Source organism: Coregonus lavaretus (genome assembly GCF_964263955.1).
Source record: "Coregonus lavaretus genome assembly, chromosome: 2".
In the NCBI taxonomy this organism is placed as follows: domain Eukaryota; kingdom Metazoa; phylum Chordata; class Actinopteri; order Salmoniformes; family Salmonidae; genus Coregonus; species Coregonus lavaretus.
In genome coordinates this window covers 923103-1156890 of record NC_139989.1, presented here as the reverse complement: position 1 = coordinate 1156890, position 233788 = coordinate 923103, and the positions used below count along the sequence as shown (strand labels likewise).

General features: G+C 45.3%; 3 protein-coding genes and 1 long non-coding RNA gene across 13 annotated transcripts in view; 3 read left to right on the top strand and 1 right to left on the bottom strand.

Moving 5' to 3' along the window:
- ptchd1 (patched domain containing 1) overlaps positions 1-1889 on the top strand; it is a gene marked incomplete at both ends in the record, with an annotated part of 76461 nt that extends 74572 nt beyond the window's left edge. The window contains 2 exons of the mRNA XM_084140436.1: positions 3-291; positions 1289-1889. Of these exons, the coding sequence (XP_083996562.1) occupies positions 3-291; positions 1289-1889 (890 nt within the window). The remainder of the gene's footprint in view (positions 1-2; positions 292-1288) is intronic.
- A 44912-nt stretch (positions 1890-46801) lies between these two features.
- On the bottom strand, positions 46802-93472 carry LOC311145485 (protein MIX23-like). Its single transcript, XM_084181737.1, has 5 exons — positions 93402-93472; positions 82399-82524; positions 66005-66151; positions 55248-55307; positions 46802-47162 (listed from the first exon to the last, which is right to left on the bottom strand). The coding sequence occupies exons 1-5, from the start codon at positions 93450-93452 to the stop codon at positions 47112-47114; spliced, it is 435 nt and encodes a 144-aa protein (XP_084037863.1). The 5' UTR covers positions 93453-93472; the 3' UTR covers positions 46802-47111.
- LOC311145494 lies at positions 77007-82349 on the top strand. 10 transcript variants are annotated; one of them, XR_014614597.1, is made up of 15 exons: positions 77007-77241; positions 77274-77347; positions 77407-77627; positions 78260-79171; positions 79204-79562; positions 79627-79916; positions 79949-80027; positions 80114-80241; positions 80414-80602; positions 80635-80811; positions 81144-81313; positions 81400-81433; positions 81498-81556; positions 81616-82188; positions 82295-82349. It is a non-coding gene; the product is annotated as an uncharacterized lncRNA (long non-coding RNA). The 10 variants fall into 10 exon arrangements; XR_014614598.1 differs by adding an exon at positions 77997-78050 and having other exon boundaries at positions 77007-77347; positions 77407-77472; positions 78464-79171; XR_014614600.1 differs by adding an exon at positions 77997-78050 and having other exon boundaries at positions 77007-77347; positions 77407-77595; positions 78464-79171.
- Positions 93473-98383: 4911 nt separating the features above from the next.
- LOC311144686 (uncharacterized protein) lies at positions 98384-175368 on the top strand. The gene is made up of 16 exons (XM_084180769.1): positions 98384-98710; positions 98918-98961; positions 120219-120286; positions 128060-128208; positions 128288-128348; positions 128529-128727; positions 134626-134724; positions 135255-136490; positions 147757-148454; positions 148683-149315; positions 149469-150321; positions 152460-152530; positions 154173-154364; positions 154442-154602; positions 162822-162912; positions 174437-175368. Exons 1-16 carry the CDS (start codon positions 98687-98689, stop codon positions 174517-174519), a joined length of 4662 nt encoding a protein of 1553 aa, XP_084036895.1. The 5' UTR covers positions 98384-98686; the 3' UTR covers positions 174520-175368.
- The last annotated feature ends 58420 nt before the right edge of the window (positions 175369-233788 follow it).

Here is a 233788-nt window from a genome sequence, read left to right as displayed (position 1 = left end):
AGAACGGAACCTCTCCACTACCAGCCAATCACGTGATAGCTTTACGCGGATGCTCCGCCTCTCCTTCCTTCGCCAGCCGCAATTCGCTCATTTCGCCGATGACATCATCTTCGCTGAGCGCAATGAAGGGGAGGAGCCAGAGATGGCCGCATCACGTGTCTTCCTGGTTGCCAAGACAACGGAGAACAAGAGGGAGGAGATGTCCGTCCTGTTAGACACGCTGAGGCGTCTGTCTCTGACATCACGGGTCCGATTTCTCATCTTCAACCCCTCCTTCGTCTACCTGGACAGGTGGGTCAGGTGTGTGTGTGTTTGTGTGCATGTGGGTGCGTTTGTGTGTGTGTGCGTGTGTATGTGTGTGTGCGTGCGTGTTTGTGTGTGTGTGTGTGTTTGTGTGTGCGGATGTGTGTGAGAGAGCCTCAACTGGTCGGCACACTAATCTTGCCTGCCTGTATTTCTGTCTCTCTCTCCTCCTCTTTCTCTCCCCCCCTCTACCTGTCTTTCTGTCTCTCTCTCCTCCTCTCCCCCCCTCTACCTGTCTTTCTGTCTCTCTCTCCTCCTCTTTCCCTCTCCCCCCTCTCTACCTGTCTTTCTGTCTCTCTCTCCTCCTCTTTCCCTCTCTCCCCTCTCTACCTGTCTTTCTGTCTCTCTCTCCTCCTCTCCCCCTCTCCCCCTCTCCCCCCTCTCTACCTGTCTCTCTCTCTCTCTCTCTCTCCTCTTTCCCTCTCCCCCTCTCTACCTGTCTTTCTGTCTCTCTCTCCTCCTCTTTCTCTCCCCCTCTCTACCTGTCTTTCTGTCTCTCTCTCCTCCTCTCCCCCCTCTCTACCTGTATTTCTGTCTCTCTCTCCTCCTCTTTCTCTCCCCCTCTCTACCTGTCTTTCTGTCTCTCTCTCCTCCTCTCCCCCCTCTCTACCTGTCTTTCTGTCTCTCTCTCTCTCCTCTTTCCCTCTCCCCCCTCTCTACCTGTCTTTCTGTCTCTCTCTCTCCTCTTTCCCTCTCCCTCGCTTTACCTGTCTTTCTGTCTCTCTCTCTCTCTCTCTCCTCTTTCCCTCTCCCCCTCTTTACCTGTCTTTCTGTCGCTCTCTCCTCTTCTTTCCCTCTCCCCGTCTCTACCTGTCTTTCTGTCTCTCTCTGCTCCTCTTTCCCTCTCCCCCTTCTCTCTCTCTACCTCTTTTTCTCTTCATCTATCTTCCTTTCTTTCCATTTCTCTTCCTTTCACTCCTCCTCTCTCTGTTTCTCTCTTTCTCTTTCTCTCCTTCTCTCTCTGTTTCTCTCCTTCTCTCTCTAGGTATGCTGCAGCGGTGAGCTCTCCTCTGCGCCACTCCCTCATGGCGGTGTTGTTCCTGCTGGGTCTGTCCTCTCTAGCAGTGGTGGAGCCCCTAGTGGCCGTGTGGCTCAGTCTCACCCTCCTCTCTGTTCAGTTTGGTGTTCTGGGCTTCATGACTCTTTGGGGCGTGGAGCTGGACTGTGTGTCTGTGTTATGTCTGATCTCAGCGCTGGGTCACTCTGCAGACTGCTGTGGTCCTCTACTGGCCACATTCTCCTCTGGCCGGGGGGACAGCCGGACCGTGTGGGTCAGACTGGCGTTGGAGAGACATGGCGTCCCCTCTCTACAGACGTTGATCTGCTACACCGCAGCGCTGCTCCCTCTGGCCGCCGTCCGCTCCAACCTGACCCGCTCGCTGTTCCGTTGCCTAGTGCTGACGGCATTCTGTTCAGCGCTCCATGCCTTGGCCTTCCTTCCCACACTGCTCACCTTCCTGCCGCCCGCCAAGAAGACAGGAAGTAGACAGGGAGACAGAGGGGAAGGGGAGGGGCTTAGAGAGGAAGTGGAGTGTGTGGAGATGGTTGACAGCACCAGGGTGGTGGACCAGATCACCACCGTCTGACCAACAGGATGTGATGTCACAGGTTTTGATGGGGTCACTGAGGAGATGTTACCATGGCTACTGGCCTCTGTTGGCTGACGCCTCACAGGGCGTGGCCAATCAGAGCAAGGAATCAACAAGCTGCGTTTTCACATAGAGAGAGAGAAAGAGAGAGGGTGAGAAATTCAGATGATAGACAGATAGGGAGAGAGAAAGAAAGTCAGAGGGAGAGGTAAAGAGAGAGAGTAAGAAAGAGAGTGAGACAGAAAGAGTGAGACAGAGAGAGAGTGAGACAGAGAGAGAGTGAGACAGAGAGAGAGTGAGAGAGAGAGAGTGAGACAGAGAGAGAGTGAGACAGAGAGAGAGTGAGACAGAGAGAGAGTGAGACAGAGAGAGAGTGAGACAGAGAGAGAGTGAGACAGAGAGAGAGTGAGACAGAGAGAGAGTGAGACAGAGAGAGTGAGACAGAGAGAGAGTGAGACAGAGAGAGAGTGAGACAGAGAGAGAGTGAGACAGAGAGAGAGTGAGACAGAGAGAGAGTGAGACAGAGAGAGAGTGAGACAGAGAGAGAGTGAGACATAGAGAGAGTGGGTGGAGTAAGATAGAGAAAGAAAAGGAGAGAGGTGCTTTGTTTCCATGGTTACCCTCTTCTTGCCTCTTGTTGCAGTGTCATACAGTTATCAGAACACCCCCCCCCCCCCCCCCCCCCCCATCTTCTGCAGTCTGGATCTACTGAACACTGGATCTACTGCAGTCTGGATCTACTGAACACTGGAACTACTGCAGTCTGGATCTACTGAACACTGGATCTACTGAACACTGGATCTACTGCAATCTGGAACTACTGCAGTCTGGATCTACTGAACACTGGATCTACTGAACGCTGGATCTACTGAAGGTTGGATCTACTAAACACTGGATTTACTGCAGTCTGGTTCTACTGAACACTGAATCTACTGCAGTCCGGATCTACTGTACTCTGGATCTACTGCAGTCTGGATCTACTGAACACTGGATCTACTGCAGTCTGGATCTACTGAAGGCTGGATCTACTGAACACTGGATCTACTGCAGTCTGGATCTACTGAACACTGAAGCTACTGCAGTCCGGATATACTGTACTCTGGATCTACTGCAGTTTGGATCTACTGAACACTGGATCTACTGAATACTGGATCTACTGCAGTCTTGATCTACTGCAAGCTGGATCTACTTCTGTCTGGATCTACTGAACACTGGATCTACTGCAGACTGAATCTACTGCAGTCTAGATCTACTGCAATCTGGATCTACTGCAGTCTGAATCTACTTGACACTGGATCTACTGAACACTGGATCCACTGAAGACTGAATCTACTGAACACTGGATCTACTGCAGTCTTGACCTACTGCAATCTGGATCTACTGTAGTCTTGATCTACTGCAAGCTGAATCTACTGATGTCTGGATCTACTGAACACTGGATCTACTGCAGACTGAAACTACTGCAGTCTGGATCTACTGCAGTCTGGATCTACTGCAGACTGGATCTACTGAACAGTGGACCTACTGCAGTCTGGAACTACTGCAATCTGGATCTACTGCAGAGTGGATCTACTGCAGACTGGATCTACTGCAGACTGGATCTACTGAACACTGGATCTAATATGGTCTCACAGAGACTTTGACATCAATAAGATTTCCTGTGTCAATGGAGGAAAGGTTTTAGTGATGTCAGAAACCCTTCATGAACTATTGTCCAATCAGAGACTTCTAACCCTGAATGAGAGGGATGTCAGTCAGTTGTCATAGTAACTATTGACCTGTGGAACACTGTGTATGTTACATTCACCTATGAATCATCTGTTTATCCCAAACTACACAGAATAGAGGACCAGTGATACCGTATAGAGCTCCACAGTGGAGGTGTCATAATACCCATAAAACCTAGTGGTCAAACAGGGAAATGGTTCAAATCGTTTTTCCACCATTCGTTTTTGTCATAGGGGATTTGAGAAACTCTTAAAATAAGGGCTGTGTTTCATGTAGGCTTACCTTGGCGTGACGTTTTGATAACTATGTATATCTCTCCAGGACAAGGTGACTTTTATCAATATATTCGGCTCTTTTTACTCTCAGATTCTAAAAAATGCTAATTAGCATAAAAGTAGACATCATGCAAAACTACAAATCCCTGCAAGCTCCTACACGTCATCTCTAGCTGACACCTTTGCTAACAGGTATTGTGTCAATTCAAAACTTAAACAAGACAGTTCACGGAATTGTCCATTTAAAGAAATGTAGCCAATTTATTCATTACTACATTTAGCTAACATTAGATAGATAATCCAGAGATTCTTACCTTTGCCTCAATTCGGCAGTCTATTCCAGATCATCATGGCATTTGTAGTTCTTTATGATAGCCACATTAGCAACTCATTAGCATTTCATTTTGGGGTGGGTAAATACAGGCGAATATATTGATAAAAGTCACCTTGTCCTAGAGAGATCGGTTATCAAAAAGTCACACCAGGGTAAGCCTACACGAAACACAGCCCTTGTTTTAAGTGTTTCTAAAATCCCCTATGGGAAAAATTAATGGTGGAAAAACGATAAGAACCATTTCCCTGTTTGACTTCTAGGTTTTATGGGTGTTATGACTTATACTGTGGTACTCTATATCAGGTAATAGAGGAGCAGTGATACCGTACTACAGGTAATAGAGGAGCAGTGATACCGTATTACAGGTAATAGAGGAGCAGTGATACCGTATTACAGGTAATAGAGGAGCAGTGATACCGTATTACAGGTAATAGAGGAGCAGTGATACCGTATTACAGGTTATAGAGGAGCAGTGATACCATATTACAGGTAATAGAGGAGCAGTGATACCATATTACAGGTAATAGAGGAGCAGTGATACCATACTACAGGTAATAGAGGAGCAGTGATACCGTATTACAGGTAATAGAGGAGCAGTGATACCGTATTACAGGTAATAGAGGAGCAGTGATACCGTATTACAGGTAATAGAGGAGCAGTGATACCGTATTACAGGTAATAGAGGAGCAGTGATACCATACTACAGGTAATAGAGGAGCAGTGATACCGTATTACAGGTAATAGAGGAGCAGTGATACCGTATTACAGGTAATAGAGGAGCAGTAATACATTATTACAGGTAATAGAGGAGCAGTGATACCATATTACAGGTAATAGAGGAGCAGTGATACCGAATTACAGGTAATAGAGGAGCAGTGATACCGAATTACAGGTAATAGAGGAGCAGTAATACAGTATTACAGGTAATAGAGGAGCAGTGATACAGTATTACAGGTAATAGAGGAGCAGTGATACCATACTACAGGTAATAGAGGAGCAGCGATACAGTATTACAGGTAATAGAGGAGCAGTGATACCGAATTACAGGTAATAGAGGAGCAGTAATACATTATTACAGGTAATAGAGGAGCAGTGATACCGTATTACAGGTAATAGAGGAGTAGTGATACCGTATTACAGGTAATAGGGGAGCAGTGATACCGTATTACAGGTAATAGAGGAGTAGTGATACCATACTACAGGTAATAGAGGAGCAGTGATACCATATTACAAAATGTAACAGAGGAGCAGTGATACCCTATTACAGATAATAGAGGAGCCTTGATACCGTATTACAGGTAATAGAGGAGCAGTGATACAGTATTACAGGTTATAGAGGAGCAAATAAAATTTTATTTGCCACATGCGCTGAATACAACAGTGAAATGCTTACTTACAAGCCCTTAACAACAATGCAGTTTTAAGAAAATAAAAAAAAGTGTTAAGTAAAAAATAGATAAGTAAAAAATAAAAATAGCAAATAATTAAAGAGCAGCAGTAAAATAAAATAACAGTAGCGAGGCTATGTACAGGGGGTACCGGTACAAAGTCAATGTACGGGGGCACCGGTTAGTCGAGGTAATTGAGGTATATCGCGGTAATTTACATACCTCAATTACCTCAACTTACCTCAAGTACTGTACGGTATATACAGATGAAGTCGGAAGTTTACATACACCTTAGCCAAGTACCTGACATTTAATCCTAGTACAAATTCCCTGTCTTAGGTCAGTTAGGATCACCATTTTATTTTAAGAATGTGAAATGTCAGAATAATAGTAGAGAGAATTATTTATTTCAGCTTTTATTTATTTCATCACATTTCCAGTGGGTCAGAAGTTTACATACCACCCATACACAAAAATGTATGCACGCACGACTGTAAGTCGCTTTGGATAAAAGCGTCTGCTAAATGGCATATTATTATTATTATTATTATTATTATTATTACATACACTCAATTAGTATTTGGTAGCATTGCCTTTAAATTGTTTAACTTAGCCTTCCACAAGCTTCCGACAATAAGTTGGGTGAATTTTGGCCCATTCCACCTGACAGAGCTGGTGTAACTGAGTCAGGTTTGTAGGCCTCCTTGCTCGCACACGCTTTTTCATTTCTGCCCACAAATGTTCTATAGGATTGAGGTCAGGCCTTTGTGATGGCCACTCCAATACCTTGACTTTGTTGTCCTTAAGCCATTTTGCCACAACTTTGGAAGTTTGCTTGTGGTCATTGTCCCATTTATTTATTTTTATCTTTATTTTAACATGGAAAAACAGACTGAGACCTGGATCTCTTTTACGGCTGTGCCCTGTGTAAACATGTTGACATGTACAGTTTTAGACAAACAGACAAGAACATTTCAAACATACAAAACAAAAACACAATTCAACAGATACAATCACAAACAACATCATATTGATCCTCCATAACATTTTTAAAATGGGCAAGGGACACCAGAGTGTCTAACTTAAGTTGGATCTGCAGTTTGTTCCATAAATAAGGTGCAAAGGAACTGAAGGCAGTCCTACCCAACTCTGTGGAGACCACAGGAGTCTCTAATGTAATCCACATCTGTGATCTGGTTTTAAAATTAGTATATCTAGTGGAAATTAATGATGATATATATGGAGGTAGTTTTAAAAGAAGTGCTTTATAAATAAACAAGAGAGCATGTTGCTCTCGCCTCACAGATAGAGAGGCCCAACCCACATGTTGATATAGGATACAGTGATGAGTTTTGTAACTATCACCCGTGATAAACCTGAGTGCACAATGGTAAATAGCATCCAGTGGTTTTAATGTGTTTGCCGATGCATGCATATAGATAATATCACCATAATCTAAAACGGACATAAAAGTAGCCTGCACAATTTGTTTTCTATTTACGGAGGACAGACAAGCCCTGTTTCTGTAAAGGAACACTATCTTGAATTTGAGCTTTTTTCCCAATTCAGTAACATGTTTTTTAAAAGAAAGAGTTTAAGCTGTAAAAGAGACCCCTGTAGTATCCAACTGCATTAAAGCTTGGTCCGCTGTTGGAGCGATAGAGTATATCACTGGGTCATCTGCATATAAATGGAATTTACAATATCTGACATCATCACCAATGTTGTTTATATGAAGTGAGAACAATAGTGGGCCAATTATTATCCCTGAGTGACCCCTTTAAGTAACTGTAAGGGGTCAGACTTGACCCCGTCGACCATGACGGCCTGAGTTCTATCTTTAAAATAGTCATAAAACCATCGACAGGCATCAGTGCCCAGTCCTATAGATGACAGCTTACTCAAAAGGATAGCATGGTCTACAGTGTCAAAAGCTTTTGACAAATCTACAAACAACGCAGCACAGTGCTTTCTATCATCTAAGGCATTTGCAATATCATTTACAACAAGCATAGTGGCCGATGTGGTACTGTGTTTAGATCTAAAACCAGATTGATTGGGGCTAAAAATACTGTTAACAGAAAGAAAAGATTTTAACTGTTTGTTGACTATAGATTCTAGGATCTTTGCCAGACAAGGGAGCCTAGAGATGGGTCGATAGTTATCCAAATCACTACCGTCACCTCCCTTATGTAATGGCAGAACAAAAGCTGCTTTCAATACCTTAGGGATATTTCCTGTGCTTAATGTTAGATAAAAAATGTGTGTCACTGAACCAGCAATGATAGGTGCAGCACACTTAAGTAAGTATGGGTCTAAATTGTCAGCGCCTAAGGATTTCTTAGTATCAATGGCACACAGGGCAGCTAGAACCTCTGCTTCAGTTATTTTCTGGAAACTAAAAACAGGGTTACCATTTTTCAGAGTAACGGTTGAAAAGCAAGACGAAAAATCAACTAACTGGCCAGTACCACAATGGCCACTTTTCTTTTCAAATAAAAAACCAGCAGAGATGAAATGCTTATTAAAAGCATCACAAATATAATTTTTTTCACTTAGAATACAGGAGTCTGAGATAATTTGCTTAGGAAGAGAAACAGCAGAATTCCCCCGTTTCAGTGAATTAACGGTTTTCCAGAATTTTGCAGGATCTCCTGCAGAATCTGTCATAGCATTAAGGAAGTTATTTGATTTTGCCTTTTTGACAGCTGCAGTACATTTATTTCTCAATTGCCTAAAAAAACAGCCAATCAGCTGGAGTACCTGTTTTCCTCGCCAAGGCCCAGAAAAAAGACAGAAAAAGACCTGACAATTCAGGAGAGAACCAAGAACTGGTTCGGTTTCTTACTCTGTGCTTCTGAAGCGGGGCGTGTTTATCAGACATAGAGGGAACAATAGAAGAGAAAAAAGCAAGGGCTAAAACCGGGTCCAGAAAGCAGCAAGTGGATAAAAGCTCAGAGTGATATAAGTCAAGGATAAAAGCTTGCTGTGAGAAATGTTTATAATTTCTCTTAGAGATTATACAGGGACCAGAGTGTTTCAGCCTGGTATCTCTAATACAAGCAATAGAGCAGTGGTCACTGATATCATTTGAAAACCCCCACTGGCTGTGTATTTATGGGGGGTATTTTTAGAATAATGTCTAGTAGAGTAGATTTGACTGGATTCTTAAAGTTGGTTGGTTTAGTTATCAGCTGAGTCAGATTTAGCTCAGTACAAATATCTTTTAATTTATCGGATACTGGTGAAAGCCAATCCAGGTTAAAATCTCCCAAAATCAGTAATTCAGAGAGTTTGCATAGTCAGACAGTATATCAGATAGTTTGCATAGAGTACAAGGAGGAGCTGGGGGGGGGGGCGATATACCCCAGCTAGAGTTAAATTAGCATTATTACCAAGTACCACATTTAAAACTAGACATTCATATTGCTTTGGGACAGAGGTTGATATGGACACAGAAACATTTAAGCAGCATTTTACATAAATCGCGATACCACCACCTCTACCAACTCTATCAGCTCTATAAATATTGTACCCAATCAACTGAACATCTGAATCAGGCACAGAATCACACAGCCACGATTCAGATACAATCAGTACATCAACATTTGATTTTGAGACCAACATTTCAATAAAGTCCAACTTTTGGATCAGGCTTCTAGCATTCAAATGAATTATTCCAATGCCATTGCTACGGGAATTCATATCAGATGGAGTATCCAAGGTAGCACCTGAAGCTGCACTGAATGAGCAATAAACCATTTTTCGGGCTATTGACAGAGCTCCATTTTATGGGGACAAGATTACTACTAACAATACCTCTCTGCATGTAAGTAGTATTCGCAATACGGTGATTGGACAATAATCTAGGAATTGCAGAAAGGTTGTTAGCGGAAGTTTGTTCCATATTTGCAATTGAGGGACTAATTAATGAAACTAGGAGAGGAGCATTGAACATAGTCTGATAGGGGAGCGTACAATCCCAAAAGTCAACCCCCGAAAATACACAACGTCAGGTATCAAAGGCGCTACATGAGGCAAGAGTAAGAGACATGTTGGTGGAGAGGATGATGGAGCCATACCTGTTAAGATGACATGTTGGTGGAGAGGATGCTGGAGCCATACCTGTTAAGATGACATGTTGGTGGAGAGGATGCTGGAGCCATACCTGTTAAGATGACATGTTGGTGGAGAGGATGCTGGAGCCATACCTGTTAAGATGACATGTTGGTGGAGAGGATGCTGGAGCCATACCTGTTAAGATGACATGTTGGTGGAGAGGATGCTGGAGCCATACCTGTTAAGATGACATGTTGGTGGAGAGGATGCTGGAGCCATACCTGTTAAGATGACATGTTGGTGGAGAGGATGCTGGAGCCATACCTGTTAAGATGACATGTTGGTGGAGAGGATGCTGGAGCCATACCTGTTAAGATGGAAATTGTCCCGAAGAAATAGACCTTGAATCTCCTCCCCAATTGTAGCACTTCCGAAACATTTGATGGATTCCGTTTCCTGGAGTGCTTTACTCCCCGGACAGCAATCCAGGCATCCTGAGGCGGAGCAGAAGGGGTGGAACAGACCGGGCCCTTCGGTTTAGCTCCTAGCCTGGGCCATGGCTCATTTAAGGGAACCGAATGGAGTTTCTCCATTACAGGCTCCCCAGAAGTGGAGGTGCCGAGCCAGGGGCAGGTGACGTCATCGATTTTGGAGGTGGTTTGTGCAACCATGGAGTCCAGGAAATCCTCGTCCTCCTTGATCTGGCGCAAGACAGATACTCTCCCTTCCAGCTCAGCGACTCTCTGGCTCAGGTACTGGCAGGTGGTACATCCAGGGGTGAGCGAAGCCATGAGAGACATCCAACTTTCAGCTTGCTCCTCTCTGTAGGTCATCTCGTCGTTGTTGGTAACCAGGAATCTGGGACACAAACTTGTGGTCCCAGCCGTAAAGGCTGACCGCGTCGCGGAATCAGTAGCAATGCAAACTTTAGCTATGATTTAAAAACGATCTTATAAAAACAACAAACCGAGTGTAGGCAGTACACGGTTCTGTTGCGCGCTCTGATGACGTCTGTTGCGTGATGACGTGTTGGGTGCAATGACAAGGAAAAAAGGATTGAGACAGGAGAGAGGAAGGAACGGCGCTGGTGGAGATGCGACCAAGCTTTAACTTCCTGACTGATGTCTTGAGATGTTGCTTCAATATATCCACATAATTTTCCTTCTTCATGATGCCATCTATTTTGTGAGGTGCACCGGTCCCTCCTGCAGCAAAACACCCCCACAGCATGATGCTGCCACCCCCGTGCTTCACGTTGGGATGGTGTTCTTCGGCTTGCAAGCATCCCCCTTTTTCCTTCAAACATAACGAGGGTCATTATGGCCAAACAGTTCTATTTTTGTTTCATCAGACCAGAGGGCATTTCTCCAAAAAGTACGATCTTTGTCCCCATGTGCAGTTGCAAACCGTAGTCTGGCTTTTTTATGGCGGTTTTGGAGCAGTGGCTTCTTATTTGCTACAATTTATTTTCTGAGGTCTTGGCTGATTTCTTTTGATTTTCCCATGATGTCAAGCAAAGAGGCACTGTGTTTGAAGGTAGGCCTTGAAATACATCCACAGGTACACCTCCAATTGACTCAAATTATGTCAATTAGCCTATAATAAGCTTCTAAAGCCATGACATAATTTTCTGGAATTTTCCAAGCTGTTTAAAGGCACAGTCAACTTAGTGTATGTAAACTTCTGACCCACTGGAATTGTGATACAGTGAATTGTAAGTGAAATAATCTGTCTGTACACAATTGTTGGAAAAATGACTTGTGTCATTCACAAAGTAGACTTGCAAAAACGATAGCTTGTTAACAAGAAATTTGTGGAGTGGTTGAAAAACGAGCTTTAATGACTCCAACCTAAGTGTATGTAAATCTCCGACTTCAACTGCATTACAGCTAACAGAGGAGCAGTGATACCATATTACAGCTAACAGAGGAGCAGTGATACCATATTACAGTTAACAGAGGAGCAGTGATACCATATTACAGGTAATAGAGGAGCAGTGATACCATATTACAGCTAACAGAGGAGCAGTGATACCATATTACAGCTAACAGAGGAGCAGCGATACCATATTACAGTTAACAGAGGAGCAGTGATACCATATTACAGCTAACAGAGGAGCAGCGATACCATATTACAGCTAACAGAGGAGCAGCGATACCATATTACAGTTAACAGAGGAACAGTGATACCATATTACAGCTAACAGAGGAGCAGTGATACCATATTACAGCTAACAGAGGAGCAGTGATACCATATTACAGTTAACAGAGGAGCAGTGATACCATATTACAGCTAACAGAGGAGCAGTGATACCATATTACAGCTAACAGAGGAGCAGTGATACCATATTACAGGTAATAGAGGAGCAGTGATACCATATTACAGCTAACAGAGGAGCAGCGATACCATATTACAGGTAATAGAGGAGCAGTGATACCATATTACAGGTAATAGAGGAGCAGTGATACCATATTACAGGTAATAGAGGAGCTGTGATTATGGGGTCAAAAATATTATAAATACTTTACAGACTTTAGAAATACACCAAAAACAGGAAAATCTACCCTCAGAAATCAGTCAGACTAATGAATAAAATGAAATGTGTTTGAATCCTAAATCGACCCTTAGCCCCTGTTTCACAGGCCTAGGTACTCCAGTATTCTAGTCTACTACTGTATATCACCCTATTCCCTACATAGTGCACTACTTTTGGCCTGAGCTCTGGATTAGAGACTTCCACAGGGATCAGTCTTGTGTTCTGTTGGTGTTTCTGTCAGCTAGAAGAATAAAGACACACATGTTTCTGGGTCTCCGTGTCTTTTAGTGTGACGGACACACACACACACACACACACACACACACACACACACACACACACTCTGTCTGTCTGTCTGTCTGTCTGTCTGTCTGTCTGTCTGTCTGTCTGTCTGTCTCTCTCTCTCTCTCTCTCTCTCTCTCTCTCTCTCTCTGTCTGTCTGTCTGTCTGTCTGTCTGTCTGTCTGTCTGTCTGTCTGTCTGTCTGTCTGTCTGTCTGTCTGTCTGTCTGTCTGTCTGTCTGTCTGTCTGTCTATCTATCTATCTATCTATCTATCTATCTATCTATCTATCTATCTATCTATCTATCTATCTATCTGTGCCTATGTTTGTGTTGCTTCACAGTCCCCGCTGTTCCATAAGGTGTATTTTCATCTGTTTTTTAAAATCTGATTCTACTGCTTGCATCAGTTACTTGATGTGGAATAGAGTTCCATGTAGTCATGGCTCTATGTAGTACTGTGCGCCTCCCATAGTCTGTTCTGGACTTGGGGACTGTGAAGAGATCTCTGGTGGCATGTCTTGTGGGGTATGCGTGGGTGTCTGAGCTGTGTGCTAGTAGTTTAAACAGACAGCTCTGTGCTTTCAACATGTCAATACCTCTCACAAATACCAGTAGTGATGAAGTCAATCTCTCCTCTACTTTGAGCCAGGAGAGATTGACATGCATATTATTAATGTTAGCTCTCTGTGTACATCCAAGGGCCAGCCGTGCTGCCCTGTTCTGAGCCAATTGCAAATTTCCTAAGTCCCTCTTTGTTGCATCTGACCACACGACTGAACAGTAGTCCAGGTGCAACAAAACTAGGGCCTGTAGGACCTGCCTTGTTGATAGTGCTGTTAAGAAGGCAGAAGAGCGCTTTATTATGGACGGACTTCTCCCCATCTTAGCTACTGTTGTATCAATATGTTTTGACCTTGACAGTTTACAATCCAGGGTTACTCCAAGCAGTTTAGTCACCTCAACTTGCTCAATTTCCACATTATTCATTACAAAATGTATTTGAGGTTCAGGGTTTAGTGAATGATTTGTCCCAAATACAATGCTTTTAGTTTTTGAAATATTTAGCGCTAACTTATTCCTTGCCACCCATTCTGAAACTAACTCCAGCTCTTTGTTAAGTGTTGCAGTCATTTCAGTCGCTGTAGTAGCTGACGTGTATAGTGTTGAGTCATCAGCATACATAGACACACAGTCTTTACTCAGAGCCAATGGCATGTTGATAGTAAAGATTGAAAAAAGTAAGGGGCCTAGACAGCTGCCCTGGGGAATTCCTGATTCTACCTGGATGATGTTGGAGAGGCTTCCATTAAAGAACACCCTCTGTGTTCTGTTAGACAGGTAACTCTTTATCAACAATATAGCAGGGGGTGTAAAGCCATAACACATACGTTTTTCCAGCAGCAGACTATGATCTATAATGTCAAAAGCCGCAATGACATCTATCAAAACATCCCCCACAATCTTTTTATCATCAATTTCTCTCAGCCAATCATCAGTCATTTGTGTAAGTGCTGTGCTTGTTCAATGTCCTTCCCTATAAGCATGCTTGTCAATTTGTTTACTGTAAAATAGCATTGTATCCGGTCAAGCACCATTTTTTCTAAAACTTTACGAAGGGTTGGTAACAGGCTGATTGGTCAGCTATTTGAGCCAGTAAAGGGGGCTTTACTATTCTTAGGTAGCGGAATGACTTTTGCTTCCCTCCAGGCCTGAGGGCACATGCTTTCTAGAAGGTTTAAATTGAAGATATGGCAATATCGTCCACTATTATCCTCAGTAATTTTCCATCCAAGTTGTCAGACCCCGGTGGCTTGTCATTGTTGATAGACAACAATACTTTTTTCACCTCTTCCACACTCACTTTACGGAATTCAAAATTACAATTCTTGTCTTTCATAATTTGATCAGATATACTTGGATGTGTAGTGTCAGCATTTGTTGCTGGCATGTCATGCCTAAGTTTGCTAATCTTGCCAATGAAAAAATCATTAAAGCAGTTGGCAATATCAGTCGGTTTTGTAATGAATGAGCCATCTGATTCAATGAATGATGGAGCTGAGTTTTCCCCAAAATGTAATTTAAGGTGCTCCAAAGCTTTTTACTATAATTCTTTATGTCATTTATCTTTGTTTCATAGTGTAGTTACTTCTTCTTTTTATTCAGTTTAGTCACATGATTTCTCAGTTTGCAATACGTTTGCCAATCAGTTGTGCAGCCAGACTTATTTGCCATTCCTTTTGCCTCATCCCTCTCAACCATACAATTTTTCAATTCCTCATCAATCCACGGGGATTTAACAGTTTTTACAGTCATTTTCTTAATGGGTGCATGCTTATTAGTAACTGGAATAAGCAATTTCATAAATATGTCAAGTGCAACATCTGTTTGCTTCTCATTACACACCACGGACCAACATATATTCTTTACATCAACAACATAGGAATCACTACAAAACTTATTGTATGACCTCCTATACACTATATTAGGCCCAGCCTTTAGAACTTTGGTTTTCCTAGATCAAATCAAATCAAATCAAATGTAATTTGTCACATGCGCCGAATACAACAGGTGTAGACCTTACCGTGAAATGCTTACTTACAAGCCCTTAACCAACAATGCAGTTCAAGAAATAAAGTTATGAAAATATTTACTAAATAAACTAAAGCAAAATCAAATCAAATCAAATCAAAAAGTAACAAAAGACAATTGCATAACAATAATGAGGCTATATACAGGGGTACCGGTACCGGGTCAATGTGGGGGTACAGGTTAGTCCAGGTAATAATGAGGCTATATACAGGGGGTACCGGTACCGGGTCAATGTGGGGGTACAGGTTAGTCCAGGTAATAATGAGGCTATATACAGGGGTACCGGTACCGGGTCAATGTGGGGGTACAGGTTAGTCCAGGTAATAATGAGGCTATATACAGGGGGTACCAGTACCGGGTCAATGTGGGGGTACAGGTTAGTCTAGGTAATAACGAGGCTATATACAGGGGGTACTGGTACCGAGTCAATGTGTGGGTACAGGTTAGTCCAGGTAATAACAAGGCTATATACAGGGGGTACCGGTACCGGGTCAATGTGGGGGTACAGGTTAGTCCAGGTCATTTGTAAATTGACTATGCATAGAGAATAGACAGTGAGTAGCAGCAGTGTAAAAACAATGGGTCAATGTAAATAGTCTGGGTGGCCATTTGATTAATTGTTCAGCAGTCTTATGGCTTGAGGGTAGAAGCTGGTAAGGAGCCTTTTGGACCTAGATTTGGCGCTCCGGTAACGCTTGCTGTGCGGTAGCAGAGAGAACAGTCTATGACTAGGGTGACTGGAGTCTTTGACAATTTTTTGGGCCTTCCTCTGACACCGCCTGGTATAGAGGTCCTAGATGGCAGGAAGCTTGGCCCTGGTGATGTACTGGGCCATACGCACTACCCTCTGTAGCACCTTACGGTCAGATGCAGAGCAGTTGCCATACCAGGCGGTGATGCAACCAGTCAGGATGGTCTCGATGGTGCAGCTGTATAACTTTTTGAGGATCTGAGGACCCATGCCAAATCTTTACAGTCTCCTGAAGGGGAAAAGGTGTTGTCGTGCCCTCTTCACGACTGTCTTGGTGTTTTTGGACCATGATAGTTTGTTGGTGATCTGGACACCAAGGAACTTGAAACTCTCGACCCGCTCCGCTTCAGCCCGGACGATGTTAATGGGGGCCTGTTCGGCCCTCCATTTCCTGTAGTCCAGGATCAGCTCCATTGTCTACTATATTGTGATCACTACATCCGATAGATCTGGATACTGCTTTCAAGCACATTTCTGCAGCATTAGTAAAGATGTGATCAATACATGTTCATGATTTGTTCTTCACTGGTTGTCCTTTTCTTGTGGCAACAGGTCACAAATCTTGCTGCTGTGATGTCACACTGTGATATTTCACCCAGTAGATATGGGAGCCAGGCCCTGCCAGGGCCACCCACTCAGATTGAGCAAAATTATTTGATTTCTGCCTACACCTCTGCTGGGAGGCCATCAAACTCTTGTGGCCATTGCTACTTTGTGGCCATTGCTACATTGCTACTTTGTCTCTTATGTGTCCCACTGTTTGCACTGTGTATCTGTGTTTCACACGTCTGTGTCTCTGTTTCACACCTCTGTGTGTCTGTGTGTTTCACACCTCTATTTGTCTGTGTGTTTCCCACCTCTGTGTGTCTGTGTGTTTCACACCTCTATTTGTCTGTGTTTCCCACCTCTGTGTGTCTGTGTGTTTCCCACCTCTGTTTGTCTGTGTTTCACACCTCTGTGTGTCTGTGTGTTTCACATCTCTGTGTGTCTGTGTGTTTCCCACCTCTGTTTGTCTGTGTTTCACACCTCTGTGTGTCTGTGTGTTTCCCACCTCTGTGTGTCTGTGTGTTTCCCACCTCTGTGTGTCTGTGTGTTTCCCACCTCTGTGTGTCTGTGTGTTTCACACCTCTGTGTGTCTGTGTGTTTCCCACCTCTGTGTGTCTGTGTGTTTCCCACCTCTGTTTGTCTGTGTGTTTCCCACCTCTGTTTGTCTGTGTGTTTCCCACCTCTGTTTGTCTGTGTGTTTCCCACCTCTGTGTGTCTGTGTGTTTCACACCTCTGTTTGTCTGTGTTTCACACCTCTGTGTGTCTGTGTGTTTCCCACCTATGTGTGTCTGTGTGTTTCCCACCTCTGTGTGTCTGTGTGTTTCCCACCTCTGTGTGTCTGTGTGTTTCCCACCTCTGTTTGTCTGTGTGTTTCCCACCTCTGTGTGTCTGTGTGTTTCCCACCTCTGTGTGTCTGTGTGTTTCCCACCTCTGTGTGTCTGTGTGTTTCCCACCTCTGTGTGTCTGTGTGTTTCACACCTCTGTGTGTCTGTGTTTCACACCTCTGTGTGTCTGTGTGTTTCACATCTCTGTGTGTCTGTGTGTTTCCCACCTCTGTGTGTCTGTGTGTTTCCCACCTCTGTTTGTCTGTGTTTCACACCTCTGTGTGTCTGTGTGTTTCCCACCTCTGTTTGTCTGTGTTTCACACCTCTGTGTGTCTGTGTGTTTCACATCTCTGTGTGTCTGTGTGTTTCCCACCTCTGTGTGTCTGTGTGTTTCCCACCTCTGTGTGTCTGTGTGTTTCCCACCTCTGTTTGTCTGTGTGTTTCCCACCTCTGTGTGTCCGTGTGTTTCCCATCTCTCTGTGTCTGTGTGTTTCCCACCTCTGTGTGTCTGTGTGTTTCCCACCTCTGTGTGTCTGTGTGTTTCCCACCTCTGTTTGTCTGTGTGTTTCCCACCTCTGTGTGTCCGTGTGTTTCCCATCTCTCTGTGTCTGTGTGTTTCCCACCTCTGTGTGTCCGTGTGTTTCCCATCTCTCTGTGTCTGTGTGTTTCCCACCTCTGTGTGTCTGTGTGTTTCCCACCTCTGTTTGTCTGTGTGTTTCACACCTCTGTGTGTCTGTGTGTTTCCCACCTCTGTGTGTCTGTGTGTTTCCCACCTCTGTGTGTCTGTGTGTTTCCCACCTCTGTTTGTCTGTGTGTTTCACACCTCTGTGTGTCTGTGTGTTTCCCACCTCTGTGTGTCTGTGTGTTTCCCACCTCTGTGTGTCTGTGTGTTTCACACCTCTGTGTGTCTGTGTGTTTCCCACCTCTGTTTGTCTGTGTGTTTCCCACCTCTGTGTGTCCGTGTGTTTCCCATCTCTCTGTGTCTGTGTGTTTCCCACCTCTGTGTGTCTGTGTGTTTCACACCTCTGTGTGTCTGTGTGTTTCCCACCTCTGTTTGTCTGTGTTTCACACCTCTGTGTGTCTGTGTGTTTCACATCTCTGTGTGTCTGTGTGTTTCCCACCTCTGTTTGTCTGTGTTTCACACCTCTGTGTGTCTGTGTGTTTCCCACCTCTGTGTGTCTGTGTGTTTCCCACCTCTGTGTGTCTGTGTGTTTCCCACCTCATTTTGTCTGTGTTTCACACCTCTGTGTGTCTGTGTGTTTCCCACCTCTGTGTGTCTGTGTGTTTCACACCTCTGTGTGTCTGTGTGTTTCCCACCTCTGTGTGTCTGTGTGTTTCCCACCTCTGTTTGTCTGTGTTTCACACCTCTGTTTGTCTGTGTTTCACACCTCTGTGTGTCTGTGTGTTTCCCACCTCTGTGTGTCTGTGTGTTTCCCACCTCTGTGTGTCTGTGTGTTTCACACCTCTGTGTGTCTGTGTGTTTCCCACCTCTGTGTGTCTGTGTGTTTCACACCTCTGTTTGTCTGTGTTTCACACCTCTGTGTGTCTGTGTGTTTCACATCTCTGTGTGTCTGTGTGTTTCCCACCTCTGTTTGTCTGTGTTTCACACCTCTGTGTGTCTGTGTGTTTCACACCTCTATTTGTCTGTGTGTTTCCCACCTCTGTGTGTCTGTGTGTTTCACACCTCTGTGTGTCTGTGTGTTTCCCACCTCTGTGTGTCTGTGTGTTTCCCACCTCTGTGTGTCTGTGTGTTTCCCACCTCTGTGTGTCTGTGTGTTTCACACCTCTGTGTGTCTGTGTGTTTCCCACCTCTGTGTGTCTGTGTGTTTCCCACCTCTGTTTGTCTGTGTGTTTCCCACCTCTGTGTGTCTGTGTGTTTCCCATCTCTGTGTGTCTGTGTGTTTCCCACCTCTGTGTGTCTGTGTGTTTCCCACCTCTGTGTGTCTGTGTGTTTCCCACCTCTGTGTGTCTGTGTGTTTCACATCTCTGTGTGTCTGTGTGTTTCACACCTCTGTGTGTCTGTGTGTTTCCCACCTCTGTTTGTCTGTGTGTTTCCCACCTCTGTGTGTCTGTGTGTTTCCCACCTCTGTTTGTCTGTGTTTCCCACCTCTGTGTGTCTGTGTGTTTCCCACCTCTGTGTGTCTGTGTGTTTCCCACCTCTGTTTGTCTGTGTGTTTCCCACCTCTGTTTGTCTGTGTGTTTCCCACCTCTGTTTGTCTGTGTGTTTCCCACCTCTGTGTGTCTGTGTGTTTCCCATCTCTGTGTGTCTGTGTGTTTCCCACCTCTGTGTGTCTGTGTGTTTCCCACCTCTGTTTGTCTGTGTGTTTCCCACCTCTGTTTGTCTGTGTGTTTCACACCTCTGTTTGTCTGTGTTTCACTCTCCAGACAGTGTCCAAATAATCTGATTATGATCTAAAAAACTAAACTACTCCTAGATCAGCACTCTCTAGCTGTCTCTACTCTGAGATGCTATGTTGACAGAGGTGAGCTTGCTGCTCTCTCACCTGGCCAGGTGTGAAGGGCCAGTCTACAGTCCCCCTGGCCAGGTGTGAAGGGCCAGTCTATAACCCCCCTGGCCAGGTGTGAAGGGCCAGTCTATAACCCCCCTGGCCAGGTGTGAAGGGCCAGTCTATAATCCCCCTGGCCAGGTGTGAAGAGCCAGTCTATAACTAACTCTGTACATGTCTAACTCCTTCAGTAGGCTCCCCTCCCCCAATGGACATAGCACACCAGGGAGATTGTAGACTGGCCCTTCACACCTGGCCAGGGGGGTTATAGACTGGCCCTTCACACCTGGCCAGGGGGGTTATAGACTGGCCCTTCACACCTGGCCAGGTGTGAAGGGCCAGTCTATAACCCCCCTGGCCAGGTGTGAAGGGCCAGTCTACAATCTCCCTGGTGTGCTATGTCCATTGGGGGAGGGGAGCCTACTGAAGGAGTTAGACATGTACAGAGTTAGTCTGAGAGAGGGCTGGGAGATGCTGAAAGTCACCAGCAGGGAATTTCTAACCCAGTTTAGTCTGGGTGTTATCTTCTAGTATATTGTTTTTCCATTCCAGTAATGTAGTTTAGTAAAATGAGTCAACTCTAATGATGTGTATCTGACAGCAGTATTGATCCCTCTGTATTCCATCATGTTATTCCCCACAGAGAGGGTGATGAGGATGAGCTTGTTGGCTTGGAAAGATATGTTTGTATTAACCGGGCTTCTGCGTTTGGAGACGCTTTCTCTTTCTCTCCGTTGGGACAGACGCGAACTAGCTACATTGATTCAGTAGCTAGCTTTACACTTAACTAGCTAACAGTAGCTACTAAGGGTACGTTTATAACCTACACTTATTTTAATTTTTATTCAAGACATGGGTGACTAGTTAACGTTAGCTTGGCTTTCTCTGTGTGTTTCATACCGTGGGAGGAGGGGTTGGTTCGATGACAGAGAGCGATGGCTAGCTAATATGCTAACTATTCTAGCTAGCTAACTAACTGGCTGAATAAGTTGACGACATACTCACTCAAACTGTCAAAACTAACCCAAAACTTTACACAACGTTAGACACGGACACGAATGATCTGTTTAGTGTGTTAACTAGTGTCGTATCGGGTGAATGCTGGCAATTATTGCTGATGAACAAAGGAGTCCGCTCATACTGAACTTGGATCATAAGGTTTATTCATATCACAAGCTTCAGCATAAGTGACAGATGTCATGACATCCGGAGAGCGACGGCCCGGATTGCAATGGTCGCTCTGCCCTCTCCTTCGTTTTTCCCCCAGTATATATAATCTCCCCAAGATGTGGGTGGCTCCCTCTACTGTCCAATCCCCTGTCTACAACACACTTCCTGTCTGTTGTATGTGGCGTTACACTAAAACATTCCCTCTTGATACTAAAATCAACGTCCTCTCCGGTTCCACTTAAAACATTAACAACGTCATAATCTTCATATACGATATTCCCCCCTTCGAGACTAAACAGTCTCGAAAACAAACAGAATAGGATTATGACAAGTGACAATTTATCTTATTGAGTATCTTTAACATTAAACCAAAAACATTCTTCTCTAGAGTGTAAATACCTTTCCATGAAATATGAATAAATGTTTATGAAGTGTGAATACATTACTATGAAATATGAACAAATCTTTATGGAGTGTAAGAGCGAAAAACTGTCCGGCAGCCATCTTTATCAATCAAGACAGTAAAATTCTCTCACAGTCCCTCTGCCCCAGGCAACCACCTAGATACTCCAGATAAACTCATAAACCATGTAAATGCATTTGAAACTATGATGCAATTAAATACACATGAAAGCCCCTGCAAACAAAATACTATCCAAAAAATGTCCACTCTAAGGCTGGTCAACCCATTGGACCCTACAGTGGACCTCTCCCTGCCTAGACTCCCTGTCCCTAAGCATCAACGAAATAAACAAAAACATCTAAGATCCCCACATGTATTCAATAACATCAAATATCATTCTACAAAAATTAATACCTAAGAATATGACACAAATTATGTATTACACATGTCTATATTTCATTGCAGACACTGGAATGTAGTCCACTACACTTCATCTCCCCGTAGTCTCCTCTTCCAATGTATTGTTGATGATGGAATCGGAATCTTTCCACACCTTTCTTGTTTCATCTCCTCCAGTCATTGTCCTTTCATATTGTCCCTTCATATTGTCCTTGTTTGAGTATTTCAATCTCTACATGTTCCCCCAAATGCTTCTGGAAGAAAAGAAAAGACCAAACAGTATCTTTTGCAAAACAAACACTTTCAAATTAAACATCAAGATCCACTAAGAATATAAAAATGATATATAAATGATGTATGAATCACATTAACCCATTTCCCCCCTTTGATTCATAAAATCATACTAAAACACACTAATATTGAAAAAAAAAATTTGAAAAATGATCAAAAAGGATATTTATCCATCCAGTTCCACTTGTCCATCTTCATCCCGATCAGGAACAGTCAACACCGGCATCTGAGTGTTGTCTCCAGGCATCACTACTCCAACCTATCTCAATCTCATAGCTTTCTCAAAGGTCAGTAACAAATTACAAACATCACACACAGTGCTATCAAAGCTGCCATTAAAATGTAATCCATCACTGCTCCTACTGGCCTAACTGATCTTGCAACCAAGACTTCGCTGACCATCCAGCTCCCTCAGATCTCCCAAACGCATCCCTTATATTCTTCAATGCATATATAACCCTAGTGATAATATCTGAACTATCTGGACTCAAAGTATAACTAATATTATCAATATGATCTTCCCAAATGTTACACCATACCATGGAAAAAGTCCCCCCTTCTCCCTTAGATTTATCCTTCAATGATAGGCTTGAAGACTATGACATGCCACCATGTCTCTTTTCACCCTATTTCCAAACCTAGCTTCAGATTGATCTGTGTTCGGTGCTACCCCTCTTTTAATGGTAAAACCTCATATGGAAGCTTCAACGTTGACATGTAACAACATCCTGTCCATCAATAGGGTAAGAATATATATTTCATCACCACAAACCCTCCAAATATCTCTAAAATTCCCCATAGTCACATTGTCAGGCAAAAGCTAATCTTTTATCCATCAAAGTCCTGCTTTTCTTACTAACTGGTACATAAAAAGTTACATTATATTTGTCATCTCTAATCTTATGTTCATGCTTATCCAAAGTCATCATATAATCATCACAATCTGATATTCCCATGAACATACCCTTTACATCATATGTTTTATTAGAACAAAAACAATTTTTAGCCCTCACTGCTTTCACCTCAAATGCTTCAGGGTTCGCTGTTACCGGACTTTCCTTACCATCCAACAAATTCCCATAGGGTAATTCATTTAACCAAGAACACCTAAACCTAGGCTTAAACAAATGTTTTGACAACGACATTATTTTATCTGTTACTGATTGTTGTTGCTGATACAACAGCCATGACAACGCATAAGACTGACACACACTTGATAGAGGTCGAGCGACCGTCTCTAACATGTTTGTCTGGAATTCTCAACAGACATGGACCCTCAAGATTCCTCACTGATCTTACAGAATGAGTTAACCGCTGGAACCAAAGATTCCTACCTGGCCATCTATCTCTAATTTTCACAACAGAAGAATCAAACTACATGCATTTAGTTTCTCTCTTCCCTAACGAGCGGTACTGCAGATACCTCTCCTTGTCTGTCATTAAAATCAAAGACCTCATCCTGTACCTCCATGATAGTATCCTTCACTATTTCAGATGAATCTATATTGACTCTCTACTACTATCTGCTCTCCTATTTTAACCCTATTCGTACTATCATTGACAGCACTCTCCATCCGTACCATAAACCCCTGAGTCCTTCTTGCTACCCCCTTTAATTTCAGAAAAGTTGTTGTCGGTGTCATACTTCCTACATTTGCTATTGCCATCGTATCATTAATCCCTTCCAAAGTTACCATCAAAGTAGTTGATTTAGTTGATGTATTAACCTTAATTATTTCTAGTAGGAAAGCTACCGATATCCTATGTGCATTATTTACTGTTGGAGTGACTACTGTAATCTACTCCTCCTGAACTCCCTCGGTGACTGTGGAAGCTTCAACAGACTTCAAATCTTCCATTATAAGCGTCACTTTACGAATTACATAGCCCTTTAACCAATAATTCTTAACCGGAACAAATTTTAATGCTTGCACTAGATAAGTACACATATATTCTCCCTGATCTTTCTCTGTAACATTACGCAAAATAAGTGAACAATCACTCATAACCCTCTTCCACTTCATATTGTTGTACAAACTATACCTCCTTTGATTAGGGGCAACAGCTTCTACATCTGGTCCTGATAACAATACTTCTTCTCCATAATTATCTCTCCATGTGGGAGGAACGTCCCCATCCTAACCCTAATAAGTATTTCCCCTAAAATTGGTGCTGGAGCTATTGGTTCCCTTATAATCAAATGCGATATATTTATGGCTATAGTTAAATTGCTTCTCACTGTTGTTTTAATAGACTGAAGTGTTAATGTCCTTAGTTACTTCATCCATTTTCCCCAAAGCTTTGAACTCTTTGCTTGTACTTCCATCTATCACCACTAGTGTCACTTTTTCCAACTCTCAGTCCTACCTCTAATCCCTGACTTTCAAACTTTTGATTATAAAAAATACACCTATAATTACCTTGATCTCCCTACTCTAAAATGTCCTTCACCATTGTTCTCTCTCTCTTACTACTAACTTTGAAACTTAGCTTACTGTCTTAGAGTCCCTTCAACCTAGTTCTCCTAACTTTTTTTAATCTAATCTTTTCTCCTAACCTTTAAAAACCTTTTCCACTGATTTATTCACAAAATCCCTTTACCACCAATTTTTAGAATATGTGATTGGGAAAGTCCCCACCTGCTTCTGACTTCTTTACACACAGACTTGGCAAACGACTAAACACCTTTTAGCCTAGCCTGAAATCTCTTGGTGTAAGAATGTAACCCAGAATAACAGTCACCCCTTTTAACTTTATTTTCCAGACAGATTGTCTAATAGGCAGTCTAATAGATTATCATCCTTCCTATGATATTATCTTTTTAAGCCAATATGATTCCCAAAAACCCTACTTTTTAAAATCTTCTACCAGACAGCCGTCTAGTGTACATCTTATTGTACAGTTCAATTTACACAATGCATCTCTTCCCAACAATGCAATAGGTATATGTTCTAATATTAGTATGTCTATTTTAATTTCTCTTAGATTTTTTATAGCATAGCTCAATTGGTTCCCTAAGAGTAATTAACTGTTTTACTACCTCAAATCCCTATCCTAATTACTTAATTTTACATAGTGAGATGTTTAACCTCTTTAGGCTGAACACAGATACGTTTTTCCACTATTCACCATCACTTCTCATAGTCCTTTTTATTTTCACTTCAATTGTTGGATATTTTTGTTCTTCTCCCTAATCGGTGCTATCAGCTGACACCCCCCTTCGTATCTTCTAGGCACTCTAGAATCCTTAGGGTTCACCTGGAGAACAGGTGATCTTGACTGGCCCCTGTATCTTCCTTAAAAATGTTCTCTGTTGTTTCCTCCTGGCCCATTGCAGTCACAGGTAAAGTGACCAATCTGTCCACAATTATACCATTCTTCTGAAAGTTGCTGGAAGTGTAGCTGAAATCTTCCTCCTCCTTCTATTTCTTCTCGTCCTCTTCCTCTCCAATTCTGTGTCTGTCCAGAAACTGGCTGTGGATATGGAACACCTGGTACCCCCCTTGGTGGCTGGTACAATTGCATTTGATCTTGTTCAGTTGAAGCTGTAACAGTGATTGTTGATTTGGTTCACTTTGATTCTTCATAACCAAAGCTTCTCTTCTCCACCAGTTGTATGATTGAGTTTTCTGAGAGTTTCTTGATCCTGTTCTTTCTTGCTGTTGACATATCAGGATTCTTCAAAAGCTTATATTCTAAGTTCTGTCCTCGAAATATCATCTTCCATCATCTTCTTACTATTGGCCTTTTTCCTCCTCAATGTATTCTTCTCCTCCAATTCTTGGGATTATTTTCTCAGCAGGTTTCTCCTTCTGTATCTTCTCTTCTTGAGTTGTTCATCCAGTTGTGTTACTTCTTCTCTTCCAGACATCTCATTTTCTTCCTTCTGGAGTTTTGGATTCATCTTCATTGTCGTTTCTGCTTGTCCTCTATCTATTATTCATCTTCATCTCTGATGCAACAATCACCCTCCTGGATGATCCCTGGAAGCTGAGGATAAACATCCCTAAGCTCTACTTCCTTCTCATAAGGTGGGTGTCTTTTTGCTGAATCCGTATGTGAGAAAGGTGTACTGTATACTGACTTCTGCGCTTAGTTTTTCTGTCGCCTTCTCTATACCGTTGTTTATCTTATCGCTGGAATATTTTATCAGTTTTTGTTTGAGAATGAAGGGCAACTTTTGTTTCATTTGCCGGATAACCTAACACTACTTTAGTTAAAGGATTACTATTTTTTTCCCTATATCAACCGGTGTAATCACCTTCATAGCCTTGCTGTCCTTTCTCCCCATTATAACAACCCTTTTATATTCCTTTATCGTGAATTATTTTATTTTAGACTATATAGCCTATGGCTTCCCCCCTTTAATTATTAATATAACCCAAACAACTTTTTTTTTTTTTTAAATAAATCAATAAAAATATGACTATGAAATAATTCAATTAAAATTTCTATTCAAAAACCATTTCTAATTAAAATAAAAAAAATCAATTAAAAAATCAATTAAAAATTATGAATAATTAAAACCAATTTTTTATTTCTACATCTTATGTCACCAATTTATCAATTAGTGGTGGCTATCTTACCACAACCCATCAAATGCAAGTAGTCAACTTCAGACTACAATACCCATAAACAAAGCCTGTAACCCTACCATTACTACAATTCCCATAACCCCCTTGTTCTATAAGCACCTAATTATCTTAATTTTACAGAATAATGTCAGTCCTTGATTCCCTTGATTCCCAACACAACTCCAATCAACCCAAGTGATGCACATAGCCTCAAATGCAATTTTTAATGAAATAGTATTTGCCAAGCCTATGTGAAATTGTCATAACATCAAACATCCTGTAGGGGAAGATTTTGTAACCAGACCAGTCTCAAACCTTTGACTCGATCCTCTGTCGCGTCACGTGACGTGTACGTCAGCACCCCCTCTCCTTCTCTCTCCATTGTTCCTCTCATATGACAAAAGCAGAGACACAGAAAAAGATTTTAGTAGTTACTGCAATCACCGAGTTATTTCAACCATATTCAATATTCCTTCGTTCACATTCGCTCTAAGACTGAACTCAGGACTAAATAGATCGCTCAAAAACATTTTTATTTTATTTTAATCCGTCATTTAATTTAATTAATTACGTCAACATATACCCAATTTATAAATTCACTACATCCCAACAAATAGTTTCATTTTCAAACAGCAGCCGCTTTAAAACTATAAGATTCGTGTTAAAATCTCTCCTCTTTGTTCCCTCGTCTGTGTCTCTCTGTCTCCCCCTGCAGTGTAACAGATGTGTTGTTTAGTAAAATCCCACGCATGCGCGATACATTCAAAAAATACTTTTTCACCGTGGAAGGGAGATTCTTAGATCTCTCCCCAACCCCAAATAGACAGTTAACAGTCCTGCTGTACCTCCGTTTCCCCCTCATAGTCAAACAACATTTAACAGCGCTCACAAAACCTAGAACCGAAATTCTACAGACAAACATAATTTAAGAGGCTTTCTCCCATCGCAGTGGACCTCTACGGTCACATGTTAGCATGCAGCATATTAGCATTTAGCATTTAGCCTGTATGCACCATGTAGCATAAAAACAATGCACCTGACATTGCGTCTTTAATTACTTTTTCCTTTTTCCTAACTTTAGGCTGCCGTGAGTTCTGGATATTTTATGAGCGGTCCCCCCCAAGCAGATATCCCGTCGAATAGAAGATGGGCAAGCAACCCCCACTAAATCTACAACCAAACTCCAGTCCAAGACTGACTGACTGACCTGAAACCCCTAACGCGTTACCAGGATTTTATGGCCCACCATGCGGTCGCCTCGTTTGTTCCGAGGGCTTATCAAATCCTGCAATGTCCTAACTTATATACGTATCTTGGCCCCGATTGTTCTTGACTTCCTATTCAAGCAACACATCTCTATAGCCAATATAGGCTCTACCCACTTTTGCGCTGTTTTAAATTTTTTATAATGATTAGCCAGACCCCCCCGTTCTCAGCAATAACGCCACACGAGGCACGGTCGTAATGGTACATTCCTCCAGTGTACAATCACATAGCATCCAAACTAACAATCTCCAAAGCTGTGAGGAAAACTCACCCTTTTCTGGCACTTCAGACCGAGTTAGCTTGGCGGCTGAATGAAACAGAGGAGAGATGCAGACCAGCCCCACGTTGGGCGCCATTTGTCGTATCGGGTGAATGCTGGCAATTATTGCTGATGAACAAAGGAGTCCGCTCATACTGAACTTGGATCATAAGGTTTATTCATATCACAAGCTTCAGCATAAGTGACAGATGTCATGACATCCGGAGAGCGACGGCCCGGATTGCAATGGTCGCTCTGCCCTCTCCTTCGTTTTTCCCCCAGTATATATAATCTCCCCAAGATGTGGGTGGCTCCCTCTACTGTCCAATCCCCTGTCTACAACACACTTCCTGTCTGTTGTATGTGGCGTTACACTAAAACATTCCCTCTTGATACTAAAATCAACGTCCTCTCCGGTTCCACTTAAAACATTAACAACGTCATAATCTTCATATACGATACTAGCTGAATAAAATAAGTTAGAGTCTATTCCTAGAAAACATTGAACCGCTGTAGTTTATAACAATTATAATTTCTAAAGTGGAAGTTGGGAGAGTTATATTTGAGTGTTTCAGTGAAAGGTAAGTGAGGGAGGCCCCGCTCTCTCGCTTTCCCAGATGTTTAGTTCATTTCATTCCGATCTCCTTTGCATTATTGTAGCCTTTTCTGTAGCCTGTCAACTATGTGTTCGCTTATCCCTGTTCTCTCCTGTAGTGGCTTCCTTTCCTCTTTACCATAGCCACTGCCCTAGCCTCGGCTCTAACATCTCCTCTCTGCACAGGCCATACAAACGCCTCACACCGTGTGGCTGCTGCCTCTCTAACCTGGTGGTCCCTGCGCGCACCACCCACGTGGAGTTCCAGGTCTCCGGCAGCCAACAAGGCAGAGTTCATCTCAGCCTATGCTACCCTCCAGTCCCTTGACTTCTTGGCGCTGACGGAAACATGGATTATCACAGAAAACACTGCTACTCCTACTGCTCTTTCCTCGTCTGACCATGTGTTCTCGCATACCCCAAGAGCATCTGGTCAGCGCGGCGATGGCACAGGAATCCTCATCTCTCCCAAGTGGACATTCTCTCTTTTCCCCCTGACCCATCTGTCTATCTCCTCATTTGAATTCCATGCTGTCACAGTCACTAGCCCATTCAAGCTTAACATCCTTATCATTTATCGCCCTCCAGGTTCTCTTGGAGAGTTCATCAATGAGCTTGACGCCTTGATAAGTTCCTTTCCTGAGGATGGCTCACCCCTCACAGTTCAGGGTGACTTTTACCTCCCTACGTCTGCCTTCGACTCATTTCTCTCTGCCTCCTTCTTTCCACTCCTTTCCTCTTTTGACCTCACCCTCTCACCGTCCCCCCTACTCACAAGGCAGGCAATCATCTTTACTAGATGCTGTTCTTCTACTAATCTCACTGCAACTCCCCTCCAAGTCTCCGACCACTACTTTGTATCCTTTTCTCTCTCGCTCTCCTCCAACACTACTCACTCTGCCCCTACTCAGATGGTAATGTGCCATCGCAACCTTCGCTCTCTCTCTCCCGCTACTCTCTCCTCTTCCATCCTATCATCTCTTCCCTCTGCTAAATCCTTCTCCGATCTCCTGATTCTGCCTCCTCAACCCTCCTCTCCTCCCTTTCTGCATCTTTTGACTCTCTATGTCCCCTATCCCCCCGTCCGGCTCGGTCCTCCCCTCCTGCTCCGTGGCTTGACGACTCATTGCGAGCTCACAGAACAGGGCTCCGGGCAGCCGAGCGGAAATGGAGGAAAACTAGACTCCCTGCGGACCTGGCATCTTTTCACTCCCTCCTCTCTATATTTTCTTCCTCTGTTTCTGCTGCTAAAGCCACTTTCTACCACTCTAGATTTCAAGCCTCTGCCTCTAACCCTAGGAAGCTCTTTGCCACCTTCTCCTCCCTGCTGAATCCTCCTCCTCCTCCCCCCTCCCTCTCTGTGGATGACTTCGTCAACCATTTTGAAAAGAAGAACGCTGCAGCCCGTCTGGTGTTCAACCTTCCCAAGTTCTCTCATGTCACCACGCTCCACCGCATACTCCACTGGCTTCCAGTTGAAGCTCGCATCTACTACAAAACCATGGTGCTTGCCTACGGAGCTGTGAGGGGAACGGCACCTCCTTACATCAGGCTCTGATCAGACCCTACATCCAAACGAGGACACTACGTTCATCCACCTCTGGCCTGCTAGCCCCCCTACCTCTACGGAAGCACAGTTCCCGCTCAGCCCAGTCAAAGCTATTCGCTGCTCTGGCACCCCAATGGTGGAACAAGCTCCCCCACGATGGCAGGACAGCGGAGTCACTGACCACCTTCCGGAGACACTTGAAACCCTACCTCTTTAAGGAATACCTGGAATAGTATAACAGTAATCCTTCTACCCCATAAAAAAAGGGGGGTTGTCCCACTGGCTATCCTAAGTTGAATGCACCAATTTGTAAGTCGCTCTGGATAAGAGCGTCTGCTAAATGACTTTAAAATGATGACGTTTGGGAGAAAACCACCGCCCAGCAAGCGCCCCCGCCAGTCAAGGTCTTCACCCTCCCCTGCCAGATCCACAACCCCCGCTGCTGTCTCTAATGCTGTCTCTACTGATGGTTCCAGCTCCACCACACCACAAAGGCCACACTCCTCTCCCACTACCCCCACTGCATGCCCTGGCTCCACTCCCCTCTCAGCCAGTTCATCTAGATGTGGGGGGGGGGGGGGGGGGGGCAGGGAGGACACCTAGGCATCAACAGAGAAGACAGAAGAACAGAGGTAGGGGCACTGGAACCAGCACAACAGAAGGAGATTAACCTGAGGACAGAAAGGCATACGGTCATTGAAGATTATGTGGAGCCAGTACCACCCAGGTTCACTGGGATATTTGAGAGAGATTGATATTGTAGAAATTGTGTTTTTATAGTGACCAAGAACTTTTAGGCATATTCAATGTAGCAGTGGAATTGCCTTATTTACATACTTAGGACACTTTGGAGAGGTTGAGGGGACACTTGGCGATGTCCCTTGACTGCACATGACACCCCTTATAAAAAGTCTGTAAAGTTCTAGCTGCTGTGTCTATCAATCCCATTTTCCCCCTAGAAGTTTTTGACTTGTTGTGGAAGCAATCTGATGTGTTTCCAGCTCTATTCATCAATAATTAACTTATAGCTTGTCCAAAATTAGAAAATGGTTACTTTGTGTGTGCTTGACCTTCTGTGATCTGAACTGTGACATTCCTGTCTATGTTCTGACCATTTCCTTAGAATCTCCCAGGTGTGTTCTTTCCAATGATACCAAGTTTATGCATGTCCTTATCAGATCATTAAAAGCAGTTACTATTTAAGCGGAAATCTACATTTTTGCCATTACATTTAATAAGCATGAGCCATTTGCTTTCCAAACTTGTGTTTTCCTAGCCTGAGTACCAGTCTAGTTAGTTAACATTCCACCTAGCCTGGGTACCAGACTAGTTAGTTAACATTCCACCTAGCCTGAGTACCAGACTATTTAGTTAACATTCCACTCCTTGCCACTCCTTGTCACTGCCAAAGAGACTGGCCTTTCAGCAATTTTTAAATATGAACATTTTATCATTAATGAGCTCAAGGAGATCAGAGGATTTGATCCTGATTCGATAACCCTCACTTCTATCATCCAATCACAATGTTCATGCAAATTAGACTGATAGGAAAACGTTGTAACTTAATTCATACATTTGATTGGAAAAACTGGGCCTTCTGATGTAATACATTTCATTGTAAACATAAATATTGGGCACAATTTTATTTTTACCACCAGCTAATGTGATCACATCACACCAAAGAAGCTTTTGCCATTTAAACTTCCCCGCCAGTTTATTGAGAACGCTTTAGCCTATTTTATATCCAGAAAGCAAGAGCAAAGTGCTTCTTTCCTCGAATATATATATATATATATATATATATATATATATATATATATATATATATATATATATACAGTTGAAGTCGGAGGTTTACATACACTTAGGTTGGAGTCATTCAAACTCATTTTTCAACCACTCCACAAATTTCTTGTTAACAAACTATAGTTTTGGTAAGTCGATTAGGACATCTACTTTGTGCATGACACAAGTAATTTTTCCAACAATTGTTTACAGATTATTTCACTTATAATTCACTGTATCACAATTCCAGTGGGTCAGAAGTTTACATACACTAAATTGACTGTGCCTTTAAACAGCTTGGAAAATTCCAGAAAATGATGTCATGGCTTTAGAAGCTTCTGATAGGCTAATTGACATAATTTGTGTTAATTGGAGGTGTACCTGTGGATGTATTTCAAGGCCTACCTTCAAACACAGTGCCTCTTTGCTCAATATCATGGGAAAATCTAAAGAAATCAGCCAAGACCTCAGAATAAAAATTCTAGACCTCCACAAGTCTGGTTCATCCTTGGGAGCAATTTCCAAATGCCTGAAGATACCACGTTCATCTGTACAAACAATAGTACGCAAGCATAAACAACATGGGACCACGCAGCCATCATTCCGCTCAGGAAGGAGACGCGTTCTGTCTCCTAGAGATGAACGTACTTTGGTGCGAAAAGTGCAAATTAATCCCAGAACAACAGCAAAGGACCTTTGTGAAGATGCTGGAGGAAACAGGTACAAAAGTATCTATATCCACAGTAAAACTAGTCCTATATTGACATAACCTGAAAGGCCGCTCAGCAAGGAAGAAGCCACTGCTCCAAAACCGCCATAAAAAAGCCAGACTACAGTTTGCAACTGCACATGGGGACAAAGATCGTACTGTTGGAGAAATGTCCTCTGATGAAACAAAAATAGAACTCTTTGGCCGTAATGACCATCGTTATGTTTGGAGGAAAAAGGGGACTGCTTGCAAGCCGAAGAACACCATCCCAACCGTGAAGCACGGGGGTGGCAGCATCATGCTGTGGGGGTGCTTTGCTGCAGGAGGGACTGGTGCACTTCACAAAATAGATGAGGAAGGAAAATTATGTGGATAGACATCAGTGAGGAAGTTAAAGCTTGGTCGCAAATGGGTATTCCAAATGGACAATGACCACAAGCATACTTCCAAAGTTGTGGCAAAATGGCTTAAGGACAACAAAGTCAAGGTATTGGAGTGGCCATCACAAAGCCCTGACCTCAGTCCTATAGAAAATGTGTAGACAGAACTGAAAAAGCATGTGCGAGCAAGGAGGCCTACAAACCTGACCTAGTTGCACCAGCTCTGTCAGGAGGAATGGGCAACTTATTGTGGGAAGCTTGTGGAAGGCTAACTGAAACATTTGACCCAAGTTTAACAATTTAAAGGCAATGCTATCCAATACTAATTGAGTGTATGTAAACTTCTGACCCACAGGGAATGTGATGAAATAAATAAAAGCTGAAATAAATCATTCTCTCTACTATTATTCTGACATTTCACATTCTTTAAATAAAGTGGTGATCCTAACTGACCTAAGACAGGGAATTTTTACTAGGATTAAATGTCAGGAATTGTGAAAAACTGAGTTTAAATGTATTTGGCTAAGGTGTATGTAAACTTCTGACTTCAACTGTATATATATATATATATAGGACATTTCTATGTGATCCCAAACTTTTGAACGGTAGTATATATATATATATATATATATATATATATATATATATATATATATATATATATATATATATATATATATATTATATATATATATATATATATATATATATATATTATATATATATTATATATATATATATATATATATATATATATATATATATATATATATATATATATATATATATATATATATACTACCGTTCAAAAGTTTGGGGTCACATAGAAATGTCCTTGTTTTTTAAAGAAAAGCAATTTTTTAGTCCATTAAAATAACATCAAATTGATCAGAAAAACAGTGTAGACATTGTTAATGTAATAAATGGCTATTGTAGCTGGAAACGGCTGATTTGTAATGGAATATCTACATAGGCGTACAGAGGCCCATTATCAGCAACCATCAGTCCTGTGTTCCAATGGCACGTTGTGTTTGCAAATCCAAGTTTATCATTTTAAAAGGCTAATTGATCATTAGAAACCCCTTTTGCAATTATGTTAGCACAGCTGAAAACTGTTGTGCTGATTAAAGAAACAATAAAACTGGCCTTCTTGAGACTAGTTGAGTATCTGGAACATCAGCAATTGTAGGTTTGATTACAGAATCAAAATGGCCAGAAACAAATAACTTTGTTCTGAAACTCGTCAGTCTATTCTTGTTCTGAGAAATGAAGGCTATTCATTGCGAGAAATTGCCAAGAAACTGAAGATCTCGTACAACTCTGTGTACTACTCCCTTCACAGAACAGCGCAAACTGGCTCTAACCCGAATAGAAAGAGGAGTGGGAGGCCCCAGTGCACAACTGAGCAAGAGGACAAATACATTAGAGTGTCTAGTTTGAGAAACAGATGCCTCACAGGTCCTCAACTGGCAGCTTCATTAAATAGTACCTGCAAAACACCAGTCTCAACGTCAACAGTGAAGAGGCGACTCCGGGATGCTGACCTTCTAGGCAGAGTGGCAAAGAAAAAGCCATATCTCAGACTGGCCAATAAAAAGAAAAGATTAAGATGGGCAAAAGAACACAGACACTGGACAGAGGAAGATTGGAAAAAAGTGTTATGGACAGATGAATTTAAGTTTGAGGTGTTCGGATCACAAAGAATAACATTTGTGAGATGCAGACCAAAGGAAAAGATGATGGAGGAGTGCTTGATGCCATCTCTCAAGCATGGTGGCAGTAATGTGATGGTCTGGGGGTGCTTTGGTGGTGGTAAAGTGGGAGATTTGTATAGGGTAAAAGGTATCTTGAAGAAGGAAGGCTATCACTCCATTTTGATTGGAGCCAATTTCCTCCTGCAACAGGACAATGACCCAAAGCACAGCTCCAAACTATGCAATAACTATTTAGGGAAGAAGCAGTCAGCTGTTATTCTGTCTATATTGGAGTGGCCAGCACAGTCACCGGATCTCAACCCAATTGAGCTGTTGTGGAAGCAGCTTGACCGTATGGTACTGTCACGCCCTGGCTCTGGGGACTCTTGTATGTTGAGCCAGGGTGTTAGTTTCTTTGTGTAGTGTCATTGTTTCGTTTTCTATGTTCTGTTCTAGGTTATGTGTTTCTATGTTGGCCGGGGTGGTTCTCAATCAGAGGCAACGAGAATCAGCTGTTTCTTGTTGTCTCTGATTGGGAACCATACTTAGGCAGCCTTTGGTGCACTTGTGTTTGTGGGATCTTGTTCCGTGTTGGTTTGTGTTCATGACCGAGGACTTCACGTTTCGTTTTGTTGTTTTGTATTTTGTATCGTGTTGCTAGTACACTATTAAAGAGATGTACGCATATCACGCTGCGCCTTGGTCCAATCATTACGACGATCGTGACAGAAGATCCCACCAATACAGGACCAAGCAGCGTGTCCAGGAGCAAACGCCGGAGGTAACGTTAGTGGATGTCCTCCTTGGTTGGGGGCAGATCACGGAGGAGAAGGCCTTCCGTTACCGGAGGGCGATGAAGGGGGAGACCCAGGCAGGAGAGGAGAAGCGGCGCCAACCGGGCCGTCGTCGGACAGGCGAGAGGCACCCCCAATACATTTATTTGGGGGGGCACACGGCATGGACGACGGGGCTGCTGGAGGCAGATAAAGGGCGAGTTTGTGGACGAGGAGAGAAGGCCACCAGGTTACGGGGGCCATTGGTCAGTAGAGGGAAGGAGAGTGTAGAAGCACGGCGAGAGGTACTGAGGTGTGTTACCAGTCCGGCTCGTTCCTGATCCCCACACAAGGCCAGTGGTGTGTGTTCCCAGTACGGTCCGGCCTGTTCCTGTCCCTCGCACCAAGCCTGTGGTGCGCGTCGCTAGCCCGGCCCGGCCTGTTCCTGCCCCTCGCACCAAGCCAATGGTGCGCGTCGCCAGCCCGGCCCGGCCTGTTCCTCCCCCTCGCACCAAGCCAATGGTGCGCGTCGCCAGCCCGGCCCGGCCTGTTCCTGCCCCTCGCACCAAGCCAATGGTGAGCGTCGCCAGCCCGGCCCGGCCTGTTCCTACTCCCCGCACCAAGCCAATGGTGCGCGTCGTCAGCCCGGTCCGGCCTGTTCCTGCTCCCCGCACCAAGCCAGTGGTGCGCTTCGTCAGCCCGGTCCGGCCCGTCCCTGCACCAAGCCAATGGTGCGCGTCGCCAGCCCGGCCCGGCCTGTTCCTGCTCCCCGCACCAAGCCTATAGTGCGCGTCGCCAGCCCGGCCCGGCCTGTTCCTGCTCCCCGCACCAAGCCAGTGGTGCGCTTCGTCAGCCCGGTCCGGCCCGTCCCTGCTCCCCGCACCAAGCCAATGGTGCGCGTCGTCAGCCCGGTCCGGCCCATTCCTGCTCCCCGCACCAAGCCTGTGGGGCGCGTCGTCAGTCCGGCACAGCCCGTGCCTGTTTCACCGGTGCCTGGTCAGGTACCAGTCAGCTGCTCCACACCGGAGCCTAAACAATCCGCTCCACCGATGTCCAGTCCAGCTCCAGCCAGCGGGACCAGACCAGACCAGGGGCGCTACGGGGGGGTTGTTAGAGGGTGGTGGTCACGCCCGGCCCCTCCCCTATTGGATTTATGCTGGCGCGGTCGCAGTCCACGCCTTTGGGGGGGGTACTGTCACGCCCTGGCTCTGGGGACTCTTGTATGTTGAGCCAGGGTGTTAGTTTCTTTGTGTAGTGTCATTGTTTCGTTTTCTATGTTCGTGTTGCTAGTACACTATTAAAGAGATGTACGCATATCACGCTGCGCCTTGGTCCAATCATTACGACGATCGTGACAGGTGCGTAAGAATTGCTCATCAAGCCAATCCAACTTGTGGGAGGTGCTTCAGGAAGCATGGGGTGAAATCTCTTCAGATTACCTCAACAAATTGACAACTAGAATGCCAAAGCTCTGCAAGGCTGTAATTGCTGCAGATGGAGGACAAAATTATTATTTATATTAAAAATCATTATTTCTAACCTTGTCAATGACTACATGTCCTATGCATTTTGCTGTATTTCGTACTCATTTCATGTTTGTTTTCATGGAAAAAAAGGACATTTCTAAGTGACCCCAAACTTTTGAACGGTAGTGTATATATATATATATATATATATATATATATATATATATATATATATATATATATATATATATATATACAGTGGGGGAAAAAAGTATTTAGTCAGCCACCAATTGTGCAAGTTCTCCCACTTAAAAAGATGAGAGAGGCCTGTAATTTTCATCATAGGTACACATCAACTATGACAGAAAAAAATGAGGAAAAAAAATCCAGAAAATCACATTGTAGGATTTTTAATGAATTTATTTGCAAATTATGGTGGAAAATAAGTATTTGGTCAATAACAAAAGTTTCTCAATGCTTTGTTATATACCCTTTGTTGGCAATGACACAGGTCAAACGTTTTCTGTAAGTCTTCACAAGGTTTTCACACACTGTTGCTGGTATTTTGGCCCATTCCTCCATGCAGATCTCCTCTAGAGCAGTGATGTTTTGGGGCTGTCGCTGGGCAACACGGACTTTCAACTCCCTCCAAAGATTTTCTATGGTGTTGAGATCTGGAGACTGGCTAGGCCACTCCAGGACCTTGAAATGCTTCTTACGAAGCCACTCCTTCGTTGCCCGGGCGGTGTGTTTGGGATCATTGTCATGCTGAAAGACCCAGCCACGTTTCATCTTCAATGCCCTTGCTGATGGAAGGAGGTTTTCACTCAAAATCTCACGATACATGGCCCCATTCATTATTTCCTTTACACGGATCAGTCGTCCTGGTCCCTTTGCAGAAAAACAGCCACAAAGCATGATGTTTCCACCCCCATGCTTCACAGTAGGTATGGTGTTCTTTGGATGCAACTCAGCATTCTTTGTCCTCCAAACACGACGAGTTGAGTTTTTACCAAAAAGTTATATTTTGGTTTCATCTGACATTCTCCCAATCCTCTTCTGGATCATCCAAATGCACTCTAGCAAACTTCAGACGGGCCTGGACATGTACTGGCTTAAGCAGGGGGACACGTCTGGCACTGCAGGATTTGAGTCCCTGGCGGCGTAGTGTGTTACTGATGGTAGGCTTTGTTACTTTGGTCCCAGCTCTCTGCAGGTCATTCACTAGGTCCCCCCGTGTGGTTCTGGGATTTTTGCTCACCGTTCTTGTGATCATTTTGACCCCACGGGGTGAGATCTTGCGTGGAGCCCCAGATCGAGGGAGATTATCAGTGGTCTTGTATATCTTCCATTTCCTAATAATTGCTCCCACAGTTGATTTCTTCAAACCAAGCTGCTTACCTATTGCAGATTCAGTCTTCCCAGCCTGGTGCAGGTCTACAATTTTGTTTCCGGTGTCCTTTGACAGCTCTTTGGTCTTGGCCATAGTGGAGTTTGGAGTGTGACTGTTTGAGGTTGTGGACAGGTGTCTTTTATACTGATAACAAGTTCAAACAGGTGCCATTAATACAGGTAACGAGTGGAGGACAGAGGAGCCTCATAAAGAAGAAGTTACAGGTCTGTGAGAGCCAGAAATCTTGCTTGTTTGTAGGTGACCAAATACTTATTTTCCACCATAATTTGCAAATAAATTCATAAAAAATCCTACAATGTGATTTTCTGGATTATTTTTCTCAATTTGTCTGTCATAGTTGACGTGTACCTATGATGAAAATTACAGGCCTCTCATCTTTTTAAGTGGGAGAACTTGCACAATTGGTGGCTGACTAAATACTTTTTTTATATACAGTGGGGAGAACAAGTATTTGATACACGGCCGATTTTGCAGGATTTCCTACTTACAACGCATGTAGAGGTCTGAAATGTTTATCATAGGTACACTTCAACTGTGAGAGACGGAATCTAAAACAAAAATCCAGAAAATCACACTGTATAATTTTTAAGTAATTAATTTGCATTTTATTGCATGACATAAGTATTTGATCACCTACCAACCAGTAAGAATTCCGGGTCTCACAGACCTGTTAGTTTTTCTTTAAGAAGCCCTCCTGTTCTCCACTCATTAACTGTATTAACTGCACCTGTTTGAACTCGTTACCTGTATAAAAGACAACTGTCCACACACTCAATCAAACAGACTCCAACCTCTCCACAATGGCCAAAGCCAGAGAGCTGTGTAAGGACATCAGGGATAAAATTGTAGATCTGCACAAGGCTAGGATGGGCTACAGGACAATAGGCAAGCAGCTTGGTGAGAAGGCAACAACTGTTGGCACAATTATTAGAAAATGTTAGAAGTTCAAGATGACGGTCAATCTCCCTCGGTCTGGGGCTTCATGCAAGATCTCACCTCGTGGGGCATCAATGATCATGAGGAAGGTGAGGGATCAGCCCAGAACTACACGGCAGGACCTGGTCAATGACCTGAAGAGAGCTGGGACCACAGTCTCAGAGAAAACCATTAGTAACACACTACGCCGTCATGGATTAAAATCCTGCAGCGCACGCAAGGTCCCCCTGCTCAAGCCAGCGCATGTCCAGGCCCGTCTGAAGTTTGCCAATGAACATCTGGATGATCCAGAGGAGGAATGGGAGAAGGTCATGTGGTCAGATGAGACCAAAATCGAGCTCTTTGGCATCAACTCAACTCGCCGTGTTTGGAGAAGGAGGAATGCTGCCTATGACCCCAAGAACACCATCCCCACCGTCAAACATGGAGGTGGAAACATTATGCTTTGGGGGTGTTTTTCTACTAAGGGGACAGGACAACTTCACCGCATCAAAGGGAAGATGGACGGGGCCATGTACCGTCAAATCTTGGGTGAGAACCTCCTTCCCTCAACCAGGGCATTGAAAATGGGTCGTGGATGGGTATTCCAGCATGACAATGACCCAAAACACACGGCCAAGGCAACAAAGGAGTGGCTCAAGAAGAAGCACATTAAGGTCCTGGAGTGGCCTAGTCTCCAGACCTTAATCCCATAGAAAATCTGTGGAGGGAGCTGAAGGTTCGAGTTGCCAAACGTCAGGCTCGAAACCTTAATGACTTGGAGAAGGTCTGCAAAGAGGAGTGGGACAAAATCCCTCCTGAGATGTGTGCAAACCTGGTGGCCAACTACAAGAAATGTCTGACCTCTGTGATTGCCAACAAGGGTTTTGCCACCAAGTACTAAGTCATGTTTTGCAGAGGGGTCAAATACTTATTTCCCTCATTAAAATGAAAATCAATTTATAACATTTTTGACATGCGTTTTTCTGGATTTTTTTGTTGTTATTCTGTCTCTCACTGTTCAAATAAACCTACCATTAAAATTATAGACTGATCATTTCTTTGTCCGTGGGCAAACGTACAGCAGGGGATCAAATACTTTTTTCCCTCACTCAGTTCCCCATTGTCCTTGTCGATAATTGTCCGTTGGTCTGGTGAGTACGTATTGTGCTCTTGTTGTTTACGGGTCTCGTCCTGTGTATTGTGTAGAGGTTACACCTCGCTCTTTGTTTGGGTTACGTCCCTTTTGTATATACATGTGTTTGTGTTGGGTGGAGTAATAAAAGCCCTAATAAGTATTCCTGCGTCTGTCTTCAAATCATTATACAACGTGACGAACGGCCACACGTTGGTCTAAAAAAAGGCTATAATGTTGCTCAAACCATAAGCTAAAATAATTCTTAGAATATCAGGCGGGGGCTGAAAATGAACTTTTTCACATTACATTTGTTTTTGTTTTTTGGGGGTGGGGGTGTCAGGAAAATTAATGAGGAGGCAACTAGAATGAATTTCTTGATGATTGCTTTTATTAGAATTTGTACATAGCAAAAAGCAACAAAAATATCGCATAAAAAATGCATAGGACAAAATATATCTCAATACATAGTCCACAATGTGTAGGCCGTCATTGTAAATAATAATTTGTTCTTAACTGACTTGCCTAGTTAAATAAATGTAAAATAAATAAATAAAATAAAATAGTCCACAATTTCTCTGACATTAGGCTCGTAGTTCTCTTCCACAGGAAGGAAGTGGAGACAATTTTCAGGGACCTACCAGATCACAACAGTGAGATACAGAATAAATGATGGTTAGGGAGAGATCAACCATACAACCTCTAGGTGTCATTATATCCCCACAGATCACATTGATTTCAACAGTACTTGATAGAGTCCACTAGCTTGCTGAACTGGTATAAAATGTCCCTATTGCATATGATTTGTATATTAACATATCTGGGACATGTTGGAGAACACTTGTTGATCTGTTAGACATGTACATCTTTGGATTTTCTCTGGAAACTGATTTGACAACTGATTTGCATTTCTGGGGTGAGGTGGGTGGGGCTAACTAAATGGACATCCAGCTGTGATATCAAATGCCTTCTAATATTTATTTATTTCTTAATTCCATTATTTTACTTTTAGATTTGTGTGTATTGTTAGATATTACTGCACTGTTGGAGCTAGGAACACAAGCACATTTGGGGGGAGGATTTGATACTTTAAGATGGGATGCAACAAAGCTCACATTTATTTCACATTTTGCAGGATGAAATCTCTTGAGATCCACCATCTCGTTTTCAAGTGTCCAAATGAATTTTTTTTGTTTTTGTTTTACTTATTAACAAAAATAATATGGCAACTACTGTCTAATAATAATTACAATTAAATAATAATAAATAAAAAAAGTACATTAATAGCATAAAAAAGTTTTGGTAGAACTACTAATACAACTAATAAAACGAACTACCTATAATATATACATGCTCAACCAGTTTGATCTAGTTCTATTAAAGCTCAACCAGTTTTATCTAGTTCTAATAAAGCTCAACCAGTTTGATCTAGTTATATTAAAGCTCAACCAGTTTGATCTAGTTCTATTAAAGCTCAACCAGTTTGATCTAGTTCTAATAAAGCTCAACCAGTTTGATCTAGTTCTAATGAAGCTCAACCAGTTTGATCTAGTTATATTAAAGCTCAACCAGTTTGATCTAGTTCTATTAAAGCTCAACCAGTTTGATCTAGTTCTATTAAAGCTCAACCAGTTTGATCTAGTTCTAATAAAGCTCAACCAGTTTGATCTAGTTCTAATAAAGCTCAACCAGTTTGATCTAGTTCTAATAAAGCTCAACCAGTTTGATCTAGTTCTAATAAAGCTCAACCAGTTTGATCTAGTTCTAATAAAGCTCAACCAGTTTGATCTAGTTCTATTCAAGCTCAACCAGTTTGATCTAGTTCTAATAAAGCTCAACCAGTTTGATCTAGTTCTAATAAAGCTCAACCAGTTTGATCTAGTTCTAATAAAGCTCAACCAGTTTGATCTAGTTCTATTCAAGCTCAACCAGTTTGATCTAGTTCTAATAAAGCAACCAGTTTGATCTAGTTCTATTAAAGCTCAACCAGTTTGATCTAGTTATATTAAAGCTCAACCAGTTTGATCTAGTTCTAATAAAGCTCAGCCAGTTTGATCTAGTTCTAATAAAGCTCAACCAGTTTGATCTAGTTCTAATAAAGCTCAACCAGTTTGATCTAGTTCTAATAAAGCTCAACCAGTTTGATCTAGTTCTAATAAAGCTCAACCAGTTTGATCTAGTTCTATTCAAGCTCAACCAGTTTGATCTAGTTCTAATAAAGCAACCAGTTTGATCTAGTTCTATTAAAGCTCAACCAGTTTGATCTAGTTCTATTAAAGCTCAACCAGTTTGATCTAGTTCTATTAAAGCTCAACCAGTTTGACCTAGTTCTAATAAAGCTCAGCCAGTTTGATCTAGTTCTAATAAAGCTCAACCAGTTTGATCTAGTTCTAATAAAGCTCAACCAGTTTGATCTAGTTCTAATAAAGCTCAACCAGTTTGATCTAGTTCTAATAAAGCAACCAGTTTGATCTAGTTCTATTAAAGCTCAACCAGTTTGATCTAGTTCTAATAAAGCTCAACCAGTTTGATCTAGTTCTAATAAAGCTCAGCCAGTTTGATCTAGTTCTAATAAAGCTTAACCAGTTTGATCTAGTTCTATTAAAGCTCAACCAGTTTGATCTAGTTCTAATAAAGCTCAACCAGTTTGATCTAGTTCTATTAAAGCTCAACCAGTTTGATCTAGTTCTAATAAAGCTCAGCCAGTTTGATCAAACCATGAAAAACAGCCCCAGACCATTATTCCTCCACCAAACTTTACAGTTGGCACTATGCATTGGGGCAGGTAGCGTTCTCCTGACATCCGCCAAACCCAGATTCGTACATCGGACTGCCAGATGGTGAAGCTTGATTCATCACTCCAGAGAAAGCGTTTCCACTGCTCCAGAGTCCAATGGCGGCGAGTTTACACCACTCCAGCCGGCGCTTGGCATTGTTCATGGTGACCTTAGGCTTGTGTGCGGCTGCTCGGCCATGGAACCCATTTCATGAAGCTCCCGATGAACAGTTATTGTGCTGACGTTGCTTCCAGAGGCAGTTTGGAACTCAGTAGTGAGTGTTGCAGCCGAGGACAGACGATTTTTACGCGATACGCACTTCAGCGGTCCCTGACGAACTGACTTGTTGGAAAGGTGGCATCCTATGACAGTGCCACGTTGAAAGTCACTGAGCTCTTCAGTAAGGCCATTCTACTGCCAATGTTTGTCTATGGAGATTGCATGGCTGTGTGCTCGATTTTATACACCTGTCAGCAACGGGTGAGGCTGAATCCACTAATTTCAACTGGTGTCCACATACTTTTGTAAATATATAGTGTATGGAAAATGAATATGGAAAATGTCTGGGATATTTTATTTCAGCTCATGAAACATGGGGCCAACACTTTACATGTTGAGTTTCAATTTTTGCTCAGTGTATCATTTGGTTTAAAGCACAGGGAATACACCTGAAACGACAGTCCAGCATTGTCATCAGCCTTCTGTTTCCTCTGAACTAAGGACTCTAGTCAACCACATCTTCTTTAGCTGACATCCGCATAGCGCTTGGTTTGGCTGTGACAAAGGTGACATTGCATTAAAGCTGTCAAATCCACAAGCGGCTCCACAGTCCTATTTATAGAAAAGCAGCCTTGTTTACACTGGAATGTCACATCGAATCATAACCTCAATTAAATATGATTTAGTTTAAGGATTTTATATTTGACAGTCATTATTTCTATAGCCTACACCGTCTTTCTGAACTGAAGGTGAGTGAGGATGAAGAGTAGCTGATCTGCAGTTACACCTGATCTGATTGGATCTATCTGATCTGCAGTTACACCTGATCTGATTGGATCTATCTGATCAGCAGTTACACCTGATCTGATTGGATCAATCTGATCTGCAGTTACACCTGATCTGATTGGATCTATCTGATCAGCAGTTACACCTGATCTGATTGGATCTATCTCCCATGCAGTTACACCTGATCTGATTGGATCTATCTGATCTGCAGTTACACCTCATCTGATTGGATCTATCTGATCTGCAGTTACACCTGATCTGATTGGATCTAGCTCCCATGCAGTTACACCTGATCTGATTGGATCTATCTGATCAGCAGTTACACCTGATCTGATTGGATCTATCTGATCAGCAGTTACACCTCATCTGATTGGATCTATCTGATCTGCAGTTACACCTGATCTGATTGGATCTATCTCCCATGCAGTTACACCTGATCTGATTGGATCTATCTGATCAGCAGTTACACCTCATCTGATTGGATCTATCTGATCTGCAGTTACACCTGATCTGATTGGATCTATCTCCCATGCAGTTACACCTGATCTGATTGGATCTATCTGATCAGCAGTTACACCTCATCTGATTGGATCTATCTGATCTGCAGTTACACCTGATCTGATTGGATCTATCTCCCATGCAGTTACACCTGATCTGATTGGATCTATCTGATCAGCAGTTACACCTCATCTGATTGGATATATCTGATCTGCAGTTACACCTCATCTGATTGGATCTATCTGATCTGCAGTTACACCTGATCTGATTGGATCTATCTGATCAGCAGTTACACCTCATCTGATTGGATCTATCTGATCTGCAGTTACACCTGATCTGATCTATCTGATCAGCAGTTACACCTGATCTGATTGGATCTATCTCCCATGCAGTTACACCTCATCTGATTGGATCTATCTGATCAGCAGTTACACCTCATCTGATTGGATCTATCTGATCAGCAGTTACACCTGATCTGATTGGATCTATCTGATCAGCAGTTACACCTCATCTGATTGGATCTATCTGATCTGCAGTTACACCTGATCTGATTGGATCTATCTCCCATGCAGTTACACCTGATCTGATTGGATCTATCTGATCAGCAGTTACACCTCATCTGATTGGATCTATCTCCCATGCAGTTACACCTCATCTGATTGGATCTATCTGATCAGCAGTTACACCTCATCTGATTGGATCTATCTGATCAGCAGTTACACCTGATCTGATTGGATCTATCTCCCATGCAGTTACACCTGATCTGATTGGATCTAGCTGATCTGCAGTTACACCTGATCTGATTGGATCTATCTCCCATGCAGTTACACCTGATCTGATTGGATCTATCTGATCAGCAGTTACACCTCACCTGATTGGATCTATCTCCCATGCAGTTACACCTCATCTGATTGGATCTATCTGATCAGCAGTTACACCTCATCTGATTGGATCTATCTGATCAGCAGTTACACCTGATCTGATTGGATCTATCTCCCATGCAGTTACACCTGATCTGATTGGATCTAGCTGATCTGCAGTTACACCTGATCTGATTGTATCTATCTGATCTGCAGTTACACCTGATCTGATTGGATCTATCTGATCTGCAGTTACACCTGATCTGATTGGATCAATCTGATCTGCAGTTACACCTCATCTGATTGGATCTAGGCCTAAGTGAGAAGCATATGGAGCTGCTTTGAGGATACTTGCATTAGGAATCTGTGGTACATGAAGACCAGGTCTGACCAGTCATTTGATCTGGGGATAGAGGAATGCTGTCTGTCACCATGGATACAGTCAGCTAACCAGGTGATGCTGACACACTTCTCTGATGAACTCTAAACATCATTCATCACTCACGGTGTGGATGATGAACCACTTCTAAATAAACACAGTCTAAAACAGAAATCAGACACACTGACTGACACAAACAAAACAGAACTAAAGCGTTCCACCCAGGTTTCATTGAAATGAATAGGAGCGCTCAGCAAGGTAGGCAGTCAGTTACCCCTCCCTGCTACCCCCCTCCTACTCCCCTGCTACCCCCCCTCCTACCCCTCCCTGCTACCCCCCTCCTACCCCCCTGCTACCCCTCCCTGCTACCCCCCTCCTACCCCCCTGCTACCCCTCCCTGCTACCCCCCTGCTACCCCTCCCTGCTACCCCCCCTCCTACCCCTCCCTGCTACCCCCCTGCTACCCCCCTCCTACCCCTCCCTGCTACCCCCCCTGCTACCCCCCCCTGCTACCCCCCTGCTACCCCCCCTCCTACCCCTCCCTGCTACCCCCCTCCTACCCCTCCCTGCTACCCCCCTCCTACCCCTCCCTGCTACCCCCCTGCTACCCCTCCCTGCTACCCCCCTCCTACCCCTCCCTGCTACCCCCCCTCCTACCCCCCTCCTACCCCCCTGCTACCCCCCTTCTACCCCCCTTCTACCCCTCCCTGCTACCCCCCTGCTACCCCCCTCCTACCCCTCCCTGCTACCCCCCTGCTACCCCCCTCCCAGTTAAGTCAGAGGCACCAGAGGACTATTGGAAAAACACTTTATTGTTTTTTACAGCCATGAAAATAAACAGAGCAGATTGCTTGACAGAGGTGGTGGCAACCCTACCCCCCAGCAGGTGGTCTTAGAGGTGGTGGCAACACAATGCAGCAGTCACCATGCGCAATAACAGTGTGGTCGTCTGGAGGGCAGGGATCCGTCAGGTCCATGTATGACTCAGTCTGGTTCTGGTTCTGGTGCAGCCGCCTGGACCTGCAGTTATTCTCACCAGAGCAGCTCAGACAATCACTTGACCGTAGGGGGGGGGGGGATAGTGGGTCAGATCAGCTCAGACAGTCACTTGACCGTAGGGGTGGGATAGTGGATCCGGCACCGCTCACTGAACACCTGAGGAAAGAACAGAACAGGAGAGGGTTAGGGTTAGGGTTAAAGAACAGCACAGGAGAGGGTCATTGAAGAGCAAGTGTGTGTGTGAGATCTTATGAGTGTATTTGTATTTATTATGGATCCCCATTAGTTCCTGCCAAGGCAGCAGCTACTCTTCCTGGGGTTTATTATGGAGCCCCATTAGTTCCTGCCAAGGCAGCAGCTACTCTTCCTGGGGTTTATTATGGATCCCCATTAGTTCCTGCCAAGGCAGCAGCTACTCTTCCTGGGGTTTATGATGGATCCCCATTAGTTCCTGCCAAGGCAGCAGCTACTCTTCCTGGGGTTTATTATGGATCCCCATTAGTTCCTGCCAAGGCAGCAGCTACTCTTCCTGGGGTTTATTATGGATCCCCATTAGTTCCTGCCGAGGCAGCAGCTACTCTTCCTGGGGTTTATTATGGATCCCCATTAGTTCCTGCCGAGGCAGCAGCTACTCTTCCTGGGGTTTATTATGGATCCCCATTAGTTCCTGCCGAGGCAGCAGCTACTCTTCCTGGGGTTTATTATGGATCCCCATTAGTTCCTGCCGAGGCAGCAGCTACTCTTCCTGGGGTTTATTATGGATCCCCATTAGTTCCTGCCGAGGCAGCAGCTACTCTTCCTGGGGTTTATTATGGATCCCCATTAGTTCCTGCCGAGGCAGCAGCTACTCTTCCTGGGGTTTATTATGGATCCCCATTAGTTCCTGCCGAGGCAGCAGCTACTCTTCCTGGGGTTTATTATGGATCCCCATTAGTTCCTGCCGAGGCAGCAGCTACTCTTCCTGGGGTTTATTATGGATCCCCATTAGTTCCTGCCGAGGCAGCAGCTACTCTTCCTGGGGCTTATTATGGATCCCCATTAGTTCCTGCCGAGGCAGCAGCTACTCTTCCTGGGGTTTATTATGGATCCCCATTAGTTCCTGCCGAGGCAGCAGCTACTCTTCCTGGGGTTTATTATGGATCCCCATTAGTTCCTGCCGAGGCAGCAGCTACTCTTCCTGGGGTTTATTATGGATCCCCATTAGTTCCTGCCAAGGCAGCAGCTACTCTTCCTGGGGTTTATTATGGATCCCCATTAGTTCCTGCCAAGGCAGCGGCTACTCTTCCTGGGGTTTATTATGGATCCCCATTAGTTCCTGCCAAGGCAGCGGCTACTCTTCCTGGGGTTTATTATGGATCCCCATTAGTTCCTGCCAAGGCAGCGGCTACTCTTCCTGGGGTTTATTATGGATCCCCATTAGTTCCTGCCGAGGCAGCGGCTACTCTTCCTGGGGTTTATTATGGATCCCCATTAGTTCCTGCCGAGGCAGCGGCTACTCTTCCTGGGGTTTATTATGGATCCCCATTAGTTCCTGCCGAGGCAGCGGCTACTCTTCCTGGGGCTTATTATGGATCCCCATTAGTTCCTGCCGAGGCAGCGGCTACTCTTCCTGGGGTTTATTATGGATCCCCATTAGTTCCTGCCGAGGCAGCAGCTACTCTTCCTGGGGTTTATTATGGATCACCATTAGTTCCTGCCGAGGCAGCAGCTACTCTTCCTGGGGTTTATTATGGAGCCCCATTAGTTCCTGCCAAGGCAGCAGCTACTCTTCCTGGGGTTTATTATGGAGCCCCATTAGTTCCTGCCAAGGCAGCAGCTACTCTTCCTGGGGTTTATTATGGATCCCCATTAGTTCCTGCCAAGGCAGCAGCTACTCTTCCTGGGGTTTATTATGGATCCCCATTAGTTCCTGCCAAGGCAGCAGCTACTCTTCCTGGGGTTTATTATGGATCCCCATTAGTTCCTGCCAAGGCAGCAGCTACTCTTCCTGGGGTTTATTATGGATCCCCATTAGTTCCTGCCAAGGCAGCGGCTACTCTTCCTGGGGTTTATTATGGATCCCCATTAGTTCCTGCCAAGGCAGCAGCTACTCTTCCTGGGGTTTATTATGGTGTAACATATTATTACACAACTACTCTACCACATTATCTACTATACATTATTACACCACTACTCTACCACTACATATCTACAACACAACACATTATTACACCACTACTCTACCACTACATATCTACAATACATCACATTATTACACCACTACATATCTACAATACAACACATTATTACACCACTACATATCTACAATACAACACATTATTACACCACTACTCTACCACTACATATCTACAATACAACACATTATTACACCACTACATATCTACAATACAACACATTATTACACCACTACATATCTACAATACAACACATTATTACACCACTACATATCTACAATACAACACATTATTACACCACTACTCTACCACTACATATCTACAATACATCACATTATTACACCACTACATATCTACAATACAACACATTATTACACCACTACATATCTACAATACAACACATTATTACACCACTACTCTACCACTACATATCTACAATACAACACATTATTACACCACTACTCTACCACTACATATCTACAATACAACACATTATTACACCACTACATATCTACAATACAACACATTATTACACCACTACATATCTACAATACAACACATTATTACACCACTACTCTACCACTACATATCTACAATACAACACATTATTACACCACTACATATCTAAAATACAACACTACATATCTACAATACAACACATTATTACACCACTACTCTACCACTACATATCTACAATACAACACATTATTACACCACTACTCTACCACTACATATCTACAATATAACACATTATTACACCACTACTCTACCACTACATATCTACAATATAACACATTATTACACCACTACTCTACCACTACATATCTACAATACAACACATTATTACACCACTACTCTACCACTACATATCTACAATATAACACATTATTACACCACTACATATCTACAATACAACACATTATTACACCACTACATATCTACAATACAACACATTATTACACCACTACTCTACCACTACATATCTACAATACAACACATTATTACACCACTACATATCTACAATACAACACATTATTACACCACTACTCTACCACTACATATCTACAATACAACACATTATTACACCACTACATATCTACAATACAACACATTATTACACCACTACTCTACCACTACATATCTACAATACAACACATTATTACACCACTACATATCTACAATACAACACATTATTACACCACTACATATCTACAATACAACACATTATTACACCACTACATATCTACAATACAACACATTATTACACCACTACATATCTACAATACAACACATTATTACACCACTACTCTACCACTACATATCTACAATACAACACATTATTACACCACTACATATCTACAATACAACACATTATTACACCACTACATATCTACAATACAACACATTATTACACCACTACATATCTACAATACAACACATTATTACACCACTACTCTACCACTACATATCTACAATACAACACATTATTACACCACTACATATCTACAATACAACACATTATTACACCACTACATATCTACAATACAACACATTATTACACCACTACATATCTACAATACAACACATTATTACACCACTACTCTACCACTACATATCTACAATACAACACATTATTACACCACTACATATCTACAATACAACACATTATTACACCACTACTCTACCACTACATATCTACAATACAACACATTATTACACCACTACATATCTACAATACAACACATTATTACACCACTACATATCTACAATACAACACATTATTACACCACTACTCTACCACTACATATCTACAATACAACACATTATTACACCACTACATATCTACAATACAACACATTATTACACCACTACTCTACCACTACATATCTACAATACAACACATTATTACACCACTACATATCTACAATACAACACATTATTACACCACTACATATCTACAATACAACACATTATTACACCACTACATATCTACAATACAACACATTATTACACCACTACATATCTACAATACAACACATTATTACACCACTACTCTACCACTACATATCTACAATACAACACATTATTACACCACTACATATCTACAATACAACACATTATTACACCACTACTCTACCACTACATATCTACAATACAACACATTATTACACCACTACATATCTACAATACAACACATTATTACACCACTACATATCTACAATACAACACATTATTACACCACTACTCTACCACTACATATCTACAATACAACACATTATTACACCACTACATATCTACAATACAACACATTATTACACCACTACATATCTACAATACAACACATTATTACACCACTACTCTACCACTACATATCTACAATATAACACATTATTACACCACTACATATCTACAATACAACACATTATTACACCACTACATATCTACAATACAACACATTATTACACCACTACTCTACCACTACATATCTACAATACAACACATTATTACACCACTACATATCTACAATACAACACATTATTACACCACTACTCTACCACTACATATCTACAATACAACACATTATTACACCACTACATATCTACAATACAACACATTATTACACCACTACTCTACCACTACATATCTACAATATAACACATTATTACACCACTACATATCTACAATACAACACATTATTACACCACTACATATCTACAATACAACACATTATTACACCACTACTCTACCACTACATATCTACAATACAACACATTATTACACCACTACATATCTACAATACAACACATTATTACACCACTACATATCTACAATACAACACATTATTACACCACTACTCTACCACTACATATCTACAATACAACACATTATTACACCACTACATATCTACAATACAACACATTATTACACCACTACTCTACCACTACATATCTACAATACAACACATTATTACACCACTACATATCTACAATACAACACATTATTACACCACTACTCTACCACTACATATCTACAATATAACACATTATTACACCACTACATATCTACAATACAACACATTATTACACCACTACATATCTACAATACAACACATTATTACACCACTACTCTACCACTACATATCTACAATACAACACATTATTACACCACTACATATCTACAATACAACACATTATTACACCACTACATATCTACAATACAACACATTATTACACCACTACTCTACCACTACATATCTACAATACAACACATTATTACACCACTACATATCTACAATACAACACATTATTACACCACTACTCTACCACTACATATCTACAATACAACACATTATTACACCACTACATATCTACAATACAACACATTATTACACCACTACATATCTACAATATAACACATTATTACACCACTACTCTACCACTACATATCTACAATACAACACATTATTACACCACTACTCTACCACTACATATCTACAATATAACACATTATTACACTACTACATATCTACAATACAACACATTATTACACCACTACATATCTACAATACAACACATTATTACACCACTACTCAACCACTACATATCTACAATACAACACATTATTACACCACTACTCTACCACTACATATCTACAATACAACACATTATTACACCACTACATATCTACAATACAACACATTATTACACCACTACTCTACCACTACATATCTACAATATAACACATTATTACACCACTACTCTACCACTACATATATACAATACAACACATTATTACACCACTACATATCTACAATACAACACATTATTACAACACATTATTACACCACTACTCTTTCACTACATACAGTGCCTTCGGAAAGTATTGAGACCCCTTGACTTTTTCCACATTTTGTGAGGGTACAGCCTTATTCTAAAATTGATTAAATTAATTTTTCCCCCTCAATCTACACACATTACCCCATAATGACAAAGCAAAAACAGGTTTAGTAATTTTTGCAAATATTATTTAAAAACTTAAATATCATATATAAAAAAGTATTCAGACCCTTTACTCAGTACTTTGTTGAAGCACCTTTGGCAGCGATTACAGCCTTGAGTCTTCTTGGGTATGACGCTACAAGCTTGGCACACCTGTATTAGGGGAGTTTCTCCCATTCTTCTCTGCAGATCCTCTCAAGCTCTGTTAGGTTGGATGGGGAGCGTCGCTGCACAGCTATTTTCAGTTCTCGCCAGAGATGTTCGATCGGGTTCAATTCCGGGCTCTGGCTGGGCCACTCAATGACATTCAGAGACTTGTCCCGAAGCCACTCCTGCGTTGTCTTGGCTGTGTGCTTAGGGTCATTGTCCTGTTGGAAGGTGAACCTTCGCCCCAGTCTGAGGTCCTGAGTGCTCTGGAGCAGGTTTTCATCAAGGATCTCTCTGTACTTTGCTCCGTTCATCTTTGCCCCGATCCTGACTAGTCTCTCGGGTCCCTGCCGCTGAAAAACATCCCCACAGCATGATGCTGCCACCACCATGCTTCACTGTAGGGATGGTGCCAGGTTTCCTCCAGACGTGACGCTTGGCATTCAGGCCAAAGAGTTCAAGCTTGGTTTCATCAGACCAGAGAATCTTGTTTATCATGGTCTGAGAGTCTTTAGGTGCCTTTTTGGCAAACTCCAAGCGGGCTGTCATGTGCCTTTTACTGAGGAGTGGCTTCCGTCTGGCCACTCTACCATAAAGGCCTGATTGGTGGAGTGCTGCAGAGATGGTTGTCTTTCTGGAAGGTTCTCCCATCTCCACAGAGGAACTCTAGAGCTCTGTCAGAGTGACCATCACCTCCCTGACCAAGGCCCTTCTCCCCCGATTGCTCAGTTTGGCCGGGCGGCCAGCTCTAGGAAGAGTCTTGGTGGTTCCAAACTTCTTCCATTTAAGAATGATGGAGGCCACTGTGTTCTTGGGGACCTTCAATGCTGCAGACATTTTTTGGTACCCTTCCCCAGATCTGTGCCTCAACACAATCCTGTCTCGGAGCGCTACAGACAATTCCTTCGACCTCATGGCTTGGTTTTTGCTCTGACATGCACTGTCAACTGTGGGACATTATATAGACGGTTGTGTCTTTCCAAATCATGTCCAATCAATTGAATTTACCACAGGTGGACTCCAATCAAGTTGTAAAAACATCTCAAGGATGATCAATGGAAACAGGATACACTTCACCTTGATTTTGTGTCTCAGGGCAAAGGGTCTGAATACTTGTGTAAATAAGGTATGTTTTTTATATTTTATACATTTGCTAAAATTTATGAAAACCTGTTTTCGCTTTGTCATTCTGTGGTATTGGGTCATTATGGGGTACTGGGTCATTCTGGGGTACTGGGTCATTCTGGGGTATTGGGTCATTATGGGGTATTGGGTCATTATGGGGTATTGGGTCATTATGGGGTATTGGGTCATTCTGGGGTATTGGGTCATTCTGGGGTATTGGGTCATTCTGGGGTATTGGGTCATTCTGGGGTATTGGGTCATTCTGGGGTATTGTGTGTAGATTGATGAGGATATTTTTTTTCATTTTATCCATTTTAGAATAAGGCTGTAACGTAACAATGTGGGAAAAGGTCAAGGGGTCTGAATACTTTCCGAAAGCATTGTATCTACAATACAACACATTATTACACACTACTCAACATCTACAATACAACATGTACAGTGGCTTGCGAAAGTATTCACCCCCCTTGGCGTTTTTCCTATTTTGTTGCCTTACAACCTGGAATTAAAATAGATTTTGGGGGGGTTGTGTCATTTGATTTACCCAGCATGCCTCCCACTTGGAAGATGCAAAATATATTTTTTGTGAAACAAGAAATAAGACAAAAAAACAGAACTTGAGCGTGCATAACTATCTAACTAACTGGACTTGGGGACTGTGAAGAGACCTCTGGTGGCATGTCTTGTGGGGTATGTATGTGTGAGTGTGTTTGAGAGGTTAAACCATGAGGTGACAGTTCAAACTGGCCATGAGGTCAGAGGTCAAAAATACCATGAGGTCAGAGTGATGTTCTTACCTTCAGACTCCTGTCATTAACAACCTCTTCAACATTCAGCTCTGATCGCATGAGTTTTAACTGGAGGAGAAAAGACAAACACTCATATCACTACAAGAAGTTAACACTGAACACTGCCTCTAATCCAGTCAAATACTGCCACCAACAGAAACCTGGAGACTATGGAGGATTAGTGTTAGAAATGCAGCTCTTTGGGAGCAGATTCACTATCCTTCAACTGGTAGTTTGTTCTACCTGCCCAACACGCCGTAATTCCTCATTAGATGTACCTACAAGTCATCACACTTGTATCAGCCAATCAAAGTTCGCAATTCCCCGTTCACCTCACTGAACCCGCTGCCGTCAGAGTGAGATTACAGTCAGAATGGACTGTTTCTCTAGATCTGTATTTGACCTGTGATTCAGTGCATCGTATTTGACCTGTGTTTCAGTGCATCGTATTTGACCTGTGTTTCAGTGCATCGTATTTGACCTGTGTTTCAGTGCATCGTATTTGACCTGTGTTTCAGTGCATCGTATTTGACCTGTGTTTCAGTGCATCGTATTTGACCTGTGTTTCAGTGCATCGTATTTGACCTGTGTTTCAGTGCATCGTATTTGACCTGTGTTTCAGTGCATCGTATTTGACCTGTGTTTCAGTGCATCGTATTTGACCTGTGTTTCAGTGCATCGTATTTGACCTGTGTTTTAGTGCATCGTAGTGTAAGTACTGTACATGTTATTGCTTCTTTAGGCCAATACTTCGTTGTTAAGGCTGCCTAGTTATTTACCATGTTAATAAATGTTGAAACTATTTTCCTTTTCCATGTGCCTGATGCTATTTCTAGCCAAGATGTTAGCCAGCCATGCTAGCTCATTTATGCTGTGTGACACATTCCTCGTTTAGGATATATATTATTCTGTTCATACTGTATGGTTAAGTTCCTAGCCATGTTTATGGACATGTATAACCTTTGTGAAGCCTCATACTACCGTGTACTGTCTGTAGCATGTAGCCTCATTTAGCCTGTGTTTTTCCTCACGGCACAGTTACTTTTCCATGTTAGTCGTGGTCTCGTGTACATGCAGACCATGGTTACATGCAGACCATGGTTACATCCCAATCACGTTTGCTTTGCAGTTATCATACTGCTGACAAGTAATTGGGTCTTTGTCCTGTAAGTGGATTCCTCTACCTATGGCTTTGACCTTTACCTGCCACAGGTATATTCATATGGAAGCCTGTCCACAGGTATATTCATATGGAAGCCTGTCCACAGGTATATTCATATGGAAGCCTGTCCACAGGTATATTCATATGGAAGCCTGTCCACAGGTACACCTCCACAGGTATATTCATATGGAAGCCTGTCCACAGGTATATTCATATGGAAGCCTGTCCACAGGTATATTCATATGGAAGCCTGTCCACAGGTACACCTCCACAGGTATATTCATATGGAAGCCTGTCCACAGGTATACCTCCACAGGTATATTCATATGGAAGCCTGTCCACAGGTACACCTCCACAGGTATATTCATATGGAAGCCTGTCCACAGGTATACCTCCACAGGTATATTCATATGGAAGCCTGTCCACAGGTATATTCATATGGAAGCCTGTCCACAGGTATATTCATATGGAAGCCTATCCACAGGTATATTCATATGGAAGCCTATCCACAGGTATATTCATATGGAAGCCTGTCCACAGGTATACCGCCACAGGTATATTCATATGGAAGCCTGTCCACAGGTATACCTCCACAGGTATATTCATATGGAAGCCTGTCCACAGGTACACCTCCACAGGTATATTCATATGGAAGCCTGTCCACAGGTATACCGCCACAGGTATATTCATATGGAAGCCTGTCCACAGGTATACCTCCACAGGTATATTCATATGGAAGCCTGTCCACAGGTACACCTCCACAGGTATATTCATATGGAAGCCTGTCCACAGGTATACCTCCACAGGTATATTCATATGGAAGCCTGTCCACAGGTATATTCATATGGAAGCCTATCCACAGGTATATTCATATGGAAGCCTGTCCACAGGTATATTCATATGGAAGCCTATCCACAGGTATATTCATATGGAAGCCTGTCCACAGGTATACCGCCACAGGTATATTCATATGGAAGCCTATCCACAGGTATACCTCCACAGGTATATTCATATGGAAGCCTATCCACAGGTATATTCATATGGAAGCCTATCCACAGGTATATTCATATGGAAGCCTATCCACAGGTATATTCATATGGAAGCCTGTCCACAGGTATATTCATATGGAAGGCTATCCACAGGTATATTCATATGGAAGCCTATCCACAGGTATATTCATATGGAAGCCTGTCCACAGGTATATTCATATGGAAGCCTATCCACAGGTATATTCATATGGAAGCCTATCCACAGGTATATTCATATGGAAGCCTGTCCACAGGTATACCGCCACAGGTATATTCATATGGAAGCCTGTCCACAGGTATACCTCCACAGGTATATTCATATGGAAGCCTGTCCACAGGTATATTCATATGGAAGCCTATCCACAGGTATACCTCCATCACGGTTGACAACTCCGTTGTGTCCTCCTCCCAGAGTGCGAAGAGCCTTGGCGTGACCCTGGACAACACCCTGTCGTTCTCCGCTAACATCAAGGCGGTGACCCGATCCTGTAGGTTCATGCTCTACAACATTCGGAGAGTACGACCCTGCCTTACACAGGAAGCGGCACAGGTCCTAATCCAGGCACTTGTCATCTCCCGTCTGGATTACTGCAATTCGCTGTTGGCTGGGCTCCCTGCCTGTGCCATTAAACCCCTACAACTCATCCAGAATGCCACAGCCCGTCTGGTGTTCAACCTTCCCAAGTTCTCTCATGTCACCCCGCTCCTCCGCACACTCCACTGGCTTCCAGTTGAAGCTCGCATCCGTTACAAGACCATGGTGCTTGCCTATGGAGCTGTGAGGGGAACGGCACCTCCGTACCTTCAGGCTCTGATCAGTCCCTACACCCAAACGAGGGCACTGCGTTCATCCACCTCTGGCCTGCTGGCCCCCCTACCTCTACGGAAGCACAGTTCCCGCTCAGCCCAGTCAAAACTGTTCGCTGCTCTGGCACCCCAATGGTGGAACAAGCTCCCTCACGACGCCAGGACAGCGGAGTCACTCACCACCTTCCGGAGACATTTGAAACCCCACCTCTTTAATGAATACCTGGGATAGTATAAAGTAATCCTTCTACCCCCCCCCCTTTACTCCAACCCACCCCCCCACCCCCAAAATAAAAAATAAATAAAAACATTGTAAAGTGGTTATCCCACTGGCTATAAGGTGAATGCACCTATTTGTAAGTCGCTCTGGATAAGAGCGTCTGCTAAATGACGTAAATGTAAATGTAAATTCATATGGAAGCCTGTCCACAGGTATACCTCCACAGGTATATTCATATGGAAGCCTTAATAATAATAATAATAATAATAATAATAATAATAATATGCCATTTAGCAGACGCTTTTATCCAAAGCGACTTACAGTCATGCGTGCATACATTTCTTTGTGTATGGGTGGTCCCGGGGATCGAACCCACTACCTTGGCGTTACAAGCGCCATGCTCTACCAGCTGAGCTACAGAGGACCACAGGTACACTTCCACAGGTATACTTCCACAGGTACACTTCCACAGGTATACCTCCACAGGTATATTCATATGGAAGCCTGACCACAGGTATATTCATATGGAAGCCTGTCCACAGGTATACCTCCACAGGTATATTCATATGGAAGCCTGTCCACAGGTATACCTCCACAGGTATATTCACATGGAAGCCTGATCACAGGTATATTCATATGGAAGCCTATCCACAGGTATACCGCCACAGGTATATTCATATGGAAGCCTGTCCACAGGTATAACTCCACAGGTATATTCATATGGAAGCCTGTCCACAGGTATATTCATATGGAAGCCTATCCACAGGTATATTCATATGGAAGCCTATCCACAGGTATATGCATATGGAAGCCTATCCACAGGTATACCTCCACAGGTATATTCATATGGAAGCCTATCCACAGGTATATTCATATGGAAGCCTGTCCACAGGTATATTCATATGGAAGCCTATCCACAGGTATACCTCCACAGGTATATTCATATGGAAGCCTGTCCAAAGGTATATTCATATGGAAGCCTGACCACAGGTATATGCATATGGAAGCCTATCCACAGGTATACCTCCACAGGTATATTCATATGGAAGCCTATCCACAGGTATATTCATATGGAAGCCTGTCCACAGGTATATTCATATGGAAGCCTATCCACAGGTATACCTCCACAGGTATATTCATATGGAAGCCTGTCCACAGGTATACCTCCACAGGTATATTCACATGGAAGCCTGATCACAGGTATATTCATATGGAAGCCTATCCACAGGTATACCGCCACAGGTATATTCATATGGAAGCCTGTCCACAGGTATACCTCCACAGGTATATTCATATGGAAGCCTGTCCACAGGTACACCTCCACAGGTATATTCATATGGAAGCCTGTCCACAGGTATACCTCCACAGGTATATTCATATGGAAGCCTGTCCACAGGTATACCTCCACAGGTATATTCATATGGAAGCCTATCCACAGGTATATTCATATGGAAGCCTATCCACAGGTATATTCATATGGAAGGCTATCCACAGGTATATTCATATGGAAGCCTATCCACAGGTATATTCATATGGAAGCCTATCCACAGGTATATTCATATGGAAGCCTATCCACAGGTATACCTCCACAGGTATATTCATATGGAAGCCTTCCACAGGTACACTTCCACAGGTATACCTCCACAGGTATATTCATATGGAAGCCTGACCACAGGTATATTCATATGGAAGCCTGTCCACAGGTATACCTCCACAGGTATATTCATATGGAAGCCTATCCACAGGTATACCTCCACAGGTATATTCACATGGAAGCCTGATCACAGTTATATTCATATGGAAGCCTGTCCACAGGTATACCTCCACAGGTATATTCATATGGAAGCCTATCCACAGGTATACCGCCACAGGTATATTCATATGGAAGCCTATCCACAGGTATACCTCCACAGGTATATTCATATGGAAGCCTATCCACAGGTATATTCATATGGAAGCCTATCCACAGGTATATTCATATGGAAGCCTATCCACAGGTATACCTCCACAGGTATATTCATATGGAAGCCTATCCACAGGTCTACCTCCACAGGTATATTCATATGGAAGCCTATCCACAGGTATACCTCCACAGGTATATTCATATGGAAGCCTGTCCAAAGGTATATTCATATGGAAGCCTGACCACAGGTATATTCATATGGAAGCCTGTCCACAGGTATACCTCCACAGGTATATTCATATGGAAGCCTGTCCACAGGTATATTCATATGGAAGCCTATCCACAGGTATATTCATATGGAAGCCTATCCACAGGTATATTCATATGGAAGCCTGTCCACAGGTATATTCATATGGAAGCCTATCCACAGGTATATTCATATGGAAGCCTGTCCACAGGTATATTCATATGGAAGCCTGTCCACAGGTATATTCATATGGAAGCCTATCCACAGGTATATTCATATGGAAGCCTATCCACAGGTATATTCATATGGAAGCCTATCCACAGGTATACCTCCACAGGTATATTCATATGGAAGCCTATCCACAGGTATATTCATATGGAAGCCTGTCCACAGGTATATTCATATGGAAGCCTATCCAGAGGTATATTCATATGGAAGCCTATCCACAGGTATACCTCCACAGGTATATTCATATGGAAGCCTATCCACAGGTATACCTCCACAGGTATATTCATATGGAAGCCTGTCCACAGGTATACCTCCACAGGTATATTCATATGGAAGCCTGTCCACAGGTATACCTCCACAGGTATATTCATATGGAAGCCTGTCCACAGGTATACCTCCACAGGTATATTCATATGGAAGCCTGACCACAGGTATATTCATATGGAAGCCTGACCACAGGTATATTCATATGGAAGCCTATCCACAGGTATATTCATATGGAAGCCTGTCCACAGGTATACCTCCACAGGTATATTCATATGGAAGCCTGTCCACAGGTATACCTCCAGAGATATATTCATATGGAAGCCTGACCACAGGTATATTCATATGGAAGCCTGACCACAGGTATATTCATATGGAAGCCTGTCCACAGGTATATTCATATGGAAGCCTGTCCACAGGTATACCTCCACAGGTATATTCATATGGAAGCCTGTCCACAGGTATACCTCCACAGGTATATTCATATGGAAGCCTGTCCACAGGTATACCTGCTGTACTCATGGTTAGTATTTCTATTCTTTCCCATAGAACCACTTCCATTTCCACTGTCAATACGAGGAGTGTGGAGTGGGGAACCCTTACATCTGAAATAAACCTTTCTGAAGACATCTGGACTTGTTCTTGCCAGACAGACCTGTGGTATCCTGCTACTCCTACTGCTCTCTCCTCGTCTGACCATGTGTTCTCGCATACCCGAGAGCATCTGGTCAGCGGGGTGGTGGCACAGGAATCCTCATCTCTCCCAAGTGGACATTCTCTATTTTTCCCCTGACCCATCTGTCTATCTCCTCATTTGAATTCCATGCTGTCACAGTCACTAGCCCATTCAAGCTTAACAACCTTGTCATTTATCGCCCTCCAGGTTCCCTTGGAGAGTTCATCAATGAGCTTGACAAGTTCCTTTCCTGAGGATGGCTCACCCCTCACAGTTCTGGGTGACTTCAACCTCCCTACGTCTACATTTGACTCATTTCTCTCTGCCTCCTTCTTTCCACTCCTTTCCTCTTTTGACCTCACCCTCTCACCGTCCCCCCCTACTCACAAGGCAGGCAATACGCTTGACCTCATCTTTACTAGATGCTGTTCTTCTACTAATCTCACTGCAACTCCCCTCCATGTCTCCGACCACTACTTTGTATCCTTTTCTCTCTCGCTCTCCTCCAACACTACTCACTCTGCCTCTACTCAGATGGTAATGCGCCGTCGCAACCTTCGCTCTCTCTCTCCCGCTACTCTCTCCTCTTCCATCCTATCATCTCTTCCCTCTGCTCAATCCTTCTCCCTCCAATCTCCTGATTCTGCCTCCTCAACCCTCCTCTCCTCCCTTTCTGCATCCTTTGACTCTCTATGTCCCCTATCCTCCCGGCCAGCTCGGTCCTCCCCTCCAGCTCTGTGGCTTGATGACTCATTGCGAGCTCACAGAACTAGACTCCCTGCGGACCTGGCATCTTTTCAATCCCTCCTCTCTACATTTTCTTCATCTGTTTCTGCTGCTATGGCCACTTTCTACCACTCTAAATTCCAAGCATATGCCTCTAAGCCTAGGAAGCTCTTTGCCACCTTCTCCTCCCTGCTGAATCCTCCTCCCCCTCCCCCCCTCCTCCCTCTCTGTGGATGACTTCGTCAACCATTTTGAAAAGAAGGTTGACGACATCCGATCCTCGTTTGTTAAGTCAAATGACACTGCTGGTCCTGCTCACACTGCCCTACCCTATGCTTTGACTTCTTTCTCCCCTCTCTCTCCAGATAAAATCTTGCGACTTGTGATGGCCAGCCGCCCAACAACCTGCCCGCGCCCAACAACCTGCCCGCTTGACCCTATCCCCTCCTCTCTTCTCCAGACCATCTCCGGTGACCTTCTCCCTTACCTCACCTCGCTGATCAACTCATCCTTGACCACTGGCTATGTCCCTTCCGTCTTCAAGTGAGCGAGAGTTGCACCCCTTCTCAAAAAACCAACACTCTGATGTCAACAACTACAGACCAGTATCCCTTCTTTCTTTTCTCTCCAAAACTCTTGAGCGTGCCATCTTTAGCCAACTCTCTTGCTATCTCTCTCAGAATTACCTTCTTGATCCAAACCAGTCAGGTTTCAAGACTGGTCATTCAACTGAGACTGCTCTTCTCTGTGTCACGGAGGCTCTCCGCACTGCTAAAGCTAACTCTCTCTCCTCTGCTCTTGTCCTTCTAGACCTGTCTGCTGCCTTTGATACTGTGAACCATCAGATCCTCCTCTCCACCCTCTCCGAGCTGGGCATCTCCGGCGCGGCTCACTCTTGGATTGCGTCCTACCTGACCGGTCGCTCCTACCAAGTGGCGTGGCGAGAAGCTGTCTCCGCACCACGTGCTCTCACCACTGGTGTCCCCCAGGGCTCAGTTCTAGGCCCTCTCCTATTCTCGCTATACACCAAGTCACTTGGCTCTGTCATATCCTCACATGGTCTCTCCTATCATTGCTACTCAGACGACACACAACTAATCTTCTCCTTTCCCCCTTCTGATAACCAGGTGGCGAATCGCATCTCTGCATGTCTGGCAGACATATCAGTATGGATGACGGATCACCACCTCAAGCTGAACCTTGGCAAGACGGAGCTGCTCTTCCTCCCGGGGAAGGACTGCCCGTTCCATGATCTCGCCATCACGGTTGACAACTCAGTTGTGTCCTCCTCCCAGAGTGCGAAGAGCCTTGGCGTGACCCTGGACAACACCCTGTCGTTCTCCGCTAACATCAAGGCGGTGACCCGATCCTGTAGGTTCATGCTCTACAACATTCGGAGAGTATGATCCTGCCTTACACAGGAAGCGGCACAGGTCCTAATCCAGGCACTTGTCATCTCCCGTCTGGATTACTGCAATTCGCTGTTGGCTGGGCTCCCTGCCTGTGCCATTAAACCCCTACAACTCATCCAGAATGCCGCAGCCCGTCTGGTGTTCAACCTTCCCAAGTTCTCTCACGTCACCCCGCTCCTCCGCACACTCCACTGGCTTCCAGTTGAAGCTCGCATCTGCTACAAGACCATGGTGCTTGCCTACGGAGCTGTGAGGGGAACGGCACCTCCGTACCTTCAGGCTCTGATCAGTCCCTACACCCAAACGAGGGCATTGCGTTCATCCACCTCTGGCCTGATGGCTCCCCTACCTCTGCGGAAGCACAGTTCCCGCTCAGCCCAGTCAAAACTGTTTCGCTGCTCTGGCACTCCAATGGTGGAACAAGCTCCCTCACGACGCCAGGACAGCGGAGTCACTCACCTCCTTCCGGAGACATTTGAAACCCCACCTTTTTAAGGAATACCTGGGATAGGATAAAGTAATCCTTCTACCCCCCCTTACCCCACCCCAAAAAAATAAACATTGTAAAGTGGTTATCCCACTGGCTATAAGGTGAATGCACCAATTTGTAAGTCGCTCTGGATAAGAGCGTCTGCTAAATGACGTAAATGTAAATGGTATCTGAACCGTATTCACTGGAACCTAATATCTCTCTACTAGTGCCCGTTATTCATGGTCTTCCTGGATCAGCCTTTAGTATTTTTAAATGAGCTTTACGAGTGTCAAACCCTCAGTGTCCACTGTCACTGTATTCCGATTAGCTAACTGGCTGATTCTGTCTGGTGTCTGCTACCCCCCAGTGGTCAGGACAGGTATAGCCTTGGAGGGGTGTAGTGTAATATAGTAGTATATACATGGTATTGGATATAGGTTTGTTGCTCCATATTGTTGATAATCACAGTAGTACAGTAACAGATGGCCAAATGGATAGATTAGTACACAGGTGTAGTAAAACAATATGCTTCAAAAGGCAGGAGTCTGTTTTTACAGCATCCCAGCTGTAAAATAACACGAGGGAAAGAAAGGTGAGGAACTGAGCGAGCGTGGACGGCATTTGTGGCTAGCCAAAATCAACAGAAAAGATGTTCAGCCTACCAAGCATAGTAACATGATCTCAGATGACTTTGTAACAGGTAATCTAACCACATACCTGGCAGGAAACTGTTGTAAACCATTACATTATTATTATTATTATATGGTTTAAACCATGTGGTCCTCTGTAGCTTATATTATTATTATATTATATGGTATACATTAAAAAGATTAGCTGGCATCGGGCTAACTTACCTATAGAACTAATTCCAAAGCTAGCTAGCTAACTTTGCTAGCTTTTTCGGTGGTAGCTAACTTGCTAGTCTTCTTAGCAGCACTCTTGAAAGCCAAGGATGACCAAATATTACATAGCTAACTTAATGGTCATAGCTAGCCATCTTTGCCATCTCCACCTTGTACTGAAGCTATTCATAACATTATCTAAAGTTATGAGCTAGCTAAGTTTAGTTGAAACTCAAGTCTGTTTGTTCACCAGCTCACAATCAAATGCCAACCATATTACCTCCCACGAGAATTCTCTTCGGTTATAGTCCCAGCCGTGTATATTCCCCCTCAAGCCGATACCACAATGACCCTCAAGGAACTACACTGGACTTTGTGAAAACTAGAAACCACATATCCTGAGGCCGCATTTATTGTAGCTGAGGATTTTAACAAAGCAAATTTGAGGAAAACGCTACCGAAGTTCTATCAACACTGACTGTATTACTCTCGCTGCTAAAACGCTCGACCACTGCTACTCCCCATTCCGGGATGGCTACAAGGCCCTCCCCTGCCCTCCCTTTGGCAAATCAGATCATGACTCCATTTTGTTCCTCCCTTCCTATAGGCAGAAACTCAAACAGGAACATTACCTTGGTGCAGTGTGGTGTGGATCATAGTGTAGTATAGGTAATGTATTACCTTGGTGCAGTGTGGTGTGGATCATAGTGTAGTATAGGTAATGTATTACCTTGGTGCAGTGTGGTGTGGATCATAGTGTAGTATAGGTAATGTATTACCTTGGTCTGTTCCTTCCTGAGTAGTTTGATGGTTGTCATGTTGTCTCCGTCCTTGGCCCTCTGCTCTCTCAGCTGGTCCACCACCTCAGAGGTCTGGCCTATACACGTCTTAATGGCTCGGTCTCTGCTCAGGTGGGCCTCCATCAGCTGCAACACGCACACCACAACACAACCACACCACCACACCACACAAAGACAATAACACAGGATTACTGAGCCAGTCTAACCTGGTGAGTCCACTTAGAGCTAGCTGTCATTTATAAACAGTTTGAATGTATACACTCAAGCAGGGCTGCAGGAAAACGTGTGGCCAGCTGGCATTTGTCCCAGCACTTTTCAAATCAGGTGGGGCAGCGCCCACCACTTTATTTGGTTGAATGGAAATACTGACACAAAAGTGTAAAGAGGGACAACGTTTTTTGACTGATTTGCTTCATGTCAACTCGGCACAATTGATCTGTCCTTCATAGCGGAGTGCTGCAGGTTCTGTGTGAGCCTTGACCAATTAGACTCACGGAAATCAGAGGTGGCTTGGGGCGGCCACAAGGCATGTCGTCTAGCAAAGCGCGCTCTCTACATACCTCCGGTATTTATTTAGCAAACGTAATAATAACACTTCAGGAAGAGTATCCCAAAGGCCGCCAGATGGCCATATCTTTCCGTCCAAAGCCATTGTATGCAGCTGGCTATACACTCGTATCCCCCGTTGACCGATTCGTACATAAAACAAACGCGTCGATTTCATCGTTAACTTGATTTAATGGCGAGAAGACGGGGGAAATAAACAGGGAAAATATGCATACTTTCTTTATGAAACACCCTTTTCCACCACCATGCTGGAGTGGCTAATGCTACTTTCTGATGTAGCGTCCCGCATTCAACCAGGGGTAAACAGACTACTGCAATCTGATTGGCTGAACGCGATATGTAACATCCGGACTAGCATTCCTAGGCATTAGCCACTCTAGCATGGTGGTGGAAAATGGTGTTTCATAAAGAAAGAATGCATATTCTCCCCCCCCCCAGAATGTTCTGTATGAACCGGTCAACGGGGGATACGGCTGCATACAATGGCTTTAGACTAAGATGAAACAACTCAATATCGCCATCTGCCTGCCTTTGGGCTACAGGAAGAGTAGCTGCTGCCTTGGCAACAGCTTATGGGGATCCTAATGAAATACCTCACTCCCAACAGACAAGCAAAAACTCTTGACAGAAATGTTGCAGCAGCCTAAACACTAAACATTATCGATCTGACATGCTGTATGTGATGAAAACGAGATGATGTTTCAGTCTGATCACAACCACAGCTGCTACAGCCAAAGTGTCCTGTCCCCTCTGGCCAGGGTAAACCGACTGGTAACCTTCTGTATTTATAGCAGAGGTGGCACCACAGGTCCCAGACTGGTAACCTTCTGGTTCTGTGTATTTATAGCAGAGGTGGCACCACAGGTCCCAGACTGGTAACCTTCTGGTTCTGTATTTATAGCAGAGGTGGCACCACAGGTCCCAGACTGGTAACCTTCTGGTTCTGTATTTATAGCAGAGGTGGCACCACAGGTCCCAGACTGGTAACCTTCTGTATTTATATCAGAGGTGGCACCACAGGTCCCAGACTGGTAACCTTCTGGTTCTGTATTTATAGCAGAGGTGGCACCACAGGTCCCAGACTGGTAACCTTCTGGTTCTGTATTTATAGCAGAGGTGGCACCACAGGTCCCAGACTGGTAACCTTCTGGTTCTGTATTTATAGCAGAGGTGGCACCACAGGTCCCAGACTGGTAACCTTCTGGTTCTGTATTTATAGCAGAGGTGGCACCACAGGTCCCAGACTGGTAACCTTCTGGTTCTGTATTTATAGCAGAGGTGGCACCACAGGTCCCAGACTGGTAACCTTCTGGTTCTGTATTTATAGCAGAGGTGGCACCACAGGTCCCAGACTGGTAACCTTCTGGTTCTGTATTTATAGCAGAGGTGGCACCACAGGTCCCAGACTGGTAACCTTCTGGTTCTGTATTTATAGCAGAGGTGGCACCACAGGTCCCAGACTGGTAACCTTCTGGTTCTGTATTTATAGCAGAGGTGGCACCACAGGTCCCAGACTGGTAACCTTCTGGTTCTGTATTTATAGCAGAGGTGGCACCACAGGTCCCAGACTGGTAACCTTCTGGTTCTGTATTTATATCAGAGGTGGCACCACAGGTCCCAGACTGGTAACCTTCTGGTTCTGTATTTATATCAGAGGTGGCACCACAGGTCCCAGACTGGTAACCTTCTGGTTCTGTATTTATATCAGAGGTGGCACCACAGGTCCCAGACTGGTAACCTTCTGGTTCTGTATTTATATCAGAGGTGGCACCACAGGTCCCAGACTGGTAACCTTCTGGTTCTGTATTTATATCAGAGGTGGCACCACAGGTCCCAGACTGGTAACCTTCTGGTTCTGTATTTATAGCAGAGGTGGCACCACAGGTCCCAGACTGGTAACCTTCTGTATTTATATCAGAGGTGGCACCACAGGTCCCAGACTGGTAACCTTCTGGTTCTGTATTTATATCAGAGGTGGCACCACAGGTCCCAGACTGGTAACCTTCTGGTTCTGTATTTATAGCAGAGGTGGCACCACAGGTCCCAGACTGGTAACCTTCTGGTTCTGTATTTATAGCAGAGGTGGCACCACAGGTCCCAGACTGGTAACCTTCTGGTTCTGTATTTATAGCAGAGGTGGCACCACAGGTCCCAGACTGGTAACCTTCTGGTTCTGTATTTATATCAGAGGTGGCACCACAGGTCCCAGACTGGTAACCTTCTGGTTCTGTATTTATAGCAGAGGTGGCACCACAGGTCCCAGACTGGTAACCTTCTGGTTCTGTATTTATAGCAGAGGTGGCACCACAGGTCCCAGACTGGTAACCTTCTGGTTCTGTATTTATAGCAGAGGTGGCACCACAGGTCCCAGACTGGTAACCTTCTGGTTCTGTATTTATAGCAGAGGTGGCACCACAGGTCCCAGACTGGTAACCTTCTGGTTCTGTATTTATAGCAGAGGTGGCACCACAGGTCCCAGACTGGTAACCTTCTGGTTCTGTATTTATATCAGAGGTGGCACCACAGGTCCCAGACTGGTAACCTTCTGGTTCTGTATTTATAGCAGAGGTGGCACCACAGGTCCCAGACTGGTAACCTTCTGGTTCTGTATTTATAGCAGAGGTGGCACCACAGGTCCCAGACTGGTAACCTTCTGGTTCTGTATTTATAGCAGAGGTGGCACCACAGGTCCCAGACTGGTAACCTTCTGGTTCTGTATTTATATCAGAGGTGGCACCACAGGTCCCAGACTGGTAACCTTCTGGTTCTGTATTTATAGCAGAGGTGGCACCACAGGTCCCAGACTGGTAACCTTCTGGTTCTGTATTTATAGCAGAGGTGGCACCACAGGTCCCAGACTGGTAACCTTCTGTATTTATATCAGAGGTGGCACCACAGGTCCCAGACTGGTAACCTTCTGGTTCTGTATTTATAGCAGAGGTGGCACCACAGGTCCCAGACTGGTAACCTTCTGTATTTATATCAGAGGTGGCACCACAGGTCCCAGACTGGTAACCTTCTGGTTCTGTATTTATAGCAGAGGTGGCACCACAGGTCCCAGACTGGTAACCTTCTGGTTCTGTATTTATAGCAGAGGTGGCACCACAGGTCCCAGACTGGTAACCTTCTGGTTCTGTATTTATATCAGAGGTGGTACCACAGGTCCCAGACTGGTAATCTTCTGGTTCTGTATTTATAGCAGAGGTGGCACCACAGGTCCCAGTGTGATGAGGTGGTGTTGAAGGAGTCAGGCGCAGGAGGGTAAATCACAGAATAACAGGCTTTAATCCGCAGAAATACAGGTTTACGCAGAACTGCATCAAACACACTCCAGGGCACAAAACAGGTGCACTGGAAAATACAAGGCACACGGGAAAAAACAAGGCACACGGGAAAATACTCCCGTCGATACACAATACACGAGCTCCACCGAGCTTCACTAACCTCCACAATAAACAATCACCCACACAGACAAGGAAGCAGAGGAAACACTTATACCTTGACTAATGAGGGAATAAGGACCAGCTGTGTGTGATTGAAGACAAGACAAATGGAGTGATGATAAATGGATCGGCAGTAACTAGTAAGCCGGTGACACCGAACGCCGAAACCTGCCCGAACAAGGAGGTGAGGCAGCCAGACATCACAGGCTACAGCATGTCAGATATCCTCACAGGCTACAGCATGTCAGATATCATCACAGGCTACAGCATGTCAGATATCATCACAGGCTACAGCATGTCAGACCTCACAGGCTACAGCATGTCAGATATCATCACAGGCTACAGCATGTCAGACCTCACAGGCTACAGCATGTCAGATATCATCACAGGCTACAGCATGTCAGATATCATCACAGGCTACAGCATGTCAGATATCATCACAGGCTAGAGCATGTCAGATATCCTCACAGCCTACAGCATGTCAGATATCCTCACAGGCTACAGCATGTCAGATATCCTCACAGGCTACAGCATGTCAGATATCCTCACAGGCTACAGCATGTCAGATATCCTCACAGGCTACAGCATGTCAGATATCCTCACAGGCTACAGCATGTCAGACCTCACAGGCTACAGCATGTCAGATATCATCACAGGCTACAGCATGTCAGATATCATCACAGGCTACAGCATGTCAGATATCATCACAGGCTACAGCATGTCAGATATCATCACAGGCTACAGCATGTCAGATATCATCACAGGCTACAGCATGTCAGATATCATCACAGGCTACAGCATGTCAGATATCCTCACAGGCTACAGCATGTCAGATATCCTCACAGGCTACAGCATGTCAGATATCATCACAGGCTACAGCATGTCAGATATCATCACAGGTTACAGCATGTCAGACCTCACAGGCTACAGCATGTCAGATATCCTCACAGGTTACAGCATGTCAGATATCCTCACAGGCTACAGCATGTCAGATATCATCACAGGCTACAGCATGTCAGATATCCTCACAGGCTACAGCATGTCAGATATCCTCACAGGCTACAGCATGTCAGATATCATCACAGGCTACAGCATGTCAGATATCATCACAGGCTACAGCATGTCAGACCTCACAGGCTACAGCATGTCAGATATCCTCACAGGTTACAGCATGTCAGATATCCTCACAGGCTACAGCATGTCAGATATCATCACAGGCTACAGCATGTCAGATATCCTCACAGGCTACAGCATGTCAGATATCATCACAGGCTACAGCATGTCAGATATCATCACAGGCTACAGCATGTCAGATATCCTCACAGGCTACAGCATGTCAGATATCCTCACAGGCTACAGCATGTAAGATATCCTCACAGGTTACAGCATGTCAGATATCCTCACAGGCTACAGCATGTCAGATATCCTCACAGGCTACAGCATGTCAGATATCATCACAGGCTACAGCATGTCAGATATCATCACAGGTTACAGCATGTCAGACCTCACAGGCTACAGCATGTCAGATATCCTCACAGGTTACAGCATGTCAGATATCCTCACAGGCTACAGCATGTCAGATATCATCACAGGTTACAGCATGTCAGACCTCACAGGCTACAGCATGTCAGATATCCTCACAGGTTACAGCATGTCAGATATCCTCACAGGCTACAGCATGTCAGATATCCTCACAGGCTACAGCATGTCAGATATCCTCACAGGCTACAGCATGTCAGATATCATCACAGGCCACAGCATGTCAGATATCATCACAGGCTACAGCATGTCAGATATCCTCACAGGCTACAGCATGTCAGATATCATCACAGGCTACAGCATGTCAGATATCCTCACAGGTTACAGCATGTCAGATATCATCACAGGCTACAGCATGTCAGATATCCTCACAGGCTACAGCATGTCAGATATCCTCACAGCCTACAGCATGTCAGACCTCACAGGCTACAGCATGTCAGATATCATCACAGGCTACAGCATGTCAGATATCCTCACAGGCTACAGCATGTCAGATATCCTCATAGGCTACAGCATGTCAGATATCATCACAGCCTACAGCATGTCAGATATCCTCATAGGCTACAGCATGTCAGATATCATCACAGGCTACAGCATGTCAGATATCATCACAGGCTACAGCATGTCAGATATCCTCACAGGCTACAGCATGTCAGATATCATCACAGGCTACAGCATGTCAGATATCATCACAGGCTACAGCATGTCAGATATCATCACAGGCTACAGCATGTCAGATATCCTCACAGGCTACAGCATGTCAGATATCATCACAGGTTACAGCATGTCAGACCTCACAGGCTACAGCATGTCAGATATCCTCACAGGCTACAGCATGTCAGATATCATCACAGGCTACAGCATGTCAGATATCCTCACAGGCTACAGCATGTCAGACCTCACAGGCTACAGCATGTCAGATATCATCACAGGCTACAGCATGTCAGATATCCTCACAGGCTACAGCATGTCAGATATCCTCACAGGCTACAGCATGACAGATATCATCACAGGCTACAGCATGTCAGATATACTCACAGCCTACAGCATGTCAGATATCATCACAGGCTACAGCATGTCAGACCTCACAGGCTACAGCATGTCAGATATCCTCACAGGCTACAGCATGTCAGATATCCTCACAGGCTACAGAATGTCAGATATCCTCACAGGCTACAGCATGTCAGATATCCTCACAGGCTACAGCATGTCAGATATCCTCACAGGCTACAGCATGTCAGATATCCTCACAGGCTACAGCATGTCAGATATCCTCACAGGCTACAGCATGTCAGATATCCTCACAGGTTACAGCATGTCAGATATCATCACAGGCTACAGCATGTCAGATATCATCACAGGCTACAGCGTGTCAGACCTCACAGGCTACAGCGTGTCAGATATCATCACAGGCTACAGCATGTCAGATATCATCACAGGCTACAGCATGTCAGATATCCTCACAGGCTACAGCATGTCAGATATCCTCACAGGCTACAGCATGTCAGATATCCTCACAGGCTACAGCATGTCAGATATCATCACAGGCTACAGCATGTCAGATATCATCACAGGTTACAGCATGTCAGACCTCACAGGCTACAGCATGTCAGATATCCTCACAGGTTACAGCATGTCAGATATCCTCACAGGCTACAGCATGTCAGATATCCTCACAGGCTACAGCATGTCAGATATCCTCACAGGCTACAGCATGTCAGATATCCTCACAGGCTACAGCATGTCATATATCATCACAGGCTACAGCATGTCAGATATCATCACAGGCTACAGCATGTCAGATATCATCACAGGTTACAGTATGTCAGACCTCACAGGCTACAGCATGTCAGATATCCTCACAGGTTACAACATGTCAGATATCCTCACAGGCTACAGCATGTCAGATATCATCACAGGCTACAGCATGTCAGATCTCTTCACAGGCTACAGCATGTCAGATATCATCACAGGCTACAGCATGTCAGATATCATCACAGGCTACAGCATGTCAGATATCCTCACAGGCTACAGCATGTCAGATATCATCACAGGCTACAGCATGTCAGATATCCTCACAGGCTACAGCATGTCAGATATCATCACAGGCTACAGCATGTCAGATATCATCACAGGCTACAGCATGTCAGATATCCTCACAGGCTACAGCATGTCAGATATCATCACAGGCTACAGCATGTCAGATATCCTCACAGGTTACAGCATGTCAGATATCCTCACAGGCTACAGCATGTCAGATATCCTCACAGGTTACAGCATGTCAGATATCCTCACAGGCTACAGCATGTCAGATATCATCACAGGCTACAGCATGTCAGATATCCTCACAGGTTACAGCATGTCAGATATCCTCACAGGTTACAGCATGTCAGATATCATCACAGGCTACAGCATGTCAGATATCATCACAGGCTAGAGCATGTCAGATATCCTCACAGGCTACAGCATGTCAGATATCCTCACAGGTTACAGCATGTCAGATATCCTCACAGGTTACAGCATGTCAGATATCCTCACAGGTTACAGCATGTCAGATATCCTCACAGGCTACAGCATGTCAGATATCATCACAGGCTACAGCATGTCAGATATCCTCACAGGCTACAGCATGTCAGATATCATCACAGGCTACAGCATGTCAGATATTCTCATAGGCTACAGCATGTCAGATATCATCACAGCCTACAGCATGTCAGATATCCTTATAGGCTACAGCATGTCAGATATCATCACAGGCTACAGCATGTCAGATATCCTCACAGGCTACAGCATGTCAGATATCATCACAGGCTACAGCATGTCAGATATCCTCATAGGCTACAGCATGTCAGATATCCTCACAGGCTACAGCATGTCAGATATCCTTATAGGCTACAGCATGTCAGATATCATCACAGGCTACAGCATGTCAGATATCATCACAGGCTACAGCATGTCAGATATCCTCACAGCCTACAGCATGTCAGATATCCTCACAGGCTACAGCATGTCAGATATCCTCACATGTTACAGCATGTCAGATATCCTCACAGGTTACAGCATGTCAGATATCATCACAGGCTACAGCATGTCAGATATCCTCACAGGCTACAGCATGTCAGATATCCTCACAGGCTACAGCATGTCAGACCTCACAGGCTACAGCATGTCAGATATCATCACAGGCTACAGCATGTCAGATATCCTCACAGGCTACAGCATGTCAGATATCATCACAGGCTACAGCATGTCAGATATACTCACAGCCTACAATATGTCAGATATCATCACAGGCTACAGCATGTCAGACCTCACAGGCTACAGCATGTCAGATATCCTCACAGGCTACAGCATGTCAGATATCATCACAGGCTACAGCATGTCAGATATCCTCAAAGCCTACAGCATGTCAGATATCATCACAGGCTACAGCATGTCAGATATCATCACAGCCTACAGCATGTCAGACCTCAAAGGCTACAGCATGTCAGATATCCTCACAGGCTACAGCATGTCAGATATCATCACAGGCTACAGCATGTCAGATATCATCACAGGCTACAGCATGTCAGATATCCTCACAGCCTACAGCATGTCAGACCTCACAGGCTACAGCATGTCAGATATCCTCACAGGCTACAGCATGTCAGATATCAACACAGGCTACAGCATGTCAGATATCCTCACAGGCTACAGCATGTCAGATATCCTCACAGGCTACAGCATGTCAGATATCCTCACAGGCTACAGCATGTCAGATATCCTCACAGGCTACAGCATGTCAGATATCATCACAGGCTACAGCATGTCAGATATCATCACAGGCTACAGCATTTCAGATATCATCACAGGCTACAGCATGTCAGATATCCTCACAGGTTACAGCATGTCAGATATCATCACAGCCTACAGCATGTTAGATATCATCACAGGCTACAGCATGTCAGATATCCTCACAGGTTACAGCATGTCAGATATCATCACAGGTTACAGCATGTCAGATATCATCACAGGCTACAGCATGTCAGATATCATCACAGGCTACAGCATGTCAGATATCATCACAGGCTACAGCATGTCAGATATCATCACAGGTTACAGCATGTCAGATATCATCACAGGCTACAGCATGTCAGATATCATCACAGGCTACAGCATGTCAGATATCATCACAGGTTACAGCATGTCAGATATCATCACAGGCTACAGCATGTCAGATATCATCACAGGCTACAGCATGTCAGATATCATCACAGGCTACAGCATGTCAGATATCATCACAGGCTACAGCATGTCAGATATCATCACAGGCTACAGCATGTCAGATATCATCACAGGTTACAGCATGTCAGATATCATCACAGGCTACAGCATGTCAGATATCATCACAGGCTACAGCATGTCAGATATCATCACAGGTTACAGCATGTCAGATATCATCACAGGTTACAGCATGTCAGATATCATCACAGGTTACAGCATGTCAGATATCCTCACAGGCTACAGCATGTCAGATATCATCACAGGCTACAGCATGTCAGATATCATCACAGGTTACAGCATGTCAGATATCATCACAGGCTACAGCATGTCAGATATCATCACAGGCTACAGCATGTCAGATATCATCACAGGCTACAGCATGTCAGATATCATCACAGGTTACAGCATGTCAGATATCATCACAGGTTACAGCATGTCAGATATCATCACAGGCTACAGCATGTCAGATATACTCACAGCCTACAGCATGTCAGATATCATCACAGGCTACAGCATGTCAGATATCATCACAGCCTACAGCATGTCAGATATCATCACAGGCTACAGCATGTCAGATATCATCACAGCCTACAGCATGTCAGATATCATCACAGGCTACAGCATGTCAGATATCCTCACAGGCTACAGCATGTCAGATATCATCACAGGCTACAGCATGTCAGATATCATCACAGCCTACAGCATGTCAGATATCATCACAGGCTACAGCATGTCAGATATCATCACAGGCTACAGCATGTCAGATATCATCACAGGCTACAGCATGTCAGATATCATCACAGGCTACAGCATGTCAGATATCTAATGTTTAAGTGCAGCCTAAGCTGCTGCAACATTTATGTAAAGAGTTTTGCTTGTGGGTTAGGGTTAGGGTTAGCTTGCTTGTGTATGTCGGGACTGATGTGTTATCACGTTTGCTAAATAAATACCGGAGGAAACTGGCAAGTGCGTTGTGCGCGACCTGTGAGTGACGTGAATCTAAATGGTCAAGGCATGCACAGAACATGCAGCACTCCGGTGTGAAGGACACATTACTTGCTCAGCATAAGAAAAGGCCCTGGTCAAAGTATCTTCAGAATCAGTGATCAGGACACAATAGCGTAATAAGATCAATTGTACTGACCGTGGAGGTGAGGAGAGGTTAAAGGTATACTGTGTGGAGGAGAGGAGAGATTAAAGGTATACTGTGTGGAGGAGAGGAGAGGTTAAAGGTATACTGTGTAGAGGAGAGGTTAAAGGTATACTGTGTAGAGGAGAGGAGAGATTAAAGGTATACTGTGTAGAGGAGAGGTTAAAGGTATACTGTGTAGAGGAGAGGTTAAAGGTATACTGTGTGGAGGAGAGGAGAGGTTAAAGGTATACTGTGTAGAGGAGAGGTTAAAGGTATACTGTGTAGAGGAGAGGAGAGATTAAAGGTATACTGTGTAGAGGAGAGGTTAAAGGTATACTGTGTAGAGGAGAGGTTAAAGGTATACTGTGTAGAGGAGAGGTTAAAGGTATACTGTGTGGAGGAGAGGAAAGGTTAAAGGTATACTGTGTAGAGGAGAGGAGAGGTTAAAGGTATACTGTGTAGAGGAGAGGTTAAAGGTATACTGTGTAGAGGAGAGGTTAAAGGTATACTGTGTGGAGGAGAGGAGAGGTTAAAGGTATACTGTGTGGAGGAGAGGAGAGGTTAAAGGTATACTGTGTAGAGGAGAGGAGAGGTTAAAGGTATACTGTGTAGAGGAGAGGTTAAAGGTATACTGTGTAGAGGAGAGGAGAGGTTAAAGGTATAATGTGTAGAGGAGAGGAGAGGTTAAAGGTATACTGTGTAGAGGAGAGGTTAAAGGAATACTGTGTAGAGGAGAGGAGATGTTAAAGGTATACTGTGTAGAGGAGAGGAGAGGTTAAAGGTATACTGTGTAGAGGAGAGGAGAGGTTAAAGGTATACTGTGTAGAGGAGATGTTAAAGGTATACTGTGTGGAGGAGAGGAGAGGTTAAAGGTATACTGTGTAGAGGAGAGGAGAGGTTAAAGGTATACTGTGTAGAGGAGATGTTAAAGGTATACTGTGTGGAGGAGAGGAGAGGTTAAAGGTATACTGTGTAGAGGAGAGGAGAGGTTAAAGGTATACTCTGTAGAGGAGAGGAGATGTTAAAGGTATACTGTGTAGAGGAGAGGTTAAAGGTATACTGTGTAGAGGAGAGGTTAAAGGTAAACTGTGTAGAGGAGAGGTTAAAGGTATACTGTGTAGAGGAGAGGTTAAAAGTATACTGTGTAGAGGAGAGGTTAAAGGTATACTGTGTGGAGGAGAGGAGAGGTTAAAGATATACTGTGTAGAGGAGAGGAGAGGTTAAAGGTATACTGTGTAGAGGAGAGGAGAGTTTAAAGGTATACTGTGTAGAGGAGAGGAGAGGTTAAAGGTATACTGTGTAGAGGAGAGGTTAAAGGTATACTGTGTGGAGGAGAGGAGAGGTTAAAGGTATACTGTGTAGAGGAGAGGAGAGGTTAAAGGTATACTGTGTAGAGGAGAGTTTAAAGGTATACTGTGTAGAGGAGAGGTTAAAGGTATACTGTGTGGAGGAGAGGTTAAAGTTATACTGTGTAGAGGAGAGGAGAGGTTAAAGGTATACTGTGTAGAGGAGAGGTTAAAGGTATACTGTGTAGAGGTGAGGAGAGGTTAAAGGTATACTGTGTAGAGGAGAGGAGAGGTTAAAGGTATACTGTGTAGAGGAGAGGAGAGGTTAAAGGTATACTGTGTAGAGGAGAGGAGAGGTTAAAGGTATACTGTGAGGAGGAGAGGTTAAAGGTATACTGTGTAGAGGAGAGGTTAAAGGTATACGGTGTGGAGGAGAGGAGAGGTTAAAGGTATACTGTGTAGAGGAGAGGAGAGGTTAAAGGTATACTGTGTAGAGGAGAGGAGAGGTTAAAGGTATACTGTGTAGAGGAGAGGAGAGGTTAAAGGTATACTGTGGAGAGGAGAGGTTAAAGGTATACTGTGTAGAGGAGAGGTTAAAGGTATACTGTGTAGAGGAGAGGTTAAAGGTATACTGTGTAGAGGAGAGGTTAAAGGTATACTGTGGAGAGGAGAGGTTAAAGGTATACTGTGGAGAGGAGAGGTTAAAGGTATACTGTGTAGAGGTGAGGAGAGGTTAAAGGTATACTGTGTAGAGGAGAGGTTAAAGGTATACTGTGTAGAGGTGAGGAGAGGTTAAAGGTATACTGTGTAGAGGAGAGGTTAAAGGTATACTGTGTAGAGGAGAGGTTAAAGGTATACTGTGTGGAGGAGAGGAGAGGTTAAAGGTATACTGTGTAGAGGAGAGGAGAGGTTAAAGGTATACTTTGTAGAGGTGAGGAGAGGTTAAAGGTATACTGTGTAGAGGAGAGGTTAAAGGTATACTGTGTAGAGGAGAGGTTAAAGGTATACTGTGTAGAGGTGAGGAGAGGTTAAAGGTATACTGTGTAGAGGAGAGGTTAAAGGTATACTGTGTAGAGGAGAGGTTAAAGGTATACTGTGTAGAGGAGAGGAGAGGTTAAAGGTATACTGTGTAGAGGAGAGGAGAGGTTAAAGGTATACTGTGTGGAGGAGAGGAGAGGTTAATGGTATACTGTGTAGAGGAGAGGAGAGGTTAAAGGAATACTGTGTAGAGGAGAGGAGAGGTTAAAGGTATACTGTGTGGAGGAGAGGAGAGGTTAAAGGTATACTGTGTAGAGGAGAGGTTAAAGGTATACTGTGTAGAGGAGAGGAGAGGTTAAAGGTATACTCTGTAGAGGAGAGGAGATGTTAAAGGTATACTGTGTAGAGGAGAGGTTAAAGGTATACTGTGTAGAGGAGAGGTTAAATGTATACTGTGTAGAGGAGAGGTTAAAGGTATACTGTGTGGAGGAGAGGAGAGGTTAAAGGTATACTGTGTAGAGGAGAGGAGAGGTTAAAGGTATACTGTGTAGAGGAGAGGAGAGGTTAAAGGTATACTGTGTGGAGGAGAGGAGAGGTTAAAGGTATACTGTGTAGAGGAGAGGTTAAAGGTATACTGTGTAGAGGAGAGGTTAAAGGTATACTGTGTAGAGGAGAGGTTAAAGGTATACTGTGTAGAGGAGAGGAGAGTTTAAAGGTATACTGTGTAGAGGAGAGGAGAGGTTAAAGGTATACTGTGTAGAGGAGAGGTTAAAGGTATACTGTGTGGAGGAGAGGTTAAAGTTATACTGTGTAGAGGAGAGGAGAGTTTAAAGGTATACTGTGTAGAGGAGAGGTTAAAGGTATACTGGGTAGAGGTGAGGAGAGGTTAAAGGTATACTGTGTAGAGGAGAGGAGAGGTTAAAGGTATACTGTGTAGAGGAGAGGAGAGGTTAAAGGTATACTGTGTAGAGGAGAGGAGAGGTTAAAGGTATACTGTGTGGAGGAGAGGTTAAAGGTATACTGTGTAGAGGAGAAGTTAAAGGTATACTGTGTAGAGGAGAGGAGAGGTTAAAGGTATACTGTGTAGAGGAGAGGAGAGGTTAAAGGTATACTGTGTAGAGGAGAGGTTAAAGGTATACTGTGTAGAGGAGAGGTTAAAGGTATACTGTGTGGAGGAGAGGAGAGGTTAAAGGTATACTGTGTAGAGGAGAGGAGAGGTTAAAGGTATACTGTGTAGAGGAGAGGAGAGGTTAAAGGTATACTGTGTGGAGGAGAGGAGAGGTTAAAGGTATACTGTGTAGAGGAGAGGTTAAAGGTATACTGTGTAGAGGAGAGGTTAAAGGTATACTGTGTAGAGGAGAGGTTAAAGGTATACTGTGTAGAGGAGAGGAGAGTTTAAAGGTATACTGTGTAGAGGAGAGGAGAGGTTAAAGGTATACTGTGTAGAGGAGAGGTTAAAGGTATACTGTGTGGAGGAGAGGTTAAAGTTATACTGTGTAGAGGAGAGGAGAGTTTAAAGGTATACTGTGTAGAGGAGAGGAGAGGTTAAAGGTATACTGTGTAGAGGAGAGGTTAAAGGTATACTGTGTGGAGGAGAGGTTAAAGTTATACTGTGTAGAGGAGAGGAGAGTTTAAAGGTATACTGTGTAGAGGAGAGGTTAAAGGTATACTGGGTAGAGGTGAGGAGAGGTTAAAGGTATACTGTGTAGAGGAGAGGAGAGGTTAAAGGTATACTGTGTAGAGGAGAGGAGAGGTTAAAGGTATACTGTGTAGAGGAGAGGAGAGGTTAAAGGTATACTGTGTGGAGGAGAGGTTAAAGGTATACTGTGTAGAGGAGAAGTTAAAGGTATACTGTGTAGAGGAGAGGAGAGGTTAAAGGTATACTGTGTAGAGGAGAGGAGAGGTTAAAGGTATACTGTGTAGAGGAGAGGTTAAAGGTATACTGTGTAGAGGAGAGGTTAAAGGTATACTGTGTAGAGGTGAGGAGAGGTTAAAGGTATACTGTGTAGAGGAGAGGTTAAAGGTATACTGTGTAGAGGAGAGGAGAGGTTAAAGGTATACTGTGTAGAGGAGAGGAGAGGTTAAAGTTATACTGTGTGGAGGAGAGGTTAAATGTATACTGTGTAGAGGAGAGGTTAAAGGTATACTGTGTAGAGGAGAGGAGAGGTTAAAGGTATACTGTGTAGAGGAGAGGTTAAAGGTATACTGTGTAGAGGAAAGGAGAGGTTAAAGGTATACTGTGTAGAGGAAAGGAGAGGTTAAAGGTATACTGTGTAGAGGAGAGGTTAAAGGTATACTGTGTAGAGGAGAGGAGAGGTTAAAGGTATACTGTGTGGAGGAGAGGAGATGTTAAAGGTATACTGTGTAGAGGAGAGGTTAAAGGTATACTGTGTGGAGGAGAGGAGAGGTTAAAGGTATACTGTGTAGAGGAGAGGAGAGGTTAAAGGTATACTGTGTAGAGGAGAGGAGAGGTTAAAGGTATACTGTGTAGAGGAGAGGTTAAATGTATACTGTGTGGAGGAGAGGAGAGGTTAAAGGTATACTGTGTAGAGGAGAGGTTAAAGGTATACTGTGTGGAGGATAGGAGAGGTTAAAGGTATACTGTGTAGAGGAGAGGTTAAAGGTATAATGTGTAGAGAAGAGGAGAGGTTAAAGGTATACTGTGTAGAGGAGAGGAGAGGTTAAAGGTATACTGTGTAGAGGAGAGGAGAGGTTAAAGGTATACTGTGTAGAGGAGAGGTTAAAGGTATACTGTGTGGAGGAGAGGAGAGGTTAAAGGTATACTGTGTAGAGGAGAGGAGAGGTTAAAGGTATACTGTGTAGAGGAGAGGAGAGGTTAAAGGTATACTGTGTAGAGGAGAGGAGAGGTTAAAGGTATACTGTGTAGAGGAGAGGTTAAAGGTATACTGTGTAGAGGAGAGGTTAAAGGTATACTGTGTAGAGGAGAGGTTAAAGGTATGCTGTGTAGAGGAGAGGTAAAGGTATACTGTGTAGAGGAGAGGTTAAAGGTATGCTGTGTAGAGGAGAGGTAAAGGTATACTGTGTAGAGGAGAGGTTAAAGGTATACTGTGTGGAGGAGAGGAGAGGTTAAAGGTATACTGTGTGGAGGAGAGGTTAAAGGTATACTGTGGAGAGGAGAGGTTAAAGGAATACCGTGAGACTCACAGACTCATAGAGCTGTCTGCATGTCTGGGAGGCGTCCACTCTGCCTGAGAAGGAGACAGTCGGCACGGTGGTGTTGAGAGAATGGACGATACGGTCATCTATGTTACGCATCACCTTCAGAACCTCCTGGGGGTTAGGGAGGGAGGGACAGACAGTCAGACAGTCAGACAATAGAGCACAGTTCAGATCTTCAGAGTGGATCTCTCTACTCATGAGGCCAACTGAGGCACAGACAGAAGGTGGGGTTCTGCTACCCCACCTTTTCTGATCACTGTTACTGACTTGAGACACTGTCCTTAGACCCAGGGGCGGCCATCTAGCATTTCTGGCAAATGCCAGATGCGCTGGTCCATTTTTTAGCCCTGTGGGCCTGTGCAACTTGTTTTTTTTCACGCAAAAGTATCATTATCTGGCAAAAACTGGGGGCCTCAAGGAAAAATCCCAGAGATGATTTTTGTTCCCAGTCTGCCAAGAAACAGGTTATCATGCTCTGACTACAGAGCATTCGGAAAGTATTCAAACCCCGTTACTTTTTCCACATTACAGCCTTATTCTAAGGGGGGGGGGGGGGGGGGGGTTCTTAATAACGAATAATGACGAAGCAAAAACTGGTTTAGACCTTTTTGCAAATGTATATAAAAAAATATTTAAAAAATATTCACACCCTTTACTTAGTACTTTGTTGAAGCACCTTTGGCAGCGATTACAGCCTCGAGACTTCTTGGGTATGACGCTACAAGCTTGCCACACCTGTATTTGGGGAGTTTCTCCCATTCTTCTCTGCAGATCCTCTCAAGCTCTGTCAGGTTGGATGGGGAGCGTCGCTGCACAGCTATTTTCAGGTCTCTCCAGAGATGTTCGATCGGGTTCAAGTCCGGGCTCTGGCTGGGCCACTCAAGGACATTCAGAGACTTGTCCCAAAGCCACTCCTGCGTTGTCTTGGCTGTGTGCTTAGGGTCATTGTCCTGTTGGAAGATGAACCTTCGCCCCAGTTTGAGGTTCTGAGCGCTCTGGAGCAGGTTTTCATCAAGGATCTCTGTACTTTGCTCCGTTCATCTTTCCCTCGATCCTGTCTAGTCTCCCAGTCCCTGCCGCTGAAAAACATCCCCACAGCATGATGCTGCCACCACCACGCTTCGCCGTAGGGATGGTGCCAGGTTTCCTCCAGACGTGACGTTTGGCATTCAGGACAAAGAGTTCAATCTTGGTTTCATCAGACCAGAGAATCTTGTTTCTCATTGTCTGAGAGTCTTTAGGTGCCTTTTGGCAAACACCATTTTACTGAGGAGTGGCTTCCGTCTGGCCACTCTACCATAAAGGTGGAGTGCTGCAGAGATGATGGTTGTCTTTTTGAAAGGTTCTCCCATCTCCACAGAGGAACTCTAGAGCTCTGTCAGAGTGACCATCACCTCCCTGACCAAGGCCCTTCTCCCGCGATTGCTCAGTTTGGCCGGGCGACCAGCGCTAGGGTGAATGTTGGTGGTTCCAAACTTATTCCATTTAAGAATGATGGAGGTCACTGTGTTCTTGGGGACCTTCAATGCTGCAGAAATGTTTTGGTACCCTTCCCCAGATCTGTGCCTCGACACGATCCTGTCTCGGAGCTCTACAGACAATTCCTTCGACCTTATGGCTTGGTTTTTGCTCTGACATGCACTGTCAACTGTGGGACCTTATATAGACAGGTGTGTGCCTTTCCAAATCATGTCCAATCAATAAAATCTACCACAGGTGGACTCCAATCAAGTTGAAGAAACATCTCAAGGATATCCTCCCGAGTGGCGCAGTGGTCTAAGGCACTGCATCGCAGTGCTAGCTGTGCCACTAGAGATCCTGGTTCGAATCCAGGCTCTGTCGTAGCCGGCCGTGACCGGGAGACCCATGGGGCGGCGCATAATTGGCCCAGCGTCGTCCAGGGTAGGGGAGGGAATGGCCGGCAGGGATGTTGGTAGAGCATGGTGTTTGCAACGCCAGGGTTGTGGGTTCGATTCCCGCGGGGGGCCAGTATGAAAAATAAATACAAATATGTATGTATTCACTAACTGTAAGTCGCTCTGGATAAGAGCGTCTGCTAAAATGTAAATGATCAAAGGGTCTGAATACTAATGTAAATAAGGTTTTAAAAAATGTTTATACATTTGCAAACATTTCTAAAAACCGGTTTTCGCTTTGTCATTATGGGGTATTGATGAGGATTGTTATTTATTTACTCCATTTTAGAATAAGGCTGTAACGTAACAACATGTGGAAAAGGTCTAGGGGTCTGAATACTTTCCGAAGGCACTGAATATCTGGGGTGTGAAACATCCACTGACCCTAGCTAACTCAAACACACAGTGCTGTACTCTCTTCCTTAAAAGCGTGAATTAATGTGTAAAAATCATAGCTAACTGACAGACATTAGGCTACATAGCTAGCTGACAGACATTAGGCTACATAGCTAACTGACAGACATTAGGCTACATAGCTAGCTGACAGACATTAGGCTACATAGCTAACTGACAGACATTAGGCTACATAGCTAGCTGACAGACATTAGGCTACATAGCTAGCTGTATAATGGTACAGTGTGACGCGTGTAAATAATGTGTCACCTGACCATTCTTTTATGCACGTTGCACAATCTGAGGCAGAATAGCATCACATTGCTCAAATAGCCGAGTGTATTCAGCATTCAAAGCAAGGGAAGACGTAGCCCAAAGGAAAGCAGATGGAAATGGAGTAGTTTCATCTTTCCATCCTAAGGCATTGTACTGTATGCAGCTGGCAATACATTCGTATCCCCCATGGACCGGTTCATACATAAAACATTCTCCATTCAGGCTATAAAGGTTTTGATTTCCTCCTTAGCTATTTATTTATTACGCTCTACTTTCTTGAAACACCACCATGCTAGAGTGGCTAATACCTAGGAATGCTAGTCCCGGATGTTGAGTTTCGTGTTTAGCCAATCAGATTGTAGTATTATAGCTGGCTGCATACAATGCCTTTGGACGGTAAGATGAAACGACTCGAAATCGCCATCTGCCTGTCTTTAGGTTAGGGAAGATGCCGAGTGAATCTGGTGCCATTGTCATGTCCAAATTCTGCACATTGAACCAAAGATTGTCTAGTATAGTGAGCCTGGGCTTTGGCTGGGCCACTCAAGGACTTTCACATTCTTGTTCTGCAGCCATTCAAGAGTTGCTTGGGGTCATTGTCCTGTTTGGCCCTTCTCTATTGGCTTTGTCGATAGTCCCTAAACATAGCAAACCAGCCGCCACTCACCGCCTGAGCAACGAGCACAATACTGTGCTAGCTGGGAAAATCAGCCACAGCAAGCTAGCTCATTCTCCAACAGAAAGGTGCAGTATTGAGAAAATGATTAATTGACACAGTGACCAAACTCAAACTCCTGTTGCAAATATTAGTCTATTTAATTCACTAATAATAAGGCTCATGTCGACGTGCCCAGACATGTTTGCAATAAGCAAGCTAGCTAAGTAGATAGCTATGTGACCTGTTAGCAAAGATTACGATAACGAACCCTTTCATCTGTGGTGTTATCTAGCTAGCTATATTAGCTACAATGCATCTGTGGTGTTACCTAGCTAGCTATATTAGCTACTATGCATCTGTGGTGTTATCTAGCTAGCTATATTAGCTACTATGCATCTGTGGTGTGACCTAGCTAGCTATATTAGCTACTATGCATCTGTGGTGTGACCTAGCTAGCTATATTAGCTACTATGCATCTGGGGTGTTACCTAGCTAGCTATATTAGCTACTATGCTAGCTAGCTGGCTAGATAAAAGGTTGGCAATAGAGCTCGCCAGCTTGTAGTCCTAAAACCTGGTTCGTTCAGCCATCCCATGGGGAACAATTTACGGGGAAAGAATAGGATTTTGGAATAAACACAGACGGTCTGGAGGTTAAAAGGTTTAACATGACCTTTATTCATTTGTATTTATTACAGAAATTCTTAAAAATTCACAAAGTGATGTAAGCTGATGAAGATTCTCATAGAACCATCTCCTAAGCTTGTCTTTACCACAGACCCTACAAAAACGCCATTGATTTTCCTCATTGGCTTTGTCCAACGAACCATGGCAGAGTTAGTGCCTAGAAAAAGACGCCATTACTATTTATCTCGATAGGTTTAGCTACCTAAGAATCTTCCTGCATGTTTATGGACCAAGAAAGCTGTAGAGTGCGTTCTCGCTTCTCAGTCATTCAGACAGATCGTTTTATCTTTATTCCTACCCTCGCTCACCTTGTTAGAGATGATGCACATTCATGGCTTGGTAGCAAATATCATGCCATTGACCTATTTCTCATAATAGCAGTGAACAGCCCCAAGATATATTGTGATGGAGAGAGATGTGAAAGGGAGCGGAGTTACAGCCTCGCTCTATCCAATTGTAGCAGTAGGATCAAGTTACAACCCGCCCATTTCTTGATAGATAGCTGAACTATCCAATTGAGTCATGTTGAATTTCGTCCTGGCAGCTGAGTTGTTTAGAGATGCGTCCTGGCAGCTGAATTTTTTTGTCCGATCACGGAAAATGACTTAAAATACTAGTTTCATAAGCATCCGTGATCACAAATCATGATGTTACATTGGACCTATTTGCATTGAATAGATGTTTTTATATTCTCAAACTATTAGCAGTGCCTATATAGAGCCCCACAGTGGAGGTGTCCATAATACCCATAAAACCTAGCGGTCGGACAAGGAAATGGTTGAAATCGTTTTTCCACCATTCATTTTTCCTCATTCAAAACTACGTTGGCAAGGTGCAGGACCTGTCGGACGACCTGACCAAGCAACTGTGGATAGTTCTGCAGCGCCCCATGGGCCAGGCTGGAGGACACAGTGAGCAGTGACTGGCTGCAGAGCAGCTGACGCCCAACACCTGGGGGCCCACACCTGATGGCCAACACCTGACGGCCAACACCTGACGGCCAACACCTGGGGGCCAACACCTGGGGGCCAACACCTGGGGGCCAACACCTGACGGCCAACACCTGGGGGCCAACACCTGGGGGCCAACACCTGACGGCCAACACCTGGGGGCCAACACAGTTCTATTAGATAGATAGCTCTGAATCCACAATATGACAGACGTTGAAAAGCCATAACACATACATTTTCTCAACAACAGGTTATGGTCTATAATGTCAAAGGCTGCACTGAAATCTAACAGTACAGCTCCCACAATCTTCTTATTATCAATTTCTTTCAACCAATGATCAGTAATTTGTGTCAGTGCAGTACATGTTGAGTGCCATTCTCTATAAGCATGCTGAAAGTCTGTTGTTAATTAGTTTACAGAGAAATCGCATTGCATTTGGTCAAACACAATTTTTTCCAACAGTTTGCTAAGAGCTGGCAGCATGCTGACATGTCTGCTGTTAGAACCAGTAAAGGCAGCTTTACCACTCCTGGGTGGTGGAATTACTTTGGCTTCCCTCCAGGCCTGAGGACAAAGACTTTCCTCTAGGCTCAGATTAAAGATATGACAGATAGGAGTGGCTATAGAGTCAGCTACCATCCTCAGTAGCTTTCCATCTAAGTTGTCAATGCCAGGAGGTTTGTCATTATTGATCGATAATCATTTTATTCACCACTCTGACATCAAATGGTGAATAAGCCATCTGTTTCGATGAAAAGATGGAGTTGAATTAGTCTTTCTGCCCATCATTTCATTTAAAGTACTCCAAAGTTTTTTTTCCATAATTCTCTATATCATTGATCTTGGTTTCATAACAGTTTCTTCTTCTTTTTGTTGAGTTTAGTCACATAATTTCTCAATTTGCAGTAAGTCAGCCAGTCAGATGTGCAGCCAGACTTATTAGCCCCTCCTTTTGCCCCGTCTCAGTTCTTCATCAATCCATGGGGCCTAAAATGACATACCCAAATCTAACTGCCTGTAGCTCAGGACCTGAAGCAAGGATATGCATATTCTTGATACCATTTGAAAGGAAACACTTTGAAGTTTGTGGAAATGTGAAATTAAATGTAGGAGAATATAACACATTAGATCTGGTAAAAGATAATACAAACAAAGAAACATACGTTTTCTATTTATTTTTGTGTTCCATCTTTGAAATGCAAGAGAAAGGCCACAATATAATATCGCAGTTTAGGCGCAATTTAGATTCTGGCCACTAGATGGCAGCAGTGTGTGCAACGTTTCAGATTGATCCAGTGAAGCATTGCAATACTGGACTATTTTTTATCAAGTCTGCCAAAATGTGCCGAAATGGTCAATTGATACATTTCCAAGTACATAACTATAGAGAACATACATTTTGTATTACCATATCATTTTTGTAAGTTTACACACTACCAGGAATGTCATACATGATGGATCAGTTGCTTATACACTAACTTTCACACATCTAGATGGCCGGGCAGGGTGGGTGTGGAGCCAGAGACAGCAGGGGTTCAAACTGTAGAACCCAGTTCCTACATTTGAATATAAAAATTGATTTTATCAAACAAAACAATGCTACATTTTATCTCGGGGACCCTCAAGATGACAAATCAGAGCAAGATTACTGAATGTAAGTACATTATTTACCTTCAGAGGTGAATGTATCAAACCAGTTGCCGTGATACGTTTTTTGTTGTTGTTGTTGTACACTCTCCTCAAACAATAGCATGGTATTTTTTCACTGTAATAGCTACTATAAATTGGACAGTGCAGTTAGATTAACAAGAATTTAAGCTTTCTGCCCAAATAAGACATGTCTATGTCTAGCTCTAGCAGGGCAGAAATCTGACGAACTGACTTGTTGGAAAGGTGGCATCCTATGACGGTGCCACGTTGAAAGTCGCTGAGCTCTTCAGTAAGGCCATTCTACTGCCAATGTTTGTCTATGGAGATTGAATGTCTGTGTGCTCGATTTTAATACACCTGTCAGCAATTGGTGAGGTTAAAATAGCCGAATCCACTAATTTGAAGGGGTGTCCACATACTTTTGGGAACATAGTGTATTAAAAGTTGACCTCCAGTCCTCCTTCTCAAACAGAACAGAGGCAATAGGCTTGTCCACAAGCGAAAGATTAGGCCTAATCAAAATGTATTTTCGGAAGAAGCCTTTGACTCTCCTCCTGAACTGCCACCATAGGCCTACACAGCCATTGGTTAAGCCAACAGGTCACCAACCTTTTGAGTAAAAATCACCTTGAGTCCTAATCTACCGCTCAGATTGTTTATAAACATAAACCAATGTAACATGAACCGTTTAAAACAGTTATGTAGCAGTGAGGTTTGTGTAGTAGGCTATAGGTCCAGTATATCATCACTGCAGATTGGCTACGCTTGAATTGACCTGCCAATGTTGCTCCTCAGACCATTTTACATTTACATTTTAGTCATTTAGCAGACGCTCTTATCCAGAGCGACTTACAGGAGCAATTAGGGTTAAGTGCCTTGCTCGAGGGCACATCGACAGATTTTTCACCTAGTCAGCTCGGGGATTAGAACCAGCGACCTTTCGGTTACTGGCACAATGCTCTTAACCACTAAGCTACCTGCCGCCGCCAATTTTGAAATTATATTTTAAAAAATTAGGTGTCTGATCACACTGGTAATAGATCATTTGTTGTATTACTTGTGTGAGGCACAGCTGAGTGAGCATAATACATCATTTTTTAAATATTTATTTTTACTGGACTGATGGCCTGCATCTGATGGTCAGTTTGAGGGGAGCAGCGGTGAGGCTGCCTCTCACCTGACTCACCGTCCCTCCTCTCTCCCTCCTTCCCTCCACTGAGAAAAGGGGACAGTCTTCCAGCTGATGGCGAAACTCAAGTCGCACTGCTTTATTTCTGCCTCACGCACCAATTCATGTTGTTACTCCTATGACCAAAGGAAGTTAAATATTCCTCGATATTAAAAGAGACAAGCCCCTAATAACAACAACGCAAGCGTCTCGTAACACTTTGCTATACTCATTCATTACAGCTGCAGTGCTGGTTGTAGCTTGAGTGGAAGTAAGGAGAAAGCACATTTTATGCTTTAAAGGTGTTGAACAAAGTGTTGACAGCTGACCAACTTAAACGTGACCTTACTCATAAAAACAGCAGCTCTTTGCTATATTTGTTGAGTCTCTAGTCGTGGTTTTAAAAGTTTTGAAATCTCACAGAATTAACTTTGCTGTATGTTCAAGGCATTTAAGGTCTATAGCTGAAGGAAACTGTGCAGACACAGTGATCTGAGCAATCTGATTGGCCAGCGGTAGGCCTATAGGTGCACTTGATTTGCTCTCTGGGCCTGCCAGGTAGGCAGAGTTCTACCTTCACACACAAAATGAGAACACGTTGCCTTCCTGGCACCAGGGCTGCTGAATCAAGCTGGGAACACTTTGCCTTCCTGGCACCAGGGCTGCTGAATCAAGATGAGAACACTTTGCCTTCCTGGCACCAGGGCTGCTGAATCCAGATGGGAACACTTTGCCTTCCTGGCACCAGGGCTGCTGAATCAAGATGAGAACACTTTGCCTTCCTGGCACCAGGGCTGCTGAATCAAGTGCACCTACCACCAACAGCGCCAAACAACTAAATAAATAATAGGAACACAAGGCTTTATCATTGGGTTTTTTACAGAAATGTTTGGTGATCGACCAGGAATGCCTTGGAGATCGACCAGTCAATCGACTGGTTGGTGACCACTGCTATAGCCTATAGATCATTTGATTGAGGCCACACTAAATAGCCTATATTTACAGATGAGGGGCACACATAGCCTAATTATTTTCATAAATTCCGGGACCCTCCTCTGGACTAGAATTTAAAAAATAATAAACCCTTCCTTGACAAATTTAAAAAGCATGACCCTCCACCATTTTCCTCCAAGTACCCGAGCGGCGCAGCGGTCTAAGGCACTGCATCTCAGTGCTTGAGGCGTCACTACAGACCCCCTGGTTCAATTCCAGGCTGTATCACAACCGGCCGTGATTGGGAGTCCCATAGGGCGGCGCACAAATGGCCCAGCGTCGTCCGGGTTTGGCCGGTGTAGGCCGTCATTGTAAATAAGAATTTGTTCTTAACTGACTTGCCTGGTTAAATAAAATTACGTAAATATTGATCCATCTCCAAAATGGTTTAGTGCAATTCAACCCTTGGTAGGTACAGGATGAAAATAAGGAGACGAGTTAGGAGACGAGTTAGGCTACAGGAGACAAGTTAGGAGACGAGTTAGGCTACAGGAGACGAGTTAGGAGACGAGTTAGGCTACCAGGAGACCAGTTAGGAGACCAGGAGACGAGTTAGGAGACCAGGAGACGAGTTAGGAGACCAGGAGACGAGTTAGGAGACCAGGAGACGAGTCAGGAGACCAGGAGACGAGTCAGGCTACCAGGAGACGAGTCAGGCTACCAGGAGACGAGTCAGGCTACCAGGAGACGAGTCAGGCTACCAGGAGACGAGTCAGGCTACCAGGAGACGAGTCAGGCTACCAGGAGACGAGTCAGGCTACCAGGAGACGAGTCAGGCTACCAGGAGACGAGTCAGGCTACAGGAGACGAGTCAGGCTACAGGAGACGAGCCTTACAGCTAATATGAGGTTCATTTTATTTAATTAAGTTGCTTGCAAAATGATTGCAGTTGTTCCCATAGACGGTGGCTCTATGCATTACTGACCCTGGATAAGCTAGCGACTGGGCTAACACAGCTAACCTTTTAGGTCAACAATATGCTGTTTTTATAAACATTTTGTTGGCTATATAATCGTGAGAGAAATTGAACTAGCTAGTAAGTTATACCTAGGTAGCTTGCAAGGTTAGCTTACTTTTCTCAAAACAAACCTCATTGTGGCTAGTTAGCTGCTTCTTGTCCCTCATGCTAGCCTTTACAGCCAATAAACATGTTGATATGTCCGGCACTGTAGCTTTAGCTCATCTGGAAATAACAGAAATCAGTTTAAACCAGCGTGCTGCAAACATGCTAAAATGTTTTGTCATCAGTGGTTGTTTTGTTGGCATGTTTAGTCCTCGCTGTTGTTCCTCCATCACTAGTCTGGTGAGCACCATTGGAGCGACACCCAAGCAACACATTTTATTGGTTTGAGGTGTTGCGATGCACCACTGATTTACACCGGTGTCGACCAAAGGGCCAGGGTTCAAGTATAGACTGCTCCAACAGTTTTGCTTCGGTACTGCAGTTTAACTGGAAATAATTTCCATACGCGGCCAGAGGTCAGATTTGAAAATTCCTAACAAGACACTAGTGATCACCCTTGTACAGAAAATATAATTGACTTATTCAAATAATATTCGCTGAGGCTGATTTTTTTTCTTCCACCACTCACAGCCAAATATATTTTATATTAATTCAATGTCAGCCATGTTTTCACCTCCACAATTGCAGCATTAATCAAAGAACAGTGGTAGGGATGAAGTGAATTTGGTTTCTCCGTCCACCATACAGGTCAGACGTGCACCAACCACTCCATCGACCCAGAAATAACCCCCGTGATATGCGCCCGGTTACGAAAACCCATGCAGGAAACATTCCACTCAGATATCTTTAAGTCTTAAAACACGCTTCTTCTGCTCCGCAGACACACAAATCTAAATAAAACCACTTCTTGTGACTCACGGACTCCACACTTTCCTCCAACACATTCCAGATTTTCCTGGAGACATTAAACGGATTTCCCAAATAGCATTGATCCAAAACCCTCACTAAGACTAAAAACGAGTCGCGGTTTCCTATTTTCCACGACAGTTTTACTTCTCGTTTCCTTTTTTCTTCGCCATGGTAACCCTCTCACTCTCCCTTTCTGTACCATTAACTTCACCCGACTGACTAACAGTTTCAAATAAAACCTCCGTTTCCGCCATCTTCTCCACGATCAATGTCCACCCTGGTCCCCTTGGTCCATGCCAGCTGGGGTCACTTATTCAATCCGATCACCACACAGAGCTTGACAATTATCAGTGTTTATCGGTTGTCGTGAATGTCATACTAAAATGCTCTTCTTGGAATACAAAAAAGATGCCACCAGTATTACCTGAAACATTGAAAAGTCCTCACAGTTTAAAGTTCCATCGTGCGCCGCCATAGTGGACTACAAGGTCCTCCACGATCAACACAATAAATACCTGCCCTGCCTGAATGCCTGAATGGAATAACAAAACCCATCTATAACCAATTCTAAACAAATCATATTTAGTGAAATAACACAAACTGACCATTAACATCCAATGTTACGATATCATAAAGTTGATTTCAGTTTATTCTTTTGCACCACAGTTTCGCCAAATAAACATGGATTTTAATTCTGAAAGGTGCCTCTTTCAAGTCCCATGTCAATGTACAGTACAGGCACTAATTCACCGGAGTGACCTCTGTTTAAAGTGCCCCCACATACACAGAATAGGCAAAGTAAAAAAAAAAAAAAACTTTGTAACTTTGTCTAACATCTTTTATTGAGCCGGCGCATAGTAAGGCAACCTGAACTCGTGTAGAGCCCTTCTTCTTTCCCTGCAACGCCCCCTGTGCAATCCGGGATCCTTTGGAGGTATAACGTGGTCCCGGTTCCACCGACATCACCGGCAAGAAAATCCAATATGGCTGCCTACTCAATGCGCGTCCCAACTCAGTAGCTCTACTCTCATTGGTCCTAACGATTTGTTCACGGTCTTTTTTTATGGGTTGCTCGTCATATTGTCAAACCTATGGGTGTGTGGCAGCAGTATGTAGGAGGGAGGTTCCAGGGCATGAGACAAAGGGGATGTGTAGCATTGGGGCAGTGCGTTGCCAACTCCTCAGTAAGGAAAGTAGCTATTGGCTGTCCTAAAAGTCGCTAAATGACGTAATCAGCTAATTTGCATAATTAGCCATGTGCATGTAATTGTGATGGACACTGTAGGAGAGAGGAATAACGCTGTAGGTAGAGTAGAACAGCGCCGGAGAAGATGGCTGCCGTTTTACAGCCCTCTAACCAATTGTACTATTATGTGTGTTTTTCCGCGTTATTTGTAATTTATTTTGTACATAATGTTTCTGCCATCGTCTCTTATAACCAAAAAGAGCTTCTGGATATCAGGACAGCGATTACTCACCTCGTATTGGACGAAGATTTTTTCTTCAACGAGGCGGCCGCGAAGAATATCATACAGACACCCGACAAGGCCCAAATCCCCGTCATTCGCGTGAGGAAGAGACAGAGATATCGTGGACGTAGATTGGGGTGCCTTGTAAGGATCCGACGGCGAGCGAGTAAACTGCCTCTTCCATCAATCCTATTAGCCAACGTTCAATCTTTTGAAAATAAAGTGGACGACTTAAGATTACGGTTATCCTACCAACGGGACATTAAAAACTGTTATATCTTATGTTTCACCGAGTCGTGGCTGAACGACGACAATGATAACATTCAGCTAGCAGGCTATACGCTACATCGGCAGGACAGAACGGCTGACTCCGGTAAGACAAGGGGTGGCGGTCTGTGTATATTTGTAAACAACAGCTGGTGCACAAAATCAAATACTAAGGAAGTCTCGAGGTTTTGCTCGCCTGAGGTAGAGTATCTTATGATAAGCTGTAGACCACACTATTTACCAAGAGAGTTTTCATCTATATTTTTCATAGCTGTCTATTTACCACCACAAACCAATGCTGGCATTAAGATTGCACTGAATGAGTTGTACAAGGCCATTAATCAACAGGAAAACGCTCATCCAGATGCAGCGCTCCTAGTGGCCGGGGACTTTAATGCAGGGAAACTTAAATCCGTTCTACCTAATTTCTACCAGCATGTTAAATGTGCAACCAGAGGGGAAAAAACTCTAGACCACCTTTACTCCACACACAGAGACGCATACAAAGCTCTCCCTCGCCCTCCATTTGGCAAATCTGACCATAACTCTATCCTCCTGATTCCTGCTTATAAGCAAAAACTAAAGCAGGAAGCACCAGTGACTCGGTTAATAAAAAAGTGGTCAGATGACGCAGATGCTAAGCTACAGGACTGTTTTGCTAGCACAGACTGGAACATGTTCCGGGATTCTTCAGACAGCATTGAGGAGTACACCACATCAGTCACTGGCTTCATCAATAAGTGCATCGATGATGTCGTCCCCACAGTGACCGTACGTACATACCCCAACCAGAAGCCATGGATTACAGGAAACATCCGCACTGAGCTAAAGGGTAGAGCTGCCGCTTTCAAGGAACGGGACTCTAACCCGGACGCTTATAAGAAATCCCGCTATGACCTCCGACGAACCATCAAACAGGCAAAGAGTCAATACAGGTCTAAGATTGAATCGTACTACACTGGCTCTGACGCTCGTCGGATGTGGCAGGGCTTGAAAACTATTACAGACTACAAAGGGAAGCACAGCCGCGAGCTGCCCAGTGACACAAGCCTACCAGACGAGCTAAACCACTTCTATGCTCGCTTCGAGGCAAGCAACACTGAAGCATGCATGAGAGCACCAGCTGTTCCGGATGACTATGTGATCACGCTCTCCGTAGCCGATGTGAGTAAGACTTTTAAGCAGGTCAACATTCACAAGGCCGCAGGGCCAGACGGATTACCAGGACGTGTACTCCGAGCATGTGCTGACCAACTGGCAAGTGTCTTCACTGACATTTTCAACATGTCCCTGACTGAGTCTGTAATACCAACATGTTTCAAGCAGACCACCATAGTCCCCGTGCCCAAGGACTCTAAGATAACCTGCCTAAATGACTACCGACCCGTAGCACTGACGTCTGTAGCCATGAAGTGCTTTGAAAGGCTGGTCATGGCTCACATCAACAGCATTATCCCAGAAACCCTAGACCCACTCCAATTTGCATACCGCCCCAACAGATCCACAGATGATGCAATCTCTATTGCACTCCACACTGCCCTTTCCCACCTGGACAAGAGGAACACCTACGTGAGAATGCTATTCATTGACTACAGCTCAGCATTCAACACCATAGTGCCCTCTAAGCTCATCACTAAGCTAAGGATCCTGGGACTAAACACCTCCCTCTGCAACTGGATCCTGGACTTCCTGACGGGCCGCCCCCAGGTGGTAAGGGTAGGTAACAACACATCTGCCACACTGATCCTCAACACGGGGGCCCCTCAGGGGTGCGTGCTCAGTCCCCTCCTGTACTCTCTGTTCACCCATGACTGCATGGCCAGGCACGACTCCAACACCATCATTAAGTTTGCCGACGACACAACAGTGGTAGGCCGGTTCACCGACAACGATGAGACAGCCTATAGGGAGGAGGTCAGAGATCTGGCCGTGTGGTGCCAGGACAACAACCTCTCCCTCAACGTGACCAAGACAAAGGAGATGATTGTGGACTACAGGAAAAAAAAGAGGACTGAGCACGCCCCCATTCTCATCGACGGGGCTGTAGTGGAACAGGTTGAGAGCTTCAAGTTCCTTGGTGTCCACATCACCAACGAACTATCATGGTCCAAACACACCAAGACAGTCGTGAAGAGGGCACGACAAAGCCTATTCCCCCTCAGGAGACTAAAAAGATTTGGCATGGGTCCTCAGATCCTCAAAAAATTCTACAGCTGCACCATCGAGAGCATCCTGACTGGTTGCATCACCGCCTGGTATGGCAACTGCTTGGCCTCCGACCGCAAGGCACTACAGAGGGTAGTGCGTACGGCCCAGTACATCACTGGGGCAAAGCTTCCTGCCATCCAGGACCTCTATACCAGGCGGTGTCAGAGGAAGGCCCTCAAAATTGTCAAAGACTCCAGCCACCCTAGTCATAGACTGTTCTCTCTGCTACCGCACGGCAAGCGGTACCGGAGTGCCAAGTCTAGGTCCAAAAGACTTCTCAACAGCTTCTACCCCCAAGCCATAAGACTCCTGAACAGCTAATCATGGCTACCCGGACTATTTGCACTGCCCCCCCACCCCATCCTTTTTACGCTGCTGCTACTCTGTTAAGTATTTATGCATAGTCACTTTAACTCTACCCACATGTACATATTACCTCAACTACCTCAACTAGCTGGTGCCCCCGCACATTGACTCTGCAACGGTACCCCCCTGTATATATAGCCTCCCTACTGTCACTTTATTTTACTTCTGCTCTTTTTTTCTCAACACTTTTTTTGTTGTTGTTTTATTTTTACTTTTTTTGTTTAAAATAAATGCACTGTTGGTTAAGGGCTGTAAGTAAGCATTTCACTGTAATGTCTGCACCTGTTGTATTCGGCGCATGTGACCAATAAAATTTGATTTGATTTGATTTATACACCATGCCCTCATATCTATATTCTATACACCATGCCCTCATATCAATATACTATACACCATGCCCTGTATATAGAGTGCATCTGGAGGCGGTGAGAAGTGTGGATGGAGCGAGTGTAAGTGTAATTGAGCCTGCACCAGTGAATGTTCAACGGATCCTGATATATTATGTGAAAAAGGTGGACTTTGTAGCATTTATTGCAGTTATCATAAACTGCACAGCACAAACAGCAATGTGACTTTAGGAGTATGATGTTTTTATTTTTAAGTATAAAAAAATGTGATATTTTTGTATTTTGAATGTAGGGTTTTCCCCGCTTTCGTTCAATTGATATTTTTTCTATATTTTACCAACCGTACAGTCGGTGGCGGCATGCACTTTTAAGAATGGTTTGCGGACGTCTATAATACAGAAGAAGAAGAAGAATAGATATATTACAAAAGGAAGAGATAAGAATCCCAGCAGAAAAGTAATAGGAAAAAGTATTTGCTAAACTAAGGTTATGTTTCCTCGAAAGTACGTAATGTCACGAATTTCAAATCTACACGATATTACAGAGAACACATTAATTATCTAACATCTTGTAAAAAATATTTGTAATGTTGTACTTCTTGGAAAAAATATTTGTAATGTTGTACTTCTTGGTGACGTAATTCACGGTTAATGTCGTTCTTATTTGAGCCTCTATGACTTCCGTTGGAGGAGAACGTCCCAGAATGCACCGCGCAGTCTGACGACGCATGGGCAGATGGGTCCTGTCTGGGGATTGGAGGTTTCCATCTCGTAAAGATGCGCGGGAAAAAGTATGTTATGTTAAGAACGTCTTTGTTTTGCTAACGTTAGCGGTCTTGTGAACATTAGCTATATATATATTTTTTCTCCACAAACACGAACTCAGGATACGTGTGTCTAACTGTTTAGTTTCTGCGTGCAAATAAAAACATTCGTTTTTCCAATAATTGGGAGAAATGGCGGTATCTCTGTGCTACGCTAGGTAGCCACACCGATGTATCACCAAGCTAGCGGACTAAATACAGACAGATAGCTGAGTGTACACGGACAGAAATGGACTCCAAATACCCACATCTGGTAACTATGTATTTTCGTTGTAACTAGCTAGCTAGCTAAGGAACGAAGAAGCTACGTTTTGCTAGCAAACACACGTTACATAATAATGTACCGTATGCAGTGAAAAAGTAGCTAACGTTAGCTACCTGACTGACTTTAGTTAGCTAACTTGCTAGCTATCCCAGCTGACAATCACTCATGCAAAATGTCAATCTATCTTTTTCACAGGCGAGACCTCAGAAGAAGCTCCGTTACTTCCCCAATAAAGTGAGGTAAGAAACCTCTTCTAGGGAACTTGGTATAGTGATTAAATAGTAATGGCGAACTTTTGTAGGCACTAAGTCTGCCATGGTTCGTTCGTTGGACAAAGCCTATGAGGAAAATAAATGCGTTTTTGGATTAACGCCGAAAATCAGGTCTGTGTTAAACACAAATTTAGGAGATATAATACGTTTGGTTCTATGAGATAATCTTCATCAGCTGACGTCACTTTTTGTGAGTTACATTGAATTTATGTAATCATTAAAATCACGATGGCTTCGTAATTAATACAGCTAATGTTCGCATAGAATAAAACGTATAGAATCTCCTAAACCTGTGTTAACCTCAGACCGTAGTGCCTGGACACAGCCCTTAGCCGTGGTATATTGGCCAAATACCACAAACCCCAGAGGTGCCTTGTTGCTATTATAAACTGTTTACCAACGTAATTAGAGCAGTACAAATCTTTTTTGGCTGTACCCATGTTACACGGTCTGATATCACGGTTTTCAGGCAATCAGCATTCAGGGCTCGAACCACCCAGTTTATAATGGAGATTAGGTAGCTATCTAGCACCTATGTGAAGCTGGCCACAAAAAGGGTTAGCCACAATAGTGGAATGTAATTGAATGTGATGCAAATGTATACAGATAGTGGAATCATACCATATTTGGACTAGATAATGCTTGACAAGGTTGGAATGTTATATAAATTCAACAAAATATAAAATGTTGTTAATTTGACAAAAATAAATAAATCAGTTGAAATTGCACTGGATGCATTAGACTTAAGAATTGCATTGGGGGCATACTTATATTGCACTATACAGTCTTACCCCATTTCATGGATCAACAATCCTTAGGTATCAGTCTACTCAGTGACACACAACTATCAGTGTCGTAGCTCTTATTTCCGGGCTTTGACTGTGGGAAATCACCTCCCTGTCAGCTTATTGTGCATATTGACAAGAACATTTTTAGTATTTATTAGGATCCCCAATTAGCTGTTGTCAAGGCAGCGGCTACTCTTCCTGGGTTCCAAATGTTCTTAAGTTACACCCTTATTCTAAAATTGATTAAATGTTTTAGTCATCAATCTACACGCAATACCCCATAATGAGAAAGCGAAAACAGGTTTTTAGAAATTTTTGCAAATGTATTACAAATAAAAAAACAGAAACATTATTTACATAAGTATTCAGACCCTTTGCTATGAGACTTGAAATTGAGCTCAGGTGCATCCTGTTTCCATTGATCATCCTTGAGATGTTTCTTCAACTTGATTGGAGTCCACCTGTGGTAGATTCAATTGATTGGACGTGATCTGGAAAGGCACATACCTGTCTATATAAGGTCCCACAGTTGACAGTGCATTTCAGAGCAAAAACTAAGCCATGAGGTCGAAGGAATTGTCCGTCGAGCTCAGAGACAGGATTGTTTCTAGGCACAGAGCTGGGGAAGGGTAACAATACATTTCTGCAGCAGTGAAGGTCCCCAAGAACACAGTGGCCTCAATCATTCTTAAATGGAAGAAGTTTTAAAACACCAAGACTCTTCCAAGAGCTGGCCGCCCGGCCAAACTGAACAATCGGGGGAGAATGACCTTGGTCAGGGAGGTGACCAAGAACCCGATGGTCACTTTGACAGAGCTCTAGAGTTCCTCTATGGAGATGGGAGAACCTTCCAGAAGGGCAACCATCTTTGCAGCACTCCAATAATCAGGCCTTTATGGTAGAATGGCCAGACGGAAGCCACTCTTCTGTAAAAGGCACATGACAGCCCGCTTGGAGTTTGCCAAAAGGCACCTAAAGGACTCTGTCCATGAGAAACAAGATTCTCTGGTCTGATGAATCCACGATTCAACTCTTTGGCCTGAATGCGAAGTGTCACGTCTGGAGGAAACCTGGCACCATCCCTACAGTGAAGCATGGTGGTGGCAGCATCATGCTGTGGTATGGTTTTCAGCGGCAGGGACTGTGAGACTATTCAGGATTGAGGGAAATATGAACGGAGCAAAGTACAGAGAGATCCTTGATGAAAACCTGCTCCACAGCGCTCAGGACCTCAGACTGGGGCGAAGGTTCACCTTCCAACAGGACAACAACCCTAAGCACACAGCCAAGACAATGCAGGAGTGGCTTCGGAACAAGTCTCTGAATGTCCTTGAGTGGCCCAGCCAGAGCCTGGACTTGAACCCGATTTAAACGTCTCTGGAGAGACCTGACAGAGCTTGAGATGATCTGCAGAGAAGAATGGGAGAAACTCCCCAAATACAGGTATGACAAGCTTGTAGCGTCATACCCAAGAAGACTTGAGGCTGTAATCGCTGCCAAATGTGCTTCAACAAAGTACTGAGTAAAGGGTCTGAATACTTATGTAAATGTAAAATTTGTGTTTTCTATAAATTTGCAAAAAAAAATCTATTAACCTGTTTTTGCTTTGTCATTATGGGGTATTGTTTGTAGATTGATGAGGATTTGTATTTATTTAATACATTTTATAATAAACGTAACAATGTGGAAAAAGGAAAGGTGTCTGTATACTCTCCGATTGCACTTCATACTGTAACACTACATTTACAATTGATCCATTCAACAAACGCTCCCATCCAGAGAGACCCACAGCTAGTGCCTTCATCTTAAGAGACAACCACATATCATAGTCGTATCCCAACCACATCTCAAATCATTTCTGTGTCTCTCTTCAGTCCCTGTCGTGCCTTAAGGAGTACAGCCTTACCTATGGATTGTGGATCGATAAAATGGTCCAGTTGTGTTCTGTGGGTGTCACTGAGTAGATTGATACCCCATTTCATGGATCTACAGTCTATAGGAAAGGCAGTACAGTGAAACATAATTATGCCCCCCCCCCCCCCCCCCCCCCAAATTATGAAGTCTAATACATCCACAGTGCGATTTCAACATATTTTGTCAAATTAACTAATTATTGTTTTGTGTTGGAGTTATATAACATTCCAACCTTGTTTTGTATCATTTAGTCCAAATATGGCATGATTCCACTATTTGTATCACTTTCAAAAGGGACTTTTATTTTGAAGGTGAACTGCAAATTCCACTATTGTGGCTAATCCTTATTTCCTTATTTTCCTTATTTATAGCTTCACATAGGCCTAGCTAGCCTCTCTTAGAATCTGAGCGTGAAATACTTACTCTCGTTTCTGACATGTAGGCTCAGCAGTCCAGAAAGTCCCATTACAAGTCAGAATGTTAAACAAACATACTTTCAATTTACTTTACCTGTTGTCCACTGATTTTTGTTCCTATGTCTGAGGTAATCTGAGACCAAATATCTACAGGGAAGCATTATCAACCCGACCTTCAGTACGCTCAAATCAAATGTTATTATTTGTCACATGCTTCGTAAACAACCGGTTACTTACGGGCCCTTCCCAACCATGCAGAGAGAATGATAGAAAAATAATCCACAATGAGTAACGATAACTATATACACAGGGTACCAGTACTTAGTCCATGTTACAGGGGTACGAGGTATTTGAGATGGATATGTACATATAACTAGGAATAAAACGACAGATATTAAACAGTAGCAGCAGTGTATGTGATGAGACAAAATACTTAGTGCAAAAGGGGGTAGCTATTTGGTTAACTATTTAGCAGTCTTATGGCTTGGGGGTTGAAGCTTTTCAGGATCCTGTTGGTTCCAGACTTGGTGCATCGCTATCGCTTTGACTGCGGTAGCAGAGAGAACAGTCTATGACTAGGGTGGCTGGTGTCTTTGACCATTTTTAGGGCCTTCTTTTGACAATGCCTGGTATAGAGGTCCTGGATGGCAGGGAGCTCAACCCCAGTGATGTACTGGGCCTTCCTCTGACACCGCCTGGTATAGAGGTCCTGGATGGCAGGAAGCTCAACCCCAGTGATGTACTGGGCTGTACACACTAGGCTTGGGCGGTATACCGTATATACCCTATACCGGGGTATTTGGAAGAAGCCACGGGATGGTTTTTCAATACCGTTAACTATTTCTTAGATATAAAATTGAATATTTGTAGCTACTTTTTAAGTAAATACCTGCAGTCAAGTTGTGCAATACGTTAGGAGATGATAAAGAACAGTGCGTTCTTCATTTCACTTGTCACATTATTATGTAGTTTACGGTAGTGCCCTGTCACGTCTCAAGTTGTTTGTTTACAAGCACACAACAAGAGACCGGAGCCTTGAGTCACTTACTGTTGTGCAGCATACGCCAGGTGATCTAATTTCTAGGGCTGTCCCTGACAAAAAAGAAATCTTGGTCGACCGAGAGTTGTCTGTTCTTTCGACCAATCGATTGGTCAAAATATTAAAACGTATATTTTTCCATATATAGACACACCCTATGTTTGATTAAATTTACCAAATGTTGGCTACTGAACTTGTCTGATGCTTTAAGCGCCGTGATTAAAAATGAAGACACACAAATTATTAAAGAGGGAGCCAGAGATCAATATAGCCGAACCAGAATAAATTAACCTGTTACCGCCCTCCCTCTGCCTGCTGCTGCTGGCCTTAGCATATTCTGCCATTATGCTCCTGAAGTTGCCAGTATAGGTTACGCCAGCGGTCGGCAACCTTTTCCATTTGGAGTGCCAAGTTATCGTTCCAGTTCTACTGATCTGCGTGCCATTTCTGATTTTCATATGCAAATTGTCGTTGGAACAATTTCATTTATAATAGTCTTCATGTCTCAAAATCAATGTCATGTGGTTAATCAAAATTATATCTAAATGAAAATGATTAAATTCTAAAATTAACTTCTATTGCCATAAAACCAACCTACATAAAGCCATCAAATAAAAACATTGCGGCCTGCAGGTAGAAATATTATGATAAAAATAAATATATTATAAATCACATTGGCTACGCATGGCCTGTCTGCAAGGAGAGCTGGAAAGATTTTTCAAATAGGCTACGTTAAGGAACTTGTCATTCTTAATGGATATAAAAACCTAGGCCTACTTCTATGTGTAATCAGGTGCGTGTCCTTACTCAAGATTGACAGGGGTGCTCCAAACAAAAGACAATTAATAAATTGACAACTCGCAAATGAAATGAAAAAAAGTGTATCCTAGGTTGTGCGCTCTGCAACAACGTGTCCACTCCTACAATGACAACGGTAAGACTGTAATAATAATATATTGAATGCATTACAATAAATTACGGTAACCAAACAAACATTGTAGATGATAAATGATGGTAAATGTACTACTGGTGATACTGGTGTGCCTCCGCAATGGACTAGTGTACTCAGACAGGTGTGAATCAGATGGGTGTCTGGAGTAGTCCACTCAGACAGGCGTGAATCAGACAGGTGTCTGGAGTAGTGTACTCAGACAGGCATGAATCAGACAGGTGTCTGGAGTAGTCCACTCAGACAGGCGTGAATCAGACAGGTGTCTGGAGTAGTCCACTCAGACAGGCGTGAATCAGACAGGTGTCTGGAGTAGTGTACTCAGACAGGCATGAATCAGACAGGTGTCTGGAGTAGTCCACTCAGACAGGCGTGAATCAGACAGGTGTCTGGAGTAGTCCACTCAGACAGGCGTGAATCAGACAGGTGTCTGGAGTAGTCCACTCAGACAGGCGTGAATCAGACAGGTGTCTGGAGTAGTGTACTCAGACAGGTGTGAATCAGATGGGTGTCTGGAGTAGTCCACTCAGACAGGCGTGAATCAGACAGGTGTCTGGAGTAGTGTACTCAGACAGGCATGAATCAGACAGGTGTCTGGAGTAGTCCACTCAGACAGGCGTGAATCAGACAGGTGTCTGGAGTAGTCCACTCAGACAGGCGTGAATCAGACAGGTGTCTGGAGTAGTCCACTCAGACAGGCGTGAATCAGACAGGTGTCTGGAGTAGTCCACTCAGACAGGCGTGAATCAGACAGGTGTCTGGAGTAGTCCACTCAGACAGGCGTGAATCAGACAGGTGTCTGGAGTAGTCCACTCAGACAGGCGTGAATCAGACAGGTGTCTGGAGTAGTCCACTCAGACAGGCGTGAATCAGACAGGTGTCTGGAGTAGTGTACTCAGACAGGCATGAATCAGACAGGTGTCTGGAGTAGTCCACTCAGACAGGCGTGAATCAGACAGGTGTCTGGAGTAGTCCACTCAGACAGGCGTGAATCAGACAGGTGTCTGGAGTAGTGTACTCAGACAGGCGTGAATCAGACAGGTGTCTGGAGTAGTCCACTCAGACAGGCGTGAATCAGACAGGTGTCTGGAGTAGTGTACTCAGACAGGCGTGAATCAGACAGGTGTCTGGAGTAGTCCACTCAGACAGGCGTGAATCAGACAGGTGTCTGGAGTAGTGTACTCAGACAGGCGTGAATCAGACAGGTGTCTGGAGTAGTCCACTCAGACAGGCGTGAATCAGACAGGTGTCTGGAGTAGTGTACTCAGACAGGCGTGAATCAGACAGGTGTCTGGAGTAGTCTACCTAGACAGGTGTGAATCAGACAGGTGTCTGGAGTAGTCTACTCAGACAGGCGTGAATCAGACGGGTGTCTGGAGTAGTCCACTCAGACAGGCGTGAATCAGACAGGTGTCTGGAGTAGTCTACCTAGACAGGTGTGAATCAGACAGGTGTCTGGAGTAGTGTACTCAGACAGGCGTGAATCAGACAGGTGTCTGGAGTAGTCTACTCAGACAGGCGTGAATCAGACAGGTGTCTGGAGTAGTCCACTCAGACAGGCGTGAATCAGACAGGTGTCTGGAGTAGTGTACTCAGACAGGCGTGAATCAGACAGGTGTCTGGAGTAGTGTACTCAGACAGGCGTGAATCAGACAGGTGTCTGGAGTAGTCCACTCAGACAGGCGTGAATCAGACAGGTGTCTGGAGTAGTCCACTCAGACAGGCGTGAATCAGACGGGTGTCTGGAGTAGTCCACTCAGACAGGCGTGAATCAGACGGGTGTCTGGAGTAGTCTACTCAGACAGGCGTGAATCAGACGGGTGTCTGGAGTAGTCCACTCAGACAGGCGTGAATCAGACAGGTGTCTGGAGTAGTCTACCTAGACAGGTGTGAATCAGACAGGTGTCTGGAGTAGTGTACTCAGACAGGCGTGAATCAGACAGGTGTCTGGAGTAGTGTACTCAGACAGGCGTGAATCAGACAGGTGTGAATCAGACAGGTGTCTGGAGTAGTCTACTCAGACAGGCGTGAATCAGACGGGTGTCTGGAGTAGTCCACTCAGACAGGCGTGAATCAGACAGGTGTCTGGAGTAGTGTACTCAGACAGGCATGAATCAGACAGGTGTCTGGAGTAGTCCACTCAGACAGGCGTGAATCAGACAGGTGTCTGGAGTAGTCCACTCAGACAGGCGTGAATCAGACAGGTGTCTGGAGTAGTCCACTCAGACAGGCGTGAATCAGACAGGTGTCTGGAGTAGTCCACTCAGACAGGCGTGAATCAGACAGGTGTCTGGAGTAGTCCACTCAGACAGGCGTGAATCAGACAGGTGTCTGGAGTAGTCCACTCAGACAGGCGTGAATCAGACAGGTGTCTGGAGTAGTCCACTCAGACAGGCGTGAATCAGACAGGTGTCTGGAGTAGTGTACTCAGACAGGCATGAATCAGACAGGTGTCTGGAGTAGTCCACTCAGACAGGCGTGAATCAGACAGGTGTCTGGAGTAGTCCACTCAGACAGGCGTGAATCAGACAGGTGTCTGGAGTAGTCCACTCAGACAGGCGTGAATCAGACAGGTGTCTGGAGTAGTGTACTCAGACAGGCGTGAATCAGACAGGTGTCTGGAGTAGTCCACTCAGACAGGCGTGAATCAGACAGGTGTCTGGAGTAGTCCACTCAGACAGGCGTGAATCAGACAGGTGTCTGGAGTAGTGTACTCAGACAGGCGTGAATCAGACAGGTGTCTGGAGTAGTCTACTCAGACAGGTGTGAATCAGACAGGTGTCTGGAGTAGTCTACCTAGACAGGTGTGAATCAGACAGGTGTCTGGAGTAGTCTACCTAGACAGGTGTGAATCAGACAGGTGTCTGGAGTAGTCTACTCAGACAGGCGTGAATCAGACGGGTGTCTGGAGTAGTCCACTCAGACAGGTGTGAATCAGACAGGTGTCTGGAGTAGTCTACTCAGACAGGTGTGAATCAGACAGGTGTCTGGAGTAGTCTACCTAGACAGGTGTGAATCAGACAGGTGTCTGGAGTAGTCTACCTAGACAGGTGTGAATCAGACAGGTGTCTGGAGTAGTGTACTCAGACAGGCGTGAATCAGACAGGTGTCTGGAGTAGTGTACTCAGACAGGCGTGAATCAGACAGGTGTCTGGAGTAGTCCACTCAGACAGGCGTGAATCAGACAGGTGTCTGGAGTAGTCCACTCAGACAGGCGTGAATCAGACAGGTGTCTGGAGTAGTCTACTCAGACAGGCGTGAATCAGACAGGTGTGAATCAGACAGGTGTCTGGAGTAGTCTACTCAGACAGGCGTGAATCAGACAGGTGTCTGGAGTAGTCTACCTAGACAGGTGTGAATCAGACAGGTGTCTGGAGTAGTGTACTCAGACAGGCGTGAATCAGACAGGTGTCTGGAGTAGTGTACTCAGACAGGCGTGAATCAGACAGGTGTCTGGAGTAGTCCACTCAGACAGGCGTGAATCAGACAGGTGTCTGGAGTAGTCCACTCAGACAGGCGTGAATCAGACAGGTGTCTGGAGTAGTCTACTCAGACAGGCGTGAATCAGACAGGTGTCTGGAGTAGTCCACTCAGACAGGCGTGAATCAGACGGGTGTCTGGAGTAGTCCACTCAGACAGGCGTGAATCACAGGTGTCTGGAGTAGTGTACTCAGACAGGCGTGAATCAGACAGGTGTCTGGAGTAGTGTACTCAGACAGGCGTGAATCAGACAGGTGTCTGGAGTAGTCTACTCAGACAGGCGTGAATCAGACAGGTGTCTGGAGTAGTCCACTCAGACAGGCGTGAATCAGACAGGTGTCTGGACTAGTCCACTCAGACAGGCGTGAATCAGACAGGTGTCTGGACTAGTCCACTCAGACAGGCGTGAATCAGACAGGTGTCTGGAGTAGTCCACTCAGACAGGCGTGAATCAGACGGGTGTCTGGAGTAGTCTACCTAGACAGGTGTGAATCAGACAGGTGTCTGGAGTAGTCTACTCACAGGCGTGAATCAGACAGGTGTCTGGAGTAGTCTACTCAGACAGGCGTGAATCAGACAGGTGTCTGGAGTAGTCCACTCAGACAGGTGTGAATCAGACAGGTGTCTGGAGTAGTCTACTCAGACAGGCGTGAATCAGACAGGTGTCTGGAGTAGTCCACTCAGACAGGCGTGAATCAGACAGGTGTCTGGAGTAGTCCACTCAGACAGGCGTGAATCAGACGGGTGTCTGGAGTAGTCTACTCAGACAGGCGTGAATCAGACGGGTGTCTGGAGTAGTCTACTCAGACAGGCGTGAATCAGACAGGTGTCTGGAGTAGTCCACTCAGACAGGCGTGAATCAGACAGGTGTCTGGAGTAGTCTACTCAGACAGGCGTGAATCAGACAGGTGTCTGGAGTAGTCCACTCAGACAGGCGTGAATCAGACAGGTGTCTGGAGTAGTGTACTCAGACAGGTGTGAATCAGACAGGTGTCTGGAGTAGTGTACTCAGACAGGTGTGAATCAGACAGGTGTCTGGAGTAGTCCACTCAGACAGGTGTGAATCAGACAGGTGTCTGGAGTAGTCTACTCAGACAGGCGTGAATCAGACAGGTGTCTGGAGTAGTGTACTCAGACAGGCGTGAATCAGACAGGTGTCTGGAGTAGTGTACTCAGACAGGCGTGAATCAGACAGGTGTCTGGAGTAGTGTACTCAGACAGGCGTGAATCAGACAGGTGTCTGGAGTAGTCTACTCAGACAGGCGTGAATCAGACAGGTGTCTCGTGTTCCATAATTTTTTTTAAATACATTTGCCACTGCTCGGCTAAAACAAATCCAGCCTTACTAATTACAGTATGGAATTCACAACTAAATGTTTGCCAGCTAGATATCTTATAGCTATTACGTTAACTGTCTAAAATGTGCTAAATGCTCAGCAGTTGTGCATTTGGTTTGCTAATTTAGTAGCTAGTTAGCTATCTAGCTAAGTGGTTAGTTTCTTCCATAATCAAGCATTCGCATGGTAACAGCAGAGAATCCCCTCATGTATCAAGAGCCTTGCTGGCAAATATTTGTTTTGCGCTTGCAACAAACTGTGAGTAGTGTTTGAGTTACTTGTGTATAATGTTTGCAATGTGCTCTTTAGCATTTAGTTAGCGTTCTCTATGACGATTCCTTAGTAACCTGTTAGCATTCTGGTAAGTGACGTTTCTTGGGCTTTGAATATTAGTACTTTTTAAAATACCTGCAGTCAACTTGTGCACTAGGTAATAGATAAAGCAGATTGCGTTCATCATTTCGCCCGTTAGATCATTTTTAATTATGAAGCTTATGATGCTTACGGGTACTAGTTTCTCAAAACAGTGTCAGTCACGTTCGTTTACAAAGAAGCACAAGGAGCTAAATAGGAGCTTCGTAAGGTGTCACTCCTGCAGCGCAACTTAAGTGAGGTGATCAAGTTACACTTGTATGAAATGTACTACTGTTTGCCAGCTATATATTGTATAACTATTAAGTTAACTATCTAAGATGTGCCAAATAAATTCTCTCCAGCTGGGTTTTGCTAATGTTGCTCACTTGCTAATGTTAGCTAAGCTTCCAAGACCAAGCTTCTTGGTAACCGCAGCAGAGACAATCCCCTCCTCTATTAAGATGCCTGCTGTCTAATATTTGTTTTGTGCGTGCTGCAAACTGCGTTTTGAGGTACTTGCATAACTTTATAAGCTGGGTTGTCTGTCCTAGTAGGAAATGTTGATAAACAGAATGGTGTAATCGCATAAAGCTAACTGTATTATTCGATTAAAAATAATAATCACTGCATCAGGGATAGCGTACACAGACGTTTCAGCTTTACAGCCTTCTTCAGTGAGAGGATACATGGCTTGATGAAGCCCCAAAACAAGCTTGAACAGAAGCCAGTTACTTAATAAATCCCATCAAAAACAGTTTTCCTCTCAAGGTTTCTTCCTATTTCTGCCGTTCTAGGGAGTCTTTCCTAGCCACTGTGCTTCTACATCTGCATTGCTTGCTGTTTGGTGTTTTAGGCGGGGTTTCTGTATAGCGCTTCGTGACATCTGCTGATGTAAAAAGGGCTTTATAAATGCAATTTGATTTATTTTCTATAAACTATAAACAGTGGCTTGCGAAAGTATTCACCCCCCTTGGCATTTTTCCCATTTTGATGCCTTACAACCTGGAATTAAAATGGATTTTGGGGGGGTTTGTATCATTTGATTTACACAACATGCCTACCACTTTGAAGATACATGTTTTTTTTTTGTGTGAAACAAACAAATAAGACAATTTATTTGATCCCCTCCTGATTTTGTATGTTTGCCCACTGACAAAGACATGATCAGTCTATAATTTTAATGGTAGGTTTATTTGAACAGTGAGAGACAGAATAACAAAAAAATCCAAAAAAACGCATGTCAAAAACGTTATAAATTGATTTTCATTTTAATGAGGGAAATAAGTATTTGACCCCTCTGCAAAACATGACTTAGTACTTGGTGGCAAAACCCTTGTTGGCAATCAGAGGTCAGACGTTTCTTGTAGTTGGCCACCAGGTTTGCACACATCTCAGGAGGGATTTTGTCCCACTCCTCTTTGCAGATCTTCTCCAAGTCATAAAGGTTTCGAGGCTGACATTTGGCAACTCGAACCTTCAGCTCCCTCCATAGATTTTCTATAGGATTAAGGTCTGGAGACTGGCTAGGCCACTCCAGGACCTTAATGTGCTTCTTCTTGAGCCACTCCTTTGTTGCCTTGGCCGTGTGTTTTGGGTCATTGTCATGCTGGAATACCCATCCACGACCCATTTTCAATGCCCTGGCTGAGGGAAGGAGGTTCTCACCCAAGATTTGACGGCACATGGCCCCGTCCATCGTCCCTTTGATGCGGTGAAGTTGTCCTGTCCCCTTAGCAGAAAAACACCCCCAAAACATAATGTTTCCACCTCCATGTTTGACGGTGGGGATGGTGTTCTTGAGGTCATAGGCAGTATTCCTCCTCCTCCAAACACGGCGAGTTGAGTTGATGCCAAAGAGCTCCATTTTGGTCTCATCTGACCACAACACTTTCACCCAGTTCTCCTCTGAATCATTCAGATGTTCATGGGCAAACTTCAGACGGGCATGTATATGTGCTTTCTTGAGCAGGGGGACCTTGCGTGCGCTGCAGGATTTCAGTCCTTCACGGCGTAGTGTGTTATCAATTGGTTTCTTGGTGACTATGGTCCCAGCTGCCTTGAGATCATTGACAAGATCCTCCCGTGTAGTTCTGGGCTGATTCCTCACCGTTCTCATGATCATTGCAACTCCACGATGTGAGATCTTGCATGGAGCCCCAGGCCGAGGGAGATTGACAGTTATTTTGTGTTTCTTACATTTGCGTATAATCGCACCAACCGTTGTCACCTTCTCACCAAGCTGCTTGACGATGGTCTTGTAGCCCATTCCAGCCTTGTGTAGGTCTACAATCTTGTCCTTGACATCCTTGGAGAGCTCTTTGGTCTTGGCCATGGTGGAGAGTTTGGAATCTGATTGCTTCTGTGGACAGAAGAGTGTGCTCCTAATCTCAGCTCGTTACCTGTATAAAAGACACCTGGGAGCCAGAAATCTTTCTGATTGAGAGGGGGTCAAATACTTATTTCCCTCATTTAAAATGCAAATCAATTTATAACATTTTTGACGTGTTTTTCTGGATTTTTTTGTTGTTATTCTGTCTCTCACTGTTCAAATAAACATACCATTAAAATTATAGACTGATAATTTCTATGTCAGTCGGCAAACGTCCAAAATCAGCAGGGGATCAAATACTTTTTTCCCTCACTGTACTTTGTAGAGCCACCTTTGGCAGAAATTACAGCTGCAAGTCTCTTGGGGTATGTCTCTATAAGCTTTGCACATCTAGCCACTGGGATTTTGGCCCATTCTTCAAGGCAAAACTGCTCCAGCTCCTTCAAGTTGGATGGGTTCCGCTGGTGTACAGCAATCTTTAAGTCATACCACATATTCTCAATTGGATGGAGGTCTGGCCTTTGACTAGGCCATTCCAATACATTTAAATGTTTCCCCTTAAACCACTCGAGTGTTGCTTTAGCAGTATTCTTAGGGTCATTGTCCTGCTGGAAGGTGAACCTCTGTCCCAGTCTCAAGTCTCTGGAAGACTGAAACAGGTTTCCCTCAAGAATTTCCCTGTTATTAGCGCCATCCATCATTTCTTCAATTCTGACCAGTTTCCCAGTCCCTGTCGATGAAAAACATCCTCACAGCATGATGCTGACACCACCATGTTGGGGATGGTGTTCTCGGGGTGATGCGAAGTGTTAAGTTTGCGCCAGACAGCGTTTTCCTTGATGGCCAAAAAAACTCAATTTTAGTCCCATCTGACCAGAGTACCTTCTTCCAAATGTTTGGGGAGTCTCCCACATGCCTTTTTGCGAACACCAAACGTGTTTGCTTATTTTTTTCTTGAAGAAATGTATCAAACATAAATCAAACATAAATCAGAATCAAAGGCATTCATAAAGGATGTAGATCATGTAACTCTTGTAACCAAGGAAATGTTCTGACTTAGTATGACCTCAGACTCCTATGAGATAAAGTAATGTTAGTGTTCTAATAATAAGATTTATTTTGGGAAAAACATCCCGCGCCTTGAAAGTCCCCTGCAGAAATGTATTGTCACACCTGTATTTGGGGAGTTTCTCCCATTCTTCTCTGCAGATCCTCTCAAGCTCTGTCAGGTTGGATGGGGAGCATTGCTGCACAGCTATTTTCAGGTCTCTCCATAGATGTTCGATCAGGTTCAAGTCCGGGCTCTGGCTGGGCCAATCAAGGACATTCAGAGATTTGTCCCGAAGCCAGTCCTGCGTTGTCTTGGCTGTGTGCTTAGGGTTGTTGTCCTGCTGGAAGGTGAACCTTCGCCCCAGTCTGAGGTCCTGAGCGCTCTGAAGCAGGTTTTCATCAAGGATCTCTCTGTACTTTTCTCTGTTAATCTTTGCCTCAACCCTGAATAGTCTCACAGTCCTTGCCGCTGAAATACATCCCCATAGCATGATGCTGCCATCACCATGCTTCACTGTAGGGATGGTGCCAAGTTTCCTCCAGACGTGATGCTTGGCATTCAGGCCAAAGAGTTCAATCTTGGTTTCATCAGACCAGAGAATCTTGTTTCTCATGGTCTGAGAGTCTTTAGGTGCCTTTTGGCAAACTCCAAACGGGCTGTCATGTGCCTTTTACTGAGGAGTGGCTTTCGTCTGGCCACTCTGCAATAAAGGCCTGATTGATGGACTGCTGCAGAGATGGTTGTCCTTCTGGAAGATTCTCCCATCTCCACAGAGGAACTCTATAGCTCTGTCTGAGTGACCGTCAGGTTCTTGGTCACCTCCCTGACCAAGGCCCTTCTCCCGCAATTGCGCAGTTTGGCCGGGCGACCAGCGCTAGGAAGAGTCTTGGTGGTTCCAAACTTCTTCCATTTAAGAATGATGGAGGCCACTGTGTTCTTGGGTACGTTCAGTGCTGCAGACGTTTTTTGGTAACCTTCCCCAGATCTGTGCCTAGAAACAATTCTGTCTTGGAGCGCTACAGACAATTCCTTCGACCTCGGCTTGGTTTTTGCTCCAACATGCACTGTCAACTGTGGGACCATTTATAGACAGGTGTGTGCCTTTCCAAATCGTGTCCAATCAATTGAATTGACCACAGGTGGACTCAATCAAGTTGTATAATCAGCTCAAGGATGATCAATGGAAACAGGATGCACCTAAGCTCAATTTCGAGTCTCATAGCAAAGGGTCTGAATACTTATTGCAAATAAGGTATTTCTGTTTATTAATACATTTGCCAACATTTCTAAAACCCTGTTTTTGATTTGACATTATTGGTATTGTGTGTAGATTTGATGAGGGGGAACAAATAATTGAAACCATTTTAGAATAAGGTTGTAACGTAACAAAATGTGGACGAAGTCAAGGGATCTGAATACTTTCTACAAGACAAAATCCATGTGTACGTGCGTGTCTTATCATGTGTGTCTGTGCGTGTCTCTTCACTGTCCTCGCTATTCCATAAATCAGATTCTATCTGAGTCTACTGCTTGCATCAGTTACCTGATTTGGAATAGAGTTCCATGTTGCCATGGCTCTATGTCAGGGTTCTTCAATTCCGGTCCTGGAGGGCCGAAACACCTCTGTTTTTCATCCTCTCCTTCTAATCAGGGGCTAATTCAGACCTGGGACACCAGGTGAGTGCAATTAACTACCAGGTAGAAAAAAAGAAGAAGTGTTTTGTCCCTCCAGGACTGGAATTGAAGAACCCTGCTCTATGTAGTACTGTGTGCCTCCCATAGTCTGTTCTTGACTTGGGGATTGTGAAGAGACCTTTGGTGGCATGTCTTGTGGGGTGTGCATGGGTGTCCGAGCTGTGTGCTAGTAGTTTAAACAGACACCTCGGTCCATTCAGCATGTTAACGCTTAAAAAAAAAGTAGTGATGATGTCAACCTCCACTTTGAGCCATGAGTGATTTACATGCATATTATTGTTAGCTGTCTGTGTACATCCAAGGGCCAGCCGTGCTGCCCTGTTCTGAGCTAATTGTAATTTTCCGAGGTCCTTTGTGGCACCTGACCAGTAGTCCAGGTGCGACAAAACTAGGGCCTGTAGGTCCTGCCTTGTTGATAGTGTTGTTAAGAAGGCAGAAGAGCGCTTTATTATGGACAGACTTCTCCACATCTTAGCTACTGTTTTATCAACATGTTTTGACCATGAAAGCTTACAATCCAGGGTTACTCCAAGCAGTTTAGTCACCTCAACTTGCTCAATTTCCACATTGTTTATGAGATTTACTTGAGGTTTAGTGAAATACAATGCTTTTAGTTTCTGAAATATTTAGAACTAACTTATTCCTTGCCACCCATTCTGAAACTAACTGCAGCTCTTTGTTGAGTGTTGCAGGGATTTCACTCGCTGTAGTAGCTGACGTGTATAGTGTTGAGTCATCCGCATACATAGACACACTAGCTTTACTCAAAGCCAGTGGAATGTCGTTAGTAAAGATTGAAAAAAGTAAGGGGCCTAGACAGCTGCCCTGGGGAATTCCTGATTCTACCTGGATTATGTTGGAGAGGCTTCCATTAAAGAACACCCTCTGTGTTCTGTTAGACAGGTAACTCTTTATCCACAATATAGTAGGTTGTGTAAAGCCATGACATGTTTTTCCAGAAACAGACTATGATCGATAATGTCAAAAGCCACACTGAAGTCTAACAAAACAGCTCCCACAATCTTTTTATCATCAATTTCTCTCAGCCAATCATCAGTCATTTGTGTAAGTGCCGTGCTTGTTGAATGTCCTTCCCTATAAGTGTGCTGAAAGTCTGTTGTCAATTTTTTACAGTAAAGTAGCATTGTATCTGGTCAAACACAATTTCCAAAAGTTTACTAAGGGTTGGTAACAGGCTGATTGGTCAGCTATTTGAGCCATTAAAGGGGGCTTTACTATTCTTGGGTAGCAGAGATGCTTTTGCTTCCCTCCAGGCCTGAGGGTGCACACTTTCTAGTAGGCTTAAATTAAAGATATGGCAAATAGTTGTGGCAATATCCTCCGCTATTATCCTCAGTAATTTTCCATCCAAGTTGTCAGACCTGAACATCTCTAAAACTAAGAGCATTGTATCTGGAACAAATCATTCCCTAAGTTCTAGTCCTCAGCTGAATCTGGTAATGAATGGTGTGGCTGAACAAGTTGAGGAGACTAAATGACTTGGCGTTACCTTAGATTGTAAACTATCATGGTCAAAACATATAGATTCAATGGTTGTAAAGATGGGGAGAGGTCTGTCCGTAATAAAGAGATGCTCTGCTTTTTTGACACCACACTCCAAAAAGCAAGTCCTGCAGGCTCTAGTTTAGTCTAATATTGATTATTGTCCAGTCGTGTGGTCCAGTGCTGCATGGAAAGACCTAGTTAAGCTGCACCTGTCCCAAAACAGAGCAGCACGTCTTGCTCTTCATTGTAATCAGAGGGCTGATATAAATACTATGCATGTCAGTCTCGCTTGGCTAAGAGTTGAGGAGAGACTGAAAGCATCACTTCTTCTTTTTATAAGAAACATTAACGTGTTGTTTTTTTTTCAACTTACACACAGCTCTGACAGACATACTTACCCCACCAGACATGCCACCAGGGGTCTTTTCACAGTCCCCAAATCCAGAACAAATTCAAAAAGCGTACAGTATTATATAGAGCCATTATTGCATGGAACTACCTTCCATCTCATATTGCTCAAATAAACAGCAAACCTGGTTTCAAAAAAATGATAACGCAACACCTCACGGCACAATGCCCCTCCCGTATTTGACCTAGATAGTTTGTGTATGTATTGATATGTAGGCTACATGTACCTTTAAAAAAAAAAATTATGCTGTTCTTGTCTATTAATGTTCTGTATTATGTCATGTTTTGTGTTTTGTGTGGACCCCAGGAATAGTAGCTGCTGCTTTTGCAACAGCTAATGGGGATCCTAATAAAATACCAAACTACTCCGGTGGCTTGCCATTGTTGTTAGACAACAATAATTTTTTCACCTCTTCCATACTCACTTTACGGAATTCAAAATTACAATGCTTGTCTTTCATAATTTCATCAGTTATACTTGGATGTGTAGTGTCAGTGTTTGATGCTGGCATGTCATGCCTCAGTATGCTAATCTAGTCAATGAAAAAATCATTAAAGTAATAAGATCATACCAGAACACTGTCCATATCAGATAAGGATTAGCCACAATAGTGGAATCAGAACACTGTCCATATCAGATAAGGATTAGCCAAATAGTGGAATCAGAACACTGTCCATATCAGATAAGGATTAGCCAAATAGTGGAATCAGAACACTGTCCATATCAGATAAGGATTAGCCAAATAGTGCAATCATACCACTGTCCATATCAGATAAGGATTAGCCACAATAGTGGAATCATACCACTGTCCATATCAGATAAGGATTAGCCACAATAGTGGAATCATACCACTGTCCATATCAGATAAGGATTAGCCAAATAGTGGAATCATACCACTGTCCATATCAGATAAGGATTAGCCACAATAGTGGAATCATACCACTGTCCATATCAGATAAGGATTAGCCAAATAGTGGAATCATACCACTGTCCATATCAGATAAGGATTAGCCAAATAGTGGAATCATACCACTGTCCATATCAGATAAGGATTAGCCACAATAGTGGAATCATACCACTGTCCATATCAGATAAGGATTAGCCAAATAGTGGAATCATACCACTGTCCATATCAGATTTTTTATATCATTTATGAGTTGGTCCCACATGTATATGAATGGCTGTGACTGATGTCCTTTGTGGTGTGCTATCTCATGAATTTATGTGATTTATTCAGGTGAGCGGACACCTGGGGCGGTTGATTTGTGAGTTGCTCTTCGGGGCGGCAGGTAGCTTAGTGGTTAAGAGCGTTGTGCCAGTAACCGAAAGGTCTCTGGTTCTAATCCCCGAGCCGACTAGGTGAAAAATCTGCCGATGTGCCCTTCAGCAAGGCACTTAACCCTAATTGCTCCTGTAAGTCGCTCTGGATAAGAGCGTCTGCTAAATGACTAAAATGTAAATGTGCCCGCTCCCATACCCTATAATTCTGTATCTCTTTGTGACAAACATCCCTGATTGGCCAATGAGTGGCAACCCTGATTAGAAGCACCTGCTCATCAGTTGTTCTTTACAAATGCTGTTTCTACACACTGAAGAAGGCTGTAAAGCCAAAACGACTGTGTACGCTGTCCCTGATGCAGTGAAAATAATGTAATTTTATTTATTATTAAATAAGCTTTATGCAACATCTTTTTGAGTGCAGACCCATTACACCTTTTTGTTTGTCTGCATTTGCACCAGCCAAGCTTTTGGGAGAGCGCCATGGTTCTCTTTTGACTAGTAGTATATGTTTACATGCGCTCGTTAGCATTTACCTAGCATACGCTATAAGAAGTCCTTAGTACTTGTTAGCATTCTGATAAGTGATGTTTTTTGGACTTATTTTACATAAAATAATAACAACCATTGCCCCTTGTACAGACTACCCTCTGTAGCGCTTTGCGGTCGGATGCCAAGCAGTTGCCAAACCAAGCGGTGATGCAACCAGTCAAGATGCTCTCAATGGTGCAGCTGTATAACATTTTGAGGATCTGAGGGCCCATGCCAAATCTTTTCAGCCTCTTGAGAGGGAAGAGGCGTTGTCGTGCCGCCTTTACGACTGTTTTGGTGTGTGTGGACCGTGTTAATTCCTTAGTGATGTGGACACCAAGGAACTTGAAGCTCTCGACCATCTCCACTACAGTCCCGTCAATGTGGATGGGGGCGTGCTCGGCCCTCCGTTTCCTGTAGTCCACGATCAGCTCCTTTTGTCTTGCTGACGTTGAGGGAGAGGTTGTCCTGGCTGACTCAGATGACTGATGATTGGTTAAAAGAAATGGTTAATAAGATGAAAGTTGGAGCTGTGATGTTAGATTTCAGTGCAGCCTTTTAATCTTATTGATCATCAATTGTTATTGAATAAACTCACTTGCTATGGCTTTACATCACTCATGTCAGCACCCAAAGCCATTACACTAACTGGAATTCTAAATAAGGAGTCAGTATCAGAATGGGTGTTTAATAATAAACTGGTCTTAAATACATCTAAAACTAAAATCATTGTATTTAGTTCAAAACATTATCTAAGACCTAAACCTACACTGAAGTTGTGAATAATGGGTGTGACCATTGAGGAAGCTAAACTAGCTTTAACAAGATGGTCAATTATCATGGGCAAGTCGTATTGACAAAGTTGCTGTCAAGATGAAAAGAAGTTCTGCGTTTTTTTGACACAAAGATCAACTGTACTAGTTGTTCAGACTCTGGTCGTGTCCCATCTTGATGACTGTCTGGTAATATGGTCAGGTGCAGCAAAGAAAGACCTAGAAAAGCTGCAGCTGGCTCAAAACAGAGCAGCACGCCCTGCCCTTAACTGCACATACAGAACTAACAACAACAACATGCATGCCAGTCTTTCCTGGTTGAGGGTTGACCAGAGATTAACTTCTAGTTTTTATGAGAAATATTACTATGACACAAATGTCAGCATTATCAAATAACATTCAGCTCAGACACCCATACATACCCCCACAAGACATGCCACCGTATGATGTATTTTGCATCATATGATACAAAAAGCAGCATCATATGATGCAAAATGCCTCATATGGTTGTCCATCATATGGATCAAAATAGTTTTTGGGTGGAGTTTTCCTTTAACAAAGAGACACACCCCTCTCTTAGTCTTACCCAAGGCTACCGTCTGGTCTAGACAATGCATGGAAAAACTAGCCAGATGTATATTGTCCTTGTTCAGCCACGACTCCGAGAAACATAGAATATTACAGTTCTTCAGGTCCTGTTGATGGGATAGTCTCGAGCACAGCTCGTCCAGTTTGTTCTCTAGTGATTGTACGTTCGCCAGTCGAATGAAGGGTAGAGGCGGTTTATTTGCTCACCAACTTAGTCTTGTCAGGATGCTGGCTAGTTTGTCCTGGTCCGCAGTAAGCAGAACGTCCAGAGCTGCCGACTCGAAGTAGAAATTGTCATCCAAATCGAGATATATATTTTTTGCATGCGACAAACACTTGCACAATATGGCAGAGCCTAATCAAACCACAGACAGAATGTTGTTCCACGCAAACAGCTGGCAAATTTCACAAATACTTTCAGCTGATTGCGAGGAAATGTGCTCCGGTCGACTACGTTCGGTTACATTCAGCTATTGATTACAAGTGACAACCTATCTGCGCCGCAAAAAGTCGGGTAAGCAACCGGTAAAGGAAGTGTAAATCTGGATAAGAGCGTCTGCTAAATGACTAAAATGTAAATGTAATGTAAATATAATTGGATTCAACATTCTGGCTTGTAGAGGTTTGCATAGTTTTTAGGCAGATTTCTTTCAGGCTGAATATCCATGGGGTAACCAGTGATCAGGTTGTCACACCATTTGATTTTACTAACGTTAGCCATCGTCATATATATATATACTGGTAAATGAAAACAGCTTTCTATGTTTATGTTCTTCTGTTCTGTCAGCACATCAACCATGAAGGGAAATGCCAAACTGGACATTGATGACTCCAGTACTTGGTTCAAAGACTTGGGTAAGACATATACTAACTTTTAACAGCCATCCTCTCCTGTGTGTCAATGGAAACTAAGCTTCCTGACCAAAAGAACGTATAAATCTATGTATTGTGTTGGTAGGCATTACCCAGTGTTGGTCTAGCTCTCCAGAACCCAAGGGGGGGTCTAGCTCTCCAGAACCCAAGGGGGGGTCTAGCTCTCCAGAACCCAAGGGGGGGTCTAGCTCTCCAGAACCCAAGGGGGGGTCTAGCTCTCCAGAACCCAAGGGGGGGTCTAGCTCTCCAGAACCCAAGGGGGGGTCTAGCTCTCCAGAACCCAAGGGGGGGTCTAGCTCTCCAGAACCCAAGGGGGGGTCTAGCTCTCCAGAACCCAAGGGGGGGTCTAGCTCTCCAGAACCCAAGGGGGGGTCTAGCTCTCCAGAACCCAAGGGGGGGTCTAGCTCTCCAGAACCCAAGGGGGGCATACAGCACATATGTGAATCTAGCCACAATACAGAGTAGCCACATTAGTGGAATTTGTGGTTCGCCTTCAAAATGAAAGTCCCTCATTTAAAGAAATGCAAACAGATACAAGTAGTTGAATCATGCCATATTTGGACTAGATAATGCTACACAAGGTTGGAATGTTCTATAAATTCTACAAAATACAATAATTTGCTAATTTGACCCCAAAAAGTAAATATCAGTTGAACTGGCTCTGTGGATGCATTAGACATTAGACTTCAGAGTTGCATTGGGGACATACTTCTATTTCACTGTACAGTCTTACCACATCTTATTGATCCACAATCCATAGGTATCAGCCAGCAGGTTGACATTTATTGTCATGAGTCTTGTCCTGGATGCACAACTGAACGATTTCACATATATAGACCAGCTGCAAAGTCGAAATTGGCTATATTATAAAAAACATGAAAACAAAGATTTTACTTTTTTGTCTTAATTTAGGGTTAAGCATTAGAGTTAGCAGTGTGGTTAAGGTTAGGTTTAAAATCTGATTTTATGCCTTTGTGGTTGTGCCAGTTAGTGACCACCTCCAGATCAAGATTCATGGCGAAAAATGCTAACTTGCTATCAGCTACTCAGTGACACCCACAGAACACAACTATGTCAAGTTTAGCTCTTATTTCAGGACTCTGAAACCACTGTGGAATTAGCCACATTAGCTCACCTGTTAACCTACTATGTGAGATGAAAATTAATATGGCAATGTACAGCCACATCAGTGGAATTTGCGATTCGCCTTAAAAATAAGTCCCTAATTGAAAGTGATGCAAACGGATACAAATAGTGGAATCATGCCATATTTGAACTAGATGATGCTGAACAAGGTCGTAGTGTTGTTTATATAAATTCAAAACGAGACAATGAGTTAATTTGACAAACAAATCTGTTGAAATCGCACTGTGGATGTATTAGACTTCAGAATTGCATTTGGGGGCATAATTACAGCCTCACCTATGGATTGTGGATCCATGAAATGCGGTATCAGCCTACTCAGTGACACCCACAGAACAAAACTATATAGAGTTCACACAAATAACCTTTTGGGCGACCTGGCCAAATTCACATAGAAATGTGAGGAATAGATCTGTCATTGTCATTGAAAGCAAGTCTAAGAAGCGGTAGATCTGTTCTATGTGGGCTATTTCTATGCTTCCCGTTAAGTTTTTGCATCTTTTACTTTAGGTTTTGTACACCAGCTGAAAATACAGCGGTTTAGATGGTACAATGATTCTCTACACTATACTTGCTTGTTCTGTCACATAAACTAAAATTTGGCGAAATATAGCAACCAGGAAATAGCGGAACGATTTCTGCATAGTCCATCTGTAAGTTCCATGTTTCCAAGCGGTATCGCAGCGTATTAATGTTTAGACAGATCAGTTTGGGAGTGTCGGGCATTTCCCCCGGACGACGGCAGATGCTGTAGGTAAGTGGAGTCATAAAGGCGTGTTAGACTGGAATTACCCATTTAGGGATGGACTAGTAATCTCATCGGTTAATAGGGATGGACTAGTAATCTCATCGGTTAATAGGGATGGACTAGTAATCTCATCGGTTAATAGGGATGGACTAGTAATCTCATCGGTTAATAGGGATGGACTAGTAATCTCATCGGTTAATAGGGATGGACTAGTAATCTCATCGGTTAATCCAATATCCGGATGTCCAAACTGACGTTATTATTCAAACACTTGTGAGAAATTTTTAATGAAAAAGCTTAGTCTAAATTTAAACTGTCCATCCATGTTACATTGTGGCACCAAACAAAGCAGCACGCCTTGCCCTTATCTACACACAGAACTAACACCAACAACATGCATGATAGTCTTTCATGTTTGAGGGTTGAGGAGAAATGTACTACTTCTCTTCTAGTCAAGAAACATTTGTGTGTTGAAAATGCCTAACCACATGTATAATCTATTTGCATACACTTCAACCAGACAGACACACCCCACCAGACTCTTCAACCAGACAGACACACCCCACCAGACTCTTCAACCAGACAGACACACCCCACCAGACTCTTCAACCAGACAGACACACCCCACCAGACTCTTCAACCAGACAGACACACCCCACCAGACTCTTCAACCAGACAGACACACCCCACCAGACTCTTCAACCAGACAGACACACCCCACCAGACTCTTCAACCAGACAGACACACCCCACCAGACTCTTCAACCAGACAGACACACCCCACCAGACTCTTCAACCAGACAGACACACCCCACTAGACTCTTCAACCAGACAGACACACCCCACCAGACTCTTCAACCAGACAGACACACCCCACCAGACTCTTCAACCAGACAGACACACCCCACCAGACTCTTCAACCAGACAGACACACCCCACCAGACTCTTCAACCAGACAGACACACCCCACCAGACTCTTCAACCAGACATGTGCTATGGGTTTCTTCACTGTACCCAAACCAAAAACAGATTTAATGTGTTGCTCAGTTATGTATAGAGCAATGTCATCCTGGAATGCTCTACCACCAGAGGATACTCAGTTATGTATAGATCCATGTCATCCTGGAATGCTCTGCCACCAGAGGATACTCAGTTATGATACCATGTCATCGTGGAATGCTCTGCCACCAGAGGATACTCAGTTATGATACCATGTCATCCTGGAATGCTCTGCCACCAGAGGATACTCAGTTATGTATAGAGCCATGTCATCCTGGAATGCTCTGCCACCAGAGGATACTCAGTTATGATACCATGTCATCGTGGAATGCTCTGCCACCAGAGGATACTCAGTTATGTATAGAGCCATGTCATCGTGGAATGCTCTGCCACCAGAGGATACTCAGTTATGATACCATGTCATCGTGGAATGCTCTGCCACCAGAGGATACTCAGTTATGTATAGAGCCATGTCATCATGGAATGCTCTGCCACCAGAGGATACTCAGTTATGTATAGATCCATGTCATCCTGGAATGCTCTGCCACCAGAGGATACTCAGTTATGATACCATGTCATCGTGGAATGCTCTGCCACCAGAGGATACTCAGTTATGTATAGAGCCATGTCATCCTGGAATGCTCTGCCACCAGAGGATACTCAGTTATGATACCATGTCATCCTGGAATGCTCTGCCACCAGAGGATACTCAGTTATGTATAGAGCCATGTCATCCTGGAATGCTCTGCCACCAGAGGATACTATAATAATAATAATAATAATAATAATATAATAATAATAATAATAATAATATGCCATTTAGCAGACGCTTTTATCCAAAGCGACTTACAGTCATGCGTGCATACATTTTTACGTATGGGTGGTCCCGGGGATCGAACCCACTACCCTGGCGTTACAAGCGCCATGCTCTACCAATTGAGCTACAGAGGACCATGTATGTATAGGTTCATGTTGTTTTAAGGTGCCCAGTTGAGAGAAACTTGCCCCACAGTCAGAGCAGGAGTAAGGCTTCTCTCCTGTGTGTATACGTTCATGTGTTTTTAAGTGGCCCAGTCGAGAGAAAATCTTTCCACAGTCAGAGCAGGAGTAAGGCTTCTCTCCTGTGTGTATACATTCATGTTGTTTTCTGGTGCCGAGTTGAGAGAAACTTGCCCCACATTCAGAGCAGGAGTAAGGCTTCTCTCCTGTGTGTATACGTTCATGTGTTTTTAAGTTGCCCAGTCGAGAGAAACTCTTCCCACAATCAGAGCAGGAGTAAGGCTTCTCTCCTGTGTGTGTTCTCTGATGAACTTTTAGGTCAGTTGATGTTGTGAAGCATTTTACACAGTCAGAGCAGGAGTAAGGCTTTTCTCCTGTATGTATACGTTCATGTGTTTTTAAGTTGCTCAGTCGAAAGAAACTCTTCCCACAATCAGAGCAGGAGTAAGGCTTCTCTCCTGTGTGTGTTCTCTGATGAACTTTTAACTCAGTTGATGTTGTGAAGCATTTTACACAGTCAGAGCAGGAGTAAGGCTTTTCTCCTGTATGTATACGTTCATGTGTTTTTAAGTTGCCCAGTCGAAAGAAACTCTTCCCACAATCAGAGCAGGAGTAAGTTATGTAAACTGAGCAGGATACTCAGTTATGTATAGAGCCATGTCATCATGGAATGCTCTGCCACCAGAGGATACTCAGTTATGTATAGAGCCATGTCATCCTGGAATGCTCTGCCACCAGAGGATACTCAGTTATGTATAGAGCCATGTCATCGTGGAATGCTCTGCCACCAGAGGATACTCAGTTATGTATAGAGCCATGTCATCCTGGAATGCTCTGCCACCAGAGGATACTCAGTTATGTATAGAGCCATGTCATCCTGGAATGCTCTGCCACCAGAGGATACTCAGTTATGTATAGAGCCATGTCATCCTGGAATGAAAAAATTAAAATAAAGAAAATGAATTTTAAAAAAGCTGGTTTAGCTTTAGCTTAAAGATCTAATTTAACTGTACTGTATATAACAATTATGAATATGTATATCTCCTACTAACGTTACAGCAGGTATTTGTTAAATTTTTAGTTTTCCGATGATGACCTATTAGTGGTCAGGCTAACCCTAACCCTATTAGTGGTAGTTGAGTGATAACTGTACAGTGATTTTAATTTTGTGAGAACAGGTTTTATTTCGGGTAGGGATTTTTCTTCGTTAATGATCCCAATTTCGTTTAAGGGTCTTTCTATAAATAAATGGGGCCTATGTGTGACATTGGGATAAACATTTCTAAATGCTTTGAAAGAAAAATATAAATAAAATCACATTTTATTTGTCATCTGCGCCGAATATAACAGGTGTAGACTAACAGTGAAATGCTTACTGACAAGCCCTTAACCAACTATGCAGTTAAGAAAAATAGACTAAAAAGTTAAATACAAAAGAGCAACAATAAAATAACAATAACGAGGCTATATACAGGGGGTACCGGTACCGAGTCAATGTGCGGGGGTACAGGTGTGTCGAGGTAATTTAGGTAATATATATACACTACCAGTCAAAGGTTTTAGAACACCTACTCATTCAAGGGTTTGTCTTTTATTTTTACTATTTTCTACATTGTAGAATAATAGTGAAGACATCAAAACTATGAAATAACACACATGGAATCATGTAGTAACCAAAAAAGTGTTAATCAAATCAAAATATATTTGAGATTCTTCAAATAGCCACCCTTTGCCTTGATGACAGCTTTGCACACCCCTGGCATTATCTCAACCAGCTTCACCTGGAATGCTTTTCCAACAGTCTTGAAGGCGTTCCCACATGCTGAGCACTTGTTGGCTGCTTTTCCTTCACTCTGCGGTCCAACTCATCCCAAACCATCTCAATTTGTTTGAGGTCGGGGGATGGAAAGGCCAGGTAATCTGATGCAGCACTCCATCACTCTCCTTCTTGGTAAAATAGCCCTTACACAACCTGGAGGTGTGTTGGATCATTGTCCTGTTGAAAAACAAGTGATCGTCCCACTAAGCCCAAACCAGATGGGATGACGTATCGCTGCAGAATGCTGTGGTAGCCATGCTGGTTAAGTGTGCCTTGAATTCTAAATAAAATCACAGACATCGTCACCAGCAAAGCAATGGTGGAAATGTGTACTTTGGTCTGGAGTCCAAATTTGAGATTTTTGGTTCCAACCGCTGTGTCTTTGTGAGACGCGGTGTGGGTGAATGGATGATCTCCGCATGTGTATTTTCCACGTAATGCATGGAGGAGGAGGTGTTATGGTGTGAGGGTGATATGCATCTTTCAAATGATTTGCCACAGATATAAAGAGCTCCGCACACCATCAATCATCAAAGGCAAGCGATAGCAGTGAAGTCCTGAATGGCAACACTGAGGAAGTCCTGTATGGCAACACTGAGGAAGTCCTGTATGTATAGCAACACTGAGGAAGTCCTGTATGTATAGCAACACTGAGGAAGTCCTGTATGTATAGCAACACTGAGGAAGTCCTGTATGTATAGCAACACTGAGGAAGTCCTGTATGTATAGCAACACTGAGGAAGTCCTGTATGTATAGCAACACTGAGGAAGTCCTGTATGTATAGCAACACTGAGGAAGTCCTGTATGTATAGCAACACTGAGGAAGTCCTGTATAGCAACACTTTGAGGAGTTAAATGAGTAGGTGGTGAAATGCAAACTTTGCGAGGTGGAATTGAGGTACGGTAATGGTAGTACAGATGCAATGCTTCACCATCTGAAAGGGACACACCGTGAGACAAACCGTTGCTGGCGGCAGCGCAGGCCCTAGACTGCTTCACACTATTGAAGTGTGATAAGGGAGTGAGAAAATCACAGCGCTGATTCCAGAAATGACTGCAGTTGATATGCAGCCATTGTCAATGGTAGAGGATGTTGACTTCAATACCCTGATGGTATATCTAGAACCAGACTACCAGATGCCATGTTGAAAAACCATGATGGCCTTGGTGGAGAAATTGTACAATGATTAGTCTGCAAGTACAAAGCGCAAGCTCTCAAACTATTTTTCCTCATGAATCATTGCTAGTTAGTGTGTTTTTGTCTCATAATATGAAATGACAGACTACCATCGTTGCTGAGTGGGTGGGGAACAGGGTCATGTCTAGATGGGATGCAGCTTTTATCAAGTTGACATCAAAAATGGATTTTTTTTAGCTAACCTTCTTTCTGACCTTAACCTAATTCTCCTAACCTGCTACGTTCATTTGCATAACCTGCTGCATAAGTTTGCTAGGAAAAGTACATTTTGTCAAATATCTGGACAAAACCGTGGGCCTGCAGTAAGGGCCGTTGTCCAACACATAGAACTGAATTGCCCCCTAGCAGTCATACGCAATAGGGCTGGAAAACAGACAGAAATACACTGTCTAAACGTTACACATTTTCCCCCATTTGTCAAATCCTTGGTTCTATAATGGTGAACATCAGACTTCTCTTTCACTGTGGTTGTTAGAATAGGCTACTGTGCTGATATAACGCCCTGAAAACAGCACTGTTTGCTGTTGTGGCATTGGCTACTGTGCTGATATAACGCCCTGAAAACAACACTGTTTGCTGTTGTGGCATTGGCTACTGTGCTGATATAACGCCCTGAAAACAGCACTGTTTGCTGTTGTGGCATTGGCTACTGTGCTGATATAACGCCCTGAAAACAACACTGTTTGCTGTTGTGGCATTTTGTGTCATTCTGGTTGGTCAGAGTAGAGCTATGTTCTATTAGAATAGAGAAATTATTTCAAATACCCATCCCTATGACCTGTCTTCTGTCCTGTATGTTACCTTGTCTCTGGACCACCAATAACTCATGTGACTTAATATGTCCTGCAGATTCTCCCTCTGATATGGGGGAAGAGCTTCCCTCTCTGCCTCCCTCTCCGACCTTCGCCCCTGTGGAGGAGGGGGAGACTGGTAACCCTGTGGAGGAGAAGGTGGAGAGAGAACCATCACCAGTTCCAGAGACTCCGAGTGGTGAAGGGGTAAAACACATCATACTATTCTGCAATGGAATTACATTAAATGCCAGAATGGACACTTATGATCTGTTGTTGACACTAGGTGCCCCAAGGAGAAGAGATGCACAAAGAGGGAAGAGCAGAGATCACTTTGCTGGATAATGGTAGGATATGATTATTGATAACTGATAGCTAGTGACCGAAATGGCTAGTGACTGTGGCAGTATATCTGGGCATATGCTAATGTCACCAGCCCACCTCTGTATGACATCAGCAAGTTATCAGTAGAAATGTCTTGTCTTGAGTGTCAACCCTTTTCCCTGTGTTTTCCTTGGCTGAGGTAGAGAGCCCGTTTAAAGAGCGTGCTCCCATGAAGACCTCCAGCCCCTTAGAGTGGCAGGAGGGGGAGGAGGTCAAGGACAAAACAGCCTCTCCATTGCTCTTGAGCTGTGATGATGATGATGATGATGAATATGACCACTGCCCTGTAAAGCAGCCTTTCACTGCCCTGACACAACAGTGCAACGAACAGGCAGCAGATGGGTAAGATGGATCCCAACTCCATACTGATATGGAACGCCTAACAAGGAGTTTGTTGTTTTTAGTCTTGTTGTAGATGTGTTATGTTGATCTGATTTCTCTACGCTTCCCTGATGTTCCCCCTCTTCTTCTATACCTCCCTGATGTTCCCCATCTTCTTATATATACCTCCCTGATGTTCCCTCTTCTATACCTCCCTGATGTTTCCTCTCTTCTTCTATACCTCCCTGATGTTCCCTCTCTTCTTCTATACCTCCCTGATGTTCCCTCTTCTATACCTCCCTGGTGTTCCCTCTCTTCTTCTATACCTCCCTGATGTTCCCTCTCTTCTTCTATATCTCCCTGATGTTCCCTCTTCTATACCTCCCTGATGTTCCCTCTTCTATACCTCCCTGATGTTCCCTCTCTTCTATACCTCCCTGATGTTCCCTCTCTTCTATACCTCCCTGATGTTCCCTCTCTTCTTCTATACCTCCCTGATGTTCCCTCTCTTCTTCTATACCTCCCTGATGTTCCCTCTCTTCTTCTATACCTCCCTGATGTTCCCTCTCTTCTTCTATACCTCCCTGATGTTCCCTCTTCTTCTATACCTCCCTGATGTTCCCTCTCTTCTATACCTCCCTGATGTTCCCTCTCTTCTATACCTCCCTGATGTTCCCTCTCTTCTATACCTCCCTGATGTTCCCTCTCTTCTATACCTCCCTGATGTTCCCTCTTCTATACCTCCCTGATGTTCCCTCTTCTATACCTCCCTGATGTTCCCTCTTCTATACCTCCCTGATGTTCCCTCTCTTCTTCTATACCTCCCTGATGTTCCCTCTTCTATACCTCCCTGATGTTCCCTCTTCTATACCTCCCTGATGTTCCCTCTTCTATACCTCCCTGATGTTCCCTCTTCCAACCTCCCTGATGTTCCCTCTTCTATACCTCCCTGATGTTCCCTCTTCTATACCTCACTGATGTTCCCTCTTCTATATACCTCACTGATGTTCCCTCTCTTATTCTATACCTCCCTGATGTTCCCTCTCTTCTTCTATACCTCCCTGATGTTCCCTCTCTTCTTCTATACCTCCCTGATGTTCCCTCTTCTATACCTCCCTGATGTTCCCTCTTCTATACCTCCCTGATGTTCCCTCTTCTATACCTCCCTGATGTTCCCTCTTCTATACCTCCCTGATGTTCCCTCTTCTATACCTCCCTGATGTTTCCTCTCTTCTTCTATACCTCCCTGATGTTCCCTCTCTTCTTCTATACCTCCCTGATGTTCCCTCTCTTCTTCTATACCTCCCTGATGTTCCCTCTCTTCTTCTATACCTCCCTGATGTTCCCTCTTCTATACCTCCCTGGTGTTCCCTCTCTTCTTCTATACCTCCCTGATGTTCCCTCTCTTCTTCTATACCTCCCTGATGTTCCCTCTTCTATACCTCCCTGATGTTCCCTCTTCTATATCTCCCTGATGTTCCCTCTTCTATACCTCCCTGATGTTCCCTCTTCTATACCTCCCTGATGTTCCCTCTCTTCTATACCTCCCTGATGTTCCCTCTCTTCTATACCTCCCTGATGTTCCCTCTCTTCTTCTATACCTCCCTGATGTTCCCTCTCTTCTTCTATACCTCCCTGATGTTCCCTCTTCTTCTATACCTCCCTGATGTTCCCTCTCTTCTATACCTCCCTGATGTTCCCTCTCTTCTATACCTCCCTGATGTTCCCTCTCTTCTATACCTCCCTGATGTTCCCTCTCTTCTATACCTCCCTGATGTTCCCTCTTCTATACCTCCCTGATGTTCCCTCTTCTATACCTCCCTGATGTTCCCTCTTCTATACCTCCCTGATGTTCCCTCTCTTCTTCTATACCTCCCTGATGTTCCCTCTTCTATACCTCCCTGATGTTCCCTCTTCTATACCTCCCTGATGTTCCCTCTTCCAACCTCCCTGATGTTCCCTCTTCTATACCTCCCTGATGTTCCCTCTTCTATACCTCCCTGATGTTCCCTCTTCTATATACCTCACTGATGTTCCCTCTCTTATTCTATACCTCCCTGATGTTCCCTCTCTTCTTCCATACCTCCCTGATGTTCCCTCTCTTCTTCTATACCTCCCTGATGTTCCATCTCTTCTTCTATACCTCCCTGATGTTCCCTCTCTTCTTCTATACCTCCCTGATGTTCCCTCTCTTCTTCTATACCTCCCTGATGTTCCCTCTCTTCTTCTATACCTCCCTGATGTTCCTTCTCTTCTTCTATACCTTCCTGATGTTCCCTCTTCTATACCTCCCTGATGTTCCCTCTTCTATACCTCCTTGATGTTCCCTCTTCTATACCTCCCTGATGTTCCCTCTTCTATACCTCCCTGATGTTCCCTCTTCTATACCTCCCTGATGTTCCCTCTTCTATACCTCCCTGATGTTCCCTCTTCTATACCTCCCTGATGTTCCCTCTCTTCTATACCTCCCTGATGTTCCCTCTTCTATACCTCCCTGATGTTCCCTCTCTTCTATACCTCCCTGATGTTCCCTCTCTTCTATACCTCCCTGATGTTCCCTCTTCTATACCTCCCTGATGTTCCCTCTTCTATACCTCCCTGATGTTCCTTCTTCTATACCTCCCTGATGTTCCCTCTTCCAACCTCCCTGATGTTCCCTCTTCTATACCTCCCTGATGTTCCCTCTTCTATACCTCCCTGATGTTCCCTCTCTTCTATACCTCCCTGATGTTCCCTCTCTTCTATACCTCCCTGATGTTCCCTCTCTTCTTCTATACCTCCCTGATGTTCCCTCTCTTCTTCTATACCTCCCTGATGTTCCCTCTCTTCTTCTATACCTCCCTGATGTTCCCTCTCTTCTTCTATACCTCCCTGATGTTCCCTCTTCTATACCTCCCTGATGTTCCCTCTTCTATACCTCCCTGATGTTCCCTCTTCTATACCTCCCTGATGTTCCCTCTTCTATACCTCCCTGATGTTCCCTCTTCTATACCTCCCTGATGTTCCCTCTTCTATACCTCCCTGATGTTCCCTCTTCTATACCTCCCTGATGTTCCCTCTTCTATACCTCCCTGATGTTCCCTCTTCTATACCTCCCTGATGTTTCCTCTCTTCTTCTGTACCTCCCTGATGTTCCCTCTCTTCTTCTATACCTCCCTGATGTTCCCTCTTCTATACCTCCCTGGTGTTCCCTCTTCTATACCTCCCTGGTGTTCCCTCTTCTATACCTCCCTGGTGTTCCCTCTCTTCTTCTATACCTCCCTGATGTTCCCTCTCTTCTTCTATACCTCCCTGATGTTCCCTCTTCTATACCTCCCTGATGTTCCCTCTTCTATACCTCCCTGATGTTCCCTCTTCTATACTTCCCTGATGTTCCCGCTCTTCTATACCTCCCTGATGTTCCCTCTCTTCTATACCTCCCTGATGTGCCCTCTCTTCTATACCTCCCTGATGTTCCCTCTCTTCTATACCTCCCTGATGTTCCCTCTCTTCTATACCTCCCTGATGTTCCCTCTTCTATACCTCCCTCTTCTATACCTCCCTGATGTTCCCTCTTCTATACCTCCCTGATGTTCCCTCTCTTCTTCTATACCTCCCTGGTGTTCCCTCTCTTCTTCTATACCTCCCTGGTGTTCCCTCTCTTCTTCTATACCTCCCTGGTGTTCCCTCTTCTATACCTCCCTGATGTTCCCTCTCTTCTTCTATACCTCCCTGATGTTCCCTCTTCTATACCTCCCTGATGTTCCCTCTTCTATACCTCCCTGGTGTTCCCTCTCTTCTTCTATACCTCCCTGGTGTTCCCTCTTCTATACCTCCCTGATGTTCCCTCTTCTATACCTCCCTGATGTTCCCTCTTCTATACCTCCCTGCCCTGATGTTCCCTCTTCTATACCTCCCTGCCCTGATGTTCCCTCTTCTATACCTCCCTGCCCTGATGTTCCCTCTTCTATACCTCCCTGCCCTGATGTTCCCTCTTCTATACCTCGCTGATGTTCCCTCTTCTATACCTCCCTGATGTTCCCTGTTCTATACCGCCCTGATGTTCCCTCTTCTATACCGCCCTGATGTTCCCTCTTCTATACCGCCCTGATGTTCCCTCTTCTATACCTCCCTGCCCTGATGTTCCCTCTTCTATACCTCCCTGCCCTGATGTTCCCTCTTCTATACCTCCCTGCCCTGATGTTCCCTCTTCTATACCTCCCTGCCCTGATGTTCCCTCTTCTATACCTCCCTGCCCTGATGTTCCCTCTTCTATACCTCCCTGCCCTGATGTTCCCTCTTCTATACCTCCCTGCCCTGATGTTCCCTCTTCTATACCTCCCTGCCCTGATGTTCCCTCTTCTATACCTCCCTGATGTTCCCTCTTCTATACCTCCCTGATGTTCACTCTTCTATACCTCCCTGATGTTCACTCTTCTATACCTCCCTGATGTTCCCTCTTCTATACCTCCCTGCCCTGATGTTCCCTCTTCTATACCTCCCTGATGTTCCCTCTTCTATACCTCCCTGGTGTTCCCTCTTCTATACCTCCCTGGTGTTCCCTCTTCTATACCTCCCTGATGTTCCCTCTTCTATACCTCCCTGATGTTCCCTCTTCTATACCTCCCTGATGTTCCCTCTTCTATACCTCCCTGATGTTCCCTCTTCTATACCTCCCTGATGTTCCCTCTTCTATACCTCCCTGATGTTCCCTCTTCTATACCTCCCTGATGTTCCCTCTTCTATACCTCCCTGATGTTCCCTCTTCTATACCTCCCTGATGTTCCCTCTTCCATACCTCCCTGATGTTCCCTCTTCTATACCTCCCTGATGTTCCCTCTTCTATACCTCCCTGATGTTCCCTCTTCTATACCTCCCTGCCCTGATGTTCCCTCTTCTATACCTCCCTGCCCTGATGTTCCCTCTTCTATACCTCCCTGCCCTGATGTTCCCTCTTCTATACCTCCCTGCCCTGATGTTCCCTCTTCTATACCTCCCTGCCCTGATGTTCCCTCTTCTATACCTCCCTGCCCTGATGTTCCCTCTTCTATACCTCCCTGCCCTGATGTTCCCTCTTCTATCCCTCCCTGCCCTGATGTTCCCTCTTCTATCCCTCCCTGCCCTGATGTTCCCTCTTCTATACCTCCCTGCCCTGATGTTCCCTCTTCTATACCTCCCTGCCCTGATGTTCCCTCTTCTATACCTCCCTGCCCTGATGTTCCCTCTTCTATACCTCCCTGCCCTGATGTTCCCTCTTCTATACCTCCCTGCCCTGATGTTCCCTCTTCTATACCTCCCTGCCCTGATGTTCCCTCTTCTATACCTCCCTGCCCTGATGTTCCCTCTTCTATACCTCCCTGCCCTGATGTTCCCTCTTCTATACCTCCCTGCCCTGATGTTCCCTCTTCTATACCTCCCTGCCCTGATGTTCCCTCTTCTATACCTCCCTGCCCTGATGTTCACTCTTCTATACCTCCCTGATGTTCCCTCTTCTATACCTCCCTGATGTTCCCTCTTCTATACCTCCCTGATGTTCCCTCTTCTATACCTCCCTGATGTTCCCTCTTCTATACCTCCCTGATGTTCCCTCTTCTATACCTCCCTGATGTTCCCTCTTCTATACCTCCCTGCCCTGATGTTCCCTCTTCTATACCTCCCTGCCCTGATGTTCCCTCTTCTATACCTCCCTGCCCTGATGTTCCCTCTTCTATACCTCCCTGCCCTGATGTTCCCTCTTCTATACCTCCCTGCCCTGATGTTCACTCTTCTATACCTCCCTGCCCTGATGTTCACTCTTCTATACCTCCCTGATGTTCACTCTTCTATACCTCCCTGATGTTCCCTCTTCTATACCTCCCTGCCCTGATGTTCCCTCTTTTATACCTCCCTGATGTTCCCTCTCTTCTTATATACCTCCCTGATGTTCCCTCTCTTCTCCAGAGGATGTGATGCAGTGCTGGATTCTCCTCCCTGTCGGTTTTCTGTTGGCAAACAAAATACCCCAGCTCACAGAATGACGGAGGAGGAAGAGACCCCTTGGTTAGTCTACTGGTCTGGCTCTGCAGACTGATCTTAAACCTTATTATAGTCATCTACATAATAATCACATCAGTGGTAACACAGGACAGGAGACCTTGGTTAGGGTTTGATTCCAGAAATGACTGCAGTTGATATGCAGCCATTGTCAATGGTAGAGGATGTTGACTTCAAAACCCTGATGGCATATCTAGAACCAGACTACCAGATGCCATGTTGAAAAACCATGATGGCCTTGGTGCAGAAATTGTTCAATAATTAGTCTGCAAGTACAAAGCGCAAGCTCTCAAACTATTTTTCTCATGAATCATTGCTAGTTAGTGTGTTTTTGTCTCATAATATGAAATTACAGACTACCGGTAGCCTACTGTGTCTAGGACTGTGGTACGTAATAGGACCATATTCTGCATTGTGATTTCATGTGGAATTGTATCACTTGTTCTTATTGTTCTAAAGGAAACTGGACAAAAATGGCAGTTTAAATGTTAAGATCATTTAGAATTTGACACATCCCTATTGTGTTAATTCTCCAGGAAGTTGAGACTGTCCCTCTGCAGCACAGAGACGGAGCCAGAGGAGCCTCCCCACAGAAGCCCGTATCCAGCAGTGGAACCCAAAGAACAACCAGCACCAGAGAAGAAGAGTCTGGCCCAACCACCAGAGAAGAAGAGTCTGGCCCAACCACCAGAGAAGAAGAGTCTGGCCCAACTACCAGAGAAGAAGAGTCTGGCCCAACCACCAGAGAAGAAGAGTCTGGCCCAACCACCAGAGAAGAAGAGTCTGGCCCAACCACCAGAGAAGAAGAGTCTGGCCCAACCACCAGAGAAGAAGAGTCTGGCCCAACCACCAGAGAAGAAGAGTCTGGCCCAACCACCAGAGAAGAAGAGTCTGGCCCAACCACCAGAGAAGAAGAGTCTGGCCCAACCGCCAGAGAAGAAGAGTCTGGCCCAACCGCCAGAGAAGAAGAGTCTGGCCCAACCGCCAGAGAAGAAGAGTCTGGCCCAACCGCCAGAGAAGAAGAGTCTGGCCCAACCGCCAGAGAAGAAGAGTCTGGCCCAACCGCCAGAGAAGAAGAGTCTGGCCCAACCGCCAGAGATTAACATTCTGGCCCAACCGCCAGAGATTAACATTCTGGCCCAACCGCCAGAGATTAACATTCTGGCCCAACCGCCAGAGATTAACATTCTGGCCCAACCGCCAGAGATTAACATTCTGGCCCAACCGCCAGAGATTAACATTCTGGCCCAACCGCCAGAGAAGAGGAGTCTGGCCCAACAGCCAGAGAAGAGGAGTCTGGCCCAACAGCCAGAGAAGAGGAGTCTGGCCCAACAGCCAGAGAAGAGGAGTCTGGCCCAACAGCCAGAGAAGAGGAGTCTGGCCCAACAGCCAGAGAAGAGGAGTCTGGCCCAACAGCCAGAGAAGAGGAGTCTGGCCCAACAGCCAGAGAAGAGGAGTCTGGCCCAACAGCCAGAGAAGAGGAGTCTGGCCCAACAGCCAGAGAAGAGGAGTCTGGCCCAACAGCCAGAGAAGAGGAGTCTGGCCCAACAGCCAGAGAAGAGGAGTCTGGCCCAACAGCCAGAGAAGAGGAGTCTGGCCCAACAGCCAGAGAAGAGGAGTCTGGCCCAACAGCCAGAGAAGAGGAGTCTGGCCCAACCGCCAGAGAAGAGGAGTCTGGCCCAACCACCAGAGAAGGAGGCAACACAGGAAAGGAAAGCCACATCCTCCTTTCTCCAGAAGCTGAGAGAGGCTGGTCAGTCAAAGCCTGCCTGGTGAGTCCACATCTGTTTTCATTTAACCCAATGAATGATTAGAACTGTCCTGTTTACAATATCCACAGTAGTGGCCCTCCCTGAGTGTCTTTTTTTAGTATTTTTGTATTTTACCCCCTTTCTTCTACCCAATTTCAGGGTATCCAATTGGTAGTTACAGTCTTGTCCCATCGCTGCAACTCCCGTACGGACACGGGAGAGGCGAAGGTCGAAAGTAGTGCGTCCTCCGAAACACAACCCAACCGAGCCGCACTGCTTCTTGACACAGTGCCCACTTAACCCGGAAGCCAGCCGCACCAATGTGCCGGAGGAAACACTGTACACCTGGCAACCGAGTCAGCGTGCACTGCCGGCCAAACACTCCCCTACCCTGGACGGCGCTTGGCCAATTGTGCGCCGCCCAATGGGTCTCCCGGTCAAGCCTGGACTCGAACCAGGATCTCACAGTTAATTGCCTTTGACCACTGTGCCACTCGGGAGGCCCCTCCCTGAGTTTCTAAACCCAGAGGCCCAACATCGCAAGACTTCCGGGAATGCTTGCGAAGTATACCTGGCTGGAGTTTGGGGTTTGAGAAGTCAATGAGAGAAGTGAAATATTCTTCCTTAGTTGTTAATTGTCTCGAAAGATAAAGGCACAACCTGGATTAGAGCCAATGTCTTCAGTAATTGATCATGGTATTACTCCAACTTCCTGAAAGTGACAAACTGACACGTAGCCAATGTCGTCTACAAGCGTGATTGGGGATTTACATTTTAGTCATTTAGCCGACGCTCTTATCCAGAGTGACTTAGTTAGCTAGGTGGGACAACCACATATCACAGGGTGACTTAGTCAGTGCATTCATCTTCAGATACAGTGAGGGAAAAAAGTATTTGATCCCCTGCTGATTTTGTACGTTTGCCCACTGACAAAGACATGATCAGTCTATCATTTTAATGGTAGGTTTATTTGAACAGTGAGAGACAGAATAACAACAAAAAAATCCATAAAAACGCATGTCAAAAATGTTATAAATTGATTTGCATTTTAATGAGGGAAATAAGTATTTGACCCCTCTGCAAAACATGACTTAGTACTTGGTGGCAAAACCCTTGTTGGCAATCAGAGGTCAGACATTTCTTGTAGTTGGCCACCAGGTTTTCACACATCTCAGGAGGGATTTTGTCCCACTCCTCTTTGCAGATCTTCTCCAAGTCATTAAGGTTTCGAGGCTGACGTTTGGCAACTCGAACCTTCAGCTTCCTCCACAGATTTACTATGGGATTAACGTCTGGAGACTGGCTAGGCCACTCCAGGACCTTAATGTGCTTCTTCTTGAGCCACTCCTATGTTGCCTTGGCCGTGTGTTTTGGGTCATTGTCATGCTGGAATACCCATCCACGACCCATTTTCAATGCCCTGGCTGAGGGAAGGAGGTTCTCACCCAAGATTTGACGGTACATGGCCCCGTCCATCGTCCCTTTGATGCGGTGAAGTTGTCCTGTCCCCTTAGCAGAAAAACACCCCCAAAGCATAATGTTTCCACCTCCATGTTTGACGGTGGGGATGGTGTTCTTGGGGTCATAGGCAGCATTCCTCCTCGTCCAAACACGGCGAGTTGAGTTGATGCCAAAGAGCTCGATTTTGGTCTCATCTGACCACAACACCCAGTTCTCCTCTGAATCATTCAGATGTTCATTGGCAAACTTCAGACGGGCCTGTATATGTGCTTTTTTGAGCAGCGTAGTGTGTTATCAATTGTTTTCTTGGTGTCTATGGTCCCAGCTGCCTTGAGATCATTGACAAGATCCTCCCATGTAGTTCTGGGCTGATTCCTCACCGTTCTCATGATCATTGCAACTCCATGAGGTGAGATCTTGCATGGAGTCCCAGGCCGAGGGAGATTGACAGTTCTTTTGTGTTTCTTCCATTTGCGAATAATCGCACCAACTGTTGTCACCTTCTCACCAAGCTGCTTGGCGATGGTCTTGTATCCCATTCCAGCCTTGTGTAGGTCTACAATCTTGTCCCTGACATCCTTGGAGAGCTCTTTGGTCTTGGCCATGGTGGAGAGTTTGGAATCTGATTGATTGCTTCTGTGGACAGGTGTCTTTTCTACAGGTAACAAACTGAGATTAGGAGCACTCCCTTAAAGAGTGTGCTCCTAATCTCAGCTCGTTACCTGTATAAAAGACACCTTGGAGCCAGAAATCTTTCTGATTAAGAGGGGGTCAAATACTTATTTCCCTCATTTAAAATGCAAATCAATTTATAACATTTTTGACATGCGTTTTTCTGGATTTTTTTGTTATTCTGTCTCTCACTGTTCAAATAAACCTACCATTAAAATTATAGACTGATCATTTCTTTGTCAGTGGGCAAACGTACAAAATCAGAAGGAGATCAAATACTTTTTTCCCTCACTGTAGCTAGGTGGGACAACCACATATCACAGGCATAGTATGTATACTTTTCCTAGAAAGGGGTTGAAGGGGGGATTGTTGGTTCCACCGTTGGGGTGCCAGGACAGAGAAGAGCTTGGACTGGGCTGAGCGGGAGCTGCCCTCCCGTAGGGGTGGGAGGGCCAAGAGACCAGAGGTGGCAGAACTGAGTGCTCGGGTTGGGGTGTAGGGTTTGAGCATAGCCTGAAGGTAGGGAGGGGCAGTTCCTCTTGCTGCTCCGTAGGTAAACACCATGGTCTTGTAGTGGATGCGAGCTTCAACTGGAAGCCAGTGGGGTAACATGAGAGAACATGGGAAGGTTGAACACCAGGCGGGCTGCAGCGTTCTAGATAAGTTGCAGGGGTTTAATGGCACAGACAGGGAGCCCAGCCAACAGCGAGTTGCAGTAATCCAGACGGGAGATTAGTGCCTGGATTAGGACCTGCACCGCTTCCTGTGTGAGGGGAGCGACTCGGGCAGTCCTAGAGGTGGCAGAGCCTGAGACACCCAGCCCTGAGAGGGTGGAGAGGAGGATCTGGTGGTTCACAGTGTCAAAGGCAGCAGATGGATCTAGGAGGATGAGAACAGAGGACAGAGTGTCAGCTTTGGCAGTGCGGAGAGCCTCCGTGACACAGACGAGCAGTCTCGGTTGAGTGACCCGTCTTGAAGCCTGACTGGTTAGGGTCAAGAAGATTGTTCTGAGAGAGGTAATGAGAGAGTTGATCAGAGACTGCACGCTCAAGTGTTTTGGAAAGAAAAGAAGGGATACAGGTCTATAGTTTTTGACGTCAGAGGAGACGAGTGTTTGTTTCTTGAGGAGGGGAGCGACTGGGGCAATTTGAAGTCAGAGGGGACGCAGCCAGTGGTCAGGGATGAGTTGATGAGGGAAGTGAGGAATGGGAGAAGGTCTCCAGAGAAGGTCTGGATGAGTTGATGAGGGAAGTGAGGAATGGGAGAAGGTCTTCAGAGAAGGTCTGGATGAGGGGATGGGGTCTAGTGGTCAGGGATGAGTTGATGAGGGAAGTGAGGAATGGGAGAAGGTCTCCAGAGATGGTCTGGAGGAGGGGATGGGGTCTAGTGGTCAGGGATGAGTTGATGAGGGAAGGGAGGAATGGGAGAAGGTCTCCAGAGATGGTCTGGAGGAGGGGATGGGGTCGAGCGGGCAGAACTCACTAGTCGCAGGATGTCATCTGGAGAGAGAGGTGAGGAAGAGGTCAAGGCGTAGGGTAGTTCTGTGTGAGTGGGACCAGTGGACTCAATAGGCTGAGTGAATGAGGAGCAGATGTCGTCAACCTTCTTTTTAAAGTGGTTAACAAAGTTGTCTGCGGAGGGGGAGGGGGTGGAGGATTAAGGAGGGAGGAGATGGTGGAAAAGAGTTTCCTAGGGTTAGAGGCAGAAGCTTAATTTAGAGTGGTAGAAAGTGGCTTTAGCAGCGGATACAGAGGAAGAGAATGTAGAGAGGAGGGAGTGAAAAGATGACAGGTTCTCTGGAAGTTTAGTTTTCCTCCATTTTCTCTCAGCCCAGTTCTGTAAGCTCGCAATGAGTCACTCAGCCATGTTGCAGGAGGGCGGGCCGAGCCGGCCGGGAGGAAAGGTGACAATGCGAATCATAGGATGCGGAAAGGGTGGGCAGGAGGGTTGATGTGGCAGAATCAGGAGACAGAAGGGAGAGATGATAGAAGAGAAGAGGGTAGTGGGGGGGGGAGAGAGAGCGAAGGTTGTGACACTGCATGACCATCTGGGAGGGGCTGAGTGGTTAGGGTTGGAGGGGAGGGAGACAGCATGACCATCTGGGAGGGGCTGAGTGGTTAGGGTTGGAGGGGAGGGAGACAGCATGACCATCTGGGAGGGGCTGAGTGGTTAGGGTTGGAGGGGAGGGAGACAGCATGACCATCTGGGAGGGGCTGAGTGGTTAGGGTTGGAGGGGAGGGAGACAGCATGACCATCTGGGAGGGGCTGAGTGGTTAGGGTTGGAGGGGAGGGAGACAGCATGACCATCTGGGAGGGGCTGAGTGGTTAGGGTTGGAGGGGAGGGAGACAGCATGACCATCTGGGAGGGGCTGAGTGGTTAGGGTTGGAGGGGAGGGAGACAGCATGACCATCTGGGAGGGGCTGAGTGGTTAGGGTTGGAGGGGAGGGAGACAGCATGACCATCTGGGAGGGGCTGAGTGGTTAGGGTTGGAGGGGAGGGAGACAGCATGACCATCTGGGAGGGGCTGAGTGGTTAGGGTTGGAGGGGAGGGAGACAGCATGACCATCTGGGAGGGGCTGAGTGGTTAGGGTTGGAGGGGAGGGAGACAGCATGACCATCTGGGAGGGGCTGAGTGGTTAGGGTTGGAGGGGAGGGAGACAGCATGACCATCTGGGAGGGGCTGAGTGGTTAGGGTTGGAGGGGAGGGAGACAGCATGACCATCTGGGAGGGGCTGAGTGGTTAGGGTTGGAGGGGAGGGAGACAGCATGACCATCTGGGAGGGGCTGAGTGGTTAGGGTTGGAGGGGAGGGGAGGGAGACAGCATGACCATCTGGGAGGGGCTGAGTGGTTAGGGTTGGAGGGGAGGGAGACAGCATGACCATCTGGGAGGGGCTGAGTGGTTAGGGTTGGAGGGGAGGGAGACAGCATGACCATCTGGGAGGGGCTGAGTGGTTAGGGTTGGAGGGGAGGGAGACAGCATGACCATCTGGGAGGGGCTGAGTGGTTAGGGTTGGAGGGGAGGGAGACAGCATGACCATCTGGGAGGGGCTGAGTGGTTAGGGTTGGAGGGGAGGGAGACAGCATGACCATCTGGGAGGGGCTGAGTGGTTAGGGTTGGAGGGGAGGGAGGGAGACAGCATGACCATCTGGGAGGGGCTGAGTGGTTAGGGTTGGAGGGGAGGGAGACAGCATGACCATCTGGGAGGGGCTGAGTGGTTAGGGTTGGAGGGGAGGGAGACAGCATGACCATCTGGGAGGGGCTGAGTGGTTAGGGTTGGAGGGGAGGGAGACAGCATGACCATCTGGGAGGGGCTGAGTGGTTAGGGATTAAGCATTTTCTGCCCATCTTCATACTGTCTTTGCTATTAGTTGATGTGGTGAATTCTGATACTGTATACAGTGTATAATGGTGGCTAGGGCTAATGCAGGTGTTCCCTCAGAAAATTGGCCCACGAACCCATTTTGAAATACAGTGCATTTGGAAATTATTCAGACCCCTTGACTTTTTCCACATTTTGTTACGTTACAGCCTAAATGTCTTATTTAATCAATTCTAGAATAAGGCTGTAACGTAACAAAATGTGGAAGAGGGGAAGGGGTCTGAATACTTTCCAGATGCACTGTATATACAAATGTGGACCACACCATGGAAAAACAGTTATGTAATATATGGCCAAAGTATTTCAATCTGGTTTGAAGTGACTGAAATCAGAAAGATATTGGGAAGTTCAGAAGATCATCAGGCAATACTTTTGAATGATCTTCTGTGTAGAAAATAACACCATCATTGATGTTCTTTCCCCCCCAGTCTGGTCCTGTCCAGTCTGTTCTGAGCCCTACGCAGCTTGTAGGCATTGGAGAGGGAAACAGAACACGTGTGTTCCTGATAGTCATATCTTTCAGTGATGGGGTCATAATATTTTGTAGCTTAAACCGTTCAAAGATAAATCCATATTTGTAGGAAGGAAACGGAAACCGCTGTTTATTACAACAGCATTTAGCGACTACCGGAGGTTACTGACATAACCCTGGTTCTATGAACCAAGGTCTCTCACCACCCCATTTTCAAATCAGTTGACCCCACATGGGGTCGCGACCCCTAGTTTGGGGAACGCTGGGTTTAAAACCAGTATTAATGACATTTACAAAATTAATTAATTTATTTGCACTTAATCACTTAATTCAAGTGTTTAGATTGCAGGAAATGGCAGTTACAGGTGTTCAAAGCACCTCCTCCTCGACTGACTTATCAGCACCACCTTGTTAAAAACTCCTGTGGGGGGACCCTGAATGCCTTGTTTCTGTTCAGCCCTATGAAAGGGTTAGGGGTTAGGGTTAATGATGTGTTTCTGTTCAGCTCTATGAAAGGGTTAGGGGTTAGGGTTAATGATGTGTTTCTGTTCAGCTCTATGAAAGGGTTAGGGGTTAGGGTTAATGATGTGTTTCTGTTCAGCTCTATGAAAGGGTTAGGGGTTAGGGTTAATGATGTGTTTCTGTTCAGCTCTATGAAAGGGTTAGGGGTTAGGGTTAATGATGTGTTTCTGTTCAGCTCTATGAAAGGGTTAGGGGTTAGGGTTAATGATGTGTTTCTGTTCAGCTCTATGAAAGGGTTAGGGGTTAGGGTTAATGATGTGTTTCTGTTCAGCTCTATGAAAGGGTTAGGGGTTAGGGTTAATGATGTGTTTCTGTTCAGCTCTATGAAAGGGTTAGGGGTTAGGGTTAATGATGTGTTTCTGTTCAGCTCTATGAAAGGGTTAGGGGTTAGGGTTAATGATGTGTTTCTGTTCAGCTCTATGAAAGGGTTAGGGGTTAGGGTTAATGATGTGTTTCTGTTCAGCTCTATGAAAGGGTTAGGGGTTAGGGTTAATGATGTGTTTCTGTTCAGCTCTATGAAAGGGTTAGGGGTTAGGGTTAATGATGTGTTTCTGTTCAGCTCTATGAAAGGGTTAGGGGTTAGGGTTAATGATGTGTTTCTGTTCAGCTCTATGAAAGGGTTAGGGGTTAGGGTTAATGATGTGTTTCTGTTCAGCTCTATGAAAGGGTTAGGGGTTAGAGGTTAGGGTTAATGATGTGTTTCTGTTCAACTCTATGAAAGGGTTAGGGGCTAGGGGTTAGAGTCTAGGGTTAATTATGTGTTTCTGTTCAGCTCTATGAAAGGGTTAGGGGTTAGAGGCTAGGGTTAATTATGTGTTTCTGTTCAGCCCTATGAAAGGGTTAGAGATTAAAGTTACATGCGGACCACACCGCCCGCGTTGCGTGAGTGTTGCAAAATAAATGTACACGTTATTCAATAATTTTATCTGATCTGCTCGAGCGCGTCAACGAGCGTCTGCGTAGCCAGGCGCTGAAATAGAACTCGGTTGTATTTGTGACGCTTGACTCGCTCCTCATTGGTTTTTAGTAGTATGGATTACATTTTAAATGTTCCTCATCAATCTACACACACTACCCCATAATGACAAAGCAAAAACACATTTTTAGAAATTTGCAAATTTATAAAAGATTAATAACCGATATTACATTTGTATAAGTATTCAGACCCTTTGCTATGAGACTCGAAATTGAGGTATTTCTGTTTGCAAAAATTTCAAAACTTTTTTTGCTTTTTCATTATGGGGTATTGTGTGTACATTTCTGAGGAAACATTTGTATTTAATCAATTTTAGAATAAGGCTGTAACATAACAAAATGTGGAAAAAGTCAAGGGGTCTGAATACTTTCCGAAGGCACTGTATATCCCAGGACAAATTAGCTAGCAACAGCAAGCTAACTAGCTAAATGTTCATGAATGTTTCATGTGTTTCGACCTGTCCCCAAATTAATATAGTAGGTTCAGAGTTCGCTTTGATATTTCAACCTGCGTGTCCTGATCGCGTCTGGTGTGGATGCGTGCGACGGTCTTGTCAGCATGTTAGAGGTTAGGTTAATGATTTGTTTCTGTTCAGCACTAGGAAAGGGTTAGGCGTTTAATGTTTATCATATAAATAATGTAGCCAGCTACAGTTCCGAATGTTTTGTTTCAAGTAAATCTTGAATTTTATGGAGAAAAGTAGACTGTCTACACTGAGAAAAGTACCTGAGAAAAAAGCTCCACATCAGTCAGAGCGCTGTCTGCCAGTTCCTGAATCTCATCAGTGCAAAGTGCAATTGAAGCACAAAAATAGTCTGATGCAGAAATGACAATAAGAACCATTTTAGATCTTAGATTTCTTACACGTTTTATTTTTTTTTCCCTTTGTGAAAAAGTGGTCCTCTGTAGCTCAGCTGGTAGAGCACGGCGCTAGTAACGGGTCCTCTGTAGCTCAGCTGGTAGAGCACGGCGCTAGTAACCGGTCCTCTGTAGCTCAGCTGGTAGAGCACGGCGCTAGTAACCGGTCCTCTGGTCCTCTGTAGCTCAGCTGGTAGAGCACGGCGCTAGTAACGGGTCCTCTGGTCCTCTGTAGCTCAGCTGGTAGAGCATGGCGCTAGTAACGGGTCCTCTGGTCCTCTGTAGCTCAGCTGGTAGAGCACGGCGCTAGTAACGGGTCCTCTGTAGCTCAGCTGGTAGAGCACGGCGCTAGTAACGGGTCCTCTGGTCCTCTGTAGCTCAGCTGGTAGAGCACGGCGCTAGTAACGGGTCCTCTGGTCCTCTGTAGCTCAGCTGGTAGAGCACGGCGCTAGTAACGGGTCCTCTGGTCCTCTGTAGCTCAGCTGGTAGAGCACGGCGCTAGTAACGGGTCCTCTGGTCCTCTGTAGCTCAGCTGGTAGAGCACGGCGCTAGTAACCGGTTCGATCCCCGGGACCACCCATACACCAAAAAATACAAAAAATACAAATAATGTATGCACGCATGACTGTAAGTCACTTTGGATAAAAGCGTCTGCTAAATGGCATATTATATTATAAAAATGAGGAATTCTGCGTTAACTAGCACGTTAAACTTAGGGGACACGTTATCTTAGTACGTTTCTGAATTAATAAGGTGACGGTGCATCTTATTGTTTAAGCTTTCTGCCGTATTTGAGAGGTCAAAGCCCTTTGGATGAGTTCTCTGTACAGCTGCCAACATTTTTAATTTCCTTGCATTTTTTCTCCTCTGTTCTCGGGCCAGTCTGCTCCTCCCCCAGTCTGCTCCTCCCCCAGTCTGCTCCTCCCCCAGTCTGCTCCTCCCCCAGTCTGCTCCTCCCCCAGTCTGCTCCTCCCCCAGGCCCGTTGCCCTACCGACTCCAGACACAGCGTGTTCACATGCTGCATCAGAGCAGACAAGCATCAAAACCTTTTCATTCTCTTGGAAATGACCAAACTCACCATAAATGACATTCAGTCCAGAACTAAAACATAAACGCAACATGTAAAGTGTTGGTCCCATGTTTCATGAGCTGAAATAAAAGATCCCAGAAATCTTTCATATGCACAAAAAGCTTATTTTCTCAAATGTTGTGCGCACATTTTGACATCCCTTTTAGTGAGCATTTCTCCTTTGCCCAGATAATCCATCCACCTGACAGGTGTGGCATATCATGAAGCTGATTAAACAGCATGATCATTACACAGGTGCACCTTGTGCTGGGGACAATTAAAGGCCACTCTAAAATGTGCAGTTTTGTCACACAACACAATGCCACAGATGTCTCAAGTTTTGAGGGAGTGTGCAATTGGCATGCTGACTGCAGGAATGTCCACCAGAACTGTTGCCAGAATATTTAATGTTCATTTCATTACCATAAGCCACCTCCAACATTGTTTTAGAGAATTTGGCAGTACGTCCAACCGGCCAGTCTAGGACCTCTGCGGGATCGTCTGAGACCAGCCACCAGGACAGCTGATGAAACTATGGGTTTGCACAACCGAATAATTTCTGCACAAACTGTCAGAAATTGTCTCAGGGAAGCTCATCTGCGTGCTCGTCGTCCTCACCAGGGTCTTGACCTGACTTCAGTGGGCAAATGCTCACCTTCAATGGCCAATGGCACACTGGTGAAGTATGCTCTTCAGCGATGAATCATGGTTTCAACTGAAATGGGCAGACGGCGTGTATGGCATCTATGACATAGAGGGACCAGGTGAATCCAGGTGAAAGCTATGATCTCTTATTGATGTCACTTGTTAAATCCACTTCAGTCAGTGTAGATGAAGGGGAGGAGACCGGAGTCGTGCCAGGCGCACCAGTTTGTGTCAAGAACTGCAACGCTGCTGGGTTTTTCATGCTCAGTAGTTTCCTGTGTGTATCAATAATGGTCCACCCCCCAAAGGACATCCAGACAACTTGACACAACTGTGGGAAGCATTGGAGTCAACATGGGCCAGTATCCCTGTGGAACGCTTTCGACACCTTGTCGAGTCCATGCTCCGATGAATTGAGGCTGTTCTGAGGGCAAAAGGGGGTGCAACTCAATATTAGGAAGGTGTTCTTAATGTTTTGTACGGTCAGTTTATATTTTATGTGTGAGCAAAAGAACACTGCATGGCTAAATGCATATAATTGCAGGAAATTAGCTTTAAAACTGCAACATTTTCTCTTTGCTACAGGGCAGAATACAGGGAGCTCAAAGTATTGGGACAGTGACAATTATTTTGTTGTCTTGGCTCTGTACTCCAGCACTTTGGATTTGAAATGATACAATGACTGAGGTTAAAGGGCCGTTTAGAAATTACTGCCCTTTTTTACATTGTCCCCCCATTTTATGGTAAATAATTGTCATTTTGGAGACACTTATTTAGTAAATCAGAAGATAATTTGTTTTGAAACACTACTACATTAATGTGGATGCTACCATGATTACGGATAGTCCTGAATTAATCATGAATAATGATGAGTGAGAAAGTTAGACGCACAAATATCCCACCAAGACATGCTAACCTCTCACCATTACAATAACAGGTTAGCATTTTTGGGGTATGATATTTGTGCGTCTAACTTTCTCACTCATAAGCCCTAGGAAAGGGTTAGAGATCAGAGGCTGTGGTCAATGCTGTGTTTCTGGTCAGCCCTAGGAAAGGGTTAGAGTAGGGTTATAGGTCAGAGGGTTAAAGCCCTGTTTCTGTTCAGTCCTAGGAAAGGGTTAGAGTAGGGTTATAGGTCAGAGGGTTAAAGCCCTGTTTCTGGTCAGCCCTAGGAAAGGGTTAGAGGCTAGGGTTATAGGTCAGAGGGTTAAAGCCCTGTTTCTGTTCAGTCCTAGGAAAGCCCTGGCGTCTCCAGTGAGAGAACCTCCTCTCACCGAGCTGGAGGATGACTTCCTGATCCTGGAGGATGATGGGCCTTCCTGGTTCTCCCTTCGCAGGAAGATTGACCCCAACAGATCCACAGCCAAACCACGACCGCAGCAGCAGAACCAATCACACAGTAGTGACAATGCCTCAGCAGACACACTCACCAAGGCTACAGCCAATCAGAGATCAGGAGGGACAGACAGACCTCGGACAACTAAAGAGAAGAAGGGAAAGAATCCTACAACCAGGAAGGAGAAGGACTCTAGTCCCCAGGGGGTAGGACCTCAGGGTGATGGGCCTGTTAATCATGTTGACCTCGAGGCAGACCACATAGAACAAGACAAGAAGAAAGGCAACAACCTGTTATCTGAACCAACGACAGCAGGTGACCTGGAACAAGAGGCACCAGGAGGGGCCAAGCCTAAACCTAGCCACACCAAAACAGAAAAGAAAGTTCCCAGAATCTCTAAATCCAAAGCTGGTATCCAAGGTGACAAGGTGAACCCCAAGACGAGCCGAGGACGAGGCCGGCAGTCTGGGAAGACCAGGAGACTGTCAGGTCGAGCTGGGGAGGAGCCCGTCACCATGGAGGAGGAGAGTGAAGCGGCTGCAGACCAATCATCAGCTGAAGACCAGGCGGCAGACCAGGATGTTTCTCCAGGTAAGATCCTCTGACAGCTGACATCACACATCATCATGGTTTCTCTGACTACAACGTTCATCATAAGTTCAAGTTGTATCATGCCATTTGTAGGTATAGGAATATGTTTTGTAAGAGCTCTCAACAAATAAAAAAATATATAAAAAACATTCACAAAACAATCAATGGGGGAAAAATGTAGTTTACATAAAAGACTAGGCTAGATGTAATGTTGTCTTTCCTCCACAGTTCTACAGTTGGCACCAACAGGACAGAGACGAGTCATCTCTAAGGTTCCAGCCAATTGTAAGGCCCAGGAGGTCTGCCCCGCCCCTACAGGTGAGGCTGACTCCTCCCAGTTAGCAAGGAAGAGGAAGAGGACGAAGCCTGGTCCCTGGTGGCTCACCAGTCCTGTCAACACACAGCTCACAGAGACAGACAACAAGTCCAAACAGAATAACAAGACTACATCTAAACTAGCAAGATATTCCTCTGTGGAGTCAGGGCAGGAGGACGGGCCATCAAAACCCTTGTTTAATCAGAACGCAAAGAAGAAACCCTCGTCCAATCAGACCACAGAGAAGAAACCCTCGTCCAATCAGACCACAGAGAAGAAACCGTGCTCCAATCAGACTGCAGAGCAGAAAGCAGAGAAGCCCAAGAAGGGCAGACCTAAGAAGCAGACGACAGCCAGGACAGAGGAGCCAGCGAGGCCTGAAGGTCAGAGAGAAGAGGAGCCAGCGAGGCCTGAAGGTCAGAGAGAAGAGGAGCCAGCGAGGCCTGAAGGTCAGAGAGAAGAGGAGCCAGCGAGGCCTGAAGGTCAGAGAGAAGAGGAGCAGGAGGCCATGCCCAGCCCTCTCAGACAGCATACACTCACCTCAAGTAAGGCTTCATATTAACGCCATCCTTTTTCCTTCAAGGGAATATAGTTCACTCATAAATCAAGCTTAGTAATATACAGAATATGTACTGTCATCTCAAACAGCTGTTATTGAAATATGTGGTGATTTGTGTTCTGCTTGTGTCTCTTCTCAGGTGAGAAGGTGTTTGACTGGATCTACACCCGCACTCCCAAGTGTAAACCCCAGAGTGATGCCACCCCCCACTCTGCTACCGTTACCCCCAGCAGGAGTGATGCCACCCCCCACTCTGCTACCGTTACCCCCAGCAGGCAGCAGCACCAGGCCAGGGAGGCTCCAGAGAAACGCAGTAGCAGGAGGAGGAAAGCTCCAGTGAACTGGTGGGAGACCAACAACCCCCCAGAGAATGCTGGCCGCACCTGTTCCTTCCCTCAACAACCCCAGCCTTACCCCAAAACACCTTCATCCCATCAACCCCAGCCTAACCCAAAAACACGCAAGGTGGTGAGAAGTAAGTCCAAGCCCAGACCAGTCCGGACCAGGCCTGCTAAGTCCCTGGGACCTCCTCAGAACGGCAACACAGCCTCCTCACCTCGACCTGGAGCAGTCCAGACCCTGGGACCTCCTCAGAACGGCAACACAGCCTCCTCACCTCGACCTGGAGCAGTTCAGACCCTGGTGAAGAGGAAGGACCCCTCCACTCCCAAGACGGCCAAGCGCTCTCTGGCCACCTTTGGCGCCATCTTCTCCTCGGGCAGAGAAGCGCTCCCGGTGGCCACTGTCAGAAGCACGTTGCAGACTTCAGGGAGGAAAGCCCTATTCCCTGAAGAGCAGTCAGCCCAGAGCCCCAGCGTCAGCCTCAGCCCTGGTCCAGCTAAGGACCCCTCCCAGGACACAGCCAGTGACAGGAGCTCCAGCCCTGTGGATCTGAGTGCCAGTACGGTCTACATAGAGCCTGTTGGACAGCTGGGGAAAAAGACCAGACGCCGAGACTTCTCCCAAAGCAACAACCGACTCTCAGACAACACGTAAGTACACTCCTAAACACTGTTACTTCTGACTGTTGCTTCTCAACACTTACTTCTGTTTGTTGCTTCTCAACACCTTTACATCTAAATGTTCCTTCTAAACACTGTTACTTCTGACTGTTGCTTCTCTTTTCAACACTGTTACTTCTGACTAGGCGATATATCAAATGAATTTGATTAATTAGAATGTGAGTTTTTGAGCGATATTCCAAATGCCTGTATCGCATGAATCATGGTTTAGTTTTTAGTTTTTATCAGCTTTTTCTCATTGTTTTTTTCTGGTCTCTTTTGCTCAGAGATCTGTATACGGACGAGATGCACGTCTCCTCCCTAACAATGGGAGTCGTCATCCCAGAGGTGGGAAGGCAGGCAAAAAGAATAGGTCCAAAATAAGCCCATATATGGACAGATTCTAGCGCTTCGCCTCTTCCTCTATGGTTTACACACCAAGCCCCTCCCCCTGCCTCTCACGCCAACAAAGTTGTGATATCACATCTTCCTCTCTGACAAGCGGTTTCAACTCGTTATTTGCATTTGAGGTTTGGTCCAACAGAATCGGTCCTATGGACACCGAAACACAGAGACATTATTTTACTGTAATAGAGGAGAAGTTAACCTTTCTAACGATACCCTTTTTATGTCTCAACTCCTCAAATTGCGTCCAGATCAGACACTACTAAAACCAGAGTATCAATGAACGTTGATTCTGGAAAATTAATGCTCAGTTTGTCGCGCGCGGCATTGTGGTACCACGTACCGTTAGCAGCATTTTAGCCAAAGACTGTCATACTTGCTGTCTAGTCTGTTTATAAATGTACATAAGCATAAAACAATTATATAAGGAATTGGCAACTCGTTCTCATTCTGAGAAATAAGGTAGGCCACTTGATTTCAACATCTGAACAAAGTGGACAGGCTAACATGCTGTTCAAACAGTTGCAGACAGACAGAATGGTGTGGTCGTAACAATTCAACTGTTGAACCTTGTTAGCAAGCAAATACATCCAGGTAAAGATTAGCTGGCTATTCACTAGCACGTGGGCTTGAGAGATTGTTCTATAGCCTCTAATGCCTGCTACAAGAAGTTAGTCATTATTAGTGAATGTGTTTATTCATGGTTCAAGTTACATTTGTAACAAAAAAGGGCATTTTCATAAACTGACTTGAAAGACAGAAAGCGGCACAGGTCCTAATCCAGGCACTTGTCATCTCCCGTCTGGATTACTGCAACTCGCTGTTGGCTGGGCTCCCTGTCTGTGCCATTAAACCCCTACAACTTATCCAGAACGCTGCAGCCCATCTGGTGTTCAACCTTCCCAAGTTCTCTCATGTCACCCCGCTCCTCCGCACACTCCACTGGCTTCCAGTTGAGGCTCGCATCTACTACAAGACCATGGTGCTTGCCTACGGAGCTGTGAGGGGAACGGCACCTCCTTACCTTCAGGCTCTGATCAGACCCTACACCCAAACGAGGGCACTGCGTTCATCCACCTCTGGCCTGCTGGCTCCCCTTCCTCTGCGGAAGCACAGTTCCCGCTCAGCCCAGTCAAAACTGTTCGCTGCTCTGGCACCCCAATGGTGGAACAAGCTCCCTCACGACGCCAGGACAGCGGAGTCACTGACCCCCTTCCAGAGACACTTGAAACCCCACCTCTTTAAGGAATACCTGGGATAGGATAAAGAAATCTTTCTTACAGACAATTTTTACACGCTTCAGCAGTCGGCGGTCCCGTTCTGTGAGCTTGTGTGGCCTACCACTTCATGGCTGAGCTGTTGTTGCTCCTAGACCTCTTCACAATAACAGCACTGACAGTTGACCGGGGCAACTCTAGCAGGGCGAACGGACTTGTTGGAAAGGTGTCATCCTATGACGGTGCCACGTTGAAAGTCGCTGAGCTCTTCATTAAGGACATTCTACTGCCAATGTTTGTCTATGGAGATTGCATGGCTGTGTGCTCGATTTAATACACCTGTCAGCAACGGGTGAGGCTGAAATAGCAGAATCCACTAATTGGAAGGAGTTTCCACATACTGCTGTATATATAGGGTATTTCTTACTGTTGCTTCTCTTCTAAACAACGTTATGAGTGACTGTTGTCCAACGTGATGTCAGGTGATCCATTCCTTTTTGTCAACAGGTTAAAAGGTTTCAAAAGCGGACCGTCTTCCATGATTGAACTGGAGGATTGTGAAGAGCATGAGGACATCTGTAAGTGCAGAGCATTGTGCCTTACTGCTTCCTGTTTGCTTACTGCTTCCTGTTTGCTTTGACTTTTTTAATTAGATTGTTTTCATTTAAAGTGTGTTGGGATTTTAAATGCACTTTAAATAAAGTTTGATTTAATTTAACACATTTAAACTACAGTGCCTTCAGAAAGTATTCAAACCCCTTGACTTATTTTGTTGTGCTACAGCCTGAATTAAAAATGGATCCAAATTAAATGTCAACCATCTACACACAGTACCCCATAATGACAAAGTGAAAACATGTTTTTAGAAATGTTTGCTAATTTATTGAAAATGAAATGCAGAAATGTCTCATTTACATAAGTATTCACACCTCTGAGTCAATACTTTGTAGAAGTACCTTTGGCAGTGATTACAGCTGGGAGTCTTTCTGGGTAAGTCTCTAAGAGCTTTCCACACCTGGATTGTGCAACATTTGCCCATTATTCTTTTCAAAATTCTTCAAACTCTGTCAAATTGGTTGTTGATCATTGCTAGACAACCATTTTCAGGTCTTGCCATAGATTTTCAAGTAGGTTTAAGTCAAAACTGTAACTCGGCCACTCAGGAACATTCACTGTCTTCTTGGTAAGCAACTCCAGTGTAGATTTGGCCTTGTGTTTTAGGTTATTGTCCTGCTGAAAGGTGAATTCACCTCCCAGTGTCTGGTGGAACGCAGACTGAACCAGGTTTTCCTCTAGGATTTTGCCTGTGCTTAGCGCCATTCAGTTGATTTTTTTCCCTGAAAAACTCCCCCAGTCCTTAACGATTACAAGCATACCCATAACATGATGCAGCCACCACCATGCTTGAAAATATGGAGAGTGGTACTCAGTAATGTGTTCAGGACAAAAAGTTAATTGCTTTACCACATTTTTTGCAGTTTTACTTTAGTGTCTTGTTGCAAACAGCATGCATGTTTAGAATATTTTAATCTGTACAGGCTTCCTTTATTTTCACTCGTTTAGCAAATTGTTACTCCTGAACTTATTTAGGCTTGCCATAACAAAGGGGTTGAATACTTATTGACTGAAGACATTTCAGCTTTACATCTATTTGTAAAAAAATAGTTCCACTTTGACATTATGGGTTATTGTGTGTAGGCCAGTGACGACAAAATCTCTATTGAATCCATTTAAAAATCAGGCTGTAACAACAAAATGTGGAAAAAGTCAATGAGTGTGAATACTTTCTGAAGGAGTGTGAATACTTTCTGAAGGAGTGTGAATACTTTCTGAAGGAGTGTGAATACTTTCTGAAGGAGTGTGAATACTTTCTGAAGGAGTGTGAATACTTTCTGAAGGAGTGTGAATACTTTCTGAAGGAGTGTGAATACTTTCTGAAGGAGTGTGAATACTTTCTGAAGGAGTGTGAATACTTTCTGAAGGAGTGTGAATACTTTCTGAAGGAGTGTGAATACTTTCTGAAGGAGTGTGAATACTTTCTGGAGTGTGAATACTTTCTGGAGTGTGAATACTTTCTGAAGTGTGAATACTTTCTGAAGGAGTGTGAATACTTTCTGAAGGAGTGTGAATACTTTCTGAAGGAGTGTGAATACTTTCCTGTCCCTGACCTCTAATCCTGACCTCTGACCCTGACCTCTAACCCTGACCTCTCCATGACAGGGCTCCCGTCATCCAGAGTGACGCCCCATCCGTCTGTCCATCCGTCTGTCCCTCCTGGTATCGTGCTGTCAGATCCTGAGGCTGTGACTGCGGCTGTTTGTGCTCCTCCTCTTAAAGCCATCACACTGCAGCTGGAGGACAAGGCCAACCTCACCGACTGGCTGGCTCTGCTCTGGCCTGCCACCGGGAAACGTACGTACACACAGACAGAGATGGGGCAATAGGTCAACAATAGTGTAATGTTGTCCTGTGTTGTGTTGTGTTGTCAGAGGGAGGCCAGATCAGCCCAGATCATTTCCAGTGGTTCTCGTACCGAAACAGAGCTCTGGGTTACAAGATGGACCTGCTGGCTGAAACCTTCTCTAATGGAAAGATCCTGCTGGGCTCCTACATGAAGAAACCTCTGCTGGTGGACCACAGCGCTACCACTGTGAGTAACCTTTAACCCCTAACCTTTAGGTGCGCTACATGACCAAAAGTATGTGGACACCTGCTCGTCTAACATCTCATTCTTAAATCATGGGCATTAATATGGAGTTGGTCCCCCCTTTGCTGCTATAACAGCCTCCACTCTTCTGGGAAGGCTTTCCACTAGATGTTGGAACATTGCTGCGGGGACTTGCTTCCATTCAGCCACAAGAGCATTAGTGAGGTCGGGCACTGATGTTGGGCGATTAGGCCTGGCTCGCAGTCGGCGTTCCAATTCATCCCAAAGGTGTTCGATGGGGTTGAGGTCAGGGCTCTGTGCAGGCCAGTCAAGTTCTTCTACACCGATCTCGACAAACCTTTTCTGTATGGACCTCGCTTTGTGCACAGGGGCATTGTCATGCTGAAACAGGAAAGGGCCTTCCCCAAACTGATGCCACAAAGTTGGAAGCACAGAATCGTCTAGAATGTCATTGTATGCTGTAGCGTTAAGATTTCTCTTCACTGGAACTAAGGGGCCTAGACCGAACCATGAAAAACAGCCCCAGACCATTATTCCTCCTCCACCAAACTTTACAGTTGGCACTATGCATTCGGGCAGGTAGCGTTCTCCTGGCGTCCGCCAAACCCAGATTTGTCCGTCGGACAACCAGATGGTGAAATGTGATTCATCACTCCAGAGAACACATTTCCACTGCCCAGAGTCCAATGGTGGCGAGCTTTACACCACTCCAGCCGATGCTTGGCATTGCGCATGGTGATCTTAGGCTTGTGTGCAGCTGCTCGGCCATGGAAACCCATTTCACGAAGCTCCCGACAAACAGTTATTGTGCTGACGTTGCTTCCAGAGGCAGTTTGGAACTCAGTAGTGAGTGTTGCAGCCGAGGACAGACGATTTTTACGCGCTATGTGCTTCAGCACTCGGCGGTCCCGTTCTGTGAGCTTGTGTGGCCTACCACCTTGCGGCTGAGCCGTTGTTGCTCCTAGACGTTTCCACTTCATAATAACAGCACTGACAGTTGACCGGGGCAGCTCTAGCAGGACAGAAATCTGATGAACTGACTTGTTGGAAAGGTGGCATCCTATGACGGTGCCACATTGAAAGTCACTGAGCTCTTTAGTAAGGCCATTCTACTGATAATGTTTGTCTATGGAGATTGCATGGCTGTGTGCTCGATTTTATACACCTGTCAGCAACGGATGTGGCTGAAATGGCCAAATCCACTCATTTGATGGGGTGTCCACATACTGCTGTATATATAGTGTTTATCATATCAGAATTAGAATATCAGTTCAGAGTGATGTCAGATACGTCATATCAGAATGAGTGTAGGGCTGGGCAATATATCGAATGAATGTTTTAGAGCGATGTTCCAAATGCCTATATCACTCCAAAGACACCAAGCCCCTCCTCCTTAACACTCCACAGACACCAAGCCCCTCCTCCTTAACACTCCACAGACACCAAGCCCCTCCTCCTTAACACTCCACAGACACCAAGCCCCTCCTCTTTAACACTCCACAGACACCAAGCCCCTCCCCCGGCTCGTGTTAATATTTATAAAAACAATTCTCTCTGCATTGTTGGGAAGGGCCCGTAAGTAAGCATTTCACTGTAAATCTACACTTGTTGTTTACGAAAAATTTAACAAATAAAATTTGATTTGATTTGTTTAAACTCGCTATTTGCATTTGAGGTTTGGTCCAACAGAATCGGTCATATGGACACAAACACAGAGACATTATTTTACTGGAATAGAGGAGAACTTAACCTTTATAACAGCCTTTTTATGTCTCAACTTCCAACATGTAGAACAGAGCAGACTAAAACGAGAGTGTCAATGAACATGTGGCAAAGTAATGCTCAGTACAGCTAGCAGCAATCTAGCCACAGACTGTCAGCTGTCTAGTCTGTGTGTTATAAATGTGCAATGAGCACAAAAATACGCATTTATATAAGGAATTGGCAACTTGTTGTTATTCTGAGAAATAAGCATCTTATCCAGGTAGGCTACTTGATTTCAATATCTTAAAGTGAACAGGTGTTCAAACAATTGGAGGCGGCCAGGAGGGTATGTTCATAACAGTTCAACTGTTCTACCGTCTTAGCAAGCAAATAGATCCAAGTTGGCTTGCCTTTAAATATAAAGATTAGCTGGCTAATCACTAACACGTGGGCTTGTGCTTGAGAGATTTGTTTATGAGACCCGTGTTAATTTTCTATAATGACTGCTACAAGATGTTGGTCATTATTAGTGAATGTGCGTTGTGGATAGTTCTGATTCAATTTGTTACAAAAAGGGAATTTTCATAGACAGACATGAAAGCCAGAATAGTGATTATTGCAAAAAAAGGTTAAACTATTTTGATAAAATAATGTAATTATTAGTGTGGCTGTGGAAGGCTTATATTTAGGTATAATTTTGTGTTTTGACCTTTTTAATTGTGCAACAAAACTTATTCAGAGAGAACTTTTAAAATCTAGTGATATATCGTGAGTCGCCCATAAGTTTGAAATAGGGATGCACATTTCGGTAAATGTTGCTGCTGGCGAACCGACCCTCATTAACCGGACAACAAACTGATTTGCCTAACAGTATGCATGCAAGGAACGGAAATGTTTCATTAATTAACCTCTTATGGATCGGACCCTTTCTTTTCAATTTTCGCCTAAAATGACATACCCAAATCTAACTGCCTGTAGCTCAGGACCTGAAGCAAGGCTATGCATATTCTTGATACGATTTGAAAGGAAACACTTTGAAGTTTGTAACTGTGAAATTAATGTAGGAGAATATAACACATTAGATCTGGTAAAAGATAATACAAACAAAAAAATATGCATTTTTGTGTTTTTTGTTCCATCTTTGAAATGCAAGAGAAAGGCCACAATATAATATTGCAGTTTAGGTGCAATTTAGATTTTGGCCAACAGATGGCAGCAGTGTGTGAAGTTTCAGATTGATCCAGTGAAGCATTGCAATACTGGACTATTATGTACTTGGAAATGTAATTGATACATTTCCAAGTACATAACTATAGAGAACATGCATTTTGTATTACCATATCATGTTTGTAAGTTTACACACTCCCAGGAATGTCATACATGATGGATCATTAGCTTATACACTAACTTTCACACATCTAGATGGCCGGGCGGGGTGGGTGTGGAGCCAGAGACAGCAGGGGTTCAAACTGTAGAACCCAGTTCCTACATTTGAATATAAAAATTTATTTTATCGAACAAAACTATGCTACATTTTATCTTTGGGACCCTTAGGATGACAAATCAGAGCAAGATTACTGAATGTAAGTACATTATTTAACTTCATAGGTGAATGTATCAAAGCAGTTGCCGTGATAAGTTTTTTGTTGTTGTGCACTCTCCTCAAACAATAGCATGGTATTTTTTCACTGTAATAGCTACTATAAATTGGACAGTGCAGTTAGATTAACAATATTGTAAGCTTTCTGCCCATATAAGACATGTCTATGTCCTGGAAAGTTTGCTGTTACTTACAACAGTCATGCTAACCACATTAGCGCATGTTAGCTCAACCGTCCCGTATACGGGACACCGATCCCGTAGAGGTTAACAGCTTAATGGAAACATGCAACAATAGTAAGCCTATAGTCTTACAGTTAAAAGGCTATAGCCTATTATTGAACATGCAACTCATGTAATGAAGCAGCTAATAAAATGTAATTTTGCTGCCTCTCTAACCTGGTGGTCCCTGCACGCACGACCCACGTGGAGTTCCAGGTCTCAGGCAGCCTCTGGAACTGCTGTTCTGCGGCCAACAAGGCAGAGTTCATCTCAGTCTATGCTACCCTCCAGTCCCTCGACTTCTTGGCGCTGACGGAAACATGGATTACCACTGAAAACACTGCTACTCCTACTGCTCTCTCTTCGTCTGACCATGTGTTCTCGCATACCCAGAGAGCATCTGGTCAGCGGGGTGGTGGCACAGGAATCCTCATCTCTCCCAAGTGGACATTCTCTCTTTTTCCCCTGACCCATCTGTCTATCTCCTCATTTGAATTCCATGCTGTCACAGTCACTAGCCCATTCAAGCTTAACATCCTTGTCATTTATCGCCCTCCAGGTTCCCTTGGAGAGTTCATCAATTAGCTTAACGCCTTGATAAGTTCCTTTCCTGAGGATGGCTCACCCCTCACAGTTCTGGGGGACTTCAACCTCCCTACGTCTACCTTTGACTCATTTCTCTCTGCCGCCTCCTTTCCACTCCTCCTCTTTTGACCTCACCCTCTCACCGCCCCCCCCCCCCTACTCACAAGGCAGGCAATACGCTTGACCTCATCTTTTCTAGATGCTGTTCTTCTACTAATCTCACTGCAACTCCCCTCCATGTCTCCGACCACTACTTTGTATCCTTTTCTCTCTCGCTCTCCTCCAACACTACTCACTCTGCCCCTACTCAGATGGTAATGCGCCGTCGCAACCTTCGCTCTCTCTCTCCCGCTACTCTCTCCTCTTCCATCCTATCATCTCTTCCCTCTGCTCAATCCTTCTCCCTCCAATCTCCTGATTCTGCCTCCTCAACCCTCCTCTCCTCCCTTTCTGCATCCTTTGACTCTCAATGTCCCCTATCCTCCCGGCCGGCTCGGTCCTACCCTCCAGCTCCGTGGCTTGACTCATTGCGAGCTCACAGAAGAGGGCTCCGGGCAGCTGAGTGGAAATGGAGGAAAACTAGACTCCCTGCGGACCTGGCATCTTTTCACTCCCTCCTCTCTACATGTTCTTCATCTGTTTCTGCTGCTAAAGCCACTTTCTACCACTCTAAATTCCAAGCATCTGCCTCTAACCCTAGGAAGCTCTTTGCCACCTTCTCCTCCCTGCTGAATCCTCCTCCTCCTCCCCCTCCCTCCTCCCTCTCTGTGGATGACTTCGTCAACCATTTTGAAAAGAAGGTTGACGACATCCGATCCTCGTTTGTTAAGTCAAATGACACTGCTGATCCTGCTCAGACTGCCCTACCCTATGCTTTGACTTCTTTCTCCCCTCTCTCTCCAGATAAAATCTTGCGACTTGTGACGGCCGGCCGCCCAAAAACCTGCCCGCTTGACCCTATCCCCTCCTCTCTTCTCCAGACCATCTCCGGTGACCTTCTCCCTTACCTCGCTGATCAACTCATCCTTGACCGCTGGCTATGTCCCTTCCGTCTTCAAGAGAGCGAGAGTTGCACCCCTTCTCAAAAAACCAACACTCGATCCCTCCGATGTCAACAACTACAGACCAGTATCCCTTCTTTCTTTTCTCTCCAAAACTCTTGAGCGTGCCGTCTTTAGCCAACTCTCCTGCTATCTCTCTCAGAATTACCTTCTTGATCCAAACCAGTCAGGTTTCAAGACTGGTCATTCAACTGAGACTGCTCTTCTCTGTGTCACAGAGGCTGTCCGCACTGCTAAAGCTAACTCTCTCTCCTCTGCTCTTATCCTTCTAGACCTATCCGCTGCCTTTGATACTGTGAACCATCAGATCCTCCTCTCCACCCTCTCCGAGCTGGGCATCTCCGGCGCGGCTCACTCTTGGATTGCGTCCTACCTGACCGGTCGCTCCTTCCAAGTGGCGTGGCGAGAATCTGTCTCCGCACCACGTGCTCTCACCACTGGTGTCCCCCAGGGCTCAGTTCTAGGCCCTCTCCTATTCTCGCTATACACCAAGTCACTTGGCTCTGTCATATCCTCACATGGCCTCTCCTATCATTGCTACTCAGACGACACACAACTAATCTTCTTCTTTCCCCCTTCTGATAACCAGGTGGCGAATCGCATCTCTGCATGTCTGGCAGACATATCAGTATGGATGACGGATCACCACCTCAAGCTGAACCTTGGCAAGACGGAGCTGCTCTTCCTCCCGGGGAAGGACTGCCCGTTCCATGATCTCGCCATCACGGTTGACAACTCCGTTGTGTCCTCCTCCCAGAGTGCAAAGAGCCTTGGCGTGACCCTGGACAACACTCTGTCATTCTCCGCTAACATCAAGGCGGTGACCCGATCCTGTAGGTTCATGCTCTACAACATTCGGAGAGTACGACCCTGCCTTACACAGGAAGCGGCACAGGTCCTAATCCAGGCACTTGTCATCTCCCGTCTGGATTACTGCAACTCGCTGTTGGCTGGGCTCCCTGTCTGTGCCATTAAACTTATCCAGAATGCTGCAGCCCGTCTGGTGTTCAACCTTCCCAAGTTATCTCACGTCACCCCGCTCCTCCGCACACTCCACTGGCTTCCAGTTGAAGCTCGCATCCGTTACAAGACCATGGTGCTTGCCTACGGAGCTGTGAGGGGAACGGCACCTCCGTACCTTCAGGCTCTGATCAGTCCCTACACCCAAACGAGGGCATTGCGTTCATCCACCTCTGGCCTGCTAGCTCCCCTACCTCTACAGAAGCATAGTTCCCGCTCAGCCCAGTCAAAACTGTTCGCTGCTCTGGCACCCCAATGGTGGAACAAGCTCCCTCACGACGCCAGGACAGCGGAGTCACTGACCCCCTTCCGGAGACACTTGAAACCCCACCTCTTTAAGGAATACCTGGGATAGGATAAAGTAATCCTTCTACCCCTCTTTACCCCCCCCCAAAAAAAAAAAAAAAAAAACATTGTAAAGTGGTTATCCCACTGGCTATAGGGTGAATGCACCATTTTGTAAGTCACTCTGGATAAGAGCGTCTGCTAAATGACGTGAATGTAAAATGTATGTAATTTTCTAACATTTGCCAAAATGCAATTAGCAGGAAAACACTGTTCTAAACAGGACACCTAATGCGAGCGGTTCCATATATGACAGCCGGCTACGACAGAGCCTGGATTCGAACCAGAACCTCAGACCACTGCGCCACTCGGGAGACGGTAATGCGAGCGGTTCCATATATGACAGAGATGAAAATCTCAGTTAGAAACTTAGAATCTAATGGCAACAACTAGGATGGGTTGCTAATATGACTAGGAAACTGCCTTTGGCTTCTGGACAACGAAAAAAAGTTGATATGAAAAACAATCGAACAGGAAAGAAAAGCTGGTAATGGCACGAGGAAGTCTTTCTAAAATCATCGCCTCCGTTTCTATGGATGGATTTAGGCTACGTTGAAGCAAGGCAAAACTTGCCTCATTATTTGAAGTAATGTTCCATGGTCAGGTTTCAAACATCTATACTGTCCCAATGCTAGAGAGGGAGAGAGGGAGGGAGGGAGAGAGGGAGGGAGGGAGAGATTTTCCATATTCAATATAGAGGGCTGATATTTTAATTTTCCTGGTCAAGGTTTGGCTTTTTCAGGAGAGGCTTTATTACTGCCACTTTTAGTGAGTTTGGTTCACATCCAGTGGATAGGGAGCATTTATTATGTTCAACATAGGAGGGCCAAGCACAGGAAGTAGCTCTTTCAGTAGTTTAGTTGGAATAGGGTCCTGTAGGCAGTTCTGTGCAGACTCAGGACAACAGCGTTTTGCAGAAATACGCATATTAAAAGAATGTCCACAATTTGTTTTCTAATGATCATGATCTTTTCTTGGAAGAAGTTCTTAAATTCATCACTGCTAGGCCGTCCTCCCTTTTTTAAATTTGTTTTTATTCTGCTCAATAAGATTGGATCAGTAGGCTGATTGAATAGCAGGCTGATGGATCAGTAGGCTGATCGAATAGCAGGCTGATGGATCAGTAGGCTGATCGAACAGCAGGCTGTTGTTCCAGGTGTATAACCTCCTAACCAGCTGTGTGCTGTTGTTCCAGGATATATAACCTCCTAACCAGCTGTGTGCTGTTGTTCCAGGATATATAACCTCCTAACCAGCTGTGTGCTGTTGTTCCAGGTGTATAACCTCCTAACCAGCTGTGTGCTGTTGTTCCAGGTGTATAACCTCCTAACCAGCTGTGTGTTGTTGTTCCAGGTGTATAACCTCCTAACCAGCTGTGTGCTGTTGTTCCAGGTGTATAACCTCCTAACCAGCTGTGTGTTGTTGTTCCAGGTGTATAACCTCCTAACCAGCTGTGTGTTGTTGTTCCAGGTGTATAACCTCCTAACCAGCTGTGTGTTGTTGTTCCAGGTGTATAACCTCCTAACCAGCTGTGTGTTGTTGTTCCAGGTGTATAACCTCCTAACCATCTGTGTGGTGTTGTTCCAGGTGTATAACCTCCTAACCAGCTGTGTGGTGTTGTTCCAGGTGTATAACCTCCTAACCATCTGTGTGGTGTTGTTCCAGGTGTATAACCTCCTAACCAGCTCAGTGACTGTGACGATCAACGGCAAAGAGAACCATTATAACCCAGGACAGACCTTCATGGTCCCATGTGGTGAGTTAGAACCCAGGACAGGCCATGCCTTCTGATCCCCTCCCTGTGTTGTCCAACAGGCCATGCCTTCTGATCCCCTCCCTGTGTTGTCCAACAGGCCATGCCTTCTGACCCCCTCCCTGTGTTGTCCAACAGGCCATGCCTTCTGACCCCCTCCCTGTGTTGTCCAACAGGCCATGCCTTCTGATCCCCTCCCTGTGTTGTCCAACAGGCCATGCCTTCTGACCCCCTCCCTGTGTTGTCCAACAGGCCATGCCTTCTGACCCCCTCCCTGTGTTGTCCAACAGGCCATGCCTTCTGACCCCCTCCCTGTATTGTCCAACAGGCCATGCCTTCTGACCCCTTCCCTGTGTTGTCCAACAGGCCATGCCTTCTGACCCCCTCCCTGTGTTGTCCAACAGGCCATGGTTACTGACCCCTTCCCTGTGTTGTCCAACAGGCCATGGTTACTGACCCCCTCCCTGTGTTGTCCAACAGGCCATGGTTACTGACCCCCTCCCTGTGTTGTCCAACAGGCCATGCCTTCTGACCCCCTCCCTGTGTTGTCCAACAGGCCATGGTTACTGACCCCCTCCCTGTGTTGTCCAACAGGCCATGGTTACTGACCCCCTCCCTGTGTTGTCCAACAGGCCATGGTTACTGACCCCTTCCCTGTGTTGTCCAACAGGCCATGCCTTCTGACCCCCTCCCTGTGTTGTCCAACAGGCCATGGTTACTGACCCCTTCCCTGTGTTGTCCAACAGGCCATGCCTTCTGACCCCCTCCCTGTGTTGTCCAACAGGCCATGCCTTCTGACCCCCTCCCTGTGTTGTCCAACAGGCCATGGTTACTGACCCCCTCCCTGTGTTGTCCAACAGGCCATGGTTACTGACCCCTTCCCTGTGTTGTCCAACAGGCCATGCCTTCTGACCCCCTCCCTGTGTTGTCCAACAGGCCATGGTTACTGACCCCTTCCCTGTGTTTTCCAACAGGCCATGCCTTCTGACCCCCTCCCTGTGTTGTCCAACAGGCCATGGTTACTGACCCCCTTCCTGTGTTGTCCAACAGGCCATGGTTACTGACCCCTTCCCTGTGTTGTCCAACAGGCCATGCCTTCTGACCCCCTCCCTGTGTTGTCCAACAGGCCATGGTTACTGACCCCCTCCCTGTGTTGTCCAACAGGCCATGGTTACTGACCCCTTCCCTGTGTTGTCCAACAGGCCATGGTTACTGACCCCCTCCCTGTGTTGTCCAACAGGCCATGGTTACTGACCCCTTCCCTGTGTTGTCCAACAGGCCATGCCTTCTGACCCCCTCCCTGTGTTGTCCAACAGGCCATGGTTACTGACCCCTTCCCTGTGTTGTCCAACAGGCCATGCCTTCTGACCCCCTCCCTGTGTTGTCCAACAGGCCATGGTTACTGACCCCCTCCCTGTGTTGTCCAACAGGCCATGGTTACTGACCCCTTCCCTGTGTTGTCCAACAGGCCATGCCTTCTGACCCCCTCCCTGTGTTGTCCAACAGGCCATGGTTACTGACCCCCTCCCTGTGTTGTCCAACAGGCCATGGTTACTGACCCCCTCCCTGTGTTGTCCAACAGGCCATGCCTTCTGACCCCTTCCCTGTGTTGTCCAACAGGCCATGCCTTCTGACCCCCTCCCTGTGTTGTCCAACAGGCCATGGTTACTGAGCTCTTCCCTGTGTTGTCCAACAGGCCATGGTTACTGACCCCCTCCCTGTGTTGTCCAACAGGCCATGCCTTCTGACCCCCTCCCTGTGTTGTCCAACAGGCCATGGTTACTGACCCCTTCCCTGTGTTGTCCAACAGGCCATGCCTTCTGACCCCCTCCCTGTGTTGTCCAACAGGCCATGGTTACTGACCCCCTCCCTGTGTTGTCCAACAGGCCATGGTTACTGACCCCTTCCCTGTGTTGTCCAACAGGCCATGGTTACTGACCCCCTCCCTGTGTTGTCCAACAGGCCATGGTTACTGACCCCCTCCCTGTGTTGTCCAACAGGCCATGCCTTCTGACCCCCTCCCTGTGTTGTCCAACAGGCCATGGTTACTGACCCCCTCCCTGTGTTGTCCAACAGGCCATGGTTACTGACCCCCTCCCTGTGTTGTCCAACAGGCCATGCCTTCTGACCCCCTCCCTGTGTTGTCCAACAGGCCATGCCTTCTGACCCCCTCCCTGTGTTGTCCAACAGGCCATGCCTTCTGACCCCCTCCCTGTGTTGTCCAACAGGCCATGCCGTCTGACCCCTTCCCTGTGTTGTCCAACAGGCCATGGTTACTGACCCCTTCCCTGTGTTGTCCAACAGGCCATGGTTACTGACCCCCTCCCTGTGTTGTCCAACAGGCCATGGTTACTGACCCCCTCCCTGTGTTGTCCAACAGGCCATGCCTTCTGACCCCCTCCCTGTGTTGTCCAACAGGCCATGCCTTCTGACCCCCTCCCTGTGTTGTCCAACAGGCCATGCCTTCTGACCCCCTCCCTGTGTTGTCCAACAGGCCATGCCTTCTGACCCCCTCCCTGTGTTGTCCAACAGGCCATGGTTACTGACCCCCTCCCTGTGTTGTCCAACAGGCCATGGTTACTGACCCCCTCCCTGTGTTGTCCAACAGGCCATGCCTTCTGATCCCCTCCCTGTGTTGTCCAACAGGCCATGCCTTCTGACCCCCTCCCTGTGTTGTCCAACAGGCCATGCCTTCTGACCCCCTCCCTGTGTTGTCCAACAGGCCATGCCTTCTGATCCCCTCCCTGTGTTGTCCAACAGGCCATGCCTTCTGACCCCCTCCCTTTGTTGTCCAACAGGCCATACCTTCTGACCCCCTCCCTGTGTTGTCCAACAGGCCATGCCTTCTGACCCCCTCCCTGTGTTGTCCAACAGGCCATGCCTTCTGATCCCCTCCCTGTGTTGTCCAACAGGCCATGCCTTCTGACCCCCTCCCTGTGTTGTCCAACAGGCCATGCCTTCTGATCCCCTCCCTGTGTTGTCCAACAGGCCATGCCTTCTGACCCCCTCCCTGTGTTGTCCAACAGGCCATGCATTCTGACCCCTTCCCTGTGTTGTCCAACAGGCCATGCCTTCTGACCCCCTCCCTTTGTTGTCCAACAGGCCATGCCTTCTGACCCCCTCCCTGTGTTGTCCAACAGGCCATGCCTTCTGACCCCCTCCCTGTGTTGTCCAACAGGCCATGCCTTCTGATCCCCTCCCTGTGTTGTCCAACAGGCCATGCCTTCTGACCCCCTCCCTGTGTTGTCCAACAGGCCATGCCTTCTGATCCCCTCCCTGTGTTGTCCAACAGGCCATGCCTTCTGACCCCCTCCCTGTGTTGTCCAACAGGCCATGCCTTCTGACCCCCTCCCTGTGTTGTCCAACAGGCCATGCCTTCTGACCCCCTCCCTGTGTTGTCCAACAGGCCATGGTTACTGACCCCTTCCCTGTGTTGTCCAACAGGCCATGCCTTCTGACCCCCTCCCTGTGTTGTCCAACAGGCCATGCCTTCTGACCCCCTCCCTGTGTTGTCCAACAGGCCATGCCTTCTGACCCCTTCCCTGTGTTGTCCAACAGGCCATGCCTTCTGACCCCCTCCCTGTGTTGTCCAACAGGCCATGCCTTCTGACCCCCTCCCTGTGTTGTCCAACAGGCCATGCCTTCTGACCCCTTCCCTGTGTTGTCCAACAGGCCATGGTTACTGACCCCTTCCCTGTGTTGTCCAACAGGCCATGCCTTCTGACCCCTTCCCTGTGTTGTCCAACAGGCCATGCCTTCTGACCCCCTCCCTGTGTTGTCCAACAGGCCATGCCTTCTGACCCCCTCCCTGTGTTGTCCAACAGGCCATGCCTTCTGACCCCCTCCCTGTGTTGTCCAACAGGCCATGGTTACTGACCCCTTCCCTGTGTTGTCCAACAGGCCATGGTTACTGACCCCCTCCCTGTGTTGTCCAACAGGCCATGGTTACTGACCCCCTCCCTGTGTTGTCCAACAGGCCATGGTTACTGACCCCCTCCCTGTGTTGTCCAACAGGCCATGCCTTCTGACCCCTCCCTGTGTTGTCCAACAGGCCATGCCTTCTGACCCCTTCCCTGTGTTGTCCAACAGGCCATGGTTACTGACCCCCTCCCTGTGTTGTCCAACAGGCCATGGTTACTGACCCCCTCCCTGTGTTGTCCAACAGGCCATGCCTTCTGACCCCCTCCCTGTGTTGTCCAACAGGCCATGCCTTCTGACCCCCTCCCTGTGTTGTCCAACAGGCCATGGTTACTGACCCCTTCCCTGTGTTGTCCAACAGGCCATGGTTACTGACCCCCTCCCTGTGTTGTCCAACAGGCCATGGTTACTGACCCCCTCCCTGTGTTGTCCAACAGGCCATGGTTACTGACCCCCTCCCTGTGTTGTCCAACAGGCCATGCCTTCTGACCCCTCCCTGTGTTGTCCAACAGGCCATGCCTTCTGACCCCTTCCCTGTGTTGTCCAACAGGCCATGCCTTCTGACCCCTCCCTGTGTTGTCCAACAGGCCATGCCTTCTGACCCCCTCCCTGTGTTGTCCAACAGGCCATGGTTACTGACCCCCTCCCTGTGTTGTCCAACAGGCCATGCCTTCTGACCCCCTCCCTGTGTTGTCCAACAGGCCATGCCTTCTGACCCCCTCCCTGTGTTGTCCAACAGGCCATGGTTACTGACCCCCTCCCTGTGTTGTCCAACAGGCCATGCCTTCTGACCCCCTCCCTGTGTTGTCCAACAGGCCATGCATTCTGACCCCCTCCCTGTGTTGTCCAACAGGCCATGCCTTCTGACCCCCTCCCTGTGTTGTCCAACAGGCCATGCCTTCTGACCCCCTCCCTGTGTTGTCCAACAGGCCATGGTTACTGACCCCCTCCCTGTGTTGTCCAACAGGCCATGCCTTCTGACCCCCTCCCTGTGTTGTCCAACAGGCCATGGTTACTGACCCCCTCCCTGTGTTGTCCAACAGGCCATGCCTTCTGACCCCCTCCCTGTGTTGTCCAACAGGCCATGCATTCTGACCCCCTCCCTGTGTTGTCCAACAGGCCATGCCTTCTGACCCCCTCCCTGTGTTGTCCAACAGGCCATGCCTTCTGACCCCCTCCCTGTGTTGTCCAACAGGCCATGGTTACTGACCCCCTCCCTGTGTTGTCCAACAGGCCATGCCTTCTGACCCCCTCCCTGTGTTGTCCAACAGGCCATGCCTTCTGACCCCCTCCCTGTGTTGTCCAACAGGCCATGGTTACTGACCCCCTCCCTGTGTTGTCCAACAGGCCATGCCTTCTGACCCCCTCCCTGTGTTGTCCAACAGGCCATGGTTACTGACCCCCTCCCTGTGTTGTCCAACAGGCCATGCCTTCTGACCCCCTCCCTGTGTTGTCCAACAGGCCATGCCTTCTGACCCCCTCCCTGTGTTGTCCAACAGGCCATGCCTTCTGACCCCCTCCCTGTGTTGTCCAACAGGCCATGGTTACTGACCCCCTCCCTGTGTTGTCCAACAGGCCATGCCTTCTGACCCCTTCCCTGTGTTGTCCAACAGGCCATGCCTTCTGACCCCCTCCCTGTGTTGTCCAACAGGCCATGCCTTCTGACCCCCTCCCTGTGTTGTCCAACAGGCCATGCCTTCTGACCCCCTCCCTGTGTTGTCCAACAGGCCATGCCTTCTGACCCCCTCCCTGTGTTGTCCAACAGGCCATGGTTACTGACCCCCTCCCTGTGTTGTCCAACAGGCCATGCCTTCTGACCCCTTCCCTGTGTTGTCCAACAGGCCATGCCTTCTGACCCCTTCCCTGTGTTGTCCAACAGGCCATGCCTTCTGACCCCTTCCCTGTGTTGTCCAACAGGCCATGCCTTCTGATCCCCTCCCTGTGTTGTCCAACAGGCCATGCCTTCTGACCCCCTCCCTGTGTTGTCCAACAGGCCATGCCTTCTGACCCCTCTCCTGTGTTGTCCAACAGGCCATGCCTTCTGACCCCCTCCCTGTGTTGTCCAACAGGCCATGCCTTCTGACCCCCTCCCTGTGTTGTCCAACAGGCCATGCCTTCTGACCCCCTCCCTGTGTTGTCCAACAGGCCATGCCTTCTGACCCCCTCCCTGTGTTGTCCAACAGGCCATGCCTTCTGACCCCCTCCCTGTGTTGTCCAACAGGCCATGCTTCTGACCCCCTCCCTGTGTTGTCCAACAGGCCATGCCTTCTGACCCCTCCCTGTGTTGTCCAACAGGCCATGCCTTCTGACCCCTTCCCTGTGTTGTCCAACAGGCCATGCCTTCTGACCCCCTCCCTGTGTTGTCCAACAGGCCATGCCTTCTGACCCCCTCCCTGTGTTGTCCAACAGGCCATGCCTTCTGACCCCCTCCCTGTGTTGTCCAACAGGCCATGCCTTCTGACCCCTTCCCTGTGTTGTCCAACAGGCCATGCCTTCTGACCCCCTCCCTGTGTTGTCCAACAGGCCATGCCTTCTGACCCCCTCCCTGTGTTGTCCAACAGGCCATGCCTTCTGACCCCCTCCCTGTGTTGTCCAACAGGCTATGGTTACTGACCCCTCCCTGTGTTGTCCAACAGGCCATGGTTACTGACCCCCTCCCTGTGTTGTCCAACAGGCCATGCCTTCTGATCCCTCCCTGTGTTGTCCAACAGGCCATGCCTTCTGACCCCCCTCCCTGTGTTGTCCAACAGGCCATGCCTTCTGACCCCCTCCCTGTGTTGTCCAACAGGCCATGCCTTCTGATCCCCTCCCTGTGTTTTCCAACAGGCCATGCCTTCTGACCCCCTCCCTTTGTTGTCCAACAGGCCATGCCTTCTGACCCCCTCCCTGTGTTGTCCAACAGGCCATGCCTTCTGACCCCCTCCCTGTGTTGTCCAACAGGCCATGCCTTCTGATCCCCTCCCTGTGTTGTCCAACAGGCCATGCCTTCTGACCCCCTCCCTGTGTTGTCAACAGGCCATGCCTTCTGATCCCCTCCTGTGTTGTCCAACAGGCCATGCCTTCTGACCCCCTCCCTGTGTTGTCCAACAGGCCATGCCTTCTGACCCCCTCCCTGTGTTGTCCAACAGGCCATGCCTTCTGACCCCCTCCCTGTGTTGTCCAACAGGCCATGGCTTCTGACCCCTTCCCTGTGTTGTCCAACAGGCCATGCCTTCTGACCCCCTCCCTGTGTTGTCCAACAGGCCATGCCTTCTGACCCCCTCCCTGTGTTGTCCAACAGGCCATGCTTCTGACCCCCTTCCCTGTGTTGTCCAACAGGCCATGCCTTCTGACCCCCTCCCTGTGTTGTCCAACAGGCAATGCCTTCTGACCCCCTCCCTGTGTTGTCCAACAGGCCATGCCTTCTGACCCCTTCCCTGTGTTGTCCAACAGGCCATGGTTACTGACCCCTTCCCTGTGTTGTCCAACAGGCCATGCCTTCTGACCCCCTTCCCTGTGTTGTCCAACAGGCCATGCCTTCTGACCCCCTCCCTGTGTTGTCCAACAGGCCATGCCTTCTGACCCCCTCCCTGTGTTGTCCAACAGGCCATGCCTTCTGACCCCCTCCCTGTGTTGTCCAACAGGCCATGGTTACTGACCCCTTCCCTGTGTTGTCCAACAGGCCATGGTTACTGACCCCCTCCCTGTGTTGTCCAACAGGCCATGGTTACTGACCCCCTCCCTGTGTTGTCCAACAGGCCATGGTTACTGACCCCCTCCTGTGTTGTCCAACAGGCCATGCCTTCTGACCCCTCCCTGTGTTGTCCAACAGGCCATGCCTTCTGACCCCTTCCCTGTGTTGTCCAACAGGCCATGGTTACTGACCCCTCCCTGTGTTGTCCAACAGGCCATGCCTTCTGACCCCCTCCCTGTGTTGTCCAACAGGCCATGCCTTCTGACCCCCTCCCTGTGTTGTCCAACAGGCCATGCCTTCTGACCCCCTCCCTGTGTTGTCCAACAGGCCATGGTTACTGACCCCCTTCCCTGTGTTGTCCAACAGGCCATGGTTACTGACCCCCTCCCTGTGTTGTCCAACAGGCCATGGTTACTGACCCCCTCCCTGTGTTGTCCAACAGGCCATGGTTACTGACCCCCTCCCTGTGTTGTCCAACAGGCCATGCCTTCTGACCCCTCCCTGTGTTGTCCAACAGGCCATGCCTTCTGACCCCTTCCCTGTGTTGTCCAACAGGCCATGCCTTCTGACCCCTCCCTGTGTTGTCCAACAGGCCATGCCTTCTGACCCCCTCCCTGTGTTGTCCAACAGGCCATGGTTACTGACCCCCTCCCTGTGTTGTCCAACAGGCCATGCCTTCTGACCCCCTCCCTGTGTTGTCCAACAGGCCATGCCTTCTGACCCCCTCCCTGTGTTGTCCAACAGGCCATGGTTACTGACCCCCTCCCTGTGTTGTCCAACAGGCCATGCCTTCTGACCCCCTCCCTGTGTTGTCCAACAGGCCATGCATTCTGACCCCCTCCCTGTGTTGTCCAACAGGCCATGCCTTCTGACCCCCTCCCTGTGTTGTCCAACAGGCCATGCCTTCTGACCCCCTCCCTGTGTTGTCCAACAGGCCATGGTTACTGACCCCCTCCCTGTGTTGTCCAACAGGCCATGCCTTCTGACCCCCTCCCTGTGTTGTCCAACAGGCCATGGTTACTGACCCCCTCCCTGTGTTGTCCAACAGGCCATGCCTTCTGACCCCCTCCCTGTGTTGTCCAACAGGCCATGCATTCTGACCCCCTCCCTGTGTTGTCCAACAGGCCATGCCTTCTGACCCCCTCCCTGTGTTGTCCAACAGGCCATGCCTTCTGACCCCCTCCCTGTGTTGTCCAACAGGCCATGGTTACTGACCCCCTCCCTGTGTTGTCCAACAGGCCATGCCTTCTGACCCCCTCCCTGTGTTGTCCAACAGGCCATGCCTTCTGACCCCCTCCCTGTGTTGTCCAACAGGCCATGGTTACTGACCCCCTCCCTGTGTTGTCCAACAGGCCATGCCTTCTGACCCCCTCCCTGTGTTGTCCAACAGGCCATGGTTACTGACCCCCTCCCTGTGTTGTCCAACAGGCCATGCCTTCTGACCCCCTCCCTGTGTTGTCCAACAGGCCATGCCTTCTGACCCCCTCCCTGTGTTGTCCAACAGGCCATGCCTTCTGACCCCCTCCCTGTGTTGTCCAACAGGCCATGCCTTCTGACCCCCTCCCTGTGTTGTCCAACAGGCCATGGTTACTGACCCCCTCCCTGTGTTGTCCAACAGGCCATGCCATCTGACCCCTTCCCTGTGTTGTCCAACAGGCCATGCCTTCTGACCCCCTCCCTGTGTTGTCCAACAGGCCATGCCTTCTGACCCCCTCCCTGTGTTGTCCAACAGGCCATGCCTTCTGATCCCCTCCCTGTGTTGTCCAACAGGCCATGCCTTCTGACCCCCTCCCTGTGTTGTCCAACAGGCCATGGTTACTGACCCCCTCCCTGTGTTGTCCAACAGGCCATGCCTTCTGACCCCTTCCCTGTGTTGTCCAACAGGCCATGCCTTCTGACCCCTTCCCTGTGTTGTCCAACAGGCCATGCCTTCTGACCCCTTCCCTGTGTTGTCCAACAGGCCATGCCTTCTGATCCCCTCCCTGTGTTGTCCAACAGGCCATGCCTTCTGACCCCCTCCCTGTGTTGTCCAACAGGCCATGCCTTCTGACCCCTCTCCTGTGTTGTCCAACAGGCCATGCCTTCTGACCCCCTCCCTGTGTTGTCCAACAGGCCATGCCTTCTGACCCCCTCCCTGTGTTGTCCAACAGGCCATGCCTTCTGACCCCCTCCCTGTGTTGTCCAACAGGCCATGCCTTCTGACCCCCTCCCTGTGTTGTCCAACAGGCCATGCCTTCTGACCCCCTCCCTGTGTTGTCCAACAGGCCATGCCTTCTGACCCCCTCCCTGTGTTGTCCAACAGGCCATGCCTTCTGACCCCCTCCCTGTGTTGTCCAACAGGCCATGCCTTCTGACCCCTTCCCTGTGTTGTCCAACAGGCCATGCCTTCTGACCCCCTCCCTGTGTTGTCCAACAGGCCATGCCTTCTGACCCCCTCCCTGTGTTGTCCAACAGGCCATGGTTACTGACCCCCTCCCTGTGTTGTCCAACAGGCCATGCCTTCTGACCCCTTCCCTGTGTTGTCCAACAGGCCATGCCTTCTGACCCCTTCCCTGTGTTGTCCAACAGGCCATGCTTTCTGACCCCTTCCCTGTGTTGTCCAACAGGCCATGCCTTCTGATCCCCTCCCTGTGTTGTCCAACAGGCCATGCCTTCTGACCCCCTCCCTGTGTTGTCCAACAGGCCATACCTTCTGACCCCTCTCCTGTGTTGTCCAACAGGCCATGCCTTCTGACCCCCTCCCTGTGTTGTCCAACAGGCCATGCCTTCTGACCCCCTCCCTGTGTTGTCCAACAGGCCATGCCTTCTGACCCCCTCCCTGTGTTGTCCAACAGGCCATGCCTTCTGACCCCCTCCCTGTGTTGTCCAACAGGCCATGCCTTCTGACCCCCTCCCTGTGTTGTCCAACAGGCCATACCTTCTGACCCCCTCCCTGTGTTGTCCAACAGGCCATGCCTTCTGACCCCCTCCCTGTGTTGTCCAACAGGCCATGCCTTCTGACCCCCTCCCTGTGTTGTCCAACAGGCCATGCCTTCTGACCCCCTCCCTGTGTTGTCCAACAGGCCATGCCTTCTGACCCCCTCCCTGTGTTGTCCAACAGGCCATGCCTTCTGACCCCTTCCCTGTGTTGTCCAACAGGCCATGGTTACTGACCCCTTCCCTGTGTTGTCCAACAGGCCATGGTTACTGACCCCCTCCCTGTGTTGTCCAACAGGCCATGCCTTCTGACCCCCTCCCTGTGTTGTCCAACAGGCCATGCCTTCTGACCCCTTCCCTGTGTTGTCCAACAGGCCATGCCTTCTGACCCCCTCCCTGTGTTGTCCAACAGGCCATACCTTCTGACCCCCTCCCTGTGTTGTCCAACAGGCCATGCCTTCTGACCCCCTCCCTGTGTTGTCCAACAGGCCATGCCTTCTGACCCCCTCCCTGTGTTGTCCAACAGGCCATGGTTACTGACCCCCTCCCTGTGTTGTCCAACAGGCCATGCCTTCTGACCCCCTCCCTGTGTTGTCCAACAGGCCATGCCTTCTGACCCCCTCCCTGTGTTGTCCAACAGGCCATGGTTACTGACCCCCTCCCTGTGTTGTCCAACAGGCCATGCCTTCTGACCCCCTCCCTGTGTTGTCCAACAGGCCATGCCTTCTGACCCCCTCCCTGTGTTGTCCAACAGGCCATGCCTTCTGACCCCCTCCCTGTGTTGTCCAACAGGCCATGCCTTCTGACCCCCTCCCTGTGTTGTCCAACAGGCCATGCCTTCTGACCCCCTCCCTGTGTTGTCCAACAGGCCATGGTTACTGACCCCCTCCCTGTGTTGTCCAACAGGCCATGCCTTCTGACCCCCTCCCTGTGTTGTCCAACAGGCCATGCCTTCTGACCCCCTCCCTGTGTTGTCCAACAGGCCATGGTTACTGACCCCCTCCCTGTGTTGTCCAACAGGCCATGCCTACAGCCTCCACAACCTGACCCAGGAACCTGCTGCTCTACACTTCACCAGGATGCTGGCAGAGAGCTCAGAGTGAGGCCTGGGGACCACAGCCAGGGGTTCAGGACAGGACGATAGTGACAGGACAGAGACGTGAAGGAGCCTTACAGAGGACCACCAGGGACCTCAACTTAACAGAGTGAGACCAGCAGAGACGACATGCTAGAGTGGCCCTCCTCACCCACCTCAATGTCATTCCCAAGGACTTAACAGGAAGTTAGAAAGGGGGCTGTGCTGTAAGTGCTTGTTATTGACTTGTTGTTGTCACAGGAACATTTGTAAATAGCAATACTTTTGTAAAACCTTTGTTTCTAGTGCCCCCCCTACTGTGTACATTTAATGTGACCAATGAAAAACAACTTGTGAAGGCTTCCGGGTATTTTTATTGTACTATTCATCTTCTGTCAACTGTTGTAAACAACATATCTTATGTAATAAAAAATAACAAATGTGTAATTCAGTCCTGGCTGTGTTAGCTAGGGGGCAGTATATAACCTTGTTGAATTGACCACTAATGGGCGGTATATAACTTGTTGAATTGACCACTGGGGGGAAGTATATAACCTTGTTGAATTGACGGTATCACATGGATTTTAAATGTTTAATTAAACCAGGGAGACACATTGAGACCTATGTGTCATTCACAAGCGAGCCCTAGGAACAACAGTCACATCAGCACACACAATTATATACTAAATATCCAGTGCATTCGGAAAGTATTCAGACCCCTTGGCTTTTTCCACATTTTGTTACATTACAGCCTTATTCTAAAATTGATTCAATTGGTATTTTTTCCTAATCTATCTACACAATGCCCCATAATGACAAAGCAAAAACAGGTTTTTATTTTTGCAAATTTATTAAAAATAAAAAACGTATCACATTTACATAAGTATTCAGACCTTTTACTCAGTACTTTGTTGAAGCACCGTTGGCAGCGATTACAGCATCGAGTCTTCTTGGGTATGACGCTACAAGCTTGGCGCACCTGTATTTGGGGAGTTTCTCCCATTCTTCTCTGCAGATCCTCTCAAGCTCTGTCAGGTTGGATGGGGAGCATTGCTGCACAACTATTTTCAGGTCTCTCCAGAGATGTTAGATCGGGTTCAAGTCCGGGCCCAGTTGGGCCACTCAAGGACATTCAGAGACTTGTCCAGAAGCCACTCCTGTGTTGTCTTGGCTGTGTGCTTAGGGTCGTTGTCCTGTTGGAAGGTGAACCTTTTCCCCAGTCTGAGGTCCTGAGCGCTCTGGAGCAGGTTTTTATCAAGGATCTCTCTGTTCTTTGCTCCGTTCATCTTTCCTTCGATCCTGACTAGTCTCCCAGTCCCTGCCGCTGAAATACATCCCCATAGCATGATGCTGCCACCACCATGCTTCACTGTAGGGATGGTGCCAGGTTTCCTCCAGATGTGATGCTTGGCATTCAGGCCAAAGAGTTCAATCTTGGTTTCATCTGACAAAATAATCTTGTTTCTCATGATCTGAGAGTCCTTTAGGTGCCTTTTGGCAAACTCCAAGCGGTCTGTCATGTGCCTTTTACTGAGGAGTGGCTTCCGTCTGGCCACTCTACCATAAAGGCCTGATTGTTGGGGTGCTGCAGAGATGGTTGTCTTTCTGGAAGGTTCTCCCATCTCCACAAAGGACCTCTGTCATAGTGACCATCGGGTTCTTGGTCACCTCCCTGACCAATGCTCTTCTCCCCCGATTGCTCAGTTTGGCCGGGCGGCTAGCTCTAGGAAGAGTCTTGGTGGTTCCAAACTATTTCCATTTAAGAATGATGGAGGCCACTGCGTTCTTGGGGACCTTCAATGCTGCAGACATTTTTTGGTACCCTTACCCAGATCTGTGCCTCGACACAATCCTGTCTCGGAGCTCTACGGACAATTCCTTAACTTATGGCTTGGTTTTTGCTCTGACATGCACTGTCAACTGTGGGACCTTATATAGAGAGGACATTATTTGGAAATGCACACACCTATCAATTGAATTTACCACAGGTGGACTCCAATCAAGTTGTAGGAACTTTTCAAGGATGATCAATGGAAACAGGAAGCACCTGAGCTCAATTTCGAGTCTCATAGCAAAGGGTCTGAATACTTATGTAAATTAGGTTTTTGTTTTTATTTTATAAATTTGTTTAAACCTGTTTTCGCTTTGTCATTATGGGGTATTGTGTGTAGATTGAGGGATTTTTATTTATTTAATCAATTTCAGAATAAGGCTGTAACGTAACAAAATGTGGAAAAAGTCAAGGGGTCTGAATACTTTCCGAATGCTCTGTACATACAATAGACACGTTAGCCATTATAATCAAATAAAACAAACACATTCATCACTATAAAACTCCTTAACCACTTTCCTAAATTGACCCAGGGACACCAGATCATCCAAACGAAGTGCCAACTGGAGACTACTCCACAGATGAGGTGCCTGATATGAAAAAGCAGATCTCCTGAACTCTGTGGTTATCATCGTTAACCATCACTTCTGTTACCAACACTGACCTTGTATTCTAACCTGAAACTCTACATTTCAACAAAGATGTTCTGTATGTTGGAAGCTTGTGGCTTTAGAAACAAAAAGAGAGTAATGAAGTGATCTGTGTCTTTAAAGCGGCCAGCCAACTTCTTGGTGAAGGATGCAGTGGTGAGTATTGAAACTGTCAGATGTAATATAGGGCGCTATGATAAACACAATCAAGGGATTTTAGAGTAGAGTCAGTTGCACTTAGTAGATGGTATCAACATCGTCAAGAACAGGTAGAAAAGTTGATTATATAATTGGCGGTCCGACTCATCCCAAACCATCTCAATTGGGTTGAGGTCGAGGGATTGTGGAGGCCAGGTCATCTGATGCAGCACTCCATCACTCTCCTTGGTAAAATAGCCCTTACACAGCCTGGAGGTGTGTTGGGTCATTGTCCTGTTGAAAAACAAATGATAGTCCTACTAAGCCCAAACCAGATGGGATGGCGTATCGCTGCAGAATGCTGTGGTAGCCATGCTGGTTAAGTGTGCCTTGAATTCTAAATAAATCACAGACATCGTCACCAGCAAAGCACCCCCACACCATCACACCTCCTCCTCCATTCTTTACGGTGGGAAACGCATACAGTTGAAGTCGGAAGTTTACATACACCTTAGCCAAATACATTTAAACTCTGTTTTTCACAAATCCTGACATGTAATCCTAGTAAAAATTCCCTGTCTTAGGTCAGTTAGGATCACGCTTTAACTTCCTAAATCCACATAATTTTCCTTCCTCATGATGCCATCTATTTTGTGAAGTGCACCAGACCCTCCGGCAGCAAAGCACCCCCACAGCATGATGCTGCCACCCCCGTGCTTCACGGTTGGGATGGTGTACTTCACTTGCAAGCCTTCCCCTTTTAACTCCAAACATAACGATGGTCATTATGGCCAAACAGTTCTATTTTTGTTTCATCAGACCAGAGGACATTTCTCCAAAAAGTACAGTCTTTGTCCCCATGTGCAGTTGCAAACTGTAGTCTGCCTTTTTTATGGTTGTTTTGGAGCAGTGGCTTCTTCCTTGCTGAGCGGCCTTTCAAGTTATGTCAATATAGGACTCATTTTACTGTGGATATAAATACTTTTGTACCGGTTTCCTCCAGCATCTTCAGAAGGTCCTTTGCTGTTGTTCTGGGATTGATTTGCACTTTTTGCACCAAAGTACGTTCATCTCTAGGAGACAGAACGCGTCTCCTTCCTGAGCGGTATGACGGCTATGTGGTCGCATGGTGTTTATACTTGCGTACTATTGTTTGTACAGATGAACGTGGTACCTTCAGGCGTTTGGAAATTGCTCCCAAGGAAGAAGAAGACTTGTGGATGTCTACTATTTTTTTTTCTGAGGTCTTGGCTGATTTCTTTTGATTTTCCCATGATGTCAAGCAAAGAGGCACAGTTTGAAGGTATGCCTTGAAATGCATCCACAGGTATACATCCAATTGACTTAAATGATGTCAATTAGCCTATCAGAAGCTTCTAAAGCCATGACATCATTTTCTGGAATTTTCCAAGCTGTTTAAAGGCACAGTCAACTTAGTGTATGTAAACTTCTGACCCACTGGAATTGTGATACAGTGAATTATAAGTGAAATAATCTGTCTGTAAACAATTGTTGGAAAAATTACTTGTGTCATGCACAAAGTAGATGTCCTAACCGACTTGTAAAACTATAGTTTGTTAACAAGACATTTGTGGAGTGGTTGAAAAACGAGTTTTAATGACTCCAACCTAAGTGTATGTAAACTTCCGATTTCAACTGTATGCCTGGCTGCACATCTGACTTATTGCAAATTGAGAACATATGTGACTAAACTCAACAAAAAGAATCCTAAATTACTTAGTGTTACCTTAGTTAGTAAACTGTCATGGTCAAAACATATAAACTCAGCAAAAAAAGAAAAGTCCCTTTTTCAGGACCCTGTCTTTCAAAGATAATTAGTAAAAATCCAAATAACTTCACAGATCTTCATTGTAAAGTGTTTAAACACTGTTTCCCATGCTTGTTCAATGAACCATAAGCAATTAATGAACATGCACCTGTGGAACGGTCGTTAAGACACTAACAGCTTACAGACAGTAGGCAATTAAGGTCACAGTTATGAAAACTTAGGACACTAAAGAGGCCTTTCTACTGACTCTGAAAAACACCAAGAGAAAGATGCCCAGGGTCATTGCTCATCTGCGTGAACGTGCCTTAGGCATGCTGCAAGGAGGTATGAGGACTGCAGATGTGGCCAGGGCAATAAATTGCAATGTCCATACTGTGAGACGCCTAAGACAACGCTACAGGGAGACAGGACGGACAACTGATCGTCCTCGCAGTGGCAGACCACGTGTAACAACACCTGCACAGGATCGGTACATCCGAACATCACACCTGCAGGACAGGTACAGGATGGCAACAACAACTGCCCGAGTTACACCAGGAATGCACAATCCCTCCATCAGTGCTCAGACTGTCCGCAATAGGCTGAGAGAGGCTGGACTGAGTGCTTGTAGGCCTGTTGTAATGCAGGTCCTCACCAGACATCACCGGCAACAATGGGCACAAACCCACTGTCGCTGGACCAGACAGGACTGGCAAAAAGTGCTCTTCACTGACGAGTCACGGTTTTGTCTCACCAGGGCTGATTTGCGTTTATTGTCGAAGAATGAGCGCTACACCGAGGCTTGTACTCTGGAGCGGGATCGATTTGGAGGTGGAGGGTCCATCATGGTCTGGGGCGGTGTGTCACAGCATCATCGGACTGAGCTTGTTGTCATTGCAGGCAATCTCAACACTGTGAGTTACAGGGAAGACATCCTCCTCCCTCATGTGGTACCCTTCCTGCAGGCTCATCCTGACATGACCTTCCAGCATGACAATGCCACCAGCCATACTGCTCGTTCTGTGCGTAATTTCCTGCAAGACTGGAATGTCAGTGTTCTGCCATGGCCAGTGAAGAGCCCGGATCTCAATCCCATTGAGAACGTCTGGGACCTGTTGGATCGGAGGGTGAGGGCTAGGGCCATTCCCCCCAGAAATGTCAGGGAACTTGCAGGTGCCTTGGTGGAAGAGCGGGGTAACATCTCACAGCAAGAACTGGCAAATCTGGTGCAGTCTATGAGGAGGAGATGCAATGCAGTACTTAATGCAGCTGGTGGCCACACCAGATACTGACTTACTTTTGATTTTGACCCCCCCTTTGTTCAGGGACACATTATTCAATTTCTGTTAGTCACATGTCTGTGGAAGTTGTTCAGTTTATGTCTCAGTTGTTGAATCTTGTTATGTTCATAAAAGTTTACACATGTTAAGTTTGCTGAAAATAAACGCAGTTGACAGTGAGAGGACGTTTCTTTTTTTGCGGAGTTTAGATTCAATGGTTGTAAAGATGGAGAGAGGTCTGTCCATAATAAAGAGATGCTCTGCTTTTATGATACCGCACTCCAAAAAGCAAGTCCTGCAGGCTCTTATCTTGATTATTCTTCAGTCGTGTGGTCCAGTGCTGCAAGGAAAGACTTAGTTAAGCTGCAGCTGGCCCAGAACAGAGTGGCACGTCTTGCTCTTTATTGTAATCAGAGGGCTAATATAAATACTATGCATGCCAGTCTCGCTTGGCTAAGAGTTGAGGAGAGACTGAAAGCATCACTTCTTATTTTTATAAGAAATATTGTGTTAAATTCCAAATTGTTTGCATAGTAAATTTACACACAGCTCTGACAGACACACTTATGCCACCAGGGGTCTTTTCACAGTCCCCAAATCCAGAACATTTTCAAGAAAGTGTACAGTATTATATAGAGCCATTATTGCATGGAACTCAGTTCCATCTCATATTGCTCAAATAAACAGCAAACCTGGTTTAAAAAAACCGATAACGCAACACCTCACGGCACAACGCCTCTCCTCTATTTGACCTAGCTAGTTTTTGTGTGTGTATTGATATGTAGGCTACATGTCCCACTTTTTAATTGATGTAGTTCTGTCCTTGAGCTGTTCTTGTCTATTAATGTTCTGTATTATGTCAAGTTTCATGTTCTGTGTGGACCCCAGGAAGAGAAGCTGCTGCTTTCACAACAGCTAATGGGGATCCTAATAAAATACCAAATTGCATGCAAGCAACCTAATCCAGATCATTCTCCACGTTTATAAAGTTTGAATGACGTTTCTAGTTTAAACGGCGTAAGAGGATGAGCATGCAGTACAATAATAACTAGATGGTAATTGTACATGAAGTAATCTGCAAAGAGGAGTGGAACAAAATCCCTCCTGAGATGTGTGCAAACCTGGTGGCCAACTACAAGAAACGTCTGACCTCTGTGATTGCCAACAAGGGTTTTGCCACCAAGTACTAAGTCATGTTTTGCAGAGGGGTCAAATACTTATTTCCCTCATTAAAATGCAAATCAATTCATAACATTTTTGACATGCGTTTTTCTGGATTTTGTTGTTGTTATTCTGTCTCTCACTGTTCAAATAAACCTACCATTAAAATTATAGACTGATCATGTCTTTGTCAGTGGGCAAACATACAAAATCAGCAGGGGATCAAATACTTTTTTCCCTCACTGCAGGTCTGTAACAGTTTGGATCTAGAGTGCCACCCCCTTTGAAGAGGGGGATGACCGCGGCAGCTTTCCAATCTCTGGGGATCTCAGACATTACGAAAGAGAGGTTGAACAGGCTAGTAATAGGGGTTGCGACAATTTCGGCGGCTAATTTTAGAAAGAAAGGGTCCATATTGTCTAGCCCAGCTGATTTGTAGGGGTCCAGATTTTTCTGCTCTTTCAGAACATCAGCTGTCTGAATTTGTGTAAAGGAGAAGCAGGGGGGGCATGGGCAAGTTGCAGCGGAGAGTGCAGAGCTGGTGGCCGGGGTATTGGTAGCCAGGTGGAAAGCATGGCCAGCCGTAGCAAAATGCTTGTTGAAATTCTCGATTATTGTAGATTTATCGGTGGTGACAGTGTTTCCTAGCCTCAGTGCAGTGGGCAGTTGGCAGCAGGTGCTCTTATTCTCCATGGACTTTAGTGTCCCAAAACTTTTTGGAGTTAGTGCTACAGGATGCACATTTCTGTTTGAAAAAGGTAGCCTTTGCTTTCCAAACTGAGCGGCAGTGGCTAGAAGGCCGGTGACGATGAATGCCAAAGACTGCCCGAACCAGGAGAGGAATCGTGACAGTACCCCCCCCTTGACACCGGCCAGGAGGACGCGGAGCAGGGTGAGCCGGATGGCGACGGTGGAAATCCTGCAACAGGGAAGGATCGAGAATATCCCTCACCGGGACCCAGCACCGCTCCTCCGGACCGTACCCCTCCCACTCCACGAGGTACTGAAGGCCCCCCACCTGACGCCTCGATTCCAGGATGGAACGTACGGAGTACGCCGGGGCCCCCTCGATGTCCAGAGGAGGCGGAGGGAACTCCAGCACCTCAGACACCTGGAGCGGACCAGCCACCACCGGCCTGAGGAGAGACACATGGAACGAGGGGTTAATACGATAATCATGTGGGAGTAATAACCTATAGGTAACCTCATTTATCCTCCTCAGGACTTTAAACGGCCCCACAAACCGCGGGCTCAGCTTCCGGCAGGGCAGGCAGAGGGGCAGATTCCAGGTGGACTCACTGCAGTGGCGGTCATCGTTGGCCTTCTGACGACACACGGCACGTTGGAGGTGGACGTGAGCAGCGTTTCACATCTCCTCCACGTGCCGAAACCAGTCATCCACCGCAGGAGCCTCGGTCTGGCTCTGGTGCCAGAACCGGTTGGTAACCTAAAACACATTGGAATGGTGTTAGGTTAGTGGAGGAGTGATGGAGAGAGTTCTGGGCATATTGGGTCCATGGCAAGAACACCGACCACTCCCCCGGCCGGTCTTGGCAGTAGGACCACAGGAACCTACCCACATCCTGATTTACCAGTTCCACCTGCCCATTAGACTCGGGGTGGAAACCAGAGGTCAGGCTGACCAAGACCCCCAGACATTCCATGAACGCCTTCCAGACCTTGGATGTGAACTGGGGACCCCGGTCAGACACTATGTCCTCTGGCACCCCGTAGTGCCGGAAGACCTGTGTAAACAGGGCCTCCGCAGTCTGCAGGGCTGTGGGGAGACCAGGCAGAGGAAGGAGGTGGCAGGCTTTAGAAAAGCGGTCCACAATGACCAGGATGGTGGTGTTACCCTGAGAGAGGGGAAGATCAGTTAGAAAATCAACTCTTAGATGAGACCATGGCCGTTGTGGAACTGGTAAGGGCTGTAACTTACCCGCTGGGAGGTGCCTAGGTGCCTTACTCTGGGCGCACACCGAGCAGGAGGAGACATACACCCTCACGTCCTTAGCCAAGGTAGGCCACCAGTACTTTCCGGTCAGGCAGCGCACTGTACGACCGATACCTGGGTGACCAGAGGAGGGTGACGTGTGTGTCCAGTAGATCAGATGGTCACGGACAAGAGCTCCTTTTCATTCAGCGTCCTCGCTGCCCGGATGGACTCCAGGTTACGGTGGTCCGTCCAGACGAGGAAAGGGTGTTTCGCCCCCTCGAGCCAGTGCCTCCACACGGTCAGGGCTCGGACAACAGCCAACCGCTCCCGATCACCAACGTCGTAGTTCTGCTCCGCCGGGCTGAGCTTCTTGGAGAAGAAGGCACAGGGGCGGAGCTTGGGTTGCGTGCCCGAGCGTTGAGAGAGGACCGCGCCTATCCCTACCTCGGACGCATCCACCTCCACTATGAACGGTAGTGATGGATCGGGATTGTCCAGTACCGGGGCTGAAGTGAACAGAACCCTCAGGTTACAGAAGGCCCTGTCAGCCTCAGCAGACCAGCGCAGCCAGGACGGCCCACCCTTCAACAGAGATGTGATGGGAGCTGCGACCTTGCCAAAGCCCCGGATAAACCTCCGATAGTAGTTGGCAAAGCCAATAAAGCACTGCACCTCCTTTACCATGGTTGGAGTCAGCCAATTATGCACGGCTGAAATGCGATCTCCCTCCATCTCCACACCTGAGGTGGTAATGCGGTATCCGAGGAAGGAGACGGACTGTTGGAAAAACAGACACTTTTCTGCCTTGGCATAAAGGTCATTTTCCAACAGTCGGGCCAGCACTTTGCGAACCAGGGACACATGCTCGGCGCGCGTAGTGGAATACACCAGAATGTCATTGATGCAGACCACTACACCGTGACTAAGCATGTCCCGAAACACCTCGTTCACAAAGGACTGGAAGACGGATGGAGCATTCATCAAACTGTATGGCATCACCAGGTATTCGTAACACCCCGTGGTTGTGCTGAATGCTGTCTTCCACTCGTCCCCCTCTCGGACACGCACCAGGTTGTACCCACTCTGGAGATCTAATTTGGTTAAGAAGCGCGCCCCATGCATTACCTTGTTCACTGAAGGAATGAGGGGGAGAGGATAACTAAATCGTATTGTCCCCTTGTTCAGTGATCGGTAATCAATACAAGGGCGCAGACCGCAGTCTTTCTTCAAAAAAAAAAGAAACTTGAGGAGGCGAGCAAAGTGGAGGGATGTATAAACCCAGGCGCAGGGACTCGGTGACGTATGTCTCCATAGCCTCCGTTTCAGCCTGTGACAGGGGATACATATGACTCCTGGGAGGCACAGCATCCACCCAGATGTTTATCGTGCAATCCCCCGCCCGATGAGGTGGTAACTTGGTCGCCTGCGTTTTGGAAAAACGCGTGCGCCAAATCGAGGTATTCGGGGAGGATGCGCACGGTGTAGGTACTGTCTGGACTTTCCACCGTGGTTGCACCAACGGAAACACCGAGACACCTACCCTGACACTCTCGCGACCACCCCGTGAGAACCCTCTGTGGCCATGAAAAGGTGGGGTTGTGGAGTGCTAACCAAGGAATACCTAATACCACAGGGAAAGCAGGAGACTCAATAAATAAAAAAGTGACTTGCTCGCGATGAGTCTCGTGCGTAACCATAGTGACTGGTGCTGTAACCTCCCTAATGAACCCGGACCCTAATGATCGACTGTCAAGTGCTCTGATGGGGAGTGGAATGGATAGGGGAACCAATGTAATGCCTAGACTGTGTGAAAATGATCTGTCCATAAAGTTCCCAGCTGCGCCTGACTCGACCAGCGCCTTACACTGGGGTACTACAATGTAATCAGGAAAGTGGATGGGTAGGGTACAGTGCGCAGCAGAGGGCTCTGAACGTGTGGGTGTTCGATACCTGGGGTGATGCGAGAGTGCCCTGCCTGCTGCCTCCCGGCCCAAAATAATGCTGACGACATCGTGACACTTGCGCTGTCGTCCTCCGCTCTCCCGGATCGCCGCTCCATCAGCTCATGATCTGAGTCGGGCAGGGTTCGAACGGGCAGGCCCCCTCCAGGATGTCCTCTGGCCGCCAGCAGGTTGTCCAACCGGATGGCCATGTCCACCAGTTGAGTGAAAGAAAACATGGTGTCCCAGCAGGCTAGCTCCCTTCGGACGTCCTCCTGCAGATGGCACTGGAAGTGGTCGATGAGGGCCCGCTCGTTCCACCCGGACCCAGCTGCTAGAGTCCGGAACTGCAGGGCGAAGTCCTGCGCGGTCCTCGTCCCCTGCCTTAGGTGGACCAGCTGCTCGCCTGCCTCTCGACCCTCGGGCGGGTGATCGAAGAGAACTCCCCGTAGTTGTCCAACACGGCTCCTCCTTCATTCCAGACCGCGTTGGCCCACTCCAGGGCTTTCCCCGAGAGGCAGGAGACGAGGGCGGACACCTTCTCCCGCTCCGATGGGGCCGGGCTGATGCTGGAATAGTATAGCTCCAGTTGTAGGATGAATCCCTGGCAGAGAGCAGCTGTCCTGTCGAAATCCCGTGGTCGGGATATATGGATCCCTCTGGGTGCTGGGGTGTGGGTGGCTGGATCCGGTCGCCCAGCTGGTCCTGACAGATCGGGTCCTCTCCTCTCCAGGCGTTGGACGACCTGAAGAACCCGATGCATCGCTTCTCCCAAGCTGGCTAGCATCGTGGAATGCTCCTGGACCCGTGCCACGACTCCAGGCATGCGCTCCTCTCCCGCTGACTCCATAGCGGGTGGGTGATTCTGTGATGGGTGATTTGAAGGAGTCAGGCGCAAAAGGGTAAATCACAGAATACAGAGTTTATTCCGGAATACAGAGTTACGCAGAATTGCGTCAAACAGTCCAGTGCGCAAAAGAGGCGCACTGGAACCAAACAGGCACACTTTCTGTTTAGAGTTAGAAAAGTAGAATACACTACATTTTGTGGTGCATCAGCAGTTTTCCACTTGATATGTCAGTCACTCAATTAGCCCATGTCAGGTAACATTCATAGGTAAGGTTGCTAGGTAAGGTAGTCACGCCAGTTATCTACACCTTGTAATAGCAACGAGCATGCCCCACCCACCTGAGGATCTGTCTTTCTCATCCATCTATTTCCTGTGTTTGAGGGGTGCAAAATCCACTTGTCACTTGAATCTTGCTGGATCGCTTTCATCTTACTCCTGCGACTCTTTCATACTATGATAATAATAAGAGCACCTCCTCCCAGCTGCCCACTGCACTGAGGCTAGGAAACACTATCACCACCGATAAATCTACAATAATCGAGAATTTCAACAAGCATTTTGCTACGGCTGGCCATGCTTTCCACCTGGCTACCACTACCCCGGCCACCAGCTCTGCACCCTCCGCTGGCCATGCTTTCCACCTGGCTACCACTACCCCGGTCACCAGCTCTGCACCCTCCGCTGGCCATGCTTTCCACCTGGCTACCACTACCCCGGCCACCAGCTCTGCACCCTCCGCTGGCCATGCTTTCCACCTGGCTACCACTACCCCGGCCACCAGCTCTGCACCCTCCGCTGGCCATGCTTTCCACCTGGCTACCACTACCCCGGCCACCAGCTCTGCACCCTCCGCTGGCCATGCTTTCCACCTGGCTACCACTACCCCGGCCACCAGCTCTGCACCCCCCCCCCCTCCCTCTGGTGGACATTCCTGCAGTCAGCAGACAGCACAAGTGAGTGCAGGTAGCCCTAGACAGAGCAAGTTTTTGGGTGTTGCAGCCCTGTTCACCCATTTTATGTTAATGTTTTTATATATGCAAATACACCCCTTGTATTTATGCAAATTAGGCACATGTCATCTTATTTATTTTAACACAAAATATATTTTCAAAATACCTGATACCATTAGAAAAGGTATATTTGAGTGCATTCTAAGAAATATACCCGAATACCTGAATTCCAAAATCCCTGAACTCCATTCATAGATCAGTCTGTAGATCAATAGATCATAGATCAATATCTGATGGATTAAAAAAAGGACAAAAGTTTGGAGTGTCTTCAGCCATTGTCCAACTGTTGCATTTATTAGAAATGTCTTTCAAACCTTTTAACGCGCCACGTCTATTTCTACGGGCTCAAGTGCTGTTCATGACAGACTGTTCACACCCCTCTGGTTGGTGGAGGGAATTTTGCAGGTTTAAAGGTTATTTGCTGCAATTCTACACATTTTGTCATGTGGTGCCGAGAACATGTCGTTTTAAAGCTAATTTTCTTGCAATTCTATATATTTTGCCATGTCTAATGTGTATTCATGTGATATTTGAGTGACAAAAAAATTACAACAATATCTATGGGCTAAAAAACCTAAAGAAAACCGTTAGCTGACATGGGCTAGTTGAGCTGGACATTTCTGACCAGTTATAAATATCTCTCTAAGGTCTGTAATGACTAACATGACAAGAGGAACTGGTGATGCACGACCCAATATAGAAATGGCACCTTGTGCATTCTACTATTACAACTTTCAACAGTAAGTTTAAAGCCACTGATTTAAGCAAATAAACGCTTGGGCTATTAATTGAAGTTTTATGGTAGATTCATATTATTTTGTCAAATAATTTGCACACAGGGTGGGACCAGAGAATCTGGTCACAATGCGGACACAGCAGATGGATAAGAGACATTTTAACACCATGTGTAAACTAATATCTGAAAATGTGGTCACAATCAGAATGTGGACAAGATCCGAACCACGGATGCATATTAGCGCCAGGTATAAACGAGGCTAGAGAGAGAGAGGGAGAGAGACAGAGATGTCTACTCTACTGAGTAGCCTGGAGGCTAAATGCTCAGAGCAGGGCTTGGTTAAGTTGACTAAGTGGAGAGAGAGTGTGAATAATGTATGGTAGACTCTGTCACCCAGAGAACAGGAGAATGTTGAACCACAGCTCTGAGCCAACACACCACAACAGATCTCTCTAGTAGAACACCAACACACCACAACAGATCTCTCTAGTAGAACACCAACACACCACAGCAGATCTCTCTCTCTGGTAGAACACCAACACACCACAGCAGATCTCTCTCTCTAGTAGAACACCAACACACCACAGCAGATCTCTCTCTCTGGTAGAACACCAACACACCACAGCAGATCTCTCTCTCTGGTAGAACACCAACACACCACAGCAGATCTCTCTCTCTAGTAGAACACCAACACACCACAGCAGATCTCTCTCTCTGGTAGAACACCAACACACCACAGCAGATCTCTCTCTCTGGTAGAACACCAACACACCACAGCAGATCTCTCTCTCTAGTAGAACACCAACACACCACAGCAGATCTCTCTCTCTGGTAGAACACCAACACACCACAGCAGATCTCTCTCTCTAGTAGAACACCAACACACCACAGCAGATCTCTCTCTCTAGTAGAACACCAACACACCACAGCAGATCTCTCTCTCTGGTAGAACACCAACACACCACAGCAGATCTCTCTCTCTAGTAGAACACCAACACACCACAGCAGATCTCTCTCTCTGGTAGAACACCAACACACCACAGCAGATCTCTCTCTCTAGTAGAACACCAACACACCACAGCAGATCTCTCTCTCTAGTAGAACACCAACACACCACAGCAGATCTCTCTCTCTGGTAGAACACCAACACACCACAGCAGATCTCTCTCTCTGGTAGAACACCAACATACCACAGCAGATCTCTCTCTCTAGTAGAACACCAACACACCACAGCAGATCTCTCTCTCTAGTAGAACACCAACACACCACAGCAGATCTCTCTCTCTAGTAGAACACCAACACACCACAGCAGATCTCTCTCTCTGGTAGAACACCAACACACCACAGCAGATCTCTCTCTCTAGTAGAACACCAACACACCACAGCAGATCTCTCTCTCTGGTAGAACACCAACACACCACAGCAGATCTCTCTCTCTGGTAGAACACCAACACACCACAGCAGATCTCTCTCTCTGGTAGAACACCAACACACCACAGCAGATCTCTCTCTCTCTAGTAGAACACCAACACACCACAGCAGATCTCTCTCTCTAGTAGAACACCAACACACCACAGCAGATCTCTCTCTCTGGTAGAACACCAACACACCACAGCAGATCTCTCTCTCTAGTAGAACACCAACACACCACAGCAGATCTCTCTCTCTAGTAGAACACCAACACACCACAGCAGATCTCTCTCTCTGGTAGAACACCAACACACCACAGCAGATCTCTCTCTCTGGTAGAACACCAACACACCACAGCAGATCTCTCTCTCTAGTAGAACACCAACACACCACAGCAGATCTCTCTCTCTGGTAGAACACCAACACACCACAGCAGATCTCTCTCTCTGGTAGAACACCAACACACCACAGCAGATCTCTCTCTCTAGTAGAACACCAACACACCACAGCAGATCTCTCTCTCTGGTAGAACACCAACACACCACAGCAGATCTCTCTCTCTGGTAGAACACCAACACACCACAGCAGATCTCTCTCTCTAGTAGAACACCAACACACCACAGCAGATCTCTCTCTCTAGTAGAACACCAACACACCACAGCAGATCTCTCTCTCTGGTAGAACACCAACACACCACAGCAGATCTCTCTCTCTCTAGTAGAACACCAACACACCACAGCAGATCTCTCTGGTAGAACACCAACACACCACAGCAGATCTCTCTCTCTAGTAGAACACCAACACACCACAGCAGATCTCTCTCTCTGGTAGAACACCAACACACCACAGCAGATCTCTCTCTCTAGTAGAACACCAACACACCACAGCAGATCTCTCTCTCTGGTAGAACACCAACACACCACAGCAGATCTCTCTCTCTCTAGTAGAACACCAACACACCACAGCAGATCTCTCTCTCTGGTAGAACACCAACACACCACAGCAGATCTCTCTCTCTAGTAGAACACCAACACACCACAGCAGATCTCTCTCTCTAGTAGAACACCAACACACCACAGCAGATCTCTCTCTCTGGTAGAACACCAACACACCACATTAGATCTCTCTCTCTGGTAGAACACCAACACACCACAGCAGATCTCTCTCTCTAGTAGAACACCAACACACCACAGCAGATCTCTCTCTCTAGTAGAACACCAACACACCACAGCAGATCTCTCTCTCTAGTAGAACACCAACACACCACAGCAGATCTCTCTCTCTGGTAGAACACCAACACACCACAGCAGATCTCTCTCTCTAGTAGAACACCAACACACCACAGCAGATCTCTCTCTCTGGTAGAACACCAACACACCACAGCAGATCTCTCTCTCTAGTAGAACACCAACACACCACAGCAGATCTCTCTCTCTAGTAGAACACCAACACACCACAGCAGATCTCTCTCTCTGGTAGAACACCAACACACCACAGCAGATCTCTCTCTCTGGTAGAACACCAACACACCACAGCAGATCTCTCTCTCTGGTAGAACACCAACACACCACAGCAGATCTCTCTAGTAGAACACCAACACACCACAGCAGATCTCTCTCTCTGGTAGAACACCAACACACCACAGCAGATCTCTCTCTCTAGTAGAACACCAACACACCACAGCAGATCTCTCTCTCTGGTAGAACACCAACACACCACAGCAGATCTCTCTCTCTAGTAGAACACCAACACACCACAGCAGATCTCTCTCTCTCTAGTAGAACACCAACACACCACAGCAGATCTCTCTCTCTGGTAGAACACCAACACACCACAGCAGATCTCTCTCTCTGGTAGAACACCAACACACCACAGCAGATCTCTCTCTCTAGTAGAACACCAACACACCACAGCAGATCTCTCTAGTAGAACACCAACACACCACAGCAGATCTCTCTCTCTAGTAGAACACCAACACACCACAGCAGATCTCTCTCTCTGGTAGAACACCAACACACCACAGCAGATCTCTCTCTCTGGTAGAACACCAACACACCACAGCAGATCTCTCTAGTAGAACACCAACACACCACAGCAGATCTCTCTCTCTGGTAGAACACCAACACACCACAGCAGATCTCTCTCTCTGGTAGAACACCAACACACCACAGCAGATCTCTCTCTCTGGTAGAACACCAACACACCACAGCAGATCTCTCTCTCTAGTAGAACACCAACACACCACAGCAGATCTCTCTCTCTAGTAGAACACCAACACACCACAGCAGATCTCTCTCTCTGGTAGAACACCAACACACCACAGCAGATCTCTCTCTCTAGTAGAACACCAACACACCACAGCAGATCTCTCTCTCTGGTAGAACACCAACACACCACAGCAGATCTCTCTCTCTGGTAGAACACCAACACACCACAGCAGATCTCTCTCTCTAGTAGAATGTCTCTGCCTAGTGGCTCAGTAGCCTCCCCTGGACTACCAGTGACCTGGCAGGAGCTGCTGTCAGCAATATTATAATATTATACTGCCAATTAGGACATTGCCTTTTATCCGCTGTAGTCAGATACTGTAGTCAGATACTGTAGTCAGAAACTGTAGTCTGATACTGTAGTCTGATACTGTAGTCTGATACTGTAGTCTGATACTGTAGTCTGATACTGTAGTCAGATACTGTAGTCAGTACAGATACTGTAGTCAGATATTGTAGTCTGATGCTGTAGTCAGATAATGTAGTTTGATAGTGTAGTCAGTACATATACTGTAGTCAGATACAGTGAGGGAAAGAAGTATTTGATCCCCTGCTGATTTTGTACGTTTGCCCACTGACAAAGACATGATCAGTTTATAATTATAATGGTAGGTTTATTTGAAGAGTGAGAGACAGAATAACAACAAAAAAATCCAGAAAAACACATGTCAGAAATGTTATAAATTGATTTGCATTTTAATGAGGGAAATATGTATTTGACCCCCTCTCAATCAGAAAGATTTCTGGCTCCCAGGTGTCTTTTATACAGGTAACGAGCTGAGATTAGGAGCACACTCTTTAAGGGAGTGCTCCTAATCTCAGCTTGTTACCTGTAGAAAAGACACCTGTCCACAGAAGCAATCAATCAATCAGATTCCAAACTCTCCACCATGGCCAAGACCAAAGAGCTCTCCAAGGATGTCAGGGACAAGATTGTAGACCTACACAAGGCTGGAATGGGCTACAAGACCATCGCCAAGCAGCTTGGTGAGAAGGTGAAAACAGTTGGTGCGATTATTCGCAAATGGAAGAAACACAAAAGAACTGTCAATCTCCCTTGGCCTGGGGCTCCATGCAAGATCTCACCTTCTGGAGTTTCAATGATCACGAGAACGGTGAGGAATCAGCCCAGAACTACACGGGAGGATCTTGTCAATGATCTCAAGGCAGCTGGGACCATAGTCACCAAGAAAACAATTGGTAACACACTACGCCGTGAAAGACTGAAATCCTGAAGCGCCCGCAAGGTCCCCCTGCTCAAGAAAGCACATATACATGCCCGTCTGAAGTTTGCCAATGAACATCTGAATGATTCAGAGGAGAACTGGGTGAAAGTGTTGTGGTCATTTGAGACCAAAATGGAGCTCTTTGGCATCAATTCAACTCGCCGTGTTTGGAGGAGGAGGAATGCTGCCTATGACCCCAAGAACACCATCCCCACCGTCAAACATGGAGGTGGAAACATTATGCTTTGGGGGTGTTTTTCTGCTAAGGGGACAGGACAACTTCACCGCATCAAAGGGACGATGGACGGGGCCATCTTGGGTGAGAACCTCCTTCCCTCAGCCAGGGCATTGAAAATGGGTCGTGGATGGGTATTCCAGCATGACAATGACCCAAAACACACGGCCAAGGCAACAAAGTGGCTCAAGAAGAAGCACATTTAAGGTCCTGGAGTGGCCTAGCCAATCTCCAGACCTTAATCCCATAGAAAATCTGTGGAGGGAGCTGAAGATTCGAGTAGCCAAACGTCAGCCTCGAAACCTTAATGACTTGGAGAAGATCTGCAAAGAGGAGTGGGACAAAATCCCTCCTGAGATGTGTGCAAACCTGGTGGCCAACTACAAGAAACGTCTGACCTCTGTGATTGCCAACAAGGGTTTTGCCAAGTACTAAGTCATGTTTTGCAGAGGGGTCAAATACTTATTTCCCTAATTTAAAATGCAAATCAATTTATAACATTTTTGACATGCGTTTTTCTGGATTATTTTGTTGTTATTCTGTCTCTCACTGTTCAAATAAACCTACCATTAAAATTATAGACTGATCATGTCTTTGTCAGTGGGCAAACGGACCAATCAGCAGGGGATCAAATACTTTTTTCCCTCACTGTACTGTAGTCAGTACAGATACTGATGTCAGTACAAATGTCAGCTACAGTAGTCAGATACAGTAGTCAGATCTGTAGTCAGATCTGTAGTCAGTACATATAGTCTAGTCAGATACTGTAGTCTGATATTGTAGTCAGTACAGATACTGTAGTCTTATACTGTAGTGTTATTCTGTAGTTAGCACAGAAACTGTAGCCAGATATTGTAGTCAGATACTGTAGTCAGATAACTCTGTTCTGTGAGTATTGGAAGAATAAGCCCCAGTTCAACTGATCATTTCCTGTAATTGTTGATATTATACAATACATTTATTTTACCGTAGCAGTCACCAGAGTATAATACACTGTATTATGAGTCAGGAATACAGCCATTAAAACACAATTAGCTTCACAATGAAGTTGTTCTGATTTCTCATTTACTGTGTCGATGTCTTGCCACATACATCAGCTGCACACAATGCAGCCATTTTCTAGTTTGAAAGGACGTGAGGAAAACACTTGGGGTTTGATGGAGCGAAAGGACGTGAGGAAAACACTTGGGGTTTGATGGAGCGAAAGGACGTGAGGAAAACACTTGGGGTTTGATGGAGCGAAAGGACGTGAGGAAAACACTTGGGGTTTGATGGAGTGAAAGGACGTGAGGAAAACACTTGGGGTTTGATGGAGCGAAAGGACGTGAGGAAAACACTTGGGGTTTGATGGAGCGAAAGGACGTGAGGAAAACACTTGGGGTTTGAATTGTTATAGATGGAAAATGCCAGAAATATGCATATTTACAAAAACACTCTTGAGCATCTAAAACCAGATATAAAGTATGTAGCCATTATAATGAACCAATACAGTGCCTTGCAAAACTACTCATCCCCCTTGGCGTTTTTCCTATTTTGTTGCATTACAACCTGTCATTTAAATATATTTTTATTTGGATTTCATGTAATGGGTAATGGACATACACAAAATAGTCCAAATTGGTGAAGTGAAATGAAAAAAATAACTTGTTTAAAAAAATAAACATTACGGAAAAGTGGTGCGTGCATATGTATTCACCCCCTTTGCTATGAAGCACCTAAATAAGATCTGGTGCAACCAATTACCTTTCAGAAGTCACATAATTAGTTAGATTGCACACAGGTGGACCTTATTTACGTGTCACATGATCTCAGTATATATACACCTGTTCTGAAAGGCCCCAGAGTCTGCAACACCACTAAGCAAGGGGCACCACCAAGCAAGCGGCACCATGAAGACCAAGGAGCTCTCCAAACAGGTCAGGGACAAAGTTGTGGAGAAGTACAGATCAGGGTTGGGTTATAAAAAGATATAAAAAACTTTGAACATCTGACGGAGCACCATTAAATTAATTATAAAAAAATGGAAAGAATATGGCACCACAACAAACCTGCCAAGAGAGGGCCGCCCACCAAAACTCACGGACCAGGCAAGGAGGGCATTAATCAGAGGCAACAAAGAGACCAAAGATAACCCTGAAGGAGCTGCAAAGCTCCACAGCGGAGATTGGAATATCTGTCCTTAAGACCACTTTAAGCTGTACACTCCACAGAGCTGGGCTTTACGGAAGAGTGGCCAGAAAAAAGCCATTGCTTAAAGAAAAAAATAAGCAAACACGTTTGGTGTTCACCAAAAGGCATGTGGGAGACTCCCCAAATATATGGAAGAAGGCACTCTGGTCAGATGGAAAACGCTATGTCTGGCGCAAACCCAACACCACTCATCACCCCGAGAACACCATCCCCACAGTGAAGCATGGTGGTGGCAGCATCATGCTGTGGGGATGTTTTTCATCAGCAGGGACTGGGAAACTGGTCAGAATTGAAGGAATGATGAATGGCGCTAAATACAGGGACATTCTTGAGGGAAACCTGTGTCAGTCTTCCAGAGATTTCAGACCGGGACGGAGGTTCACCTTCCAGCAGGACAATGACCCTAAGCATACTGCTAAAGCAACACTCGAGTGGTTTAAGGGGAAACATTTAAATGTCTTGGAATGGCCTAGTCAAAGCCCAGACCTCAATCCAATTGAAAATCTGTGGTATGACTTAAAGATTGCTGTACACCAGCGGAACCCATCCAACTTCAAGGAGCTGGAGCAGTTTTGCCTTGAAGAATGGGCCAAAATCCCAGTGGCTAGATGTACCAAGCTTATAGAGACATACCCCAAGAGACTTGCAACTGTAATTGCTGCAAAAGGTGGCTCTACAAAGTATTGACTTTGGGGGGGTGAATAGTTATGCACGCTCAAGTTTTCTGTTTTTTTGTCTTATTTCTTGTTTGTTTCACAATAAAAAATATGTTGCATCTTCAAAGTGGTGGGCATGCTGGGTAAATCAAATGACACAAACCCCCCACATTTTTTAATTCCAGGTTGTAAGGCAACAAAATAGGAAAAATGCCAAGGGGGGTAAATACTTTCGCAAGCCACTGTATATTTTCAAATAGCTGTCCTTTTTCTGGCCCGGAAATTGCTTTTGACAAACAAATCGGTCGAAAAAAGAATCTCGAGCCAAAATTACCACCCCTGGTCTGTGTGGAACAATTTAGCAGTTTTTTTGGTGATCTGCGAACTCTGCATTGTGCCATGCATATGAACTCTGCATTGTGCCATGCATATGAACTTGATGAGACTGACAACTTCTCTGAGTCAGGTGAATTAATCTATCAGGATCATTATAAAGGATACAGTGGGGGAAAAAAGTATTTAGTCAGCCACCAATTGTGCATGTTCTCCCACTTAAAAATATGAGAGAGGCCTGTAATTTTCATCATAGGTACACGTCAACTATGACAGACAAATTGAGAAAAAGAAATCCAGAAAATCACATTGTAGGATTTTTAATGAATTTCATGCTGAAAGACCCAGCCACGTTTCATCTTCAATGCCCTTGCTGATGGAAGGAGGTTTTCACTCAAAATCTCACGATACATGGCCCCATTCATTCTTTCCTTTACACGGATCAGTCGTCCTGGTCCCTTTGCAGAAAAACAGCCCCAAAGCATGATGTTTCCACCCCCATGCTTCACAGTAGGTATGGTGTTCTTTGGATGCAACTCAGCATTCTTTGTCCTCCAAACACGACAAGTTGAGTTTTTACCAAGAAGTTCTATTTTGGTTTCATCTGACCATATGACATTCTCCCAATCCTCTTCTGGATCATCCAAATGCACTCTAGCAAACTTCAGACGTGCCTGGACATGTACTGGCTTAAGCAGGGGGACACGTCTAGCACTGCAGGATTTGAGTCCCTGGCGGCGTAGTGTGTTACTGATGGTAGGCTTTGTTACTTTGGTCCCAGCTCTCTGCAGGTCATTCACTAGGTCCCCCCGTGTGGTTCTGGGATTTTTGCTCACCGTTCTTGTGATCATTTTGACCCCACGGGGTGAGATCTTGCGTGGAGCCCCTGATCGAGGGAGATTATCAGTGGTCTTGTATGTCTTCCATTTCCTAATAATTGCTCCCACAGTTGATTTCTTCAAACCAAGCTGCTTACCTATTGCAGATTCAGTCTTCCCAGCCTGGTGCAGGTCTACAATTTTGTTTCTGGTGTCCTTTGACAGCTCTTTGGTCTTGGCCATAGTGGAGTTTGGAGTGTGACTGTTTGAGGTTGTGGACAGGTGTCTTTTATACTGATAACAAGTTCAAACAGGTGCCATTAATACAGGTAACGAGTTGAGGACAGAGGAGCCTCTTAAAGAAGAAGTTACAGGTCTGTGAGAGCCAGAAATCTTGCTTGTTTGTAGGTGACCAAATACTTATTTTCCACCATAATTTGCAAATAAATTCATTAAAAATCCTTCAATGTGATTTTCTGGATTTTTTTTCCTCAATTTGTCTGTCATAGTTGACGTGTACCTATGATGAAAATTACAGGCCTCTCTCATCTTTTTAAGTGGGAGAACTTGCACAATTTGTGGCTTACTAAATACTTTTTTTCCCCACTGTATATCCAAAGAAATGGCAATAGAAACTAAGGTAAAACAAATGAAAGTGCACATAGTTTGCCGCCATTTCAGCTGCTTGATGTGATTGTGTGTTAGCTTTAGTTGGCTAGCTAGCAGAGGAGAAGTAGCTAGTCTGCATAGCTTAGTACCTAACCTGCATATTATGCCAACGATTTGTTTAGCAAAGCAACCATTGCAAATAGAATGGATGGAATGATCGGCCAGCCCATTGGGCTAGCAATGTCAGAATCTGAGAACTAACCGTTGGCTTAACTTTATGGTGGAAGGATGAAATAAAATACATTTACTCAATATAATAACGTTTTTAATGAAAACATGTTGTTGATTTAAAAAAAACTTGTTGGCAACCGTTTTATAAAAGCAATAAGGCCCTTGAACCTGGGAATTATCGAGAATAACAGCATGCTGTTGACCCTGATCTGAATAGGTCAGAGGTCAGCCCTGTGGCTTTAAACAGCTTGAAGAACAGATAACTGTTACATTCTTTGTTTTCCTCTTTTTATTTAACCAGACCTCCTGAGGGTGTTGTGTGTCTGACTAGAATCAACAAGTAGATCTCTAATCTACTCTGCTCCATTCTGCTCTGTTCTGCTCTACTCTGCTCAAACTCTGATCTGCTCTTTTCTCTTCTGTTCTACTCTGCTCTGTTAAATTATTTTCTACTCTGGTCTGCTCTGTTCTATCTGCTCTGCTCCATGCTCAAACTATGCTCTGCTGAAACTCTGCTCTACTCTCTCCAAATCTACTCTACTCTGGTCTGCTCTGTTCTACTCTACTCAAACTCTGCTCTACTCTGATCAAAGTCTGCAATGTTCTGCTCTGCTCTACTCTGCTCTGATCTATTCTACCATACTCTGATCTGTTCTGCTCTGCTCTACTCTGCTCAAACTCTGCTCTGATCTATTCTACCATACTCTGATATGGTCTGTTCTACTCTACTCTACTCTGCTCAAGCTCTGATCTGTTCTGTTCAAACTCTACTCTAATCTGTTTTCCTCAAATTCTGCTCTACTCTGTTCTGCTATACTCTGCTCTGTTCTACTCTACTTTACTATTTTCTGCTCTGCTCTGTTCTATAATTTTCCACTCTGCTCTGCTCTACTCTACTCTACTCTGCTCGATTCTTTTCTACTCTGGTCTGCTCTGCTCTACGCTACTATAATCTACACTACTCAAACTCTGCTCTGCTCTATCTGCTCTGCTATATGCTCAAACTAGGCTGTACTCTGCTGAAACTCTGCTCTGTTCCACATTACTCTGCTCTACTATGTTCAACTCCACTCTACTCTGCTCAAACTCTGTTCTGCTCTACTCTGCTCAAACTCTACTCTGATCTGTTCTGCTCTGCTCAAATTATGCTCTGCTCTACTCTGCTGTACTCTGCTCTCTTCTGCTCTGTACATCTCTAATCTACTCTGCTCCATTCTGTTCTGCTCTACTCTACTCTACTCTGCTCTACCCTGCTCTGTTCTGCTCTAATATGTTCTGCTCTGCTCTATTATTTTCTAATGTACTCTTATCTACTCTGCTATGTTCTATTCTACTATACTATAATATGCTCTACTCAAACTCTGCTCTGATCTATCTGCTCTGCTATATTCTCAAACTATGCTCTACTCTGCTGAAACTCTGCTCTGTTCTACTTTACTCTGCTCTACTATGTTCAACTCTACTCTACTCTGTTCTACTCTACTCTGCTCAAACTCTGATCTGCTCTTTTCTCTTCTGTTCTACTCTGCTCTGTTAAATTATTTTCTACTCTGGTCTGCTCTGTTCTATCTGCTCTGCTCCATGCTCAAACTATGCTCTGCTGAAACTCTGCTCTACTCTCTCCAAATCTACTCTACTCTGGTCTGCTCTGTTCTACTCTACTCAAACTCTGCTCTACTCTGATCAAAGTCTGCAATGTTCTGCTCTGCTCTACTCTGCTCTGATCTATTCTACCATACTCTGATCTGTTCTGCTCTGCTCTACTCTGCTCAAACTCTGCTCTGATCTATTCTACCATACTCTGATATGGTCTGTTCTACTCTACTCTACTCTGCTCAAGCTCTGATCTGTTCTGTTCAAACTCTACTCTAATCTGTTTTCCTCAAATTCTGCTCTACTCTGTTCTGCTATACTCTGCTCTGTTCTACTCTACTTTACTATTTTCTGCTCTGCTCTGTTCTATAATTTTCCACTCTGCTCTGCTCTACTCTACTCTACTCTGCTCGATTCTTTTCTACTCTGGTCTGCTCTGCTCTACGCTACTATAATCTACACTACTCAAACTCTGCTCTGATCTATCTGCTCTGCTCTATGCTCAAACTAAACTCTGCTGAAACTCTGCTCTGTTAGATCTACTCTACTCTGTTCAACTCTACTCTGTTCAACTCTACTCTGTTCAACTCTACTCTGCTCAAACTCTGTTCAGCTCTAATCTGCTTTGCTTTATTATTTTCTAATGTACTCTACTCTGTTCTATTCTACTCTACTATAATCTGCTCTACTCAAACTCTGCTCTGCTCTATCTGCTCTGCTATATGCTCAAACTAGGCTGTACTCTGCTGAAACTCTGCTCTGTTCCACATTACTCTGCTCTACTATGTTCAACTCCACTCTACTCTGCTCAAACTCTGTTCTGCTCTACTCTGCTCAAACTCTACTCTGATCTGTTCTGCTCTGCTCAAATTATGCTCTGCTCTACTCTGCTGTACTCTGCTCTCTTCTGCTCTGTACATCTCTAATCTACTCTGCTCCATTCTGCTCTGTTCTACTCTACCCTGCTCTGCTATGTTCTGCTCTGTTCTGCTCTGCTCTACCCTGCTCTGTTCTGCTCTAATATGTTCTGCTCTGCTCTATTATTTTCTAATGTACTCTTATCTACTCTGCTATGTTCTATTCTACTATACTATAATATGCTCTACTCAAACTCTGCTCTGATCTATCTGCTCTGCTATATTCTCAAACTATGCTCTACTCTGCTGAAACTCTGCTCTGTTCTACTTTACTCTGCTCTACTATGTTCAACTCTACTCTACTCTGTTCTACTCTACTCTGCTCAAACTCTGTTCTGCTCTACTCTGCTCAAACTCTGCTCTGTTCTGCTCAAACTCTGCTCAAATGCTCTGCTCTGCTCTGTTCTGCTCTACTCTACCCTACTCTGATCTTTTCTTCTTAAACTCTGCTATGTTCTGGTCTACTCTGCTCAAACTCTGCTGTACCCTGATCAAACTCTGCAATGTTCTGCTCTGCTCTACTCTGCTCTGTTCTAAAACCCTGCTCTGCTCTGTTCTGCTATACTCTGCTCATACTCTGCTCTAATTTGTTCTGCTCTGCTCAAATGCTGCTCTGCTCTACTTTACTCTGCTCTCTTCTGCTCTGTACATCTCTAATCTACTCTGCTCCATTCTGCTCTACTCTACCCTGCTCTGTTCTGTTCAACTCTACTCTGTTCTGATCTACTCTGCTCAAACTCTGCTCTGCTCCGTTCTGCTCAAACTCTGCTCAAATGCTGCTCTGCTCTGTTCTGCTCTACTCTACTCTACTCTACTCTGATCTGTTCTTCTTAAACTCTGCTCTACTCTGCTCAAACTCTGCTCTACCCTGATCAAACTCTGCAATGCTCTGCTCTACTCTGCTAAAACTCTAATCTGCTTTACTCTGCTGTACTCGGCTCTGTTCTACTCTACTCTACTCTAGTATACTCTACTCTGTTCAAGCTCTGTTCTGCTTTGCTCTACTCTGCTCTGCTGTACTCAGCTCTGTTCTGCACTACTCTGCTCTATTCTACCCTGCTCTGCTCTACTCTAACTCTGCTCTGCTCTGTTCTGCTCTACTCTGCTCTGCTCTGCTTTGCTCTCCTGCTCTGTTCGTCTCTAATCTACTCCGTTCTGCTCTGTTCTACTCTACCCTGCTCTGCTCTCTTTTACTCTGCTCTACTCTGCTCTACTCAAACTCTGCTCTGCTCTTTTCTGTTCTACTCTGCTCTGTTCTACTCTGCTCTGCTTTACCATTTTCTGCTCTACTCTGCTCTGTTCTATTCTTTTCCACTCTACTCTGCTCTACTCTACTCTGTCCTACTCTGCTCTGTTCAATTATTTTATACTCTGGTCTGCTCTACGCTACTCTACTCCATTCTGCTCTGTTATACTCTACTATAATCTGCTCTGCTCTATGCTCAAACTTTGCTCTACTTTACTCTGCTGTACTCTGTTCTACTCTACTCTGTTCTACTCTACTCTGCTCAAACTCTGCTCTGTTCTACTCTACTCTGCTAAAACTCTGCTCTGATCAATCTATGCTCTGTTTTGCTTTTCTCAAATTCCGCTCTGATCTGTTCTACTCTGCTCTGTCTCTTCTCTGCTCTATTCTACTTTATTCTGCTCTGTTCTACTTTATTCTGCTCTGTTTTGTTCTAGTCTGTGATGCTCTGTCCTGCTCTACTCTGTTCATTTGCTGCTCTTTTCTGCTCTACTCTGCTCAAACTCTGCTCTACTCACCTCTACTCTGCTCAGCCCTGTGACTTTAAACAGCTTGAAGAACAGATAACGGTCACATTCTTTGTTTTCCTCTGTTCTTCTCTACTCTGCTCAAACTCTGCTCTGTTCTGCTCTACCCTACTGCTCTGTTCTGCTCTACCCTACTGCTCTGTTCTGCTCTGCTCAAAAGCTGTTCTACTCTATTCTACTCTACTTTGTTCTGCTCTACTCTGCTCTTTTCTGCACTGCTCTGTTCTACTCTAGTCCGCTCTACTCTACTGTACTCCGCTCTGCTCTACTATACTATAATCTGCTCTGGTCTACTCTGTTTTACTCTTCTCTGTTCTGCTCAAACTCTTCTCTGTTCTGCTCTACTCTGTTAAACTCTACTATACTCTGTTTTACTCTATTGTACTCTGTTCTGGTGTGTTCTAGTCTACAATACTCTACTCTGCTCTGGTTTACTCTACTCTGCTCAAACTCTGTTCTAATCTGTTCTGCTCTATTTTGCTCAAATCCTGCTCTGCTCTACTCTTCCCTGCTGTACTCTGCTCTTTCTGCTCTGGTCTGTTCTACTCTACTCTACCCTGCTCTGCTCAAACTCTGTTCTAATCTGTTCTGCTTTGCTCCAAAAATGATTTTTTTATTTTATTTGTTTACCTTTATTTAACCAGGTAAGCCAGTTGAGAACAAGTTCTCATTTACAACTGCGACCTGGCCAAGATAAAGCAAAGCAGTGCGATAAAAACAACAACACAGAGTTACATATGGGGTAAAACAAAACATAAAGTCAAAAATACAACAGAAAATATATATACAGTGTGTGCGAATTTAGTAAGTTATGGCGGTAAGGCAATAAATAGGCTATAGTGCAAAATAATTACAATAGTATTAACACTGGAATGATAGATGTGCAAGAGATGATGTGCAAATAGAGATACTGGGGTGCAAATGAGCAAAATAAATAACAATATAGGGATGAGGTAGTTGGGCGGGCTAATTTCAGATGTGCTGTGTACAGGTGCAGTGATCGGTAAGCTGCTCTGACAACTGATGCTTAAAGTTAGTGAGGGAGATAAGAGTCTCCAGCTTCAGAGATTGTTGCAGTTCGTTCCAGTCATTGGCAGCAGAGAACTGGAAAGAATGGCGGCCAAAGGAGGTGTTGGCTTTGGGGATGACCAGTGAGATATACCTGCTGGAGCGCATACTACGGGTGGGTGTTGCTATGGTGACCAATGAGCTAAGATAAGGCAGGGATTTGCCTAGCAGTGAATTATAGATGACCTGGAGCCAGTGGGTTTGGCGACTAATATGTAGTGAGGACCAGCCAACAAGAGCGTACAGGTCACAGTGGTGGGTAGTACAGTGGGGGAAAAAAGTATTTAGTCAGCCACCAATTGTGCAAGTTCTCCCACTTAAAAAGATGAGAGAGGCCTGTAATTTTCATCATAGGTACACGTCAACTATGACAGACAAATTGAGAAAAAAATATCCAGAAAATCACTTTGTAGGATTTGTAATGAATTTATTTGCAAATTATGGTGGAAAATAAGTATTTGGTCAATAACAAAAGTTTCTCAATACTTTGTTATATACCCTTTGTTGGCAATGACACAGGTCAAACGTTTTCTGTAAGTCTTCACAAGGTTTTCACACACTGTTGCTGGTATTTTGGCCCATTCCTCCATGCAGATCTCCTCTAGAGCAGTGATGTTTTGGGGCTGTCGCTGGGCAACACGGACTTTCAACTCCCTCCAAAGATTTTCTATGGGGTTGAGATCTGGAGACTGGCTAGGCCACTCCAGGACCTTGAAATGCTTCTTACGAAGCAAATCCTTTGTTGCTCGGGCGGTGTGTTTGGGATCATTGTCATGCTGAAAGATCCAGCCACGTTTCATCTTCAATGCCCTTGCTGATGGAAAGAGGTTTTCACTCAAAATCTCACAATACATGGCCCCATTCATTCTTTCCTTTACACGGATCAGTCGTCCTGGTCCCTTTGCAGAAAAACAGCCCCAAAGCATGATGTTTCCACCCCCATGCTTCACAGTAGGTATGGTGTTCTTTGGATGCAACTCAGCATTCTTTGTCCTCCAAACACGACGAGTTGAGTTTTTACCAAAAAGTTATATTTTGGTTTCATCTGACCATATGCCATTCTCCCAATCCTCTTCTGGATCATCCAAATGCACTCTAGCAAACTTCAGACGGGCCTGGACATGTACTGGCTTAAGCAGGGGGACACGTCTGGCACTGCAGGATTTGAGTCCCTGGCGGCGTAGTGTGTTACTGACGGTAGGCTTTGTTACTTTGGTCCCAGCTCTCTGCAGGTCATTCACTAGGTCCCCCCGTGTGGTTCTGGGATTTTTGCTCACCGTTCTTGTGATCATTTTGACCCCACGGGGTGAGATCTTGCGTGGAGCCCCAGATCGAGGGAGATTATCAGTGGTCTTGTATGTCTCCCATTTCCTAATAATTGCTCCCACAGTTGATTTCTTCAAACCAAGCTGCTTACCTATTGCAGATTCAGTCTTCCCAGCCTGGTGCAGGTCTACAATTTTGTTTCTGGTGTCCTTTGACAGCTCTTTGGTCTTGGCCATAGTGGAGTTTGGAGTGTGACTGTTTGAGGTTGTGGACAGGTGTCTTTTATACTGATAACAAGTTCAAACAGGTGCCATTAATACAGGTAACGAGTTGAGGACAGAGGAGCCTCTTAAAGAAGAAGTTACAGGTCTGTGAGAGCCAGAAATCTTGCTTGTTTGTAGGTGACCAAATACTTATTTTCCACCATAATTTGCAAATAAATACATTAAAAATCCTACAATGTGATTTTCTGGAGAAAAAAAATCTCAATTTGTCTGTCATAGTTGACGTGTACCTATGATGAAAATTACAGGCCTCGCTCATCTTTTTAAGTGGGAGAACTTGCACAATTGGTGGCTGACTAAATACTTTTTTTCCCCACTGTATATGGGGCTTTGGTGACAAAACGTTTGGCACTGTGATAGACTACATCCAATTTGCTGAGTAGAGTGTTGGAGGCTATTTTGTAAATGACATCGCGGAAGTCAAGGATCGGTAGGATAGTCAGTTTTACGAGGGCAAGTTTGGCAGCATGAGTGAAGGAGGCTTTGTTACGAAATAGGAAGCCGATTGTGGATTTAACTTTGGATTGGAGATGCTTAATGTGTCTGGAAGGAGAGTTTACAGTCTAACCAGACACCTAGGTATTTGTAGTTGTCCACATACTCTAGGTCAGACCCGTCGAGAGTAGTGATTCTAGTCGGATGGGCGGGTGCCAGCAGCGTTCGATTGAAGAGCATGCATTTAGTTTTACTAGTGTTTAAGAGCAGTTGGAGGCTACGGAAGCTCGTTTGGAGGTTTGTTAACACAGTGTCCAATGAAGGGCCAGATGTATACAAAATGGTGTCGTCTGCGTAGAGGTGGATCTGAGAATCACCAGCAACAAGAGCGACATCATTGATATACACAGAGAAAAGAGTCGGCACAAGAATTGAACCCTGTGGCACCCCCATAGAGACTGCCATAGGTCCAGACAACAGGCCCTCCGATTTGACACATTGAACTCTATCTGAGAAGTAGTTGGTGAACCAGGCGAGGCAGTCATTTAAGAAACCAAGGCTATTTAGTCTGCCAATAAGAATGCGGTGGTTGACAGAGTCGAAAGCCTTGGCCAGGTCGATGAAGACGGCTTAACAGTACTGTCTATTATCGATCGTGGTTATAATATCGTTTAGGACCTTGAGCGTGGCTGAGGTGCACCCATGACCAGCTCAGAAACCGGATTGCATAGCAGAGAAGGTACGGTGTGATTCGAAATGGTCGGTGATCTGTTTGTTAACTTGGCTTTCAAATACTTTCGAAAGGCAGGGCAGGATGGATATAGGTCTGTAACATCCCCCTTTGAAGAGGGGGATGACCGCGGCAGCGTTCCAATCTCTGGGGATCTCAGACGTTACGACAGAGGGGTTGAACAGGCTAGTAATAGGGGTTGCAACAATTTTGGCGGCTAATTTTAGGAAGAAAGGGTCTAGATTGTCTAGCCCAGATGATTTGTAGGGTCCAGATTTTGCAGCTCTTTCAGAACATCAGCTGTCTGAATTTGTGTGAAGGAGAAGCGGGGGGGGCATGGGCAAGTTGCAGCGGAGGGTGCAGAGTTGGTGGCCGGGGTCCAGATTTTGCAGCTCTTTCAGCTGTCTGAATTTGGGGGGGGGGGGGGGGGGTGACCGGGGTAGTGGTAGCCAGGTGGAAAGCATGACCAGCCGTAGCAAAATGCTTGTTGAAATTCTTGATTATTGTAGATTTATCGGTGGTGATAGTGTTTCCTAGCCTCAGTGCAGTGGGCAGCTGGGAGGAGGTGCTCTTATTCTCCATGGACTTTACAGTGTCCCAAAACTTTTTGGAGTTAGTGCTACAGGATGCACATTTCTGTTTGAAAAAGCTAGCCTTTGCTTTCCTAACTGCTTGTGTATATTGGTTCCTAACTTCCCTGAAAAGTTGCATATCGCGGGGGCTATTCGATGCTAATGCAGTACGCCACAGGATGTTTTTGTGCTGGTCAAGGGCAGGCAAGTCTGAGGAGAACCAGGGGCTATATCTGTTCTTAGTTCTGAATTTTTTGAATGGGGCATGCTTATTTAAGATGGAGAGGAAAGCACTTTTAAAGAACAACCAGGCATCCTCTACTGACGGAATGAGGTCAATATCCATCCAGAAAGGCCTACTCGCTAAAGTGTTTCTGTTCTACTCTGCTCTTCTCTGTTCTGCGCTACTCTGTTCAAAGTCTGCTCTTTTCTGCTCTACTCTGCTCAAACTCTACTCTGCTCTGTTCTACTCTGCTCAGATTCTGCTCTGCTCTTTTCTACTCTGTTCTACTCTACTCTGCTCTGTTCTGCTCTGTTTTGTTCTACTCTGCTGTACTCTGCTTTGCTCTGTTCTACGCTGCTCTGCGCTACTCTGTTCAAAGTCTGCTATTTCCTGCTCTACTCTACTCTGTGCTGTTCTGCTTCCCTCTGCTCTGGTCTACTCTGTTCTACTCTGATCTGCTCTACTCAAACTCTGCTCTGTTCTTTTCTTTTCTCTTCTGCACTACTCTGGTCTACTCTACTGTACTCCACTCTTCTATACTCTACTCTAGTCAAACTCTGCTCTGTTCTGCTCTGATCTACTTTGCTCTGCTTTAGGCTCAAACTATGCTCTGTTCTGTTCTGCTCAAACTCTGCTTGTTTTACTCCGCTGAAACTCTGCTCTGTTGTACTCTGCTCTGCTCTACTCTGCTCTGTTCTGCTCTTATCTACTCTGCTCTGCTCAAACTATGCTCTACTATGTTCAACTCTACTCTTTTTTGCTCTGCTCTGTTCTACTCTGCTCTGTTCTACTCTGCTCTGTTCTGCTCTACTCTGTTCTGCTCAATCTCTGTTCTGGTCTACTCTGCTCAAACTTTGCTCAAATGGGTGAGAAAAATATAAATTTAATCAATTTTCAATTCAGGCTATAACACAACAAAATGTGGAATAAGTCAAGGGGTATGAATACTTTCTGAAGGCATTGTATGTGAGAATGCTGTTCATTGACTACAGTTCAACATTCAACACTATTGTTCCCTCCAAGCTCGACACCAAGCTCAGAGCCCTGTGTCTGGACACCACCCTCTGCAACTGGATCCTAGACTTCCTGACGGACAGACCACAGGCTGTGAGGATTGGCAACAATACCTCCTCCACACTGATTCTTAACACAGGGGCCCCCCAGGGGTGTGTCCTCAGCCCTCTGCTGTACTCAATCAATCAATCAATCAATCAATCAAATGTATTTATAAAACCCTTTTTACATCAGCAGATGTCACAAAGTGCTATACAGAAACCCAGCCTAAAACCCCAAACAGCAAGCAATACAGATGCTTCTATCTAGTGGCCAGAATCTAAATTGCGCCTAAACTGCAATATTATATTGTGGCCTTTCTCTTGCATTTCAAAGATGATTGAACAAAAGACAAAATAGAAAATACATATTTTTTTGTTTGTATTATCTTTTACCAGATCTAATGTGTTATATTCTCCTACATTAATTTCACATTTCCACAAACTTCAAAGTGTTTCCTTTCAAATGGTATCAAGAATATGCATATCCTTACTTCAGGTCCTGAGCTACAGGCAGTTAGATTTGGGTATGTCATTTTAGGAGGAAATTTGAAAAAAGGGTCAGATCCTTAAGAGGTTAATTATATTTACATTTACATTTTCGTCATTTAGCAGACACTCTTATCCAGAGCGACTTACAAATTGGTGCATTCACCTTATGATAGCCAGTGGGACAATCACTTTACAATATATATATATATATATACAGTGAGGGAAAAAAGTATTTGATCCCCTGCTGATTTTGTACGTTTGCCCACTGACATAGAAATGATCAGTCTATAATTTTAATGGTAGGTTTATTTGAACAGTGAGAGGCAGAATAACAACAAAAAAATCCAGAAAAACGCATCTAAAAAATGTTATAAATTGATTTGCATTTTAATGAGGGAAATAAGAATTTGACCCCCTCTCAATCAGAAAGATTTCTGGCTCCCAGGTGTCTTTTATACAGGTAACGAGCTGAGATTAGGAGCACACTCTTAAAGGGAGTGCTCCTAATCTCAGTTTGTTAACTGTATAAAAGACACCTGTCCACAGAAGCAATCAATCAATCAGATTCCAAACTCTCCACCATGGCCAAGACCAAAGAGCTCTCCAAGGATGTCAGGGACAAGATTGTAGACCTACACAAGGCTGGAATGGGCTACAAGACCATCACCAAGCAGCTTGGTGAGAAGGTGACAACAGTTGGTGCGATTATTCGCAAATGGAAGAAACACAAAATAACTGTCAATCTCCCTCGGCCTGGGGCTCCATGCAAGATCTCACCTCGTGGAGTTGCAATGATCATGAGAATGGTGAGGAATCAGCCCAGAACTACACGGGAGGATCTTGTCAATGATGTCAAGGCAGCTGGGACCATTGTCACCAAGAAAACAATTGGTAACACACTATGCCGTGAAGGACTGAAATCCTGCAGCGCCCGCAAGGTCCCCCTGCTCAAGAAAGCACATATACAGGCCCGTCTGAAGTTTGCCAATGAACATCTGAATGATTGAGAACTGGGTGAAAGTGTTGTGGTTAGATGAGACCAAAATGGAGCTCTTTGGCATCAACTCAACTCGCGTGTTTGGAGGAGGAGGAATGCTGCCTATGACCCCAAGAACACCATCCCCACCGTCAAACATGGAGGTGGAAACATTATGCTTTGGGGGTGTTTTTCTGCTAAGGGGACAGGACAACTTCACCGCATCAAAGGGACGATGGTCGGGGCCATGTACCGTCAAATCTTGGGTGAGAACCTCCTTCCCTCAGCCAGGGCATTGAAAATGGGTAGTGGATGGGTATTCCAGTTTGACAATGACCCAAAACACACGGCTAAGGCAACAAAGGAGTGGCTCAAGAAGAAGCACATTAAGGTCCTGGAGTGGCCTAGCCAGTCTCCAGACCTTAATCCCATAGAAAATCTGTGGAGGGGTGGGACAGAATCCCTCCTGAGATGTGTGCAAACCTGGTGGCCAACTACAAGAAACATCTGACCTCTGTGATTGCCAACAAGGGTTTTGCCACCAAGTAGTAAATCATGTTTTGCAGAGGGGTCAAATACTTATTTCCCTCATTAAAATACAAATCAATTTATAACATTTTTGACATGCGTTTTTCTGTATTTTGTTGTTGTTATTGTCTTTCACTGTTCAAATAAACCTACCATTAAAATTATAGACTTATCATTTCTATGTCAGTGGGCAAAATCAAATACTTTCTTCCCTCACTGTAGATCATGTTTTTTTGATGGTTCACAGTATCAAAGGCAGCAGATAGGTCTAGAAGGACGAGAGCAGAGGAGAGAGAGTTAGCTTTAGCAGTGCGGAGAGCCTCCGTGACACAGAGAAGAGCAGTCTCAGTTGAATGACCAGTCTTGAAACCTGACTGGTTTGGATCATGAAGGTCATTCTGAAAGAGATAGTAAGAGAGTTGGCTAAAGACGGTACGCTCAAGAGTTTGAGAGAAAAGAAAGAAGGGATACTGGTCTGTAGTTGTTGACATCGGAGGGATCGAGTGTAGGTTCTTTGAGAAGGGGTGCAACTCTCGCTCTCTTGAAGATGGAAGGGACATAGCCAGCGGTCAAGGATGAGTTGATGAGCGAGGTGAGGTAAGGGAGAAGGTCTCCGGAAATGGTCTGGAGAAGAGAGGAGGGGGATAGGGTCCAGCGGGCAGGTTGTTGGGCGGCCGGCCATCACAAGTCGCAAGATTTCATCTGGAGAGAGAGGGGAGAAAGAAGTCAAAGCATAGGGTAGGGCAGTGTGAGCAGGACCAGCGGTGTCATTTGACTTAACAAACGAGGATTGGATGTCGTCAACCTTCTTTTCAAAATGGTTGACGAAGTCATCCACAGAGAGGGAGGGGGGGGGGGGAAGGAGGATTCAGCAGGGAGGAGAAGGTGGCAAAGAGCTTCCTAGGGTTAGAGGCAGATGCTTGGAATTTAGAGTGGTAGAAAGTGGCTTTAGCAGCAGAAACAGAGGAAGAAAATGTAGAGAGGAGGGAGTGAAAAGATGCCAGGTCCGCAGGGAGTCTAGTTTTCCTCCATTTCCGCTCGGCTGTCCGGAGCCCTGTTCTGTGAGCTCGCAATGATTCGTCAAGCCACGGAGCAGGAGGGGAGGACCGAGCCGGCCGGGAGGATAGGGGACATAGAGAGTCAAAGCATGCAGAAAGGGAGGAGAGGAGGGTTAAGGAGGCAGAATCAGGAGATTGGAGGGAGAAGGATTGAGCAGAGGGAAGAGATGATAGGATGGAAGAGGAGAGTGTAGCGGGAGAGAGAGAGCGAAGGTTGCGACGGCGCATTACCATCTGAGTAGGGGCAGAGTGAGTAGTGTTGGAGGAGAGCGAGAGAGAAAAGGATACAAAGTAGTGGTCGGAGACTTGGAGGGGAGTTGCAGTGAGATTAGTAGAAGAACAGCATCTAGTAAAGATGAGGTCAAGCGTATTGCCTGCCTTGTGAGTAGGGGGAGACGGTGAGAGGGTGAGGTCAAAAGAGGAAAGGAGTGGAAAGAAGGAGGCAGAGAGAAATGAGTCAAAGGTAGACGTAGGGAGGTTGAAGTCACCCAGAACTGTGAGGGGTGAGCCATCCTCAGGAAAGGAACTTATCAAGGCGTCAAGCTCATTGATGAACTCTCCAAGGGAACCTGGAGGGCGATAAATGACAAGGATGTTAAGCTTGAATGGGCTAGTGACTGTGACAGCATGGAATTCAAATGAGGAGATAGACAGATGGGTCAGGGGAGAAAGAGAGAATGTCCACTTGGGAGAGATGAAGATTCCTGTGCCACCACCCTGCTGACCAGATGCTCTCGGGGTAAGCGAAAACACATGGTCAGACGAGGAGAGAGCAGTAGGAGTAGCAGTGTTTTCTGTGGTAATCCATGTTTCCGTCAGCGCCAAGAAGTCGAGGGACTGGAGGGTAGCATAGGCTGAGATGAACTCTGCCTTGTTGGCCGCAGAACCACCAGGTGTAGGGACCACCAGGTTAGAGTGGCAGCGGCCACGCGGTGTGAGGCGTTTGTATAGCCTGTGCAGAGAGGAGAGAACAGGGATAGGCAGAGGCATAGTTGACAGGCTACAGAAAATGGCTACAATAATGCAATGGAGATCGGAATGAAATGAACTAAACATCTGGGAAAGCGAGAGAGCGGGGCCTCCCTCACTTACGTTTCACTGAAACACCCAAATATAACTCTCCCAACTTCCACTTTAGAAATTATAATTGTTGTAAACTACAGCGGTTCAATGTTTTCTAGGAATAGACTAACTTAGTTTATTCAGGAAGCTAACTTGTTACAGTATTCTTCCGTGAAAACCGTCCAGGGCACCGAATCATATGACGCCATAGCCAACTAGCATGCCAGGCTCCAATAACACGGTTTAGCACCAATACTCTGTTACAACAAACCACCAGTGTGTTAACACGCCAAGCAGATCATTCGTGTCCGTGTCTAACGTTGTGTAAAGTTTTGGGTTAGTTTTGACAGTTTGAGTGAGTCCGTCGTCAACTTATTCAGCCAGTTAGTTAGCTAGAATAGTTAGCATACTAGCTAGCCATTGCTCTCTGCCATCGGAAAAAAAAAACTTCTCCCACAGCACGAACACACAGAGAGAGCCAAGCTAACGTTAACTAGTCACCCATGTCCCGAATTCCCTTGAACGACTCTGGTTACCAGTATGTAAAAACAAAACACAAATGTAGGTTATAACTTACCCTTAGTAGCTACTGTTAGCCAGTTAAGTACAAAGCTAGCCACTGAATCGATTCAGCCAGTTCGCGTCTGTTCGCTAGGTCGTTCCAGCTATTGTTTAATTAGCTATCCAGGTAGCTACATTTAGAGTACAGTAGCTACTAACTACCTAACGTTAACGCTTCAGATAATTACCTAGTTAAGTGCAGAGTTTTACCCACAGGCCTGAGTTAGGGGAGAGGATGCGTTTGAGCCAATCAGTTGTGTTGTGACAAGGTGGGGGGGGGGGGGGGGGGGGGGGATACAGAAGATAGCCCTATTTGGTAAAAGACCAAGTCCATATTATGGCAAGAACAGCTCAAATAAGCAAAGAGAAACGATAGTCCATCATTACTTTAAGACATGAAGGTCAGTCAATACGGAACATTTCAAGAACTTTGAAAGTTTCTTCAGGTGCAGTCGCAAACACCATCAAGCGCTATGATGAAACTGGCTCTCATGAGGACCGCCACAGGAATGGAATACCCAGAGTTACCTCTGCTGCAGAGGATAAGTTCATTAGAGTTACAACCCAAATAACATTAGGCCGGTGGAATGGAAGACCTCATTTAACATTCATCAGGCTTAAGGCTTGTTTCAGTCAGGACAATCACATCAAGAAGATCAGTGATTAGTTCAGTTAATTGACCATAACTGCCTTGGAAGTGAGGATTCTAACATTAAGTAGCTTTATTTTGAGATGTGAGATATCACAAACTCTTTCAATAATGACAGGAAGGGAGGAGAACTTTATTCCAGTGAGATTGCTAAGGCGAACCCCGCCATGTTTAGTTTTGCCCGACCTAGATCGAGGCACAGACACGGTCTCAATGGGGAAAGCTGAGCTGACTACCCTGACTGTGCTAGTGGCAGACTCCACTAAGTTGGCAGGTTGGCTAACAGCCTCCCTGTTCATCCACGACTGCGTGGCTTTGCACGTCACCAACTACATCATCAAGTTTGCTGACGACACCACTGTTGTAGGTCTGATAACCCAGCGATGACAAGTCAGTCTATAGGGAGGAGGTAAGTGGCCCCGTGTAGCTCAGTTGGTAGAGCATGGCGCTTGCAACGCCAGGGTTGTGGGTTCGTTTCCCATGGGGGGCCCAGTATGAAAAATGTATGCACTCACTAACTGTAAGTCGCTCTGGATAAGAGCGTCTGCTAAATGATATGATCCTTAACTAGCCTCTCAAAGCTCTTCATGATGACAGAAGTGACTGTTACTGGGCGATAGTCCTTTAGTTCAGTTACCTTTACTTTCTTGGGTACAGGAACAATGATGGACATTTTGAAGCAATCGGGGACAACGGACTGGGAAAGGGAGAGACTGACTATTTGAAGGTATTTGGAGTTGTTTGATCATCTCTCTTGGTTAAGATGATGTTTAACAGACAGGCCCCTCTCCCTCATTAATGATGTGGAGTGTTTAACAGACAGGCCCCTCTACCTCAGTGTTTAACAGACAGCAGATAGCAGCATGTTGTAGGTTGTTGGGGTTCTGCAGCTCACTCTGTTCCACACCATCAGTAGTGGTTTATCTCTCTCAACTCTCCACTAGCAGTATTTCTCTGTTGTTGGGTAGAAGCTAGAAGCTGTCTAGCTGCTGTTAGCTCAACACTGGGAGGGGAAACACTGAAAACCCTGCCTCTCCCGAGGGATCTCATTCACTCTGAACCACTTTCTCTTTCCAAAATAAGTTCCACTGTGTACGTCCCTAAAGCCTCTTGCTGTGTGCGTTCCTTATAGAAACTCCCGTGGTGCTAACAGTCCTCCAGTCAGTCACATGTTGTTACTAAACAGCATCCAGGCAGATCTATTTATAAACCAGCCATATCCAGATGTGAAATACTCAGATGTTAAATTATTCAGACGTAAAGGAGACCTTTCTCTTTAAGATTGTCTCCTGGGGACACCGTAGAGCACTTCGCGCTGCCCTTTACTGTATGTGAGAGGAAACTATGCTACAAATAAAACCCAGGTGTTTCCACTCTAATACCTCACTGTGTATTCCAGGGTTGCATATCACAAATACTACTTGGTTGTTATAGACGATTCAGCTAAAAACACATTAACCAACTGTTTCAGAAATAATCAATAAAGAAGACTTTAGTCTAGTTTGACAAATGTTAACCTTGTTGCATCAAACAGACCAGACTATTCTGCTGTTGTTTCAAACTGACTCCAGCATCAAACAGACCAGACTATTCTGCTGTTGTTTCAAACTGACTCCAGCATCAAACAGACCAGACTATTCTGCTGTTGTTTCAAACTGACTCCAGCATCAAACTGACTCCAGACTATTCTGCTATTTGGGCTTAGTGAGACTATCATTTGTTTTTTAACAGGACAATGACCCAACACACCTCCAGGCTGTGTAAGGGCTATTTTACCAAGAAGGAGACTGATGGAGTGCTGCATCAGATGACCTGGCCTCCACAATCCCCCGATCTCAACCAAATTGAGGTGGTTTGGGATGAGTCGGACGGCAGAGTGAAGGAAAAGCAGCCAACAAGTGCTCAGCATATGTGGGAACTCCATCAACACTGTTGGAAAAGCATTCCAGGTGAAGCTGGTTGAGAGAATGCCAAGAGTGTGCAAAGCTGTCATCAAGGCAAAGGGTGGCTATTTGAAGTGCTGAGCTATAGTCAATGAACAGCATTCTTACATAGGTATTCCTCTTATTCAGATGGGATAGGGCACTGTGCAGGTTGATGGCGATTGCATCGTCTGTGGATCTATTGGGGCGGTAAGCAAATTGAAGTCGGTCTAGGGTGACATGTAAGGTAGAGGTGATATGATCCTTGACTAGTCTCTCAAAGCACTTCATGATGACAGAGGTGAGTGCTACGGGGCGATAGTCATTTAGTTCAGTTCCTGTATTGATGTGGTTGTGAGTGATTGTTTACGACACTCTTTTACGACACCTTTTGTATATATGGTGGCAATGGAGGAATAACATTAAAACTTGTTAACTATGATTGATGGTGTTGGTCGTCTTTGCTCGCTGTAACCCACAAAGTAATACAGTTACCAGGAGTGAAAATAATGTTTTTTCTGTGAATGTTGGAGTTTATGGAAGTGCAATGGATGTTATCAAGCCACCAGAGGCTTTGAGCCTGGATGGGATTGTGGACGCGAATTGGAAAACATTTCAACAGCGGTTTTTGCTGTATATGTCTGCTATTGGAGTTACAAAGGAGCCGGATGAACGTAAAGTTGCTCTCTTTCTTACTATAGCGGGACCACAGGCAATCTATATATTCAATAACTTCACTTCATGGAGGTACTGGATCAGTTTGATGAGGATAAAGACCAGTTCACGGAGGTACTGGATCAGTTTGATGAGGATAAAGACCAGTTCACGGAGGTACTGGATCAGTTTGATGAGGATAAAGACCAGTTCACGGAGGTACTGGATCAGTTTGATGAGGATAAAGACCAGTTCACGGAGGTACTGGATCAGTTTGATGAGGATAAAGACCAGTTCGCGGAGGTACTGGATCAGTTTGATGAGGATAAAGACCAGTTCGCGGAGGTACTGGATCAGTTTGATGAGGATAAAGACCAGTTCGCGGAGGTACTGGATCAGTTTGATGAGGATAAAGACCAGTTCGCGGAGGTACTGGATCAGTTTGATGAGGATAAAGACCAGTTCACGGAGGTACTGGATCAGTTTGATGAGGATAAAGACCAGTTCGCGGAGGTACTGGATCAGTTTGATGAGGATAAAGACCAGTTCGCGGAGGTACTGGATCAGTTTGATGAGGATAAAGACCAGTTCGCGGAGGTACTGGATCAGTTTGATGAGGATAAAGACCAGTTCGCGGAGGTACTGGATCAGTTTGATGAGGATAAAGACCAGTTCGCGGAGGTACTGGATCAGTTTGATGAGGATAAAGACCAGTTCACGGAGGTACTGGATCAGTTTGATGAGGATAAAGACCAGTTCACGGAGGTACTGGATCAGTTTGATGCATATTGTTCACCTAAGAAGAACGAGACATATGAACGTTGTGTGTTTCGTTGTCGTATACAACAGCAAGGTGAAAAGTTTGACGTCTTTCTTACAGATTTGAAATTAAAAGCACAGACGTGTAATTTTGTAGACCTAACCTCCTCTATGCTTCGAGATCAGATTGTGTTTGGTATAAATGACTCCAGAGTTAGAGAAAGATTGCTGTGGGAAAGTGAGTTACATTTGAACACTGCAGTAAAAATATGTCAGGCGAATGAGCTGGCACAATTGCATATTAAAACTTTTAGCTCCACACCAGCAAACACTGCTATGGACGTGGAAAACGCAGCAGTGCATTTTTAGACAAGGACACAAGGGGGCGATATGAGCAAAGGAGCCAAAAGCAATATGACTGACCAAAGGAGTCACCAAAAATATGACTTCGACCAAAGGAGTCACAAGCAATATGATTGTAATAGGTGTGGTACCAGTCACCAGGCCAGGAAGTGTCCTGCCTTTGGAAAATGTTGCTACAAGTGCAAGAGTAAAAATCATTTTGGAAAAATGTGTTTTGCAAAGGACATGTATGGGAGACAAAATGTTCACACCATTGAAATGGAGGAGAATGAACAAAGTGATTTGTTTGTGGGCACTGTGGATTGCATGGAGGACGGGCAAGAACCATCACAGGTCCATACTGTAGCTAGTGACCACTGGGTACAGGGGCTAAAGCCAGCCTGATGTTTACCTTAAAGCTGGATACAGGGGCTAAAGCCAGCCTGATCAATATGAGGGATTTTCATGAGCTAAAGCACAAACCAGCCATCATGCAAAAGGCTGTGGCTCTCAAAGCGTACAATGGCCAAGCAATTGAGACTAAAGGTTTGTGTCGGCTAACAACAAGAAACCACACACTGATGTAAAGGGGATCGTACCAGAGGGGCATGATTCTCTTTTGGGGGATACAGCATGTGGGTCGTTGGGACTGGTTATTGACTCTGACTCATTTCTCTCTGCCTCCTTCTTTCCACTCCTCTCCTCTTTTGACCTCACCCTCTCACCATCCCCCCCTACTCACAAGGCAGGCAATACGCTTGACCTCATCTTTACTAGATGCTGTTCTTCTACTAATCTCACTGCAACTCCCTTCCATGTCTCCGACCACTACTTTGTATCCTTTTCTCTCTCGCTCTCCTCCAACACTACTCACTCTGCCCCTACTCAGATGGTAATGCGCCGTCGCAACCTTCGCTCTCTCTCTCCCGCTACTCTCTCCTCTTCCATCCTATCATCTCTTCCCTCTGCTCAATCCTTCTCCCTCCAATCTCCTGATTCTGCCTCCTCAACCCTCCTCTCCTCCCTTTCTGCATCCTTTGACTCTCTATGTCCCCTATCCTCCCGGCCGGCTCGGTCCTCCCCTCCAGCTCCGTGGTTGATGACTCATTGCGAGCTCACAGAACAGGGCTCTGGGCAGCCGAGCGGAAATGGAGGAAAACTAGACTCCCTGCGGACCTGGCATCTTTTCACTCCCTCCTCTCTACATTTTCTTAATCTGTTTCTGCTGCTAAGGCCACTTTCTACCACTCTAAATTCCAAGCATCTGCCTCTAACCCTAGGAAGCTCTTTGCCACCTTCTCCTCCCTGCTGAATCCTCCTCCCCCTCCCCCCCCCTCCCTCTCTGTGGATGACTTCGTCAACCATTTTGAAAAGAAGGTTGACGACATCCGATCCTCGTTTGTTAAGTCAAATGACACTGCTGGTCCTGCTCACACTGCCCTACCCTATGCTTTGACTTCTTTCTCCCCTCTCTCTCCAGATAAAATCTTGCGACTTGTGACGGCCGGCCGCCCAACAACCTGCCCGCTTGACCCGATCCCCTCCTCTCTTCTCCAGACCATCTCCGGTGACCTTCTCCCTTACCTCACCTCGCTGATCAACTCATCCTTGACCGCTGGCTATGTCCCTTCCGTCTTCATGAGAGCGAGAGTTGCACCCCTTCTCAAAAAACCAACACTCGATCCCTCTGATGTCAACAACTACAGACCAGTATCCCTTCTTTCTTTTCTCTCCAAAACTATTGAGCGTGCCGTCTTTAGCCAACTCTCTTGCTATCTCTCTCAGAATGACCTTCTTGATCCAAACCAGTCAGGTTTCAAGACTGGTCATTCAACTGAGACTGCTCTTCTCTGTGTCACGGAGGCTCTCCGCACTGCTAAAGCTAACTCTCTCTCCTCTGCTCTTGTCCTTCTAGACCTGTCTGCTGCCTTTGATACTGTGAACCATCAGATCCTCCTCTCCACCCTCTCCGAGCTGGGCATCTCCGGCACGGCTCACTCTTGGATTGCGTCCTACCTGACCGGTCGCTCCTACCAAGTGGCGTGGCGAGAATCTGTCTCCGCACCACGTGCTCTCACCACTGGTGTCCCCCAGGGCTCAGTTCTAGGCCCTCTCCTATTCTCGCTATACACCAAGTCACTTGGCTCTGTCATATCCTCACATGGCCTCTCCTATCATTGCTACGCAGACGACACACAACTAATCTTCTCCTTTCCCCCTTCTGATAACCAGGTGGCGAATCGCATCTCTGCATGTCTGGCAGACATATCAGTATGGATGACGGATCACCACCTCAAGCTGAACCTTGGCAAGACGGAGCTGCTCTTCCTCCCGGGGAAGGACTGCCTGTTCCATGATCTCGCCATCACGGTTGACAACTCCGTTGTGTCCTCCTCCCAGAGTGCGAAGAGCCTTGGCTCCCTGTCGTTCTCCGCTAACATCAAGGCGGTGATCCGATCGTGTAGGTTCATGCTCTACAACATTTGGAGAGTACGACCCTGCCTTACACAGGAAGCGGCACAGGTCCTAATCCAGGCACTTGTCATCTCCCGTCTGGATTACTGCAACTCGCTGTTGGCTGGGCTCCCTGCCTGTGCCATTAAACCCCTACAACTCATCCAGAATGCCGCAGCCCGTCTGGTGTTCAACCTTCCCAAGTTCTCTCACGTCACCCCGCTCCTCCGCACACTCCACTGGCTTCCAGTTGAAGCTCGCATCTGCTACAAGACCATGGTGCTTGCCTACGGAGCTGTGAGGGGAACGGCACCTCCGTACCTTCAGGCTCTGATCAGTCCCTACACCCAAACGAGGGCATTGCATTCATCCACCTCTGGCCTGCTGGCTCCCCTACCTCTGCTGAAGCACAGTTCCCGCTCGGCCCAGTCAAAACTGTTCGCTGCTCTGGCACCCCAATGGTGGAACAAGCTCCCTCACGACGCCAGGACAGCGGAGTCACTCACCACCTTCCGGAGACATTTGAAACCCCACCTCTTTAAGGAACACCTGGGATAGGATAAAGTAATCTTTCTACCCCCCCTTACCCCACCCCAAAGAAAGAAAGAAAGAAAAAAAAAACATATTGTAAAGTGGTTATCCCACTGGCTATAAGGTGAATGCACCAATTTGTAAGTCGCTCTGGATAAGAGCGTCTGCTAAATTACGTAAATGTTATGTGGGTCGTTGGGACTGGTTATGTGAGTCGTTGGGACTGGTTATGTGAGTCGTTGGGACTGGTCATGTGAGTCGTTGGGACTGGTTATGTGAGTCGTTGGGACTGGTTATGTGGGTCGTTGGGACTGGTTATGTGAGTCGTTGGGACTGGTCATGTGAGTCGTTGGGACTGGTTAAGCGAGTGTACACCATGAATGACTTTGACTGGCTGCACAGTGTTCAATGGGTGACAAGTAATCAACATGGTGAGGAGATATTCTGATATGTTCACAGGATTCGGAGCATTGCCTCTCATTCACTCAATTACTCTCACAGAGAATGCCAAGCCAGTGATTCATGCACCATGCAGAGTTCTGGTGCCACTACGGAAGGATCTAAAGAAGAAGTTGGGAAGAATGGTGAAACTCAATGTGCTCATGAAAACAGAGGAGCCAACAGACTGGGTCAATTCCATGGTGTGTGTTTGGAAAAGGAATGGAGTCTGTATGGACCCCAAGGACCTTAATACATGTATCAAAAGGGAGCATTTTCAGATTCCGAAGAGGGAGGAGATAGTGTATGAAATGGCTGGCGCACACTATTTCTCCAAATTGGATGCTTCAAATGGATTCTGGCAGGTGAGGTTGGATGCAGCCAGCACCAAACTGTGTACAGTCAATACACATTTTGGAAGATATTCCTTTAAGAGGTTAACTTTTGGCATAAGTTCTGCCCCTGAGCTCTTTCACAAGGCCATGCAAAGTGTCATTGAGGGGTTAGAGGGGTTTAGAGGGGGTTAGAGGGAGTTAGAGGGGGTTAGAGGGAGTTAGAGGGAGTTAGAGGGGGTTAGAGGGGGTTAGAGGGAGTTAGAGGGAGTTAGAGAGAGTTAGAGGGAGTTAGAGGGGGTTAGAGGGAGTTAGAGGGGGTTAGAGGGAGTTAGAGGGGGTTAGAGGGGGTTAGAGGGAGTTAGAGGGGGTTAGAGGGAGTTAGAGGGGGTTAGAGGGAGTTAGAGGGAGTTAGAGGGGGTTAGAGGGGGTTAGAGGGAGTTAGAGGGGGTTAGAGGGAGTTAGAGGGGGTTAGAGGGGGTTAGAGGGAGTTAGAGGGGGTTAGAGGGAGTTAGAGGGAGTTAGAGGGAGTTAGAGGGGGTTAGAGGGAGTTAGAGGGAGTTAGAGGGGGTTAGAGGGGGTTAGAGGGAGTTAGAGGGGGTTAGAGGGAGTTAGAGGGAGTTAGAGGGGGTTTGAGGGAGTTAGAGGGAGTTAGAGGGGGTTAGAGGGGGTTAGAGGGGGTTAGAGGGAGTTAGAGGGGGTTAGAGGGAGTTAGAGGGAGTTAGAGGGGGTTTGAGGGAGTTAGAGGGAGTTAGAGGGGGTTAGAGGGGGTTAGAGGGAGTTAGAGGGAGTTAGAGGGGGTTTGAGGGAGTTAGAGGGGGTTTGAGGGAGTTAGAGGGAGTTAGAGGGAGTTAGAGGGGGTTAGAGGGAGTTAGAGGGGGTTAGAGGGAGTTAGAGGGAGTTAGAGGGGGTTAGAGGGAGTTAGAGGGAGTTAGAGGGGGTTAGAGGGAGTTAGAGGGAGTTAGAGGGAGTTAGAGGGGGTTAGAGGGAGTTAGAGGGAGTTAGAGGGGGTTAGAGGGAGTTAGAGGGGGTTAGAGGGAGTTAGAGGGAGTTAGAGGGGGTTTGAGGGAGTTAGAGGGAGTTAGAGGGGGTTAGAGGGAGTTAGAGGGAGTTAGAGGGGGTTAGAGGGAGTTAGAGGGAGTTAGAGGGGGTTAGAGGGAGTTAGAGGGAGTTAGAGGGGGTTAGAGGGAGTTAGAGGGAGTTAGAGGGGGTTAGAGGGAGTTAGAGGGAGTTAGAGGGGGTTAGAGGGAGTTAGAGGGGGTTAGAGGGAGTTAGAGGGAGTTAGAGGGAGTTAGAGGGGGTTTGAGGGAGTTAGAGGGGGTTAGAGGGAGTTAGAGGGGGTTAGAGGGAGTTAGAGGGAGTTAGAGGGAGTTAGAGGGGGTTTGAGGGAGTTAGAGGGAGTTAGAGGGAGTTAGAGGGGGTTAGAGGGGGTTAGAGGGAGTTAGAGGGAGTTAGAGGGGGTTAGAGGGAGTTAGAGGGAGTTAGAGGGAGTTAGAGGGGGTTTGAGGGAGTTAGAGGGGGTTAGAGGGAGTTAGAGGGAGTTAGAGGGGGTTAGAGGGAGTTAGAGGGAGTTAGAGGGGGTTTGAGGGAGTTAGAGGGGGTTAGAGGGAGTTAGAGGGGGTTTGAGGGGGTTTGAGGGAGTTAGAGGGAGTTAGAGGGAGTTAGAGGGGGTTAGAGGGAGTTAGAGGGGGTTAGAGGGAGTTAGAGGGGGTTAGAGGGAGTTAGAGGGAGTTAGAGGGAGTTAGAGGGGGTTTGAGGGAGTTAGAGGGGGTTAGAGGGAGTTAGAGGGGGTTAGAGGGGGTTAGAGGGAGTTAGAGGGGGTTAGAGGGAGTTAGAGGGAGTTAGAGGGGGTTAGAGGGGGTTTGAGGGAGTTAGAGGGAGTTAGAGGGAGTTAGAGGGGGTTAGAGGGAGTTAGAGGGGGTTAGAGGGAGTTAGAGGGGGTTAGAGGGAGTTAGAGGGAGTTAGAGGGAGTTAGAGGGGGTTAGAGGGAGTTAGAGGGAGTTAGAGGGGGTTAGAGGGAGTTTGAGTGTATGTGGAGGATTTTGTGGTCTGGGGGTCCACTATTCAGGAACACAATGAGCGGCTGGAAAATACTCTGCAAAGGGTTCAGAAGCATGGCTTGAAGCTAAATCGGGCTAAATGTCAGTTATGTGTGAAGGAAATCACATGTCTTGGGGATAAGCAGCCGGATCATGACCAGGTCAACGCGGTGAGGGAGATGGCAAACCCCACTGGTAGGAAAGGCATTCAGCGTGTTTTGGGTATGATCAATTATTTGGGGAAGTTTGTACCAAACCTGTCAGCTAAAACAGTGAACTGAAGGACACTCCTTCAGGACAAGACAGAGTTCTGATGGAACAGAGAACATGAAAGAGAGTTGTTCGATGTAGAGAACATTTTGTCTGAAGAGCTAACTTGTTTCAACCTGACAGGCCTACTAAGGTGTTCACGGACGCCTCCAAAGATGGCGTTGGAGCAGTGCTTCTTCAGGAGCATCAAGGGATGTGGAGCACGTGGCTTATGCGGACCGTTCTTTGACTGATGCTGAGAAGCTCAAATAATGCTCCAATAGAAAAGGAGTGCCTAGGGTTGGTCGTTGGTTGTGAGAAGTTTCACTGTTACATTTATGGCTTACCGAAGGTGATTCTAGAAACAGACCATAAACCCCTTATTTCAATCTCTCTAAAAAATCTGAATGACATGCCTCCTCGTCTTCAAAGGATGATAATGTGGTTGCAACGCTATGATTTTGTTCTAACCTATGTGCCCGGGTCAACATTAGTGGTTGCAGACGCCCTCTCAGCGGCTCCACCAGTGGTGGCCCAAATCAGCCTCAGTCAGGAGTCTATGGAGGAGGAGGTTGCCTTGCATGTGGGTATGGTCATGGAGTCACTTCCTGTTTCTGAGCAGCAACTAAGGCGAATAGCTGAAGAGACCATAACAGATCCCATTCTTTGCAAGGTGATCCAGAATCTGGAAAATGGCTGGCTGGTGTGCTGTTGGTCAATGGTGTGCTGTTGAAGAATAACAGAATAGTGATACCTACTTCAATGTGTCAGGAGATGCTACAGAGAGTGCATGAAGGACATCTGGGAGCTGAGAAATGTAAGAGAAGGGCCAGAGAGTCCCTTTATTGGCCAAATATCAATTCTGACATTGAGCAAATGGTGGGGAATTGTGACACGTCTCAAATTTCATTATAGACAGCCCATGACTATTTTGAAACAAAAAAAAAAGAGGAAAAAAAGGAAGATGTATTGATTTGGTTGTGAGTGATTGTTTACGACACTCTTTTATGACACCTGTGGTATATATGGTGGCAATGGCAGAATAACATTAAAACTTGTTAACTATGATTGATGGTGTTGGTCGTCTTTGCTCGCTGTAACCTACAAAGTAATACAGTTACCTTTGCTTTCTTGGGTACAGGAACAACGGTGGCCATCTTGAAGCATGTGGGGACAACAGACTGGGATAGGGAGAGATTGAATATGTCCGTAAACACTCCAGCCAGCTGGTCTGCACCTGATCTGAGGACGCGGCTAGGGATGCCGTCTGGGCCAGCAGCCTTGCGAGGGTTAACACGCTTAAATGTCTTACTCACTTCGACCACGGAGAAGGAGAGCCCACAGTCCTTGGTGGTGGGCCGCATCGGTGGCACCGTGTTATCCTCAACGCGGGCGAAGAAGGTGTTTAGCTTGTCCGGAAGCAAGACATCGGTGTTTGGCGACGTGGCTGGTTTTCCTTTTGTAGTCTGTGATTGTCTGTAGACCCTGCTACAAACGTCTCGTGTCTGAGCCGTTGAATTGCGACTCCACTTTGTCTCTATACTGACGCTTTGCCTGTTTGATTCCCTTGCGGAGTGAATAGCTACACTGTTTTGTATTCAACCATATTCCCAGTCACCTTGCCATGGTTAAATGCGGTGGTTCGCACTTTCAGTTTTGCGCAAATGCTGCCATCTATCCACGGTTTCTGGTTAGGGTAGGTTTTATAATCACAGTGGGAACAACATCTCCTATCTCCTATATATTTCCTGATAAACTCAGTCACCGTTTCAGTGTATTCGTCAAAATTATTTTCGCAAGCTACCTGGAACATATCCTAGTCCACGTGATCAAAACAATCTTGACGCGTGGATTCCGATTGGTCAAACCTGTGTTGAATAGTCCTTAGCACGGGTACTTCCTGTTTGAGTTTCTGCCTATAGGAAGGGAGGAGCAAAATGGAGTCGTGGTCAGATTTGCCGAAAGGAGGGCAGGGGAGGGCCATCGGTTAGCAATGGTCGAGGTTTTAGCCGCGCGAGTACAACAGTCGATATGTTGATAGAACTTCGGAGCCTAGTCATCAAATTTGCTTTGTTAAAATCCCCAGCTACAATAAATGCAGCCTCAGGATATGTGGTTTCCAGTTTGCATAAGGTCCAGTGAAGTTCTTTGAGGGCCGTCGTGGTATCGGCTTGAGGGGGGATATACACGGCCGTGACTATAACCAAAGAAATTTCTCTTGGGAGATAATACGGTCGGCATTTGATTGTGAGGTATTCTAGGTCGGGTGAACAGAAGGACTCGAGTTCCTGTATGTTACTACAATTACACCCTGAGTCGTTAATCATGAAACACACACCTCCGCCCTTCGGCTTCCCAGAGAGATATTTATTTCTGTCTGCGCAATGAACTGAGAACCCATCTGGCTGGACCAATTTCGACAGAGCCATGTTTCCGTGAAACAGAGGATGTTACAATCCCTGATGTCTCTCTGGAAAGCAACCCTCGCCCTGAGCTCGTCAACTTTGTTATCCAAAGACCGAACAAGTAATATACTCGGAAGCGGTGGGTGGTGTGCGTGCCTCCTAAGTCAAACCAGCAGGCCGCTCAGAGTGCCTCTCCTCCGCCGGTGATGTTTTGGGTCGGCCTCTGGAATCAGTTCAATTGCCCTGGGGAGAGCGAACAAAGGATCTGCTTCAGGAAAGTCGTATTCCTGGTCGTAATGCTGGTAGTTCTGGTGAGTTACTGCCGCTCTGATATCCAATAGTTTTTCCCGGCTGTATGTAATGATACAAAACATTTTCTGAGTTAATAATGTTAAAAAAAATACATTAAAAAATAAAATACAGCAAAGTTTCCTCTTCGTCAGCGTCATGGTAACCAGTCACCACCATTACTACTGTAGACACTACAACTACTATAATTATAACCAGTCACTACCATTAATACTGAAGACACTACCACTACTATAACTATAACCAGTCACTACCATTACTATAACTATAACCAGTCACTACCACTACTATAACTATAACCAGTCACTACCATTACTACTGAAGACACTACCACTACTATAACTATAACCAGTCACTACCACTACTATAACTATAACCAGTCACTACCATTACTATAACTATAACCAGTCACTACCATTACTACTGAAGACAATACCACTACTATAACTATAACCAGTCACTACCACTACTATAACTATAACCAGTCACTACCACTACTATAACTATAACCAGTCACTACCACTACTATAACTATAACCAGTCACTACCACTACTATAACTATAACCAGTCACTACCACTACTATAAATATAACCAGTCACTACCATTACTACTGAAGACACTACCACTACTATAACTATAACCAGTCACTACCATTACTATAACTATAACCAGTCACTACCACTACTATAACTATAACCAGTCACTACCATTACTATAACTATAACCAGTCACTACCACTACTATAACTATAACCAGTCACTACCACTACTATAACTATAACCCGTCACTACCACTACTATTACTATAACCAGTCACTACCACTACTATAACTATAACCAGTCAACACCATTACTACTGTAGACACTACCACTACTAACTATAACCAGTCACTACCACTACTATAACTATAACCAGTCACTACCATTACTATAACTATAACCAGTCACTACCATTACTACTGAAGACACTACCACTACTATAACTATAACCAGTCACTACCACTACTATAACTATAACCAGTCACTACCACTACTATAACTATAACCAGTCACTACCACTACTATAACTATAACCAGTCACTACCATTACTATAACTATAACCAGTCACTACCACTACTATAACTATAACCAGTCACTACCATTACTATAACTATAACCAGTCACTACCACTACTATAACTATAACCAGTCACTACCATTACTACTGAAGACACTACCACTACTAACTATAACCAGTCACTACCACTACTATAACTATAACCAGTCACTACCATTACTATAACTATAACCAGTCACTACCATTACTACTGAAGACACTACCACTACTATAACTATAACCAGTCACTACCACTACTATAACTATAACCAGTCACTACCACTACTATAACTATAACTAGTCACTACCACTACTATAACTATAACCAGTCACTACCATTACTATAACTATAACCAGTCACTACCACTACTATAACTATAACCAGTCACTACCATTACTACTGAAGACACTACCACTACTATAACTATAACCAGTCACTACCACTACTATAACTATAACCAGTCACTACCATTACTACTGAAGACACTACCACTACTATAACTATAACCAGTCACTACCACTACTACTGTAGACACTACCACTACTATAACTATAACCAGTCACTACCACTACTATAACTTTAACCAGTCACTACCACTACTATAACTATAACCAGTCACTACCATTACTATAACCAGTCACTACCACTACTATAACTATAACCAGTCACTACCATTACTACTGAAGACACTACCACTACTATAACTATAACCAGTCACTACCACTACTATAACTATAACCAGTCACTACCACTACTATAACTATAACCAGTCACTACCATTACTATAACTATAACCAGTCACTACCACTACTATAACTATAACCAGTCACTACCACTACTATAACTATAACCAGTCACTACCATTACTACTGAAGACACTACCACTACTATAACTATAACCAGTCACTACCACTACTATAACTATAACCAGTCACTACCATTACTATAACTATAACCAGTCACTACCACTACTATAACTATAACCAGTCACTACCACTACTATAACTATAACCAGTCACTACCACTACTATAACTATAACCAGTCACTACCACTACTACTATAGACACTACCACTACTATAACTATAACCAGTCACTACCACTACTATAACTATAACCAGTCACTACCATTACTATAACTATAACCAGTCACTACCACTACTATAACTATAACCAGTCACTACCATTACTATAACTATAACCAGTCACTACCACTACTATAACTATAACCAGTCACTACCACTACTATAACTATAACCAGTCACTACCATTACTATAACTATAACCAGTCACTACCACTACTATAACTATAACCAGTCACTACCATTACTACTGAAGACACTACCACTACTATAACTATAACCAGTCACTACCACTACTATAACTATAACCAGTCACTACCACTACTATAACTATAACTAGTCACTACCACTACTATAACTATAACCAGTCACTACCATTACTATAACTATAACCAGTCACTACCACTACTATAACTATAACCAGTCACTACCATTACTACTGAAGACACTACCACTACTATAACTATAACCAGTCACTACCACTACTATAACTATAACCAGTCACTACCATTACTACTGAAGACACTACCACTACTATAACTATAACCAGTCACTACCACTACTACTGTAGACACTACCACTACTATAACTATAACCAGTCACTACCACTACTATAACTTTAACCAGTCACTACCACTACTATAACTATAACCAGTCACTACCATTACTATAACCAGTCACTACCACTACTATAACTATAACCAGTCACTACCATTACTACTGAAGACACTACCACTACTATAACTATAACCAGTCACTACCACTACTATAACTATAACCAGTCACTACCACTACTATAACTATAACCAGTCACTACCATTACTATAACTATAACCAGTCACTACCACTACTATAACTATAACCAGTCACTACCACTACTATAACTATAACCAGTCACTACCATTACTACTGAAGACACTACCACTACTATAACTATAACCAGTCACTACCACTACTATAACTATAACCAGTCACTACCATTACTATAACTATAACCAGTCACTACCACTACTATAACTATAACCAGTCACTACCACTACTATAACTATAACCAGTCACTACCACTACTATAACTATAACCAGTCACTACCACTACTACTATAGACACTACCACTACTATAACTATAACCAGTCACTACCACTACTATAACTATAACCAGTCACTACCATTACTATAACTATAACCAGTCACTACCACTACTATAACTATAACCAGTCACTACCATTACTATAACTATAACCAGTCACTACCACTACTATAACTATAACCAGTCACTACCACTACTATAACTATAACCAGTCACTACCATTACTATAACTATAACCAGTCACTACCACTACTATAACTATAACCAGTCACTACCATTACTACTGAAGACACTACCACTACTATAACTATAACCAGTCACTACCACTACTATAACTATAACCAGTCACTACCATTACTACTGAAGACACTACCACTACTATAACTATAACCAGTCACTACCACTACTATAACTATAACCAGTCACTACCACTACTATAACTATAACCAGTCACTACCACTACTATAACTATAACCAGTCACTACCACTACTACTGTAGACACTACCACTACTATAACTATAACCAGTCACTACCACTACTATAACTTTAACCAGTCACTACCACTACTATAACTATAACCAGTCACTACCATTACTATAACCAGTCACTACCACTACTATAACTATAACCAGTCACTACCACTACTATAACTATAACCAGTCACTACTATTACTACTGAAGACACTACCACTACTATAACTATAACCAGTCACAACCACTACTATAACTATAACCAGACACTACCACTACTATAACTATAACCAGTCACTACCACTACTATAACTATAACCAGTCACAACCACTACTATAACTATAACCAGACACTACCACTACTATAACTATAACCAGTCACTACCACTACTATAACTATAACCAGTCACTACCACTACTATAACTATAACCAGTCACTACCATTACTACTGAAGACACTACCACTACTATAACTATAACCAGTCACTACCACTACTATAACTATAACCAGTCACTACCACTACTATAACTATAACCAGTCACTACTACTACTATAACTATAACCAGTCACTACCATTACTATAACTATAACCAGTCACTACCACTACTATAACTATAACCAGTCACTACCACTACTATAACTATAACCAGTCACTACCATTACTACTGAAGACACTACCACTACTATAACTATAACCAGTCACTACCACTACTATAACTATAACCAGTCACTACCATTACTATAACTATAACCAGTCACTACCACTACTATAACTATAACCAGTCACTACCACTACTATAACTATAACCAGTCACTACCACTACTATAACCAGTCACTACCACTACTACTGTAGACACTACCACTACTATAACTATAACCAGTCACTACCACTACTATAACTATAACCAGTCACTACCACTACTATAACTATAACCAGTCACTACCACTACTATAACTATAACCAGACACTACCACTACTATAACTATAACCAGTCACTACCACTACTATAACTATAACCAGTCACTACCATTACTACTGAAGACACTACCACTACTATAACTATAACCAGTCACTACCACTACTATAACTATAACCAGTCACTACCACTACTATAACTATAACCAGACACTACCACTACTATAACTATAACCAGTCACTACCACTACTATAACTATAACCAGTCACTACCATTACTACTGAAGACAATACCATTACTATAACTATAACCAGTCACTACCATTACTACTGAAGACACTACCACTACTATAACTATAACCAGTCACTACCACTACTATAACTATAACCAGTCACTACCATTACTATAACTATAACCAGTCACTACCACTACTATAACTATAACCAGTCACTACCACTACTATAACTATAACCAGTCACTACCACTACTATAACCAGTCACTACCACTACTACTGTAGACACTACCACTACTATAACTATAACCAGTCACTACCACTACTATAACTATAACCAGTCACTACCACTACTATAACTATAACCAGTCACTACCACTACTATAACTATAACCAGTCACTACCACTACTATAACTATAACCAGACACTACCACTACTATAACTATAACCAGTCACTACCACTACTATAACTATAACCAGTCACTACCATTACTACTGAAGACACTACCACTACTATAACTATAACCAGTCACTACCACTACTATAACTTTAACCAGTCACTACCACTACTATAACTATAACCAGTCACTACCATTACTATAACCAGTCACTACCACTACTATAACTATAACCAGTCACTACCACTACTATAACTATAACCAGTCACTACCATTACTACTGAAGACACTACCACTACTATAACTATAACCAGTCACTACCACTACTATAACTATAACCAGTCACTACCACTACTATAACTATAACCAGTCACTACCATTACTATAACTATAACCAGTCACTACCACTACTATAACTATAACCAGTCACTACCACTACTATAACTATAACCAGTCACTACCATTACTACTGAAGACACTACCACTACTATAACTATAACCAGTCACTACCACTACTATAACTATAACCAGTCACTACCATTACTATAACTATAACCAGTCACTACCACTACTATAACTATAACCAGTCACTACCACTACTATAACTATAACCAGTCACTACCACTACTATAACTATAACCAGTCACTACCACTACTACTATAGACACTACCACTACTATAACTATAACCAGTCACTACCACTACTATAACTATAACCAGTCACTACCATTACTATAACTATAACCAGTCACTACCACTACTATAACTATAACCAGTCACTACCATTACTATAACTATAACCAGTCACTACCACTACTATAACTATAACCAGTCACTACCACTACTATAACTATAACCAGTCACTACCATTACTATAACTATAACCAGTCACTACCACTACTATAACTATAACCAGTCACTACCATTACTACTGAAGACACTACCACTACTATAACTATAACCAGTCACTACCACTACTATAACTATAACCAGTCACTACCATTACTACTGAAGACACTACCACTACTATAACTATAACCAGTCACTACCACTACTATAACTATAACCAGTCACTACCACTACTATAACTATAACCAGTCACTACCACTACTATAACTATAACCAGTCACTACCACTACTACTGTAGACACTACCACTACTATAACTATAACCAGTCACTACCACTACTATAACTTTAACCAGTCACTACCACTACTATAACTATAACCAGTCACTACCATTACTATAACCAGTCACTACCACTACTATAACTATAACCAGTCACTACCACTACTATAACTATAACCAGTCACTACTATTACTACTGAAGACACTACCACTACTATAACTATAACCAGTCACAACCACTACTATAACTATAACCAGACACTACCACTACTATAACTATAACCAGTCACTACCACTACTATAACTATAACCAGTCACAACCACTACTATAACTATAACCAGACACTACCACTACTATAACTATAACCAGTCACTACCACTACTATAACTATAACCAGTCACTACCACTACTATAACTATAACCAGTCACTACCATTACTACTGAAGACACTACCACTACTATAACTATAACCAGTCACTACCACTACTATAACTATAACCAGTCACTACCACTACTATAACTATAACCAGTCACTACTACTACTATAACTATAACCAGTCACTACCATTACTATAACTATAACCAGTCACTACCACTACTATAACTATAACCAGTCACTACCACTACTATAACTATAACCAGTCACTACCATTACTACTGAAGACACTACCACTACTATAACTATAACCAGTCACTACCACTACTATAACTATAACCAGTCACTACCATTACTATAACTATAACCAGTCACTACCACTACTATAACTATAACCAGTCACTACCACTACTATAACTATAACCAGTCACTACCACTACTATAACCAGTCACTACCACTACTACTGTAGACACTACCACTACTATAACTATAACCAGTCACTACCACTACTATAACTATAACCAGTCACTACCACTACTATAACTATAACCAGTCACTACCACTACTATAACTATAACCAGTCACTACCACTACTATAACTATAACCAGACACTACCACTACTATAACTATAACCAGTCACTACCACTACTATAACTATAACCAGTCACTACCATTACTACTGAAGACACTACCACTACTATAACTATAACCAGTCACTACCACTACTATAACTATAACCAGTCACTACCACTACTATAACTATAACCAGACACTACCACTACTATAACTATAACCAGTCACTACCACTACTATAACTATAACCAGTCACTACCATTACTACTGAAGACACTACCATTACTATAACTATAACCAGTCACTACCATTACTACTGAAGACACTACCACTACTATAACTATAAGCCAGACCGCTCCAGTGTTGTTTGGTCTTTCAGTTATCTTATCCAGAGTGGCTTACATGAGCAATTAAGGTTAAGTACCTTGCTCAAGTGTACAGACTTTTCACCTTGTCGGTTAGAGAATTCAAACTAGCACCCTTTCAGTTACTGGCCCAACGCTCTTAACCGCTAGGCTACCTGCACACCAAACAACCATTTCTCTCTCCACCACATGGCATCCAGAAGTCCCAAACCTAATGAAGGCTAGCCACGCCCTTCCTTTTATCAATTCCAAACAGGAAATTGCCTCAGAGTTTTCTTGAGAGTATAGGTAAAGTACTGCCCCCTGGGGGTATGGAGTGGGATTATGAACGTTGTCTAAATACATCTTAAAAACGACAATTTCCTAATAATAGTCTAACACACAACCAAGGCCTACATGGTTCTTTAAATATTTTATTTGCAATGGTTTGAGTGGTGAACACTTTAAAACCTTCATGGAAAATTCATTTTTCTGCCAATATAACAAACTATTTCCATCTATATGTACATGGGAAAGAAGAAGGACAGCATATCAAAATAAAGGGTGGTTTTGTGTGTTAACATCAACATAACAAGCTAATAACTTGTAGTCCTAGTGAGTAACATGAGCGTAGT

Coding starts and splice junctions, on each gene's coding strand:
- LOC311145485 (XM_084181737.1), bottom strand. CDS start 93,452: ATGGCGGCGCACGATGGAACTTTAAACTGTGAGGACTTTTCAATGTTT. Junction 82,525..93,401: donor AGGACTTTTCAATGTTTCAG/GTAATACTGGTG, acceptor CCTAACCCCCAG/GAGGTTCTGAAGGTGATGCG. Junction 47,163..55,247: donor TTAATGACAGGAGTCTGAAG/GTAAGAACATCA, acceptor TTCTTTCCTCAG/GTGTTCAGTGAGCGGTGCCG.
- LOC311144686 (XM_084180769.1), top strand. CDS start 98,687: ATGGACTCCAAATACCCACATCTG. Junction 154,603..162,821: donor TGGACCACAGCGCTACCACT/GTGAGTAACCTT, acceptor GTGTTGTTCCAG/GTGTATAACCTCCTAACCAG. Junction 162,913..174,436: donor GACCTTCATGGTCCCATGTG/GTGAGTTAGAAC, acceptor GTTGTCCAACAG/GCCATGCCTACAGCCTCCAC.